The sequence below is a fragment of the Hetaerina americana genome, unplaced genomic scaffold (genome assembly GCF_022747635.1).
Source record: "Hetaerina americana unplaced genomic scaffold, ioHetAmer1.1.p SCAF_12, whole genome shotgun sequence".
Lineage (NCBI taxonomy): Eukaryota > Metazoa > Arthropoda > Insecta > Odonata > Calopterygidae > Hetaerina > Hetaerina americana.
This window is the reverse complement of record NW_027286292.1, coordinates 12,310,303-12,597,796: the sequence shown is the minus strand read 5'-3', so window position 1 is coordinate 12,597,796 and position 287,494 is coordinate 12,310,303. Positions and strand designations below refer to the sequence as shown.

The 287,494-nt window shown below is 40.5% G+C and overlaps 1 protein-coding gene across 1 annotated transcript; it reads left to right on the top strand.

Moving 5' to 3' along the window:
• The first annotated feature begins 118,015 nt into the window (after positions 1–118,015).
• On the top strand, positions 118,016–259,759 carry LOC139685868 (fez family zinc finger protein 2-like). The gene is made up of 3 exons (XM_071582990.1): positions 118,016–118,072; positions 147,169–147,274; positions 257,178–259,759. The coding sequence occupies exon 3, from the start codon at positions 257,219–257,221 to the stop codon at positions 258,650–258,652; it is 1,434 nt and encodes a 477-aa protein (XP_071439091.1). The 5' UTR covers positions 118,016–118,072; positions 147,169–147,274; positions 257,178–257,218; the 3' UTR covers positions 258,653–259,759.
• The last annotated feature ends 27,735 nt before the right edge of the window (positions 259,760–287,494 follow it).

Genomic DNA, 287,494 nt, shown 5'->3' with positions numbered 1-287,494 from the left:
TAAACGGCTAGGTTAAAAATATCAAAGTTCTATCATTTTGAATAATCCTGTATTTAATGCAACAATTTCAGAGTGTAAAAATCATTCACCTTGACCAGGATGAATGATTTTTACACTATGAAATTGTTGCATTAAAATGCACATTAGCGGATGACTCCGTTAAAAGTTACTGTTGCAGCATCTCCCGCAGTTTCTTTAAAATCCTGTATTTATGTTCTTACCACACTTAGCTAAATGATGTACCAAAGTTGAGATCAAGAACCTTCGAAAGGGGCTTGCACAATCTTCTAGTTCTTCCCTCTTTTGGTCACATCGCTTAGCTTTATTTTATAGATTAACTACCATCAGGTTTGTCATTTTATAATGCGGTCTAACATTGGTTGAATGACCGTTAAAAATATAGTTTTATTTATAGTTTTATTTTTTTATAGTTTTAGTTTTTATTTTATTGTAGTGTTTCCTTCCCCATTTATTAAGTTAAATTATTTAGCTGTCCTATTGTTTAGTTTACTGCTATATGTACCCTTTGTTTGAACTATTCCTGTCTTTCTTCTACTGTATCCATCCCTTTATCCTCCCTCAGAATTTTATTAACTGCCTCCTGGTACTCATTTTTATTTTTGCCCCAGTTGTTGTTCATATCCCATTTTCTCGTTATCCATCCCATTTCTCACTCCCTTATATTTATTATTACACTATATGAGTACTAAATTGTAATATTTTATCACACCTTTCCTAAATCAATGTCTGACCAGAATATAATCTGATATTTCCCTGTATCTTCAAGAATTTTCCATGTGTACCTATCTCTACTGTGGTGTTTAAAACATTTTATTTGTAATTAAGCTATTTTTCCTGCAAAACTATAGTTTTATCTTTGTGGTGTTCCTTTCTCTTAGGGTTACTCACCTATCACCCACTCATCTCTCCCTTCACCTAATACAGCATTCCAATCCCCTGTTCCTAACTAATGTTTTCATTAAGGTAAATCTGCAATCCTTTTGTCTGATTGATCATTTACAATCTCTACTCCTTATGACTGCTTGTTGGCATTTACACCTAGATTGTTGTTAAGTTAATTAAGCCAGCTCTAATATCTACTGATAATATCTGGTAATTCACCTGTTCCATATTCAATACCCTTTTCTTCAGTTTCCTATTCAGTGCTATGCCCTTTGACTTTCAGCTCCTATTTTTGTACCCCCTATTCATTTCTCTGTAGTTATCACTCCCATAATACCTGTTATCTAACCATATCGCTTGTACTGGCTCAATGTCTTAATATCCTCTGTCTATTTCATCCTTGATATTTTCCAAATTTCTGATTTTATTCGTGGCCTTCTGCTGTTATTTCCACTGTAAGGATTTAGAGTGATGATCACTGAGGCCTTGCCTTTTCTGCCGCCGGGAATAACAATTGACCCTATTAGATGTGTCCTATAGTTGCCTGGACTAATTTACATGTTGGGTTCTTATTTTCCTGTGAAAAGTAATTGAGGTAGTATTCCATTTTAAGTGAGACCACCATTGACATAACCTGCAGCTGCATCTATCTGATTCAGCTGCTAATTTTTCCGAATCATAATTCTTTCGCTATAGTCTGCAAAAATAATAAATAATCATTATGGCTATGGTCTTTTTTACTGAGCAAATCCCAGTGGTCATGGAGATTGCGAGAAAAATAAATTTATTGCCATTTTCTTGGGTAGAATAACATATGGTACAAGTGAAATACTTCATGTTTGAAAAGTCGATTACCCAAAACATCAGCTGCATGTAATCAAGGGTAATGGTTGGCAGAACCATAGTTAATAATGGGAAATTCTACTGTTGATAGTTCTTCAGCATTCAGTTTTGTTATGATTTCGTCATTGTAATCCATACCTAGTCCTATTTTTTTTAATCATCTCCTACGATCTGTTGGTGGATAAAACATGACAAATTTTGTTTGTGTCATCCATGCTGTCAGCTTTGGTAAGCCACTTATTTTAGGGGCTAGGACTGATAATGAGAATCTAATTACAATTCTAGAACGATTTTTGCAAAGGTAGGTTTAATGTGAAGGACTTAACAAGGCAACCTGATACTCTTCACTGCAATAATCTTTTCTTCAATTCCATGCACTATACCTCTGTCTTACATGATTATTATTTTCCTCCCTCATACCTCTCCTACCTAATATTCTCCCTTTTATTGGCCTTCGTTTGAACTGATCATTCGTTTATCAATCAAAATGCCATGCATCCACTCTCCATGCCTCCTTAGTATTTATTCCTATGTATTTCCTCACCTCCCTTGCAATGCTCAGTACTTCATTTGCTTTCCTTTCACTCAATGTACCTTTTCAAACCTTCTCCTTACCCACATTTGAAAAACCTCTGATATTTGTCTATCGTCTTGCCTAAACAATCAAGTACCCACTCCATACAAACCTACCCTTCAAATCCATGATTTCCCTAAACATTTCCTAACATGCACACCCATGTCATCAAATCCCTCCTTGCCCAAGCTTTTTTGCCTAACGCAGTTGTTTTAATGTCTGAAATTATTTGACCATCTTGGTCCTAAGGCCTTCTAAGTTAAGAAATCTATTCCACCTGGTGTGTTTTATGCCCTCAAACCTAAATGGTTAACCCAGCCTTTCTATATTTCAAAAATCTTAATAACTTTTCTTTGGTATGCATGGATTCTTCGCCCTTGACAATATATTTTCATGTGTGCTCGGCAATGATTATTTGGCTTATGGCAGCCAGCACCTTGGGCTGACTGGCTGATATAAGCTTTTCCAACCACAAATCCAAATGAATTTTAGAATTGACCACTGACTTTCATTCCTATATCCAGTTATTCCCATGCTTCCTCTACAATTAACACACAACACTTCTTTCCATGTATTCCTAAAGCATTCATTAGTTACCTAGGGTTATTATCTATCCTCATTGCCTTATTTGATTTCTATAATGCACTTTTTATCCCGCAGTAAAGTGAACCTGCTCTTATGCTATTCTCATTTACATCGTATTCAATTTTTGTCTAAATTTGCTTGCCACATCTTTACCATATTGCTTATCAATGTGTTTTCTCCATCTCTCTTGAGTCATTCCTGGGTTGATTAATGATTTTCTTGTCATACTTTGATAATGGGCATGGATTTTCCCTTCTGACTTCCTCTTGTTGCTTTATTATTCCTATACCGTGCATCAATTTCACCCTTCCTCATTAAAATCTATATCCTTGTACAGCATATTCTATCATGATTGTTTTGCTGTACTTATTCCTTGTGTAAGTTTGCTATATTTATCTCTTTGTACTTCCTTCAAATGTTCTATTTTCACAGCTTTCATTTCCTTTGGTCTCCCTAATCATTCTTCTGTAATCCATAACTTCATTATTTTTTCCTATTTACTGTTCTTAAAATTTCATTTGCAGCTTGTAATATCCCTTTTTTTATGTTCCAATTTTTCTCACTCTATAACCTTCTCCCTGTCCTGAATTATATAGCATGTCCTGAATTTTCCAGTGCCCTGGTATTCCTTTCTATTTTTCCTGATTTCCTGAATTGGAGTTAGATTTTCAAAATATATATTTAGTTTATCTTCTGATTAAAGTATTTCTGAATTTTATTTTGATATGTTTCAATCTTTCATTGAGTGTACCCTCCCCTATATAAACCACACAGTAATCAACCCGAAGATCGGTTTGGTAGGTGATGGTAGAGTTCACCCAGTACTAAGCCCGATGGCATGTGAAATTCACACATCAGGGCAGGGGGGCCAGTTCCTTTCCCTGTACTGGTTATGGTTTCCCAGGAAGATCTGGCACCCGAAAAATCACATAGCTTGGGTGGAGCTGCAGGTGCCCAGAAACTAGCCCGGGAATCGAACCCGGGACCCTCCGGTCAGTAATCGAACGCTCTGCCCCTGGACTACCGTTAACCACTTGCATGTATATATGTATGTATATATATATATATAAGTATATATATATGTATGTATAGATATATGTATATATATATGTATGCACACACAAATGTATATAAATATGTAAATACACACACACACACATATATATATATATATATAGTTTTTTTTGCACTTGTACAATATTTTTGCCCTTGTGATCTGCTCGATTCTGCCCTCCTGACCTCTTCCATATAAATTAATATAAAAATTTGTGTATATATAATTGTATGAATATATATATATATATATATATATATATATATATATATATATATATATATATATCTATGAGATGAAGAGGGAGCTGATGTAGAGTGGGATGTTGTGTTTGGCTGGGGGTCACAAATTGTTGAATTAGTAATTTTGTCCATCCAAAAACCTACCTTAACCGGTAGATTACCTAATAATAATATATATCTATATTCATTTACATTGAAATAGATATAAGGTAAAGGGGTTGGAACACAAATAAAGGACGAACACAGGAGAGGTGGGAAGGCCAAATCGAGCATAAATTTACATATACATGTACACACACAGTTTTATGTAGATATATATATATATATATATATATATATATATATATATATATATATATATATATATATATATATATATAAAACACTTATGTGGAAGTCTCACAGATGTGAATAATGAAGTATATGAAGTTAGCACCAGCGAACAAACACAGAAACACACCAGAAGAGAAGAAAATCATTAGTTTTTTGGTGGTACAAGTCACCTTTCCCTAGGATGAAAAGGAAGGAACTAAGCAAAAGGTTACAACAGAAGGGGTTGGGAATGTTGGATGGATGGGGAAGGTGCGGAAAGGTTTGCGAGGGGAAGAGTTGTGAGGGAGATTTTTATAAGTGTGGGAATAATATGGAAGGTGCTGGGAGCGGAGGGATGAAAATATGTAAAGATCGGGGTAATTAATGTTTAATATTGAAACTTAGGTGATTCCAGGATCCAGATAAATGCCTGCTCAATTGTTTTGAGTCTGAGTGGAGGTTTGGAGGGATGCTTAAATGGATACACTATAGCATTTATCAAAGGGAGCATCGTGTTTGGGTATTGATTGGGAGCATCCTGATGAGGGAAGAATTCTTGCATGAAGGTGGTTATTGATTTTAATATTTAGGGGTGTGGTACACTGTCTAATATAGAAGGCAGATAATAGTTCACATTGTTGTTCATTATGTTGTTGCAGTTGTACAAGGAGTAGAGAATTCGTGGGAGAGAGTTAAAAAAAGCAAGTGGGGGAGGGATGGGATTTAGGTTTTCAAAATGGGACAAGTTTTGCATCTCAAGTTTATTGCAGGGCATGGGAATGGTTTTGCAATGGGGCAGGGGTTTAAGGATTGCATTGGTTGATTTGAGGAGATCTGATTAGCTGGCAGGGCATTTTAAAGTAACGGAGGGGCATTTGGGAAAAAGGTTGGCAGTGGAATTATGGTTTTTGAGGATGGGTAGAGATCTGTTTGGATTAATCGCAGAGATTAGGCCAGGGTAGTATGTGGCGCAAATTGAAAGAGGGTGGCTTTCTGCGGTGGAGGAAGGTTTGGGAGTGGAAGCATGTCTTTGGATTCTTTTGTTTAGGAGGGATTCAGGATAAACTCATACGAGGACGGAATGTTGTAGATTTGAGAGGAATTTATCAAGGTAGTCGAGGTCATTGCAGATTCTGTGTCCTACAATGGAAAGGGAATAAGGCATGGCGCATTTGGTATAATGTGGGTGACAACTGTTATAATGTAAGTATTGTCTTTATGTGTATTGTTGGTCGGTTTTATTTGAACAGAAGGGTGGAATATTTGGCTATTATTGATAAGTTTCCATCTAGGAAGATGATTTGGGAGGAGGAAACGGAAGAATTGAAGGAGATGGAGGACGAAATATTGAGGTCAGAAATAAATGTTTTAAGGGAATCAGTAGCATGTGGCCAAAGAAGGAAAATATCATTGATATATCTGAGCCACAATAGAGGTTTCAGTTATTGCTTTATGAGGAATTTTTTCTCTGCGAGACCAAGAATGGGGTTTGCATTGGAAGGGCTGAACCTGCTGCCCACAACCCTCGATCTGCAAGTAAAATTTATTGTTGAAGGAGAAGGAGTTATGGGTGACCATGAAGTTGGAAAGGCTAAGGAGAAATTCAGTGCTGGGTATGTGTAGCTTAGGGCATTGGGAGAGGTAGTAATGGAGACCGGAGTTGGGAAGGGATGTGGCATCAATGGTGGCCATGTTAATCTTGGTATCTGAAGGGAGGTTGGTTGATTTTAGTCTTTTGAGGAAATGATGTATATCTTTAGTGAATGACTGTAGGGAGTGGACTATTGGCTGCAGGTAGTGTTCTACAGATGCAGAGATTCTTTCCGTTTTGGATTTAAGGGAGGATAAAATTGGATGATTGGCATTGCCAGGCTTCTGAATCTTCGGAAGGATATAGAAATAAAGGGTGCATGGGCAGGGAGGGGATAAGAAGGCCACGTCTGAGATAGACCTTCATTGGGCCCATTGGGAGCAAGAAATTCAATGAGTTCCTCCTGAAATGTGGAATTTGGGTATTTGCTGGTAAGCAGAGGTATCCGAGAGTTGTGTGTTAACCTTCTTATATAATCTGATCTATTAAAAACTACAACCATTGAACCTTGGTTGACATAAGTAATGATAATATTTGGATTCTTAATTAATCTTCTTAATTCTGAGGATTCGGTGGGAGACAGGTTCGGTTGAAGATTTAGGAATTTAAGGAAAGAGAGGTTGGAAATTCTGGAGAGGAGAAGGTTTATAAAAAATTCCACTGGATGATTTGAGGGGAGGGGATTGGGTTCTTGGGCAGAAACAGGCTTGAATTAATGTAGGGCATTGTGAAGGAGTCTGGATATTTGCTGGGGTAACTGTTGCAAAATCCAAAATACTTCCACCATGGATTCCGGCAAAAATGCAATATGTCCACGTGGATTGTCACGTGGTTTACTCTGGGGGTGAAGGTGAATGAGAGGCCTTTATTCAAAAGAGAAGTTACTTTTGGGCCAAGGGATTTGGAAGAAAGGTCAACCACGTGGTCTGCGGAGTCTGTCTCCTTGTCTGGAGGGATGGAGGTGGGTATGGAGGTTTTGGAATGGGAGTGGCGCTTGGGAAAAACCCAGCAAGAGGTTGGCAGAGGGAGGTTATAGATGAGCGCGAGGTCTGGTTTGTAGGGGTTGGGGAGGAGGGGGAGGTAAAGTGGTAAACAGAGAACTTTTGGGAAGGGAGATATACACAGGGAGGACAACTTTGCAAGTAATATTTGACGCCGGTGTGGTAGCGAGTGCAAGGATGCCCTAAGAGTCTCTTCTACTTTGTGTAGGAGATATGGAGCGGCCAGGGAAATAATTTTTACCTGGGCCTTAATTGAGTTTTGATATGTAGCAATGAGATAATTGTACAGATTTTGCATGAAGTTACAGGAGAAAAATGAGTGCTTGAATGTTAGTATATTCAAGGAAGTACAAAGTTTGGGAGGTAAGCCTGAAAGTGATAATTTGGTGTCTACACCATTGGGAATTATGCATAATGTGATGCCCGCCGAAAGAAACTCAGAGTGACTGGTGTAGTGGGCTAGTTTAAAGGAATACTTTCTGATGTGACATAGCCATGAGGGGATGGGGTCAATGTTATTCATGTTAATGTATAGGAAGGAGGATAGGATAGATGAATATGTGATAGGGGCAGTAAGTGAGTGGAAGAGTAAATAAAGGTAATGCAGTGGGGAAAGGAGGGATAGAACACAGAGAAAGGTGGTTGCAACTTACAGCACTAGAAACGAAGATGCCGCATGTTGACTGAAGATGACAAAGCATGATTGCAATATGCAACAATATATAAAACTTCTGTGAGTTTCATGAATGTGAATAATAATGGAAATGAAATTAGCACTAGTGCACCAAGACAAAAACACCCACAAAAGAAAAGAAACTCATTAGTTTTTGAAATTTAGGTGGTACAATTTAGCCACCTTTCTCAATGACGAGAATGGTGGCGCATTCTCTTCATTGAGAAAGGTGTCACGTTAAAACCACTATTGAGGATGGCAACGGGAAATCACCTCAATTATCATTCCCAAGATTAAAATGATAGGCACCATAAGTTATGTCCATCCATAAACCTACCTTAACCGGTAGATTACCTTTTAATTATATGATGTACACATGCATGCTACATATTGCTCTATAGCTGTCACTCCAATAATAGCAGCTATTCTTTTATCTTACCATGCCCCTAAAATAGGTACATTTCCTCATTTCATTTACCACTGTGATTTTTAGTTTCCCTGTCCTCGGCATTGTTGCCCTATCATTCCGATTAAATATAATAATCATTGTTATTTTAAATTAAACACAATTTGAGCAAATGAACTAACCCTGCAAAACCACTAATGGTGCTAATCATTACTAGACTCAGTTTTTGGAAGAGTTGTTGACATATTTGCTTTTATTTTAATCCATTCTTTTGGAATCTCTCCTTGCTGATAAGAATGGAACTCATTTGCATCTTTCCTTTGTCAATAGTTTTTCCATTTGCATAAAAATTTAACCTCTTTACTTCGGTCACTCATTGAATGTCAACTTTCTCTCAAAAAGTAATTTTTTTCTATTTCTTGCAATTATTTTCTGCAATGAAATGCTTCTTTACAGACAATGATAAAGTTATTTCAACAACAAGCATCTTCACTTGTAACCTATGAAATTCAAGGCGACATTGATGATAGAGCAAGCATTAGTGCTAAAATCAATGGTCAAGAAAACTGGAGGGAGAAGAAGGATAAAGGCAAGTTATTCACTATCTTCCTTCCCTTTCCACATATCCCCCTCCTATTACACTTTCAGTTCTCCTATGCCTGACCCCCAAATGATAACCAAATGGAATATTTTTCTGTATCTAAGTTTATTAAAGGCAAAGCTATTGGCATTAAATTTTGTCATGCATATTTTTAAGTGGTGCATCAGAAGTTGTACCAAGCTATCCCAGTTTACGCATAAATTTTCCCTGAGTATTTAGGGAGCATTCACTTAAAAGATTCTCACCAAACTAAGACTCAGGGAATGACAATTCTTGAAATACTATGGAACACTCATTCCATTTAACTCAGGGAAAACTCTCAGAATACTTGTTGCATACTCACTGAAAAATTTGGAAAATTCTTTCCGAATGTATGAGGAATGAATCTTAGGTAGTGGTACTATGTCATTTCAACCTGATCCTTCACTGTGGTAGTAATTGCAATAGGATTGGGCAATAGGGTATTGGGTATAGTACATTCATCCAGTGATGTGCGTCATTTGAATTTATTTATATCAGTGATTATTTGTATCCTCATCCAAACAACAAAATGTCTCCCATAGTCTACATTTTAAAGATAAATATTCCTCCTGAGGGTTACAAATCAAGCAATCATTCTTATGCAACTTCCGAAAAAGTATTAGCAGGATGAAACCAACATTTCTTTCAGCATGTGTCTCAAGTTTATTCTCTTATCATAATAGATTGTGTCCCACTTGTGCTTTATGGCATTTTTAGTATGTATGTACTTCACACATATTGATAGGATATTTCAGTGGCTGTTTGAATTGCAAAAATAATATCAAAGTGCAATGGTTTTTTTAACATTTTAGCAACAATTTACTTTATATCCAAGGACCTAATACTCATTGCATGCAAAAAAAAGTACTGCAAGTCCATCCCTGGAAAAAAGGCAGAATTCTATCATTGAAGCAACATTGATACTATCAGCAAATAACAGCATAAATTGCATCAGGGCCCATCATTTGCCATTATTCAACTTATGTTCAAAGCCAGAATGGAGTAAAAAATTTGTATGCAAGCATGATGGAAACTATTGAGTTACATTATGAAGAATCTCTTTCAGAAATTGGGAGATGATTTGATGTGGAAGACCCTAACAATGCTAGCTTTAGTATATTGAAGGTGTTGCCAACCCACAACTGCTCTAGATTTCATTCATATTTAAATTTCCAGAAGTCTAGCAATACAATATTTTGTTTGAAAGAGGAGATTTAGTTGACGTAGAGGTCAAATGATGTGCTAGAAAAAAATTTAAATTAAAGGAGTTCCAGGGTGTAAAATAAGCAGCAGTGATGGCAAAACTGTTTTCTTAAGTAATTCAATTCAGCGTCTAAAAATATGGATTTGAACTATCTGCTCATCAAATTGATCAACAGTTGCGTTCTGTTGACTAAATTTGGAATAATTATTAATGAACCAATCAAGAGTTGGACACTAGTGCATTTACTATGGAAGTTTACATTTTTTATATAAATTTTTTTCACTCTACATAATTATGAAAATATTTATAATGCATCTTAATCTGTGTAGGTACTGTTCTGCTTATGGTTTGATTAGATGTGAATATAAAACCTAGCCTAGTCTTAATAAAACTTATGCTTCACTACATCCTATAAAAATTGTTAATTATAATTTCAATGGTGAGAATTAATATTATAAAGACTATACTTCTCTTAAAATGCCTTAAAGGAACTACATATGTTTGCTAAAGATGGAAAACAAAATTCTACATATATCTTGCATCTGGCTGAGATGAGTGGGAAACTGAATTTAAAGTTTGCTGAATGGGAACATATTTCAGAAGCTAATTAAAGGGCTAATGATTTGAAACATCACATTACTGAAAAGCATAAGAAAGCAGTTCGAGTTGAGGTCTCTTAAGGAAATGCTACGAATTTGCTGTCAAAGTTTCCATGATACAAAAATATGATCTGGATGCTGCAGGAGGTATATTTTGCTTTTCATGCTGCCAAAATGTTCATTGACTACTATACTTTTACAGGAAACATTTCTCAAACCCCATCTCTCATTCCATTTGCCTCATTAATTTACACGCCGACTCGGCCATGACACACTTGGCGGAGTTGCTGTTTTAGTTTGTTGTGATCTTCAGAATTCCCTTCTTGATGTTCCTATCCTTTCTTGCATCAAAGCTCTCGGTATTACAGTCAATACCGTGCAGGGTGACCTGAATATATTCTCCATCTACCAAAGCATTGGCAAAGCGTGCAATTTCAAACATATGTCATGCATTTACTTTGATGCATATTTGAGAGGCATTCCAGAGATATTGAAAGGAATACCTAATATCTCAATACAAATGTGAACACACTTGTTATAAACGTTAGTAAATGCAGTTTAGGTTTCTTCAATCTATTATTTGCTTAATAAATTAGTCCTCTTCTCTTTCCTCTTCTTTAATCCCAGACAAATTTTTTGTCCTCTTTTTTTCACACCAAAACGTAAATATTCTTATTTTTGTAGTGCTGAAAATAATCGGGATTAAGTGGAGAAGAAGTGATGGGGAGAATAGGGAGATGGTATGCTTACTGAAGAGAAGTTTACTGAATGGGCAACACCTATTGTGCCACTTGCAAAGGATGCAAAGGTGTAAGACTCGACAAACATAAGATCACAACCATAAGTGCAGTACCACCCACTACGCAAGGTAAAAATATTAATGAAACTGCAAGGGGGGATTTCATACCATAGATTTGCCCATAGCTTCTCAATAGATCAATCTGGATGAAAAATCTCAGATTTTTTGAACCATATACATAAAGGCCTGTTTACATGGAGCATAATGACCTTTTGTATTTGCCTCAACCCCTACAATTTTTCAGAGAATAATTGTATAGGACCCGAGGAATACTAGAATGAAAATGCATGTTACCAAGTTGAAAAAATAATCAAAAAGGAAAATGAAAACAAGAATTTGGGAAAACCTCAGTGAGGCTGGGAGAAGTGAAAAAAATTGCAAATTAATGTTGGACCCAGAGGAACATGTGGGCCATAAGGTGACAAAAGTGGTTTACATACCATCACAAACACAATTGAAGCCATTGTGAACTTACCTAAATCAGATGATGTATACCAGTTCAAAGAATTTTTAGGATTTCCAAAGTTTTATGTATAGTTTTTGTCAGATTAGTCACAGTATTAGCACCCATACATCAATTTTTGGGAAAACCATTTTCTAGTGTAAAAATGGAAATTGCATCAACACAGATGGTGCCTCATGATAATTCCCTTTACAGTTGTTTTACAATGTGATACCTCCCCACGTAGATTGAAGGCAACAGATTTTGCATGGATATCCTCACAGGGATAAAAATCCTCTTGCATTTGTTTCTTAATGTTTGAGCAAGGCTAAATATAACTCTGCACAGATTGGTAGAGAAGCCTCAACTTTAATTTTGGGGCTACGTGGCTTTGTCAGTTTTTGAAATTTATTTTGAGAACGGAACATAAGACTTGATTTATATTTCAGGGATGGAAATGGGATTCCCCAATTGGCAACAAATAGGATAGGCAATAATTCTGTGAAGGTACAATTATAAGATCAAGATTGTGAAGGCAGAAGAAAACATAGTTGTGTAGTAGGCATTCAAGATTGCCGTTGTGCAGTGAGAAACTGATTGTGGAAGAGGTTTCCCATATTGAAATGGAGGAAGGAAAGAAGAAGATCACTTTGTTTAAACACTGCATGGGATGTAAATATGCATAGAACATGCCCTAGAATTAACAAAGACATCAGGTAATTATGTTATGGGTTGTCTCAGGTTTAGGGATAGCATAATTAATTCAAAGTTTCCCTGGAGAGGGTGTAGATTCAGATCAAAATTTGGTGCTAGTGAAGGGCAACATTTGAATAATGAGGATAAAACAAGAAAGATGGATGAAGTAATGGAATGTAGAAGCACTGAGCGGAATTATACGTAGGAGTATCAGAAGGTTATAGAGAACATTATGAGGGAGAATAATTATTTTTTATGTTGTGACAAGACATTAATGAAATGTTGACCCCCATCACTTTATTGATGTTGGCACAATACCTTATGGGAATGAACATTGACAATGGTGTTGACCTTGACACACAATGTCTCAAATATACAGATAAATGAATGGGCAGTTGAGGATTTATTGATTGCGTTTGCTCCATTTTGGTACCCAGCTGAAATTTGATCTGGTACTGGTGGACCATTTGTTTCTACATCATTTGATCAGTTTTGTTAACTAAACTGTACTAATTCTATATTCAACAGATTCAGGTGAGATAATAATAATACTTTACAGGTATTCATTTTGAAAAATGGTACAACCATAATTAAATGTAGTTAATATAAATATAACTTAATAAAAAAACATAAGTTCTTATATTTGATGAAGATTGTCATAAAATAATTAATCCAATGAGTAAAGCAAGTAACCAGGTATATACCCTATTCTTGAAACTCTGGATACCGTCTGATTTCAACTGAGTGGGCAGATAGTTATACAGTCGTATGCTCATATTATGAAATGTGTTGTAAGTTGATGATAATCTACAATATGTAGTATTTAGATTCGATTTACCTCTTGTGGAGTGTTATGGATGTTAGATCTTAATTGGTAAGTTTCTAGATTAACTTTCACATGAATCAGAGCCTTAAAGATATATAAACTAATTACAGTCATAATTCCATACCTAATAAAAAAAGGTTTGCAGGAATCATGTGGTGGTATATTAGTAAGAGAGCGAATAGCTCTCTTTTGTTGTAGCAAAATTTGTTTAACATGTGGGGAATGACCCCATAACTCAACACCATTTCTCAAATGACATTGAAAGAAGGCATGGTAAAGTGTTAAACGATACTCATTGGAAATGAGAAAGTTGAGCTTTCTTAACATGTAAACAGCTTTACTCAGTTTATTACAGGTCTGACTGATGTGAGTCTCCAAGTTAAGTTTTGTATCAATATAAATTCCTAATATTTTAACAATTTCAACATCAGTTATTTTTGATTTAAGGCTGCACAAAATATGCTGAGTTTTGTTAGTATTTAAATGTAAATGATTAACATCAAACCATTCCTTAGCCTGTCCTTGCGTAGCGCTAGATCGTACCTTTGCATCTTCTAGATGCTGACATTTTTGCACAAAAGTAGTGTCAAAAATAAAACAGACGTACGTTTCATATAACAGGGCAAATCATTAATCATGATGATGAAAAGTATTGGGCCAAGCACAGAGCCCTTTGGTACACCACATTTTACTTTAAGAGCTATAGATCGACAGCCATCAAGTTCAACCAATTGGTGGCGATCATCCAAATATGACTTCATTAGTTTCAGTGCAATTCCCTTAATACCATAATATTCTAGCTTTGTTAGTAATATTGAATGATTAACACAGCCTTACTAAGATCACATAGAGTCACAGAGACTGACTCCTTCTCTTCAAATGCATTAATGACATAATTAACTATGGATTCTACCACCAAAATTGTAGATTTCCCAGATAGAAAGCCTTATTGTGATTTGGAAAAGAGATTAATTGACTCAAAAAAATTACATATTTGATCTTTCATAATAGCTTCAAAAATTTTATCAAAAACTGGGACTATGGACATGGGGCAATAGTTAGCTAAATCATCTTTATCACCTTTCTTATAGACAGTTATTGTTTTGGAATATTTTAGAGCTGCAGGAAAATCTCCTGTCTCAAAACATAAGTTGACTAACATAGCAATGAACACAATAATGTCCTTTATTAGGGAATTAGAATGACCATAAATATCCTTACAGTTGGATTTTTTTAAATTTTTTAACAGTTGATATAATATCAAATGGAGTAACAAAATTCCATTTAAAATTTAAATTATTCGGAGGAAGATTTTGCAGCAAATTGCCAATACTGGCAGCATCAACATTTCGAGAGAACAAATTGTTCTCAACAGCTTTTAAGAAAAAAATTATTTACATCATCTGGGCTGAAAGGAAGATTTTCTTTTCCATTACCATGACTAACTTCTTCATTGATTACTCTCCATGCTGCCTTTTGTTTATTTTTTGTATTCAATATAAAATCCTTATAAGCTTTACTTTTCGCACACCTAACTGAATTATAATAATCTCTTTTGTATTTCAAGTAAGTCTCTTTGTCATGCAGGCTTCCACTGGTTTTGTAAGAGTGATAGTAACTAAGTAAATCACTTCTAAGAGCTAATAATTCCCCAGTATACCAGAGATTATTTTTATTTTTGGTGGGCATAGAGTTTAGTATTTTTTAGGAAAGCATTGTTAAAAAATGTCTGGGAAATTATCTAAAAAACTTGAAAAACATGTTTGCTCTACAGAGTCTGTGCAAATACCATGCCAATTGATACAAGATAGAAGCAGTTGGAAACTCTCTGCAACTTCTCTTGTTATGGGTCTCAAGGTAATGGTTTTACCTCTATTTGAGAATATATTTTGGGTTAATTGAGTATTAAAAGTGAAGCTTATACCTTGGTGGTCAGATAGGAGATAGTCAATAACACTTATACTGTACAGTTCAGGAACATAATTGGTAATTACATTATCTAGGCAAAAAATCAATAGTGGTAGTACTTAGGGGAGGCGACCGACAACTGAGGTCATTTGCGCCATTAGGGATGGACAGGAAAGGATGAAGGGTGGAGAAAAACCCGGCGTCAGCATTAGCCTACTCTTTACAAAAGGCGCCAAGGGGTCCGCAGCTTAACGTACCATCCAAAAGATGGCGTACTCACTCAAAGTGCCCTCCACAAAGCACCTCAAGTAGGGATCAAGATACCTCTCAAAAATATTCAACACTGCTGGGATTTGAACCTGAGCCCTTTGGGTGGGAAGCCAGTACGTTAGCCCCCGCACCATCTTGATCCAAACAGACAATCAAGTAGGCTGTTTGTTAGCCCAGTATAAATTATATGAAAGCAAAAGATTTTCAAGAACCTGACAATCGCTAGTTTTTAGCGAGATGTAGTGGAAGTTCATCGTTATGAGAAAAACAAATTTGCACTTTTCTACAGATTTATTTAAAATGTACAATGCATTTCAGTTCATCAAACCATCTAACAAGAGTCTTGTACCTGAAGATGGTTTGATGAACTGAAACGTGTTGTAAGTTACAAATAAATCTGTCAAAAAGTGCAAATTTGTTTTTCTCATATTGTATTAATGATAGTGGAAATCTAAAAAGTATTGATACCCCGAACAGAAATATGGAAGGAGTGGACATGTGTTATTAGATATTAACTGCCTACCCAACTGAAAGGAAGAGGATGATGGTTTCCTATTCTTCAATCCTCTCCCCTCTTCAATCCCAGATTCTTCTTTCCTCCAATCTTTCTGTGCAGCATGCCTTATCCAGCCACTTCCCTATTTGCTTAACATTCTTCCCTCAATCACAGTCTTCAACACCCCATTGTCAATCAGAATGCCCTGCATCCATCTTTACTGCCTCCTTAGTATTTCTCTCAAATATCTCCGCTCTCCTCCCATCCATGACTTGCACTTCCTTGTTTATTTTCCTTTATGTCCATTTCACCTTTTCATCCTCCTACCCACATTTCAAAACCTCCTAATCTATGCCTCAATGACCATGCTTCTCTGTTTTAAAATAATCATGCTCCACATCAAAGTTTTGACAACCCTTTTTATAACATCTTTGAAAACATCCATTTCATTAATGCCTTTCTTGTGAAATCTTTCTTGCATTATACAATTTTTTTCTTATGTTCCTACTCTTTCGATCATTTTGGTCAAGAACTCTGCTGAGATAGGTAAATTGTTCCACCTGCTCTAATTTATGAACTCCTATTTTTATATTTAACTAAGCCCTTCTCTTTCTCAAAAACTATGTCACCTATGTTTTATTTGTATTTATTCTCATCCTATGACTATTGACCTGACTTTTTCTGACCATTCTGCTTAGATAGAAGCAGAATTGTTCGGATAATACATTTAAATACACTTAGAAATTGGATGTATCCCCTAGGCTGACTGATAAACGAAAGTTTGATCATATGTCAGCCATACTGATTTTGTGAATTGCCCACCAATACTCCTTCCTATCTCCAGTTATTCCATACCTCTGTAATCGTTTCCTCTACAGTCATACAGAACAGCATGGGTGATAATGGTCTTAACCCCCTTCCTAATACTGCTCATACTAATTCTCCAGGCACCATTCACGCCTGAGCAGTCTGAGAAGACATACTTGTATTCATGTTGCATATAAGTCACCCACACCTACAAACTACTCTTAATTTCTGTGATACATATGGGATTGGGATGGTGCAGTGGCTAGCATACTGGCTTCTCACCCAGAGTTCGCGAGTTTAAGTGCGGCTTCAATTCCTGGAGACGGCTGGTCTTCCTCAATAGTATTCTGATCCCTACTTGAGGTGCTTTGTGGAGAGCACTTTAAGTGGGTAAACCTTCTGTCGGATGTGATGTTAAGCAGAGGTCCCCTTGGTGCCTTTCAATAAGAGTAGGCTAATGCCGACGCTGAGTTTCTCTCTGCCCTTCCTTCGTTCCCATCCATCCCCAATGGGGCAAATAGCCTCAGCTGTCGGTCGCTTAGCTCACCTCAGCCCTCGGTTGCCTCCTCTACTACTACTACTGGTATTAATGTAAAAATTAAACATGTCCAGGTCTGTAGAAATGTATCAGTTAGACAATACATATTTAATTGTTTATTGATCAGGTACACATTTAGAAACAGCGGTATCCCAGCATGAATAAGATAACTGCATGTTCTCATTCTCAATTAATACATGTCTACTTGGTGGTATAAGGATCCAAGAAACGACACGATGGCAACAGGAGCAGCTGACCCTTGGATCATTATATCTCGTGATAGGACGAGATAAAAAGAGCAGTTCAAGTCCCTAAAACCTGTTAATCGAATAATTACTGGTGCCCACGCCAAAGGTTTTTGACTTCATTCTCAACTTTCACACCTAGTTCTTGGGCAAATATTGGGTTAGGCCGATACAGATTCGGATGGGAAGATGGAAATAAATGAGTTTAGTATTGCATGTAAGCTTATCAATTTTTAGCTTAGAGGAGTTGAGATCTCGAGGACATTGCCACCTAGCTTTCTAGCTGCCCAATCTGTAGCAGGATTGGCCACAGCTACAGCGTTGCCCTAGCAGTAGCCTCACCCCCATGTCGGTGGTGGCCCTTCGCCATGCTCCCTCCCCAATGGGAGGCATTCCCCGAACTATCGTCCCAGCCTATACACCCGTCGGTTTATATATACGAGGTCTGTTCACACAGTATCGCGAATTTTGAATTTTCGCGGGTTACGTATATGTGATTTTCGATATTTTTGTGGCATTATGTTGGTACTTATGTCTCTCACTCTTGCCGAAAATTTCTGCCACTTTGAATGATCAGTTAAATATTGACAGCTGTTTGGCTTGAACGTGTTATGACTAGTTATCGATTTTTGCCTGTTCCAAAAAATGGATCAAAGAATCTGTATCAAATTTTGTGCGAAAAACGAAATTAAGTGCGCGGACGCATTCCGAATGTTGACTGTGCCATATGGAGAAGCTACCTTGGACCGAAGCAACGTTTATCGGTGGTACAAAACGTTCTCGGAAGGCCGAGAAGATGTGAAGAACGAAGAGCGTGCCGGGCACCCGAGTACGTCAACAACAGACGAAAATATTGATAAAATGAAGAAAATAGTGTTGGCCAATCGTCGAATCACCGTTAGAGAAGTTGCTGAGGACCTAAACATATCCATTGGCTCGTGCCATTCGTTTTTACCAATGATTTGGGCATGACAAGGGTTGCCGCGAAATTCGTACCAAAATTGCTCAATTTCGACCAAAAACAGCAACGTATTAACATTGATAATGAGGTGTTGGACTCTGTCCGCGACAACCCAAATTTACTCCAGAGGGTCATAACTGGTGACGAATCTTGGGTTTATGGTTATGACGTGGAAGCTCCCAAACTCCCTATCATCCCAATGGAAGCTGTAGCACGAGCCAAGACCGAAAAAAGCGCGCCAAGTTCGGTCGAATGTGAATGTTTTGCTTACAGTTTTCTTCGATTACAGGGGCGTGGTGCATCATGGGTTCTTGCCACAGTGTTTAACGGTAAATAAGGAATATTACCTGCAACTTATGCGTAACTTGCGCGAAGCAATCCGCCACTAACGCCCGGATCTGTGGAAGAACAAAAATTGGCTTTTGCACCATGACAACGCCCCTGCTCACACATCGTTACTTGTGCGCGAATTTTTGGCAAAAAACAACACTAATGATGCCGCAGCCACCGTATTCTCCAGACCTGGCTCTCAGTGATTTTTTCTTCTTCCCGTAACTGAAGAGGCCCATGAAAGGACGATGCTACGCTACGATTGACGAGATAAAGACTGCATCGAAGGAGGAGCTGAACAAGATAGCAAAAAATGATTTTTTAAAGTGCTTCGAGGATTGGAAAAACGTAATAATATCTATATAATATATAATACCCGTATAATATCTAACGGGGATTGCTTTGAAGGGGACAAAATGGATATTCATGAATAAATAAATAATTTTTGAAAAAACACAAAAATCGCGATACTTTTTGAACAGACCTCGTAAGTAAAGTTGCTTACTCAGGTTATACTAGAAATATGAAGATGCTCTTCAAACGTAATTTCAGAAGACATAACAAACTTTGTAACTTTGCCGGCCTCGGTGGCGGTGGGGTAACGTCCTCGTCTGCCAATCCAAGAGCCGCGGGTTCGATTCCCGCCTGGGTGGGTTTCCCTCCACCCAGAGCTTGAGTGTTTGTAATGGAATTCATTATTTTCACTGTTAATTGTCCATTGTACAGGCCAAAAAGTGTTGTTTTCGGACTAAATAAACTATCGGCTAAATAAATAAATAAACTATCCTCCTTACGGGTAGTCCTCCTAGATTGAATTACCGTACGTAATCCACCGACGTTCACATTCTATACAATATTGGTTCACACGTAAAATAATGTTAAATTTACCCCACCACATTTTCATATTCGTATTCTTTGTTATTTACTCATAAATCAGTTATTACACTCCATTCGTTCTTAATTATGATGTCAATTCTCATCAGCTTCCGGGAAACTTTATGCATATAGGCATCATGTAATAATGAGCATGCATAACTAAATCATTTAATTAGTGCTTTAATAATGAAATATTAGGGTGCCTGGGCTTAATTTTTATGATTATGGATCTTGCAATGGAATAACGAGTACTTGATTTTTTCGTTAACGGCGTCTCTCTGTAAGTGTTTTATTCCGGTGCTCGAATGTACCGATATAATTTATGGCTATAATAATCCCCTCGGTGCCGCAAGCAATCTCAAGTGTCTTGCACGTTTTTGTAAATCTTGGTCTTCTTGAAAACTACGTTATCCTCAAGACTTTAGTGTGCCGTAATCACTGATTAGGTATGATTTACTATACATTTACTGCAGTGTATTCATTATATTCCCCTTTTTATTCGACAACTTAACCTCGTAGAAACAACTTGAATTGCAATCAAGTTCAAATAAAACTCTCATCCACATACGTGTCTATATACATCATGTAATAATCGACACGCTAGACCAATTCATCAGTCTATTTTTCAAGATAATATCTCCGGACTCTTGGGTTTGATTTTGTTATGATTACGTAGCGTGCGAGGGAAGAATGAGTGTCTGTGATGGTGTCTAAAACTTTATTTTTTTAAATCCCGGTAATCGAATTTGCCAATGCAATTTGGTCTCAAAGTAGTACTCTCTGTATCGCAAAGAAAACTCAGGTACCCTGTACCTTAGTAGAAGTCTTAGCCTTTCTGATTATTGCTCCAGGAGACATTACGCAAAGACCACGACGTTATCTGCTGACGTTTTCTAGTTTATCCAAATTCCTCCAGCCAACCCGTGACGCTTACTTGCTTCTCGTAGCAATTTTTAGCACACAGAAGATATTTTCTTGGAACCATATTTAATTCTTTAATTAACGTTTCCTCCCATCCCAGGTATCTGACGCGTATTCTAAAATTGGTGTAACAAAAGCTATCTCTTTTATTTTTTCTTTATATTTTCATGCAACCCGTCTAATGAAACTTATCTTTAGGGCTGACCCTCGTGTAATTCTAATATAACTTATATACCCCATAAACGGTTTTATTTCAGAGTAGCACCCTAGCATTTGAGCTGTTCTCTCTCATCTCTTTTATTATTTATATTTTACTTATCTTTTTTTTGTTCCCAAACTTAGGTAATGTCCATTGTCTGATATGTTGTTCTAATCCCTATTTTTAACACCCCTTCAAGATCTGGTCTAAATTGTTAGAGAACAGCACGCTATCTGCCGACGTCTTTATTTCTCTGTAAATCACGGCAAATAATGTAAGACTGCTGCCAACGTCATGACTTAGGTCGTTAATGTGTAACAAAGAGAGTAGGGGTCCTAGGACCCTTCCCTGTGGTACCTCTGAATTTAAACCTGCCTCTTGTGAACTCTCAACCATTCTACGACTCTTTTTTCATTGCTGCAGGAACAAAAGTCCTTAATCCAGTTGGTTATTTTCTCATCAATGCCATATTACGTATCTAAGTTTGAGTAAAAATTTCTCGTAAGGGACCTTTTGAAAGGTTTTTTTGAAATCTACCTGGCATAAGCGAAAAGAAAGTGATGTTTTCTTATATTCAAATATTGGCGTGTCAGAACAAGGTTGTACGCATGTAGCGGTATCTATTGATAGTATCCGAGGCCACTAAAGTTATTGTTTTGATTATATAGTCGTCCGCCTGTCGGTGAATATATAAAGCAATTCCCGCGAAAAACGTTGCTCCCGCCAGTTGCGGAATTCAGCGTGCTGTGATTCGATTTTAGTCGCAAAAAGATCATCGGTTGCCCAAATTTATTGGAACTTGTGCCTATTTTATGGACCTACAGTGATGAGTGAAGGAAAGAGTAGGCAATGGTACTGAGAATTCAAAAATGGCCACACTAATATGCATGATGAAAAGTGAAGAGGCAGGCTCATTATCCAGACCGATGAAATTGTTCACCAAGTGGACCAAGAACTGCGATCTGATCAGTGATTGACGATTATTGCTATTAGGGCTGATAAATTTCCTCTTGATGGACGATACCGGTATTTACACGAGTGCCACGGAAAAGCTTGGATTTGTAGGGAAGGTGGGAACGAAAAATGCTTACCGGCCAACACAAAGAGCAAAGCATGTTGAATGGACGTACAGTTTTGGACCACTATTCCCCGTCCCGACCTTGCACCTAGCGACTGTTTCCTCTTCTTGCACTTGAAACAGTGGTTAGGTAGACAAAGGTCTGAAGTTGACGGGGAACTCAAGACCACCATTGTCAACTTGTCCAAATTACTAGGTGGCGAACTTCTATGTTGAGGGATTAAAGAAGTAGATTCATCGTTACGAAAATTGATTGGAAGTGAACGGCAATTATTTATAAAATTGAGGTAGATTTGTAGGAAATTAAAATCATCAATAAAACTTGTTGTAACAAATATGTTTTCTGACCAAACAGACCTAATTAAAAACTACCATCGTAAACATATAGCCCCAACTTGCGCATTCATTTCCCCTAATTTCAGGATAAATATTATATATAAAGAGACCCAATTGGGTTTCGCATGATCTGATTTTCCTAAACGCTTGCCAGTCACGGCATGTTCCTACCGCCAAGTAAGGCCATTTTTAATGGTAACGGGCTCAATCTTGTGAACTTTCATCTCGAGGAATTAGATTAACTTTTCAAATTCACAAATATATGTATATTAACACGGTATTACCTGCTTCATCACATAGGTGACATCTTTAGGTCCGGTAGTACCATGTTAATATTTTATTGTGAATTTTACTGTTTTATCTTATTCCACAAAGACCTCATTTATTAGTAGCAATGGTATGATCGAAATTAAGCAGGATGTCGATGTTGGTGAAATCGGTCAATAAAACTGGGGTCCTCCCTATCGTCGCGTTTGTAGAAAAGAGTTAAGTGGGCTAGTTTCCAGACCCTAGTTACTGAATCTTCTTCTATCTATTTGCAAAAAACGATTTTTAAATAAGATGCGAATGCTCCCACAAGTTCCTACAGTATTATAACGGGAATTTCTCCCAAAACTGGGACTTTACTTGGTTCTATATTTCGGAGTAGTTTTTCTATTCCTCCTTGGGACAATAATATGTCATGAACTCTTCAGGTGTGTGGGGGACTTCGTTTTGTGCACCCATATTTTTGGTGCAGAAATTCTACAAGAGTTTATGTAAGTTACATTAAGATAAACCTTTTTCGCGCTATATAACTATTTTCACATTTTTTACCTTTAGCGAATGTAAAGTTGGACGTTACCCTGGTATTCCCCTGTCGTAATAATAATAAAATATCAATTTTCATGACAAGATCATTTCAATTACCTCGTCGTCATCATTGCATTCAGTAGTAAGCAGACTTTCACCGTCAATCAAAAATCGTCTCGAAATGGAGGTAATCAGGTGTTCCCATAAAATAATTGTATGGTGAAAACATATCTACCATCACAGAAAGTATTTTTTAAAAGTATCTTATGTAATGGTACACACCGCAGACATAATAATGATTTTTAAGGCGGTAATTTGCCTGCAAAACTCATTGGTCTTTATAAAAACATAACAAATGCCACAAATGCCTCTTTCAACTACTCTTTGGGGCACAGCAAACTGAATATATCAGCAGATCTATAAAATGCAAAGAGTTTCAGAAGACTTTCTTAAGAAGGAATGAACGACAAATTAATTGATACATTTTCAGAATTCCATTGCTTTGGAAACGTAGTAGGCAGTGGCAAGGTCAGCACCTTTTATCAAACATAAATACGTCAGAGCGTTGTTTTAGGGAAACAAGAATGGGTCAGACACAAGTTTTTCTTCAAATATTAGAAGCATTTATCAGCCAAAAAAATGGTGAGCAATGAATTCGGTAAATAACATGTTCGAGCTTTACCTATTATTCAGCAAGAAGACATCTGCTTGGTGAAGTATACGTATGTAATGTATGTACATCCTGTATGAGTGTACATCATGAATTGTGATAATTTCTAAATGAGAAATATATGGGTGAAAATTCTTAACCCAAGAAACTGGCTTATGGACCATTTATTTGTGTTTACTATTCAAATAAAAGGTCATAAAATATTAGACACCTGTGAACAAATGAAATTCAAACGATATAACTGAAAAATATATGCTTAAGTTGGAAAATACGTACTAGCCAGAGGTGAGCAACGTTATATTCCACGGCGGCACAAGGAATACCCTACCGTGATTTTTCGTAGACATGTTTAATGGCCTGTGAAATAACAAATTGAGTGACATATAATGTTAAAATGTTAGTAATTGACACAAAAATATGCAACTTAATGTTTAAATTTCTTTGAAAACTATCATTTACAAGCAAATTCAAAATATGAACACACCACAGTGTCATCTTGAATCTGTATGGGGTTATTCGTATATATTTTCAAAACTGGACATGTTTTTTGGGTTTATTTACTGTCCTAATACTACGTACGCTACCATTTGCCATAGAGAGCTATGCCTTCATATCAAAACAACCTTTGGGTTGATTGTTTTGGTTTTCCGTAGTCCATAAAAATTTCATATACAAAATTTAGATAGTTTTTGTTGCATAATTATTGAATCTCATACTTATTTATGAGAATGTGATGACTTATGACGTAGTGTCTGATGAAAAACAAGGTAGCGAGAAAACGCGGAAGAAAGTATTATTACCAATTCTATTTCTAATCATTCCAGTGACTCGTTTTTATCTTTCTTCATTAATCCCTTGCATAGTTTCAACCACATAAATTCCAGTTGTAGTCCTCGCACTTAATACAATTTATAAAAAAACGGAAATAAGGTGAGAGATATTCACTGGGATACGTTTGTGCCATTGTGGAGATTTTACAAATACGATACTGTCCATTAAAAAAGTCAAATTTCTCTTTTCTTATTTTATCTAAATAGCTTTCCAACTTTAACACCGTTGTAATTTTCAACATACGGATCGCTGATCCGTTTATAAGCCATCCTCAATAATCATGCACAAATAATTTTTAGGGAATCAGGATTGATGTGGAAAGGGGTCGCTATAGCTACGGAGCACAAAAAATTCGCTTAAAGCTTCTTTAAATTTTTATCTTTGGTAGTAGGAATTTATAAAGGTAGGTAGTAGGAATGATTCACTCAGTGGGTGAGAGGCTATAAACTCGTAAACCTTCTTTAATAATTTTCACAGGATATGGTAGTAATTTTCAATTTTCGCATGAACACAGAATTTTCACGAGGCTCTCGCTTTCCTAATCAAGTATGAACCCTCGAAATGTATGATGTACGTATGAGCTACTCCTTAGAACTGATTCAAGCAGGTCACGTAAATCGGTCGCAGGAGAAGTTCAGTACATTATCACCCCTAGCATATTCGTAAATATTCGAAACACGGCAGAAATTGCTCCATGAACATGAATATTTATGGCTTGCTCGTAGTTGGTGTCGGTAAATCACCTTATTTCCTCAAGTACAAAAGCGAACAATGTATAGTATTCTGTTATGGCATTAGAACCCTGAACCCCATATGCAGTTGCTCGAAATCGCTGATCTCGGTCGCAACGGAAGGCAGTCGGTCGGGAAGGATATCGATATACACAGTGGCTATAGAACCTTGTCGGGAGATCCTTTTCCACTCGCATCATTCAAGAGGAGAGCGTTCTCTTTGCATTCCCGCACACGTCCCCTTTTGAAGTGCCGCCGCGGGGAAAATCCTCCCCCGCGAGCGGTTGATAGCCGGTTCGAGTGGTGCTCGACGAGATCCTCTCTATGGTTCCCCATGATCACGTGCCCGGGCACCGCGGGGGCTTACTCTCGAAGTCGGTGAACTTTGATCTGTGGAGGCTTTGGGAGGGGTCGGTGCCCACTCGATATGCTAATCCAAAACTCCGTCAGAATTCCAATTACGTTCCAAGGTTATCACTGTTATTGTCGAGGCCCCCGAATACGGCTTCCAATTATGCCCGACTTAAGTAAAGGCACTGCTCACCCCTCATCCTCCTCCCCGGACACTCCACTCTCAATACACGGACGGACATTCTCCACTCCCTTGCGCTCTATCAGCGACCAATAGCGATGGATGAAAATCGGATCTTTTGGGCTATTTCGCTAACGAACCACACGAAAGGTCGTTGATCGGCGATTCACTATATACGAGGGTCATCCGGAAAGTAGTACCCGTTCGTGCCGCATGAAGTGCTGACGACGCGAGTAGCCGCTGGACGAGGTCAGATAGCTTCAGTGGCTTGTCTGCCTTCTCTGAGCCAAGTTGCGTGACGCTAGCATTGCCTGTGTTGTTTCTGTGATTGTTTACAATGTTTAAAAAAATTGAGAACGCCGCCAGTTGTGAAGTGAGGGCAGTGATTAAATTCCTCAATGCAAGAAACGTTCGCCCATGTGATATTCATCGCCAATTAAAGGAGGTGTATGGAGACAATGTAATGGACGAGTCGTCTGTTCGGCGGTGGTGTCGCAACTTCAACATGGGGAGGGGGAACACACACGACGATGAGCGTTCGGAGAGACCGTCTGTCATTACAGACCAACTGGTGAGCTCAGTTGACGAATTCGTGAGGAACGATCGGCGCGTCACAATTGATGACATCTGTGAGCATTTTCCCAATGTTTCTCGAACAATTGTTCATGAAATTGTTAAACACCATCTGCATTATGCAAAAATTTGTGCAAGATGGGTCCCTCGCGTATCTCAATGAGCTGGCGGCGAAGGACTATGCAGCAGGAATACAGAAACTTGTCACACGTTATGACAAATGCCTTAATTTGCTTGGAGATTATGTTGAGAAGTAGTTTAAAGTATCCTCTTTCAAATAAAATTTTTTATGTTTGTTAATATTTACTTTTGTGTCTTTATTTCACGAACGGGTACTACTTTCCGTATGACCCTCGTATCAGGTTGATGGGACAACGGGGCACGACAGAATAAAAATGATGGTAAGCCTGATAACTTTGTGTAATCCAGGCGTAACTAAAAAATAGTACTTCCCACCACTTGCTCAATAAAGCCGAGTTCCTTTAAAGCGGATCCGCATATTTTGCTGATACATGCTCCTTATGAAAGACATAGTGTTAGAGCTACCCTAAAATATTTAACTTTATCTGCCGTTGCACTGAACCCACTGTTTCATAATTTATGTTCAGCTCATTACTTTATTGGCACTAAAATTTCAAAACTGCCGATAAGCTTATATTAAGTTCTAATTCCCATTCCTTGCACCAATCCGATATTGTTTCTAAGTATCTAGAGAGTAGCCCACAATCTGCTGGGATCCTTATTTCCCTGTATATCAACTTGTCGTCTGCAAATAACCTGAGGTTGCTACTAACGTATGAGCTTAAATCATTAATGCATTTTAAGGATTGTAGCGGCTTTTTTAAACTTCCCTGGGGGGCGCCCGAAGTTACATTAACCTCCGATGAGGACAACCATTGATGACTACTCTTTGTTTGCGATATGAGAAGAAGTCTCTAATCCAATTTATTATTTTTTCATTGATACCATAGCGTTTACATTTGCGTAACAATTTATTGCACGGGACTTAATCGAAGGCTTTCTTACATTCCAAAAATACTGCATCGACTTGTGTGTAGATTTCTCCCGATCCAAGTTAATTTCATTTTTCAGCATGTGTCCCCAGCGTTCAGCTACCTAGCTTCCAGAGGATTGGTTTTCAGACACTCTCCAAACTATTCCGTCCCCTGCAAATTTGATTCCCTCATAGCTTCTTGCAGAGTCATTTTCCATCACCTGAATCTCATCGTTCATTCTACAATCTTCCGCTATAATTCTTCCCGTCCATGTTTCCCTTAATTATGGTCTTCATTAACCTATAGTGCTTCAGCATATGACCTATCAGTTTCCCTCTTCTAGCAAGGGGCCCTCATAGGTCTACTCTCTTTTCTAGCTCTTCGAAGTACTTCTTCATTTGTAACTCTACCCATTTTATTCATAGCATTATTATGAATCATAACATCATCTCAATTCTTTCCTTCGCTACTCCTATCGCCCGCGTCTCGGATCCATAGAAAAGTAGAGGTGATTAAAATACTCTTTACACATTGCTTTCTAATGCTTATGCCAACGCATATTAATGTACATATCAAATATCAAGGGTGATAAAGAGGAACACTTCCCTACTCAGGAGTGTGATGATTCCACTGCGGGAAAGGGCAGACGTGGAGGCTGTGAAGCCAGCGCTGGGGTATTGTGTACGTGATGGCGTTTTCCATATGATGAAGGGGTTGGAGCGGTGGCTGTGGACGCGATTTGCTGCAGACTGCAGGTGACTGCTCCTGGCTCATGTAGTAGTCAATGATACCATGGACCCCGGATCCGAGGAGATTCTGCATTCCTTCAGGGAATTGATCCCTGAAGTGAAGTGTGTAAACGGTTCGATTAGATTGAAATGACTCTCGCTATTTTTAGTCTGGCCCCGAGGATTGAACGTGGACCTCTGGCTTGGAGCCAAGTGGAAGGAATTAATCAGAGATTGCGTGATATATGAAAGGACATCAAAGTTTTCTTTGTTGACCTTCATGTCAAAGCATGTACCTCTGAACCGCTATCGTATTCATAATAAGTCTGATACCGCCAGGTAGGATGGCGGGTAGAATATTCTAGCCCTATACGGCTTTTTAGAATTAGATTGTAAGTAAATATATAGGTCAAAAAGTGGATCTCTAAAGTCCTCATTGCGAGTTCATTTAGCTTCAAAGAAAGTGAGTGGTAGTGCAACAAGTAGGTAAAATAACACGAATCACAGTGTATGAGACGGAAAGTTTAGGAAGGAATTTGATAACAATCAGAATAAAAAATGAAAAAGTTTAATATAATCACCTTAGTAAAAGCACAGACGCAGACATAACTTTTGGAATTGAATTCTACTGAAATGGCAGCTACTGATTGGCTGTGACATTTTCCCAAAATCCTTTTAATCGCAGTTAAGAACTCAAGCGTAGGTAGGGCTGAGATAATTCCAGACAATGGTTGGGAAAGTGTATGATGTTCAATTAAAAGTACTCAATACAAACGAATCTATATATGCACATTTCACAGACCGCCGGAAGATAGAGATAATTTAATACCAGAACTAGGATAGCAAATTAAAAGCTTTTAATCTCAAAATATGGAATGAGACATAATAATCGGTGGAAATTTCACTGTCCCATCTATTGATTGGAGTGCATATTGTTTTAAAGCGTAGTAAAATCAAAGATAACTGCGAGTCGCTTTTACATTCTCTTACGTTGAATTCCAGCATGAATCTGTCACTTAACCAACTAGCAGCAATAATAATATTATTGATTTATTAGCAACGAACGTACCCGAAAAGTCTTAAATATAGAAACTCATAAATAGATTTGTGATAACGGATTATTAAATGCTTAACTTTCCCTATGTGGGTAAGGAAGTAGGAAACTTAAATGAAAAATGTCGTTCTTTAAAAACGGTGACTATAATGGCTTAAAACGCGTGTTGCAGAGTAGGTTTGTTAATTTTTAAAAAGGCAGCAAATATCGAAAGACTGAGGATACGTGGATTCATTTTTTCATATCAGGCGCTCAGCAGTCAGTAGTTTAATTCCTAGCAAATTTATAAAAAAATAAGCAGCCTTGCTGGTAAAACGCGAAAGTTAAAAAACCGTTTAGACGTCATAGGCTATGTCAAGTCAGGATAAAAATACAGAGAATGACATCTCTAGAGACGAATGGTGTGAGATCGTGATACGAGGTATCCAGGGCGTATGTCAAGTAAGAATTTTGAAGAACTCTAAGCGTATTCAAAAAGAAAAAAATCTGAAATATTAAACGAGAATCCGTATGCATTTTGATCCTGTAATGGAGATTCAGTGTGTAAGGCAACAGTATATTCAATAGAATAATATTAAAGATAAAAACGTGTCCAGCAGTTCATATAGTACAAGGTGAAATTATTGAATTCCTTCATTCAAAGCATCTTCACTCAGTTCTCACCCAATGTCTCGGATAGCCTACTAAATCTGAAGAAATCTAATTTTCGGCATTATTATCTTTTGGAATAGGGGTGATCATATTTTTTTAAAGTCCATAGTTGTTTCTTCTCTCATATGCATATCACTTTTGAGATTTTATAGCTATTTCAGTTTCTTATTTTCGAACTTGATTTTAGTTCCCAGAGTATATAGAGGATTCCAGGTGCATTGGAAACTTAAATCTTTAACTGCAGCGTCAAATTCAGACCCAAGGATGTACTATATCTCATTGCTCAAGGCATCATTTATCATCATCGTCAATAGTAACTTCTTTTTTCAGTTTTCCCAAATGGTTTTATAAACAAGTGTAATATATTAAGATTTCCCAAACACTCTCTCTATCTCTTCGCTTATTCAGCATCTACATCTGCATAAATGCTCCGCGATCTACCAAAAAAGGTGTTTGGCAGGGAGTGCAAGGCCCAGGTGGGATGGGTAAGGAATAAGGGAGGATATGGAGAGGAAGGATAAAAGTGAAAAATATCCAATAAAAACCTCAAATAACGTTCAAATTAATATACAAGGTCTGTCCCAAATGTAGTAAGACTCATTTTTTCCAGGATAGACGGACGGACGAGTGGCAGTTTCTCTGACCGGGTTCGAGGGAGATATGTATTAGAAAAGGCTGGATTCCGGCAGCAGTTGGCTTCCAGCCTTTGCGGAGTCCGGATCGTTCGTTTGCGAAACCTCTATGACGTGACCACGTCCGCCATTAACCGGTTATGGGAACAGCGCTACGCCATCAAATTTTGCGTGAAACTGAGGGAAACACGGAAGGAGACTCATGATATGCTCAATGAAGCTTATGGTGATAACGCCATGGGTGGATCAGGTGTTTTTGAGTGGCTCAAGTTTTTTCGGGAGGGTAGAGAAGACGTTGAAGACGCCGAACGTTCAGGACACCCTTCGACCTTAAAAAGTAACGAAACGCTTGCAAGAGTGAAGGCATTGTTGGACAGGGATCGCAGATTAAGTGTTCGTATGGTTTCTGATGAACTTGGCATACCTTAAAGTGATGTGCATCGACTTGTGAGCCAAAAAATGGGCATTAGAAAGGTGTGTGCGAAGTTGGCGCCGCGAGTGCTTTCAGGTGAACAAAAGGAAAGTCGCTCGCGGATCTGCCAAGAGCTTATCGACCATGTTAGTGAGGATGCAAATTTTTTAGGCAATGCCCCATCAGACTTCTTCCTCTTCCCTCACCTCAAATTCGTGCTTAAAGGATGTCACCACGGCTCGGTGGAAGCGTTATAACAGGTCGTGACGAGGGTGCTTAGCAGCATTTCGGGCGCCGCCTTCCAGAAGGCGTACGGGACGTGGAAAACCCGCTGGCATCTGTGCGTGGACGCAAAAGGGTGCTAATTCAAGGTTTTTCAAGTGAATTTATCAATATTTGCAATGAATTTATTTTAAACGACTCAATCCTACTACTTGTGGGGCAGACCTTGTCCATGCTGGAGGAGGACTCAATAATTCTTTTTTATTAGTAATTGAAGGGAATGAAAATGATTCACAGCCATATATACGACAGATGGCCACCATACCAAGACAGGCAATGCAGAACTGGAAAGTAAGAAGGGGAAATTCTATTGCACCTAATTGTCACCGCTCCTAAAGTTAAAGGAAGAAAATATGACAACCCAAATTGCCTTCATGTTCAGAATTTGAAAGTTTCTGTCCACTCTGCTATCAAGATTTGTTTTTCTTTCATTGCAAGGTTCTCTAAGCCGCGTTAAAATTTCCTGAGCAAGGTCACGTGACACTTCTTTGCGCCGCATCCTCATCAGTCTTATGCAGCTCCTCTATCCTTTCGGCTGATTTCGTTTCGCAACCTACTGAAGGATATTTGCCCTTCCTCAGCTCTTGAGTTGCTGAACTTTCTTCTACCTCTGAGTCGGTACAGTACTTTGATCTTGTTGCACGTTTTCCTTTGACTCAGCGTTTTCTTTGCGTATACTTAAAGTAGCGCCTTCATTTCTTGCCTTCTTCATCGACCCTGTGTGGTTAGTTTTCCCTTTTCATTGCCCGTAGGAAATTCATCCTTTGCTCAGTTTCCTACAATCTCTCTTACTCCTCTTTAGTCTAAATTCTTATCATTAGCTTCTGGTATTTCAGATGACAGTTAGCATTATATTGTAGCCGCTGTCGATATCGCCCCCAGGTAGCTTTTGGAGTGTTTTTCATTGAATCGTAAATTTCTACATAACGGGAATGTAGTCAATTTGGCCTCAGAAATCTTCTTTCATTTCCTGGAATCTTCCATGTGCATTGTCTTAGTGGGATGGTAGTGAAAGAAATCGGGGTTTTCGACACTTATTTATACTGTTTTCAGTATTCCAAAAGGTTTTACCTCTTCCATTTTGCTGCCCTAGTCCATTTTTTCCGGACGATTCGCTATCTCGGCCTTCTCCGATTATTTCATATCCCCATATATAATTAGAATTAATTCTTCCTGAACATGTTTCATTGATTCGGAGATATCGTCATACATCACGTCGTCATTGTCGTGGTCCCTAGGCAGCATGAAGAAAACTTGTATTACTACTGTATCGGTGGACTTAGTAACTAACCTTGGTAGGATCATCCTTTCGTTGCATTGCAGGACGCTCTTAAATCTCATTTTGTCAGTCTTCCTTAGAGTTATCCCAACTCCCACATTTCCTTTGATGAAGCCAATGGGAAAGATCCTGTAAATACCTCTCTAAAAGTCTCCTTTTTCGAGCCATCTCATTTCACTTAAAGCTAAGCTATTAAACCAAATTCAACTCATCTCTGATTTAAATTATCCATCATTACACACGTCTGACCGAATATTTAATATTCCGATCCTTTTTCATTTACAGATTTGATTGGTGAGAGACTAGTATATTTCCGGAGGATTTCAATCAAGAGGGTTCTATCTATCACTGGTGTTATTTAAGTCAGTAATTGGAAAAGTAGGATCTGCTGCCCCTCATGACGAAAATGTGGTTTCCCGTTGCCTACCAGATAGTAGAGCTTCAGCCGTGAAATCAATTTCTTCGACACCTGAAGTCACATGAATGTTGCTGTATCGACCAATAAAAGCTCCACTTTCCATCCTGTAGAGAAGGACTCTAAAAAGGGCCGCCTTGTGGGAGGGAGCAGAGAGATGGCCCCTCTTCCATGTACAGGGTTCTCCGGAAAATAAGTGTACTGATTTTTTCCCGCCGCTCCAGGCGCGCCCAGCACCGCTCTGACGGGCTGCGATTGGAGGGGGGTATGTTGGCAAGCGACGCTGAAAAAGGCAGTCGGCTCTGAGCTGTGGTGTAGTGAGGAGCTCTGTTAACGCGAACCTCCACGCTCGACCCACGTCACGGAACGCGATGCCGAAGTTTTTGGAGCAGCGTTATTCCATCAAATTTGCGGTAAAGCTTGGGAAATCGTCTACCGAAACTGTCGGTATGATTAACCAGGCTTACGGGGAGTCAGCCATGTCCAGAAACATGATCTTTCGGTGGCACAAGATGTTCGTGGAGGGCAGAGAAGAGGTCGACGACGAACCACGGCCTGGACGCCCATCAACGACACTCACCGACGAAAATGTGCGAAAAGTTCGCGATGTACTGAACTCTGATCGTCGTCTTAGTGTTCGGATGATAGCAGAGCAGTGTAATGTGCCAAAAACAATAGTGCACGAGATTATTAGGGAGCAATTACAGATGCGAAAAATTTGTGCAAAGTTGGTGCCGAAAGTGCTCAGTGATGATCAAAGACTCAATCGTTTGGAAATCGCGACACAACTTGCGGATCACTGCAAAAATGATCCACATTTTTTAGAGATCGTTGTTTCGGGTGACGAGACGTGGATCTTTGAGTACGACCCGGAGTCGAAGAGACAAAGTGCGGAGTAGCACACCCCATCATCACCCCGTCAAAAGAAAGCTCGCATGAGCAAATCTCGGATCAAGGCGATGCTCATTGTCTTTTTTGACAAAAGGGGAGTCGTCCACTACGAATTTGTACCTGAACGACAAACTGTAAATGCTGCATTTTACGTCCAAGTGCTCGACAGGCTTCGAAAACGAGTCGCCCGCGTCCGGCCAGCGATCAAAAACATCTGGCGGCTGCATCACGACAATGCGCCGTCTCACACCGCGCTTGTCGTGTCGGACTTCTTGGCCAAGCACGGCGTGGCAACGCTGCCGCACCCGCCCTACAGCCCGGACTTGGCACCACCGGACGTCTTTCTGTTCCCGAAGATAAAGAGGAGTTTGAAAGGAACGCGATACGGGACTTTGGACGCCGTCAAAGAGGCCGTGACGACGTGTCTTCGAGAGGTTCCCGATGATGCCTTCGCGGGAGCGTTCCAGGAATGGGAACGCCGCTGGAACAAGTGTATCGACTCACAAGGGTCCTATTTTGAGGAATATTAGCTTAAGATATGTAAAAGTGTAATAAATTTTTTTTCCTGAGCTCATTACACTTATTTTCCGGACGAACCCTGTATTTACCGGCCTATAGTTTGGCGGGAGCCATTTGCCAAGATCAGCCAAATCCATATGTCCTTCCCAATTACACCCTCTTCTCCTTCTCTATTTTTCCGTCAGCCACTACTGTCATACGATTTCAGTTAAAGTTTAAGTAAATATTTAAGGATAGCCCTAACACCACTCCTTTCATGGAGGGCTTATATTTGGAGAATATGGTGATTCACTTAAAAAATACCCGGCTTCATTATAATGGTGGTGGGGAAATGTAATGCTTTAGTTAAAGAGAGGTGTTATTTTACTCTATTCAGGCCACATTTGGAATATGCCGCAAGTATTTGGGATCCTTGGAAGAAGGCGTTGATAAATGAATTGGATAAAGAACAAGGAAAAATCACCAGATTCGTCAAAAATTCTTACGATAAGAAAACTAGTGTGACAGGACCTTTAGAGGAATTATGCTGGGAGCCGCATGAGATGCGTTGAGAGCAAACTAGACTTAGATTTTTAGCACCGTTCAGAAGAAACGCGTTTAACTATGATAAAAAGGGAATTAGCATGGCCCCAAAATATTTGGGTAGGTTAGACCACGAAAATCAGATAGGAGAGATAGACAAATATTCGTTCTTTCCTCGGACAATCAGGAATCATAATTGTAAGAAGGAAAGTCAAAAAGCAATGGTAGAGACATTCGAGTTACAAGCCAGGATAAAATTAAACGATTCGCTGTCATCTGGTACAATCGTAGGTGCACCTGTATGTTGGTTGCTTGTATATCTAACTGCCTGTGTTTATGTTAAAATGGGTTTTGAATGAATATATACGTCTCTGTGGGTGTGAATTGGCATGGTTTTGCTAGTTCTGCATGTTGTTTTTATTCCGTTTTACGGGTGATGTCCTAACACCCGCCGCCACCCGCTCTTGAGGAGGTTTACAGTGCTGTGCAGATGCACTAATGAACACGAAAGGACTGCTTATTATTATTATTAGGTAATCTACCGGTTAATGTAGATTTTTGGATGGACACAGCTCCTAAATAAATATTTTGTGAATCCTAGCAAAAGACAAAATCCAGTATCCTCCTCTACATCAGGTCCCTCTTCATCTCTGAGTACTTTCTTCCTCCCTTCATCCTGTCCAACATCCCTATCCTGTTCCTTCCCATTCCTCGTTTGCCTAACATTCTCCCCTCAATTATAGTCTTCAACATCTCACTGCCGGTCCATACCGCCTTCATCCACTTTTCCTCCCTCCATAGGATTTCTCCCAACAAACCCCTGTCCTCGCCCACCACACCAAGTACTTCCTCATTTGTTTTCTTCTCTGTCCATTTCACCTTCTCCATTCTTCTCCACACCCACATTTCAAAAGCCTCCAGTCTACGTCTATCCTCCTGCTTCTATGACCAGGTTGCCGCGCCGTACATAGCTACGCTCCATATCAACGTTTTTACGAGTCTTTTCTTAATATCCTTACTCAACGTCCCTGTCATCAACTCCCTCCTCCTTGTGAAAGCCTCTTTGCCTAGCGCAATTCATCTCCTTACGTCCCTACTACTTTGACCGTGTTGGTCCAAAATACTTCCTAGATACGTAAACTGTTCTACCTGCTCTATTTTTTGCCCTCCTATTTTAATGTTTAGCTTAACCTTTTTCTTTCTGGAAAATCGTATAACCTTTGTTTTATTCATATTGATTCTCATCCCATATCTGTCGCACTGTATTTGCGATTCACTCAGCAATGCTTGCAACCCCTTTGCTGACTGGCAAACTAAAGCTTGGTCATCAGCGAACCTGACTGATTTTACGAATTACCCACCCACCTTCATTCCTACCTCCAGTTCTTCCCATGCCTCTTCAATCATTTCCTCTGCAAACAGGTTGAACAGCAACGGTGATAATGACGACCACCTAACACTGCCCATCCGGACTCCCCGTTCCCCACTCACACCTGAGCAGTCTGAGACATGTACAAGTTGCGGATTAGCCTCCTTTCCCTTCAATCTATTCCTATTTTCTGCAATATACTCATTAGCTTTCCCCAATTCACTATAGCAAACGATTTTTCGAAATCTACGACACAGGCAAATACCTCCTGGTTGTATTCTACATTCCTCTCGATTAATAATCTCATTACTGTAATGGCATCACGAGTACCTCTCCCTTTCCTAAACCCAAACTGATCATCCCCTAAGTAATCATTTGGCCTACTCTCTATCCTTTTGTTTATGATCCTTAGAACAACTTAAGCTGCGTAGGATATCAAACTTATTGTCCTGTGGTCCTCACATGATGTAGGCTTTACCTTTTTCGGGAAAGGAACTAACACTGGTCTAACAAAGTCTTCCGGTCAGATTACTTCCTCACAGATACTACGAATCAGCCCATATAGCATCTTCCTCCCACATTTTCCCAAACACTTCAGTAGTTCCGCAGGAATATTACCACGTCAACGGCCTTATTTAGTTTCATCTCCCTTAATGCCCTTTCTATCTCATCGTCGAGTATGCCTGGACCCAAGCTATCTTCCTCTGCGTCATGTTATTTTGCTATGTCTAACTTTGTTGGTCTAAGTTCTTTACTATACAGTTCTTTTGTATATTCCTTCCATCTTTCTTGGGTCTTTCCTGTGCCAACTATTATCTTACCCGCCTTATATCTAACTGTTACAATAGATCTTCCTTTCTTACTTCCCGATAAAGATTTAACTTTGTTGGACACCGCACCAATTTAACCCTTCCTCTGCAAACTTTCCATATCCTCGCACTGCGTCTTTCACCATGCTTGTTTTGCTTTATTTGCTGCCCGCCTCAATTTATTGTTTAACTCTTTGTACTTTATTTTGCCTAACTGTGTGTGTACATGACTGCGTATACTTAACTCTGTGTGTACATTCTTCCATTTTCTCCTCTAATCCATCTTTGTGATCATCTCATCCGTGATCCATGGTTCCCTAGTCCTTTTCGCGTTAACGGTTCCAATAGTGTCTTTAGATAACCCTTTCTTGATGCTTTCCCATTTTTCTTCGATAATACTCAGCTCTATATCATCCTCCATGATTTCCTCTACAGCCTGTTGGTACTCCTTCTTTTTCAATCTATTTAATCCTTCTAAATTGCATTTTCTAACCCGCCGCCCCTACCTTATCTTTTTGAAACGGACGCTACATTTCATAACAACTAAATTTTGGTCAGAGTCCGCCTCCGCTCCCGGGAAGCTGTGCGAATTAATCACACTCTTCCTAAAACTGTGTCTAACCAGAATATAATCTAGTATACCACTCTGAGTCACCTGGCATTTTCCATGTATACCTGCGTCTTTTGTGGTGTCTAAACCCAGTGTTGGTGATGACTAACCCCTGTCTCTCACCAGATCTCAACTGCTTTCTCCCCGCGGTCATTCCTCGTGCCTAAACCATAGTCCCAACCTCATCACCATCTCTTCCTTCGCATACCGTCGCATTCCAATCTTCCATCACTATCAAATGCTTCCTTGCAGGAACACACGCGATTTTGTCCTCTAATTGATCGTATATTCTATCGACCTCTTCCTCCGTGTGGCTGCTCGGTGGCATGTTTACCTGAATGATAACGAAGTTCGTCGGTTCTGCTTTTATCTCCACTAGTAATATTCTCTCCGTTACCTGTTCTATGTTGACTACGCTTTTTCCTACCTCTTCCTTTAATACTATGGCAACCCTTCGTTGGCTCTCGTTTCCACCGCTGTATATTATTCTATAAATATCACTCCAGTAATCCCCACTATCGTTCCATCTCACCTTGCATAGACCTAAGATGTCTATTTTTCCGCTTTCCATTTCTGGCTTAATATTCTTTAATTTCTTTGTCCTTATCATTTTCCTAACATTTAACGTTCCTATGCTAACTAACTTGGTCTTTTCTGCGTGTTCTATCCTGCTGCTGCTTTTTTCCCTTGCGAGGGTATCTTGGGATGGCGACCGCGGAAGCCTTGCCTCCCCCGCTGCTGGGCACGACGCACGGCCGATTGGGCCGATCCCCCTAGTTGCGAGGACTCACATTCTCTGTAGTGGCTATCATATTTATCTTGGGAGTGATAATTGAGGTGGTTTCCCGTGGCCTTCCTCAATAGTGTTTTTAACGTGACACCATCACTTACTGGCCGCCCCACTGGGGTCAAACACCATTGCAGCCGCCTCACTGAGGAATAGACGCTGCCTGGACTACCTTTCGTCAGGCTCCTAACCTTCCACCTATCTGGCATGGGTGACCCTACCAGGAGCACATATTATTACTCACGCCAGCACAGCTCTAGGGGTTATCGGAACGCGCAAGCCCTTCTACCGCGTTAAGGTTTCAGTCCGGGTAGGGGATACACACACACACACACATAATATATATATATGAATATATGTATATGTATATATATATATATATATATATATATATAAGCACAGTAGTCAACCAGAAGTTTGGTTTAGCAGCTGATGGCTGAATTAATTTGTTGGGGATAGTAGCAATTTATCCAGCACTTAACCCAACGGCGCCTGTAATTCACACATCAGGGTAGTAGGGCTAAGTCTTCCGGCCAAATTCCTCTCTCATAAATGCTACGAATTAATCCATGAAAACTCTCCCTATCAACTTTTCATAAACCTTAAAGTAGTTCCGTAGGAATGTTTTCCACCCCCACGTCCTCATTTGATCTCAATTCCCTAAATGCCCATCATATTCTCTTACGCCCATAAACGTCATATTCTCTTCATGTCTAACGTCGCTGGCATAAGTTCTTCACCATGCAGTTCTTTGATGTATTCCTTCCATCTCTCTTATATCTTTTCCATTTCAACTAGCAATTTACTTGACTTTTCTCTAACTGTTAACATAAATTTTACAGTCTTACTGCCGACAGTGTTTTAACCTGTCTGTATAGTGCCCTTTCTCAGCAAACGTTTGATGTCCTCGCACTGTATCTTCCACCATACTTCTTTTGCGCTATATATATTCCGTTTCAATCAGTTATTCAAATCTTTGCACTTCCTTCTACCGAACTCTGTATTTACATTCTTCCAGTTCCTTCTCTCCTCAATCTTTCCAACCATCTCCTCCGTAATCCATGGTTTCATTGACGTATCCCCATCAATCGTTCCTATGTTTCTTTTGCAGCTTCAGTTATCCTTTTTTGACATATTCCATTTTTTCCTCCATAGTATTCAGCTCCTTTCCTTCACTCATGATTTTCTCTACAGCCTGTTAATACTCCTTCCTTGTCAATCCAGTTGATGCTTCTGTACTCAACAATATCTACAAAAATCTGTACTTTTCAATATCTACAAAAAACTGCGTAACAAAACTAAACAAGTCATTAGAAATTCCAAAATCAGATATGCCTTCCAAATATCTAAAGAGCCCCCGTCACATATTTGGAAAAGCTTGAAGTACCTTGGTGTTGGAAAAACTAAAAATCAACACTCCCTACCTGCTGACATTTCTCCAGACGACCTAAACCGTTTATTCACAACCCCACCGACGGAAATCGACTTTAATGCAAAAAATGAATACATATAGAGTTTGCAAAATTCTGAACCAACTCCAGTTTCTGCTGGAAGCTCATTCAAAATTTCTCCCGTCACACAAATGGAAGTCCTCCAGGCCCTCAAAAAAATCAAGTCCTCCTCAGATGGAGCTGACGGAATTTCAGCTATTCTCATACAAAAGTTACTTCCCATTGTACTTCCTGTTTTAACTCATATCTTTAATTGGTCTATTTTAACTGAAACATATCCCTCCCTCTGGAAACGTGCCCTCGTCCGTCCCATCCCCAAAAAATCCACACCCACTAACATTGCTGAATACAGACCAATCAGCATCTTGCCTCCTTTATCAAAAGCATTCGAGAGACTCATTCACGAACAAATTTCAAAGTTTCTGAATGAAAATAACTTACTTGATCCTCTACAATCTGGCTTTCGGTCCTCTCACAGCACAGCTACCGCTCTCCTTAAAATAACAGATGACATCCGACTATCCATGGATCGCAAAGAGGTGACAATAATGACTCTCCTAGACTTTACCAAAGCCTTCGACTCTATTGACAAAGATATTCTCTTAGCAAAACTTCAAAACCTGAATTTTTCTTCCTCGTCTTTACTGTGGATTCGCTCATACCTAAGTAACCGATTCCAAAGTGTCACTACACCTAATTCATCCTCTAACTGGCACCAAATACACAGGGGTGTTCCACAAGGATCCATTCTTGGACCTTTGCTTTTTTCCCTGTATATAAACGATATTAGTAAATGCATTTTAAATTGCAATCATCACCTTTATGCCGATGATTTACAAATATATCACCATTCCCGCCTTCAAGACCTACCTACAATTATAAACGAAATTAATGCAGATCTGGCTGCTTTGTCACTATGGGGAATAAAAAATTTATTGAAAATAAACCCAATCAAAAGTCAGTCCATCATAATTGGATACCATAAAATACATTCTAAAATAAGTATTGATAAACTACCACCACTAAAATTGCAAGGATCTATCATACCATACCTAAGGACAGTAAATAATTTAGGCTTAACCATAAATGAAACATTATCTTGGACTGATCATGCAATTGCTATCTGCAGAAAAATTAACTCATCCCTGCATTCACTGAAAAGGTTAAAGCACATTGCTCCCCCCTCCTTAAAGATGCTTCTTGTGTCCACTCTTCTCATACCCCACTTTGATTACTGTGATGTAGTATACCAAGACCTTTCAGGCGAACTAAAAACCAAACTCCAGAAGACCCATAATTCCTGTGTGCGGTTCATATGTGATCTTAGGAAGTACGATCATATTTCCGACTCATTTAATAAAATATCCTGGTTAAAGCTAGAAGGCCGCAGGCATTTACATATTCTTTCACTTCTCTACGGAATACTTTCAAAGCACACCCCTAATTATCTATACAAAAACTTCCTCTTCATCAACTCAATCCACAACAGAAATACCAGGGGTAATAACAAACTTCTTGTCCCACACCATCGCACGGAAATCTATCACAAATCTTTTCATGTTACAGCATGCCGTCTGTGGAACTCTCTCCCAGATGACATAAAAAACTCTTCATCAACAACAACATTTAGAAGAGCACTTCACAAGTTCATTTTCCTCAAGTACTTAACTTAACCAGTATCCCTCCGTCATTCCACTCAGCTGTTATACAGATCACTGTGTCTACTTTGTTTTTTACCCTGCTTTTTGTTTTGTCATCTCAAGCGGTAGGAGTTTGCGTAATTATTTTTAGAAACATCACGCTTCTCATTACTCCGCATGTGTTGTCAATGTATTTAATTTCTCCATTTCAATTTCAGTAACTTAATAATATGTATACTCTGTAAAAATGATTGTTACAATGTACATGTATCTTTCCTCTAATTAATAGGGTTTTCGCAGGTTTTTCACACCCCCCTTCTCTTCGTGGGTGTTTTTCCTGCGTGGGTTTTTACTAGTTGAGCAATGCCACGCTCTCCCTAGCTTTTCCCACAAACCTCATTCTTTGCTCAGACTTTCCTCATTTTATTGTACTGTTGACTTCACTGTCATTTAATTTGAGTATATGTAGGTGTATTCTTAATTTATATATGTATATGTATATGTATGTATGTATGGGTGTGTATGTGCGTACTTATGTTTCTATTTATGTATGTGTATGAATGCATGTATGTATGTTTATGTGTGTATGTGTATGTGTGTGTGGATATGTATGTATATGTGTAGGTATGTGTAATGAATATAGGTATGTATGTGTGTGTATGTGTATGTATGTGTATGTGTGTGTCTATATATATGTATATACTGTTTTCTTTTCGATGTGCAAATCTGTGTTAATGAATTGATGTCTGTTTATATGCATTTATGTGTACATATGACTGTATTTATAAGTTTAATGGCTAATATAATATGTATATGACAATGGGTTAAATGGAAGAAGGGACCATTTGGTCTCAATTTCGCCCAAATAAAGACCACTATCTATCTATCTATCTATCTATCTACTCCATTTCTTTAACCACCTTTCCTGACTTACATTTTTGAATCGAATGCTACACTTGATGATGACAAAATTGTGATCCGAGTCCACATTCGCTCCCGGGAAGCTGTGCAAATTGGTCATGCTGCTCCGGAATATGTGCCCAACCATAATTTATTCTAACTGAAGCCTTTCTGAGCCACCCGGCGTTGATGAAGACTAAACCTTTGATGACACATTTGATGATGACTAAACCAAGTGTTGGTGATGATTAACCTCTGTCTCCTGCAGAACGCTATTGATTTATCCCAGCGTTCATTCCTTGTTCCTAAACCGCAGTCCCTCACATCACTACTATCTCTTCCTTTTCCTCTGCAGGAACGCATCCTATTATATCCTCTGAACTGATCTTACACCCTATCGACTTCTTTCCCCCTATTAATGCCTGGTGGAATGCATACTTGAACAATGAATAAGTTCGTCGGTTCTGGTTTTAAATCTACAAGTAATATTCTATCTGTTGCTGGCTCTATGTTGACTACGCTTCTTCCAAACTTTTCATTCAATATTGTTGAAACCCCTCGCTGACTCCCGTTCCCTCCGCTGCATATACTCTGTAACTATCATCCCAGTAATCTCCTCTATCTTTCTATCTCACCTCGCACAGACCTAAAAAATCTACATTTCCTCTCTCCATCTCTGTTTTTAATTCTCTAATTTTCCTCTCCTTATCATTGCCCTCATATTCCAAGTTCCTATTCTAACTAACTCCGCCTTTTTCTGCGTCTTCTATGCTACTGCTGTCGGCTTTGCAAGGATTTCGTGCGTTGACCGCGGAAGCCTTGCCTCTCCCGCTGCCGGGCACGACACATTACCGATTTGGCCTAGTCTCGTAGTTTCCAGGACTCATTTTCAACAATGATGTCCATCATAAATATCACGAGATGAGTAGTTGAAGTGGTTTCCCATTGCCTCCCTCAATAGTGTCCCTAACGTGACACAATAACACAATAGCCGCCCCACTGGGGTCAGACGCCTTTGCATCCGCCTCCTCGAGGAACAGACGCTGCGCGGACTATCTTTCGCCTGCCTCTTATCCTTTGATCTATCTGGGATGTGTGACCCTACCAGGAGCAATTATTATCACTCCCGTTGGCACAGTTATATGGGTTATCGGAACACTCAAGCCCTTCCATGGTATTCAGAATAAAGGTTGTAGTCCATGGGAGGAGATTATTGGAGTAATAATTATAGAGTAATATACAAGGGCGGAGAAGAGTGCCAGCGATTGGTGTCAACAGATTTGAACATAGTAAAGTAAAAAGGTAGTAGAAAGCGTAGTCAAGACTGGTGAGTGATAGCATACTCGTATTATTAGTAAAGTAACACCTGACCCAAGAAACTTGTTAGGTTATGAATTGTATAGGTTAAAACGCAATCAAAGGGACTAGAAAAAGAAAAGATTTACGATAAATTAGAGGAAATCATAGATTGTGTCACAGGAAGGAAATATTTATTATTTAATTCTTACATTTATTTTTATTCACTAGAATTTCAATACGGCAGAGGTCGAAAGGAACGATGGGTGTAGGGTACGGCACTACGGTTTAGGAGCAAGTAATGGCCATGGAAAGAAAGAAATATGATTCTGCGGGAGACAGAGTTTAAGCAAAAAGGACACCTAATTTAAACGCCTGGATAGATATTGGTATACGTGAAAATACCGAAAATTTGGAGATAAATCGGACTATTATTGTAAGACGGTTTTAGGAACAGCTAATCAATTTGCACAATTTACCGGGAGTGGATGCAGATTCAGGTCATAATTTAGTACCAATCAAGTGTAAGGTTAGCTTCAGGAAGATAGAACTGATAAGAAAGCTGAGGAAATGGAGGAAATAGTGATCATTTACTGAGGCAATGAGGAATTCCAGGAAGCAATAGAAAAATTTAAGATTTAGATAAGATGACGGAGATCAGAATACTATAGAACTTGTAACTGAATAACTAAATACAAAAGGTATTTAGGAGATTGATGTAAAAAGGCCATTGGGATAATTAACTTCTTCACGGAACTTCTCTACAGCTAACGAAAAAGTGGAATGATGAGTTATTATGGGGTAATTCGTAGCAAGTATGAAGGCTGAGTTTTGCCGGAATATTACCCTTGCCGGCAGAATACCAAGTTGAACAATTTATTTAGATCAATATTAGTTCCATCCCGATAAAGGGAAAGGCAGGCCTTGATGAGTACTAGAAAGTAGATAATGTTTGATTTCACAGGTACCTAAGGTAGGACTAGTGAACACCTATGAAAGGGTAGATAGGAGACTAAATCGTTACTTTGGGGATTATCACTGTGATTTCAGCAAGGAGAGAGGCACGCAAAAGACCCTAGCAAAGATGAGGTCACTAATTGAAAGGAATATCGATCAGAAGCATGATGTATTGGTTTTTTCGTAAAGTTATGGGAAATATTGTAAAGAGAAAATTGGGAAGAATTTATGAATGCAATAGAGAAGGTAGCCATACATTGGAGAGATACGTGACTTGTCTTCAAATTTAATATGGAGTTAGCCATTCAATCAAGGGATTGAAGCCATTGTAAAACTAGGTGGGGAATAAGGAGTTTGGTTTGCGCATGATCACACTTTAGCTAGTGTTTTCAGTCGAGGGATTACAATCTTTCTTAAGCATATTAGCAAATCAGTGTGAAAGGAATGGGAAGAGAATCTGTGTAAATAAAATTATGTTAATAAAGTTTTTCGAGGATTAGAAAGGTTAATTAAAACATGAAAATTGGAGGACAAAACCTAGAGCAGATGTAACAGGCTACCAATATTATTAAACCGAAACTGAGTTCTGACCTTTGCCTTTCGACTTTTTTCTTTCTATGCTGGCTCTCCGCCTCGCATTGCATCATAGATACGGGTGCAAAGGCGTCTGATGGCAGAGCACAAAAGGAAGGCCCATTTAAAAATGGATTCAGTTTTAAAACATCATGGAGGAAAGCAATGAGACTAGAGTTTAATTATTTTTTCATGGTAATAGCAAGAGTGGTGACAAATAGAGAATGAATCCTGGCTTTCATAGGATTCAGCCGACTGGAAAGGTATCCTATCCTTCCACGGCGAATGGTCACACAGGGTTCGTCCGGAAAATAAGTGTACTGACTCCTGGGCTGGGCGCGCCGCTCCAGGCGCGCCCAGCACCGCTCTGACGGGCTGCGATTGGAGGGGGGTATGTTGGCAAGCGACGCTGAAAAAGGCAGTCGGCTCTAAGCTGTGGTGTAGTGAGGAGCTCTGTTAACGCGAACCTCCACGCTCGACCCACGTCACGGAACGCGATGCCGAAGTTTTTGGAGCAGCGTTATTCCATCAAATTTGCGGTAAAGCTTGGGAAATCGTCTACCGAAACTGTCGGTATGATTAACCAGGCTTACGGGGAGTCAGCCATGTCCAGAAACATGATCTTTCGGTGGCACAAGATGTTCGTGGAGGGCAGAGAAGAGGTCGACGACGAGTCTTCGAGAGGTTCCCGATGATGCCTTCGCGGGAGCGTTCCAGGAATGGGAACGCCGCTGGAACAAGTGTATCGACTCACAAGGGTCCTATTTTGAGGAATATTAGCTTAAGATATGTAAAAGTGTAATAAATTTTTTTTCCTGAGCTCAGTACACTTATTTTCCGGACGAACCCTGTATTTACACTTGGACTGTCGCTTGGCTATTAAGGTCCGCTTTCATCTCATCCAGTGTGGTTCTATCACTCACGAGCTCTTAGGCAATTCAAGTTCATATTTCTCCCTTCTTCCCCAGAAATTACTCTGTAGGGATAATATCTGCTGTATTTTCATCCCCTCTCGTATAAACCTAACACAACTATTATTCCTTTCTCAATCTCTATCCTTATGGTTTCTGATTTACTTATCATTAATATCCTTATTGATAGAATTGAGCTCTTACGGCTAGTAGTATTAAATAAATGAAAAACTCCAATAGCCGTAAACAGTTTACCTAGTAGTAGGGCTACTTTGTGGCCGAAATACGCGTATTCGTAATCACCTTTCTTATCCCTTTCCTTTTTACCTTTTACCCAATCCCTGACTTGTGGCGTTAGCCAACTAATCTCATTTGTACTTTGTTTAGAAAGGTAAACTGTTTACGGCTATTGGAGTTTTTCATTTATTTAATTAACATCTTTGTTTTATTACTGGTCCTAATTTTAACATAGATGTGTTGTTCTGAGGCTAATTTACCTCTGCTCTCCGCATATCTATTCGAGGGTTTTCTGTGATAACATCCGCGTTCACCTTGATTCACTATTGCCGGGTAGGACACCTTTCCAGTCGGCTGAATCCAATGGAAACCAGGGTTCATTATCTACTTGTTGCCACTCTTGTTATTGCCATGGAAAACATAATTCAACTCCAGTCTTACTGCTTTCCTCCGTGATGTTTTAAAAATGAATCCATTATTTAAATGGGCCGTCCTTTTGCGATCTACTATCAGACGCTTTTGCACCCGTCTCTGCGGTGCAATGTGTGGCGGAGAGTCGGCTTAGGCGGAAAAAATTCGAATGATGAAGGTCAGAACTCATTTTTCGTTTAAATATTTCGCTAATAGAAACCCATGAAAAGTTTACTTTGTATTTCTTCGATTACAAGTTCAAAATATTACCCTAAATAAAACTAATAAATTCATGTTTTCATTCAATTAAATACGATCGTAATAGAGATACAGTAAAATGAAATTAAATAATTAGAACTTTAATATTTTATTAAAAATGATAGATTAAAATTAATACGGAATCGAGCATTATGCATTGTAAATTATATACAAGGTCGCACCCAAAAGTGGTAGGACTGATTTTCTCTGGCGCGAACGGAGCGGTGGAGGGGTGTCTGCCCGGCAGGGTAAGGTGGAGGGGGCTCTTAGCAAGAGACCAACACCAACCTCAGTCGCCTGCGGGCTGTCGTTGAGTGACGACACCGTTTTTAGTGAAGCAAGTTTTTTGTCCGCGTCGAAAAACAAAATGAATCTGAATTTAGAGCAACGTTATTCCGTGAAGTTTTGTGGGAAACTCGGGAAGATGGCAACTGAGACCCTCGATATGATCAAGCAGGCTTATGGGGACACTGCCTTAAGCCGTTCCACAGTATTTGAGTGACACAAGTTGTTTAAAGAGGGTATGGAGCTCGTTGAAGACGACCATCGCTCCGGACGGCCGTCGACGGAAAGAACCGACACGAATGTGGACAGAGTGAGGACGCTGCTGAACACACACCGACGCTTAACCAGTGAAGAAATTGCAGACCAGTTGGGTCTGTCTGCATTCAACATCCAACGCATTATTTCACAGGATTTGGCCATGCGCAAGGTGTGCGCCAAGATGGTGCCGAAAATTCTGCCATGGCGCGCTCGTCGTCAGACAGCTCCTGGCCAAATACGGCGTTGCCACGTTGCTGCACCCGCCCTATTCTCCCGATCTGGCACCACCGGACTTCTTCTTCTTCCCCCTGATGAAAAGACAGCTCAAGGGACGGCGTTTTGACTCGATAAAGGCCGTTCAAGAGGCTTCGACGAGGGTCATCAACGGCATCCCCAAAGAAAATTTCCAGCGGGCGTACGGGGAATGGGAGCAACGTTATGTCGCATCGGGCTCTTGGCGACATAAGGTGCGTCGAGAGGATAGGTAATCAGGGAATAATCAAGCCGAAATACCCAGGAACGTCATGGCAATATATTTTCCCCAAAACAAGACACATGGTACAAAGGTGGATCACTTACGTGCTACGATGAGAGCGAGGGAGAGAGAGAGCCGGGCACCGGGATGCGATCCCTACTCGGAGATAGCACGATTGGGCGACAGCGAAACGTTCGTTGGCAGACGCGGGCACGGCGAACGTATCCCCAATCGTCAGCGCGGCACGGAGCAGAACCAGAGGGGAGACGGGACAGCGAGGAACGCGGGCACGGCGAGCGTTACCCCGGCGGAGCCTTCGTTCTCGAGTACGGCTGGCGGGGGGTGGTCTGGTCGTCTAGCCGAAGTCACGGCGAGCGTAACGAGCCTCGTGCTAGACGCGGTCACGACATGCGTGGCCCAACTGCCCCTGATGCCTTGCCGACAGCCGACTTTATTCCCGCTCCTGGGCATGACCCTTGTCCTCTGACGCGCGCAGCCAGGAGTCATACTCAGGGAAGCAAGGCTTTCCCGGCCCACGTCACCGGCCCTCGGTACTGATAACGAAACTAGTCATGCCCCTGCGGAGTCATGCCCGGTATCTAGTTTCCACGAATTAGATGATGCGTAAGGTGCCTATCACGAGGGTATCGCGAATGCATACCCTCGACAGTTATACTAAGTGTGTAGCAGCTCAAGGAGCATACTTTGAAGATTATTAAGTATAAATATACAATAAAATTCTTGTAAAAAATCAGTCCTACCACTTTTGGGTGCGACCCTGTATTGTACATTGTTAAGTTAAAATAATACTCTAAATTAAGTTAAGCAACCATTTCAAAAGGAGAATAAGCGAATATTAAGATCAAGTAATTCTTCATATCTCAAATTTGGTTGCAGAATATCTCTCAAAAATCATTAGGAAATATGTCCCTCATCCTTCCTTTAGTCCAGACTTTGTCTCATGTGATTTTTACTTTCCTCAATGCGAAGAAAAAACTAGAAAGCGTTTTTCATCATCAGAAGCAGGTGTAGGCCAACAGACTGTTTTCCATTCGCAACGGATGTCCCTGGCGGGTTACTGGCGGCAAATCAGTGGAACTTGTACCGCAATTACAGTCACAGAAGACCAACAATTTTACGGGAAATTAAATTTTTTTGCAACAAAATAATGCGGTCAAACATTATGACCTACCTTTCTTGAACTGTTCTCCCATGGAGAGACAGACGCGATTGCAATGAATTGTGTGCTCTCATCATACCCATGCGTGGATGAGGGGAAGGCAGCGGCAGAAGTGAAAGATGCTTTAGCTTGATATCATTGAATGCGGGTGTCGTGTATATTATATATCTTTTGTTTGGGGTGAGAAGACTGAGGACTGAGTCATGCTTGAACGGAGAATTCGGAGGCAAAGTCCTCCCCGGAGGATGAAGAGATGTGCTCGCAACGCGATTTCCGAGCTCTTGGTTTTATGCTGGGACCACCTATCACCGAAGGAGCGCCCTTCCAGAAGGAGGGACCGTCATTATTTGCCGCATTATTAGGGGCTATGATTGATTTGACTGAAGCCATGAGTCTGAAACCGAGACCCCATCCTTCCTCTTCGCGTCGCCAATGCCTCTTGGCCTCCTCTTTTTCCCGCTCGGCGCGGGTTCAAAGGGCCTGTCTCAGGATCTCACAAAAGAGGACCGGCATCCCATCTCGCCGCCCCTTCCCCTTTTGGTGTCTATCACCACCACTCTATCTCATCTGCATCAACCCCCCCTTTCCCGGTCCCTCTCCTCATTATGCCACGAGAGCTCTCGACACAGAGCTTTTGCGCCAGGAGGGGGGATGACGTGCGCGGTGGGGGAGTTTATGCACATCCTTTGGGGGGCAGTTGCCTTTCACAGCGAAGCCATTGCGGTCCTTTGTTGGTCGAGGAGCTGTGTTCAGGTCTCCTCGTCCCTCATGTCCCCATCCACCCAATTCCATTCGTCATGTTAGCTTGTTGTTCGGCGTTCCCCGATCGTGATCAACATGTATACTTTTGACAGCAAATTAGAGTGGCGGACGCACACATTTCAAGGCGTTGACACTAAATAGGCATTTCGAGAGGATTCCGAAGCACTTTTACGAAAGGATAGAGACGGGAAACGGCGACGAAAGAGAACTCCAATTCTGTTTTCAAGTCAGAGAATCCACATTCTGTCGAGATATTTCCCTCAGCGGAAGCTGTTACAAGAGGTCAATTGTATTAGGCGTAATATGATGGAACTCCTTCATGATTTTTTCGAGGACATGCGATTACAAGGTTCCACATTTATTTTATTTTCATCGATCGGTTCCAATGCAGGGTATTGCCATCAGGCCTGATGATAATACCTTACATTGAAACCGAAACGAGGATAATAAAATATCTCTGGGACCTTGTAATAGCAGTTCCTTTTTTGGAAAAAATTACTTCTATATGAGAGTGGATTTTGACTAACAATCCACCATTCACTTAGCTGAATGACAGTAGTGAATAAAGAGTTTTCTAATGGTAGAGATCGTTTTATTCATAGGAGTTAATTCTCATGTCTGAAGAGTTTTACGAGCATACGAGCACGCAAAACAACTGCTTTCCTGTGTTCAAAAATCTTGGTTAGCTATTCACTAACTGCTATAGGTGAAATCTATTGGCATATAAGTGACAACTTGATTTTGTCAGACATTTTTGTTTCCGGACTCCTATAATATTTTTCTCCTTTAACATTAATCCCAAAACTCTAAATTCTTCTAAAGTGTGGCCTAAATTGCAAAGTGATGCAAAAAATAAGTATCTTAGAAGGTAAAAACAGAGATTTAGTAACCATTGTCTGGGCACCGAAAGTTCACTATATTACTGGTGACAGTATTGGCACGATTATTCTTATCCCCGTTATTATAATCAGAAAAATCGGCAACATCAGTAGTAACCCATCAAACCCGAAATTAAAATAAATTAAAATATTCTTTAGCTCATCATACTTTCTGCCTCTTTCTTACCTTCCAAAATAAATCATATAGTCCACACTTAGCCACAATTATCAAACAGTTATCCCTTATATCAGTCTTCATTATTCTACTGCCTCTCAAAATTTCTGTATTTAACGAGTTTCTCTCCTTGCCCTTCCCTCCGACCCTACAAGCCAGGTACTTCTTCGTCGGTTTTATTTTCTGTCCATTTGTCGTTCTTCTATACACCCGCATCTCGGAAGCCTATGAGAAAGATTTTCCCTCTTGATATCAGGATCAAGTGTCCGAGCCATACAGACTACGCTTCAGATTAAAGCTTTCGCCGAATCACAGGTCCTTTCTTTTTTCATTTTATTTAATATCCACTGCTTTAAGTTCTATATTAAATATTTAGCTTATTTTAATCCCCATACGATTTGTCCATTTCCATATAAAACAAAGAATTAAAGCTGTAATTTATGCCCTTCGGCTTACGATACGTGGTCTACCTATTCTCACCATTTTTGGGAACCATCGTTTCGTTGCCATTGGTTCTCATCCCATAACGTCACTGATTCTATGATGCACAATAATGGTTACAGTCCAGTAGATAACTGACTAAGACTTCATCATGCGGAAACCTGGAAGATTTGCCTCCCCACCTGATTTTATTTCTACTTTCGGCTCCTTTCCAATACCTTTTTAAATATTTCCTTCTCGTATACGTTTTAAATAACGTATGATAATAGGCAAACTTGGCTTACTCCCTAATCATAATTGGCCCTTCTGATTATTAATCGGATACTCGTGCATGAAGGATTGATGACATATGCAAGTTTCCGGTAACTCCATTATCAGTACCGTTATTCCAGCGTAAATAGGTACCTAGCCCCGGTCAAGGCGATTAATTTTTTTCACATTCTGAAATGGTTGCATTGTAATGCGCATTTAGCGGATGACTCCGTTAAGACTTACTATCGCGGCATCTCCCGCAGTTGCTTGAAATAGGTATCCAAGTGTTGAAAATTAAGCAAAAAGGTCCCTATAAACAGGAAATATGCGAGGGATTTCATACTTTCGAGGGTCAGGATATCTTAGTTCTATGTAGCATTTTGGAGAAAAAGTATATTTTATCCATGTATCAGAGCTTATTTGGATCTTATTCTTAGAGTTATTAAGTCATCTGAACTATGATGCACATCATGAGATGGCGTCGTGCCAGCTCAATCAACCCGAAGGTCGGTTTGGTAGGTGATGGTTGAGTTCACCCAGTACTAAATACGATGGTGTGTGAAATTCACACATCAGGCTAGGGAGGCCAGTTCCTTTCCCTGTGCCGGTTATGGTTTCCCAGGAAGATCTGGCATCCGAAAAATCATATATTTTAGGTGGAGCTGCAGGTGCCCAGAGAGGCTGAGAGGCTGCCCCGGGAATCGAACCACACATAACCACACACACACAAACATATGTGGAAATATATTATATATATAAATATAAATATATATATATATATATATATATATATATATATATATATAGATGATTTCGTCGGCGTAATATGGAAGTGCCGAATAATAAATTGGACAACAACAAACAATATAGAAACACATAAAAAGATCACTCACACGTTATTTCTTGATAATATCGACGGAATTCTGCTCCGTCTTCATCGGAAGATAGAGAAGTAATGACTACTATCAGAGAACTAATGACTGTAATTACTTCTCTATCTTCCGATGAAGACGGAGCAGAATTCCGTCGAAATTATCAAGAAATAATGTGTGAGTGATCTTTTTATGTGTTTCTATATTGTTTGTTGCTGTCCAATTTATTATATATATACATATATATATATATTACATATATACATACACACACATATATACATACATATATATATATAAGTATATATATAAAAGTATATATATATATATATATATATATATATATATATATATATATATATATATATATATATATATATATACATGACATCCCGTCGCCTTTCTCTCTCATCACTCCTCCCCCCTCACGCCCTCAGCCGTCCTGACTCACCTCACATTTCCTCTGTCCTTCCCCACACCCCATCGCCGCAATCCCTTCCCCCCTTCTCCCTCACTCTAACCCTCCCACCCTTCCGCCCGTTCCTCGAACTACTCTACATCAGTCTTCCACCCCCCACCATTGAACTCATCTGGAAGAGTCACTCACGGGCATCAGTTGTCTCGGTTTGCTGAAGGCGACATGATCGGTAAAACGTACAGCGTGCCCCTGCTTGATTGCTATTTTAATGTGTTTTCTATCATTAAAATTTTTCCTCCGTTATATGTGTATACTGTGGCACCGCTCGCCAACCTTTTCGGATTGTGTACATGAATATGATTTATATATGTATATGAATATGACATATAAATAAATAAATACATACATATATATATATATATATATATATATATATATATATATATATATATATATATGTATGTATGTATGTATATGTATCTATATGTATGTATATATATAGTATGTGTATATATGTGTATATATATATATATATATATATATATATATATATAAAATATATATGTGTGTGTGTGTGGGTCGCGGTAGTCCAGGGGGTAGAGCGTTAGACTCCTGAATGGAGGGTCCCGGGTTCGATTGCCGGGCAAGTCTCTGGGCACCTGCAACTCCCCCCAAGCTATGTGATTTTTTGGGTACCAGATCTTCCTGGGAAACGATAACCGGCACAGGGAAAGGAACTGGCCCCTGTGCCGGTTAACTGTGAATTTCACACGCCTTCGGGTTTGGTACCGGGTGAACTCTACCATCACCTTCCAAACCGACCTTCGGGTTGATAACTGTGTTTATCACTTTATATATGTATGTATGTATGTATATAAATATATATATATATATATGTATATATATACATATATACATATAGATATGTATCTGTGTGCGTGTCTATCTCTCTGTCCGTCTCTGTGTGTGTTTTGTACAAGTGTTTAGTTTGAGCGTGTCAGGGTGTGTGTGTGTGAATACGTGTGTGGGGGTGAGTGAGCGCGTGTGTGTGAGATTGTGTACTTATTTGTGCTTTATTCTCCTTAGAGTATCACAAAACTACGTGTGTTTGACTCACCGTCGTAGTATAACAACCAAAACCCTTCCTCCATTCTTAATAGGCCCCTGTCAAGAAAAACTTTGTGAGATGTTAATAGCTAAAACCCATCTTTTTTGGCAGTGCTTGCAGGGCAGATCAAACTTTTAAGTTTACGTCATCGATCGGTTTACGCCGTGAAGGGTCTTTCCTTTTGCTCTCTTGCACTCGGAGCTTCATTAGCGTGCAAGGGTCAAAATTGGCATTGCCCTTAAGCTAGATAATGAGACTAAATAAACTTCTCAAGATTTCACAGCACCGAATTGAGCCCGGTTGTTCGCCTTTCTCTTCAACGGATTGTGGGCACTCATAGAAGACGTTCTTTGAGTTTTCATTCATGCCTGGCGTACACTCTGGTGACTCTCAGCACAGTGTTAAATCGTTCATCTGGAATCGCAATTGGTATCTCCTATAACCTAATTCCCAGTTAACAGCTGGGCGAAGTAGTAATCTACTTCTCCATGTGCTCTCGATTTCCTCGTTTAGACGCCTGACATAAGTCTGGTATACAGGGTTCGTCCGGAAAATAAGTGTACTGAGCTCAGGAAAAAAAAATTATTACACTTTTACATATCTTAAGCTAATATTCCTCAAAATAGGACCCTGGTGAGTCGATACACTTGTTCCAGCGGCGTTCCCATTCCTGGAACGCTCCCGCGAAGGCATCATCGGGAACCTCTCGAAGACACGTCGTCACGGCCTCTTTGACGGCGTCCAAAGTCCCGTATCGCGTTCCTTTCAAACTCCTCTTTATCTTCGGGAACAGAAAGACGTCCGGTGGTGCCAAGTCCGGGCTGTAGGGCGGGTGCGGCAGCGTTGCCACGCCGTGCTTGGCCAAGAAGTCCGACACGACAAGCGCGGTGTGAGACGGCGCATTGTCGTGATGCAGCCGCCAGATGTTTTTGATCGCTGGCCGGACGCGGGCGACTCGTTTTCGAAGCCTGTCGAGCACTTGGACGTAAAATGCAGCATTTACAGTTTGTCGTTCAGGTACAAATTCGTAGTGGACGACTCCCCTTTTGTCAAAAAAGACAATGAGCATCGCCTTGATCCGAGATTTGCTCATGCGAGCTTTCTTTTGACGGGGTGATGATGGGGTGTGCCACTCCGCACTTTGTCTCTTCGACTCCGGGTCGTACTCAAAGATCCACGTCTCGTCACCCGAAACAACGTTCTCTAAAAAATGTGGATCATTTTTGCAGTGATCCGCAAGTTGTGTCGCGATTTCCAAACGATTGAGTCTTTGATCATCACTGAGCACTTTCGGCACCAACTTTGCAAAAATTTTTCGCATCTGTAATTGCTCCCTAATAATCTCGTGTACTATTGTTTTTGGCACATTACACTGCTCTGCTATCATCCGAACACTAAGACGACGTATGAGTTAATAACGCGCCGTAATCACATTTGCAGCTCTGTATCCAATGGTTAGCAGGTGTTAATTAAACCATAGCCACGAGTCTATCTGGATTTTCAGGATGCCTGAGATTGTATTTCGCCGATGGTCAGCTTTATTTTTCTGGTTGATATAAGCACGGTCTTCGTCTTCTGGTCTGCAAATTGCAAGGTAATTTTTATATTACTTAAGAATAATAGCGACGGCCCTATTTTCTATATATGTCATCTCGTCGAGGTGCTTATCTACGACGACTACAGCAACACCTTTGGCAAAATCCGCCGTCTTTGCCCTGCTGAGCATTGGAAGCTTGGGACGATATTATACTTTTTGTACCGCAACAAAAGACCAAGGTCTGTGGAACACCACCGGTAATCTTGTAAATCTTATTAACACCTACTTCTGTATCTTACACCAAAGTGTTTCCAGTAAAATAGCCCTGGCTTGATTTTCTGCGGTAGTGTTGGACTCCAATTCTCTATAATACGCTCAATATATGGCTCGACTCTGCTAAATTGAATACATTTGTCACATCTAAAATCCATATGATAAAGTACTACTTGGTGCCTCGATCCCACATTTTCATCAATGTTTCGTATCGTTTGGACCGTATCATCCATGACATCAATCGTTTATCCTGCTCTACGAAAACCAGACTGATTTTCGGAGAAGTCTCGGGTTCGATGACTGTTTTTTTCCAGCCTGCTGCAGATAGTGTTATCGAACACATTGCCTAATATATCTATTAGCATTATCAACCTCAGCGCATAACTTCTTCCAGCTATTCCTGTTGCTTGAATGTTCTAGCTAAGGCTCGTTTGGTCTCTGCATATTGCTTATTTCAGGTCTTCAACATTTACTATCCTCTAGCTCTTTACACCAGCCTCCTAGTATGAAGAACGGCAGGCAACATATCCATTCGCAGATTCGCTAAAACAACAACACTTTTTTTTGACGTTTGTCTGCTAGTACAGTTCTTTTCCCAGATTTCCCTATTTCGTTTTCAGTACTGAAAATGTTTGGCATTGAATATTACCTCTAAAACCACAGCCCTCTCCTCGTTATAATTATGGATAGAATCTGACGTGTTGACTATTAAATGCTTGCAGGAATTGAAGTTGAAGTTTTGGCGTCGACCAAAAATGCAAAACAAAAGCGTGTGTGCTTGCGCAAAAATCGAAAGTGGTATGGAGAGTTGGATCGCGTGACCGCGCATCCTGGACTTAGCACCAGGTTCGCATAAAACATCGAAAATCCCGATCATTAGCTGAAGCAAGCATGGTTCTTTAGGCAGAAAATATTTTTCTCAATAAAAAAAGTGTTCTACATCATTGGGGAAAGAAGAGGCATTTTTTGAACATAGCTATTCCTCATTGACTATTAGGGTCAAAATTTATGCAGATAAAATATTCATGGTATTGAATAAATACAATTTGCCATCAATAGTAGCGCCATTCATTTTTACAGCAAGTTGATGCATTATTTTACATTTGACTACTTCACCACTTGTACTATTTATCATCTCCGTTAAATTTTGTTTTAACTGGTGTCGTCAATAGAAAAATTTGGACAAATTTCGAAAAATTTCGACAGTCTTAAGGTCACTTGTTTCTCCTTGTGCTCTAAATGAATAGAACATTATTCAGCAGTAAATATAAAGTAGTACACTTAACAATAATTTTTAAGAATATTTTCCAGTATTCGAGTAGATCCGCCTGTAAAACCAATGAAATAGCAATTATCATCACCGAACCGAGGCACTTTGGAGTATGCAATGCATTCATGGGCTGGATCTTTGACCCCTTGGCCGGGACCAGGGATCAGACCCGTGCAGCGGATCCCGACGAACGTCCCGTAGGAAGTCGCCTCGCCGACGCACGTTTCGCACGTGTCCAAGCAACTGGTCCACGCTGCTCGCCTCTCCTTCCGACACCCCCGCACCCCTTCCCCCTTTAATCAAGGAGAGAGGGTCGCGGCGTGCCCAAGGGTCCCGCGGAAGAGATAGCATCGAAGCGATGGAAGAAAAGAGAAAGAGATATCGGGAGCCCATTGGCGAAAAGTACGGCGGATCCCGTCCCCCTCTCCCTCTTGCCGTGAGGAGGAGACAAATGGAATGGGGAGTGCGGGAGAGAGCTCTTTTCGATCAGATGATGATGATGGAGCGTTCCCGTCATGCACTTAGGCGATCGCGGCAGGAGCGGAAAGGGGGGGGGCGTGATGGAAGGTGACCGGGTCCATCGCCTCCTCTTTGGTGGGAGCAAACCGCCCCATTTCCTCTCCCGCTCGTTGTCCGGCCGTTCACTTGAACGGAGGCAAGCGCAAAACAAATGGGACGACGGACGGACGTGCGATGGCGACCACACTCTAAGGAGCCTCTCCGAGGGATCGTTAGCACGCGATAGAGGAGGCAGGGAGTAGTTGGGTGGTGGGACTGTAAGGCACGTTGGTTATCACGACTGTCACAAGTCTTCCTAAGCATCTTAAAGAGGCAAGATTTGATTGGTAGGTACAGTACAGTATCCTAATACCCTGAAGAAACCATGTCTGAGAAAATTGTCGTAAAAATTAAGTCTTAGGAGAATGTGTGTTAATTTGTTAAAAGCTTGCTTTCCTTTAAAAGTAAAAATATTTTGTCAATCACGAGTGGATTGACTCCGAAGAATATGTATTGGTATTTCGAACGGGTCAGGTTAGGTCTCTGGTCTCAGGTCTCTATTTATTGTTTATTGCAACGAATTCCGTCGTTACATGCTTCGTTTATGATCTTAAACATGTATGCAGGCATGTGATAGAGTGTTCGGATTGATTTCATACATCAGTCGGCCGGTAGTTTACAAGTGAGTCTACGACTTGCTCAAATATATAATTTACCCTAATGGAGACATAAACATATCGATCCAAGTACCTGTGGGTCCCAAGAACATAGTAAACAACATGAGAAAACCGCTTTAAGGACATCTGCGGAGCTATATTAAAGAAAATTGGCTTCATCAAACAAATTGGGAACAATATTTGAATGAAAAATTTCGAAACTCTCGAGGAGAATTCTAATATTGCGTTCGATATATTTCATTTTGCATACGCGTCGAGCGTTTTGGACCAGGGGTGGAAGCTTTAAATATATAAATCTGATACAAAGAAAAGCTGCCCTTTCGAGAAAAATCGTTATGAACGAACTGAAAACGTTACATGATTTACGGGTACTCTGGGTTCGGAACAATCGGTATCAGTGGGATCATATGCACAAATTACATTTTTTTGTATTATGACTATTTTTCCACATCAATCATTCACTTCTAATGCTGACCCTAAGGCTATTGGTTGTAATACACCGGTAGTCAAGATCACAGTGACAGGTAAACTGAACCTATTGATTCAATCAATCCTTTCCTCCCCCCACAAAATTCAAGACCACAACGGTAGGAAACTTCCTGTAAGAACATTAGACATCCTCGGAGGTAATGCGATACGAAATGTCCGTGATTTTAATAGCAAGTCATCTAACACGTAGATGTAAATTCAATCAAGCTCCTCATTAGATGACCAGGGTGCCATTGTTTATGTGTGAGTGATCTCAGAATTCATGTTTATGATCCAACCCCTCCGTAGCTCAACGCAACCAACAGCTGACGATGAACTAGTTACAAATATGGTTATTAAACTGTGGGCGTAGTGAGGGGAGCAGGAGTGTAGCTGCCTCCCTAGCCAAATAAATAATGAATTAATGTAGAGCGAAAAACAAAAAGGAAGAACTTAGGAAATAAATCAGCTCATAACTAAAAATCTGTTTGTTGTTCTGTTAAAGGATGTAGAGAATGTTAGCTTCATAAAATATAGGATTACACATTTGAATTATCTGGAGGTATCAGGAAGAGTGTGCGGCGTATATGACGTAGCCCCAAACACGTTTCCTGCTTTACGAAGGCATTGGCCATCGATTTGCGTGTTTTCCGTCAAGCGTCGGCTGTTTTTCCAAATTCCACGTCCCAGATTTATTCTTTTTATGACTATGTGATCATCTACGTGTTACTAAATTTTATGCTCAGCAACAAGCAGCGGTGGTTAATTAAACTAGTCAGGATTAATGTTTTACATAGTCTCATAGAATGTATTGTCAAATCACCAGCGTAAAATTATAATTCTGAAAGCACAGTCAACGGGCAACGGACAAGTACCCAAGTAAATTAGAAGTTACCATTTCGTAAAACTAACTTTAAAATGTCATGTGCTCAATATTTCGTTCATTTCCTTTTCTCTCAAAAACCTCAACTGCAAAACATATATAATTTTATGCATTCAATAACAAATAGTTGTTTGATAATTATTAACAACATTTACCAGCTGCCATTTCCATGAACCTACTCTTCAACAAGAGTTGTAAGCTACGAGGGACTTATTTTTTGTCGTTAAATCACTCATTTCCTTGGTATACCTTAAATTAATTACAAATATATTTTATAATTAATACTTTTGAATGTACATAACATTAAAAATACTAATTTCATTGTTTAAATAAGAAATGAGGAAAGCTGTGAGCTAATACAGGCTGTTGATTGTTCGAAGTTATCACGGTGGTAAACACACCGACTAGGGTGGGAGGAACGTAACAACCCTCAGAGTTGAGGAATATACAGTTGGTTTAACACTCTCTCTCTCTTGGGATACTTAAGCCATTTTTGTTACAGCAGTGATTAGTGGGAAAAAATTTTGGAAAATAATTTTTCCGAAAATATAAAAAAAGAAATTATGACGACGATTACATAATATTGGTTTCAATGTTTGCCAGATAGTTGATTCGGAAATGAAAAATCCAGATGGAGACAGGTGTGGTAGCATCAAATAAGAGCACAGCACCAGTGTATCATATAATACAAGACAATAGGCAAACCCTCCTGATTCGTATGATGAGGGGCCCAGTCCCAGATCTTGACTGTGACTGTTCAAACATCGAAGTTGGCATGTGAGTGGATGACAGTCACGAAAACATCATTGGTGGATGTGTTGGACGGTCATTTATTTATTTCGATGAATAAGAAGTAACTTACTGGAAGATTACTGAATTCCACCGAGGGCCTATTTTTCCTATAGCTACGACGCTCTTAAAGAGGAAATTCAAACACCAATGATGTTGATGACCTATTCTCCTTAACTGGCATACACCAGGTGCCTAAAGGGAGCATTTTGCGAGATTCTTATCTCATGCCCATGAAATCAGAGTTTGCCAGAAGATGAGCTTATTGACACTAGATATTTTTAATAACTATGAAGAGGTTTTGTAAAGGGCATACAAATATCCAATGACATAAAACTGAAGTTGAAGTTACAAGATTTTTCCTACAGGGCTTGTCGGTAGAAATTCTAAATAATCAGTTACCTAAAATTAAGTATGATAGAAGGAAATACAAAGATATCTATCTGTAAGAATTCCACAAATGGCATTTTCCAGTACACCCAATTTACCCCTCTGCGGTAAGTATTATAATAAAAGAAACCTGATAGATTTTTGCCGATTACGGTGAAATGGGGGCGACCAATCGCTGAAAAAATATGCTGAACTTGGAAAGCAAAATGACACCTACAAATGCGTGTAGATTCATAAGGTGATAATTTTTCCTTAAGGTAATTCAATAAATTAGAGCATAGAAAAATGAGGTGGCAGAATCCTGAGCGTATAGCTTAACAACATATGGATTAAGATGCTGGCATTCATCAAAGTTATTTGCGAATGTTCCCCAATTGTTAATTCTGAGATAATTCAGTCTTCACACGCATCCAAGCACTTTAACCGGCAGATCACCAAAACCGGTTTCCTATAATATTCATGTGTATTCCTGCGCCACAATCCTTAATCTTGAAACAACCCCGCTCATTTGTGATAGGTAATTGCGTTCAGTAATCAGATAGAAAATACGAGCCGTACAATTTTCTTTTTCACTACTGAAAATCAAATTGAACTTTCAAACGCTGCAATTTGAAATATCCTGAGTTCAGCACTGAATTAAGCGTCGTGTGATTCGGCCTTAAAACAATTATTTTTAATGAATGTTCGCCCTGCTTTGCCATATATGACTTACAGGTACATTTCTGTAAGAATGGTAATAATATTTGCCATTAGAAAGGATCACCTTGTTATATATTATATAAATACCTTTTGATGCAAAACTTATGATTAATAAGTCAAAACGAGGCTTTAGTACACCGGGGAACTCCGTCTGTCGAGAATACTATGCTTACGAGAAACTGCTCAACGAAAATAAGTATCGGGTCTGTTCAAATTTTTAATGATAATTGCGCACTCTGGTGGCCAATTCCCGAAGTAATTACATACTATCAGATTGGAAAATATGGAGGGCATGGAATTTGTCGCTCAGATAGACTCTCTGACATTGCATAATGTGGATCGCCGCCACCCATTATTTATATACACCAATTGATGGTGCAAACGTTTCATTACTTGAGGCAAATCGGATGGAAAATCCTATTTTGTGCAGATAACCAATTGCTTCATCGTTTATCAACGTCCATATTCATTTAAAATGTCCAAGTATAAAGTCTGCTTTGTGTAAGTGAATATGTACCGCACAAATAAAATTTTCTGAAAAACTTCAATTACTTCTGACTTTCACAATTTTGCTTACGGTGACACACAAATATCATTCAGCCATCCTTCGGGAAAGTTTCGTCTTTTAAATGGGTATGTACTGAATGAATTCATGTACCAGCTTGATAAATTTGACTGACTACATCTCAGATATTTTTATAAATGCTTCTTTCCCGATGATAAAAATTACTGCCACCAACTGTTCGAGCCCCAGATTTGGTCTCTGAAAACTATTGAAGAATACTCTATTATGCTGGCCTCTTTTGGTTTAAACTCTTAGCCGAACGCAAATTACAATTTTAATGAATAAATCATGGCAGGACAATTATTTTAGACCTAGTCGCTACAGTGTATTTATATGCTGAGGGATCCCCATCCTCTTTATGGCCCTTAACTTGAGCGGACGTGTTTACAGATGGCTCCTGGGAACCGGTTTGACCCAACCGAGCCTACTTGCTTGCTACTTTGTTCTTTTTGATTTAGTGAAGTGTGGTGTAGTGTTAACGTTCATATTGTGATATTGTTTATTTTATTTAAATTTTGTGGCTAATTACTTCCGTGTGTGGTGGTGGCATTGAACCTTAGTGGCTTGTGGTTGCTTTTGCCCAGCTGCTCAGGTTGGTTATTGGTGCCTACTACTCTCTTTTTTTTACTATAATTTTTCTTTGAGCACCAGAATTTATTCCAGCATATTTGTTTTGCTTAGGCTCCAGATTATATCCCAATGCATAATAGATTTGGGTGATTTAATTTGACATAACCTCTTTTAGAAAGATTAAGCATGGTATATTCATGTTAGCTTTTCGTGGGAACATGTTTGTTAAATTAGGATAGCTTCACCTAGGTCCATTGTTGCCATACTCGAAAGCGCTGGTGAATACGCGACTCTAAGGGCTCGTATTGTCTCGTTGAAGAGAATAGTGCGGGAGCTCCGGTCGAAGATCGACTGTGGGAGGGCCCTTCTCGGGGGAGGTGGTCCTCAGGGTGGGTATTCGTAAGCCCGTCACACCAATAGGGCTGCACAGGTTCGCTACATGTGCCTGGGCGATCAAAGACCCACCTCATGTCCCATCTCCCAATGACGGAGTGCCTCCTCTCCGTAGATCGGACGATTGGAGGGTCGTTTCTCGGGGCACTCTTATCGGGCGAGAGTTGTAGAAAGTGGATGCTATTTTTTGGATTTTCAAAAGGTATTTGATAAGGTTTCCCGTGGTAAACCAATTCATAAACTGAGGCTTGCAGGCATAAAAAAGAGTGCAATAAATTGGGTTGAAGGCGTTCTATCAGAGCGGGAACAGAGGTCCTTAACGGCACTAGTTCCGGCAGCCTACGAGTGACCTCATGCACCTCAGGAAAGTGTAATCGGGTTGTTGCTATTCTTGATTTTTGTTAACAATTTGAACCGCGAAGTGGAAAGTAAGATTAGGATATTCGCGGATGACACGGTGAATTACCAGGATAAATCTGGGGTTGAGGACTGTTTAATACTAGCAAAGGATCTAGATTGCATTTTGCTATGGTGCACAAATGGGTATTGCGATTAAAACATAACAAATTTTCGGTGGCATATTTCTTTAAAAGATCAATGGGATTTGGTTAAAAACTGGCTGGAGTTGACCTAGGAGTAATTTATGCGGTGGAATAACCAGGTGTTAGCTATAGCTATAACTAGCTATGACTAACGACTAAACTTGGGGCACCCAAATTCGTAATAGCTGCAGGAAAGTAAAAATTGGGATTTATTAGACGCATTGTAGGGAGGAGAGTTCAAGTTCGAGGAGCGTTGTTATCTTGCTCTTGTAAGGCCTCGTTTAGGATACTATAGTATAAATATGTATTGTGCATGGGATCCAGCTGAAAAAGGCCTCATTCGGGAAATTGAGAAAGTTCAACGCAGGGCAGGCCGTTTCGTTAAAAAAACTGTTGCGATGAAACAAAATGCGTCACAGAAATGCTTCTGTAGTTTTCTTGAGAACCAATAGAAGAATGACCATTTAATTCAAGGTTAAACTTACTAATTAATTTAAGAGCCGCATGTTTCAGCGCTGAGGTCTTGCAAATTTATCGCACTCCAAACATACTGGTCGCTTGGATCATGAATATAAAATTCGAGAAATACATATATGCCAGAACTGGCAGATTAAAGGACTAATTCTTCTCATGGCCACTACGGGATAGTAACTAATGGGTTATTGATAGAAAAAATCCCAGTTGCCACCCACAGCGTCTAGCGTTTAGGAAATGATTAGTTTTACTCAAATGCACGCACTTTCAACAATCTCGTGCGTTTGGTTGCCAAATCTCTTCCCGCATGACCGTATGGGACTGCCATTTAATAACTGTAGTGCTCGTTACAGCATACTTCGTTGTTTTCAAACTTCTCCTCCCAGCCCACCTCTCTCTCGGTGGGGGTACGTCTACGCTACCTACAGCGGTGTGTCACATTCCCTACCTGTGTATTTGGGAGCGGAGGGCATGATTTGCATGTTCATAAAATGGTGAAATTTCCCCTTATTATTTATCAGTTTTTCATGACTTGTCTTGTTTTGGTGGAGGCCTGTCTTAAAAATGATTGTGGTTTGTTTTTATTCACTTTTATCGAATAACAAGTAACTAATTTATTAGGTGACTTAACCCTTGTTTTGAATAGGGTTTTCCTTCACCATGTACAGAAGTTTACACATTATTTGATACTTTTAGAGGAAAATTTTTCCCTATTCCCTTCTTCTACCATATCCTCTCTTATCACTCGCCCGTCCCACCTGGTGCATGCACCCCCTGCCACACACCTTTTTGGTGAATCGCAGGGTACTTATGTTGATGTTAAAATGAGTTGATTGGAGGGTGGAGGGATAGGCGGCATATCTGCCACCTAAACATGTCTCAGACTTCTCGGTTAGAAGAGGCTCATGAGAGTCAGGAATGGAGGTGTGATGAAGGGGGTGTAAGACAAGGCTATGCATTGTAACCTGCGCGTTTAAGGTACATATATGCGGTAGAAATGGTCAAAAAATAGAACAAACTGAGGAGAGAATAATATTGGTGTTAAATTTGTAATATAAGTTAGGTTTATGATTACCTTTATATATAGAGTCAGCTACGAGTTTGGAAGACTGTTGAGCACATTAGAAAATCAATGCAGATGTAGGATGAGGAATAGGTGTATGATGAGAGTAAATGTTAGCAAAGCGAAGATTTTAGGGTAGATAGGAAAACTAAGTTGAACATTAAAATACGAGGTCATAAGTCAAAGCCCGTGGAACAGTTTACGTATCCCGGAAGTGTCTTAGACGAACATAGTCAAAAATGTAGATAAATAAGAAGCATTAGGCGAAGCACCTTTGTAAGGATATTAGAGTTGATGGAAGGGAATACTAGTAAAGATATTGAGATAAGATTTATGAACATTTTGATAAGTAAGAACATAGTTTTCTACGGAGTGGCAACGTGGTTTATTAAGTAAGTTACAGGTATATAGATTGGATGATTTTGAGATAGAAGTGTGAGTGGAGGGATGGAAAAGGCAAAGGGGATTGAAAGGAAAACATATTTAGAAGAACTACAGGTAGTCATGGTGCTGGAGGAAAAGGGACTGCTGGGAGAAATCCAAAGGAAGTCGGAAAGATGGATACAGAGCATTTTGATTGGTGATGGAATTTTGAAACTTTAAATTGAGTGGAAACACTTAATCAGGCGAAGTAGAGGGAGGAAAAATGAAAGAATGTTCATTGAATGAAGGGAGATGGTTTGTGATGTTGAAGGATTTGTTGTAATAAAGGGTGTCACGTTGTCTTGATAGGTGAGGCTGAGGAATGAAGCAGTCGTTTTGTCTGTATCCATTCAAAACCTTCCTTAAAGGGTAGAATGGTAACAATAGTAAAAAAATATAAAAAAATTAATGATAATAATGATAGTAATAATGATAGTAATAATGACAATAATAATAATGATGAAAAGAATAATGATAATAATAATCAGAGTAATAATGATAATAATAATGATAATAATAATGATAATAATAATGGTAATAACAATGATAATAATAATGATAATAATAATGGTAATAACAATGATAATAATAATGATAATGATAACTCTCACGTCCTCCCGTCCATTTTATTCGGTTGAATCTGTATATATCCTGAAATGTACTATCTCTACCCAAGCTGTAACTTTTCAATTTATAAACAAGGATGCGTAACCTTTAAAGAGAAAAAAACACGTAAGACATACCAGTTAAAGGAATCGATATTTATGCTGCTTCAATAAAGAGTAACAATCGCTGAAAACCAACGCCGGGGTCGCGTCAATCACGCCTAAAAACACTTCCTTTGTCCCTCCAGACGGGCGCAACGTCCTGTGAGAGTGGAAGAGGGTGAAAGTCTTGCCGAGACGGACATTACTGTGGCAAGGAAAAAGGAAGGAAGAATCGCTTAAAGCAGGCACGCCGTTAACGCTGATCATGATAACTTTAACTTTAAAGTAATGGTTTCAGGATGGAGGACCATTGTAATGGGTTTTACTTTTATTAGGAGAATTTGGCCGTTGCATTAGCGATTTAAATCCAATTTACATGTTTCTGTAAGAGACGCAGTTCGAACAGACAAAGGTTTCTTGAAGGGCTACTCTGTTTTTTTGACATAATGATTTCAGTACAAGAGTCCAGGGTGAAGTAGCAGTTGATGCTCGGGAGCTCACTTCACTTCTCGAAGTCAAAATAAGAGTCCGTTTCCGGTGGTGGTGATGTGGGAGAATATCCCGGAGGCTATGATGTTGTGTAACGCTTATTTAGCAGAAGGTGAGATGATCATTCAGCCTCGCAGGATATATCAATCAATTGCCAGGACCCTTCTTTTCGTTGGGCAATTTGAAGGCATCCCTGATCTTGAAACTCAAGGACACGGAGCATCAGAAAAGGACGGATTAAAAACCATTTCTCGATAAATTTTGGCCTGGCCGACGGCAATCAACGGAAGCTCGAAGATTAATTCTTGATTTGACGGAAGACGTCATTGATTGCGTTTCACCGTCAATATTCAGCGTTAAGCAACGATCAAATCGCCGTGTACATTGGATATGGATATACGAGTAGGAGGATCAAATAGAAAATCAAGCAATATGGGGGGTAATGTTTTATCATTTGGTGTAGAAAATGAAGTTGTACTTCATGACTTTAATTAAAGGGGTCACAGCAGGAGCCGTAGACTATCTATGCATAATTATTGCACGTGACGACAATGGCAACACTACGCTGCCGATTTCTTACTAGAAAGAATTCAATATTATCCCAACATACCCAAAGAATCACCAATTGATAATTCTTCAAAATTTTGCACTGGTGACTGTTACGGTAAATTACTTAATGTTCATGCAGGGTATACTAACATTATCCGGCATTTCAATGATGAAGGAGAGAATCTTAAAACTTTATTATAAGTATTGATCTACTCGGTTTAGCTGTCAGCTACAAAGAATATGATTATTTCAAAATGTTAAAGCGAACTGTGACTTTCACGGTTTATAGTAACTGATGGAGAAAATTCCAGCGTAAATATCATTCGTCTTTACTAATGTGCGAACACGGATTCTTCGAATGAGGTACCGAGTAAACCCGTTAAAGTAACTGTCGTGTCATCACACATAGTTCTTCAAATTGAGAGTATCTTTACTAAAAATAAATCTATGACTAAATGGTATTCTGCGTAGGCATATCCTGAGTGACAAATAGAATGATATTAAAAATCAAAGGTAGGTATAATGAAATTGCAGGAAATCCTTTCAATGAAATACCTGAATTATTTTTCTGAGGCAAAAATTATTTTTGCCTCGTTATACATGTTTGAACGAGATACATATACGAGAATTATATTTTAAGCTAGGTTCGTTTGATCATAAAAAGTAAATATTCGTCAGAAAAGTTAGTTCCCCACAAGTCTATTTCACTTGTTTGCATAATCGCCGTTCACATCTAACGCTGTACCAGCTACTTAAATTATTCAGCATAGAGGATCGCTGCCTGGAAATTGAGCCAGTTGACACCAATAGTTTTATGTTCTTCGTTGTCTTCAAATTTCGCAATTTTTTGGGAATTTTTACATGCGTCTCCCTTCCCTGTTCCCATCCTCGTAAACCAAGGTTGTAGGATGGGGGAGCACCCCTCCCCTCCTTAATTAAATTACATCTCATTGGCTCTCGCCGAAAATTAATCCAATGCAGATTCTTTGGTTTATATATTACGTTTCCTCGATAGCTCAAGTGGTTAAAGCATCGGCCCGGCAAGTCGATCCATGTTCAATTCCCGGGCTAGAAAATATTTTTGCGCTTGTGATCCGCTCGATTCCGCCTTCCCACCTCTCCTGTGTTCGTCCTTTTTATGTGTTCCTATCCATTTTCCTTATGCATATTTCGATGTGAATGAATACTTATTAGCCATATGGTGGCGTTTCGTGTTTGAATGTATGCATGTGTGTGTGTGTGTATATATATATATATATATATATATATATATATATAATATATATATATAATATATATATATAATATATATATAATATATATATATAATATATATATATTATACACACACATACATACACACACGCATACAGCCTGTATATATGTATATATAATCCAAAGGTATGAACTTAATTTTTACCCATTCTTGATGACTTTATATGATTGATTTATTTACCATCCTTTCCTCTTGTGTCCCTGTCTGCTATCTGTTTGAGAGTGAAACAGCTCCGTAGAACCATTTCCTGGCCAACGAACGGGGGCGCTTGGTTGAATAAACCCCCCACGGATTTCAGCGTTGATTGCGTTTCCTCGAAAGATTAATATGTAGGAGCATTGTCCAGGCAAGTCGAAGTTGTTGTTTATCGTCTCATTCGGGAAATTGAGAAGGTTCAACGAAGGGCAGCCCGTTTCGTTAAAACTGTTACGAAAAAATGAAAAGTGTTACAGAAATTCTTCTAGTGTTCGGTTCGGAATCATTATAACAATAATGATTCAACGCTAGGTTGAACGTAATAAATTTACAGCCGTAAGTTGCAGTGCCGAGGTTTCGTTTATTATTCGAATTCCAGCAAATAGTGGTCAATTGGATCATTCATGTGAAATTCGGGAAATAGATTCCTGAACTAGCTGTCTCAAGAGCACCTTCTCACGGAAATCACGGGATAGCAACTGTAGCCTTAGTGGAAGCGACAATCACACTTGACACTCACAGCGCCCAGGTAATAATTAGCTTTGTTCAAACGCATGTACTTTCATTAAATTCGTGTGTTTTTTGGTAAATCCTTTCCCTTACGACCGCATAGGAATGTCATTTAATGAATGCAGTGCTCGTTAAAATATTTTCTACCCTTCTTTGTTGTTTCAAGCTCCCTCTTCCATCCCTCGTCACTCTCTGGAGGGGAGAATCCTCTCGCCGTCTGCTGCCAACAGTGGTGTATCCTATTCTCTACCTATGATTTTATAGGCGAGGACCATGAAGAGGAAGAAGCAAATTTTCGAAGCCTTTAAAGACCCATGTAATGAGCTGCTTCCAGCCCTAGGCTGTTTACAGCAGGTTGACTTTTAGTATTGGATTCTTAAGTGTATTTGTTAGTCACTAAACGTTGCAGAAGTGGGAGCATGTGGCGGATGTGCCTACCTTGGTACAGGTATGTGTGCAAAAGCTAGTGATACTTTGAGTCTCCGGTGGGGTGGGCGATCTTGGGGATCATAGTCCCAGATGTGTTCAAGGAGTGGATTTCCCGTGTTGACTAAAGATACAGACATACTCTCTGACTGATCTTCCAGGACCTGGAGGATTGGAGGGATATTCAGGTCTCTCCTAAGGTCGTAGTTTCGGACGAACCAGGGCGCGCCAACTAACCGTCTTAAGATTTTCATCTCCGTCACTTGAATCTTTTTTAGATATGAGGGAGCCGCTTGGAGTCATGCCGGCGCACCATAGCAGAGGGGTGGCCTTATCATGCTAAGATATACAGGCCTGTAGCACCCTCTTAGTTTTCAGCGTAAACGGTGCTGAATGTCTTAGAATAGGCTGTAATGCCCATATCGCAGCCAGTGCTTTTCCGATGCATTGTTGATTTGACGGGCCCATCTTAGCCCTTTGTCCAACTTCATTCCCAGGAAGGAGGTATAGTCTTTCCTGGGGATCACTTTTGTGCCGAACTGGATTGGAGGTGCCAGGTCTCTAATCCCTCTGCGGGAGAGGGTAATTTGAGAGCATCGAAATTGAAATTAAACCACTTGGCTTTTGCACATAAAAAATTTTTTATTTACTATCTAGGTTTCGTTATGGTATAACATCATCAGGTGCTGGAGGGGTTTACCTTCAGCTTCCAGTCATCTATCCAATCTTCCAGGTTGTCAAGAGCCCTTTGTAACCGAAGGGTAGCCCACGTAGGATTCGCCGCCAGAGTTGTTAGCGTTGTGTCGTCTGCATATAGATATAAGTTTGTGCCGTCGGGGTTTGGAGCGTCGTTGACGGAGATCGTGAACAAAAGTGGAGACAGCGCAGACCCTTGTAGCACGCCTGATTCCAGGGGGTGAAGGTTGGATTTGGCTGTACGGAACCCGACTGTCTTGCTAGACGCAAAAGACTGCATAAACTTCTGTAAGTGGATCGGGAAAGGCAAAGTACCCAGCTTGAAGAGCAGACCCTTCGTCCACACACGATACAATGCCGCTTCCAGGTCAAGAAAGGCAGCCTCAGTGGCTAGTATCGAAACCGTTCTGTTCCACTCCTTCCTCCAGTGCTCACGAAGTAGGCCGCGAACTCTGTTACGGAGGGCGGTGAGACACATTCGGTTTTCCCTTCATCGATCTCTTTGCCACTTGCGCCAAGCTGCGTCCCTTGCTGTCATGCATTCGAGGATGGGAGTTGGAAGCTCTCTGGGAGCAGATGATGGTGGCGTAGCCATCCGTGCTTCCTTCAGGGAGGAGAGAATTTCATTCTCCCAAGCCTCAAAGCCCTTGTCGACTTCCCGTGGAGTGGGAAAGCCTCCCCAAAGGAGGGATCTCAGTTTCAGGGAAACCAGTTCTCGGAACTGTTCCCAATGTACAGCCGATCACCTCTCGTGCTCTGTTAAGAGGGGTGAGAGATTAATACAGTAATATAGCGGAAGATGGTAGGAAGCCGAGTTGTTTAGAACATCCGGGAGTATTTTGTTAGGGATCCCTTTGGAGAGGACTATATCCAGCACGTCATCCCTGCGGTGTCGCGGGGACCATGAGTTTGCATGTCCATGTGACAGTAAAATTCCCCCTTCTTATTTTGAAGTTCTGCATCCTCTGTCTTGCTATGGACGAGGCCTGTCGTATAAATGTTTGTGGTACTTTTTAATTCGTTTTTTGCATGGCAAATAACTAATTTAATATGTGAATCAACCCTTGTTTTGAATTGGGTTTTCCTCCAGCATGTATGTACATAACAAGTTTACACGTTTTTTGATAGTTTTTAACGAAAAATTCTCCCTTTTCTCTTCCTCTTTCATAACCTCCCTTATCCCTCGCCCTTCCCAGCTAGTGCTCGCACCCCCTAACCCACATCATTTTGGTAAATCGCGGGGTATTTAAGTCGATGTCGAAATTAGAAAAAATTAAACTTGAAATGGATGGAGGACGTAGATATACACGTAATTTAGGGCTGGGCGAGATGTTTTTGAAGGAAACAGTGGAGTGATAGTGATAGAGCACTATACAGCGAAGAAGAAGAAAGCAAACGAGGAATGGCAATAGTATTTTGTAAAAAGTAATGAAAAAGCATTGTAAAAACAGAGCAAGGAATATGATAGAATATTATTTGTAGAATTAAAAGCTGAACCAACGAGCTTAGCCCTTGTTTTAGGCCTACATGCCACAAAACAATTATAGGGAGGAAGAAGTCGACAGGTTATAAGAATATTGATAAAAAATAAAGGCAGGTGTTTCTGGAAGGAAATATTTGATGGTGATGGGGGATTTATGTGCGACAGCAGGCGAAGGGGGAGATGGAGGTAAGGTACAGCAATACGAGTGTACTGTTCCCAAACAAGGAGTGATCGTTGGGAGATATCAATAGGGTCCTACTGGAGATGGGGTCAGTCAGAATAAATACCTGGTATAAAATCCACAGTAGAATTAGATACAGGGTGCATTTAAAAAGTAATGAAATTAAATTTCCCGCGCCGCTCCTATTGGCCGTAGTGTGATCAAACTAATTGGAGTAAGTGGGGGGGGCACTCTAAGCTTTGCCGTGAAACCAATTTCAGTGCTCTTCATCCTGTGGAAGTGGCAGGACGTCAGTTATTGTAAACCTCTGCGCGCCGATAGTGTCACGAATGACCAGCTGAGCGGAAATTTCAAGTGGAATTTTGCAACGTATTGAAAATTAACCTGATCATTTGGACAACGTCATCCCTAGTGATAAAACCTGAGTATTTTAATGAGACCCAGAAACAAAACGCCAAAGCTCTAAGTGGCGCACCGACCAGTCCCCTAAGCCCAAGAATACAAGAATGAGTAAATCACAAGTGGAAACAATGCTCATTGTCTTTTTCGACAATAAAGGAGTGGTCCATAAGGAGATTTTCCTCAAAGAGAGACGGTTAATGCTGCCTACTACGTGGATGCGCTGGAGAGACTTCGAAAAAGGGTCATCAGGACGGGGAAACACATATCCACTACCTGGCAATTCCATCACGACAATGCGCCTTGCCACAACGCGCTACGAGTCCGCGAGTTCCTGGGCAAACACCAGATGCCAACGCTTCCCCACTCCCTCCATAGTCCTGACATCACCCCATTAGACTTTCTTTTGCTCCCTCAGATTAAGGCAGACCTGAAAGAAACCCGTTTTTCGTCCATAGAAGAGATCCAGTGAGCCGCGACGAAGACCTTGCGAGATGTTCCCGAAGACGCCTTCCAGGGCGCGCACCGGTCATGGCAGAGCCGCTGGAAAAATGTGTAGGGGCCTAAGGACAGTACTTTGAAGAATTTTAAGTGTTTTTGCAAATCTTTTCAATAAATTACCTTTAAAAAATAACGGATTTACTTTTGAAACGCACCCTGCATATGATGAATTGCATGGGGTATCAAAAGTGTCTCAGTTTAGCCATATCATGGTTAGGAACATGTGTACGAAGAGCGTGATGAATTCACATTGTTTTCTGGTACTGGTCGCGGATTCAAATCATAAATGACCACTAATGTTGTGTGAATGAATTCAGATTCAAGAGAATAAAGCAGGGAAGACGGATGAGGGAATGATGTATAAAAGATTTACCTGGAACAAAACGGAAGTACTGGCATCGGAAACATTGAGGTTGAGGGCAGAGAGACGGGCACCATACATAAAAGTTGGGAACATATCAAAATAGAGAAATCGAAAGCCTCAAACGAAACTACTGGAACAATTTATAGGAAAAGCAGAAGGAGACCCTGGACTACAGATGAGCTGATTGGAAAAATAGGTAATGGAAGGAAATGAAATAATACGAACAAGGAATTAGGAAGGAGGAAGTACGAAGAGATAAATAATCAACTGAGGCGGACCACTAATTGAACGAAAGAAAGAGTGGCGAAATACGAAGTTACGAGGACATGTGTATTGCAGAAAGGAAGGGAGAAATGTGTGCGCTGTACGGGAAGGTGAAAAACTATCAGGAATAAGTGGAAAACGGTGTACATTTTGAGAGGTATGTTAGAAAAATTATTGATCGATTCAAGAAAGATTCCTGGGATGTAAAAAGTACATTGTGAATCTATAGGGCAAGGGTTTAAGGGGGCGAGCGTATGCACAGAAAGAGAATATGATATACGAGGTAGGCCCGAAAGCTATCCGATCTGCGTTCATATCTCCGCATTGGTGCTAATCTTCGTCATCCGAGCCGTGGTATCTTTTAAAGTAGTCCCCATTTCATTGAACCACACGCTCTCATCGGTGCATCCACATCTTAAAGCAGTCCTCGAAAGCAGATTTCGGAATGGTCTTCAGCTCGCGCGTCGCTTTACTCTATGTCGTCGAACCGCTTTCAAATGAGCACCATTCAATTTTGGGAGCACCCAAAAGTCACAGGGAACTATTTCGGGACTGTACGGAGGCTGGCAAAGCTGTACAACCTTATGTTTTGCCAAAAATTGATGTACTAGGTTCGATGAATGCGCTGGCGAATTATTGTGGTGAAGAAGCCAGTCACCGCTTGACCAGAGACGCGGTGGTTTTCTTCTCACGGCGTCACGCAATCTTTTCAGAGCTTCAACGCAATATGCATCGTTGATCGTCTGACCCCTTGGAGTAAATACGTAGTGCACAAAAACCTCACAATGAAAAAAAAAGAAACGCAGGTCGGATACTTTTCGGTTAAATCTCGTATATGAGATTTGAGAATGCGAGACCTAATGTACGTATACATTAGGTCTGGTCATTCTTGATTTCGAGATAGAAGTATTACGGGAATTGATATCAAATAAAGCCGTAGAGATAGGTAACATCCCCTCAGAAGTCCTTTGATATTAAGGAAAAGTCGGACGGGACAGTTACTATGGGTTAATTTGTAACATTTATGAGGGAGGGATTTGCCCCAAAGATTTCTTTAGGTCAGCGTTAGTTTCCATTCCAAAGAAGGGGAAAGAAAAAGACCAAAGCACAATAATTTTTATTTCATATGCAACCAAGATGGCTCTAATGATCATCAATAAGAGTATGGGTAGGAGGTCAAATGATTAGGGAACGATTATTTTAGGTTCAGGAAGGGGTGATGCACCCGTGATGCCATAGCAGTAATGAGACCAGTAATGTAAAGGTGCATCGCATTAATTCAGGATGTATTTACTTGATTCGAAGATTTCGTGGAGGCATTCTATAGACCAAATTTTGTAATTTAATGAATGTATTATATCGGTTAGGAGTAGATTGGAGGAATATGAGACTTGTCCGCAACCTGAACATGCCTCAGACTGCTCAGGTGCGAGATGCGCATGAAGAGTTTGGATGGACATATGGAATGAGGCGGTGGTGGAAGAAAAATTGCGCTAGAAGAAGATGCTTTCACAAGGAGGGAGTTCATGACAAGGACGTTGAACAAGGTTGTTTAGAAATGGTACGTGGAAACATTGTTGTGGAGCGTAGTTTCATATGGCGCGAATTCATAATACTCGGAGCAACACGATAGCTATAGATTAGGAGCTTTTGAAATGTGGGTATGGAGAATGATGGGAAAGGCAAAATGGAGGAAAAGGAAATAAAACGGGGAAGTTTTAGGGGTTGCGAGGAAGGGGAGAGGGTTGTTGGGAGAGATCCGGAGGAGGCAAGAAGTCGAGTATTTTGATTGGCGATTAAATGACGAAGACTGTCTTACAGGGGAAAACGTTAGGCAAGCGAGGTAGGGAGTGTAAAATAATAGGCATTTTGAAAAGGATACAGGGAGGTAGAAAATATTTGGAACTGAAGAGTAGCTTAATGTTGTGCCTTTTTGGAAGGAGCTGAGAAGTGTAGCCATCATATATGTCCATCCAAAACCTATCGTAGGCGGTAGACTACCAATAAAAAAACATTCATGTAGTTATCAATCCGAAGGTCGATTTGATTGGTGATGTTAGAGTTTACCTTCTACTAAGCTCAACGGCGTGTGAAATTCACACATTAGGGTGACAAATAAATTAATCATCATTCCGAAGATCAGTGTCCGCGCCGAAAGTTCTGGACAATAATTTTGAAGGATATACTGCAAAATATTGTGCTAATGTTATCATGGTTCCTGACCGTTGGCGAAACTTAATGTTTTTATATTGGACAGACTCTCGGGTGAGACGCTCAACCGTTGAACCTCTGGTGACTCTATCGAGGATTAAGCTGAAGTTGCTTGTTTCCACACTTCTTCATTCATCCCATTTGCGTCCTATTCCCCCAACTAAAGATAATGGTGAAAATGACCACGGTCGGCGAGCTTCTCCCACGGCAACGACCACCGCCATGAATTCCAAAGCGGGAAGTAAAGGATCAAATAAACGAGTCCAAAAGAAAAAAACACTCAGTGTTTTCCCTTGGGCTCTGCGTCCGGAGTGCTTCTCGGTTTGCTGGAACGCAGCGTGGCCGGCCGTCGAGGAGAGTCAGGGTTCTCGGGAAGCAGGGTGGGGCCGTGGGGCCCCGAGGCTTCTCACTCGAGGGCCGCCCACTCTCTCGGGCCGCCGCGCCCAGAAGTGCCCCGAGACGCCGGGCCCACTCGAAGGTGCTCGTTGGGACGAGGGACGAGGGCCGCGGCGTGACTCGGCGTGCTTTGCGCCCCACCCGCGACACCCCGCTTCCCAGCCCCGGGCCTCCCCTCCCGCACCTCACCCGCACCCCCCACTGTCCTCATTATCAGCGCTTACAACGAGCTGTCCACTCGGAGGCAACTGGATGAATAACTTGAGACTTGGTCCGGACGATCGGCCACGATCTCTACATGAGCTTGGCTGCAGGGAATCTAACTCACATTCAACAACGAAGGCCTGCGGTGGAAGATGTTAAGCTATCAGCCTTTTGTACGGTTTAACGTAAACTAAAGTTTAGAGGAAATAGGACTTTTGTTTGTTATTGCCCGTTTCAATTCAACCGAGTAGCACTTCGCTGTGGCTGCCATGGTTTAAGAATGTTATGTTGTTAAAGACAAGTCGTGAAGAGTAGCAAACTCAGAAGAACTCTGGAAGAATAATTCAAAATCTATAGTTTGGTTTTATTTTTAAAGTCGGAATTTCCTTATGTTTCCTGTGCTCACTCAAGAGGAACTATTAAGTCTAAAGTAGTGCTAGTACCTTCACCAAATATTTTATGCATGCCTATTACGCTAAATTTACTTTTGAGACTCGGAATGCTAGCGATCAGTTAAATTACTTATATTTTTAAAAATTCGGATCTTCTTATGCGAATACATAATAATGAATTCTGGGTAATATCCTAGTTTTATTTGAAGTAAAATAAATTTTCACCGTCCTCTTATTAGCGTTTAATCGGGAGTTATGTGGCGTGCGGAGGATTAACAATGTAATTCGAAACATTTTTCGAGAATCTATCTTATAATGATAGTTTTGGGCACTATCCAAAAATAATAGCAAATGCCGTGTCTGATAAACACATTTCTGCACATATTCTTCTCAACATTGTCTCCTTCTTCTGAAGGAGACAATATTGTTATATGATCTTATGCTGCTATATATCCTTGTGTTCTCCACAATTATTACAAAAGTCCTAATAATATCTTCTTCCAATCACATGACCTTATATTCCATTACTAGTATCAGGCATAGAACTAAGAATGAACAAATAACTTAAAAAATGCTCAGGGTAACCATTAGGGCCAGAAATGAGTAAATAGTGCATTCTGCCCAGAATAATTAACATAAAACATACTAAACAACTCAGCCCAATGAATAGGAAATAAGTGAAATAAACCTCATGTAATAATTGAAAATTTTTAATTTATTTTCAATAATTGGAGGAGAATGACAATCAGAACCGCAGAAATGGCTACAGAATATAAATATAGATCCTGTTTAAACAAGCCAAATTATTTAGGTTTACGGATTATCAGGACATAGTCAAGACTTAGTCAGACAGTGAGCCAAGGGGTTAACAAACACTGCTGAGCCCATTAGAAAAACAGTGTGAAAAGTATGGGATGAGATTCAATGCAAACGAAACAAAGGTTATTCGGTTTTCCATTATTTGGAAAGCTAATTTATATATTGCAATGGGAGTTCATAAACTAGAGCAGGTAGAACAAGTTACGTATCTTGGCAGTGTTTACGAATAAGATGGTCTAAGGGACATAAGACGAAGAATTGCGTTAATCAAAGAAGTATGAAGGAATTGATGACAGGGCCGTCGAGTAATGTTAATAAGAAAAGATTCGCTTAACTTGATTGTGGAGTATGGTTTATATGAAGGGAAAACATGGTTGCGGAAGCAAAATACATTAAAATTAGAGACTTTTGAAATATGGATGTGTACAAGGATGGAAAAAGTGAATTGAACGGAAGGGAAAACAAACGCTAGACTTGGTAGGGGAGGGGAGGAAATTGCTGGCAAAAATCCAAAGGTGGTAGTAAAAGTCAATGCAGAGCATTTTGATTCGCGTTGGGATGATGAAGGCTGTGACGGAGGGGGCTATCCAAGCTCTGTGATTTTTGTGATATTTCTTGATTGAACTTCAGATATTCCTCGGAAACCACATGCGGTACAAGGAAAGGAAGTCTCCCCTATTCTGATGTGTGAATTTCATGTCCGTTGCGCTTAGTATTGAGTGGGCTCTATTCTTAACTTCAATATCAAAGCTGCTAACCAACCCTCTGGTTCATAGCCTTGATATTGGTTTAAATGCGCAATAAATGCGACCAGCAAATGGGAAATATATGATCACCAGTTTTCTGTCGAGTTTTAAGGTATGCATATAATTTAACTGTGAATGAATCTAAAGGGTAGAGGGTTCAACATTTTGGAGAAAGCAATGATCAACTAATGAATACATGTTGGCTGGAGCCTTGTGTGAATTAAAAAGCTGGGAACAGAATGGGATACACAAATATCATATAGGTATGAGGGACCCCGGTAGTGCAAAAGAGAAGAGGAAAGAAAGTAAGTGTCTCTCTCCGTGGGGGACCCTCCCGCTACCTTCAGCGCTGGGTCACATACCCCACCTGTGTCCTTGGGGAGGAGACCGTTGTTTGTTGCATGCCCATGTGGTAGTGCGATTTCTCCTTCCTACTTTTCAAATTCTAGCTTGCACGTTATTTGATAAATTTCTTACTTTATCCTAAGGTGCAATCACTTTTTAGATGATAGTATATGTATTTACATGCGTGTAGAATGAAAGGATTTTTGAATGAACGTATATGCCACTATGGGTATTGTTATGCATGAATGTGTTGATTTTGCATGTGGTCTTGTTCCCTTTTACGGGTGGTGACCTAACACCCCCCGCCACGCGCCCTTGCGGCAACTTCCTGGATATTATGTAGATGTAGAGATGTAGATAGGCTCCTTGTCTGATTCCTAATTAATATTCCTATGGATTTGTTTGCGGCTTTTGATGTTTATTTGTTGATATGTTTCCCATTTTTCCTCTCTAGTACCTAGCTCTTTTTCCTCAATCATGATTTTCTTTACAACCTGCTGTTACTCCTTCCTTTTCGATCATATCAGGGCTTCTAAGTAACATTTCCTAAACCATCTTCCATAAATTACCTTTTTGAATCGGACGCTACAATTGACGAGTACTAAATTGTGGTCCTAGTCGCTCCTGGGAAGCCGCGAGATAATCATGGTGTTTCTAAATGTGCACCTAGCAATTATATGGTCTAGCTAGTACCTCCTTGAGGCCCCAGGCATTTTACATTTGTAATTAACCACTTTCTCCTATCGAACTCCATTGCTTTCTCCCCATGGTCATTCCTCATACCTAAACCATCTACCTTCGCTGACTCTCCCCACTCACTGTATATAACTCTGTAATTATCAATCCAGTAATCCCAACTATCCATCCATCTCACCTCATACATACTTAAAAAATGTATAATTCCTCTCTCCATCTCTCGTTTTATATATTCTCTAATTTTCCTGTTCCCATCATTGGCCTAATAATCCAGGTTCCTATTGTAACTAATTCGGTCATTTTCAGTGTCTTCTACGCTGATGATCTCGTCGCTTTTGCTTTGCGAGGATTTGTTGAGATGGTGACCACGGATATCTTGCCTTTCCCGCTATTGAGGACGACTCATGGCCGATGGTGCCGAGTCCTGTATTTAACAGGACTCATTTTCATTAAGGTGTCCATCCTAGTATTCTTGGGATAGTTAAATGAGATAGTATCCCGTCGTACACATATGCACAAACATCGCTCCCATGGATTACATACTTTGACGTGGTACGCGATTCTGCGCCGTGTAGAGTGGTGTGACGCTGCGCGAAAGAAAGAGGCTACCAAATAATTAATTCACTTGTCTCTCCCAAAAAAACACAACCCAATATCCAACTCTACGATAAACCCCTCTTCATTTCCTTATACTTCCTTCCTTCCTTCATTTTGTCCAACATCCTTTCCTCATCTGCCTGACATTCTACCCTCTCTCACAGTCTTCATCATCCCACCGCCAATCAATATGCTTGGCATCCATTTTCCCTGTCTCCTTGTGATTTCTCCCAACAATCCTCCCTCCCCCACCACTATATCTAACACTTCCTCATTTGTTTTCCTTTCTGTCCACCTCACCTTCTTCATCCTCCTCGACACCCAAAATTCGAAAGCCTCCAATCAACACTTATCATCATTCTTCAATGACCATGTTTTCGCGGAGTAAATAACGAAAAATATAAAATAGGGGATGGACACACATTCACGCTCAGTCACTCAATCACTCGGGTGTGCTCGGAAACAGCGACGTTTTTGAATCACACTTACTCGATCACTCTAGGTTTGGAAGGATTTCTCCAATGTTTATCCTCTTTTTTCTCTATTTTTGGCACCAATGGCTTATTAAGGTGAGGTTAATTTAACTCTACTGTCCCCTATAATTAAATAAGGTAAATGAAAGAACCCAACAGGTAGTTTTCACGGTGGAGGTAAAGATTATGTTGATGGTACTGGGGTAGATAGTGGAGTTTCTGTATACTCCACAATCAGATAACCGATCATTACGACCATAATCAATGTACATTAACCTATCATGTGCATTGCAAGCGCTATGAGTGCAATATAATTGACTCCTTTGTAAATTAAAAAATCTGAAATCATCACCCGTTGGTGCGTTTGTACCGACATGCTGTAGCACGTAGAGTATAATGTCTCCTATAAGTCATTTGCCAGAGGTACCCAGGCTTCATGGCTGTCAAGAAACAGAAATTAGGACATTAAGTTTATATTATTTGGAATAGTGTTGACTTTTCATTGATCACTGCCCTTAATTAGAACTGCCTGGAATGCAACAAAATGTAACGAACTATTCCAATCATACAAATTTGAATAGATCCAAAATTTTGGTTTCACATGATATATGACTTTTGTGTTTTCAATATAAAGAAGATATGAGCCAGAGGGAATTTCTCTGCAATAGTTTTTACAATGTGTTGCAAGGATTGTGATCATTGATCTGAGGTTTAACGCTTGTTAAAATTTATACCTAAAGCAATTCACTTCATCAAGCAGTACGCATACAAACCCGTGGGAAATCCTATTGGACCTATGTCTTATTAACACTCAAGGGCGTGTACTGAATGTAGCTAGTGACAACGGCTTAAGCGACTATTAACATGTTCATTTAAGATTTGACGTAGAGATGGAAAAGAGTATTGGCCCAAAAAAAAAAATGTATATCTACCTTACAAACCGACCTACGAGTAGAAAACTTTGCCAAAAAATTCATTATATACTCTCCTCATTTAAAATGCAGTAAGTAACTCCAATAGCGAAGGAAATTAGACGCAATTTGTCAGTAATATGCAAGGAGGTATCACAGATACCTACAAAATACGCTAAAATGAACCGCGAGTCCGGGTGGTACAATAATGACGTCAGGAAAGCGCGCGGATCCCAGAAACTGTTACACTCATGACTAACGAGAGCAGGTGAGAACATACTTTCCTTGGAGCATAGGCAGTTAGTGGACAAGTATAGATTTCCTAAATTGAAACTAAAAGAAATTACGCACTGCCTTGTGAGAATCTGCGGACCCCTTGGCGCCTTTCGTAAAGAGTAGGCTAATGCCGACGCCGGGTTTCTCTCCTCCCTTCATCCTTTCCTGTCCATCCCCTATGGCGCAAATGACCTCAGCTGTCGGTCGCCTCCCCTAAAAACTACTACTACTCGATTTATTCAACTTAAACCTAGTTCTGTGTGATTAATTAGACACTGACCCTAAAGCGTTCTGGTCACACGTCAGGAAGGTACAGGGGGTGAGTAATTCGTGGCCTTCTAAACGGATGGTAAGGGTGTCATTCACACTGATAGTGAGGGCAAATCTAATGCTCTCAATAAATTCTTCCCAGTGTTTTCACAAACAATGCCACCGAGGATTTCCCAGATATTCTACTCACCGATCTAACAACGGACGAACAAGGAACAAATCGAGATGGTACGGTGGCTAACGTACTGGCTTCCCACCCAGAGGGCCCGGGTTCGAATACCGGCGGCAGCGGCAGATATTTTTCAGCGGTATCCCAATCCCTTCTTGAGGTGCTTTGTGGAGGGTGTTTGGAGTGAGTACGCCGTCCGTTGGATAGAATGTAAAGCTGCGGATCCTTTCCTGTCCATTCCCAATGGTGCGAATGACCTCAGCTATCGGTCGTCTCCCATACGGGCAACTACTGCATGCACACAATGTCCCAATTACCGCGGTGCTAAGGCCCCACCCGTGTAATGCATTGCAACTAAATGCAGTACTAACTGTAGCATTTTGGTGTACAGTTACTCACGCATTCTTATTACTAGTATATTCATAAAAAATGTGCTTTGACTTGCACTCACGCATATACACATAAGCAACAAAGATACACAAGGATATGCTCATAGGAATGCACTGAATGTCTACGCTGCGTTTTATCTGGATCTCGCTTAAAATAACATTGGCTTATATGTTCTTAATATTATGATTCATGATTATCCTAGGAAAGAACGAATATTTATGTACATCTGTACTGGGATCTATCTCCCTTATCTCAAATTCTTAGTCTAACCTGCTCATATGATGTGGGGCCATAATAATTCCCTTAGTAAGAAATTTAGGTGTTCCGGATCTGGATCTTGCTATAAGTTCAAGACTCGCTTGTTCTCTTCGCATCTCTAGCGGCACCAAGCCTAATTCCTCAAAACGGTCCGTCACGCTCTTTTTATTGTCGTAACAATGTTTGACGAATCTAACGGATTTTCTCTCAAATTCATCTAGTTCTTTTATCAATGATTTCTTCCAATGATTTCAATTAATTGCGGCGTTTAAGTAAATTATAGATAGAAAATATTAATTGGTATTATTCAGAGAAATTATTTATAGAAACAACATTATACGCTATATGTTTGAGCTTGGTACCTGTTGGAGACGGGGATGGGAGCTCCCTTCCACCTTTCGATCCCCGCCGCAGCGCAGACCTCCCTTTACCTCGTGAAACGACCCTTAAGGTGCCTGATATTTGGAGAGACGAGCTTGTGGCAAGAGGTAAGTCAGCGATCGTCCATTCACTATTGGCATTCGGGCGAATCCATGCAGCCCGATTGGCATGGCAGACTTTCGAATTTCAACCCCGAGACCTGCCTTTCAGGGATTTTAGGGAACGTGCAGATACTATTACAAGTTAGAAGAGATGGAAAGCCATTGGTTCCGAATACCATTATCAAATAGAATAACAGTCACTACAACGGACGGACTTACGGTAGGAATATAATAAAAATAAATTCTGTTCGAAAATCTAGAATTGCCAACATTTATTGCTTCTTCCTCAGCCATATTCAATCATCGATATATTATAATATTGAGTACATTTTGGCCCCTTAACTAGTACAACAAATATTAACATTGACTGCATCAATAAAGTATGGGATTTCTTCAAAAGAAGATTGGGTATGTAAGAATATGTATATGCAAATCATCTGCGTAAAGTATCTACTTAGAACGACAACTGCTGTATTCTAGAGTATACAGAGTTATACATCCATATTATAAAAGGTGTACGAGAAGAGGTCCCAACATAACTTCACAAAAAAACAAAAGTAATGAAAACATCTCGACGGAAATCCATACGTACTGCTCGACTTATAAATGTCCAGGAAGAATGAAACCAGTTGAATATAAGGCTGGAAAACTAATAAGGTTTCAATTTACGAACAAGTATTAAGTGATCAATTAAATCGTGTTTTAAACAAAGAACAATTTAATTTCAAAGTTTTATAAGTTGCAAAAGTGCTCATTATAGACCGGAATATATTTTCAATGATAAACTACCTTGATCAAAAAGTTCCCGGAATAACCACCGTGTGGCGCTCCCATCGTTCCGATTTGAGTTCTGTTTTTTTGTTAAATTGGTACATCTGTTGTTGATATTCCCTTTAAATCTTAGTGTCATAACTTGACATTTGCAAAAGTTACGGTCGGTTTTCGGTATGTCCATCAGTGCTTCCTGCGATTTTTCCATTACTTCCTCTCGGCCGCTAAAACGCGTTCCCCGTAATGGTTTTTTAACTCAATTGAACAGAAAGAAGTCACAGGGAGCCAAATCAGGTGAATTCGGTGGCTGTTGGATGGTATTTGTTGCATTTTTCGTCAAAAAATTACGAATAATGATAGCTCTGTGCGACGGTGCGTTATCATGGTGCAAAATCCACGAGTTTTCTGCCCACATTTCTGGTCTCTTTCGGCGAATTGCTTCACGCAAACGTCTCATAACGCCCAAATAATACTCTTTGTTTACTGTCTGGCCTTCTGGCAAAAATTCATGATGCACTACACCGTTGTAATCCATGAAAACCGTCAGCATTGCCTTCTTTTTTGACTGAAAACGACGTGGTTTTTTTGGTCTCGGCTCATTTGGTGAACGCCATTCACTTGCCTGATGTCTGGATTGCGTGTCGTACTCATAAACCCACGTCTCGTCTCCAGTAATGATCCTTTTGATGAATGTGGGATCGGATTCAGCCTCGCAAATCATGTCTTTTGCGACGTCAACACGGTCTCTTTTTTGCATGAAATTGAGGTCTTTTGGCATGCTACACGACGGAAACCCAAATCATGAACCACAATGTCTTGGGCGGATCCATAGGCAATGTTCAAGTCCTCCGCTATTTCTCTGATGGTTAATTTGCGGTTATTGACCAACATTTCTTTTACTTTATCAATTTTTTCACCGACTTTCGATGTCGATGGTCTGCCACTGCGTTCATCATCTTCGATTGACTCACGACCACTTCTGAACCGCTCGTGCCACTGGTAAACGACCGTTTTTTTAGAGAATCGTTGCCGAAACACTTTTCCAACATTTCCAGCGTCCGTGCGCCACTAAATCCGTTTTTTACGCAAAATTTAATACAAGTTCGTTGTTGCAAATTTAAATCCATTTCTGCAATTGTAAAAAATCACCAACACACACAGAGATAGATGTACTCTTGGCTACGTAACTTTTGCAAATGTCAAGTTATGACACTAAGATTTAAAGGGAATATCAACAACAGATGTACCAATTTAACAAAAAAACAGAACTCAAATCGGAACGATGAGAGCGCCACACGGTGGTTATTCCGGGAACTTTTTGATCAAGGTAGTAAATGGTGTAAATACAAACTTCTGTCTCATCCAATGAAAAACCTAAATGTAGTTATCTGTGAAAAAACTCAAAAGAGTCTTTCAAGTTGCAAGCTACGCATACGGTGGCTTCTACAGAATTAATTTAAATGTAAAGGTAGAAGTTAGTTATTTAAATTAAAATTGGAGTTTCGGATTCCGTTGTTAGAAAACTCAAGGATTAAGGAAATACAGGCGCACTACAACAAGTACCTATGGAAAACAATTCATCCCAAAATGTGACCAAGTATTTATGAAGACTAAGGGTTAAAAAATAGTCTTGTCCTGATAGTCCTGGATGAATTTCAGGGAATCTTTCACAAAGCAATAAAATCGAACGTGTGATGGATGACAATTATTATTCTTGTGTATACGACTCATATATACATATATATACAGGTATATATATATCCCGGTCTGGGAAATATTTTTACTCTCGTGATCTGCTTGATTCCGCCTTCCCCACCTCTCCTGTGTTCGTCCTTTATGTGTGTTCCTATCCCTTTTCCTTATATATGTTTCTATATAAATGAGTATTATATATATATATATATATATATATATATATATATATATATATATATATATATATACATATTAAGGTAATCTACCGGTTAAGGTAGGTTTTTGGATAGACACAACTACCAAATAAATATTTTATCACTTCTAACAAAACAAAAACAATCCAGCAACCTACTCTCCATCAGATTCCTCTTCATCCCTGAGTAATTTCTTCCTCCCTTCATCCCTTCCAACATCCCTATCCTGTTCCTTCCCATTCCTCGTTTGCCTAACATTCTGTCCTCTGTTACCGTCTTCAACATCCTACTACCGATCAATACACCAATCATCCATTTTTCCTGCCTCAATAGGATTTCTCCCAACAAGCCCCTCTCTTCGCCCACCATACTAATTACTTCCTCATTTGTTTTCCTCTCGGCCCATTTCACCTTCTCCACACCCACATTTCAAAAACCTCCAATCTTCTTCTTTCATGCCGCTTCAATGACCACGTTTCCGCGCCGTACATAGCTACGCTCCATATCTAAGTTTTTACGAGTCTTTTCTTAATATTCTTGCTCAACGTCCCCGTCATCAACTCCCTCCTCCTTGTGAAAGCCTCTTTGCCTAGCGCAATTCTTCTCCTTACGTCCCTACTACTTTGACCGTGTTGATCCAAAACACTTCCGAGATACGTAAACTGTTCTACCTGCTCTAGTTTTTGCCCTCATATTTTAATGTTTAGCTTAGCCGTTTTCTTCCTATAAAATCGCATATCCTTTGTTTTATTAATATTTATTCTCATCCCATATCTGTCGCACTGTATTTGCGATTCACTCAGCAATGCCTGCAGCCCCTTGGCTGACTGACAAACTAAAGCTTGGTCATCAGCAAACCTAACTGATTTTACGAATTCCCCGCCCACTTTCATTCCTTCCTCGAGTTCTTCCCATGCCTCTTTAATCATTTCCTCTACATACAGGTTGAACAGCAGCGGTGATAATGGGCAACCCTGCCTTACACCCCTACTTAACACTGCCCATCCGGACTCTCCGTTCCCCACTCGCACCTGAGCAGTCTGAGACATGTACAGGGTGCGGATTAGCCTCTCTTCCCTCCAATCTATTCCTATTTTCTGCAATGTACTCATTGGTTTTCCCAACTCTCTCTATCAAACGGTTTTACGAAATATACGAAACAGACAAATACCTCCTGGTCGTATTCTATATTCCTCTCGATTGATAATCTCATTACTGCAATGGCTTCACGCGTACCTCTCCCCTTACTAAACGCAAACTGATCATACCCTAAGTAATCATTTTCCCTACACTCTATCACTTTTTTATGATCCTGAGAATTACCTTAGCTGCTTGGGATATGAAACGTATTGTCCTGTAGTCCTCACATGATTTAGCCTTTACTTTTTTCGGAATAGGAATTAAAACTGATCTCTCAAAGTCTTCCGGCCAGATTCCTTCCTCATATATACTACGAATCAGCCCATATAGCCTCTTCCTCCCACATTTTCCTAAACCTTTTAGTGGTTCCGCAGGAATTTTATCCACCCCCACGGCCTTATTTAGCTTCATGTCCCTTAATGCCCTTTCTATCTCATCGTCGAGTATGCCTGGACCTAAGCTATCTCCCTCTACGTCATATTCTTTTTCTATGTCTAACTTTGTTGGTCTTAGTTCTTTACTATACAGTTCTATTATATATTCCTACCATGTTTCTTAGATCTTTCCTGTCTCAACTATTATCTTACCCGCCTTATCTCTAACTGTTGGCATAGATCTTCCTTTCTTACTTCCCGATAAAGATTTAACTTTGCTGTACAGCGCACCAATTTAACCCTTCCTCTGCAAACTTTCCATATCCTCGCACTGCGTCTTCCACCCTGCTTCTTTTGCTTTATTTGTTGCCCCTCTCAATTAATTTATTGTTTAACTCTTTGTACTTTATTTTGCCTAACTCTGTATTTACATTCTTCCATTTTCTCCTCTCATCCATCTTTGTAGTCAATCATCTCATCCGTGATCCATGGTTTCCTAGTCCTTGTCGCGTTAAGGTTTCCAATAGTGTCTTTTGCGGCTTTAGGCAACCCTTTCTTGATACATTCCCATTTTCCGTCGATACAACTCAGCTCTTTATCATCCTCCATTATTTTTTCTACCGCCTGCTGGAACTCCTTCCTTTTCAATTCTTTACTGCTTCTATATTCCACTTTCTAACCCGCCGCCCCGGCCTTATCCTTTTGAAACGGAGGCTACATTTCATAACAACTAAATTGTGGTCAGAGTCCGCATCCACTCCCTGGAAGCTGTGGGAATTTATCACACTGTTCTTAAACCTGTGTATAACTAGAATATGATCTAGCTGATACCTTTCTGAGTCACCTTGCATTTTTTATGTATACCCATCTCACCTCGCATAGACGTAAAATATCTATTTTTCCCCTTTCCATCTCTCGCTTAATATTCTCCAATTTTCCAGTCCTCATCATTGTCTTAGCATTCCACGTTCCTATGCTAACTAATTTGGTCTTCTCCTGCGTCATTTGTCCTTCTGCTGCCGGTATTCTTCGGCAAGGGTGTCGTGGGATGATGACCGCGGAAGCCTTGCCTCCCCCGTTGCCGGGCACGACACACGGCCGATTGGGCCGGTCTTCCTAGTTGCGAGGACTCACATTCTCTGTAGTGGCTATCATATTTATCTTGGGAATGATAATTGAAGTGGTTTCCCGTTGACTTCCTCAAAAGTGTTTTTAGCGTGACACCATCACTTACTGGCCGACCCACTGGGGTCAGACGCCATTGCAGCCGCCTCACCGAGGAAGAGACGCTGCGTGGACCACCTTTCTTCTGGCTGCTAACCTTCGACCTATCTGGCATGGGTGACCCTACCGGGAGCAAATATTATTGCTCCCGCCTGCACAGCTCTAGGGGTCATCGGAGCGCATAAGCCCTTCCACCACGTCAAGGTTGTAGTCCGGGAAGGGAGATATATATATATCGAATATATCGGAAACACTCACACGAGCAGTATAATAATGGGCGGCACAATAGATCACAAATAAAATAGTAACATTTAAAAGGACACTCACACGGTAAAAGAAGGCCTCGGAGAAGACGGAAAGCTCAAACATTTTACCGTGCGAGTGTCAATTTAAATGTTACCATTTTATTTGTGTTCTGTTGTGCTGCCCACACACACACACACACACACACACACACACACACACACACATATATATATATATATATATATATATATATATATATATATATATATATATATATATATATAAGATAACCACCGGGAATTGCATTCTTATAGAAGATTTAGCAATTAGAAAGGTGTACCAAAGTGGTCCCCAAGGGGCTGTCGGAAGACTCTTTGCATGATAATCTTGCCTAGGACCTTTTGGACCACTGTGAAAGTGATCCGAATTTTTTAGAATAGGTGATTACTGGTGACGTAACATGGGCCTTTGGGTTTAACTCGTGTACAACCCCTTTAAGTACCTTTTTGGACCACCGAAGTATAGTATGTCAAAGAGGTTGTGACGAGGTGCCTGAACGAGATTCCCGCCGGTGCCTTCCAGGACGCCCAGCAGAAGCGTAGCAGCGGTGTGTGGATGCACAAGGGAGCTGATTTTATGAGTTTAAGTTCTTTGTACTTTGATCTGTAATAAAGTTTTCCCCAATTAATCCTAATTATTATCAGGGGAAAAACTGTATGCCCTCTCGTGGACTACAACCAAGACGTGGTGGAAGAGCTTGTGCTTTCCGGTAATCCCTAGGGTTCTGCTGGTGAGAGAGTGATAATTTTTCCTGGTAGGGTCACCTATGTCTATTTAGGTCAAAGGATAGGAACCAGATGAAAAGTAATCCGCGCAGCGTCTGTTCCTGATTGAGGCTGCTGTAAGGCGTCTGGCCCCAGTGGGCTGGCCGTTGAGTCATAGTGCCACGTTAAAAACACTATTGAGGAAGGTAACGGGGAACCACCTCAATTTTATTCCCAAGATTTATATGATGGACTGGATAGAGAAAATGAGTCCTGGCAAGCACGGAACTAGGCCCAATTGGTCGTGTGCCCGGCAGCGGAAGAGGCAAGACTTCCGCGGTCGTCATCTCACGAAACCTTTGTAAAGCAAAACCGACGGCAGCAGCACAGAACGCGCAGAAAAAGAAGATCGAATTCGTTAGAATAGGAACTTGGAATGTTAGGACCATGTTGAGGACAGGAAAATTAGAGAATATCAAGCGACAGATGGAAAGAGGCAACATAGGAAAAACGTAATAGCCAAGGCCGTAAACCTTATTAGCACTGTTTGTTCTACGTGGTAGGCCCCAGCAAGGTGATATCCGTAAGTTATAGGAAAATTGAAAATCATTCCTCGATCACTCGGGTGTGTTTGGAAAACAGTCACACACAAAAAATCCAAAAAATAAATAAAAGGAAACAGACTCACAACCACTCGATCACTCGAGTGTGCAAAGGAACAACTCGTACCTCAGACTCGTGAATCTCATTCACACCCATACACACTCAGGGTTTGCAAGGATTTCTCCTATGCCAGAGATCCATAAATCACACAGATGAATACAAAATTATAAAAATATAAAACGGATGCAGACACATTCACGGTCAGTCACTCAATAACTCGGCTGTGTAGTTTACTCTGGAAACACCGGGTGTCAGGTTTATTCAGGGCTGTTACCTACCACCTTCCCTAGTGTAACTGACTGGCCGCTGGCATAGTGGTTTTAGTTATATATATTTTTTAAGGTATTTTAGTATCTTGCATGCCACCACTAGGGTGTGTGGCAGGGGTGAATACACATCAGACTAATTTTGACCCGAATATGGCCCCTAAAGCGATCGGACATGGTTATTCTGATCCCTTATCGTTCGTGGAAAAAATGACATCTTAAATCTATCTGTTCTACACTTAATATCTCTAATTTTATTGACATGATCTCTCCTACTGTAGTACGGTAGGGTTAATAATACATTTTCAACATTACTGCAAAAGAAACGTCCTTCCAATTTATGCAAGAGATTCAATCGGTAATTTAACCCTCGCTCCGTGAGTGATTCCCAGTCTAGAGCCTTTGATTTTTGGATAAACTACTAGATTTATCATAAGGTTTTAGAAATATAGCTCCTCTACGCTGCACGCGATCCAATTCGACAATTAATCCAATTTCAAGAGGATCCCATATAATTGCAGCATATTCTAAATGAGGCCTAAACAGGGAAATATAACATTACTCCATGAAATTGTCATCACATGTACCCAGTAGTCTTCTAATAAGTACTAATTTTTTGTTAAGTTTTCCACATATTCCCCACATGTGTTTCACCCAGGAGAGGCCCTGAGTGAGGGTAACGCCTAGGTATTTAATCGAGTCTACACATTCCACTTCGGTGTTACCAGTAGTGAGGTACAGGGTTCGTCCGGAAAATAAGTGTACTGAGCTCAGGAAAAAAAATTTATTACACTTTTACATATCTTAAGCTAATATTCCTCAAAATAGGACCCTTGTGAGTCGATACACTTGTTCCAGCGGCGTTCCCATTCCTGGAACGCTCCCGCGAAGGCATCATCGGGAACCTCTCGAAGACACGTCGTCACGGCCTCTTTGACGGCGTCCAAAGTCCCGTATCGCGTTCCTTTCAAACTCCTCTTTATCTTCGGGAACAGAAAGAAGTCCGGTGGTGCCAAGTCCGGGCTGTAGGGCGGGTGCGGCAGCGTTGCCACGCCGTGCTTGGCCAAGAAGTCCGACACGACAAGCGCGGTGTGAGACGGCGCATTGTCGTGATGCAGCCGCCAGATGTTTTTGATCGCTGGCCGGACGCGGGCGACTCGTTTTCGAAGCCTGTCGAGCACTTGGACGTAAAATGCAGCATTTACAGTTTGTCGTTCAGGTACAAATTCGTAGTGGACGACTCCCCTTATGTCAAAAAAGACAATCAAATCAGTACACTTATTTTCCGGACGAACCCTGTAAGTATTCCTGAGGGAATCGCCCTCTTTCCAAAAAATTATCACTGTGCATTATTTTAAGTTTAAGTCTAATTACCAAGTGTTGCACCAGCGTTGCATAGAATTAAGCTCATCTGATAGAGCTGCTGTTTCCTCATGAGCACGCATATTATGGTAAAGCACTACATCCTCGGCAAATAAACGTATCTTAATAGTGACTACGGAGTCAATGCTCTTGACGCAAAGTAGGAATAAAAGAGGTCCGATGCACTTCCCTGGGGAACACCTTGAGTAAATTCTACCGCATTGGACCTAATTCCATCTATGACTTCTCTTTGCACCAAATCATTGAAAAAGTCTTTATTCCAACCCAGGATATTTTTAGTTATGCCATATGCTTCAAGCTATTAGTAGTAGTATTTAGGGGAGGCGACCGACAGCTGAGGTCATTTGCCCCATAGAGGATGGACAGGAAAGGATGAAGGGTGGAGAGAAACCCGGCGTCGGCATTAGCCTACTCTTAACGAAAGGCGCGAAGGGGTCTGCAGCTAAACGTCCCTTTCGACGGCCGGCGTACTCCCTCAAAGTGCCCTCCACAAAGCACCTCAAGTAGAGATAGAGATACCTCTGAAAATTACTCAACACCGCCGGGATTTGAACCCGGGCCTTCTGGGTGGGAAGCCAGTACGGTAGCCACCGCACCATCTCGATCCCCTGCTTCAAACTTTGTGGGTAGTTTATTATGAGGGAATATGGGGTGATAAGGTATATTATGAGGTGAGTAATTTATTTTGTCGAAGGCTTTCTTATAATCTAGAAAAACCGCGTCCACTGGAGCATCGCCCTCTCTCGAAATATGGATATCATGAGCCAAAAGCGCAAGTTGTGTCTCGCAGGACTCGTTCTCGAAAACCGTTCTGATTTTTCATCAATAACTCCTAACTATCGAGGTGTCTCACGATCCAACTAGCAACTATATATTTCATGTCTATGCATGAAATGAATGAGAGAGAAATAGGTATGCAATAGCTCGGTTCCTCCTTGACTCTTTTTTAAGTTTTGGTATTGCGTTAGCCGTTTTCCAATGTCTGGAAGCCTTATGATCTGCTAGCGACTTCTTAAATATGATTTCTAGATACGGTGCGATTTCCGAAACTAGTTCCTTCAATATAAAATTGGGTATTTGATCGGGCCTGGAGGATTTATTAGACTTAATATTTTTCAGCAAACATTCCATTCATTTTATGAGATTTCAATTTTGGGCATAGGTTGGCCGGCACGTGCTTTCAGAAGTATTCGATGAGACATTGGTGAGCACGCTTTGAAAGAAGGAATTTAATAAGTTAGCCTTTTCAAAACTACTGGTTTCAAAACTCTTTCGCATTCTTCATTTTTGAGTGAATTAACTGTTGGCTTATTTCCCCGATCCCCTCTGACGTAGGATCAAAATTCTTTGGGATCATCATCAGTATTTCAATCCAAGGTTTGGTTTGGGAAACTCATTCAAATTTTCCGCTAATATTTTCCTTTCGAATTCGCTTAACGCGTTCCGAAATTCCTTCTTGGCATGCAACATAGATATCTTGTAATCATAAGTGATCTCACTCCTTTTGTCGCCAGAGATATCATCCGTAATATTTTTTATCTTGGCTTGACATTGCCTTTAATGTCGCAATGCTTTTCTTACTTCCACGTGGTACTATTTAGATTCCGTATTATCTTTTATAAAGTTACTGGGGATGAATTTGATGATTGCTAGGCGCGTAATATTTAGGTAATTCAACGTATTCTCAGAATTTTGGTGATTACTATCTTTCTTAAAATTTGCAATTTAATTCTGTAGCACGGATTTTAGGCTATTATAGTCCCCAACTTTAAAAAAGTAAAATTTTCTTTCGGGGCTCCTTATTTTTGACCCCATGCAGCGAAAACATAAGCTTTGCTACACTATAGCCACTAATTCTTTTGTAATGTCTATAGTTTCTTTAGTTAGTTGACTTTTTCAGGCATGTTCCTGTCTAAAAAATCAAGAATATTAACGCCCCTAGTTGTGAAGTGCCAAGTTGATGCAAGGAGTTCAACGTAAAAGAATTCAATAGCGACTCGCAGGTATCGCTACCTTAACCCCGCGTTTTAAAACTGCATGTGTTCCAGTCAATAGATAGGGTATTAAAATCTCCACCGATTATATTGCCGCGATCATTGTATTAGTATGAAAAACCTTTGATTTGCTGATCTATTTCTAGTACTGAATTATCTAATTATCAATGCCATCCCGCGGCTTGTAAAATGCGTATATATAAATTCTTTTGGATTCAGGACTTGTAATTGAGCACCAAACGCTTTCCAAAAATATTACCTGGAAATACCTCAGCCCTGCTGATGAAATATTTTTAACTGCAATAAAGACACCCACCCCGATTCTATTTGCTCTTTTATTTCTGTAAACGGAAATGATTATGGGAAAATTTCACTGCCGGCGAAATCAATGGATAACAAGATTTCTCTTCCAATAATTATATCTGCGCTTGTGCTTTGAATAAGGTGATAATATTCTACGATTTTGTTTTGTGATATTTAACAATTAACTACCATTGGCGATAATTTTTCCTTGACGCCACGTTTTTTAAATTTTTATCGAGGATCGCTTTCTTATTAACATTGAATACCTTATAAAATGTTCCGTCTATGCTATCTGATTCGTGTTAAATGAACTATGTATTTATAACACTGACCCTCCCTTGTTTACAGCTAAATAATTTGGCAAAGAAGACTTTAGAGACCAACAATTTGACCTACACGCTGACCTACAGTTTAATCTAAAAAACCCTTTCCTACAGTGCTCGAAGATCCCACTAGCTACACACGTGGCGGCCTCAGACGTCCAGTGAATACCAGAACGGCTCAGGGGGTTCCTACACAATTGGAATGCCGGCTATAAGTTGACAAAGTCGACACGACTCGATATCCCGGCAGATACCGTGCAAACTCTGATTGATGCTTCCCAATTGGCTTTAAACTAGTCATTCACGATCAGTCCTCGAGAAAAGGCTGCAGATCGAGAGCGTCACATCATCCAACTCGACGCCACCCACCCGCTTCACTTCCGAGTTCAATTCCCTGAAGGAATCTCTTCAGATGCATGATCCACGGCATCGCTGACGTCAAAATGAAGTGATTTGTTTTTAGAGCCCATGAAGAAATGCAGGGTGTAGTTGGGGCCAACAGTGAGAAATGCGTGTGCTAATGGGGAGCTTTTTTATATCAGTGGTTGTAGCTATAGGAAGAGTGAAAAATATTTCACTAAATCAATGCGTATCACTTAAATTTACTGGAGTATTTAAAATGGAATTACTAGAGAGATTAAAAAAATGTGCATTATTTTACAGGATTTGTATACATTAGGCACATTATTTTATGCAGCATTAAAACTATCGACCCTAATATTATACAATATTGGTCGAAAATATATTAACTTAAATAAAAATAGAGCCAGAAACTAGAACATACCTCCTTGTTGCCCGGCATTTTTCGTGTTATGCCAACGTTGTCAGGGAAGGAGTAATGTACATAGCAAACAAATGATGGTATATAAGAGATTTGTTCGGAAAGTATAGGCACACACTTGTATTAGGCAGCGTATACTGTCTGACCTTGGGGAACAACCTCCTTATGGACTACTCCTTTACTGTCGAAAAAGACAATGAGCACTGTTATCACTTTTGATTCACTCATCCTTGCGTTTTTCGGCTTGGGGGACTGGTCAATGTGCCACTCAGAGCTTTGGAGTTTTGTTTCTGGGTCTTATTCAAAAGCTCAGGTTTCATCACCAGTGATGACGTTGTCCAAATAATAAGATTCATTTAGAATACGCTGCAAATGTTTACTTGAAATTTCCGCTCGGTCTTTCATAGCACGGTTGTCTCGCAGAGGTTTACATATAACTGACGTTCTACCGCTTCCACAGCTTGAAGAGGACCAAAATTGATTTCGAGGCAAAGCTTAGAGCCCCCCCTCCCAAGTTGCTCAAAGTGGTTCGATCCCACTTCTACCAATAGGAGGGGCGCGGGAAATTTAATTGCATTACATTTGGAACACACTCTGCATGTGTGCGTGTTTGTATACGTGTGTGTATGTACATATATATATATATATATATATATATATATATATATATATATATATGTATGTATATATATATTAATATATGTATGTGTGTGTGTATATATAAAAATATATGTATCTGGGTGATCTGAAAACTTTCCGACCCAACAAATATAATAGACATTTATTCTGACATTTTTTATCACCGTTGGTGTTCAACCTGTATGTAGAGGAAATGATTAAAGAGGCATGGGAAGAACTGGAGGTAGGAATGAAAGTGGGCGGAGAATTCGTAAAATCAGTTAGGTTCGCTGATGACCAAGCTTAAGTTTGTCAGTCAGCCAAGGGGTTGCAAGCATTGCTGAGTGAATTGGAAATTCAGTGCGACTGGTATGGGATGAGAATCAATATAAATAAAACAAAGGATATGCGATTTTATAGGAAGAAAAAGGCTAAGCTAAACATTAAAAAAGGAGAGCAAAAACTAGAGCAGGTAGAACAGTTTACGTATCTCGGAAGTGTTTTGGATCAATACACCACCTATCGGTTGGATCAAGGATCAAGGCCATATCGGTTGGGATCATAGGAATCCTCGGAATGAGAACTTTTTCATCTTTTGATTTTCCTTTGAGTAAAGTAGCGTGAATGACATTGATCATCAGTTTTTTTAATCACCAAACGCGTTACATTGCATAGTTTTGGTTGGTGTAGGATTCGAAGCATCATGACCACCAAGCCAATCTTCAGCTGTATATTGATCATTGTAAGCCAGGCACATTCAAGGAGTTTAAAAATTCAAATGGATACTTGGTGACTTAGTATTCGTTTGTTACAAATTCAATAGATTTGAATGAATTCAGTGCACCAACGATTTGATTCTGAATTATGAATATCAATGCAAAAAATTCAGAGTGTAAAACTCATTCGCCTTGATCAAGGCGAATGAATTTTACACTCTGAAATTTTGCGGCATCCCCCGCAGTTTCTTTCGAATCTGAATTATGAAGTTCAAGTCATCTACATCTTTGTTCTTAGATGCTAAATTGCTCGCTCACTCAATTATTAGTGATTTTTGTAGTTATCAATGATGTTAGGGAACACATTAAAAAAGGAGATTATGAGCTTATGTTTCGATGAAACGAAATTGCAAAAATTCCGACGAAATGAAATCAACCCGCTCGATTTGTCGGCAGGAACACGGCGATTACCGATAGCCAACAATTACTTGGAGAAATCATCAGCAGATGGATCATTCAGCAATGCAACTTTCATGTTCGTTGTCAGTTAAAGTTTCTTCATATAGCGCCACAGATTTGATGATTTGAGGCAAGCGTTTATTTCATCGGCAGCAGTCGATCTTGAAATGAATGGCAGTATTTGGCCGAAATCGCCAGACAGTAAAATCATTGCGCCACCAAAGCATCTCGAGTCATTGCGCAGATCTTTCAATGTCCGGTCAAGTGCTTCCAATGGGCGTTTGTGCGCCATAGTGCTTTCGTCCCATATAATTTTAGATGCTACCAACATTTTGGCCATTGCGGACTGTTTCGAAATGTTACATGTCACTTGTTCAGAATTTTGTAGGTTTAACGGCAACTTCAACGCTGAATGAGCCGTACGGCATCCTTCCATCAATGTAGCCGCTATGCCAGAAGAAGAAACTGCTACCATTATGGCCGATCTCGCAAGAACAGTGTTCAAAAGCAATGATATGAGGAATGTCTGCCCAGTTCCACCAGGGGAATCCAGGAAAAATAAGCCGCCATTTCCATCATCAAATGCCTTTATTAATGTATCATATACTTCCTTCTGTTGGGGGTTCAGCAGGGGTACATTCGTTTCAGCTGATTATGTTCCGAAGCCTAATTGCATCACGGGTTTGTTTGGAAAGGTTAGATCTTCTGCGTCGCGGCATAATAATATGAAGCAAATAAATTGACCGGTAACGTAAATGTTTGCTTTTTGTCTGTGATTTGTTTACAGACACTAAAGTGACGTGTCAACTCGAGCTGGGCTTAGCTTGAATTTACTTGAGTTGAATTCTCAACAATTCTCTCAATGTTTTTAATATTGTTGCGAAGCTCAGTCATTAAATTGCTAAAAACAAAACATATCATTGGTACGATATTACGAAACGATACTTTTAGGAAATTTTAGTAGTTCTTCCGCTATTCTGGACTGAGACGAATCCAAAAAAACAAATATCATTGAAATCGGTACAGCCATTCTACCTTCACTAATAAACTGCCGCTCATGATGTAATACATGTCTCCAATCAACAACAAAGCCTGGTTATGCATCTCCTCATTTTCCTCCATACCAAGATTTCTTGAACTTACCCCAATTCGATGTAAAATGTCTTCTGACCTGACACGTGGATTGGATGGGAAGCATGTCGAAAGGATGATAGCAAATAATGTGCGTATCTGACTTGGAGATGCAGAAATAGTTGCTTCAGCCATTGCCGTCTCCCAAATGACAGGAAGCGCGTCGCCTTTCTTCCGACGTTAAAATTTCTTCGATGAAGCGATGTGATACGATATTTTACGATACGATATAACAGTACGATACTTCTACGATATTTTAATGGAGAACTGCGTCGCCCTGCTTCCGATGATGAAACTTCTTCAATGGAACGATTCCATACGATATTTTACTATGCGATACTTTTAATGTGTTCATATACCGAAGTATCCTTAACGGAGTCCCTGTAATCCTGCGAAGGATTCCACTTCGGGTTTGGATGTTTGTGTCTGTAGTTGGTCACTGACGAGGAAGTAATATTCCCGCAAACTGCAATAGAATGTTATTCTGGTTGAGAGGTTGTGGTCAGCCACTGTCGTGGAATTTCTTTTCCAACAAACCATCGCAACAAATTTAATTTTCATTCCGCGACGAATGATGCAAAAGAAGAGTATCAGTGGAATGAACATCCGGATCACCAGGAACCGCGTCACCTTGCTTCCGACGCTGAAATTTCTTCATTGAAGCATTACGATTAGATATTTTAAGATACGTTATTACGATATGATACGATATTTTACGATACGATATTACGATACGATACTTTAACGATATTCAAATGGTCATTCTGATATCCTGGGTTGAGACTAATCCAAAAAACCAAATATAATTGAAATGGACGATACGATACGATATTTTACGATACAATACTTTTTTATTTTTAATAATTTAATAGTTATTTTGCCATTCTGGAATGAGTCGTATCGAAAAATCAAACATCATGAAAATCGGTTCAGCCGTTCTCGAGTTATAAATGGTGTAACTAACACGATATACGTCGTTCTTTTACACGCACACGCACACACGCACACACGCACACACGCACACACGCACACACGCACACACGCACACACGCACACACGCACGCACGCACGCACGCACAGACACAGACACAGACACAGACACAGACACAGACACAGACACAGACACAGACACAGACACAGACACAGACACAGACACAGACACAGACACAGACACAGGCACAGACACAGACACAGACACAGACACAGACACAGACACAGACACAGACACAGACACAGACACAGACACTGACACTGACACAGACACAGACACAGACACAGACACAGACACAGACACAGACACAGACTCAGACACAGACACAGACACAGACACAGACACAGACACACACACACACACACACACACACACACACACACACACATATGTGTGTGTGTGTGTGTGTGTATGTATATTATAATTCAAGCGAAGGAGCGAGATGGAGTTAGCCAACAAAAATTTAGTGAAATATAAAAAAGTACATTCACACATTCCAAATTTTCGGTGGCAAAACGTCATCCTCTGGAGAACGAAGGAACTGAATCGGGTTGATGCTGTGGCGTGTGGTGTGTGCATATACCAGCTTCTCATCCTGAGGGCCCGGATTTGAATTATAGTGACGGCAGTTGTTTATTATATATATTACATGGCGTGTGAAATTCCGACTTTAGGGTAGGGGGCCAGTTCCACTGGGTCACCTGGCATTTTCCATGTATACCTGCGTTTTTTGTGTTGTCTAAACCAAGTGTTGGTGATGACTAACCCCTGTCTCCTGCAGAAGTCAACTGCTTTTTCCCCGCGGTCTTTCCTCGTGCCTAAACCGTAGTTCCCCACCTCATCACCATCTATTCCTTCACCTACCGTCGCATTCCAATCCGCAATCACTATCAAATGTTTCCCTGGAGGAACACCCGCGATTATGCCCTCTAATTGATCTTGTATCCTATCGACCTCTTCGTCCGTATGGTTGCTCCGTGGCATGTATACCTGAATGATAACCAAGTTCGTCGGTTCTGCTTCTATCTCTACTAGTAATATTCTACCTGTTACCTGTTCTATGTTGACTACGCTTCTTCCTGCCTCTTTATTTAATACTATGGTAACCCCTCTTTGGCTCTCGTTTCCCCCGCTGTATATTTTTCTATAATTATCACTCGAGTAATCCCCGCTATCGTTCCATCTCACCTCGCATAGGCCTAAAATATCTATTTTTCCCCTTTCCATCACTTGCTTAACATTCTCCAATTTCCCTGTCCTCATAATTGTTCTAACATTCCATGTTCTCATTCTAACTAATTAGGTCTTCTTCTCCTGTTTCCTCTGTCCAGCTGCTGCCGGTTTTCTCTTGTAAGGGTTTCGTGGGATGACGACCGCGGAAGCCTTGCCTCCCCCCCTGCCAGGCACGACACACGGCCGATTGGGCCGGTCTTCCTAGTTGCGAGGACTCACATTCTCTGTAGTGGCTATCATATTTATCTTGGGAATGATAATTGAAGTGGTTTCCCGTTGACTTCCTCAAAAGTGTTTTTAGCGTGACACCATCACTTACTGGCCGACCCACTGGGGTCAGACGCCATTGCAGCCTCCTCACCGAGGAAGAGACGCTGCGTGGACCACCTTTCTTCTGGCTGCTAACCTTCGACCTATCTGGCATGGGTGACCCTACCGGGAGCAAATATTATTGCTCCCGCCTGCACAGCTCTAGGGGTCATCGGAGCGCACAAGCCCTTCCACCACATCAAGGTTGTAGTCCGGAGAGGGTGCGGCCCCTATATGTTTGTATATTTACATAAATGTATATAGTATAATGCAAATGGCTTAGAAATCCCCGTTGGTATTTTCCCAACCGAATTCAGGCATCCCTTGGATTGGTGCACGCACTACGAGCTGGAGAAGCACGTTACCTGGATCAAAAATAACGACGTGAGCGCGAGATGTTAGGTAGGGGGCCACGACGCGACGGGCGGGGGGCCCCAGGGGTGAGGGCGGGGGCACGCGCGCCGCCGCCTGTGTGGCGGCACTGAGGGAGCGACTCCAATTACTCGCGACGCTTTCATCGCCGCCCCGACCTCCTTCACTCCGAACGCAGCCCCTTTCCTCTGGCCGCCCTCCTTTGCCTCGTGCCCCACACCCCTCCCCGCCCACGCACGAGCGCACGCCCATGAATTCAGAAGACTTGTGATCCCGCGCCCCCGACCATTGTCTCCCTTGCTCTCGCTCTCTCTGCCCCCCGCCCCCTCTCCTCCTCGGGATAGTTCGCCGTGCGTGACGGCGGAGGCGTCCCTCGGCCCTTGGGCCGGAATCGGGGGCGGAGGCGGTGCTGGGGGACAAGGGGGGAGGTTCTGAGGGAGTGGGCTAGCGCGCGGGTCTCCTCTCCCTCCCTCCCCCCTCCCACAACAGAGCGTCCAATTCCCCTCCCCTCCTTTCGCAGCTCTACCCGTTCTTCTCGGGAGCCACTCCAAGCCCAATTAGTGCCCGGCCCCTGGATTGCCCTCTTCACGTTGTCGGAGCGAAGAGCCCTCTATGAAGAGAGCAGCATACGTCCACAATGGGATCCAATTTGGATGCAGAGACAGTGCACTCGGTGGCAGGTGTTGAAGGGAGGTCGGAGGGGGGAGGTCGGAGTGGGGGGGTTCCGGTGGGGGGTTAGGGTGGATATGGGGGTCGCAGGGGGTTCGAGGTTGGAGCGGGAGGTCGCGTCACGCCGAATCGGCGAAATCCCTGAATCCTCTGAAGTAGAATATTCTGCTTGATCCTTGACGGGTGCGTGAAATGCTGCGGTTTTCGAGTCCATTTCGTGGATTGGGATTAGTGGACAGTGCACAATAAGTAGTAAGTTGAGTATTAATGACACATGGTAGGTTTACCGTAGATTTTAGCGGACATATTTGTATGAACCATTGAGTGGTGAGTGTAATAGTCAAAGAGGAATAAGGGGTGCGTAGGGTAAGGGCTTTTGCGCAAGAAATTTGCTTTCTCTTCGCTTCACTAGAAACAAGGCCGTTATAAAATCAATCCTTGACATGCATTCATTCCTTTCGACGAAGCAAATTTTTGAGGCAATATTATTTGCTATCGAGAGGGCTACTTCAGGTTTCTGATTATTTACGCTCCACCTCTGAGGCAAATGTGTGCGATTGACATTTCTTCAATAGGCTCATTTTGCAATGCATTCTTAATTTATTGATAAGAGTACATTTCCAGATTTTTGAGCTTTCCACAATAGAAGATTTTTCATGATAACTATCGTGTTTTCAAGGAATCCCTCTTATCAGTTTTTAGTCAGCTTTACGTACTTTCTGTCTTTGACGATGAAATTTCAGAAATCGGATTCGATTGAGAGGTGAAATTTTATTGATCTAATCGATAAATTTTGCTAAAATGTTGCTACGAACCTTCAATTTTTTGAAATCTTTGAGGTCTGAGAATTTTAATGAACCTTTGGTGGAACGGATAAAAATTGCTTCCTTGAAAATATGACCACTTTTCGCGGACACGTTTTGAAGAGGAATCGTCATCAATGCACCTGTAATCTTAATAATTCAAAGTTAACCTTCGAACAGAAAAAATGGAGGATTATGTAATTAAATAGGTTAAAGGAGTAGCTAATGAAGCCATTCTAAGTGTAGGGTGAATAGAGAATTCCTGATTGGATACTGACAAGGAGAGTATACATAGTTAACAAGTTATATTGTAGAACAAAATATTCTTCTGAAGACGGTAATTGAAATATTTACGGACGGGATGAACTTCAGAGGAAAACCAAGCATGGGCACAGACGACGGTAAATGTGTCTGTGGGAAACCTTTAATAAAACTGGGAGATTGTCGTGGAATAGGATTTGATTCATAAACCTCTGATTCATATCCTGCAACCCTGCTCAACGTATCATGATAATCTACAGATCGGAGACATTGGAACATTGGAGAAATGGACCAGCGAAGAATAGGAGCCGCGGGATCTTTGCTCATATTTCTGATAACTTCATATCCACTAAATTCATGTTTTAATACTTTCACAGGAATCGCTTGGTCGTTCACGAGAAAAGAAATTCTTTTACTTACGATCTCCATAATAATTTTCGATGCATGCTTCCTTTTGATTTTTTGTTTCACATTCAGTTTTCTTTATGAGCGATTATTTTTTTAGTTCCTTCGAAAGAACATGAGTAGATTTAGATACTTTGGATATGAACCCTCATTGAAATTGGAGACTTCAGATAAGGAGGCGTCCAAAAAATCTAATGCAATTAATCTCTCCATTCACTATATCCCGGCATTTCATCCGTTTGCAGAACAATGGGGGCTATTTGTTGTTAGCAATGAAGCTCTTAGTATGAGCTACATTTTCTCCAGTGATGTGGATCAAACAACAGTTATTATAAGTATAATACAATTTATGGCAAATACAATTTATTTGGGCTGGGCAGAAAATATTAGATCGAAGATGTTATATGATTTTCCATTTATTTGACGAGCTAATTATTACCCGAAACTTAACACAGTAGAGATAATACGAGTACGTAATGGTGCTGAACATTTACTAATCTATTTCTTAGAGTTCGTGAGAAATTACAGGGGAGGCTGGACAGTTTCGTTTCATGTTCAAGCAGCAGTGAAAAAGAAAAGAAAACTGACTGTGGTAAAGTAGAATGATGTCGAATGAAGATCATTTCCAGTAAGTTTGAGTTGTGCAACATTTTCTGTTGTGTAACCATTCGATTTAAAGTGGAGCCTTCTCCTTTTAGGTCCTAAATGATCTGACACTAGGCTGGAAGAAGATTGATTGTGAAAATTAAAGTGCGTTCCACTTAACAGAAAATAAAAAAAGAGAGGTAACACGTTTTGTATAAAAAGTAGCGGTAACATTTTTTATTTCTGATGTGTGCGTTAAGTTCTGATTTCAGACCGTCGGTTTCATGTGCCCAATATCGCAGATCGTATTGGCATTGATAAGATGGCTGTGCACTCTATTATCATTGGAAATTTGGCGATGCGAAATATCTGCGTTAAACTCGTCCCGAAGGTCTTGACGGACGACCAAAAGTAGAGTCAAGTGTCTGCTAGCGAAGACCTGCAACGCGTTGAAGAAGACCCCGACTTTTTAGACCGTCCCGACTTGACACCAGCAGGCTACTTCCTATTCCCAAAAGTGAAATCCTCCCTCCAAGGACACCATCATGAGACCCTAAGTGCCTCCAAAGAAGATTGCACGCGTACGCTTTAAGAACTTCGGGAATACGCCTACTTGGGAGGCTTGGAGTTGTGGAAAAGCCGCTGGCAAAGGTTTTTCGACGCTTAAGGAATGTACGTTCAAGAATTTTGAGGCATTGCAGCAATATCTATAATAAATATATTTTTCCAAAACATTTCCCGATACTTTTTATACAAACATTGTATATGAATAAGCCTTTTTTTTGCTAAGTAATTCAGTTACGAATTTTACTTTTCTGATCGCATACGTCTCGTGATGACACTCCACAATGCCAGGCCACCGTAATTTACTCTACTTATTGTTCTGCCATTCTAGTGTAGCTTTTAATTATTTCAAATAATATTTTTTATTAGTTCCATGACTTCTCGTAACACCACAGATTCATCTAAAATTTTTCATTCCATTAACGTCAATGTTTGGAACGTGCTTCACTTTGGTACCCGATAATTTGAACCCAACAAAAGGCCACCGGGTTTATAACGCCCTTTATTTTAGCCAGGCATCAATCTTTCTATCCTAAGGTGCTCTCTGTCTCTTAATTAGTCATCATTTCAACCTAATTCTATTTAACGCCAATTTATTCACTGACAGATTTCACCTATAAGAGAAGCACTTGACCTCATGGGAGGATGTATCCGTTTATGTTTAGTGCCACACTGCTATCATTTTGCAATTCTACTATTCTCGCGAATCTTAATTACAAGGAGAAGAGCTGGACGTGGCTATCTTCAGGCATACACTGATTAGTTCGAGCAGTCGGCAATTAGCATGGTCCGCGAGCATTCATTTTATGTATCCAATGTGACTGTCCCTATCACCAGGTCAAAAAGCTATTGCCGTTATTTTGGGTAACTCAAATGATATTGTGAAACTGTCGATGTTATTTTATGATATTCTTACCACAGTTGTCAAATGCTAATGCATGCAAGTCTTTAATATGATAGGGCTGTTGTCGTACATCCTTTTAAATGCTCTATTATTATGAGGCTAATCAAATGAAAACCAATAACAGCCGCTACAACGACCAGTCCGCGCGCCTACAAGAACATAAGAACGTAAACTTCGTCCGCCTTTGAGTTGTCACTATGCAGTTCTACAACCACGGCGATGGCAGTATCGATACGTAAAAATCTAGATTCTAGATTTAAGCGAACTGAAAGTCTTCACTTTTTATTTGACTACCCTTTAGTATGCTAAAAACTACGTTGAGCGTTACAACACGAAATATAATTTTCTCTTTTTCTGTATTTATCTTCAGCGTTCTCACCGTATTTACTACTTTGATAATGAGCGAGAAGCACTTAAAAAATTAGATTAACCACTTTCCACATGCCATTACTCCCTCTTCAATGCTATATTATAAAGTTATCCCTCATCACGTCAATTGAATGAATAAGAGGAGTGCCTGTGGCCACCCTAATTATTATTACTTGTATTGGTAAAACTATTTCCTGCTACTAAATCCACGACTGCAAACTTTTTCGAGTCAGTGCTCACATAGTTGACATATTTTTCAAATTTAGTTCTGGTGCTACAGGTTTATATAGTTTCCTTAAATCAGTTGTTCAAAACGTTTTCTTAGCATTTGTTCAGTAGAATAATTTTTTAAGTCACACTATGAACTTGTCTCTCAGTTTCCCAAACATATTATTTATCAAACACAGAGGGGATGTAAATCATATAGCGAGTGAGGATGGGAGTCTTGGAGCAGTAATTCTGTGGCTGATTCGTCTGCTTTGCCGCGGGGAGCCAAAGCTGGCCTTTTCGGAAAGGCCGCTAACCCCAAAGTTTTAAGATGGATTTCGAATGAAATCTTCCCTTCGAGAGGGAACCAAGCCTTGATAAAAGCTTCCACCCAGAGAACTTAAAGAGTTCTGTCGTCCTCTTTGGCGAATCCTCAAATGTTACAAATGAAGCATCGCCAGATGATATTACTGGTATCAAAGGGACGAACAATTGTCAAATGAAGGGTAAATGTAAATAGAGGAACACTAAGTTATATAAGATTTTAGTTTTTCTTTTCGTGAATCACAAAATGTGTTGTACATATTTGAGATTCATTGTAAGAATAAATAAAATACTAACACTTGTTTGTTCCCTGGTGGAATGACGTGATTTTACATCTACATTTTTAATAAAGTTACTTTATCAAAAATATGAATTATTTAAAAATGCCCTATATTATTGTAATTTCCGTAGTAATGTCCATAGGCTTGCTCAGAGAATATATGAATTGCAACTTTGCCCAACCCAGTGCAACTTTATTAGCGTTTTCTATACCACGAATTATGACGTTGGACTGTTTTGGGGGTGACCTTACGCCTTTATCAACCAAGCACACTTGTGAAGGTTTTCTTCTTCCAATGAAAACTTAAGGTTCATGAGTGAGTTTTTTCTTCTATGTTTTTATGTGTAGATAGTATTTGCTCAAAACGTTCAGGAAAGTGAGTATATGTACATTTCTTCGCAATGATACTACGTACACGTATAATGATTAGCCCAAAGTCGGGGTCAGTTAAACATTAAGGAACATTTTAGAAGTGTAATCACATACTCTTATCTTATCTAAATTGGTATATATCAAAAATATTTTGCAAATATAAGCCCATTTCAATAAATTGATATTACTTACACATAATGGGAGACTTCCAGATATAAGCCGATCCTTGAGTTACGTTATTTACATTGGAGACTAATTTCCATTTTGTCTGCTCCCTCTAATAATACCGCTTCTGTGGTGAGGCAGCTGAACGGTATTCGGAGGGCTAGTGTGGGTTGCCACGCCTTACTGCTATTGCTAAAACGAAATTAGAATTTCCTTGCATTATTTCCTATGACACATTGTGTAACTTGATTTATACAATATTCACCATTGTTTGCACAGTTTGTTTGCTAAAAATGTTTTTCTGGATGAGGCTAAAATTGAAAAATAGCATTTCCATACGAAATGGGACTTCATTACGACGTTCAAACATTGATTGATAGTTCTTAGATTGTGGACTGCCATCAACTGCCTTTCTTTTCCCTGATTACGGTGAGTAATCTCAGTCACCTTTTCCCTGCATTCCTCGCGTTCTGCACACATTATCTATAATTTTTTGCTCCCCTATTCGATTGATATTAGTAGCATTAGTCTATGGCTCAAAGTAAATTTTTGATGGAGTGGAGACTATACACTAAAATTTGTCTAATCCCCGTGTAACTTCAACCTTCACTAGAGCAAATAAAATGCAGCTCCACGCACAACATTCAACATCCCTCCCGGCAGTTCAAAAACCCATTCCTTTTCTTCTTTCGCTATCGGATTTCAATGAGCCTTTGCCTTTCAATAAATCTTCTACGCACTTTCCTTGCATTCCTTAAATTTCTTCCTTCCTTTTCTCTCTTCTTTTAACTTGCCAAATATTTATAGTTTGATTTTATATCCGACAGATCTATTTCATCCATTATTCTCCACAGCCATATCTTAAAATCTAAAATTGTTGCTCAATAGAGAGTGGTGATAATTATAATTAACAAAGTTATTGAGTACACCTTTTAATTTATAATGTTTTATTGCCTGCATTTGCAATGTATAAATGGAACAGTTACAAAAATACAGGTATATGAAACAAGCGCGCACCATTTTAATTTGAATTGTGATGCTTGTGATGGTGGGAAAAATATTCCACAATGGTGTTTCGTCACGTTGGGGAACAGGGAAAAATTCACATGGGGCTACGTCTGGGGAGAGAGGATGAGGAACGTACTTCACATTAAATATTGAGAGATAATCGCGGTGGGTATCGGGGAACCCAGCATGCAATAACATGGTTCAAGTGACATTTTTCAGTAATGTGTGGATAACGTGCAATGAAATTTGCAACAGTATCTAATTTATACAATGAAATTCGCAATTTTTAATAGTGCCGTTGTTCGACGATATTTTCTCTAATTTGCAGCAACGATGTTTAATACACTGTGTTAATACAATGTTTGTGTCACTGCTCTTCCTTCCGCAAGAGCAGTGACACAAGCTTCGAATCCAACTCCCTTCAAAATTCTCTCCCCTCTTTAAATGCTAAAAACATTTTCTAAATGCGCGATGGTAAATAAAAGAAAAGACTCTCCCTTAGTATTGGATAGCATTACATAGGCCTCAGCAGGCGATTTGTTCAGACTAAAGCAATTCTTCAATGCAACGTTGCGTACGCATCGCCTTAATCGCTGGCGCAAGCAAACTGAACAAACAAATAACTCAAACGAAGGAGCGAGATGGTGTAAGCCAAGAAAAAGATAGAAAAACACATAAAAAAGTGTACTTACACATTCTCCAAATTTTGGGTGGCAAAACGTCTTCCCCTGGGCAACGAAGGAACTGAACCGGGTAGGTGCTGTGGCTAATAAAAAGAGACGTTTCAGGCGTGATATGGTGGAATATCATAATTAATTAAAAATTGCAAATTTTTCATTTTTAATTGCTGTGCCCACCCAGAGGACCCAAATCCGAATCATAGAGACGGCAGTTTTTTCAGATCCCCACTTGAGGTGCTTAGTGGAGAGCGCTTTAATAGTGCACCGTCCGTCGGATGGGACCTTAAGCCGCGATCCCCTTGGCGCCTTAAGTTAAGAGTAGGCTGATGCCGACGCGGGGTTTCTCACTACTCTTCTCCGTTCCCGTCCATTCCCAATGCCGCAAAGGACTTCAACTGTCAACCACCTTCCCTGATAAAGACTTAACTAACCGACTCCCCTAATAAAGGCTCGTGCTCAATATATTTACCTACTCTGTCAAACGCAACGGAGTAAGCAAAAACCTTTGTTAATATTTTGTATTAATTTCTATCAATGATCTCATTACTGCTGTTCGTCAGATGTACCCAAACCCTATCTAAACTCAAACTGGTGAGTAATAATTTGTTCTTCTTCCATTTTTTAATGCCTATATTCCTTATTTTTATATGCCTGTCTATTTATTCATTTTGCCCTCTATATTGTTTTTTAATCAATAGAAATTCTAGTATCCATACTTCGGTTACTATAACTTCATTTATCGTATTTGAAGAAAAAATAAGATACAGCAACAACGCTTAACGTTAAAGAAAGATTGACATCCGTTTGAAATGAAGAGGATGTGAAATATTGGCTGTGAGTTTTTAAGGTGCCAATCCTATAGCCAATTTTGATTTTCATTACTATCATCTTCCCTGTTGTCAAACTCTCACACCCGTTGTGGGTCACCTAGTTGACCGATATATCGGTATAGCGTTCGAAAAGAATCAGTATTGGCTATTGACTTGGCACTTAACAAACCCTTTGAAAATATTATGCTAAAATATGCTAGCACAAAACTGTTGATTGTTACATAATACCAATTACCGAAGTTGGAAAATGAGTGAATATTCGTAAATATGTTTCCAGAGACTTATCATGTGAGCGATTGAAACTTAAATTAATTTTTTCACGCGGAGGGTCAGAAATTCCCTCCCCTCGCACTGCACGCTTGTTTCGAACCAAGTGGCCTTGGAGGACCAACGAGCCGCGACCTCTCCACAATCATAAAGGGAATCGGCATTTGGCCTGTATGTGGAGCGAGAACTGCGGTACGATACGTCTGTGCGAGAAAGAAAATGAGGATTGATAACAAGGAAAATATCGATTAACTATTTTTGGACTTAATCATTTGTGACTGCATTAAAATTCGGTAAATATTCAATGTGGCGGGTTATTTTGAGACCCGTGCTATAGGGCTATCAACAACACAATTGCTTCAGTGTATTTGAAAAGAGGCGTGGAATTTAATTGATGGTTCGAATATTATATTATTAAGAGGAATAATATTTATGTGAATTATATTGTGGAATGTGTCACGCGAAAGAGTGGAAAAAAGATTCCTCTCTAATACAGATGTAATGCGATCTCCGTTCTATTTTCGTTACCCCTGGAGTATACGTTCTTTTACATGAAATCCAAAGTCAATATCATATCCTAATTACGTGCATAGGCCAATACTTCTCAACGGATACTTAGAGAGGTACAAATCGCAAAATTAATAAAATAATAATGAATTTTCTGCTGATAATAATACCACTATTAATTATGGAATTAAATAGTGTATATATGAAGTCTGTCTACGCACGTTAGGTACATAAGAAGGGAATTGTTTGGCATTCCTGTCGTAAAATTTGATTGAGTGCTATAGATCAGCACCATTATTTACATGCTATTATCAATGAAAGAAAAACTACCTTATGGACCACCCTAGTAAATGTTTTACACCTGGTAGGGAGGAATCAAAAGAATGAATGAGATTGTAGGTGCGAAATAACCTCGTCTCTCAGTAAGTTAAAGTTTTCATGAACACAGGCGATACGATAAGTAAAGCAATGTTCATCGACACACACTTAATACTCTGACTCTTAAAGGAGCACCGTCACGTGTTTCAACAATATATTGTGTGCAAGAAATAAAATGACTGGATTGTCTCAATTCGGACTTGGAAGGAAGGGGGCCAGTTCCTCTCCCTGTGCCGGTTATGGTTTCTCAAGAAGATCTGGTACTCGAAAAATCACATAGGACCTGGGTGGAGCTGCAGGTGCCCAGAGACTAGCCCGGGAATCGAACCCGGTACCCCCCGGTCAGCAGTCCAACGCTCTACCCACTGGACTACCGCGACCCATTATATATATCTTTGTAATCATCTCATCGGTGATCCATGGTTTCCTAGTCCTTTTCGCGTTAACGGTCCCAATAGTGTCTTTCGCGGCTTTAGACAACCCTTGCTTGATACTGTCCCATTTTCCTTCGATAGTACTCAGCTCTTTACCATCACCCATGATTTCCTCTACAGCCTGTCGGCACTCCTTCCTTTTCAATACATTTAATGCTTCTGCATTACATTTTCAAACCCGCCGCCCCTGCCTTATCTTTTTGAAACGGACGCTACATTTCATGACAACTAAATTTTGGTCAGAGTCCACATCCGCTCCCGGGAAGCTGTGCGAATTTATCACACTGTTCCTAAAACTGTGTCTAACCAGAATATAATCTAGCTGATACCTCTCTGAGTCACCTGGCATTTTCCATGTATACCTGCGTCTTTTGTGATGTCTAAACCAAGTGTTGCTGATGACTAACCCATGTCTTAAAAATTGTTATGATAAGAACACAAGTGTGACAGGTCTCTTAGGGGAATTAGGTAGGGAACCACTTGAAGTGCGGAGAGAAAAAGCGAGACTTAGACTTTTGGAAAGGTTCAGAACAAACGAGTTAAACTATGACACTGAAGGAATTCTAATGGCCCCACACTACTTAGGTAGATGAGACCACAAAGATAAAATAAGGGTGACAGATTCCAGGACAGATAGGTACAAATACTCATTCATTCCCCGAACAATCAGAAATCATAATAGTAAGAAACCGAAGTCACTTTAGAAATATTAAAAACATTGAATTTACAAGTTGGAGCAAAGTTAAACACTGCAAAGCTGTTAGGTATACTTTCAGGTGGATGTGTATGTAAGATGTAGTTTGAGTGCTTGCATGTGTGGAGTGTAAGTGTTCATGCATGAATGTATGCCATGTTTTCTTTGTGGATGTATGAATTTGTGGATCTTGCATGCGGTTTTTTTTTCTTTTCTAAATTACGGGTGGTGTCCTAACCCCCCCGCCACACGCCCTTGCGGCTGCTTGCGGGGTATTAAGTAGATGTAGATGTCTCCTGCTGAACTCAACTGCTTTCTACCCGCGGTCATTCCTCGTGCCTAAACCGTAGTCCCCCACCTCATCACCATCTCTTCCTTCACCTACCGTCGCATTCCAATTCGCCATCACTATCAAATTTTTCCATGCTGGAACACACGCCATTGTCCTCTAAATTATCGTATATCCTATCGACCTCTTCCTCCGTATGAATTATCACTCGAGTAATCCCCGCTATCGTTCCATCTCACCTCGCATAGGCCTAAAATATCTATTTTTCCCCTTTCCATCACTTGCTTAACATTCTCCAATTTCCCTGTCCTCATAATTGTTCTAACATTCCACATTCCTATTCTAACTAATTTGGTCTTCTTCTCCTGCGTCTTCTGTCCTGATGCTGCTGGTTTTCCCTTGCAAGGGTTTCGTGGGATGACGACCACCGAAGCCTTGCCTCCCCTGCTGCTGGGTACAATACACGGCCAATTGGGTCAAGCCCCAGCCCCGTAGTTGCCAGGACTCAAAATCTCTGTAGTGGCCATCATATATATCTTGGGAATGATAATTGAGGTGGTTTCCCGTTGCCTTCCTCAATAGTGTTTTTAACGTGACACCATCACTTACTAGCCGCCCCAATGGGGTCAGACGCTATTGCAGCCGCCTCACTAAGGAACAGACGCTGCGTGGACTACCTTTCGTCTGGCTCCTAACCTTCGACCTATCTGGCATGGGTGACCCTACCAGGAGCAATTATTATTACTCCCGCCAGCACAGCTCTAGGGGTCAACGCATAAGCCCTTCCACCACGTCAAGGTTGTAGTCCGGGGATGGTTATGTGTATATATATATATATATACGTGTATATATATATATATATATATGTGTATATATATATATACACATAACCATCCATATATATATATATATATGTACATATGTATTATATATATATTTATGTAAATATGTATGTATGTGTACATATATATATATATATATATACACATAACCATCCATATATATATATATATATGTATATATGTATTATATATATATATTTATGTAAATATGTATGTATGTGTACATATATATATATATATATATATATATATATATATATATATATATATACAATGCAGGGCTAATGTAAGGGTATGAGTATTCAGCGCGTGGCGATGAACATTACTGTAATTATTGTGGAAGCCAGTGATTGCGGAAGCATATTTTCTGGACAAGAGATATAGTTGAATACCATTCATATTTTTAATTGATATGATCAATTCCATTGAAATCAACAGCAGTGCCATTAAATCCCAAAGCATGAGAATGAATGGTGTAACCAATGACTGAGGACTCGGGCAAGATTTTCCACTCCAATGGAACGGTTCAGCAACATGCCTAGTTCAAAAAAGAAAGACTGTTACCATCAGTATTAGTAGAATGAGGTCCTCTCTATTTAAAGCAAACTCCCATTTACCTGATAACACTTACGTCCAACATCTTCTTTAGTTGGTCCGAATACGTATATCCTTCCCTAGGTCTCCCTAGAGACCCCCTTTCCCTTCTAATTTTTGTTCTAATATTTTTTTCACAAATCTCTAAGTTTCAAGGTGTGCCCAATCTAGTGTTTCTGCTATTCTTATTTGCGCGCAAATTTTCGCGCACGTCTTTTCCTACTCTACTCTTTGAAAATTTTCTTCCTTCGTATTCCTTGTTATTTACGTGATGAAACAGTAAATGGGCGTCATATATAGTGTACAGTATAGATTATCACACGTCTAGTTATACCTTTTCTGTTGTAGGCTTTGTCCTGCACGCCATCGAATATATTCATCAACCACAAATGCTCCGTGATTGGCTTTCCGGAGAATAACTATTTCTAAAAACCGATTTTCGATCGGGATTCTTTTGTGTTTAGTCGCATTGCCACGGGGGCGATCGGCCCATACTCCAACCTTCATAACCTGGGGAACTTCGCTCACCCCATCCTCCCCATTCCACCACACATCCTCCCTCTAGGGAGAATCTTCCCTCGCGGGTGGTGGAGGGGGTGTACTGGCCCCCGGCTCCGGGGGGCTACATCCGCTCTTCATTTTTTCCCCTACCTCCCCACGCCGCCGGGCGAAAGGTTAAAATGAACCGTATGGCTTGGTGACGCTTGGTGTAGCCGGATCCCTTGGGTGCGCGGGAGGATAATTGCTGTGGGAATAGCGATGTGCCGCGCCTCAAGGAGCTTCAAAAGCATCTCGCCGAGTGGAGTCCCGTGTCCCTCGGGCGCATGGCGGGTCGGCGCTCGATACACGCCGCCTCCATCCCCTCCCCTTGCCCCAGCCGTCCCGCCCCGCCCCCGCTTGTTGTTGAGTGGAGGGGCCGCAGAGAGAGGGAGGGTTGGGGACGGGAGCGACGCAGAGTGAAATGAATTAAAGCGGGGGATTTGGAACGAGCGCCCCCGAGAACCGTCGCGAAGATGTCGGTCTGAGCGTTACTTACGGGTCAGTGGAATGGGTGAGGATGGCCCCATTTCTCTCTATCGGCGGCGGGCGGGGAGTATAATTAGTTGACAAAAGGTGGTTGAAAAAGTGGCATGAAAATGGATAAAAAGGTTACCGAAATACTTTACTGCGATGGTTCTCCCCTTGACAGGCTGCATCGATTGGCAAATTAGAGATAGCTATCTGACCTCGGATAATTTTGAACTATGTTTCGTGGAATATTTCTCGGTAATACTTAACTTAGTTACTGTGAGATCAAAACCCAGAAACGTACCCTCTAGCTATACTTTCACATGATATTATTGAAAAATTATTGAAACAGTGGATTATATCGGACCTTAAGCCTATATAAATTAAATAGCTATGTCTAAAAGAATAATAAAAATCATAAATACAGTAATCAACCCGAAGGTCGGTTTGGTAGGTGATGGTAGAGTTCACCCAATACTAAGCCCGACAGCATGTGAAATTCACACATTAGGGTAGGGGGGGCAGTTCCTTTGCCCGTGCCGGTTATGGTTTCCCGGGAAGATCTGGCACCCGAAAAATCACATAGCTTGGGTGGAGCTGCAGGAGCCCAGAGTGCCTTGCTCGGGAATCGAACCCAGGCCCTTCGGTCAGTAGTCTAACGCTCTACCCCTGGACTACCGCGACCCACAGGAAGAATAATATGAAATGGATATGGGCATTATTTTTATGTTGATGTTTAAAGAAAAAAATGAAATTATATGGTGCCCAACATAATTTGGAGTTAGTTTATGTTCATTAAAAACATTATTGGAGCACAAAATATTTTGAATTAAAAATATTTATTGCTTTGAAATCACAAAAATCTTAGACAAGGATTTCTATGATATTTGTGGTATTTAATGAAAATAATTGGTTAAATTCAAAGACATTATGCAATGCCTTATAGAATAACTTCCGTTGAAACCACTGTTTAAATTGCCATGGCTTGAACAAAAACATTTGTATCCTAATACGTGGAAGATATTTTGTAGACAATATATATCAAAACACAATTTTCTTTATAATGATGCGAATAAATAATATTCTTAAAAGTGAGGAGGATAAAAGTAATATTATGGACGTAAAATCATTGGCAATGAAACCATGATTTTGAAGATTTGGCGATAGTGATTTAGTGAGTTGGTAGGTCTAAAGATTAATTGGAGTATTTTGTTACTACAGCTGTTTGCAGTTAATAACGGTTCATCAGCCAAGAGGGCAAGGTACATGCACAAAGTTAATGAATTTTAGAATAAGGCCCTTGAAATTTCTACATTTTTAAAATGCATATTCGTGGGAATTAAATCATATACTAAGGGTATCTATTTATGAGACATAGATGTGAGCTCTAATATTTTCTTCTATTTTATGTGAACTTCATTTTCTGCGGGGATATATTAACTATAGAACGTTTTTAAGTAGACGCAGCTTTCAAACCTAAATAATTTAATGAATTTTATTCTCTATATGCAGTAGAGCATGGAATTTGTGCTATTTCAAATAAATACATATATTTTCTGAAAATATCCTTTTTAATACAATTCGTGAAACATCGAAATAGTAATAAAGAAAAAAGTGCATTACTGGCAAGTAATGTCATTTTTATTTCCCGAGAAATGACGTTTTTTTGTTTCCTATTGTGACGGATGTGAGGCGGGATTGACTCAATGAAGAGAAAATAGACTCGTTAAGTTGAATAACATTTAAAATAAATAAGAATATGAAATATCTAGTGATATAAGCGGCCTTAGTAGGTGTTCGACTAGTAAAATGGGTATATTTAATCGTTGATTTCGACTCTGTAATTCTTACATCAAATATGGCATAAAAAATACACTGCCAGTAAAGTGAAGGAAAGTATTTTGCTTTGCTCATACTTTCTGAAAGCACTTAGTGTTATCGCAACTAAAATATTAGTAGATTTCCAATACCCCTGACTATGAAACCATTTTAAAAAACATTAATTATTTTAATAACAGAAATAATTGCACCAATACGGATAGACGATTAATTGAAGGTAGGATGGCATGAAGGAGAGTGAAATGGAAAGAGAAAGTGGCGTCGCCTGGCGGTCGAGGGATCGTCACCCGGACGGTCGACGGATGGCGCGCAGCGAGAAGCGGAATCACTACGAAAAGTGAGAGCGCGGCTACAGCCGTCGTCGACCCGATACTCCACCAGGGGCGCGACGCCCGCTAGCGGGGAGTTCATGCTGGTGAACCCTTCATGGCCGCGCCTTTAAACCCGCCGAATTCCTCAAAAAGTGGGCGAGCTAAGTCTTGCGTAAGGATACCTATTGAGACTCACTGCCTATTGCAAACGGCAGTAAAATCTATTATATCTCAATGCTCATATGAATAAATGGAAGTTTATGTCTACTACAACTGCAGCGGCAGACGACAGGCTCTTTCCATAGTAGTCTGGGCCTCAATATTTAAATCTATTAGAAATTGAAATGGGAAGGTTAATGAGTAATTCTGGATGGATGTATGCTGGTGTGATTGACCTGAGATGTAAGAGGACGTAAAGAGGAATTCGAAATGTTATAGCCACTTTCCTGTCGCCTACACGTTATAACTGCGTGACTTCGTGTAACTGATGATGAAACAGGAAGTAACTTATATGTACATCCCGTAAACCTCCCTGCAAAATCACAATGCGTGAAGTAGCATCCACAGCGAGTCGCACCCCACTCTTGCTCAACTTCGCAATTGGCATCCGCTGATTTTTAGCAATGCGGACATGGGGCAATAGCTCCCACTTAACGTGCTAAACCGCCTGCCCCACAGTGGTTCCGAGAACTGAGCGGCAGTAGTAATGTATCCAAACACCAGGATATTGTTGATCCCTCCAATGTGTGTACATACGCGAAAAAGTCTCACGCGTTGAGCGGTGGGAAACTGTTTGGTGGGGGAAGAGGGGAATGGGGGAGGGAACGAAGGGGTTTCCGGGGTTAAGCTTGGGGCGGGGGGAGAGGCAAGACTCCCTCCCTCCATGCCCCGGTCCCGTACCGTCCCCCTCCTTCGCGGTCCCGCGCCCCGGGACCGTTCCCCATTGGTCGACAAGCCCACCGTGCCCTCCCGCCATTGGCCACGGCTGCAGCCACTGGCACTCGACCTGCGCGCCCTCTCCGCCTCCCCCAACCCCACCCGCCCCGCCCCTAGGGAGGTGGTGAGGGGGGCGGTTCCACCCTCGCCCCGGAGTCTCACGCCCGTGCCCTCGTGCAGTCTTCTCTTGGTGGCAGTGCGCCTCGATCGCCGCTTCGGGACCCGCCCGCTCTGGCCTCGCCTCTGCTGGTGAGTAGGCCTTCACCCCCCCCACGTCCCCTGCTCGCCTCCCGCCATGCCATCCCTCTGCCACGCCGAGAGATATCTTCCACAAGGACTACTCGGCGCGCGACCTCCCCCTTTTCTGGTTCGCCGCTGAAGTCGTACTCAAAAGATCTTGTCACGATTTCACGGGGGGACCGTGCTCTCACTACTTGTGCCCACCGCCGGTGCTGGTGTTCGCGGCGGGCCGCACTCTTGCTTGCCTCAGCAGGCCGCTAAAAAAATAACTAAAACTGTGCGCTTTACGGTTAGGTTCCTCCCCCCGACGGTCTTGTGATCCCGACGAAGTGCGGCATCGTCGGCCTTCTGGCGTGCAGCACGCGGCTGTCTTTTCGCGGGTCTTCTCTCGGTGATACCATCGAAAGTTTCGGGTGAGTTTCGGTGAAGTCTTCGGTCACGCGGAAATTACGAGCGATGGGACAGACGCTGATCGCGAATCCATTCGGCCGGCCCCGCGCCGAGGCTGCTGCTGGGATTTACAGCAACGACGTTCGTAGTACGAGCACCGAGGTGTTGTCGAGTGCATCTCAGGGGTACCTCAATTTCGAGGAGAATGGGTGCGTAGCGAGATGAGAGGCGCGCCGTCGTTTTCGAATTGAATCCGCTCGAGACCATGCTAACGCGGATATTTGACTGTGGGCGAGGAGGTGTGGGTTCGAGGCCTGCCTTTTCGCGCGACACGTGTCTCCGGATGGCCATCTGGAGACCGTGCCGTGTCTATCGTGTCGGCTATGCTGCCCTCGATTAAATTCGATAATCTCTCTGTGACACTGGACTCCGCGAAAGGGCAAACTTGGCGCATAGTTATTGTTCATATTCTTCCAAATATTAATGGAAACGTATCTTTTCATTATCTAAAACTTGATTAAAATGAGGCAGTGATGCAGTAAAGTGAGCGTGAATTACATGACAGAAAATTTGGGTTATTGTCTTAATGTTGTCGATGTGTTGATTTCCTCAACGTTTGTTTCTATACCATTGATGACTAGGAAGGTTTATATTTCAAATAGCATTGTAAGTACAATTCCAATTTAATTTTTTCAGTTTTCGTAATGGCTTCTGTTAGCCCTCTATATCCCTCGTGCAAGTATTTGTTTAAAGTAACTGATCTTAACCTACAACAAAACCGGAGGTGCACCCCAGTGTGAGGTTGAATAGTATTTTTCTCGTCTCATAACGAGTTCGTTCACTCTTCAAGTCATCGGACGGCGTGTCAATCACTAGGTCCCCGAGAGCGGCCGTCTTGGCCATCGTCTTCGGCTGCCGGGAGGTGGGCTGCCCTTGGCGCGCTCCTAAGCCACACGCGGAGCATCATGCTGGTGGTGCAGGGTGGGCTGGTCGAGGACGACTAGAAGCTATTTTCTCTCGGCGATCGAGAGACGAAAGAGTGAAGGGGAGGTCACGATTCCAAATCGTTTGACAGATATTTAGGATGGGGATGGTTGCGTGATGTTTTCAATTGCCTGCTCTCACCCTCTTGAGTAGGGAAATGGGATATTTATAAATGTTGCATCTGGAATATTACTTGTAATCGTGAGATGCCAACCATTCGCCGACGTATTACGATTTCAGAAAAGTAAGCTTGTCCATGGAAGTGAACTTATTTGACAAACTGCTGATGAGGTTTCGAGTACACTTAAAAATATTTTCACTTGTGCTTTCTCACTGATGAAAAACATCCATTCTTTGACTTTTAATCATATAGATATTGCGATGATGGCAAATATCTTTGCCATTAGTCGGGTGTGCACCCGCAACCATCAGTTTGGATGAGGGATTTTATTAATGGGATACGATTGGACAATTGTCACAGGCCCAATTCTTATTGGGGCCTGCCTCCTACAATAGCCTAATTTCATTATAATTTTAAGAAATTTAACAACAATCCTTTAGATTATGACATTATTTTATTCTAATAGATTTTTTCATTTAGTCTACTTTAATTTCTACTTTCTCTCATTCATAAATTCGTTTAAGCTTTCCACCATATCTACTGGCAGTTCATGAACTTTATCTACAACTGTTTATAAGGTTGTCATGCCAAGTGCTTCATGTCAGAAAATCTTTCCTTCCCACAAAATTTAGTTAGACTTCAAGCTGATTTCTTTAGTCACAATGGTGCTCAACGGATAAATTCTCATATTTCATTTGGCTTCACAATAAAATACCACAAGTGTATTTCTTTAAATTAAGAATCTTTACCTATAGCAGAACAGCAGGTGCACCGCAACGGTCGATCGACGGCAGTATGCCGATAATAATAAGTGGCATAGAGGATATTTTATAGTTAGTGAACGGAGAGAGAGTGTTATATTTTTACTTTTTTCTCAATGCCTTCATCATCAGCAAGTGTGAGCTGAAAGCTAGGTTCGCCGCATCTCCCCACACTGTCCGCTCCTCATTGGCTCTTGCGATCGCACCTCTCATTACCTGCTTGGCGTGTTCAATTCCGTCCTTATACTATATTCCATCCAATCGTCCCTTCCTGCTACTACTTCCTTTAAAAGTATCATGCCTTTGAGTGTGTCCAGTGAGATATTATATTCTTACCCTCAGGCTTTTGAAACACCTCCTTTCTTACAAGAAACTGTGGAAGATGCCGCGACAGTAACTTTTTGACGGAGCCATCCACTAATATGCACTGTGACCTCCTTTCTCGCCATTTATGGAACTTCTTCATAAATAACGAAGATACTATGTATATGCTTTCCACTTTATTCTTCTGTGACAATGGTATTACCATTTTACCTGTGTTCACTTCTCTCGGATTCTGTTAACAGTCATGGCTCAGTGCAATTTTTTTCCAGATGCACATTTTAATTAAGTATTCTCCCAGTTTTCGCATCAAGTGCCTGGCCGTTGATGGTATTGTTATATGATAAAATGCCACTAATGGCTGGAATATTCCGCAGATGTATATCTCTTTACTAATTATTTCATCACTAGTATTTCTGCTTTCAAGGAGAAAAATTCCCCCACAATCTAATTCACTTCTCTAGTTTTGTGTCACTACCTTCTAGCTTTCTTAAACAAACCATTGTTCAACATTGTCCATATTCCTTTCTCTTACCCAGACGCGCAATTACTTAAAAACTCTCTTTTAATTTCACAAATTACCCACCTGCTCTATTTCATGCTATCTTAAAAGTCTATTTTCATTATTTCATTCCATACAAACGGTGTATTCGTAGCCTTTCTCAAGTGGCGCACGTATCCTTCCTCGTGGTTTAAGGACGATGACTGAAGGTATCGGCGGAGAACTAGTTCCTTTAAGGCGACCAGGTCACGTCTATCACTTCGATTAGTGCTCCGGGAGGTTGATAGAATGGGTCCATTCGTCGGTTGCCCTCGCATCCGCCCCACCGCGGCCGCACCGGACACCACACCACGCGGCAGTTGGTGGCGTCGATGCCGGCCGGCTGGCGGCCGCCCGTACACTTCCGGGATCTTTATTGCCACCGCTCCCGGCTGCAGCATCCAGTTCCCTTTGATCCAACGCCCTTTTATATTCATCATCGAGTCCACGACAGCTCTTTCCCTTATATTCGGTCAAAAGTTATTTCTTTCGGGATATAATCTGCTTTTGTGCCAGGTCTAATTATCTATTGTGGAGTATCCCTCAGTGCGGATATCTTTCGTTCGCAGCGGATGGGATTGCTTTCAAATGAGCATTGAAGAAGACAGAGTGCCGTAGGTTTCGAAGGTATACCTCTCACAATACCCCTTGGGAGCATTAGAAAAGTGGGTATAGGATGGCACCAAAATATGGTGATGCTCGATGCACCGAGTGATCCTTGGCTCTTGGCGAGGCGTCCCGCGAAGGTTCCTTTTGTTGGACCGGAAAGTAAACTTAGTGTGCTCTCTTGCGCACACTTTGCGAGGCTAGCTTATGGGATGGGTGAGTTCTTCTTATATGTAGGTGGGCTCAGAATATGGAGAGTGGCAAATAATCATGACTGTCATTGAATTTGCACTATTTCCTGTGACTTACAATAAGTTTCACGTTCAATAATGTTTTGCATTTCCTGTGCTAGCTAAATAGTTTCGCACTGTGTATTGTAAATGTGGGATCTTGTAGCTCAGCTATTTACAGCCATTTTGAAGATTTTATTGTTATTAAATATTTAGATCCATCTTTTCATATTATAACAATTATAAAATATCTGTTTCCAGTGCCGATATAGCTACTTGTGCTAATTATCATGATGTAGATCCTGATTACAATATGTACACACTTTGAGTCTAGCCATAAGAATTAAACTTGCGCATAAGCCAGGGAAAGAGATCGCACACTGTTTGCCCTAAAAAAATACTTCATTCATTTATCCTAAAAGTTCGCCAGCGATTATTGAATCTCACGTATATTAAAAACTTCTGAATAGGAATGCTGTCCGTTGCTTCTATATTTTATCACGTTTAATAAACCGTTAAAAAAATTCTTCCTGCTCTCTTAAGGGGACGATTTGATGCTTACGTAGTTCAAAAATGGATATACCTTCTGGAATTCAACCGTACATTCTGTGATAAAATTTTATCCTTAAATAATTTAAACACATTTATGCAAGAATTTTAATTTAGAATTTTCATTTCATCGACAGCAAAAAAGGGGTCACGTAGCATTTTAAACCCATGCATTGATTTTCAGCTTTTTCTAGTTTTTCTAGAAAATACATTTATATATATTATTATTACATTATTATATATTATACTTCTCAGTATATATTATACTGAGAAGCTTACCGAGAGTTTTAATTGTTTGAAACCAAAATTATTACAAGGTAAAAATATACATGTAAAATTTCTTAGCATAATTTTGTGAGCATTGATTCTGCAAGCTTATGAATAAACATTTTCAAGGATGTGAAAACATGAAAAAACCTTATACTCATGAAAAATAATAGGTCTATGATTATAGTAGGCTTTTCTAAGAATTTTGTAAATCATTTACCCGAAATGTATCATCTCTCCCAATGATGCTGAGAAAGGCGGCGCTTATAATTTAGCTGCTCCAACGATGGATGCAGAATCACTCTAAAAATCTCCACAGGAGCATGGTGCAGTATCCTAGTCATAGGAAGGGCTTAAGGTCTCCCTTCCAGTACGCCGTCGATTGCATTACCGACCAAGCTTCAACCGAAAAATAATGGTGCAGGATAGAAGAGGTTTAAGCATACTCGTTCATATTCAAAAATTCACACGTTGATCTGTGACAGTCATGACCCCAGGACAGCCCTCAGGAGGACATAGGCGCACACGCGGCCGTTATGCCGCCGGCCGCTCGCGCAGACGATCTCGCGCGCCGCCGGTCGCCGCGCTAACGGGCGGATCCTTGCGCTGTAGGGCTCTCCCGCCCCCAGCGGCTTCGTTCATCAGACGACGGGCCATCCCGGCTCCCGTCGCAACCCTGCCCACCTGCCGAGCCACCGTCACTTCCGTTGGTCCCGTTTCTCTGCTCTTGGGCCGCCCCAAAATTTTGCATTCGCTTCGAGAGGAGCCAAATGGAATTTGTGGGCTAACCTGTCCCTCTGTTGGCTTCTGTCGCGCTAAGTACAGTCGCAGGGATGCTTTCTTCCCTCATTATTTCGCGGTTATTCTCCACCAGATGTCAGTGGCATTTCCTAATCAAATTTGCCTATTACCCGAGAGAGCATTTTTTGTTCGCTACAGTTATGTTAAATAGTTAGTGAACGACACCTTTTCTGGTGAAAATGATATCGCCCATCATTTATTTTCCACAAGCTACGGAGAATGGTTTTAGCATAATTAAGTGGTCAGTTGTAAACTAAATATAATCTTACAACGGAGTAGCACAAAATTATATTATAAACTCCATTCACTGTGACTAATATATAGACTGATCTCGGTTCATTTAGTAATCATGGAAACTGTACAAAACCTGACCATTGATCACTATTTTGGTTGAAAAACAATAAAATTAACCATAAATCAGAGTAGCATTAAAATTGCCAGTGTCAACTTACACTTATTTCCGGAATTCATTATGTAACCATTACTTAAACTAAGACAGTTGGTCGGCATTGCCTTACATTTGTGGGCTAATAATTCACCAGTCGTGGGAACTTAGAATAGTCATCATCGAATTCATCGTTGTGGCAATGCTCTTACTTAAGCCACTTGTGCCACTGCGTTTAGATAAACACCTTGGCCCATATTAACTGGAACGCATTCCGCCAATATTTGATCGCCCATTTGCTCTTGAATTCCTAGTTCAAATTGCCTAATTTCGCGCTATGGAAAAAGAATTTTCTTTTTCATAATTTACTAATAAGGTGAAATGATAATTAATATATTTTTTTGTCACTTCATGTAAAATTTCCTTGGATTGTTACAATGGGATGCATGTCTACTAGCTGATTTGCTGACTAATCTAAATAGCGTTAAGTTTCTATCGTTTTGTGAGGTTTTTACGTATATTTTGGACATGTAGTTGCGCCGTCGAATCAAATTGTAATTAATAAAATATTATTTTCTAATTATCTATCGATTTTGGATGGGTACCCCTGTACCATAAACACCATTAATAATTACTGTATACACTCATTAGGAATCTTAGTCTGTATTATGCATGATCAGCCGTCAACTCTAACTGTTTGCTTTTTGGTTCGCTAAATTATCGCTCATGAAGTTACTGGAGGATATAGAATTTTAAATGAACTGTAACTGAATAAAAGTACATTTCAAAAGCCGAACATAATGATAGGCACGCCGAGGTAAGGAGTAGTTCTTTAAATTTTTAATAACTGTGGTTACCGTATAATTTTCCCCAAGTTGTAATTATAACCTTAAAGTAACACGTGAGCGACACATAATTTCCAATATATAGGAAATGATCCTTATTTCATCTGAATTTTGGTGTCCTTTTGCTGAATACATTTCTTCCTCTGTTTGGGTTTGATTAATTCAATATATTTCAGCTGTGAAGTGAGTTCAATACGCGCAATGGAGGCAGCAGACAGCTTTGAATATTGCGACACGTTTGGCTTTGAATCATTGAAATTTCTTGGGGGGGAAAGTAAAAGTACCTTTTTACATATATTCTTGTTGCACTTATCATTTTTTTTAAAGAATTTTTCACTGCACATTGAGGACTTCGTAGGCTCTATGGAATTTTACAAGTATTACATCTAGTGTCTTCACGCCCAAGGTCGTTCCATTGAGTTTGAAGGTACCTATTGGATTTTGTTAGATCAGATTTTAAAAAATTTATATTTCATGCCATTTTCAGTAGATTTTCATTCCCTAAGGTGCATTCATGGTAACGTAGGATACACCTCGAAATGAAAAAGCGTTATTCGCTCTTCACGATCTAATGTGAAGTAAATACATTGATTTTCCTCTCTTATCTCGTTCACGAAATTTTTCAGATTTTTGCAAGAGCTGATTTGGTCATCGGGAAGCAAAAGCGTTTTGCAGACATCATCAAACCGATACCACCGACTTTCTTTCGTGGACAAAGGAATCTCAAATTTTCTGTTCTATGTTTTCATTTCTCTGTAGTTGTAGTTGATTGAATCTGAAAAATCATATTGGCAGGACAAGGGCATAAACTTCTAGTTTAAATTAAATGTAGAATCGGATATTTTATTGTTTCTTTCAATTTCTCCTTGGTTAAAATTATTTACCAAAAGAGCCGTAAGGGGTAAGGCTTTAAGCGATTCGAAATGACCATCGCCGTGGAAGCACCCACCAAACTAAATGCACGTACCTACCTGCCCGCAATGGCTTTCGCTGTCAGTCGTCTTCCATAAGAACTACCCTTTAAACTATCGGGCTAGGACATGGAGATCGTGCCTGTCGAATTATCCTTAGATTCCAAGAGTAGCGCACTTTGTGTAGTAAAACAGTCGCCATCTCGTACATGGAATTCCCTCGGTGAATTTAGGGGAGAAGATCACCCACCGTGCCTCCTTCGCTGGTGCTGTTGTCAATTCGTACAGTTAAATTTTCAAAGGAGGCTAGGAGAGATGGAGGAAGGAACAAGAACTACAGGTGGTTGCAAATAGGGGCCTCAATCAAGTGTAGGCTAGATCAAGATGCGGTTGCCTCTTGGAACAGGATTTTTACTTAAACATTTCCGAGTGACACTCAACCCTGTAAAAGGCTCATATTATTTGCATTCGATCAGTTAACTGTGACTGGAGTTTAGAATGGTATTCGCTACTTTGTTAACGCATGGTTTCAAACTTAACTTTAATAACTCGCATATGTGTGACACAGGATCCAACTAAATTAATAGACTATCAAATACGTGTCCAGACTTCACATTTCCTAGCGTTCAATGAAAAGATTCCATGTCGTCAAGGGAGTAACAGAACACAGTACATAGTTTGCGTTAACTGATTTTGATGTGTTTATAACTTCCTGAAATTTTGTGGGAGAATAAAGCAGTATCCCATGACTTCTCCTAGTCAATCACAAGTATAAGCTGGATACCTGCGCATCCTCAATTCTCCTTCAAATCGGATCAACAGCCCTGACTTGAATTCAAATCGAAACCAAACCAAATAGAACTTTCATATAATATTGCCCTCTTCGGTCGGTGCTATCACATCGGTTATTAGACGAAGTTTTCTGTAGAGCAGACATTTTATTCCCTTATTCATTGAAATAAAATTCTCACGCATCTCATTGGCATTTAGAAACATGAGAGAATATGGTTGTAACTTGAAAAAAATAATAATAAGCAATAAAAATGCATATTGTTAGAAAGTAAGTTTGATCATTGGAGACCATTTTAAAATACGAAGTTACATATTTTACGAAAGTCAGCCGTGGAAGTTAAAAATGTACTAATTTGTTAATACTGTACCCAAATATTTTGAAAATCTTTTATAAATTTTTTTTAAATAAACTACTCTTTGGAGTGAATATTATGACAACGATTAGTTGATCTTTTGTCACCAAATCAACGTTTTTGACTAATGTCTGAATACGTTAAACTGTGTATCAATCAGTATTTGCCTTTTGCTTGAATTAACTCTCTCCGATGAACAGTTGTGGCTGGGATAGCAATTTAATCAAGTGCTGCATTAACCATGAGTGGCATTGTTTTGCTTCTTGCTTTACCGCAAAGTAATGGACAGCCATCACATCAAGTGATTACTGCTAAGAGTAGTCGAGGACTCCATATTCTTCACTCAACTGCTTCTGGAATGCCCTTGTATTGCCGTATTTCCTGGCCTCCCATAATTTCCCAGACCTAAACCAGAAAATTAAGAAGGGTTTGGTGGTTGGGTAGAGTAAAAATAGTTCGTTGGAGTGCCCATGACAACAGATTAGGTTCACATAAATCCTTTTTGATTAACATTTGCGTACAGTAATGAATTCTCTTTCCTTCTTTCAGCCCATGAATTAAAATCCTTTTGGGAATTTACTACAGAAATAAACATTCTCTTAAACTGCAATTAAAACTCATTAATTGTAGGTGATCTAAGCCTAGGAACAGAGTCATACTCCGTCTTAAATTGGGCAAATATAATTGAGGTTATGAAATAAACAGTACTCACGCAGTTGCTCGTCAATGACTGTGGAAACTGTTTACGCATTAAATGTTTATCTTTTATTACGTAAGAATCTCGGCACAAAAATATTGGCAATTGGAATGAAAAATGAAATCATGGTATCCGGAACAAATGTTTTAAGTGGACGTCAACTCCTCCATTATTTTAAGCATTCAATGAAACTTCATGATTTAACTACGTTTTCATTTGATACACATATGCCGTTAGAAACAAAATTAGATGAAATGGTACCATGATGGTCAGGTTATCGTGCGAGAAATGAAAAAGAGTGCAGTTGGTTTGGCAGATAAAATATTGGTTAATATATTTCAAGGTATTAGAGAATCCAATTTGACTTCATGCAAATATTTAAATTCTCAATCGCGTCCAAAGAATAACGAAATGACAAAACATCGGTATATCTTCTCTTTTGACCGATGTATCGGGATGAAATGACGAAATATTTGGCCTACCCAGGTACGTGGTTCTCTGAGTAAGATGTGATTCTTAAGCATTTCTCTTCTGTTAGTATTTGTTTTACGATTTAGGTGTCATACTGTATTGTGGAATTGTGCTTGAAAAGGATTGAGAAAATTGTACATAAATACAGATGAATGAATAATGCGTAAAGCTTGAGTCTTCGCGAGATGTGTGCAGGATTGGAAATTTGCAACGTATGTCAATGGCAGTGGGGGAATTGCGAATTCAAAGTTTCTACTTTTTGAACTTCGAATCGAATCATCCAACCGATTCGAAAATCGAATCGATTGCCGGAGCTTCTCAGATTTCTTGCATTCGCTGTGATCCAAATATGATATTTTGGCCGTGGGGGATTTCACAAATGTGCACTGACATGATTAGCGTTATTAAGCTTTTCAATTTTCAGAATGATACCAATTACGTTTTAGGGATATTGAAGGCAATTTTGCAGTCTATTTAGTTTCACGCCTCATTTTAACATGATCGGTGGAGTAATATTTGCATTATCGGGTGCCCTTTTTTCGTCATTATATCGTATCCGTAAGCAATCGCCTGCAGGACCTCTCAGACGGACAGAAAGGAGAAGCATAAGTGTGTACCGAGTGAAGAAATTCGTGAAACACATCTACCACAAATCGTTATCAGCGTTTATCAAAATCCAACTACACCGCTATGCCCACTTGCTACCTCTTAGTCCTCGTTGGCTAATGCGGTCGGGTGAGTGGAGGAGAAAGGGGCAGCAAGCATTGGTCTACTGCCGAAGGAAAGCGCTAGAGGCGTGAATTTGAGGTCCTTTACGATGATCGTTGCAGGGAAAGGGGTCGTTCGATGCAAAGGAAACCTGAAGATCCTAAAGTTATTCTATTAGATCTTACCTTGAAAAGTTGATTCCATCAGCTCACAGTTCTCAATATCGGAATGCAACTCGCGTTTGTAAATGGATTGCTTTGGTTGCAAATTGTTATCACCTGCACAATCTCCTTCGCCACTGCTATCCCTTAAAGAGCTTTTGGAAGAACTTGGGCGTCGCAGAAAGAGAATCCTATAGCCAAGGGCGTAGGGACGGTCATTGGGGACCGCAGTCTTTAGTCACTTGTCTCAGTGTTGTTGTCTAATTAGATCCAAGTGGATTTTGGCATAGTTTTTTATTTGAGTCAATAAAAAACATTTTTGAAAAGATTTTTAAAATAATCTCTCGCGAAATCTTCACGAAGCTTTCAGTTTCAAATGTTTCAGATGGAAAAAATGAATAAGTCACTCATACCAGCTTTACTTTACATTGGTCTGACATTCTTACATTGGTGTCACAGAATTTCATATCACATTGCATTATTTTTTCATTTCTGTTACAATGAGGTATCACTTAAAAAATAATCTTTCACTGACATCATTTGAACTAAGTAACGTAGAAGATCTGCAGACTCCTTGTGCCATTTCGTTTCCAAGTGCAACAAAATTTCCAGTAGCTACGTCAGTTCCTCCTCTTTTGGCCATCGAGGCAACTTGTGCATAGTGCTTGGAATATCTTTCGACGTGTGACGAATTGACGCGTGCACTCCGCCGTTCATATAATCGTGCCATTAATTGAATGCGACTTATTTCCCATTTTTCGTATAGCAATAATGAGCTAGTACACTGACAATTAACCAAATCCTCGGAAATTCGCTGGTCTAAAGATATATGATTCACTGTTTTTTTCCAAAATGTAATATAGGCGATTGTCATTAATGGCAGATAAAACCAATGGTGAATATACCGTAGTGGGATGTCACCTGAATTTGGGGAGGCTGCGGCGTCTGTGGGGGCGTCGGCGGCCGGGAGGTGCTTACTTCGCGGCTCGTCGATGCTTTGGAGGGAGAGGATACCGAGGCTGCCTTCATTGCGGGAGTTCCGCTAACAGTCGCGGAGTCCTTCCTTCCTCCTCATCGTTATCCTTTCAAGGCCAATTGTGTGTCTGTGGCAAGTGAGTAACGAGCACGTATGCCTCTTTTAGGGGGATCGAGATGATGCGGTGGCTAGCTTTCCACCCAGAGGGCCGAGGTTCGAATCCCGACGGCGGAAATTTTTCGTGGAATCCCGATCCCTACTTGAGGCGCTTCATGTAGGGCACTTTGTGTGAGTGCGCTGTCCGTTGGATGGGACGTTAAGCTGCGGACCCCTTGGCGCCTTTCCTTAGGAGTAGCCTAATGCCGACGCCGGATTTCTCTCCACCCTTCATCCTTTCCTGTCCATTTGTCCATTCGTAATAGCGCAAATGACTGCAAATAACCTTAGCTGTCGATCGCTTCCCCTAAATACTACTATGCCTCTATAGGATTCTCAGGTGATTGAGGCCCGGCGGATAATGAGCAGAAGAGGAGGGTTTGGAGGGAAATCCCATGTCGGAATTTTTCAAACTTCTTTAAGTGCTTGAGCTCGCATTTCAATACCCAAAAGGGTGACCATGAATCGCTCTTGAAGTCCTTCCGCCGAAGCAGCAGGAAGTCCTCGAGAATGGCTGGAGACCCATAGGACAGCTGCCAGCGCGCGCCTACTCATCCATTTGTTACTTAATATTTCCTTTGTTTACATAGCGGTGAATTCGGGAAAATATTTTTGTTAGATGTGCGTTTCCACGCGAAAACATATTTTTAAATATTCATAGATTTGGAGGAGGGGCCTGAATTTATCTAGTATCTGAAAATAAAGTTGTTCTCGTAAACGCAATCACGTCAATATTTCGATCGGTTCTTGAATGCACCCTCGTGACCGCGGCCTTCAATTAAGGCACGTCCGTCATCCCCGCTCTCGACGGACGGACAAAAGGCTTGGAATTATTACAACCGCGGAGTGAGAAAGTTGGCGAGTACATTCTTGGAAATATTAAGAGAGGTGGAAAAAATCCAAGGGTTTACTAAAATTATTTCTCTTCATTATCTCCAAAATTTTAATTACTCCTTAAAAATGTTGTAAGTCTTGAGATGGATGGAGATGAATTTTTCAAAATATCAATTGAGAGCATTTATGAATTTTTCGTCTTTTGAATTCGCACGGTCTGTAAATGACGGGTATTTTCAATGCTACAATGCTGGTGCATGTATTGTGTCATTCATATCACTTCTGAGGAGGGCTTGCTTTAGATTTCCGCCTAATTCTATTCTCGAGCTGAAGCTTTCCCTACCGGTGTTGCGTCTGATCATTATGTTTATTTAGTCACTCTATCTATAGGATTCACTCTCATCCGTCACCCCAAATTCACTCCTTCCATTGATAGCGTAAAAGATTCATATGCGAGTTCCTGACGATGAGAGACGGCAGCAGAGAGGCGATCGAAGCGCATTCTTCCCACGAAGCATCGGTGGAAATTGCGTTCAGGGATGGAAGCATTCCATTAGGAGCATGGATTGAAGTGCCAGTGGCGGAACGCACACTCCACGGGTCGGATTACGTAATAGAGTCGACTTCACCCGTTTGACAGCGTCACGGCAAATGTTGAAATGGCCATCATTTGGATACTGGGGCATTCACACCATCAGGACTGAAATACTGACGAGGGATACATTGTTGCATCTCCGTGGCATCGCCCCTCCCTCTTGCCCCTGTCCCCCCTGCCTCGCCTACATCCATCACCCCCTGTAACCCCCGTTTTCACCCCTTTTCCCGCCTCCCTTTCCCCTCCCCCCGTTCCGCACAGCGGTGGGATGTCGCACTGATTCTCTGTCCCGCAGCCTCCCGCAATTATGTGAGTGTCTCCTTTTTTACGTCATCTTCCCATCCCCTCGTCCATCACCGCTGGAGACACTTATAAAAACGGCGTGTAATAACACATGAGGATATGGATATGGCCCTCCTCACCCATTATCCCCCTGGATCCCTTTTCCCGAGAGCATGACGAAACAGCGCCACTCTGCAGCTACTCCAAAGTCTATTTCATTTGAGAAAATGAATTTAAGGCTGGCTCTCTATCGCCACATACACGGACGCTGTTGATCTGCCTGAAAAATGATCATTCACCGTCACTACATCCAAACATTTCGGTCATTTTCTTACGACTGCTACAGCTGACTTCAGAGTTTTCCTGTTTTTCTTCCCACGTTAGAACATTTTCATGTAAATTTTTGAGAAACTTTCTCCGTCAGCCTTCCGGAGTAGTATTGGTGAGGTTCAAATATGGGTTGTTTTTTAGACTGAGTCGGTTACATTTTTAAGTTTCACGACGGCTTTGGTTAATTTCCGTCGCATAAGAACACGTTCTCAGAAATGGCAGATTACTTTGCAACGCACCGCAAGCGCTTTTCATTTTCTCTCCGTAGTCAGATATTTTGGCTTCTGACGTGCGTGTGGCATGCAGGAATTTACATGGTACCAAGTACTCCGAGAGAGTGTATAGTAAAGAGAGGATAAAACGCACGAGAACTGTGCATCGTCATGCACAGTTCTCGTGACTTTTATCCTCTCTTCACCATAGATCTTCAGATAGCATAGCGCTTCTTGTGGAAAACTTGGCTATATTTGCATGTAATTTAAAACAGTTTCTATGTGACGACCGGACCTCCATTCGAAGTCCCCGCCTGAGCCTGACGCACATGCAACCAGCGCCGTGGAATGACTGGAGCCAGTCTCCGCAGTCCGCGTGGGACTCGCGGGCGGTGCGGTGCGCTGGGCGGGAAGAGCGGCTGCCGCAGCATCGGCTGCGGCGTTATAAGTAGGCGGGGCCGGCAATGAGGGGGCGATGATGAGTGGGCCGCGCCCTTATCTCGAAAGAGAGCAGTGTGTATTCCTGAGGTACAGGTGGCGGCGTCAGACTGGCGCCGAGGAGGTACCCTTACCCTCAGAGAAGAGGCTTTTCATTAGTGCATGTTTCAAATCCTACCATCGGAATCCACGATTCTCGGTTCATCATAGCCAAATATGAAATATTCATTGAATCAGTAATATTATTTTTTTTGATAAAAATTTTATATTTATTATATATTTTATTTTGCAGCCGAATTGTGTTCAAGGCGCTATGGGGGGCAAATAAATAAAGTATTTTGCATTGTATTTCTTTATAATTATATGGGAGATCTATTGCGTAACAATATTGTTACGGCCTTCGGAGTCAAATTTATCTCATGTTTTTCTTCCTTTAAATATGAGGACCAATCCCAAGGTATTAATAAAACCGTGAATTCATAAGCGACCGATATCAACCCGAAGGTCCCTTTGATAGGATAGGGTAGACGAAGCCCTACGGCGTGTGAATTTCACAACGCAGGGTAAGAGGAGCCAGTTCCTTTCCCTGCGCCCTCAATGGTTTCCCAGCTAAGGGAGTGCCCATAAGCGTCTCCTGGAATCAAGCCCGGGCCCTCCGGTCTAAGATATTCCGACGCTGCACCCACTGGACTACCACGTTTTTGACCGTTGTTTCGCATAACACCAAGTGCAAGGAAAGTGCTGGGGAGGGGTGAAACGGGAAAAGGACCTGTTCCGACCCAGCTCCGTGAAATTCCTTCAAGATTAACAATGGAATGCAATACAGTGTCATTTGATCCATCGCTGATTTAAAATTATGAATGAAGTGTAGTCCCCTGTTATCAAGGCGTCAGATCCATGATAACTCGTATTTAAAAAGAACCTCACCCAAGTTCATCAAGTTCTGCATTCATCGCCGTCATCCTGGCCTGCGGGTCGTCGCACGTGGTTCACAGGTGTGCTGCCGAGTGATCCGCCACCGCTTGGCACCGGACGGACAATGCGGAGAGGGAAAGCATCGGCGGCGTGCCCATAGACCGCGGCTCGAATCACGATTCAACCGCCAGGCCGTGCGCCTCGCTTGCACCTGTTCCCGGCCATTCGAAGTGTGCGTCATCGCGAGGATGTGGCAGGAGCGGTTGACTCCGGAAACGGCACGCTCGCCTGTGGGGGGAGGGTAGGGGGTGGAACGGAGCAGTTTCTGGGGCCCGGTGGGCGGGGCGGACTCGGGCGGGGGAATCGCGGACACTGCGGCGGTGGGCGACAGGAGCGCGAAATTTGCACGGGCATACTCTGCGTGAGCGCAGAGCAGGGCCAAAGAAATAGTTTGGGATTAGACAACGTAGACTAGTCGTAAACATTGTTTTGTTTTGACAGTGAAGAAGAAATCAAGGTCCATCTGTTTTATTATCTGCACCATAAGGGGTAGAGATTATGGTGTCAGTTCTCCGCCACTCTACCCTCCGCACTTCCTTGCTGATCCATTTAAAAACTTATTTCTTCCTATCTCAGTCACCTTCCCTGCTTCGTTGCTTCTTACCCGCATTCGATTCTTTAATTCTCCTCTTTTCTTTTCCCCGTTCATATTTCCGTCTTCCTTTGTCAGGAATTGTTGTTTAAAAATCGAGCCTCTATTACTTTCACATGAATACTTCATTATTAAAAGACTAAGCAGGTTAAAAGAAAAAAAAACATAAACATAGTAATCAACCTGAAGGTCGGTTTGGTGGGTGATGGTAGAGTTCACCCAGTACTAAGCCCGACGGCGTGTGAAATTCACGCATCAGGGTAGGGGGGCTAGTTCCTTTCCCTATGCCGGTTATGGTTTCCCAGGAAGATCTGGAACCCGAAAAATCACATAACTTGGGTGGAGCTGTAGGTGGCCAGAGTGCCTTGACGAATCGAACCCGGGCCCCTCCGGTCAGCAGTCCAACGCTCAACCCCATAGACTACCGCGACCCACTGAGGTAGTGCAGGGGGTAGAGCGTTGACCACAGGGTTGCAGTGGGTCGCGGTAAGCAGTTTACGTAGTTTATATTTAATTTCACACCAGTAAGTGATTTAATTTGGTTATTTTTCCTCCTGTTCCTATCGTAATGAAAACAGTCTTGTGGTTTGCTCTCAATGTGAATTTCAACAGAGATATTATCCAACTGGAAACATTTTAGTTGCTTGTTGATTGCTGAGATGGAAATACGAAAATCGAGAGAGAAACCACCTGAATCTTTGTTTTCTTCAGATTTTGGTCAACGGACTAATTGCTGACATTCAGGTGCTGTGACGTTTTCAATTGTGATTTGACAAAAGGCAATTATTATAATACTAGCCCGCTTATATAATCTCAGCCCGCTGGAGCCGAGAGCGCACTTTTAGGAACTTCCATTTAACTTGAAATGTGCTTCAGTAAAAAGTGTTAGTGAAAATATAATTGCATTTTACGGAAGTAATAGGAGGACATATGGATGAGCGCGGAACGAATGAAAACTGATATCTGGAAATCGTGTGGAAATCAAGTAAAGAACAGCGTACGCTGCTTTGCATCTAACGCACCTCATTGTTCTTTAAGCTGCACAACTCCGTGCTCCAAGCACAGCTTAAGGTTCGAGCAACCAATTTTCACCCCCTCCGTAGGGTGAGTGCACTCCCGGATGGCCATTCAGGTGTGCAAATAGTTACCCACGCGTGTGGGTGGGGGAGAGAGAAGGGTTAAGTTGGGGGCAGGAGACTTGAGGCCTCGGGGTCCCCTGGGAGGGAATTCGCCCCCGGGGCAGTTCCTGCATGAACGGGGGCCATTGTGGGCCTCCTGATGATCTTCCAGTTCGGGGGTGGGGGTTCCATTGCGAGGGAAGGGATTAGCGCTGAAGAGGAGGTGATAGACTGAGAGGGGTGGGGCAGGAAGTGGATGCCGTGGCTTTGGACGGGGGAGGAGTGGTGTCGCCGCCTCGGGGCTCGAAATTGAAGGCACTGCGTGGGCACTCAACCGAGTTCAAGACGAATATTGGGGTAAAAATGAATCGATTTCCGAGTTCATCTATCGAGGAGATTGGGGAGACGGTAGTTCTCTTTCCACGGTGCCCCTGGGGTCGTGTCGCACAATGGGCGAAGAGTTGGAGCACCCGTGGCGTCACGGGGCATCGAATACTTCAGCCCTCCTCCGACTGGATCCGAAGCCCTGCGTCTTTCCCGGACTGAATGATGAAAGCTGGAACGCGCACTCATCGGTCGATCCGCGCTGTGTCAATCGGGCAAATGAGAGATATGAAATCAGAATGAGTTAAACAATTAAAGTAATGGGAAATGTAATTCCTCCATTAAAGTTCGTGGCCTACCATCAGTCAAAAGTCTCTTGGATCTTATTCTGATACTGCCAGAATTTAATATGTGCACGCACCGAGAATATCTAAATATGTGACAAGGATGGAGGAAATATTATTTTGCACGATTTCAAGGTACAAACACCAGCCATCCTACCCTTTCTACGACTTAATGCCTCATTATTTGGTGAGATTATTGTCGAAATCCTGGCCTTGTGCTACAATGGTATAAAATGTGTTTAATGGCCATGAGATTGACTTTCTAATAGATCCAGATTATATTGCATTAGTTTCCTTAGCTTCGGCCGATGCTCACGCATGGCGGTTATACTACTAATTAGATGATATAGGCACGTACGCACGTACACGGAAAATTCTTTAAGGCATTCTACGATTGCAGCAAAATTCTCTTCGGGAACTGGCCCTCACGCGGGAGCATAAGGACGGGGAAAATTTTCCGCAGCTCACGGTGGTGAGGAACGTATATACTTGTATTTGGTGGAGCTACGGAGGAAGCAATTTCCATTCTGCTGCCGCCGGTTGTCTTCAACTCAAGGAAACGTTGAAAAAGGCGCGAAAGTAATTTTAGCGGAATCATCCGATGATGTGTACAGAAAATCGGAAATTTAGCAGTTTAAAAATCATTCGCCTCGACCGTGATTCGAACTCGGATAATTCCTGGCTAAAATACTCAGAGTGATCAATTCACATCAAACCTAAGTGCGAGTGTGTTTGAAGTTTCTCCCCCTTGTCGCAATGTGCTTAAAATATTACCGGAATACATAATGATGGAAGTGAGAGTCGAACCCGTTTACATCCGTTGGTTTAATTAATCGGTTACTTGTATCCAACTGATGGAGTTGAGTTAATGAAGGCTAAGAAATGGGGTCGATGGAATTCATTTTCTTCGTGTCTTGACCCATTTTTGGATATTCCAGGTCACTTTAAACTGCTCTTTCTCGGAGTAACAGCCTCGTAGGGACAGACCCAGTCTCATACGGACGGGGTGCTCAATAATACAGGTCGCATAATTCTCAGTCTTTCTCCCTGAAATTTCCATCCAAGCACTCAATGTTCTTTTGTTACTCTGCTCCCGCCGGATGATATTCATTCTTCTCTTGAAGTTTTCAACCGGAATTTTCCTTCAGTTGCTTTTCTCACCTTGGTAATTCATCAATATATTGTTTATTTTGTTCCTCATTATTCCCAAATTGCTGCCATTCTTATTTTATAAAAATCTGAGGAAATTTTTATACTACCGGGCTGTTAGTTTTGAGATCACCCTTAGCATTTCAAATCACCTTCAATCAGAGTGTTCTAAGGAAAAATATTTTTGCGGATTCATCCAAATGATATGACCAGATATGAGAACTTATGTATAGATTGATTGCTTACTTTGGACTCATTTTAGTGAATTTTGTCCTGGGTATTTGTAAGAAATCCTAAGTTTTAATAATGAGAGTCCCAAGTTGAACAGGTTCGCTGAGACTGACATTCTTCCGCTTGCTACCACTTCGAAACACAAAATGTCAGTTTCAGGAGTGCCACTCTCACTCTGAGCCTCTGCCGCTCGGGAAATTTACGGCGATGAGGTGTATGGAGAGGGAGAGAATATCTTATACCGTAATTAAGAGCAATGAAAATTGATCCACTATGTCTCCAATATGTTTTTCCTTCTGCTTATTTATTGTTGATCATTTTTTTGTCTCTATCCCACCTCATTTTCTCTTCAAAAAATGCATTTTTTCGCTTCCGATTTGATTTTTTCAATAGGCAAGTTAGGAGGAAATCATGATATGTAAAGTCAGGTGCTTGAGCGTGATATTTTCAAACAGTCCCTTTTGCCGTGGAATAGAGGGTTGTAAGAAATTGATACATTCTATGATAAGGAGACGATGAATACAACGGGCAAGGGTGAGTAGCGAAGCGAAAGATGACAATAAAGCCTACGACTCCGTCAGCATGGGTAGTCACAAATTAATATTAGGGATCCCGGGAAAATTGCCGATATCAGTACCTACCGATTTCTTTTCATTATTCTAAATTATCTTTTGATTGCAGATAAGCACAATAATCTCGCTCAATCTGCGAATACATGAGGCCGTGGAGAAAATTAGGCTATTTTGTAAACTCTCGATGGTAGTGGTGCTGTGCGTGAGACAGGACACAGTCTTAAAAAAAATTAAGACACTTGAGGCTCAGCAGAACACATTTCAGGCTTAACCCTTACTTGGGCTCATAAGAGCTCCGAGAAATGAATTTCGTCAGAGATAGTTTCGTGATCGGGCAGACATAATTGTTTATCCACTTACGGAAGTACGATACGTGTACGTGTACTTTTCAGTAAAAAAACGCAAATTATAAAATTGAGTCACCCATTTAAAAGAAAATTTTATGTAAGGAATTGAATATGTACTGTCCTTGATGGCGGCGGGGTGGTCCTTTCCCGCTAATCTAGAGGTCACTAATTCGATACCCGCATGAGTGAGTTTTTCTCCACCTAGGTCTTTGACGCGTGCATATGTCCTTGTTGTTTACACTACAATGTAAAACGCCAAAATTGCCTGATTTTCGGGTTATTACTAAACATATATTTAATGGGGACCTAGTAGTCCAGTGGGTGGAGCGTGGGCTACTGACCGGAGGGGCCAGATTTGATTCTGGGTGAGACTTCTGGGCATTCTAAGGTTCACCAAAGCCATATGATTTTTCGGATTCTAGACCTTTTTGGGAAACCTCAGAAACAGGTTAGAAACTGGCCCCCCTACCCTGATGTATGAATTTCACACAGCATTGGGCTTAGTACTGGTTGAGCCTTATCCTCCCTCACCATCTAATCGAAACTTCTGGTTGATTACTGTATATATTCAACAGATTCAGGCGAGATGTAGTGGAAGTTCGTCATTATGAGAAACAAATTTGCAATTTTCCACAGATTTATTGGTGACGTTTTGCGCGTTTCAGTTCATCGAACCATCTTCAGGTCTTGAGCCTGAAGATGGCTCGATGAACTAAAACGCGTTGTACGTTACAATAAATCTATAGAAAAGTGCAAATAATTTTCTCATATTGATTACTGTAGTTAAATAAATAAAGAAATTAAGCTGCAAAATTGTTCGCTTTGCCGTGCGGTTCTTAAATTTATACACTCTTCCTCTCGAGCCCCTTGCCGATGGCCTCTGTCCTTCGCCACCAGTTTTGTTCCCAGTCTATCGAATAACACGATTATTCCGTTAGCATTAAAGTATCCCCCACTCAGGATTTGACAGTGATCATCGTAAGATTCTAGAGGTCGTCTCACTGTCAGTTCTGTTAGTAATACCGCGATTAAATTCCCTGCTACAGGTTCCAGTTTGTAAGACGCCGCCCTCTCCCGTCTTCTTCCCTGTTATCTTGTGCTTTCTGATGTGACATTAAATTAAGCCATTGAGGCTGGGAGCTATCGCACCCCAGTAGGTTGGTCCTAGCACCGACGGCTCCACGTGATAAGCGTGGAGATAACGTAGTGTTTTGGGATTGGGTTTTGAAGTTTTTGAACTCTTCCGTTGGGAGGTTCAATGAGAGAGAGAGAGAGAGAGAGAGAGAGAGAGAGAGAGAGAGAGAGAGAGAGAGAGAGAGAGAGAGAGAGAGAGAGAGAGAGAGAGAGAGAGAGAGAGAATTATGGTTTAGTTGTGAGGAGACACCAAGATAGTATTGGATGGAGAGCGGGCGATAGAAATTACCAACGGAGTCGATGGTAATTTCTATCGCCATCCGGGAAGGGGAGAAGGCGGTAGGGGAGAACTTTGATGACGGTAAGGTTGGGTGTGGGGGGGGGGCGGAATTACCTCTGCCATTAACTTTCTTGCGTATATACATGTAATCGGCATCCTCGTGCGCCCCTTTGTGTATTGAGACCCGGCATTAGTTCGGCGCCCCCCCCACCACCGCAGCCGCCAACCGATCCCCTCCCCCGTGATTATTTTTCACTCGTGTTTGCTCTCATAATGACACCTCACTTACTGCGTGACTTGTGGGTTCGGGTTTATTGCTCAGCGGAGCGTGAAATGGGGAGATCCGAAGGGTGTCTCCCCTTTCCCTCCCTCCCACCTTCGCCCTCCCCCTCCCACACATCCTCTCCCTCGGAGCCCTCCCCCTCCCGGGCCAATTACTCGGGGAATTGGCCGCAAGGTCTATTTGCCCCCACGCCCGAATAAAGGAAATATCGACGCAATGAGCCCCGAAAACAAATTATCCCGATACAAATCCGTCCGTCACCAGTGATGTTTCGGCTTCTGCTGGTCATGCGCACGTCCGGGCGGTTTTGGCGTGAGCTGCAGACGCCAAGGCCCCAAGACCCAGCCGCGAGCACTCAAGAGACCTTTCCCTCCCCCCGACCTCTCCGCTCTCCCCCCACCCACTCCCACACCCCCACTTCCTCCCCGCTCGCGCCTTCTCGGGTCAACTTGGGCCGTTTTGCTCTAGCGCCTCGGCGAGGGGAATTAAAATCTGGCGGCCATCTTGTCGGTTTTTTTCCTTCGTGGCTTAAAATTGTTATTTTTAAACGGTAAGGCAGCCTCACCTCCGACTTATCGGGATTAATCAATTGAGAGGTCAGAGGGTACCCGATGCAAATGGTGACGATTGAAAGACTTCAAAGGCATTCCTATTTCTGTACGCACATATTAGAAATTGGATAAATTGAGCTATCAGTCGCTGAAAATTTTTGTACTGAGACCCGTAATTCGCGAAATATTTCCAAAAGTGAACACCGAGAAGGATAATCACTAAAATTTCCTGTCTTCCATTCCAAAAATATTAAAAATGACAATGTTCGTCTATACAATGAGAATTATAATTTCAAGAGAGTAAGAAAAATTTCATTCGGTTTACGTAGAAATACGTTCTTATCCTTAATCGGTCAATTAATCGTCTACCACTTCTTCATCTCTGGTTTTGAAACCATTAGGGTTGATTGGTCACAGTCCTCTACCCATCTTTATCTTCTGCTTAGTTCCAAAAGCCGACTACATTTCATATCTTCTATTGCCTGTGTCACAAACTCCGTTCTAGGTCATCCTCTACGGTCATTGCCCTATATCATCCCTTCCAACTTCTCATACAGCAGGAGAAGACCAACTTACGCGTCTCATATACATTTAAGTGTCTTCCACAGGGTTCGCTCTCTCCACCTACTTCCCCCAACATTCATGATTTGTCAATCGCACTGTCCAGCCTATCTTGGCTATTATTCTATAGCATTACTTCCCAAAAGCTTCAAGCCGTTTCCTTTCCGTTTTCCATACTATCCATTTCTCGCTACCACATAGCGGCGCACTCCACACAAAGTCTCGGCCAGCTTTTTTTTCAGTGCCACATAGGTGGAGCTATAGGTGAAGATTCTCCTTTATTGTTAAAGGTAGCATATACCTCCCATATCCTATTCATTATTTCTCCTGCATTCAAAGTCCTGGCACGACGGATTGTAAATGAATTATATGGCGAATTTCCTTATCTTGGACTAAAGCCATGACCTGATGGGATAGCTTGGGTGCTCAGATGACTCATTGAACAGGAACGTTGGGAGCGCTGATTATTGACTCTGGCCGAGCCACCGGAGAGAGGTCGATGGGAAGAGGTCAGGCGAGAGATAGTTCACGCAGCGGCTATGCGTCAGTGAAGAGGTCTCATCTCAAAGGGTGCCGAGGTGTCTAATCTCAAAGGATATACCGATTCTATAATGTCTACATCAAGTGTATTCTACCGATTAAAGGTTGGTTTCGGACAGTCCCCAACAACTATCATGTGCCATATTTTGCATTGAACTTCTCTCGCTTGTTTCCCCTACATTATTTCCCTCTTCAGATTCGCATGCTTCCTCCTTGTCTTCCTTCCATAAAAAAAATTCTTTCTGTTTCTTCTTATATATCTTGGCGTCACGTTAAAAATCCTATTGAAAACTTAAGAAAATATTGATAAATCGTTATTCTTATGGATCATGGAAAAAACAGAAATAAGTCCTAACAAATACATATTTTCCGTCTGTGTTTGGTACCTTTCAGCAGAGGCAAGGCATATTCGGTCATCATCGCACGAACGGCATGCGTTATCAATGTCAATTAAAGAGCAGCAGAAAAGATGACCCATCTGAGGATCTCAACTATTAAAATATTAGCGGGTAATCTTAGGTCGACGTTGGAAACAGCGCCCCTGGAAAATGGAAAGGAAAACGGTGAAAGGAAAGTTAGTATAAGTTATTAGGTGAGGCGACCATGAGTTCACAAGCTAAGATCATTTACGTTGTTAGAGACACTCTCCCCCTGCTCTATGAATTACTCTGTAATTACCACTCTACTAGTCCCCACTACCAAGTTCATCTCCCTTCACACAAATCCATATAGTTTATTTTACCCCTCATGGGATTCGGGATGGTCCGGTAGATAATGTGCTAGCTTCCAAACTTGACGTTCCGGGCTCGAATCCCAAGGTTGGTAGACTTCTCCACTGGTATATCGATCCCTACTTTGGATACTTCGTAGAGAGTACTTTTAAGTGCGTGCGCCGTCAGTCGGATGGGACGTTAAACTGTGGATCTGTTGGCACCTATCGTTAAGAGTAGGCTAATGTCGACGCCGGGTTTCTCATCACCCTTCCTCCATTTCCTAAACATCCAACTCTTATCAAATTACCCACCATTCTCAGTTGTTCAACGTGGAGTTACGCTAGAACTAACGATAAAATTCTTTGTAAGCGAGCGAATATTCATATACAGAAGAATACAAATGGTGCATACGAGCAACTAAGCGAAAAAAATGGATTAATTCTATTCATTATGAAATGCAATATAAAATGAAGAATACATGAAGGAAGTGTAAGAAAGGAAAGCATTGCAGTAACCACACAGGTATGACGTATGATTTAAGGTTCCACTAACAAGTTGGGCAAAGAACAGTATAAACAGCGAGGGGAGAAATCATGCACATGTGTTCAATAATTGTCAGGAAGTAAAAGTGAAAAAACTACCCCACCAATAGTTATAAGAAATAAGACGGGAAATGTGTTCTCATATAAAATAGAGGTATCATCTTGTTTCTAAATGCGAGCAGACCTTTTCTAAGTAAGTTATTTGTATGATAAAGGAATTAGGCCAGAAAAATTCATTAGGTCAATGTTAGTCTCAGTCTATTTAAGAACTGAAGACAGTATTCAATCACTAACGTTTATCGGTGGCTATCGCGCGAAGCAAACATTGTAATTGTCGTCACCAAAATGCTGGAGACAATAGCAACAACTATATCCCTGAAGATCAGCTAGGATTTATAAAACACGAAAATAATGAAGTAGTCAAAGGGTAGGAAGGTTAAGAAAAATGTCAATATGGGAGTGAATAAAAGCAGGTGGAACTTGGGCATATATTTAACGATGGAATCTTATGGAGCTCTTAAATTAAAGTCTTGCTTTAACTAAATAAATATTTGCAAGAATGGGGAACTTGAAACTGGTGCTCTTGAGTGACGGCTCAGAGAAAATTTGAACGAAGGGTTTAGCATAACGTTTTATGAATGTGAAATCTTGAACGATGAAGAAGAGAATAGACTCGTGGGCATTGAGTTGTGGCTACGTGCATTGAAGAAGAACACAAGATAGGAAAGCAAAACAAAGGGAAAAATGCTCTGAAAAATCATGGTACACGTTATATAGGAAGTTACTTCGAAAGATTGAGTAACTTGGTGGTTTCTCAAATGTGTAAGAATGATTGTTTATGAGGATCGGTAGGTGATGTGATAAGATTAATGCAAAAATTCGAACAAGGTACAAGAAGAGAACGGAAATATTGTGAGGCAATGTGGTTTTGATGAACATGATATTAGAAAATATTTCAGGGAAGCGAGGTAGATGGAGAAAGCAAGAGGTACGTGGCACGGAGGGAGGACCCTAAAAGGTGATAATGAAAGAAATTTGGGATTTACAGTCTGGGTAGTTTAGAAACAGTAAATCCATTAGAAGCACACGTAGTGTAGAATATATCCAGGACTAATCCAAAATTTTGATGCTTCGCTGTGGTATTTCGGGTATCATTTTTATGTGCTCTCGATGGGCTAGAATTAAGATAGACGAGCACGGTGAAATTTACCGCTGTTACTTCTTTTTGAAGCATTGTATGCCACATTGTGTTTCTCAATCCACTGTCCTTCATCCATCATCGTGACAGTACGGTCTGTGTTAGGTCTTTTACAATCACACTATATAACAAGGAATTTGGATGTTGAACAAGAGGTAGGCAGAAATATACTTCTGAATGCGAGATAATTGCCGACATTAATAAAATAAAAAAGTTTTTGCAGGGAAAATTTCGAGGCGCTTAGCATATATTGGCATTTTATACTGTCCTTGGCATATGCAGACTTTAAAGTTTAGAGTGTATCGTTTTAGGGAATTCAAATTTTCGATTTAAAAAATAATAGAAAAAAACGTAATGCTGTGGAATAAACAGAAATACATAGATTACATCTATATCTTTAACTGTTACCACAATTTCCGCATCGAAAACATTTCTTAAATTGGTTTAGAAGCACAAATAACAGCGTAAGAGTGAAAAATCGACGAAAATACACGAAAAATAAATATAGCGACCTATAAATAATAATAATCAATTACAACATACCAATTTGCCCTTCAATTTCAATACCATTCCGCGGCAAAAATGGAACAAACTGGAACGTCAAATCATATGGCCACTTGAGCTCTTAAAGGAAGTTAACAGGTGATTTTTGTGTAAGCTTGATTATTTAAAAAAATGAAAATGTCATCGATTGTCTCATTTCGATCACGACGCCATTATTACTTACTCTATCGGTGCTGGCATTGCCTCTATGGTGATACAATAATTCCTCCAGATGTGCTCCCATGCTTGCTATCTATTTTTTATTCATTCTTTAGGTCACCATTTCTTACCTTAGTTTTATTTTTTTTATTCTAAGAAAATATTTTTCTTCATTTAATGTGATAGAAAATCATGTTTGTCAGAACTATAGGTTGAAACACTCTTCGTGGCACTCGTCTATCGAAATAAAAAATTATTTCATTCTTGCGCTGTACCGAATAAATAAAGGGTAAATAAATAATATACCAATTGGAAAATCGGCAAATTGGAAGAAAAGAGTGTGGACTTTAAAACATAGAAAATATAAGGCCTTGTGATATTTGCTGGACATGCTAAACTCGTGCTCGACAGTATTTAGCTGTAAATATAATCATTCCCTTGAAGTGGAAAATTTTAGGGGTACATGGAAGGAAAGGTTTTAATATTATTTAACTTTGCGAAGTTTTACAACGCATAAAATTATTACAAATTCCGAAAATAGCAATGAACAAACTTAGTGTTTATTTGAAGTTTTTCGTGTATCTCCATTGTATAAGCCAGTCGCTCATGACTTTATTCTGATATAACGTGAGCCTAAAATCCGTTTATGATTCTTTGAGTTTACGTTACGGTATCTAATACAGTATTTATTATAGCCACCGATACAGATTTATTAATTGTTTAAGAACTGTTTTTTACATTATGGTTCATTATATTATAACCTGAGTTTAGAAAGTTACGTCAAAAGGAAACCGCAACGGGAAGTATCTAAGTACATGGCGACTCTTCTCTGTGTAATTCAATTGTGGAGTGATCGGAACACAGTGGATTTCTGAGGTCCGTCCTCGGAGTTGAGTGCTTTCAGTGTTGAAGCAATTGAGGGACGGTTGAGTGTTTGAGGGTTGGCTTTACGAGTCCTTGCATCCTGTAAGTCCTGTTAAACCTTGTCTCTTCCTCTAATTTGTTTCAATAAGCGTGAAGGAACCTGCAAATTTCGCAGGATTACCTAAAGTTTAGTCCAATTGCGCGAGATTAAAAAAGATTCCTAATTTGGTTTATAGAGCAAAGGGATTGCTCTGAAAGGTGAGATTGGTCCCCAATTTGTACCCCAGTTATTTCTTGACTTCCTAATTTTGTGGTCAATATGTCCTTAGCCATTTATTTATTTGGTAGTTCTGTCCATCCAAAACCTACCATAACCGGTAGATTAACTATAACAATACGTAATATTATTTGCCCAAAAATGCTACGGATTTAGTATTGTATTAATCGTGTTTATAATCAACGCATATAAGGAATTAATTGTGTGGCTAAATATTGTTCTCCTGCCGAAGTAAAACTGAAGGTCGGAATAGGTGAGATAATTTCTTATAATGTTTAAATTTCATCATCACGGGACAAGTTGGCATATTTATGTAAATGTTTTGCATTAAATGCCCTACACCGATGACATCATGTCGCTTTATCCTTGATATCTGCCTACCCCCGTAGTCCGTAACTAATCCTACGTACAAAAATATATCCTAGTTGTTCAAGATGACGTTTGAAATCGAATACGCGTCTCGTAGATGTTGAAATATAGGGCACAATGGGTATTTTTTTAACTCCAATAAGTATTCTTCAATTGGTAATAGTTACAGGAACTTATAATGTGTCGGGGGAGATGCCTGGGGCATATCAAGCATATCTGGAGCTCGTTTTACTGGGTATTTTTCGACCGTGGATGAAATATTTGGTTTTGAAACGCCTCAACGCTCTGTTTCTATAATGTATATTCCCTTCACTTTCACTACACCTAAAACTAGTGGCCTGCATACTAGCTGTCGCTGCTATCACCCTTCCCTGAGCTGCAAAATGTATACTTACATTGGTACCCTTTTTGTGTGCGCCTAAACATATGAAACGTCGGGAATAAGTTGCAAATTAATGAAAATATCATAGCCCCTAGGCCCGAAATCACTTTCACTTAGGGTCTGAGTGGTAGATTTCGATGGCAGCTGAATGTTCTGAGTCGCAATGGCCGACGTTTCATGAACTTTGCGTGTTCCTTCTTCAGGATCGCAGGGTCGTCCCTGGGGAAAGGGCTCGTATCTCCTATCAGCTGCCACCGAAAACCACAGATAGCGTAGAGAGCATCCATATGGGTGTATCTACGATTCAACTCGATCCGACTGTATTCACCTCTTTCCACAGGGGCCCCGTTCAACCCGGACGCCGCCTGGTAGTATCTCCCACCGGTGTCCGCACATCCGTCCGCTCTCAACAAAACCGTGGAAGCCAACGGTCAGTTACCTCCTAGGTGAGTGGTATGCTTTTCCGATAACTTATTCATTTTAACTTTTGCACATTGCTTACTGTGCGATTCCTCCTAAGTTTTAAGTTAAGTAACAATGCATAAACTATCTTCAGAATTTCTCCTTCATGACCCTATTTTAATGGTTAGTCTTATTTTCTAGATCAGAGAATATAAAGACACCAGTTGATTTGCAAGGCACATTAATTTGCCATCAAAATCAGCACGGGAAGAAGTAATGAATATTAAAATACAAGAATCGGCACTCTTTATCATTGACTTTTGCAGCCTTGAAAGAAATCCTTAGTACGTCGAATATTTTTTGCTTTGGTCGATCCCAGTTTTCTGTTGTAAGCAAACACAGGTCATACATTCTTCTGGTGGACGAGGCTCTCCTGTGATGATTTGTGCACTGTTACTTGAACCCTGTACGTTTTTACTAGAATTGTGTCCTTGCCAGTCTTGTCGAAAAAGGACCACAAATAGTTACTGTTTGCTTCGCACAGCCTGAAAGTTTTTGTGACAAATTATTCTAACTTCAGTAGAAGATAATGTTTGAAGGATAAGTAACCCTTGCATAGTATCAGAGACTCAACAATAGTAAAATCTCTACTTGGTAAATACAGGTTCTGATTTTTTTAAGGGAGTTGTCACTAGAAAAATCTTGGGTGGCCGTGGCGACCCTTGACCTATCCTCACATCGTTGTCTGTAAAATGGAGAACTTAAAAAAGAATTTCGAATAAATCTTTTGTTATGACATCACCAATATCTGATAATACGTCTATATTATGCTAATTTCATGTTATGCTAAAGTATGAGTTTAAGCTTCTGAAAAATGCCTATCAGCATAAATATACCTAACACCATGTACATTTCTTCACCTTTCCCTGGTTTCCAGATTGTTAGCCTATATTAAGGTAATATTACTCTTCCACATCCTTGAATATATTGTACGAATATAATCACTTTGCATTTCGCTAGACGAGATCCATAATGAATGCTTAAATCTATCATTCCTCCTATAATGTATCAATTTATTTCATATCCAATTGCTTTAACAAAGCCAGCACAAAACTCAAGTCGAAAATACATGTAATACCATTCCACTTCTTTGTCTCTATTTGAGGTCCACAAATACAATTGAAATTCTCACGACGGTTAACGTAATGTGTCACGTTCTCCTGGACGAAATTATCCGTTTCATTCCCATCTTAATCATCATCATATACATTATACCAGTTTCCAATCGGTCAGGAAAAAGTCATTTTCACCGTCACTATCGAATGGCGATTTCTGATTCCCTACATAGTATGACTAATATCATTTCATTATTCAACAAGAACGGCGTTTTCTCTTTTTAGGTACCATTACGACTTCATAGGATTGAGGAATGAAATATAATTTATTCCTCATTCAATGGGGTTAAAATCACATGCTCTATGCTAAGTACAAAGACTGAATTTTATTTAGATCGAATGCAATGAAAACTGAACGAAAATATATTGGGATGACGAATATGAGCGCCGTGCTGCACCGATACGAAACACGAAAAGCACTAGCATAAGGCCGAGTAGAGTACGGAAATGATTCATTCCAGAGGGCTGACTATCAAAAAGAACTTTTGCTTTCACCTCAATTGTTATGACATAGAGGTTTCTTCGCTTTCTTTCCAAGCGCGTTTTGCTATCCAAAAATACTTAAAAATCAATGTGCATACATTATACGACCAGTTTGAGGATGTGCGGTGTGAAATAAAAAGCACCCAATAATAAAAACACCCACCAGAGCAACTAACATTCTCCAACTCTGTTTGATAACATACCCCGAAATGACCACATATTTCTATGGAACCGAAGGCATACATGACCATAAAACCATTGTTGCCTAATTGCATGCGTGAGAGCCTGACGAAAAATATATCTTTTATCAATAAATATACTGCCTTATACAGTACTAAAACAGCGATTGGTAAATAAATGCTTTCAAAGCGTCTGTGTCCCGAGTACGTGCACACTCCGTATGAAAACACACAAATCCCCCGGACCAGAGGATATTCCCGCAGGAGTACTGAAAGATTCCGCGCCCTTGTTAGGATATATATTTAACGAATCGATTTTGGAAGTAATAGATCCTTTTGATTGGACAATAGCTAACGCTCCACCTATCTTTTTCAGTAGAAATAGACAAGATCTCAGTATATTCAGCAAACAACATGGATTCAGAAGGGAAAGATCTTGTGAAACGGGGTTGCGGCTTTTTATACGAGTACATAATGCTCTGAAATTGGAGGAAAGGGAAAAAAAGTAGATGCAATTTTCTTAAATTTTATATGACCCCTTATATCGATCGGTTCGTCAGCCAATTTCCCTTAGCTCCTCACTGGAACCTCGCCAACCAATGTGACGAGACACTACGGCTATTCTCTGTGTGTGTCAGAATTCAACCTGAATGACCTGTCTTAATCTAAAAGTTTATGCCCTGCATACAATCACCGTTATATCAGTGCTTCCCAGCCTACATTCTCCAATTGTTACGTTATGGTTTATGTTCTTTTATAACGTTGCCGAAACTGGGTGGTTCCCCTCATCCTGTCCAATAGCAAAATTAGTTTCCTTTGCGAAGGGTCGCAAATGGCCGACGCGTAACTATGGTGAGGTATAACCAAAGAGAAATATAAGCTCTCAAAAACATTCTCATTGATATGCTTCCCCACTTCATTTTGATTAATATAGTTTCGTTAATGAATCTCCGCATGTTCTCCTACAGTGACAAGGTAGTAAACGTAAATTCCGATATTAATGCAACTCCCGGGTATTTTACTTGGTTCACTTACGTTATTTTTACCTCTACCGAGTATATAAGTGTAAAAGTGTAAGGGTTCCTCAGAAGTTCATTATTTCACATAAATTTGATTCCTTGCATCTGACACCAAGCACTACTATTGTTGAGATCCCTTCAAAGAGGCCGCGAAGTCTGATTTGTTTCTTAAAACGTGATAGATGACCAAATTATCGGCGAATATGACTATCTGTTTACTTTACAATGAATGTCAGAGATGCAATTGAGGCCAAAAGGGAGACATTTGACGATTCTCTGAGGTAGTTCAAGGGAACATCTGCAAAATCGGGTCTGATGATATTATCTAATGCCTTTTCATTCTTTCAGAAATTAAATCGCGAAATCAATCGCGAAATTGTTATTTATTCCATATGATCGCAGCTCGGTACCAACTTTTCAATTAGTATCTGATTAAACGATTTTTGAAGGATAAACATTGAAAGTTTGCATAATTGTTCTCTACATTCCTCCATTAAGGATATCGCGGATGAATAACCAAAATTTTGTTTCAGAGGACCTATTCTTTAAGAAACCATGCTTTGTATGGGAAGAAGTAATGATATCGGGCTGTAATTTACGGTATCCGACTTATTTCCCCTTTAACTGATTGCGTTTGGGAGGCAATTCTCCGTTTCTTCGGCACTTCCGATATTGACTTGTGGCGTATGTTAAACGGAAATAGTTTAATATCCGATGCAGATTCTTTCAATGCTCGCAATGAGATCCCTTCCGGTCCACTCGATTTGCTGCTACCTCTTGCAGTCTGCATGCCTTTAACTAATGCATTGCGATCTATCATTAGTTCCATAATTGGTCCATTAACGCCTGAGAGATTTTGTATTGGTTTTGAGTTATCAATATTTTATACGCTTCACTTATTTTGTCAAGAACTCTCTACAAACTCTCTACAAACACGTCACTATATTTTTCTCCTGTTGCTGAGCGATTTGGCGTTATATGTCCGTAGGTATGACCATAAAATAATTTCTCTTTGACCAGAGGGAATGGAAATTTGCAAGTATTTCTGCTACGTGTATCATCCTTTGAGATACGTAAACGTTCATCTATAAATTTCATTTTAAGATTTTAATGAGGACTGCTGCATTTTTTAATTTGCTGGACAGACAACAAGAAACAAATAATGATGGAGGTTAACCATTACTGGAGTCGGCGTCATAAGTGAGAGCTGGAAGAACCCTTCTCAGAATGAGGCCAGCGACGCGTGAAATCATGTGTGTATTGCTTGGCGTGTGCGGCGGTGTGCGGGGAGAAGGCCGGAAGGGGGGGGGAAGAGGAAGGCGTCGCGGCATTTTGTTTTCCCCACATCGTTCTTCATATTCCAAACAAATCTGTCAGCACCTGCAATAATGCTATTTCTCCATTTGGGCGGTAGTGGCTGGCAGCAGGAATCGAACCATGGGCACTTTCTTCGTTAAATGCCCGTATACTACACCCAATGACGTCGAATCCATTGGTGCATGCATAGAATGAAGTTCTGGGATATTTCCGAAAAAGTGTGGCTGTCAACGGTATGATGGGTTCAAGTCCAAGTGTTTCTCATCTCATTCAGCGCAACATCTCGAGTATGACGCGAATATACCTACTCATTGGGGCACAAGTACTCATAAACACTTTAGATCATTAAACTGAAGAATCTTTGCATATCTTGATTGTTATTGCAGTTTAAGGCACGTAAATCTCTTTACCTTTGAGAGTGCCGTTTAGGTAAATGATCCCATAATTTTGGATACTAGATTTTAAAATTACTTTCGAAATGCATTATTTTTTTTAGGGTTAGCGTGATAACTCTCCCGTTAATTCGCAAGAGCACAATACGGTTACCGAGTAATAGAATATATCACAATTAGCATTTTTGGATATTATTAATTTTGTAGATTTGATACTAATGAGCCTCAAGTTGCGGATAGAACAGTACGAAGGTACTTCGTAAAAATTTAGATACTCCTGCACACTTTGGTGCCGAATGGTTTTCCGGGATGAGCGTTTGAATGGGTTTTTGCGTATTATTAAAAAATTCCCTCAATAGTTTGTCGTACCTCTCCATTTCTTCTTTCAATCCTCCGACGTGATATTTATCCGAGCAGGGAGACGATGTCCTACAAACTCCCATTTCAAGCATTTCGACCCCACCCCCATTGACCTCACTCCCCACCCCCCAGGGTCTTCCTCGCCTGATCGATGGCGCACGCATAATGAAATACAAACGACACGGCCTGAGGCGCTGGAGAGGTCTGCGGCGAGCGGGCCGCAACACCCCCTACGGCCACTCCCCATCCTTCGGACCCCTCGTACTTCCCCCTTCCCCCCCCCCCCCCCCCCGGGGCCCCTCACTCCGGCCCCCGGGGTCCTTCGGGAGGCAGGAGATGGCCTTGCAAGACAATGAGTGGGGCGGCCGGGTCCGCAGCTGGGCGGAAGGGACCTTTTGGGTTTCCTGCGGAGACCTCCTCCCCCCCCCCCCCCACGATCACCCCATTCCCCTCCCGACTCGCGCGGCCCCCCCCTCACTCGACCACCCCTCTCTCACTCGCCCCGCAATCGCACACTCCCCTCACGCCCTCCACTCCGGTGCCCTCGTCTCTCGCTCTCTTGTGGTGTCGAGAGGAAACCTCCGAGTCTCCTCTCCCTCCAATCCCCTTTTCGCCTCCCTCCCACCCTCCCATCCGTGAGTCCTCTCTGCACGTCGGCGAGGGAGAGGGAGGGGGTTGGCGGGATAGTTCGGTTGCCTCGTGGAGGGGGGGTTTGTTGACAGTTGGCGGCTCACTCGAGAGGGGCGGGGAGGCCACTCCAGGCGGAGAAGGGTTCGTTTGTGTGTGCGTGCGTGCGTCCCGTGTGTTGTGTGCGCGCGGTGGCTGCGACAAAAGAGGAGCGTAAAACGGGGAAACGGGGGAGGGGGGAGGTGTGTTCGGCCGCCTCTCTCCCCGCTCACCCTCTCTCCTTCTCCATCCCCCGCCTTGCTCCCTCTCGCACTCTTTTACACATGACCATTGTTTCACCGCCCCCCACCCCCCCCGCTCGGCCCCCCTTCCCCCTTTCCCCTCCTCTCCCTCTTTCTCTTCGATCCCCACGTCCACCGGAGACTGCTGCATTCAGGGCCGGCTCGCGCGCGCCTCCGACCGCGGGCAACCCCCTTCCTTATCCCCCTTCCTCAAGCCCCAACCTCCCCGCCCCCACTCCCCTGCCCCTGTCCCCTCACCGAACGCCCAGCTCGCCTCTCCGCATTGAACCGCGAGTGTAGTTGTTATTGATACAAGCGCTGACTGAGGTTAATGTTTTCATTCCCCTGTGCGAGTGCGCGCTTAAGCACGCCGGGATTGAACACCACTTCCCAGCTCCTTGCCGTGCTCCGGTTCGCTCCTAGTTAGTGGCCGATACGAATCTATCCTGAAATGACTCACCCATCGAATGTGCATTATGAGGATTCTACACCGTGACTGCTACACGTGTAAAGTGTTTCCTCATTATCGATCGTCATTTCGACTCCCTTAAACACAGCTCTGCAGATGCTCAGATTGCCACGGCACGGGAAAACAAGCAAACAGTATTCATAGACTTCCGAAAAGCGTTTGAATGAGTCATGCATAAGAAATACGCTGGTTTATACGGCGCGGGTTGCATGAGAGAGTGGTCAATTGGGCTCGGTATTATTTCCTGAAAAAGGTAACAAGAGATAATAATGGATTAAGCGTCACATTGTTGTTGGAAAAATGCGAATTGGGAGGCATTAAAGGATGAAGGTTAAATGTAAAAAATACATGTTAGGTAGATACAAATAAATCAATTTCAATGCTTGCTCAGAGAGAATAGCTTTAGCGTCGAATTAAATTGATGGGCGTAATCACAAGAAGAAAGGGGAAGTTCACTGAAGGGTAGACCAATATAAGAAATACTTCTTCCCTCGAGCAGTTCGTGTCGTCAACATTAGGAAACATCAAGTACGACAAAAAACATAAGTGATTTTGGCTATGACTTGTTTGTGGTCCATCTCTCTCTCCTATCTACGAGGAACATGTGACACGTGCCATGGGCAGAGTGCTTATTACGTTACAAAAATTAAGTAGCATGTTTTTTTAAAATTTAAAATTTTATTATTAATTATAAAATCACACGTGACTTTTTAATATGATTTTATATTTCACATTAATTCGAAATAGCAAAACGAACGTTACGAGAGTTTTGAGAAAGAAGAAGGCCAAAATAAACGTTTGAATGGGAGGGGAAAAACTGAGGCAGTTCACCTATAATGGAAATGTTTTGGATCATGATGGTCAAATATGAAGAAGAATTATGTTAGGCGAAGAATCTTGCCTTTTGCAAGGAGTGAGGAATTGATGGTAGGGACGTTGAGTAAGGATATTAAGAAAAGACTCGTAAACACTTTGATATAGAGCGTGGTTGTGTTCGACGGGTGATAGTTTACTTATCTCGGAAATTTATTGGACCAAAATCGTCAAAGTCGTATTAGGGACATGACAAGAAAAAATTCATTATGCAAATATGATTTTCAATAAAAGAAGGCATTGATGACAAGGAAATATAACAAGAGTGTTAAGGAATGACTCGTTAAAACTTTTATATGAAGTGCAGTTCAGTTGAGAGCGGAAACGTAGTCACTGAAGCAAGATGATAGGCGTAGATTGGAGACTTTTTAAAGTTGTTTGTGGGGGACGATGTAAATAAGTGATGGGCAGGAAGGAAAACAATCGGGGAAGTGATAGACAAGGTGTAGGGTGAAATAGGTTTCTTGTGATAAATCCAAAGGAGTCGAGAAAGGGGGACGCAAATTATTCTAATTGGGATGGAACGTTTAATGCTGTGATGGAGTGGATAGCATAGTGAATGCGATGCAGCGGGAGGAAAAATATAGGCATATTGGGCGGAATGAAGAGAGGAAAGACGTATGCGTAGTTGAAGAAGGTATAGTGTCAGGTAGTGTTTTGTTAGGTACGCGTACGTATATACACGCATAAAATGTGTATATGTTTACTAGTAAATATTTCATTCAGTCTAATTTTGATTTGTATTTTCAGTTCTTGATTCACCCATAATTATTTAATCTTTCTTCAAAATAGTTTTACCACCCGTTTTGATTTCTTACGGAGTGCCTAAATTGTATTTCTAAAGTAGAAACATTTTTTCATTCATGAATAAAACTTTCTAGCTTACCACAAAATTATTTTGAGAATATATTCAATGAGTGTAATTGTTAATTATTAGGTGACAATTTGGCGTAATTTATTGGTCCGCGTGATCGCTTTTGGTACGGGCATATGTCTGCTCCTCTTCTCATTCACGCAGTGCAAGGGCAGAGAAGAGAGTAAGAGAGCAGAGAATATGTAATAGCTACAAATCACTAGCAGATGTGATGGAGAAGGAGCTCATTTGCGCGCCAATTTCAGGAAATTCGTTGCGAAGCTGCGCAGGACCACGCAGTCGGTTTCTTAGGGCGATGATAGAACGCCGTCAGACCATAACTCCCGTCGAAAATTTACATTCCCTTGATTAACTCGCACTGTTCGGTGGATTCGTGAGTAGAACAGAGGGTAGGTACTCGAATCAAAGCCAACTCCTTCATTATCAAATTCAGGACCCCGCTAACATATCTCACTTAATCTTTGAGTCTCCGTGTCTATAAACAGCCAAGCATTACCCTTCACGGTCAGATTCAAGTACTTATTCTTCCAACGAACGATACATATTCATAGAAAAATCTAACCCCAAGCATCCCAATATATTCACTTAAAGGTCAAATTTTGATGATTTTGAATTAGTCAATTAAATTTGCTAGATTCTGTAAATCTACAAGTTTCATGAAAGCAGTTTGCATAAAATTGCAATTAACCCTTCCAAGTACAGACCTATCTTACCCAGTTGAAGATCAGCATTCAGTAGCCCAATATCCAAACTATGCCCTACAAAAATAAAGACTGTTAGCCATATCTATCAGATAACTTATTACCTTCACTCACAATATAGCCTCACAATAGACAAGTACCTATTTTTCATAAATGTGCAGGATTTAATTGGAGGAGTACCTCCAAAGTGACATGAACACAAATTGGGTAATGTTCAATTCAGGATTGTAATCTCATTGTCGTGGTTTTTAAGTCTTTGGGACGTTTTTAATGGCTAAAGTATTTTATCATCTGGGCATTTTACTTTCGCTGATATTATTATTCTTTCGTTAAAATAAATTGTCTGTATTGTAAAATGTTTTATCAATAGGCTATGCTACTTATGCATATGTTATTATTCTTGCGTTGAATTAATGGTCTGAACTGTAAAACCATTTTATCATTAGGGCAATTTACTTTTGTCAATGTCATTATTCTTACATTGGACTAAATGATGAGCCCTGCATTTAAGAAAATAAAACTGCAATGGGAGAGTGGCCTTAATGATTGAATGAATAAAAGCACACTTAAAGAGGAAAGCCATCCCACAGTTTGCTTTTTGTTATGCATTAAGTGGAGTTCTCACGGGTCACCTCCGAAGAGTAACATGCTCCGTCTCCTCTCTCATTGATATCAAAGTGAAACCGGAAATACTTACTATCACTTCATTCCATGTGACCCGAGTTCTGCCGAATTCCACGTCAGCCAGAGTTGCGAATGACGGGATGCACCCTTGCGACCCCTTCTTCCCACGGCCCTTCGTTCATGGGGATGGGGGAAGAGAGGGGCGCGGAGTGGGAAGGGGGTGGAACGGGAAAGGCGTGAGGACGTGGGCTCGATTTGAAGTGTTCACGAGAGGAGTATAACGAGGTAGTTTTGCGCTTTCAAATGCATTCAAATTGCCACCTCCGCAGAGATCAGCCCTAAGGTTGGTTTGATAGGTTAGGGTGGACTTAATTTCGCACTAAGCCCCGCGGCGTGTGGTATTCTCTCACCAGAGTAGGGTAGCACAAGTTGACTTTGAATGGTTCTTTCGAGGAACTAGTTTGAAGTCCGGCATAGCCTTCCATTTACGACAATTTATTTTTATTGGATTGCCATAGTATTCAATGACACTCAAGCCAGTACCTCAAACGTAGACCGATCGATGTCAACTGAAAATAAGTGATAGTTATAATTTTGCAATTTTGAACGAATGTATTCTTTATCTGAGTAGTTTTTTTTAAGGCATTAGCTACCCTAAATTATCGTCCTTTTCTGCAGATACCCATACTTCCAGAATGTCTCCAGGGAATTAACTTGCTTCAATAGCAATAAAGTAGTTTATAGGTTGTGTTTGATTTTGGATAAAACAAACCAAATTCCAGTATCTCAAACGTAGAGCTTTTAATCTTGAGCTGTAAGCTCTCCCATTAGAGCTTACAAGGAATCCGTTCATAATACGAGTATAACATTTTCTGTCGATTTTTTTTTAAATCTTGAAAAATCTTCATAAAATGTATAAGTGATGGAAATATTGAGTAAATTTTGGCTTTATAGCAAGACAATTCATTGATATGTTTAAGTTATAAAAAATCCTTCCTTGATCCAATTAAAATACGTAAGTACAAGTAAATGCGAATGGAAAATTGAGAATAGAAATATGAGGGTGTGAAGGGAAGGTAAGTGTGTATGGTGGTGAACACAATTTTCTTATTCTTCCGAGCACTCGCTTTCGAGTGTTGGTGGTTGAAGTGGATTCTATAGCGGTATGTCGATCTCAACTCGCGTTCCTTGTGATGAGTACGCAAGTATTTCAAGGGAATTACGATCGCTCGTGTTTCAAGAGTTAAGTAAGGTGATTGTATCATGGTACGTTTAACTATGTGCCATTGGTAGTAGACTCATGCTAAAAATCAGGTTTCTCTCCACTTTTACCTACCATTTTCACTAAAACCTGTGGTGAAAATTAAGTCAGAGTTCGATCATTTCCCATTAGAGCAATAAAGCCTCAATAACACTTATCTATGCTTTAAAATTTCGAGAGCTTCGACGGTTGAGTTTGGGGCAGCATTAAATTCTCAAATCATGGTACACATAAGACATCTTAGACGACAAAACGTCAATTCTGGAGGAGAGAATCAAATCCATTACCTTCGGGTTTGCTGGTAAGCAAAATGAAACTTGTCGAAGTGAATACCATGATCAGAAACCTCCCCTAGTTATAAATGGATACATTAATTCAGAGAACTTCTTATCACCCATTTGTTTGAAGTTCGATTCATTAGGAAGAGTAAGTTTCCTTTCGTAGACCAAAATCAATCTTTACTCAACAGGGCTTATCGCAAAATTGTACGGCCTGTATTGCATATATTTGGCCTGCAATTGGCAAAATACCCCTTACCAATGCACAAGTATCATTCTGGTAATAGCAGGCGATGGGCATCTAAACAAGGCTATTCAAAATTAGCCTCGATACGTAGGGTGGGAGGCTTCCCACAGGTAGAGGCATAATTAAAACTTACATGGAATCATATGCCTCCGATCGGTACTTTTCTTAGCCCCTCCTATCTGTTCTCTTTTGCAGAATTGGACTAATATTGGTGGTTGGGGGTGGCCGAAAAAGATGCGGAAGACCTAGACACATTTGGAACGTGGAAGTAGGAAGACCTCCTTGAACGCATTAGTAAACTGTTTAGTGCTACCGCCGAAGTAGCCATGCACATTGCCCTCTCTCATCCGTAGGTCCGTCTGTCGTGGTTCCTTTGCCCTGCACGACGCTCGATGATGCGGGGGAATGAGTGGGCATAGAGGAATGCCACTGAACTCGCCTGAGGGGGCCGCGAGTGGACCGGGACCCGGGAGGTCGGCCGGTCGTCTGACCACCAACTCTCGACCTCCCTCGTCCCTTGCAGGCCCCCTCGGGGCCCGAATCCCCGGGCCAGGCCCCCGTTCAACGGCTCTCTCGACTGCATCCGCGAAAGCAAATGGCCACGAGCACACTCGAGGCTCGCGCGCTTCGCTGCACTTTGCGTGTTTGCGCGCGCGCGCGCCCGCGTGTGCTTGTGTGGTTGCAGTGGTCAGGGGCGGCAAGATTGAGGAGGCAGCGGCGAGCAGCTGCCCCTGCCTCCCCACTCCTTCCCAGTCGAGCCCTTTCGAGAGCGCGCCGCCCTCAGCCTCTTGTTTTTTTCGGGGGGGGGGGGAGACTCGGATCCCCTCGAGTGCGTCGCCACCGCCCACCCCCCCCCTTCCAGTCCCCAGAGAATCCCTGGGACCGGCAGCACTTGGAGTGCTTTTTTCCTCCGCGCGGGGATATTGGAGCGGGGGGGAGGGGGGCGAGGGCCCACCCTCTCGACCCCCGTGCCTCCTGCGTCGGAATGTTACCGGGCGGGCGGGCGTGAAGAAAGAAGGATGGGGCAGGGAAACCACGCGGAATCATGTCTCTTGGTATTTCATCTGCTGTGTAACTCTCGCCTCATGCCTCGAACATCGAGAAATTCTTCTCTCGGCATAATCCAAAGTGAAAGAAATGTGATTTAAAAAGTTCATAGGAAATTCTTAAGTCATTTTATTTGCATGGCCATGGCCTATGATTTCACGTGCTCCCCATGATTAAATGCAAGGAATATTTTGGACAACGGAAGGAATAATATTACAGTTCCTAAGATATTGTATTCAATGCTATTCTTCCTCATAGGAGGTAGGATTAGGTTTCTTGTGAAGTATTGCAATCAAAGAAATTACATTGAGTATTTACTATTCGTTCGGTCAAATTATTTTTCCAAATTTTGATAGTAACAATTTTTAATGACCTTTGAAAAGATGGTGGAAATGAAATGTTATTAATATTTGTTACCCCGGGCAGATGAATATTTGAGTTGGATTTAATTGACACATTTTTAAAATGAAACCGCCATTAGCTGATACGATGTTAAATCGCATCCACAGGGAGAAATATGATAAAAGAAAATGTGATTTACTTTCAAAATTATATCGAGAATTTTCTTCAATCTACGCTCGTAAATGAATATTAAAAACAAGGCAAATTCCGCGAAATTGTATAATTGGAAGTGAATACTTATAAAAAATCGGATATTTCTCCTCTCTGGTGAATGGATCATTTGAAAATTGACTGGAATGATTGACGCAGTTTCACCAGTCAGCAATGTGTACGTATGGATTATAAGTAGAAGGAGGGGGACTTAAACTCAAGAAATATTTTAAATGCTAAATAACATTTGCAAATAAATTCATTCACAATGAGTAGTATCGTCGTTTTGTTAATTTCATGAAATTACCTTTTTTATCAATTTACTTTAGTTATTAAAACTTAATTACATAAGTTATTACTTTTATTTCATTTACCAGAAAGGTATAATTTTAAAAGATCAGTTTTCATTCCTTAACTTTATTTCAATTTGGATGGAATGAGCATGTTGTGTTTTGCTTGGAACCATATGGTAACATTTTGCGTATTAATAATGGTTTTGACTCTATCGTCTCTCGTGTACGCCAATATGACTATTCTCTTGTAACTTTTATTCGTTGCCTATTGTTTTTCAAACTTACTTCGGGGAGGATTAAGTCGAGGACTTTCGGGAGATCCCCAGTAGGTGGGCCGTGCTCTTTGGCAGAGATCAGGTTCTCACCGCTATTGAGGCATGGGAAGGGAAACTTTTAGGTTTTCCAAATTCCTCCCTCCCACACCACCTCCCGCGCCCCCGAGTACCCTTAACACCGTCCTACCCAATCGCTCGTCCCCCTCGTCATCACTTGTATCACGTTGCTCCCGAGTATTGCAAGTGAACTAATCGTGCCCTTCAATCGCAGTCAATCACGATGCTGCTACGGTTTCCGGCTGACCCGGAAGACGAATCGCGAAGTTTCTGGATTGTTTCAGCTTAGATCCAACTCGCTGCGGATAACGATTCCGGCGGCATTCCGCTTAGCATCCTTAGGTCTTTCCGTTGACAGAATTCTGAAGAAATAGATATAGGGTTCACTGAGAAATCCGGAGAAAAGCCCGAGAGAAGAACATCAGTCTTGGGCATTGTCCCAAAATGTTATAAATGGTACAACACTCAGCCTGTTACATTAAAACGTGGTCTTTTGCAATTGATATGCTCTCGGAGAATTTTAGGCATATTCCTATAGTATCTTCTGTTTAAAGTTGTGTGTGCCAGTACGACATGCTGAAATACAATAGTTTTCCAGCTAACCCAGGGGTTACAAACGTTGCTGAACGCATTATAAAGTCAGATTTCGGATATTGCCGAAATTCGTAGTCGGAAATTGTTGTGAGGGTAAAAAGAAACTTAACATTCCCACCAAAAGGATTTAATATTTCACGACCATGGTTTCGATGCTGCGCATCATCAAAACCATGGTCGTGAAATATTAAATCCTTTTGGTGGAATTGCTAAGTTTCTTTTTACTCTCACAATGAAGGAAGTCCACAAAGTTGAAACCTGAAACTGCTATGAAAATTTTTGTCTTAACTAGCATGAAAAAACATGTGTTTACGAATGCCGCTGTAGATCGTTTTTCAATTGAATATATTCGATTGGAATTTATGGTAAGTTATGTAAGCACGTTAAGAAAAGGAAGTGAAGTTCAAGGAATTGTGAAGGAATAGAATGTATAAAAAACATGAACTGTAGATTATCTGTGCAATTGTACATCCTATTCTCGTAGGAGTCTACGTTCTTAAAATTTGGTTTTAGGATATGCTCTGTGGAACTAAGTGGAACAGGTAGCGCAACGCAACATTTAATCATTTGACGTTGGCTCACCACATTCTTATTTCATTGGAGTAGTAGTAGTTTTGAGGGGAGGCGACCGACAACTAAGGTCATTTGCGCCATAGGGGATGGACAGGAAAGGATGAAGGGTGGAGAGAAACCCAGCGTCGGCATTAGCCTACTCTTGACGAAAGGCGCCAAGGGGTCCGCAGTTTAACGTCCCTTCCGACGGACGGCGTACTCACTCAAAGTGCCCTCCACAAAGCACCTCAAGTAGGGATCGAGATACCTCTGAAAAATATTCAACACCGCCGGGATTTGAACCCGCGCCCTCAGGATGGGAAGCCAGTACGTTTATTTCATTGGAGTTAAAACACATATGATTGAAAGGTAATTGGGGAAAGAAATGACTAGTGCCCGGGAGGATAGCGGGGGTACAGGACGAACTGGGAGAATTCCCGAATACATGTGATCATCGGAAGCTCAGGACATTAAAGGTCGTGGGCGGAACACCGTTTCAGCTCAGCAAACCTCTGATGCACCTTATCCAGCGTGCTTACCGACGCGGAATGCTGGGGAGCCCCCGGATGCGGGACATGCTTCGATTTTCAAAAGTTCAACAGGAATTAATGGAATTTTCCTGCGAAAAATATATTCCTGACATTTAAAAGAAGAGTCATTCTATTATAGAAGGAGAAAATTTTTCCTGAGCGGTCCTAAAGCCTTGAGAAATTTTCCGAATAGTATGGCGAAAAATATTCTTCTCCCATTTGGAGCTTAGAAATGAATAAATCAAGACATGAGAATCTGCTAACCGCGTGTGAATGCTAATGATACTTTTATTGCTAAAATGCATTTAATTTGCCGAATGATTGCAGGATAGTAATCCTCTCCCGAGAGGAGAGAGCAGGATTACTGTCCTGCAACCGCAACCTGCCAATATTGCATGATGCGGAAAACGTAGGATAAGAGGCAGTTATATCTCTCGCTTCCTTACAAATTTGGCCCGTAGTCGACCAGTGGGTACTTAAGACTCTGCCGGTATGGAGGGCAAATAGTGAAAGCTATGAGAGTTGTTATGTGGGGACAGTAATATATATAGGGTACTTAATTTTCAATGGTCTTTACGTTGATACCTAAAATTGTTTTTATAAAATTTATTTTCGACACTTCTTGAACTAATTTATTTTCCTGAGGGTTTGCGCCTTTGTTACGTAACATATATGTCGTAGAATTTTGTGATATGCTTCATAATATTTTTAGCTTTTTGCCATGCACGTATTTTTCATGAAATTTTTGCTTCTCTTTATTTGTGCGTTATTCATTGATTTAGCTTGATATGGAATGATGTGGAAATGGAAGAAGAGAGGACCAGAGTTGTCAGTATTCTGATAAAAAACTTATGATTGTGTTGCTGCCAATATCGTGTCAATGTTTGTAATTTAGTGATCGTATTTCACTAGCTAAAAGATATGGCGAAATTGAAAACTTCTTTTACTAAGGCCTGACTGACCCATTTTTTCTGTTGCTCGTTATACAATGTTATTGGCACGGTTATTCGTGATGAACCTGGGATTATCATACATTTTATTTTATCAGGATTTGGCCATTCCTTCCCAATCGTTTTTTCGACAATAATTATGGGAATAAATATGAGAATTACGTGTAACTAAAACCTACCGTTAATCACGATTAACGATTGCATTTAATGAAATCAGCATTTTAGTTAATGTCCCGAAAGTATAATTATATTACGAACAATTATCTAATTTCGGTCACTTTGGCGTAGCCATCAAACCGCAAATTCAGTGAAGCGTTCAAAGTGATGCATCTTGCACTTATAAGTCGAATTTAAGATTTAGTTAGTTTTCCCGAGGGTCTTTGCTTGGCTTGGGCCTCCACGTAATCACAGAAAAGTTACGGTGCTCTCCCTCAGAGCGCAGTGGAAGAGATGGGTCGGCCTGCTGGTTACGACTCGAGGTTGTAAGAATAAAGAGCTGCCACTGCTTCGATTGTTTTGTCGGAGTTGGTGGTTTAATTAAATTTTACTCGAGAAAAGCCTGATTAAGGGTCTCTTCTTGAGAACTGTGTTGTATTAGGATAAAAATTTTAATTGCAGCGCTTACCTCTTTGCAGTACAGCAGGATTCTTAGAGGATGAAATCTCGTTGGTAGGATGATATATTTCATCTTTTGGGACGATGTGAGACAAATCACTGAAGAATATGGACCATTTATCTCCTATTTATAATTTTTATAATCGCCTGGAAGTACTTCACCAAGAATTCTCGGCGAAGAATGCCATGCTAGAAGTACATATTGCAAGCTTTATTAATGAATGATTTTGGTTTGATTAATACATTAGATACTATTATTACGAGTCTGAGAATTATGTGTGTGTATGATTGTGTTAATGTGTGCGTATTAAAGTGTTAGAAGGACTTGTGCAATCTGATAACCCCTCGAGCTGTTCTCTGAGGAGCGATGATATTTGCTTCTGGTAGTCACCAATGCCAGATCGGTTTAAGGGTAGGAGCCAGGCAAATAGTAGTCCACGCAGCATCTGTTCCTCAGTGAGGTGGCTTCAAATGCGCCTGATCTCAGTGGGGCGGCCATTGAGTCATGGCATCACATTAAAAACACTATTGATGGAGGAAAAAGGAAGTACCTCAATTATATAGCCCAAGACTGTTATGATGGGCACTATAGCAGCAATGAGTCCTGGCAACTGCGGGACTCAGCTCTATCGGCCATGTGTCGTGCTCGACAATGGGAAATTAAAGCTTCCGCGGCCATATAACGAAATCTTAGCAAAGTGAAAGCGAAAAGTAGCACAGAAGAGGATCAAAAAAGTTAGAATAGGGATTAAGAATTTTAGGACGATGTTGAGCATATGGAACTTATAAAATATAAAACGAGAGATGGAAGGAGGAAATACAAATATTTCTGTACGAGGTGTGATGGAAGGGAAACAGGAATTACTCGAGTGAACGTTATGCAATATTATACAGCGGAGGGGAAGAGACCCAGCAAGAAATGGAAATAATATTCAACAAAAATATATGAAGAAATGTACCACACATGCAGTATGTGACTGATTGAACATTATTTGAAGAAGTAAAAGATGAAGAAACGAACTTTGTCATTGCTTAGGTCAAAATACCACCAAACAGTCACAGGGGGGAAGAAGTCGAAGGTGTATACGATCATTGAGAGAACATAATTTCGAATATTCCTAAAGATAAATATTTAACAGAAATGAAGGATTGATACGCGACGGAAGGCAAAGGAAAAGATGGTAGCGAAGAAGGGAACGAGAACTTTTTAGTTTTTCGTTTAGGAACGAGAAATGACCGCGGGGAGAAAGCAATGGAGTTGTGCAGGAGGCAGGGATTAATTTTAACGGATACTTGGTTTAGACACCACAGCAGGCAGACCTATAGATGGAAAATGCCCGGGGATTCAGAAAGATACTACTTAGACCATGATATAATTTTGTACAGATATAAGAAAAGCATGTTTTGTTTGCACAGTTTTTAGAGGAACACATGCGGATTCAAAACTTAATTCATTGATTATGATTTGTAGCATCCGATTCAAAAAGGTAAAAGATGGATAATTGCAAATAAAATGAAATATAAAAGCAATAACCGGAACGACAAGAAAGGAGGTTCAGTAGGTTTCAGATAAAATTATGAGTGAGGACAAGGAGCTGGGCAATATTGAAGAAAACTGAGAACATAAAAATAAAAGAGAACGAAGGCGCATACAAAACTATGAGAACAGTATATAGGAAAAGGACAAGAAAGCCATAAATTTGGACGAGATGACTAGAAAGATCGATTAGAGAAAAATGTAGAAGCATGAAAAGTTAGAGATAGCTAAAAGGAATTATAAAGAATTACATCTTTATCCACATAATACCCCGTAAGCTGCCTCAAGGGCTTGTGGCGGGGGGTGTTAAGTCACCACCCATAAAAAATAATAAAACTACATGCAAAACTAACAAATTAATGCCTATTCACACCCACAGATGCGTATATATTCTTGAAAAAACAATCTTAACTTACACACTTGCTACATTAACTACTAAACCGAAGCGGGAAAAAAGTCGAGGAAAAAAGAAGTGTGGTGGAAGACGTAATGAGAGGATAAGGAGAGAGACCAAGGGAAGGGTGAAATTGATGCCCTATATACAGGAAGATGAAAGCACTGTCAAAAGGTAAGGAGGGAAAAGCCGTGTAAACTTTGGAAGATGTGTCGGGAAAATTTTTAATTGAACCAGGAAAGATTCAAGAGAGGTAGAGGATATATAGGGAAATTATATGGCAAAGATCCTAGGACGGATATTACTTAATATGTAATACTGAGGGCAGTTAAGCACCAGTCTTACTCGATGGCGATATAGAAAGGGTACCAAGGGAATTAAAAGCAATCAAGGTTATGGGGGTAGTTAATATGCCCGCGGAGCTACTTAAAGGTTTACGAGAACGTATTTTTATGGACTGATTCGTAGCATTTAAGAGGGAGGAATTTGGTCAGAATACGTATTGTGTCAGATCAGTGATATATCCTATTCCAAAAAAAGAAAGGAGAGGCAGCCATGTGTGAGGACAGCTGAACAATGAGTTTGATTTCATGCATAGCTAAAGTGGTTTTCAGGATCATCAATAAGAGGATGGAAAGGAGGGTCAATGAATACTTTGGTTAAGAAAGGGGACAGCCACGCGTGAATCCACAGCAAAATGAGGTCATTGAGGGAGAGGAAACTAGAATTAAATCAGGATAAATTTGTGCGTTTTCATTTATTTCGAGATGGCGTTTGATGGCGTGAACTTCCAGGATAAATGAATAAGCGGCAGGTAGTAGGAATAGTTGGGAAGAATACGAAACTTACCGACAACATGTTCATGGCTCAGATCGCTCAGGTGTGATTGGTGGAAGGAGAGTTGCGATGGGCGGTGCTAGGAAGAGGGGAAATATTTTTAGGAGCCTTAAGTCCGAACGCTAGCTCTAAGGTCTTCCTTGTGGGGCCCATATTGTCAGCCCGCACTCGGCGATTCTCATCCATTTTCTTATAAGGCATGACTTTTAGACTGTTTAGCAATTTGGTTAAAGTATTCATGTCTGGCCCTTCGGTTTATTGACATAGCTTTAGAAGGAAAAGCGACAAAATTTATTGATACAAATTAACAGTCAATAGTTCTTAAACGCAGGGAAACATTAGATAGTGATGGGGGATTGGAATGCGACGGTAGGCGAAGGAAGAGATGGTGATGAGGTGGGGGACTACAGTTTAGACACGAGGAATGACCGCGGGGAGAAAGCAGTAGAGTTCTGCAGGAGACAGGGGTTAGTCATCACCAACACTTGGTTTAGACACCACAAAAGACGCAGGTATGCATGAAAAATGCCAGGTGGCTCAGAAAGGTATCAGCTAGATTATATCCTGGTTAGACACAGGTTCAGGAACAGTGTGATAAATTCGCACAGCTTCCCGGGAGCGGATGCGGACCCTGACCACAATTTAGTTGTTATGAAATGGTGCGAAAGGGCATTAAGGGAGATGAAACTAAATAAGGCCGTGGGGGTGGATAGCATTCCCGCGCAACTATTGAAATGTTTAGGAAAATATGGGAGGAAGAGGCTATATGGGCTCATTCGTAGTATTTATGAGGAAGGAATCTGGCCAGAAGACTTCGTGAGATCAGTTTTAGTTCCTATTCCGAAAAAGGTAAAGGCAACATCATGTGAGGACTACATGACGATAAGTTTGATATCCCACGCAGCTAAAGTTGTTCTCAGGATCATAAACAAAAGGATAGAGAGTAGGGAAAATGATTACTCAGGAGATGATCAGTGGGGGGTTTAGGAAGGGGGGAGGTACGCGTTGCAAGGGGTTGCAAGCATTGCCGAGTAAATTGGAAATTCAGTGCGATAGGTATGGGATGAAAATCAATATTAATAAAACAAAGGTTATGCGATGTTCTAGAAAGAAAAAGGCTAAGCTAAACATTAAAATAGGAGGGCAAAAACTAGAGCAGGTAGAACAGTTTACGTATCTCGGTAGTGTTTTGGACCAACACGGTCAAAGTAGTAGGGACGTAAGGAGAAGAAATGCGCTAGGCAAAGAGGCTTTCACAAGGAGGAGGGAGTTGATGAGAGGGACGTTGAGTAAGGAAAGTAAGAAAAGACTCGTAAAAACTTTGATATGGAGCGTAGCTATGTACGGTTCGGAAACGTGGTCATTGAAGCAGGAGGATAGACGTAGATTGGTGGCTTTTGAAATGTGGGTGTGGAGAAGAATGGAGAAGATGAAATGGACAGAGAAGAAAACAAATGAGGATGTACTTGGTATGGTGGGCGAAGAGAGGGGTTTATTGGGAGAAATCCTATGGAGGCAGGAAAAGTGGATGAAGGGGGTATTGACCGGCAGCGGGATGTTGAAGACTGTAATTGAGGGGAGAATGTTAGGCAAACGAGGAAAGGGAAGGAACAGGATGAAGGGAGGAAGAAAGTATTCAGAGCTGAAGAGGGACCTGATGTAGAGTAGGGTACTGGATTTTGTGTTCTGTTAGGAGTCACAAAATATTTACTTAGTAGTAGTGTCCATCCAAAAACCTACCTTGATCGGTAGATTACCTAATAATAATAATAATAATAATTATTATTATGTATATATATACATATTTATAATTTTTTTCAATAATTATAATATAAATATAGGGATAACTGTAATTATTACGACCTAGGTCGCTTATGATTTGAAGTTCAAGAAGTTTTTAATAGCGATTTCTCCGAGGGAGTTCGCACTCACGACCCCTCCGACAGAAAATGCATTTATCCGCGTCTTTTCATTTGACTTAGGGCTTCATGTTTTGTTCTCTTCACATGCAGGTAGGCTTGCGTGAACACGCTCGCTCACACAAAACCTGGGGTCCCGGATCAAATATTATCGTGGGTCCCCTTACCCTAATCTTGGTGTTGGATCTCATTTAGAGAAGCGTGAACTATAGTCCGAGGGAGGTGAATGCAAATGGCCGCCGGGTCACGTGTCCATGCAAATTCACGGCGCTGCGAGGAACATCATTCTTCAAGGCGGCAATTACTTGGGCCCCCGCAGATTACGCTCTAGATTCCAGATAATTCCAAAAGGGGGCGCTCTCGTCCCGATCTGTGCTCGTCTCACGTGCCGCGTCCCCTCGCCCCCGTCTGCCCTCCATTCCCACCCTTTGCCGACCCCACTCCTTTGCCCCCTCCACAGTCCCCACTCCGCACGCCCCACCGACCCATTGAGCGGCCCGCGCTCCTCACCCGTCGGCCGCCGAAGCACGCATCCACCAAATGCCATGCCAAGCGCGTATAAATAAAAGAGCGGAATGGAGCAAGCCAGGGGCGAGCTCACCTTTGATTTGAAGGGCATTCACCCAGGGACCTTCTGTGATAGGGGTGCTTTCACCCACCGGTTAGCTTAAAAGGTAGCGGATTTAAATCGGGAGGGGTGCTCCTTCTCTATGACCAGTAATAGTCTTTACCGAAACGGACAAAATTCACTTGCTCAACCGTATTTAGCGTGACTACAGTACTTGTTTAATCACTAAAAGTGATATTGCCACAAAATATATTATTCTGTAAGGAGCAATATCGAAAGTTTAGTTTTAAGGAATTGTGTTAATTACATTTAATACTCGCCTCAAAGGTAATACAAAACTTTAGAATAAAAATATTCACAAATATAATTGCAATAATTCATTTACCGTTTGAATTTGCCGCATGGGTGAGGGATGATAAAAGTTGAGAGAATTTGCGATTTTCAGAGTTTCAAAGATTCAATTTTTGCAAGATTTTCGCGAGGGTTTCTCTACAGACGTTTGTCTGTCGGCACTTTCTAGTTTCTGCTTATTTGCTGATCAGAGACCTGTCCTACGTCTCGCAACATGAGAGAAACAGTGCTTCAGTCATTCGTCGTTCACATTTTACCTTTTTGTTGTTATTATTATTAGTGGTATTCTACCGTTTAAGGTAGAAACCTGTCATTTAACAAAACGTTACATGACACCATGCACTATATCTAACTCTTCTTCAAGTTCTCATGCATTCTACCTTCCTTCGTTTCATTCGAAATGGCTATTCCTTTGCTAATCCTTCCTCGCCTGCTTTAAGTTCTCCCCTCTATCTGTCTTCAGCATTAAATAGCCAATAAAAATGCTCTGCATACAACTTTCCTACCTCCTTTGGATTCCTCCCAAAATCACTCCATTCCTATCTCTTCCTTGCTTGTTTATCTTCCGGCCATTTTACCTTTTCCATCCCTCTCCGCACCTATTTTTTAAAAGCCTCCAATCTATGCTTAACATCTTGCTTCAACGACTATGCTTCCATGCCGTACAAAACCACGCTACATATTAATGTTTTAGTACGTATTTTCTTAGTACCTTTACTCAAATGTTCAGGTTTCCACCCTTCCATTTTAACGATTACTCTCTCATCCACGAGAACCGCAAAACCTTTTCTTTGTTTAAATTGTTTCTCGTCCAATACATTTTATATTTATTGTCAATACGCTCAGCAATGCTTGTAATTCCTTGTCACACTGGGTAATTAATCTACGGCGTTTTATGAACTCCTTACCGAATTTCATTCTTATCTTCCACTTTCCCATGCTTTTATTACCAATTCCCTCACATGTGCATAGAAAAGTAAGAGCGATAATGAAGACCCCTGTCATGCTCTTGTCTTACTCTTCTTCCTGGCATTGCTCATCCCAACTCTCCATCCGCCATTCGCACCTGAGCAGTCTTAGACATGAGCAGGTTGGGGCTAAGTCACCCGTACCGACGATCGACTCCTATTTTTGCAATGGATACATTAATCCTGCCTAGTTTACTTTTACGTCTAACTTCTCGAAATCTACGCAGCAAGCAAAGTAATTGTAATTGTATTCTACATGGTGTGCCCCCAAAAAGAAGCAGAATACATTCGGGAAAGAAAATTTACTGCAGATCAAATTATAAATTGCTAAAATCCTTCAAAGTATGTAGAACTCTTGTGCTACATTGGCTCACCGATACCAATGCCTCTGCCAGTCACAGTGCGCTTCCTGAAAGTTGTCGACGGGAACTTCATTTAGGCAACTGATGTCATCCTCTTTGACGTTATCCAGCGTTCCAAAATGGTTGTACTTTTAGCTCCTTTTTCTTCTTGGGAACCAAAAACAGTCTGGCGGTGCCACATGGAGAATGTAGGATGGCTGGATCAGCTTTCCTCCTTTGCGCTTGACAAGGCACTCGATCACGAAGGAGAAGGTTTGAAAGCTGCGCTGTTGTGGTGCAGTCTCCAGTTGGCAAAGATCTTCCGAACGCGTCCCATTCATCTGTCGTCTGCCTTCCATTTCCAACCTGTCCGTTGAGTTTCTAGGATTTCCACGCAAATTTTGCTACTCTCTATCTGTCCCCGAGACACAAACTCTTTGCGAATAACGACTTTTGAGTCGTAAAAGGTCTACGTTTTTTGGGACACACCCTATATGTTTCTGTAAGTGATATCACTACTGATATGGGGTCCGACGCCTTTCAATTCGCCTCACTGAGTGACAGACGATAATTTGGCTACCCTTTGTTTGGCTCCTACCTTTCGACCTTTCTAGCAAGGGTGACCCTACCATCAGCACACACCAGCCACTACGTAAGGGCTGTAGTCGATAAGGGGGGATCTTACTTTAGCCGATGGTTTTTAAGAGCAATTTCTTACCAAGGTGAAGAGCCTAAAGTCATTTCCTAATGATTATTCTGGCTGAGAGAAGTTACACACGAAGAGTACAATTGTAGCTGAACTATCTGGCGACTGATTTTTATGTCGTGCATCGTAGTGTATCAGGGAAGACCATTGTGGATTGTTTACCGTTCCCAATAGTATCAATGTTGAGATATAAAACTGCGTCCTTTCAAGAAGAATTTGGAATAGTTTTTGCCCACTGGGCTAAGAGTGGTGACATGGAAAAATCATGCCTTTCTTAGTGCCCGAAGATTAGCAAACCACCAGTGGCATCATAAATTTCATTTTCATGGACCATTATAGCAGATGCATTCACAACCTGCGTGACTTCTAACTCGTATTGGAAGTCTGAGTCCATAAACTTACGTCCAATTTGATATACTGCTCCTCTTGTTGTGCCGTATTCCTTGTGCCAGCAATAAAATACTGCTTGACAGGAAGCAGCGAAAACACTGAATATTCGAGACCGCATTAAATCTCATTTGAATAAACTAATCGGTGACTTTTAAGGTAAATGCAATAGATTAAATCAGCGCATTGGTGCTTGGGGCAGATTTTATCTGCAGCACGCGCCTTTGTGGCAGATTTCCGAGCCATATTATGTTGACGTGGAATGGTAAGTGGGAACGTAAGGTAAAGGTTCAACAAACGGCTTTGGGAATAGAGATAGGAAATAAGGCACACGGAAACCCTAGCTCGGTTAGAGAAATTAAGAAACAAAACTGACACATCTCAAAAATGAGTTGAATAAATTTTCACAGTTTAGTTCTCATCTTTTGAAGCCCGAAATTTGTCGGGAGCTTATGTATGGAAGGTCGCTGAAAAAATTCTTCACATGTCAAAAGATATCGTTAAAGGAATATTTAAATGAGCAGTGGATATGATTTGTGTTGTTAATTATTAGTTTCGAAGACATTCACATGCTTAAAAACGCAATCACCTTATTTTAAATATCGTACCGACGATACGTCGTCGTGGCTGTTAAAATTACGTTGGAAGCATTCAGATTTTGCTAGGAGTTAAGAAATCCAGAGATACCGGTAAAAACCTACTATCTGAACTTTTTTTCCTCAATCCCTCACTCGGGACGCTTTTTAGCGAGTGAAAATAAAATTCAGAGGCAATTATGTTTTATTAAACTCCAGTAGAAAGATTATCCGTAGGAAAACGATTTTTCTATGCATAAATGGTGTTGCTCACTTGTGCATGTTACGAAGTTGTTAGCTTTCGTTGTGCATTGGAAAGTATGGATCCAGTCCCGTGTTGTCTCGCATGTGCATGCAGATACCGATCTCTACCCTGGGAGTGTTGGTGATCCTTTTCGCTTGCTGCTTATTTCCAAGTGTCTACCGCTTTATCTGGTTGTACGCGTGAGCATTCGCCCAGACCCTCCTCCTCAGGGGATCGGTCAAACAGCTACATATCGTACGATTGCTGCGATGGTAATTTTTTATTTTCAAGCTTTCCTTGCTGCTTAGAAAATGTTTCAAATTTTAATCGCCTTTATTTTCCAAGCAGTTGAAAGTTATTTTTAGCGCAAGGGACAATCCATGAGTCTTCCACAATATTTGTTTCTAACAGTCGAAAGTTATTCATGAATTACCATTTTACCCCGGAGTATCCCTCCCGACCAAGTGGTGCCATTTAGGTGAGCAGCCACGAGTACTCTCGCCACCATCCTCAATGTAGCGCTGTTAATGTTTTCGTCTTATCGCTTTCATAAATGGATACTTCAATGGATCGCTGAAATTGAAGGCGATGCCTCGCGTTCAGGCTCAACTTTTTTCGGTATACTCAGAGGCTATTCACTATACACGTAGCTCTAATCCTATTAATTTACGTCACTTTTGAAACTTTTGGAAGACTCGAAGGTTACGCTGTTGTGATTAAGTTTACTATTGTATCAGTGATATTTTCAGAGTTAGCCGTGAAAACCCATTTATTTGTGGGCATTGTTTTGGAATCTACATTGTCTCACTGATGTGAAAATTATGACTACAGCCTATAATTATGATTGCAGCCAGTAATCTTGAAAAAATAAAATATCATTTTGGATCAACTCAAAGAATTACAGTCAGTTATAGTTAGTTTAAATGTAAAAATTGATAGAAAGGAGGAAAAAAGCACTCGTTGAGCTCAGTCAGTTATGACAAATAGAATGGAAAGTTTAACGTTTGGTTACCATGTTTCAGTATGATGCCGAAAAATCAAATAGTGGTGCATAAGCCGACATTTTTATTTTAATTAAAGGCTACGATTTTTAAGTCAAAAAATCATTATAAATCAAATTTTTTAGTAATTACTAATAAAATACCTCAGATAGTTTGGTAATTTATAAAACTGCTATGAAAAAGTAAAAGTACTCACCTTGTATAAACAGTCTAATAAGCACATAAATGTGTAGCAAATATTTACAAAGGTTTATTTGTTCAATAAAATGGTAGTATCCAATGATATGATGTGTACATGTGTATGTATACTATGAGTGCATAGGTATGTATGTACGTAAAATTGGCTGTTAAGTAGTAATGCGTTTACATTTCTGTAGCCATTTAATCTCCCATTTACCAACCAAAAATGATCTTTATTGTGTTTTAAAATCTTTCGATATTCCGTTTCAATCGATGAAAAAAATTCTCATTTAAATATATCAATGCATCAGCTCCGGATGATTAAGTTATTTCAGCACTCAACTTATACTCAAGTAAGTGTTATTATTCCACTCAATATCTCATTGCACTACTCTCAGTTTTGGACAAAATTATATTGGGCGACAGTCTAGAATTCAGTAATAGTAAGTCCAGCCTCACCAGTGAGATTCCTGGATGACTCTGAAGGAAATTTTAGGTCAATAGAGAGGTAGCAGTCTCTGCGTAGGAAGTGCTACTTCTGGGGGAGCACTCGGGAGAAACGTATTGACATCATTAGAACGAAACGAAATGCGCATCACGACGTCGATGGATCTGGTGGGTGGGATGAAATCAGAGTATATGTGTGTACCCCTTTCACGTCCTCTCACTCGTGATCCAGCACTGATGGAGAACCCACACTTCGTATCCGTTTTCCCAAATAATTGCTGTCTGCTAAGGACTGACTGAGAAACGCCTTTGGTTTACTATTATATATCCTATCCAATTAACCTAAACGATTAATGTGCGTGAGTTAATAGAATTACCTAAGAAACTAGGGGTAGGGAATATTTAAAGTTAACTGAATAAATACCACAGTTCCGGAGGATATCTTTGATAACAAAAGAAAACACAAGCCTTTTCGAAATAAAAAGGTTTTAATACTCATATTATATGTATTAAAACTATTATATGCGGACAAGCCAAGTGTCTGCTTTCATCATTAAGTTAGCTGACTTTAAAAATTGAAAGACAGTCTTTGCCTGATGAGATGTAGTTAATATTGGAATTGTTTGATCGCAATTATAATAATCCCAACTAGGAAAATAAGACACGGTATAATTTTATACGCTGGAAAAATTTTCCGGGAAACCGAGCGAGAGTAATGGCCCCACGTGATAATAACAGGTCTTTGTTCCCCGTTTCCGGAAACTATAAAGCATGAGATTCAAAAGAGAATACTATAGCAACCCGTCCATCTTTTCCTATTCCATTCGGCGAAGGTATTCAGAATTCCATTTCCCAGGGAGATTGACACCCTCACGACACCTCCGCAGATTCCTGTATTATTTGGAGCCGGTTCCCCGACAGCACATTTCAAAACTTGGAGTGATTAGTGGGGCGGCGGATGATGGAGGGTCACGGTAGGTAGGGAGAGGCGAGGGTGGAGTTCACATGACGAACGGCAATCAAGATATTCTCGTAAGCGGAAGGAAATGTTTTGTGAGGCGGCGACCGCATGAAAATAATACGATGATATGACTTAATAAAATAATCAAACACTTTGGCTCGCACCCGGCTGGGCAAGCGCTCGTTTCCGCCCCTACTGGCCCGCCTTCGTCCCGAATCCACTCTTCCCCTCCTAACCGGGCGACTATTTCTGATCCCTCCCCCCGGGGGTCGATATGACTCCCTCAGATATCGCGTGATCAACGGCCATGGCTGAGCCCGAGGAGGCCCCCCTCGACCCCACCGTCTACATAAGAGGATCTCACTCGGCCCGGAATTATCGATAAGGAGGGGGCTATAAAATTGAATTAAAGCGCCAGTCAAGGGCGAGGTCGACGTTAATTGGTCAACGACGGTGTTCGGTCCGGGAGGAACCGGGGTAGGTTTCGACACCACTCGGTGACTGGCAGGGGTGTTTTGGAAAGAGATTGACAGGGGTGGAACTGAGTTGGCATATCTTGTGGGGGTGAATTACGGGGTCCGGTTTGTTGTCCTTATTACTACTTTATCGCCACCCATATTTATTCTGGGCCCTACCTACGAAATCGCCTTCTATAATCGGAGATTGTACAGAGAGAGGGAGGGAGAGGGGAAGGGAGAGAGAGAGAGAAATATTCATTTTATTCACGATATATGGTGGGACAGGTATTTGTGTAGCATATGTTTTCAAAATTCAATTGGAAAACTTAAAAATTTAAACTACTCTATAGACAATGAAATAGGAAGAATAATGCTATTATAATATAAATTACTTGGCCTTAAATACTTTGATGTAGCGGGTGATAGTATTTGCCAGTTTTAGTTTTTTTACTGAAACAGCTAAATAAATAGATAGTTCTATATGAAAACTGCTATAATATATTCCGAAAAATGGCAAGTTAGGTCATCCATTTTAATATTAAAATATTAATAAGGTATCTAAATATTAGAAAATAAATTATCATTAAATATTTTACCATTAATTGCCATTTTAGGGGTTTCATTTTTTGAATTCCTGCAATAATGTGTCTAACTTGACCTTCCATGGCGCGGACTGCCGCCTCATCGATGAATAATAGAGAAACATAATTCAAATGGAAATGTACTCTTACTGACCTCTGGACTGAATTACTGGGATAATACACCCATATTTACTCGACTTCGACATCAACCAAACTGCGTAATTGCTTTATATGTTGAGAGATGCGAGTTCCTTTGTTATTCCAAGTTTACGTGTGTTCCATACTCATTATCCGAGTAATTATATCTCGTATCATTATGAGATTCATAATTATTATTGAATTGCTTTACTTGTTTTACGAAATGAGTGAGTTAATCGTAAATCACAGTGATATTGTCGATTACTAGCCGATGACCTGTCCTAAAGCATGTAATAGGGATCTATGATTCTGCTGCAACTTCCTGTAGAGGAGGGAGGCATCAAGGAGGGAGCTAGAGATGTATCCTAGTTTAGCAAGGACTTACGTAATATTAAAATTCAGTCTTGTTTCGTTTGATGTGCGAAACGTTATCTTACGGTTTACCAGTATTTCTCAATTCATGTATCCAAAGAAACAGTGAAACTTGCTGTAGTCCTTTAAATATTTTCCCTTGTTTCAATAGTCTAGACTCTCATTAATTTATGGAGATATTTTCGGGATTCCGCATTTATCGCTGAGTTCAGAGCCTTTCGGGCCACGATGCTATCTTTGCACCATTTGTCAATCCTGTGTTTCTAGAAAAGGGTACTGGGATTCTCAAGTGATAGCCTCCCAAATTTGGCCCCAGAGCAGTTTCAGAATGTACGTTACTTTGCAGTGACGTAATTAGACATTGTGAGAGCCCTTCTACGAAAAACTCGGACTAACTATGAACGCAGTGAGTACGCCGAACGGACGTACCTTCTGGTATCTATTTTTAAATTTCTGTTCTTCGTCTCATGTATTTCTTTTTTCTTTCACTTTTAGCTCTGGCTTCTATTTCCAAACGACCAATAATAAGAATAGACCAAAGCATACCTTTCACTCTCGCAATATTTTTTCTTATAAAGTTCAATTTGTTTTCTGTTATTGTTGACGCATCCAAAGTGATGACTTCAAACTGAGGACGAATGAAGTCAACAGCGAGATTTAGATGAAAACCATAAAACGTTTGAGTAATTCATTTTTTCGAATTATATCGTTTGATGGCCTCTTTCCTGTTACGCGAATAGTGCTTCGGCACGAGTCCAGCTATTCTCCGCTTCCAATTACCGGGCCCTTAAGCGAAGAAATAGAATGAGCAACAACAGCACAATCCTGAAGCCCTTGATGATCAATGACGTGCTTCGTGGCTCATCTTACCGGGTTAGATTCATGAAGGCAATAAAATTTGGTAGGAACGGGAAATACGCAGAAATTGTATGCTTTACACTAACATAAACCGTTCGGCAGCAGTCATCCGGGCGCCGGAAAAATTAGCAGTTGATATTGTGTGGCATGGTGAAGCAATATTTCCTTCCATTGTTGTATCTCTCTTGCTCCATCATTTCAATCAATTATCTTATTTGGGAATTGTTGTAAAAATTGACTCATACCCGTTACTTTATTTACTGTGTACACAGACCTATACAAATATCTGCAATTCTGAAACTCGCATGAAAACCGTCGCATAACTGATTTGGAGTCGAAAATAATGTAACAATGGGTTTTGCCCCGATCCGGAGTGGAGAAGAAGATACTTTGAGAAGCATTACCGAATCATGCTATAATTCGTGTCCAATATTTCACGTCATTTTCAGTAATATTCTCTCGCCATAATTTTTACGGGTTAACCGTCATGAGCAAATTGTGTTAGCATTACCATACAGTTCCTACAGGCTGCTTAAAGAATCTCTGAAATTTTTACATCTTACGAAAGATATGGTACTGGTAATCTTTGTGAGAGATACCACGACGCAAATAAGATCATGAGAAAAAATATATCTCGACTTTGTTCAAGGATGGCCCAAAGTGACCATTTTCTCGTGATTCATCGTTGCTTTGCCATGATATAAAAAGAGTGGCATTTCAGGTACTTGGATAATATGTGTTAATTCTCACCGAGGAGACTTGGCCAAATCGCGGTAAAAATGGAAAGTGGAAAAAAAACCTGCTTACTAAAATATCATCTTACTCGAATAGAATGGTAGGGGAGAGATAAACTATTCTGAAGGCGGAATTGAAATGGTAATTTTTGAAGAAAGATGTAAATCATCGGTAAGAAAATGCAGAGTATATTCAGTTCCAGGATCAAGAAGAAAAGGCTTTCAAAACAGTAATTATATAGCTATCAAAGAGTTCATTTGGGGCTCAATTCATTCAATTCAATATGTTTAATATTTGGAGAATTACAAGGTTATTGTGTTCATTTCTGGAGTCTTGAAAACGGATTGAAACCCTTCTTAGTCATGATTCTTTACTTCTCAGTCACCCTACGGTATCTTTACTAACAACACCAACATAGCCAAAGAATGTTTCATTCATAACCATATACATACGGTTGCTTCCTCGGTCGGGAACTTCTATTCGTGATAGGATTGTAAGAATATATTTTCGGAACGCGCGTTGATTTTTTTCCTTTTATTTCTTTGCGTTCCAAATTTTACCGGCTCATTTAAAACCATTGATGTTAATTAGTTCATGCCGTTTATTATTTTTAAGTGACTTGGTGGTATGCCCGAGTCCAACGGAATTCTCTCTTCTTTTCCTTCCATTTATATACTACCATTTTCTTTTTACCCCTGCGAGAAATTGTGATCCGTACCTTCCAATTCAGCTAACATTTGAGTCAACATACATTCGGTGTTAATTTTCCTATTGAAATAAAGAAATGGGATCGATTAAGATGAAATTATGCGGTAAAATTGTTGATGTGCAAATGATAAAACTGAAAATTATTTTTTTACCGGAACGGATCAGAAATATCACGCTGGAAGAGTAAGTTCCCCACTTCAAACTCAAAAACTATGTTCGGCTTATTTGGCTACGTATTCCAGCTTCGTAATTCAAAACCCTTTTATTAACTTTCTCCATTATTACTTTTACGTGCTGCAGTGTATATGCAATCAGATCTTTAGTGTCAGGTATAATGGAGGGAATTAAGAAAAAAAAGAATTGAGTCCTTAAGAAACAAAAGGTAACGGTAAGTGTTCAGCACAGTTCAAAAGTGATGGCTGATGTCAGCATTTGAAAAACTTTGGTAATTCGTTCTGTGACCTATAAAAATGTGTCTTGCTGCTTTTATCTGATTTATTAATGCAGGATGCTTATGAGGGAAGAACGAGAATGTGAATTACTAACATTGAAACGTATATTAGACATGATTTTCCATAAATATAATGGTGTCTTACGCAGCTCTTCCTCATTAAGAAACTTATTAATCGCAATTTTATTTGGATTCTGGGAACTAGTGTTGGAAAATGAAATATAGAAAACAAATTGGGACTTCCCAGAAAGATATATATTGTTCGTAACTAGCTAAAATTAATGATACTCTCAGTTTTGTCTGATCTGTTTTTGACAAACCTTGCTAATCACTAATGAATAAGCTGAAACAGAATCGTGGATAGAGATTTAAATTGCCCATTTTAGTAGGTGGGCGTCATTGGAGAAAAATAAATGAAACGGTCTTATTTTACACTCTATTGTTTATTTTTATACTCGGTTTGTATATATATCCGAATTTCTTTGTTCTGCCCTCGTATTTAGGTAAGAAACGAAATTGGATTCAGTGGTATTTTACTTTTCATCAATGTGCGCGAGACGAGATCGCCACCCTCCATATAGTGTAAAGGAAGCATTGCACTGTGAGATCTGTAGATAAATGGCACTTTTGTTAAACGCAATCACAGCTGTCATTGATATCACTCAGCACTACGGTGGCGCTATCTACCACTGCACCTCACTCTCCGTTCTCCTTATCTCCCCCGCGCCTCCGCACGCTCTTATCGCCGCTTTTCCCAATGCTGCACCCCATATTCCCCACACCGAGCCCATCCATTTCTCTCCATCTCTCACGTGCACTCCATTATATCTCCTTTTGTATTCTTCCGCCATCCAATTAGTCTTCATAATCCTTATGAATTTTCTTCTCTTACTGTTTGATTTTCGAACTATTCTCAGCCTTAAACTTTCGAGGCAATAATTAATATTTACATGCTAATATTTCAATAGCTTCTTATGTTCTTAGTCTAGATCCGTTCCGACATTTTCCGATTTTTTTAATACGACTTTCTTATTCTATACAATTCTGCCGTTCTCAGTTTGATAATATTGATACATATCGAGTGCGTTTCGAGGGCCTTTACTGAAGAATTATTGGCGCTAATCATCCATGCTCTCCCTTATTTCTACAATCATGGTTTTCGCGAACTATACGGATGAGTGGCCCCTTAGGGTACATCTCGGGAACCCGCTCGTTGTTCTTCACAACTCTTACCTGGGAACCTTAATCTTTCACGGATGCGGTCAGTCAATGTTTTATTGTATTGCCATCACATATGTATGGATTAATTTGCCAAAAGAGTCATAGCCAAAATTAATTGATCAAATAATTTATCACTACAGCTTATCCACGATGTAGGTGATGGGCGTCTGTTTATTTCCGTATATAATCATAATTTTCTATTAAGAGTTATGAACGTTTTCAATATATTTATGAGTTCTTTACTTATGGAAATATAAGGGAAGCTGAAAAAAATTACTATAGATTCCTCATATCATATTAATGCCTAAATATTTGTTTGTATTTAGAATACGAGAAAGCTAACGTTGGAAGCTACATAATAACTTAAATTGATTCAATTCAAATTAACAAATATATCAATAAATTAGTTTTTACGTCCAAATAATTCAATATATTTTTGCGTTCTTAGTTTGCAGCATTTCCCAATATTCCGACATTTTTAAATACTACTCATATTCATATAATACTATATTATAACATATCAAATTAAATGTTTCCTCTCAATTTCCACTTTTTTAAATAATATTTTTAGAATACTACCTCAGAAATACCTATGTGGAACTAGCTATTATTTAGGGCGTATTTTTCTCCAAAATAGTCCAATTTAACAGCTCCACACTACGCAGGCATGTGCGAAGCCCTCAATCGTTGAATAATGGTGATGAAACTATTAGCATTATAAACTGTTTAGGTATTTCGGACAGCTATGATATAAAAAAACTCAAGTTGGTCATCAACTGTAACTTAAAAAATAGTCGTATTGAGTGTAAAATTCAAAGAATCAAATGCAAGAATCACTATACAAGCAGACGACTGAGAGATGCTATCCTTGAAGTAAGGTGCCTGTAGTGCTTAAAGAAACTAATGCGTCCACTAAGAAATGGGGTAAAAAAGGAATATGGATATTTGTATAATGGAGCACAAAGATCCGAATTGGACCCACCTCCATACCCATTTAAGGTCTTGGCTGCGTAATAGACAGGAAAAAGGAAGGAATGATTCGCACGAGGAACATATGGAACAGGAGCAAATTCAGGCGGACTTAAGAGTAATGTAAAACGAGGAGCTACTAAAATATGTTCACCATATGATGAGAAAGAACGCGAGAAGGAATCAAAGGAAGGGACTTCGGGATTGAAGACTAGTTAAGGGAGTATTGTCCTCATAATTATCTCGAAAATTGCAGTTTTTCAGTGAAGATTTCGAAGGCTGAAAGAAATATATCCTTCTGCAATAATGATGAACAATTAAAGAGTAGGAGACTGGGTCGACTTTTAAATGGATCACCTCTACCTCGGTTAAGTTTCATTTTGAAAAACGACCAGTAACATAATCTCTAGCTCAAATATCGGCTATCCACGTCACACAGCATAAATCCACGGCACCCTTTCCGCGTCGATTTGTCCTCGGTGACCAAGCACTTACCAGAAAGTATACATGCAATACCGTTGAACGCAAGCGTGAACTTTCGCGGTCTCAATTTCGCCAAGTTCGATCCTCTCCCGCCCCTCATTCCAGGCTCACCTCACCCCACGTTGGTCTCCCACGCCATGTCCACCGCCCCTTCCCACTGAACTACCTTACCTGCCAACATTTGTTTTTTTTTAACCCCTCCGCTTATTTCTAATGGACCCCTCTCCTCCATGTCGTCCTAATTCCATCCAACGCCCTCTCCCCCACGCCCTCGTGATGGATACGCCTGACTCACGTGGGTCGCGCTATCGGTCTGAAATCTCGGCCGCGGATATTTATTTCCTCGACTGATTCCGTGTGAGTTAGGTTCGGCCGTTTCCCCCATTCCCGCCACACGCAAAAGCCCTCCCCGCACCCCCTTTCGAGCCACACACGCGCACCCCCCCCTCCCCCTTTCCTCCCCCCCCAACCTCCTCCCTGCCCGTCTGCGTGTGTGTGCTGTTTTATAGTGTCGGGTGTGCTTGGAACCGCAAATATCACCGCAACTGCCACTTACCCTGAGGCACCATGACACCACCACGGAGGTGCGTGACGGGGTGCGTTTTGAACGCCGGGCGTGTGGAATGATGAGCTCGACACGGGGAAGGGAAGAATTGGAGTGTCGTCGTTTGTTTCGGAGTGGTCGCTGGGTTGGGGGGGGGGATTAGAGGGGTGTAAGCATGTCCACCCTAGAGGAGAGGAGCGAGGCGCGCTGCACGAATGGTGGTCGCTTTGGAGGCCTGTTGAACCGCCTTCCTCGTCACGAATGTACTGCATCACGAAACCACTGCCATATGATTTCGATAATTCCTACTCTTGTTCTGACTGAAATCTCTCATCTCGGACTCAATAGTTACGTATCCATAAGCCCTTATCTTTGGCACCTGCGGCACTGAAGTTGTCCCTGAAGCATGCATCGTGATTATTTAATCACGCAAGTATTGTTCTAATTCATTGCCGTGAAATTCCTGGCCAATTAAGAGAAAGTCTACTGGTAAAATTTATTTCGTAGCCTTTCACTTTCATGTCCCATGCAAAATTAATTTATGACCCGGAGGTGTATTCAGCGTGAGTTATGGTAAAATTCACCGCCTCTGGTACGTGCGTGAGGACCCACGCCCGGAGGGAAGCCGTCAGGAATTCAAGGGTTTAACCTTAATGTGATCCCATAACCAAAAGTAAAGTATCCCATGGGTATTTTTTGCCTCGAAATTTTATCGAAGTTATTTTTGTGTGAGCGTATTCAACTCGACCCAGAAGTTACAAGAGGAGTGAATTACGTAAAAAAGTATCACCAAAAAGCCGGAAACTAGATCTGAACGCGGTAAACATTAAACTGATTTTATTTAAATGGAAAGCTTACGATGGAAATATATTTATCAAAAGTAAGGAAAAAGAAACAAAACTTGCTTGCCTGGTGACTTGCTTAGACAGTAAAAATCACATTTGATTTTAAGCATTTAACACTTTCAGCATCTCTCTAATGAACCAAGTGTTAATCATTTTAACGTGATCCTAATTCCTAAATGGATTACTTTTTTTAGATGCTAATATTTGACTAATTTGCTAGTGGATTACAGAAAGCATTTTTTTTTTTTGAATTTTTTTTTTTTTTTTTGCATTTTTTTATTTGTGAGGAAATAGTCTGAATATTGAACCAATATTTTTGAATAAATACTATCTCGCTTTAACTTATAAATGAAAGGAGATTACTCTACCATTTTGAAAATTTTTAGACAAATTTTAAATCTACTAATCAAAAGTAATAATGCAATAGAATATGAACCGGCTGCAGTTATTTACAATCCCGTCGGAAGGAATTCGAATCCATAGCCGCTTCAGCTAATTTGATTGCATGAATGGAATTCTCAATAGTTCCCGTCTGTATATTTAAATAAGCATTTAAACTAAGCAAGGCAAACTCTCTTATTTCACACCTTTATCAAAATGGGTCAATCAAGGGAATCTGCGGTAGCGATACCGATGATTTTAATAATTGTTTTGTACCACTGGCTTTTAATTGGAAACGTGGGAATTAATTTGTTTTTTATAGGAAAAGAAATCATACCTCTACTAATATTGTTGAACCTTATCACCTCTACTTACCTTTATCACAACAGCAGTGTACCGAAATGAGTTTATGATACGATACATATCGTCGTTATTTATCATGACTCATACCGCACCTTTAGGCTCTTCTATGGTAACCAACGAAACAATTAGAATATATTTGGAATTTTAAAGAATAATCGTTATGGTTTTCATTTCACGATTTTTTAAAACATATCTTAAATATGATGTACAGATCTAAATCTGCTTATTCTTCAGTTCATCTCTATGCTTTTCTCAATTATTTTATTGTTGATATATTTTGCATTTGCTCATAAGATTGGATAATATTCAATGCCCATAAATCATAGACATCATCACTTTGTCTGAAAATCTGACATTTATAGTACTATGTAGTTGTATAATTACTATTACTTTGCAATTTAAAAAATTTGTCCTTAATAATCATAATATTGCATTCGGGTGCTAACACTGGGTGACTAACAGGAGATTGCCTGGTACAAGAGTATCCACCCACATTTTCAGTACCCGTTAATTGATCTACGTCGGCAATTGCCCTCATGTATATAATCGGGTCTCAGTTCCTGATGAGATATAAAATAGGTAAAGAAATCTAATGAAGACATAGAATGGAGAATTGTTTTGCTTTAATTAAAACCATTTTCATTCTTAAAAAAGTGAGTTTGAGATGTTAGGGACATGATTTCATATTAAAGCTAAAATTAATGAATTTTACTCTATCTATTCCTAAATATTTTCTAACATTTTTAATGATTCGTGTCATAAGAATTTATAAAATTTAATATTTATTTATTTTTATTTATTTATTTTTATTTAGTAAAAAATTGTGCACATACAGCAGGATTGCCAATTTATAGTGACACGTATAACAGCAACATATAAGGACACAAACATACCTACATACATACATACATACATATGAACTTATTGCACTGTATATAATGCTTGCTGAGACATAAAAGGCATTTTTCCAATGAAGGATATGCGTTTAGAGCATTTGCAGATATATCTTAAACCATTTTATAAATTGAAATATTATGAGCTCGCAGTAATAATGAAAAAGTTTTAATTTCAATGCAAATTTTCGCTCCTATTAAATATTTCCTCTGCCATGAACACAATTTGACGTAAAATTCAGTTTTATCCAGCCATTATAGGTTTAATATTATTACCAAGCTAAGGATTTAAATTGGAAAATTCTTATGAAATTATTGAATAAGATGGACACATTTTAACTGTTGTAATTAAGTTTGAAGTTGGATACTTATAATATAAATGAAGAAACAGGATTGTATTCGTCCAGTCGTGATGTATCATTCCAGCCTCACTAAATAATTTTTCACTCGGTAGATTGCTAGCAAGTATCACTCGGCTACTAACACTTCAAGAAATATAGCTGAATTCTATGCCCACCAAGTTTAATAAGGATTATCCTTTCACTCCGGCTAATTTTCAAATTGTTCCACAATTTTCCATGAACCTCTACGTTAATACCTTTGCTGCGAAATTTTCCACGTCCACCTTCATTTTCGCGGGGCATTTTATCTTAATAATTAAAAAGTCTTTTCATCATATTCCTAAAATTTCTTTTCCATGATTGTCAATTTCGCTTTTTGCAATTCCTTTCAAACCTTTCAGTTCCTGTATATTATTATAAGTTAATCCATCGGTTAAGGTAGGTTTTTGGATAAACACAAATACCAAATAAATATTTTGTGACTCCTAACAAAACACAAAATCCAGCAACCTAATCTGCAGCAGGTCCCTCTTCATTTCTGAGTACTTCCTAGTTCCTGTATAATCCCACTTTTAGCAGTCATGGAAAGATTAAAAAAAATACTACTTTATAACGTGCATCCATAACAGTTAATCACCTGTAAATGATTTGATTAATTGTGAATTTTAACTTTGAACGAATTTTTCAGGGTGAAATTGTCATTTCACTTTGAGAAGAACTCCAATATAGCTAAAATTCGAATCACCATCGAAGTTATAGCTTTATCTAACCAGCTTTGAGTATGAGGCCAATGAAACGTTCAATAAAAAAAGTATATTTTAAGTCAGTTTAAAAAAGGGAACATTCAAATTTATGTGGTTGAATTTCTGGTCTGAAGATTATATTATGATGGTTTTCTTTTACTCATATATTTTCTTCAACTTTTGATAGGTTGAATTATGTCTCGTGGCTATATATTAGAAAATTAGTCGGTGCAGAGGAAGAGGAAAACTGATATTTGAAGCTCTTTAAGCTTTTGCACAATCTGCTTTCGATTGCTGGAAATGCGTTAGGGTATTTTGGAATTTTACTAAGAAGTCTGAGAGAGATTTATTACAAAAATTCACGATTTCGAAACAATTTGGAATGTAAGAGAAACAGGACTTATTACTATTCAAACTAGAAATATGTTTCCCACTGAGTATGCAACGTGCATTGTCTTGAAACTGCACGTGTATATTATTCTCAAAGTTTAACTTCCTCGTATTTACGATGATTGTCAATTTAATTTTTGCGGTGTTAATTAACTGATGACACGGACTAGTGCTTGAAACTAAGCACATGACTAAAATTTTTCGGTGAGCCTACGCGCACTGAGACTGAGGAAACTTTCAATCGTTCTAGGCTTATCGTCCAAAGCTATCATGTAACCAATTTTATATAAATTTACTTTTTTAAAAACAATTAATAAGAAATAAATCTGCCCATATACTGCTCCAAAGTCTACTGTTAACAGAAGGATAAGTACTCTACTAGACCAGATAAGTACTCTGTATTTCCTTAATACCGGACACTCGATGCCAGTTTTTTTCCCGTTCCATCGCTACCAGAAACCATACACGATTCGTATTATCTCATGATTTTACCTATAATTATTTCCGCAATATGTGATTATATTAAGTACGAAAATATATTTAATATGTAAATGGCCGGAATAAAATGACCACAAAGCCATCATTTAGGGATATAACATTGATTACAATAGGTTTTTATTGATTTTATGTTTTTATAATGGGATCATAAGGTCGTTTATGGCTAGTTTTTGCGTGGGTAAAACTATTTTTCATGACATGGAGTTGTAGGCAGGGGAGTTAGAAACTAAATGCAGTTCAAATACGAAAGAACTGCTCTCCTGCAGTGTTTTCTGCGCGTTTATGGGGAATGGGGAACCATTAGCTGTCGAGCTCCATCAATTTAAGTCGTATGTTCGCCGAATGAATATCGCGCGAAAATATAACTCGCGGATTGTCTCTTTGATTCGCATTGCGACCGGTATTGCCACACGCAGTCATTAAATTCCCGCCAAAGGATTGTAATGGCATGAGCCAAATGGACGCGAGGAAAATCCGTTCACTTCTGTGACAATTGACTTCTGGGGGATCGATGGCATGGTTCAATTTGCGATCGACGGACGAATTAAGAACTAATTTCATCGGCGTTTTTCGGCTCGCGGACGTGATTGCTCTGGCAATAATTTGAAGCTGAGGATGCGAGCGAGCGAAGGGGTCGCCGTCTCAAGGATTTGATGACAGGAGACGGCATGGGTTCGAAGTGGAGGGTCTCCATCGCAGCCTTCGTCTTGCCGGGCCGCACCTCCCCGACCCTCCGTCGTCCCCTACCCGGCCGCCGGTGGAGTAGCGACGTGTTGGTAGTGGGGGGTCGATGAATGAGAGGGAAGAGAGATCATCACCTGCGGCCGCCTTCCCTGTCTCCCGCTCCCTGAGATATTTGCCCGCCCCTCCCCTGACCTCGATACCCTTCCGCGTCTTCTCCCCCACCCTCTGACCCATTTGGCGTCAGATTCACGGCTGGACGTTGCCCGAAACGAGCGTCTAAATTTTCCTTTTATAATAAAGGAAGCATTAGTCGTCACTATGATAGGCGTTTCGTGGAAAAATCTCGGAATTTCGATTCATTGGCCCATGCTTCCAACGCCGCTCGTCCACTGCTGCTTGGGATGGCGTCATGGGGTTTAGTTGGGAAATAAGATGATGGATGATAATAAGATTAATGATCACGCCAGATTCTCGAATCGCTAAATCCTGTCGCTTATTTTTTTAAATCTAATCTCCTCGCCAAACGGCCTTTGTCATCATTTCTCCCAACTCTTTAAGTAGAGCCCATACGCTCATATGGGTATCGTTGCTTAGGTTTCAGTTTTATTGGCACCCTTAGCAATTTGAAGTGGCTGATCTTCCGAATTCGGTAGTTTATTTGAGTGCCATGTCCACCTCTTTTGCTTTATCTAAATGAGAAAACTTCATTATAACGTCGAAGTTTAGTCGACACCTTGGTGTTGATCGTTGAAGAGAAGACAAAAGGCATTTCTTCATATTTCTCAATCCACTCTGAATCCAGTGAATAGACACCGGCGGAAATTACAGATGGCACTCACTATCGCCCTCCTTGTCAATAATTACTATCGCGCTAGTCCGCGAGCTCTTTTTCTTCCTGGTTTCATTCATTCGTGGCGTCATATTCATCATGTTTATCTGCAACTCATATGCGCAAAATCATCCCAGGAGAAATAAAAGAAATTATAGACGCATCTCTGCTTCATCGCATTAGGTTGTAAAAGGTAATTTTTGCATGAAAACCAACCAACTTGAAAATTATGAAAAATTCCGATTGATCGGTGTGCAATAACTCCCATCTCACCGCCTTATCCCCTTCGTCCGCAGATTCCATTCACCCCTGTACCTCTCTTCCTCTCACTCCACTCCTACTCAACCCCCAACCAAGCATTCAAAGGCGCTCGTGCCGTTTCATAGCCCGCAGCTGTCCCCTCCCCCACCAAGGCAGAGAGGGGTCTGGAGGATCGAAGCCGGGCCCAGCCCCAATCTGGCGAAGATTCTTGGCTGCAACCATTCTCGACGGGAAATCCTTAATTGTCCGACTCCCTTCCGGTGATCTTTTTTTCGCGGAGCTTAAGGCAGTCCGTGGTCGAGGACTTGATCCTTGAGAATGCCTAGCCATTTCATACCTGTCATTCATGGCTCCTATATCCTCTCAAGTTTTGAATGACTCTGCCTGTGGAAAGTCTCATGACGGATTTCAGTGTAATTAGGGCACGATTAGTTTCCTTTGACCACTTTCAGTTTGGGCAATTTTCCAGTAATAATTTTTATGTCAGTATTTTTATGAACCAAAAATGTAAACCCGCGCGATCAACCCTGAATTAAAAAATTATCCCCATGATTGCCTCTATGTATGAAATAAAAGTGGATGTAACTGGATGTTATGCTGAGACTTGACTAATTATGTTTGTGGATTCGAAAAAAATCGACATTTTATGCCCTTCCTTTCAAGCAACTCTAGTTATAAATAATTATTGGTGGCACTCCCAGCTTCAGTTCCCTCCTGCAGTAGCGATAATTGGCTAACTATGTCTAAGGGACGGATTCAGGAGAGTAGGAATATCCGAAAAAATTCTGCATCGATTTTGACCTACTTTTAGTGTAAGGCTTCAGTTACATTGGTTTACTTCATCTGAGGACGTACTGCACTCAGTGTATTTTACGTACTTACTCATTATAAAGAAGTAAAAAAAATACGGAACTAGTGAAGCACTACTCAGAGAAAAAATGCAATTAGCGAAAAGTGCGGCCAAATCCTACATACTTTGACTCTGATTTTTGCGCCTAATGAGAAAGTAGGTACTTGGACCGGCACGAGTTGATTGGATTCCTTTGGTTAACAACTGACTCATTTAGAGATTAGACTCAATCCATCATCACTCAACATTGATGGCCCTACTTTATTTCTAAGGATGAGAAGTGTTGGATCTCCACATGCACTAACATTAAGAGTCACACAATTGTCGGAGTTCTCCACAGGGTGTAACTACTCTTCCCCTGCAATCCGCGGACCTAGAAGCTAGATTTCAATGATAGTTTTTACAAACAAGAAAGGATTATGGCCTGTTAACTTCCAGTGCTTAAGATTTTAATTAAAAAACTATGGTCATATCATAAAATAAATCAACTAGTTCTGTAAGACAGTCAGCCAGCTTTTCTTGAAAACTCCCCATGTGTACCACCGCGTCAATATAATCGAAAATCATTTTAACAAGCGTTTGAGACTGAAAGCTTTTGCATGGCAAAAACCAATAAAGTGAGCCCTTAACTAAATGGTTGTATAATACTTAATGAATCAAAATTACTCCACCAGCCTCGCCCTCATGGTCCGCCTCCACACTGGGGGGATGAGCTGTCGACAACGCCTGATGCACAAAATACAATGCAAATGAGTCATACGTGAGATATGCGGTCAGCCTTTTCAATCCAAATTAGGTTCTTAAATACGAGCCAGGCGATCGTTCGGTAAAGCATGGCAGAAATCCAGGTTGAAGTTAATTAGGTATTTTTCCCCACCCACATGGACACAAGCCACCGCAAAGACTTGGGGAGTTTTATATCTTCTATAAGCCGTAATCCGACGGTGATTGATTTTTACTTTGATCAGAACAACCTCTGAAGAAGAATGTGGACTAATATTATGTTTCGGGGGTGGAGGAGTACGTAAAATAATGCATTTGAAATGTAATTATTTAATCAATACTAATTGGAAAAAAGCATTCTTCTGTGTTGTAGAGGAATTTGAATAATAAATGACAACTTAAATTTCTCATTGGATCCGGTTATAACGCATTCTTATTCTTTATTTGACTATGGATTTGGTAATCGACCGCGGTAACGACTTTAACTGCGTCCGTAGCTTGGAAGACACGGAGTATGTACCTATCTCTTAAGCAATGAATAAGCCAATATATTAGCCAAGTTTTCATCACAATAACTTTCTAAAGGTTGTATAGCAATGTTTCAAGCCGTATTGTGGTGAAAGCTACTCTACAATCTCAGCTAACCAACTCACCTCTCCATTGGCCTCTATGCTATCATAACTTTGGCTTGGTCTGTCGTAACATTTACAAGAACGGCTGGAAGGCTGTCGGTCGTCGATCGCTGTCAAGTATAGTGCTGCCTGCATTCAAAGAGATTCATCATATGACAAAGAGAGGCCTTATTTCTGTACGCATGCATACCAACATGATATATAATGCAGGAAGATCAGAGAAACTACTTTAAAGCGAACATTTCCCTATAGCCCAATGGTATTTTTGTTATTAGCGGTCGGTCAGTTGTAACCAACATGAAATCATGCATTGTAGTTAGTGGGCGACTCCATTCGGTATGCTGCCATTTCTTGGCCAGGAATTAATGCACACGAAAAAATAATGAACTTGATAACATTCAAATGATAGTGTTGTCTCCCGGGGGCACTCGTTAGTACAGCAAAGAGCTCTGAGCTCTGCAGTTGAGCATCAGGCAGCCAGGAAAGTATCATCATTCTAAATTACAGTAATTAATCAATAAAAGCAGAATTGATCTGCAGCAGCTTCATAAGTTACTAGAAATAGTGATGACTTAAACGATTGTGAATGTATGGCTGGTGACCCAACACCTACCGCCACACGGTATCGCGGCGGCTTTCGGAATATGTTGTAGAGAAATACGGAAATATTTTAACGCCTGCTGTTGACGGGTAATGCTTTTCCATAGTTTTGCGCTTCAGCGACCATTCAAGAAAATATTCGTAATTACAGTGCAGTCAGAAGAATTGAGTTTCTTATTTTCTGAAAATGCTATTCTAAAAACATGGCTTTGAAGTTGCCGGTGAAGTTTATTCCTAGGTAGTAAATCACGAATATTGGTAGAAAAATATGCCTCATGTTATTCGGTAAATGTAAGTCTGGAATGTGTGTAGGAAATGGAATGGGCCGTGGCTTCATATGCCAATGCATTTTTATTGGAGACCGAAATTAAATTTTTCCTTCCTAGAAAGCAACTTAAGGTCCAGAACTCGAACCATTTACACATCATTTGGATGCAAATTTCCGTCGTCCGAAAAAATGCCCGAGCGAGAGAGTCGCCAATCAGTCATCCACACCGTTAGGAAGGAGCCTTGGTCACACTCCCACCCCCCGGCCGAAAAATCACAGCCCTCGCGCGTGGCTCACGCGTCCACATTTTGAATTTCAAACCAACAACGGCCGACAGACGCCTCGCACTCTGGATGCAGAAGATCAAGATCCACCGTGGGGCGGAGGTGGGGGGGGGTCTCCCACCTTCCCCCTTCCCTCTTGCACCTGCCTCCTCCGCCCCCTACTGTCTCCCACCCTACCACCACCTCCACTCCTTATAGAGTGCGTGTGCCTATCCTTCCCGCGTTCTCCCCCACCCCCCCTTTGGTCTATCACGGCATGTGTGGACGAGCCCAATGAATAGCATTGCGATCCCGGGCACGTGTCGCAGCGCCAGGACCACGTGGCCGGAAGAGCGCTTGCCCGCCCCTCGATTCCCCCCTCCCGCCCCGCCCCCTTCCTGCCACCCCACCCCCATCGCACATCCAGATCCCACGGAAAGGCGAACGCATGCATCCCCTGGAGGTTCCCCCCCCTCCTCTTTCCTGCCTCCCTTCTTGCCTCCTTTCTCAACCCTGCCGATTTTTCGATTTGCATGCCAGCTGCGAGGCGATCGAGGTTCTTTCGCGACCCACACAACTCAGGGGGGCGGGCGGGAGATGGGGTGGGGTGGCACACGCAAGGCGAGCGACGCGCGGCAGCGAGACGACACCCCCCTCCCCAACACCCCTCCCTCCGACCACTCCTGTCCCAAGACGCGTGCTCTATTGGGGGGGGGGGCGGGTTGCCCCTAGGGACACGACCCACTGCAATTAGGCGGTTGGATGAATCGTGACAACGATTTGTTTCGCGGTATTTCATCAAAAGTCAACGTGTTACATACGTATCAGGACAGAGAGTACCATCGTCATAATCACGTAGAGTTGCTAAAAATTCCATAATCCAATCGATGATACATTGACCTAGGTTTTGACCTAAGAAATGGGTTATCCTTAGATCTGACAATATTTTTATTCCGTCGCTACGATGGCTTCTTCTATGATCTTCTTTCTGCCGTTAATCTTTGTCTTCTCTTCGTAATTTTCCCCTGTCTTTCCTTTAAATACTAACTTTAATGATATATGCTGCGTGTGAATGAGCCAAATTAATACCCTCCTTCTTCTGCGTTGACTTCTCTCTTCTCCTTCTCTTCGAAGTAATTCTGGATTTGTTACCCGGTTTATCAATAGTATTGTCATCGTTATTATGTAGGACCACACGCAGAGTGCATTTTAAAGTTTTTCTTTCTCTTCTGCTCTGATCTTCAGGTAGTCACCTAGTACAAGCCCAGGATTCCAGTAGTGATTTTCAACAATGACAAGTGCGGAAAAGCATCGAGGTCATGAGGTCAAAAATAAACTTCAAAATTTTTATTGCCTACAATTACTAGTATGAGATTTATTTTCCAGGATCTAGAATTACAAACATTCCAGAAAAATAATCTACTAGTATGATAGAACACAGGGAAAATTAAGAATTCGTGTATAACGTGAGGATTGTTCGCTGTAAATAAGTTAAGAAACGAATGGATCAACGTATTGAACTAGATACTAATGAATGAATGGGAAGCACGCAAATAAAATAATCTAAACTACATGTTGGTCAATGAGTGCATAACTATATGCAGCGGAACCAACGATATCAAACAAGAGAAAACAAATTTTAGTTTCATCGAGGTTAATAATTTTATTAACTCTTTTAATTTTTTTTCATTTTCATTTTTTCATCTAGTTCATCTAGCTAGGATTTCCAAAGTTCACTCCTAAAATATGAAATGACAATTGGAAAAAAGTGACTCAAAGCAGGGGCGCTGAAGATTATTCGATGGGGAGCTCTTGAATATAGTTACAGTAAGCGATGTGACTGAACTGTGTAAACAGTGTGAAGAGGTTTTATAAAGCTCAGAGACTCTTCATTGAAGAAGGGAATGGGGAAAAAGAGTGAAGGAATATATGTACAGCATCTAACTATTTATATGCATGGATAGATACTTGTACTGTATTAATTGCAAAGTTGGGTAGATGAGCGGTGTCTATAGGCGGGACGAGGAGTTTGCGTTTACAACAGCAGTCATAGCACACATAATATGCAGTTATCGTGAAGCGAAACGAGCGAAAGGAGATGTCATTTGCATCACTCGGGGTGGCCGATCAATCAATGGCAGGTTCTACAGCGAGAAATCCGTCGACGGTCATCGAAATACCATGCTTGTAATCCTTCTTGTATGGCATACAAGCAGAAATCGGAACTCCACTGAAATATCCGACTCAGAGGCTCGATCCGCCCTATCACTGGAGAGGCAATGCAATTGGTAAGATCCACTCACCTGGGCACCAGGTTTAATTTATGAACCCTGGGAGTTTAAAGCGTTTTGGATGAAGTGTTTGTTTAGGAGAAATGCAAGATAACTTTTTGCACATAAGGTCCGCTGCAATGTACTAATGAATAGAAGAGAATAGATCAATCAATATCTCCAAGATTGCGAAGAGCTAAGAGGATTAGTAGAAAATGAATTAGTGTATCAACAAAAAATTGATCAATATATACGAATTGCGTAGTTTCAGGCGTGATATAGTGGAAAGCGATCATAGTAATGGTATAACTTTTCCACTAGATCAGGTAGAAATGAAGATAATGTACGTAGTACATCGAAACCGGTCATGTAATAAATCAATGCCTGGTGGAAAAACGTTATCATTTGGTCATTATTATAGTCAATATATATTTATATTGAATTTTCTGCGTGTTCCTTTTGATTTCACTTGGTGTTTGAATTTTCCAATTAATGTGGAAATTTAGTAATCCTCCAATTGTCAGGATGAATGTCGAAATAATATAAAAGGAAAAGTTTCGCTGTTATTCCAATGATTGTACGAGACTCCATCTACTCAAATTATATTTTTATACCTACATACTTACGTGAATTATTGAAGTAGTAACTGAACAGACTTTCTTCGAAGTTCATGTACTTTTCACTAGTTAAACCTTTAAATGAGTTGACAGTCTTGTAGAGTTCTTAAGCCTATTTTCTATACTACAAAATGTGAAATTTTCCTCCATTGTCTGAAGCGGTTCTGAGGGAGATGAGTTCGGAGAGGATGAGGGTGAGTAATTGTGAGTAGCTAGCTTTCTGTTGATCGATTGGGTGGGTATACAGAGCAACCGCAGGGATTTTTGTATACGGAAATTTAGTATTTATGAATAACGCTTATCGGTGTAGGTGAGGGGTGTCTTCAACGGGGAACTTGGGAAAGGAGTACACAAAAAATTGGATCTTGTTTTATAGCCTAGCGGTCTTGATATTTCAAAGAAAGTTGGTTCTCATTTCCACTTCCTCAAAAGGATTTACTGCCAATTTATGACGGATTTTCATGGGATGTGCGAAATTTCAGCGAACATTTTGGTGAGAGGAGAGATTCAAATAATCTTAAATCAAGATTTTCCCGTCATCACAAGCTAAGATTTTGGTAGTACCACCCAATGTATCTCCCACCTAACTTCAATGAAGTGGATTTGAACTATGCTGGATTGTATAAAAATACGAGCACTAAGTTGAATAACCCCCCGTGGGTTTCAGTGACTAGTTTCCTCGAATATAGCTAGAGCATCGGCCCGGCAACTCGAAGGCCACTGGTTGAAGTCTCGGGCAGGGAAGCCTTTCCTGCCTTGGATGATTCTTCAGGAATCACTTGTTTTATTATGACGGAGGATCTTTGCGACCACTGAGGCTTCCATTTTCGTTGGCTATGAATTTGTCCATTGAATTATGTAAGGAAACAACGTAAATAACGGAAAGTCCCGGAGAGCGACATTTGTAATATGGAAAGAAAATAAGAAGTCGTCTCTTGGCGGCCTATTGTTAGTGGAATCACGCCTGAATGATTGTGTGCCCATTGGTCTCTCGGTGCAGTCCAGCTAACTCTCATGGCCGTTGCAAAGTTAAATGTATACCATTAATGTCAAATCCTGTGAGATGCAGGGAACCTACAATTTACGGAGAATTACGACGACGGCAATTAATTTAGCCTAGTTGTAACCAACACCAATCTTCTTGAGTTAATCCTCCTCCTATTCAAGTGACGTCAGTTAAGACTCTCACGGTATCGCTAGTGTGCAGATTTTTCCAGGAAGTACACGCAAGATATGGTGTGGTGTTTCCTTTTCCTTTACTCATGTATAGCCAATTTATACCAAATTAACCATAAACACAGTTTGAACGCCGGTACGTGCATTTATAATATTCAAGTTCCTATTCTTACTTTTATAACATGACTTGATTATGCTTCATTTGGAGTGTACGCTATTTTAATCTACACCTATAGATTAAGTGCTGCGTTCGTAAAATTGGTTTAATGAAGGTCAAACTGGATAATATCTTGTTATAGTCTGCATGCAAAATATCACTTTCAGTTTTTAAAATATAAGTTACGCCTTCGGGTGAAAAAGCTGCATAACCGCGGTAAAGTGATGCCGCCGTTAGGCTTGCTTTGCTTGAATGTCGACGTTTTGGCTACACACAGTACTGGATGTCTACTTTGCCGTTATATTGATTTAGAAATCTATACCTTGGCGGCCTATTGTTAGTGGAATCACGCCTGAATGATTGTGTGCCCATTGGGACGGAATCGATAACTAACTCCAGTGGACATGAATAGAAATTGTTAGTGAGCAGTCATTAACCTGCGTTTTATTTCAAATCATCATCATTAAATGTGCGATAACCGCATGGTTTAGTGCCTAAGGAGCACAGAGCTTTGGTAGCGCTATGCCCTCCATGTTTTACTGAAAAACGCTGATTAAACAGTAGCATTAACTGGTGATTGAAATTCATATTTGTGGCTGTGCTGAAAATTTACGTTTTCCGTCATTGTAGATTGATTTGTTTTTTTTTTTGAGGAAATCACCATCACGTTTCAACTAGTTATGGGTTACATAATATTATTGATTCGCTATTTTAATTCGTGAGTTTATTAAAATGCACTTCATTTAATGCCTAGATGAGTAGCTATTTTTTCCAAATTTAACACTACTGTTTCACTACATACGTTGTTATTTTAATAGTTTGAAGAAAATGATAAATTATTGGACAAATTTAAATTAATGATCGATGTATGCTCTAAATAAATATATTTCATGACTTATAAAGCTCTGAGTTGCTAAAATATATTAATAAATGTTAAATACACTTTTAAATAGTAGCCTAACGCTTAAAAGTTGACTTTGAACGGTTCCAAATATGTCTTATTATTAAAAATAATTAATTAAATTTATTTTGAGCAAGAAAAGCGTATTTACTTCGGATTTTGTGGAGTAAAAGTTGGTTGAAAATTAAAGAAAAACCTGAACTGGAAAATATCTTTCATTATTACTCAAATTTACTATGGCGAGTTTAAGAAAGGCCTCAGCGTATGCCCTGTTATTAAAATATATCAATTCCAAATGTTGCTATTAACCAGAAGACTGAACTAATGAGGGCTATGGGAGGGTTGATTGGCCATTGGTATGGCTGTTAAATATTGATTGAACTACGATGATGAATTTTGTGTCATTGTGAAAAAAATTTCACTCTGCATATCTTATTTTTCTATTCCTAATAGTATTGATAGCAATTACATAGCGCATGACTTAATTGAAGTACACGTTCTTGACATTAGCTCCCGCATGAAATCTTACCTAAGAATGAATTTTTCTAAGGTAAGGTTGGAATGGTAGCGGAAAGAATTTCGGAGTCAATCTTTCGATTTGCAATCACCATATGCCATTGATTTCACGTTGCATTAAAGGTTTTCCTTGATTCCTCTCCTTGACATAAATTGAAAATGGGAATTGAATTCAGTCTTCAATACATCTGAGATTTGTTGATAGGTAGTTTGACAAGCTAGTACAGAGCATTTCCTCGTATTTTCTATGCTAGGAATCGATGTTAGTATCGATATTGGTGAAATAATGTACGGAATAATAACAATCGGTTTTCAGATAAACGACCGATGCTGCAAATCTATCCCGTCAACCGAAATCGGGAATCACCACCATCCATCCATCAATCCATATTTATCCCCATTCACAGATCCATACACCTCAGTTCCACTCACCCATCACATTTCCCTCCATCCGATAATCCCTTCCAAACACCCATTAGAATCCAAACTCCCCTTCACACTTCGCCTCCTCGCTCAACGCACCCGAGCACCCCTTGCGCTCCACAAACACCATCACCCCAGGATACGGAACCCCCCCACCCCCAACTCTGCACATCCCCCTAATTTCCCCCACCCCCACCAACCCCTATGCGACCCCACCCCTCCCACCCTTCCATCTCCCACGCCTCCCATGCCCCTGAGGGCTGTGCGCGGTGGCGGGGGCTCGGGCATTCAAGGGTCTCTGGCCCCGTGGGGAGCGGGGCCGAGGCGAGGGTGAAACTCGGAGAGTAAAGATCGGTGTAGGGGGTGAAGCGGCGGGCAAGCGATCCGCTGTGACGCGAGATTTTCGCAAAAAAAGGGTACGGTTGACCTTGAGTCTCCATCCTTGTATGGCATGAGACAGTTTGTGGGAAGTTTTTCCTCTCAATTGTTATAACTGAATTCAAGCATAAAAATGCACATAAGAGAAAGCCTCGTCTCAGTTATCTGGATAGTGTCATACTTTCTGTACCTTCGTGCCTGAATCAAGTCCGTTTCGAAGACCAAGCTTTAGTTTGTCAGTCAGCCAAGGGGCTGCAGGCATTGCTGAGTGAATTGGAAATTCAGTGCGACAGGTATGGGATGAGAATCAATATTAATAAAACAAAGGTTATGCGATTTTCTAGAAAGAAAAAGGCCAAGCTTAACATTAAAATAGGAGGGCAAAAACTAGAGCAGGTAGAACAGTTTACGTATCTCGGTAGTGTTTTGGACCAACTCGGTCAAAGTAGTAGGGACGTAAGGAGAAGAATTGCGCTAGGCAAAGAGGCTTTCACAAGGAGGAGGGAGTTGATGACGGGGACTTTGAGTAAGGATGTTAAGAAAAGACTCGTAAAAACTTTGATATGGAGCGTAGCTATGTACGGTGCGGAAACGTGGTCATTGAAGCAGGAGGATAGACGTAGACGGGAGGCTTTTGAAATGTGGGTGTGGAGAAGAATGGAGAAGGTGAAATGGACAGAGAAGAAAACAAATGAGGAAGTACTTGGTATGGTGGGCGAAGAGAGGGGTTTGTTGGGAGCAATCCTATGGAGGCAGGAAAAGTGGATGAAGGGGGTGTTGACCGGCAGTGGGATGTTGAAGACTGTGATAGAGGGTAGAATGTTGGGCAAAAGAGGAAAGGGAAGGAACAGGATAGGGATGTTGGACGGGATGAAGGGAGGAAGAAAGTACTCAGAGATGAAGAGGGACCTGATATAGAGTAGGATGATGGATTTTGTGTTTTGTTAGGAGTAATAAAATATTTTTTGGTAGTTGTGTCCATCCAAAAACCTACCTTAACCGGTAGATTAACTTAAAAAAAAAATATATATACATATATATATATATGTATATATATATATATATGTATATATATGTATGTAGGTATATATATATACACACACACACACATATACACTAGTATATATTTATTTATTAATATTTACACATACATGGATCAAATTGATCAAAGAATTTGGGACATAGAAAGAAAAAGAATGCATTACGCGAAGCAGCTTTCACAAGGAGGAGAAAATTGATGACAGGGACGTTGAGTGAGGATGCCAAGACAAGGCTCAATAAAAATTTAATATGGAGTGTATGGTACGGAAACATGGTGATTGAAGCAGGGTGATAAGAGTAGATTGGAGGCTTTTAAAATATGGATGTGGAGAAGGATGGAGAAGAAAAAGTGGACAGAGAGGGAAACAATTGAAGAAGTGCTATGTAAATGTATGGTGGGGGAGGAGACGAGGCTGTTGGGTGAATTCATAAAAAGTCAGGAAAAATGGATGCAGAGCATATTGATTGGCAATGGAATGTTGGAAACTGAGACAGAGGGGAGAATGTTTGGCAAACGAGGAAGTAGATTTAAGTCGCTCTTACAAAGTTTTACTCAATTATTTGTTTTGCATCCACATCACATAATTATTACAAGGTAGAGTGGTTGAAACACAAACACATCCGTAATGTGTAATTAAATAAAGAAATGAATATATATATATATATATATATATATATATATATATATATATATATATATATATATATATATATATATATATATACAGGTATATTTGTAAACACATACATACAAACACAAAACGTCCTCTAGTCCAGGCCGTGGTAGTGTCGAGTGGGAAGATGGAGTTGGGGGTGGGGAAAAGAGTTGGGGTTAAGGGCGGTGTGGATTTTGGAAGAATGGCGAACGGGGGACGTGGGAGAGGCGGTTGGGGGGGAGATGAAGTGGGGAGCGGCGGATGTTGATGGAAGTCGGGAGAGTGAAGGGGATTCCTCGTGAAGGAGAGGGTTCTCTGTGAAGGGTTGTGGGGGAGCGTAAGAATGGTGCGTGGATGGGAAATGGTCGGAGGTGAACTCGGAAGAGCTAAATGGGTGGACTGTATTTGAGGACTGCGGCTGGGATTTTGGAAGAGGGGGTCGCGGAGGACTCGGGGAATCGGGTTCTGGCGGGATGGGGGTGTCTGTGTGTGGAAGTTGGAGAATGGGATGTAGGGGAGGATGAGGGGCGTGGGAGGGAAAATATTTTGGGGGAGTGAGTGGAGAGGACATTGAGGAGGGGAGGGTACGTTCATCGCGGGGTGTGGCAGTCTTTGTGCGAGGCCGCCACGGCTGTGATCATTAGGGAGATAGGCGCGCAGTGGGGATTTCTGTGGGCGGGGAACGGAAGGAAAAATTAGTAAAATTTGAAGGAGTGTTTTCAATTAAAGTATTTAGCTATGATGTCGATCGGAAAAATCGAAACTACCAATAATTTATGGGATCCGAAGAGAGTGAGCAAAGATAACATTCGAGCGTGCCTCTCGATATGAGCTGTCTCACTATTTCCGAATTCTTCATAATGAGATTTTGAATTATGGATTCAATGTCGAATACAAAACTCAGCAAATATGTATCTTGTTGGGAATATTGATTTTTTTATGATATTCATAATTTGAATAAGCCAGAAATAGGAGGTTCCGATGTTTATGGCTACGAGTAGACGGATATATGACATCATGTATCACCTAGGTAACTTCGGCATCACGTTTAGGAAAATAATACAGTTACATGGTATCGTTAATTTGCAAAGGGAAAATAAAGTAATATTAATTGTAACGCTGCAAAGGTTGGCTTTTTATATAGATGGAAACAGTAGAAAATTATTAAATTATTATATTTATTTTATTATAATTTTTTATATAATATATTTTTTATTTTATATTTTAAAGGACACTCACATTGTAAATTGTTTAAGCTTTCGGCCTTCTCCGAGGCCTTCTTCAACTAAGACTGAAAATTTTCCGGAGAGCGGTTAGGGGTGTGGGAGGGGGAGGATAGGTGCAGGGATTGCTGGGAGGGAAATTTAAGATGGCGGTTAAGGGTGGGAATTTCGAAACATCGGAAAGCTAATATATACGCGGATTCTAGAGTTGTCACCTCTATACTGGTGGCTGAAACGGGTAGGGATTCCAGGATGCTATGAGCAAAACACTGGTCGAATAAAAGGTTGAGGGTATTTGCGTGTGAAGATCCGGGAAGAGAAGAGAGTGAGGCAGAATTGTAGGAGTATCGGTGATTGTTCATTCGGATGGATAAGGGAGTAATGAATTCGCCTATGTAAAATGAAGTGCATTGTTTGCATGACAAAAGAGAAATAATGTTTTTTGAGAGACAATTAGTGTGGGAACGAGGCGAGGGGGCAATGAGGGAATGTTGGGAGAGGGGAGCAGATCTAATAAGTAGACAAGTTTTACATCGGGGGCGGTTGCAAGTAGGGGAAATATTAGGAAATTTGTCGGGGGGGGGGGGCGCCAAAAGGTTGGCGGACCTCAGATGGTTTTTGAGATTGGCGGGTCGTCTGTATGCGATAGATGGGCATTGGGGTAGTAAGGATGAGGTCGCGTCATTGTCATGTAAAATTGGAAACAGTTCTTTAAGGAGGGTTTTCAGTCAGCGTGATCCGGGGAAATAGGTGGTGCAAAGGTTGAGTCCTACGTCAGATGTGGGCTTGTTTTCATGTGGTGTGTGTGGTCGGGTGGAGCGGTGGATTTTATTTTGTAGGAACTTTTCTGGGTAACCGCGTTGGAGGAGTGCAAGGTGTAGATTGTCGAGGTATTTGTTGAGAATGGCTGTGGTGTTGCAAATTCGGTGCCCGCGGATAGAGAGAAAGTTGGGAATCGACCGTTTGGTGTGTTGGGGACGACAGCTTGGGTAGTATAGGTATTGCTGATGGTTAGTGACTTTGATGTGTACTGAAGTGGTGAATTTGTTGTTGTGAAGTGAGATGTCTGTGTCAAGAAAGGTGATAGTGGAGTCCTAAATGGAAGAGGTGAATTTAACAGTGAAAGACGAATTTAAGGCCGATAAGAAATTATTGAGAGACTCAAAGCCATTCACCCAGAGAATAAAAATGTCGTCTATGTAGCTGACCCAGAAAAGAGGTTGGGAGGGTTGCTGTGACAGGAAAGTCTCTTCGAGATGGCCCATGAAAAGATTGGCGTATGATGGTGCCATCCTCGTTCCCATCGCTGTGCCTTTGGTCTGTAGGTAAAAACAATTTTGGACCAAGAATGCATTTTTAGTTAGAACGAAAGTGGCAAGATTGAGGAGAAATTCAGCCGAGGGGCGCTGGGGTAGGGGGCGTAGAGAAAGATAATGCCGGAGGGAGGATAAGCCTTCTGCATGGAGAATAGAGGTATAAAGCGAGGTAACGTCGATGGTGGCCATAAGTAGGTTGGGTGTGGAGGGAATAGAGACAGAATTTAGACGGTTGAGGAAGTGTTATGTGTCTTTCGTGAAGGAGGGCAAGGAGAGTACAAGTGGTTGTAGGTGGTGGTCAAGGAATGCGGAGAACCTTTCGGTGGGAGAATTATAACTGGAAACTATAGGACGACAGGGGAGGTTGGGTTTGTGTATTTTTGGGAGGAGATAAAACTGGGGTGTCCTGGGGTATGGGGGTGAACGTAGGGATATGTCTTGGGAGGTGAGGCCTTCTTCTGCTCCAGAGTGGAGGAGAAAAGACCGAATTTCAGTTGGTAAAGTTTGTGTTGGGTTTTTGGTGAGAGTGGTATAGGTGGATGTAACATTGAGGTGAGCGAGGGCTTTGGATATATATATATATATTAATATATATATAAGTTCAACAGATTCAGGCTTGAGGTCGTGGAAGTTCATCATAATGAAATAAGGACAATTTGCACTTTTCCACAGTTTATTTGACGTACGACGCGTTTCAACTCACAGAGTCATCATCAGGTACAATACCTGTACGTACCTGATGATGACTCTGTGAGTTGAAACGCGTCGTACGTCAAATAAACTGTGGAAAAGTGCAAATTGTCCTTATTTCATTATAATATACATATATATATATATATATATATATATATATATATATATATATATATATATAATATCTTCGAAATGGAACGCTCTTCGGCGACGCACAAATATATAAAAACACCAATGTAGATTTTTAGAATATAGAGACACAAAGAAAGGACCCTCACAATTTGTTATTTGATGTTTCGACAGCTCGGCTGTCGTCTTCAGTTTCTTTGTGTCTCTATATTCTAAAAATCTACATCTCTGTTTATATATATAAAATTATATATATATAATTATATATATATATATATATGTATATATATAATTATACACGTAGAAAAGCTCAGAGGGCCAGAAAGATACGAGTTTGAGACGTATACTATTTAGGAGGAGCGTTATCAATTCTCACAGTTTCCCCGGAGCAGACGTGAATTCAGCTAAATATTTAATGCTCATGAAAAGTAACATCATGGTCAAGGGGCTAAAATATAGAGAACAATGTGAGGAAATGGAAAGTAAAAGCATTCATCAGGATGAAAAGAAAATGAAAAGAATACCAGAAGGAAATAGAAAAAATATGGGCAAAATTAGGTTTATGTGTACAGTAGAAAAAGAATAGGATATAAAAAAATCGAATCAAGTCAGGCATATCAAAAACAGCAAGCTACATAGAATGAGGTAAAAAAAGTACAAGGAACTTAATGATACACAGTGGTTGGAAAATAACATGTAGAAAGAAGGTTGGTGGAGTACGCAAGGCCAGGACATTTAGAGTTCACTAAGGAAATGTGTGATGGAGGCATATATACTGTACTGTAACATGTATAATGTACATGTACTGAATAGAAATGCAAAGGATCTATATGGAACTAAGGAATGAAAATATGTTCACACTATCTAAGATAATGCGGGCAAATTAACAATTGAACCAGGGTAAATTCGAAAGAGATGGAAATAATACTTGATAGGATTTATATGGCTAATATATTAGGTCATCAAGCTCAGACAGAGAATATATCGTAGATAGGGGTAGCTTAGGACCAGGTATATTTATCTGTGAGATAGAAAGGACATAAAGAGAATAATCATGAAATACTCTCATGGGAATGGATAATACTCCCGCGGAGCTAAGAAGGGTTTAGGTAAACTTGGAAGGAAAAGTTTTTATTGGCCGATTGTTATCGAGTGAAGAATTTGGCCGGGAGACTATTTTAGCTCAGTATTAGAATCCATCCTGGAAAAGAACAAATCACCGTTATTTGAGGACTATGGAAAAATAAGTTTATTATTACTAATGATTACTTAGGGAAAGATCAATTTGGGTTCAGATGCCATAACAGTAATCAAGTCACTAATAGTGATGGACGTAGAGTGCAACCAGGATGAATTTGTTTGTTTCGTAGATTTCGAGAAGTATTTTGATAGATTTAACTTGGCATAATTAATGAATGTATTGCAGAAAATAGGAGTATATTCGAGAGATAGGTAACCTGTAGAAGTCTCAGACTGCTCAGATGAAAACGGCGGACGGGGAGCCGGGTAGAACAGTGTTAAGAAGAGGCAATTGTCAAGGATGTTCGTGATCATCCGTGCATTTCAACGTATTTGGAGAGGAAATGGTAAAAATGCATAGGAAAAACAATAGATAAGGTTGACTGTTGGTTGGTAGTTTATAAAGCCAGGTTTGCGGATGACAAAGATTTAGTTACCTAGTCAGCCAATGGCTTAGAGTCATTGCTGAGCGCATCAGAAAATCAGTCTGATAGGTGAATGGCTAAGAATAATGCGCGAAAATAAAAAATTATGAGGCTTTCGAGAAAGAGGAAAGCTATTTTAAACTGTGATATAAGACTGGGATCATCCCGGTCAAGGCGAATGATTTTTATACTCTGAAATTGTTGCATTGAAATTCAAATTAGCGGATGACTTCGTTAAAAGTTACTGTTGCGGCATCTTCCGCAGTTTCTCGGAATTTTCCAAAACAGAACTTGGATAGGTGGATCATTTTACGTATCTTTGAATTTTCATCGGTCAATATTGTCCCACTAGCGACATAAGAAGAAGAATTGCGTTAGGCAAAGAAGATTTTACGAGAAAGACCAAATTTTAGAAAGGATAAGTTTTCAATAATCTATTGAACAAAGTAAATAATGGATAAAACTTAGTATGGAGCTTTGGTTTGTTTGGCTCTGATATATGACTATTGCATCAATATAAAAGACGTAGGTTGAAGGTTTTTGAAATGCTGGCGCGGTGAAGGATGGAAAAAGTAAAATTGACGGATAGGAGATCAATCGAAGTACCCATGTATGATGGAAGGTGAGAGAGAGATGGGGAATATACAAATGAGGCAGGAAAAGTGGATGCGGAGGTTTTTCATTTGCAATGTAATGCTGGAGACGTTAAGCAAGCATGGCAGGGGTCCGAAATGCTTAAACTGAATTGAGGAAGATTAAATGTATGCGGAATTGAAGAACAGTCTATTGTATTATGTTGCGTCAGATTTTGTCTTGCTCATCGAGGCCAAGAAATTTAGAATTTTATATTCTGTGTCCATCCAAAACCTTTCTTAAACGTTATATTAGTAAATTATAATATTAATTTGAATTTGAAAGCATTATTGGAGTTGAAAATAAAAACTGCCTTATTTAGCTCTTGTAAACTACTCGCTGAAATGCACTTTCATAGACCGCGCAGTCGATTTGCCAAAAGTAACTACTTCAGATGTATGGATAGCAACAAATAAATAACACTTTCGATAAAGGGTAGCAATCGTTTTGACATAATTTAGGACCTCTTAATCCTCTCTTCTCATTTTGGAACGCCCAAATCATACGTAATAACGGAAAAATTTGAACGGCTGGTGACTTCTCGGATGTTAACGATTTGGGAGAAGGTCAATGCTCAGAACTCAGAACCGTTATAGTCACCAAACTGAGGAGGAAAGACTAAGAAAATACAGTCTGCGGTACACTCCCGAAATTAAAAACGATTGACAAAGTGTTAAGTTACACGTAAATTTGTCTGATATGTGTATCGTATGATCAACGTATAAAGTGTCCTTCTGGCAATTAATTTAAAATAATAATTCGTCCTCATTTGAATATTTACCACTCGATCGCCCGTTTGGATCCACCGTTGGCAGAAACTGATGATGTGGATGGGGCATGTGCTTTCTGTGCGATGGGGGGGGGGGGGGTGACAGGAAGGGGAAGAGATGTTATTTCGAGGGGGAAGGGTTCATTGGGGTGCAGTATACAACAGAGATGGCGTGGTCGTTGCGAGCGGAAACATACGGGGTAATATGGTGGGGGTTGGGGGAGGGCGGCTGCACCTGTGGTATGGGAGCAGCGTGCTCGAGCCTTTAGGGGGTGGGGGGAGCGGTGAGCTGTCGGAGGAGGCGGCGGGCCGTTAGAGTGAGCGGCAGAGAAAGAAGGGGAGGGGTAGCGTGTTGTGTCTGCGGAGGGGCGAGTGGGAAATGTGGGCTGGGATTGTGTGACTTTATCATCTCAGCCCTCACGCACTGAAGTGGCCCATAAAGTGAGATTGTCAATGAATATTCAGTAAGACGTTCCAACGTGCATCGTGTGATATCTTGATGCTCACATATAATTTGAGAAAAAACGTGTGCTCTGCGAGAAATGACAGTGACCAAAGGAGATGGTGACGAAAGGTGGGATTAGCGGGAAGGTGTATCCTTAAATCCACCGATCTCATATCCTCAAATTGAAAATTTTAAATTATCGTCATTGTTATGGAGATTTTGGAATTATACAAATTCTGATATGTTTATGCATTAAGTTAACTTAATCATATAAAAAATCAAGTAGTTTTTATGACAGCCATAATTTTCACGGGACCAAATTATTTCTCATTTTACTTACTCTGTTATAACTAGTAAAAATGCGATTTAAATGACTCAAATACCAGCAGTTATATTTTCTGATTTGTGAAGGCATTGGAGAAAATGACAAATTCATATCAATTAAAGTGTCACACTTTATGGCTGGATATAAATTAATTAAATAACTTCGGTAAGGTGGTTATTGGTTTTGTTTTCTTTTTATGATAACAAAAAGAATATCCCTTTTTACAATTTGCGTGGAGCTTAAATATTTACATTCAATGTATTTCATTTTAAATATTGGTTATGGGTGTCACTGAATCGTTTGCTACGTGCCATACTATTTATGTTTTAGAATAGCTGAATGATGGCTTTTAATAAATGTAGAGGGTCCAAAATTTGAGTAACTAGGTTATACACATATTTCTTGCCCTGATTTCGAGGGAGGGTTGCGTAAGGAAGTTTGAAGGAATGCTAGTTGAGAGCATCGGCGTGGAAGGCAGGAAAAAGACGGTCGAAAATTTTGGTCTTCACATGACATTCTACAAGCATAACAGTTGACATAATATGTGTGCTATCCATCAAATCTGCAACATATTTATTGCATTCTACACAAGTAGAATTGATTTCCCAGCATTAAGTAGCCATTCGAGGCGTTGTGGTAGCTCATGCGTAATCAATAAAGGCCACGATCCCTAGTTTGATTACTGCTTTGTTTCTCAAGGCAACGAGTCAAAATACAGCTAACGTGCTTGCCAGCGCGCACTCTCCTGCAAAATATGAATATTCAGGAACTTATATTTTAATCGAAAGGGATTGAATACAAATTATTCAATGCACCGCTGTTAAATTGAAAAGGCAAACTGGCAAATATAAAATGTTCTACATCGGTTAATAAAGATTAATAAATAACAGGAAGGATTCAAAGAATGTAGGGCATTCAGAGTTTTGTTATTATTATGTTAATTTTGTTATTATGATATTAGATCCAATGATATGATCGTCTCAAAAGTCTGAGAATATACGAAAGTGCTCTACACTTTACAAAGATAATGGTTTTAAAATGAAACCAGGGAAGTACACTCTTAATCAAGTACAAGAATTAGATTATCAGGTTAACAGGATCACCAGCGATAGAGGAACCAGTGTGAAGACAGTATGCAAAAGAAAATATTTGTCCGAAGAAAAAACTATTGTCCTTAAGTTGCATTGGAGAAAAAGTGGAAATGGTCCATATACATCGGTGTATAATATACAATTCGGTTATTCTTGAGGCATGGAAGAGGGAAGCCAACTGTGTGCAACAAACAACACAAAGAAAATACAATAAGAAAAAGCTATGTCAACACTCAAGTGTGAAGGCAACTAGACATAATGACGAGGCAAGGAATGAAATCGTTCCTCAAACAGTATACCAATTAAGCAGAGAATTTTACGGAGGACAAGTAGTGGGTAACTGGTTGCAAAGGTACAATGGTTTGCTGAAGACCACTCGGGAAGGAACCATCGAAGGGAAAAACTGCAGAGGAGGAAATGAATTAAAGGATGATCTAATAAATGAAGGAAACAAGAGGTTGACAGGGAATTGGTCGAAAGTCTGCCAAAAGCCAGTTCTTAGATTGAAGTCCTACTATGATGACAGTGAGATGACCTTTGGGAGTGGACGGAGCGGATATTCTTTCTTCTCTTCCCATTATTCTCTCTGTGAACCTTTAATTATTTTCCTTTTTTGGGCTATCCTTGAGCAGTGATCTCGTTCAATTGATTTCCCTTTCCGTGTTCCCCTCAAATATCTTCCAAATATCTCCCAAAAATTTCCCCATTTCCATTCCCTTCATTTCCCTTCATCCTTATTTTCCTTTAGAATTCACTCCCTTTGGTTCACTCCGCTCACTGGCTTCTCTCACCCTCTCTCCAGCATCCGAACTCAATCCCACTCCTCATTACATCTGACTTACCCCCAACCTGCAGGAAATTGGCAGAACATGTGCCGGCTTCAATTTGGCTGTTCTCTGCTCACTTTTTGCCTTGTTCGTACATCTGACTCCGCATTTACTTTACATTTCCGTCTGCTGTTTTATCGTATTTCCTGAGGAGTATTTGGCTTTCCCGAGAAAATATGTTGCTGGTTTATCGTTTTATGCAGGAAATCACCGATATTAAATTACTCTATGAAAAGAATTGGATTGAATATATAATTACAGTGTGTACTCACCCTGGAATACTAACTTACGAAGCTTTCCCGGAATTCGACATTGGGTGAGCATGTGATTACAGCAGTTTACTAATTTGCATTTGCATGATGGGCTTGTTCATAGAATTGACTACCTCCTTCTATGGAATGCCTTTATTGTTTTATACCTGCCTATAAGGTGTGATTTTGTAGAATAATGTGCCTTGGTGTAATGCATTACCCTTCGCATTCGTCAGGATATCGGAGCACAGAGCTGAAGTCATTCATGATATATGTATATGAACAAAGGTTAAAAAAGCCTCGGAATTTGTTGCAGAGGGAAAATATTTTACGCTTTTTGATCAAACTTTATTTGGATATAGTTAATACTCAGACCGTTTTCTTGGGTCGAAGGAGTAGAGATATGTAGGCAAAACCTCTGTGTGATAGGAAATAAAGCGAATTCATAAAAACAAGAATTCATGAAGCAAAATTGAGAGAAAAATTACGGAATAACACCGAATTAGTAGGTACATGATTAAACAAACTCATTTCAGGAAATAACAATATCTACTCATTAACACAACAGTATTTCCCTTAGAGAATTAGCTTTTCCTCTTTGAAAGAAACTGCGGAGGTTGCCGCGGCAGTAACGTTTTGACGGAATCATCCTCTAATATGCATTACAATGCAATTGTTGCACTGTTTTCCTATTTAGTCTGACAAGGCGATCCGTACAGGAAGCGTGTTCATCTAATGCACGATGAAAGTGCAAAAAAAAGAACTTTTCTTGACTTTCATGAACACAATGGGAGTGGTGGCGTTTTCCGGGAAGAAACCGCACTCATTCGTAAAAGATTTATAATCTCTGTCTTCGCTCAGGGAACCCCGATCAGCACATGTGAATTAACGGAAGTACTGTCATCCATGTTTCAATATGTACCTATGCGCACATCTGTGGCAAAAAATGATTTAAACAGTGTGAAGGAGGTAACATTTAAATCTTTGGGTTATATCAGTAAATTACTCGCATTTCCGTGCAGTTTTCAAATCCTCTGCGTGCACTCACTCTGCTCACGCGCCTTCGTGGCTTGCGGGCCAGCCACACGTGCATTCCCCACCGCCGGCCCTGCAAACGCCACGAAGGCCACGCCACGCCACGCAAGAATCTTGCACCTCCCGCGGTGCTCCCATGGCTGCTAGGACATTCGAATGACCAACGCGTCGGACATCGTTCGCTAGACGGAGAAAGGAATCCCCCCTCTCTCCGACCATTATGCGACGGTGCATTCAGCCGTGCGCTTCGTTTGAAGGGATCATCAAAGGCTTTAATAGCTCAAAGCCTGCGACGGTGATGCTCTTTCCGCGCGCCGAAATCATTCCAGCGGTTGCGAGCGGAAGCGTGAGGCGTCTTGAGGCGGGGGGGGGGGGCGGAGGCGGCATTGAAAAGGCGCGGGGGGATTGGAGGGGTGCGGGAGAGGGGTTGATGGGGAGAGGGGCGGGGGACCAACGACTGTTGGTGCGGGAGGCAGCTGAGGCCATTTGCGTCACCAAGGATAGGAGGGGGGTAATTAGGGGAAGGCATGAATGGCATGGAAGGGAACCTGGTGGGAAGAGAGAACGAATCTGGAATTCCACGTCCTCACGATGCTCTAAAATCCTTCACGGAAGGTGTGTGCTACATGATTTGCTCCCCCTCCTTTATGTTCCGAACTACGGAAACGGACGTTGATCTATTTTGGGCATTGAACCTATTTCAAACCAAGGAGTCTTTTACGAAAGCCTTTTATGCGGTTTGAAGGGTCATGCTCGCGGATTATTTTTCCTTCGACCAATGTCGTGTAATGCTCCGGTGCATTTTTATTCATCTGCTACTGGCCGTGTAATGCTTTCGTATAACCCTTTTTCGCTAATTTTTAGTTGTATATATATATATATATATATATATATATATATATATATATATATATATATATATATATATATATATTTTCTTTCTTGATGTGATAACATACTGTATTATATATCTAGCGAGTTGGTGAACCGAGCAAACCACCATTTCTCCAATTTAATACGCGTAACATCAGGCTGGTCGATTTTTGGGTCAACCTGGTCGTACACTGCCCGAAATATTAAAATTTGATGAGTCGAACTCTGCAAATGAAATGATATGGACTACTAATAATCACTAATTATCCTACGGATGGCTATCCTAACACCCCCGGTACACACCCTCGGGGTCAGGGGGTGGACACAAATAAGCTGTGGTACTAACTTTCACCTTCAGTTCGTGGAAATTCTTGATTGAGTGTACCAGGTTTCTGAACCATTGCGTGCAAATAAGAATCACTATGCTGTGATGGCAGTACCATGGAAGCAAAGACACAAAGTTCTTGCTTCAAAAAGTGAAATAACGTTGTGTTGTACACAATTTCAGTATTCGTTGACAAAAAGGATTAATTAATAAGCTGGTTTCTTTTTCTAAATGAAATTTTTCCGGCGGGAAACTTGATTGAATGGTTAATTTGAGACGGAAGTTTGATCCATGACCGTTTCATGGTTACTTCGTGTTTTAGAGGGGAGATTATCAAATTTACATTGCCTTCTCTCAAACTGTTGTATGACACCTTTGGATTTCAGCTCGCTTTCCGCCGTTTCGGTATTTGTTTTGTTAGTGTCAAGCCCGTCATCTCACACATCTGCATTACGGTGTAAAATTATCACTTTATGTGAGTGTCTTATAGACCGGGATTTGCTTCTGGATTTGCAATCTATGTACTTTCACCTAGTCGGTAATTGGAAATAGTTTTTCCTATGCGAGGTAAATCGGAACCCATTTCACTCATGTCGATTACGTAGGTCACGCAGTTGGTCCTAATGCATTTACGGAATGCGCAATGTCCATCCACAATTTCAGTAAAACTTGGAATTGACCCACAAAATTTCCTTTAATGCATTAACATTCAGAACTGCGTTTCAGGTGTCAGTCCAAAGTCAATTTTAACTGGAGTTTTTTTGGTAAAATCAAACATGATGTCGTAGGCTGAAAACAGCTCCTTTTGATTTAGTGTTTCATTCAACTTCATGGATGATTTGAAATATTTAGTAATGCTCTGCATTAATTGTGATATTTGAGAGATTATGATAACATTTCCTGGTGGTTATGCATTCAATGCAAATTCCCTATCATCCATTTCATTAAAATACTGTGCAAGGATACTCGTGTCTATTCTGAAAGCTGTATTTCGGTCTGATTTCCGCGTTGCCCTCCTGTGATTGAGTTCCTTGGGGTGAGGTAACACCGGGTAACGGATAAAAACTCGGCCACAACTGAGGGCGTTCTCCGTCCCTTCCGCTTCCTCTCTCTCTTCGCCCCCCCCCCCTTGGAGACGTGGATGTGAGCCAACCACCAACCCAATGCGATCATAGAGTTGTTTTGCGGGGTGGATGGATGGCCCCCTCCTCTCCACATCACCCCTCCTCCCGCGACCCACTCTCTCTTCACCCCCCCTCAACCCCCGACCCGTGCCTTCCTCGCCAAATTGAGACGCCGCGCTGTCAGCAGGCACGCTCAGGAGCGCGCGCCTCTTCTGTCCCCCCGTTCCCTTTGCCTGCCCCCCACCCCCCACAAATCCCCGGCGGGGGCGGGCCGTCTTCCGCCCCGTCGGCGGTCGTGGGGGCCTCGCTTTCCAGAGACTTGAATGGCCCGGCGTGCGTGCGAGAGGGGTTTGTGCGACACAAAGGGTACCTTGGTGCAATTGAAATCCGTTGTGGGGGAAGGGGGCTGGCAAGTAGAGGAGGGAGAGGAGGCAAGGTGTGTGCGTTGAGGGGGGGAGGTGGGGAGAGGACGGCCCGGAAGTATCGAATTGTGGGCGAGAGAGGGGAGAATGGGCAAAGTGAGTTTTACCTTAGCGGCTGGAGGCCCATACATGAACTCCGCTCTTCCCTTCCTCTCCCCACTCTCAAAGGAGCGAAGCCGTTTGAAATCTCTCGGATTTTGACGCCGACAATCGGAGACACCGAGATTTACGAGCGGCGAATTGTGTGTCGACATGTGTTCGGTGAATGGAAAATAAACTAGAGGTGAATTATATATACTTAACGCGTGTCATGCCGAGAGTGGACGGATGTTCCCTCTCCTCTCCCTTCCCCAGAGAAGGCAAAGGGTGATGGATACGAGCCACGACGGTCGTTGTTCGTTTCGTGGCTTACGTAGATCACGAATGCATTTAATAGTTTCAAACTTGACCTTGCAGGATTGGCGCAAATCCTTCGATGAAAAAGCTATGGCACACCCTCGCCCATTTATTGATATACACTAGTTTCTGCTCTCTAAGAATCCGTGGAAAAAGCTTGGATTTTGTTTAATTTGAAGTGGGATAAGAGGAAATAAACATAAATAATATATATAAGGAATAGACATATTTGAAATTCTATGGGGAAATATGAAATCACAGCTTTGTAATTGATTTTTACTTGTTTCCTTCTTAAAATATTATTAATCATCTTTAATTTTTCGTAAAAAATATAGTTAAAATGTTTCCCGAGTTCTCACGCAATCGACTTCTCGGAGGCAATGTTCCAAGTAGCTAAATAGTCGCTATCAAAATGTACGTTATAAGTTTGGAGAATTTTCATACATTCTTCCTGGCTAAAGCATGCTACTTACCAGAATTATAGGGATCTACATATACATGTATGTGGCAACTAGTTTAGGCGGAGACTAGTTTTATTGCAGTTTAAGGAGGTCCCTGACCATTTTTCACGGCTTTAGTGCATCTTTCCTAAATTTTTCATATTTTATTAAAATATGAATCATGTAAACAGGAATCTTTTTTGGCTTCTTTAGATTATTTGATACATTTTCTTTTATTTAATGTGCCAGAGGTTCGAGAAATTATCGTTGACGATTATCTGTGCGAAGCAGTGGACGAAAGTAGAAATAAATCAGCTGAAAAGTGTATACATACTACTGAGCAACATCCTACTCAATTAAGTAAGTTATTGATATTGTTATGTGGACAGGATTTTTAATAGAGTTAGACCCTAAATCGGTTGTGATTTACTTTTCCCGCTGTCGTAATTCTCTTGCTTTTTATGGCTCTTTGGGGATGGACCTTGCGAATGGTAGAGATGATAAAACTCACCCGAGTGATTAAATAAATCACAGATTACACACGTCCAACCGTGGTTGATCACATTGGTATTTCGCTTTGTTGATGGAAACAAGCTTGCCTATTCTATTGGTAAAAAACAATTACAATGACATTCTCGTCCCTTTTAAAATATAAATGGAATTATTATGGAAAGGTTTACTCCTGCGACATAAGGAAATGGAAAAACGATTTGAAAATGGAATTAAAACAACGATTTGAGCGATATTGCTTACTTTATTTCACTATAATTTTATTAGCTGTCTAGGGAAACCTCCTCTTCCTTTTTTCGTGGTTCCCTAGCCCAAGCAAAATTTTCCTTTGACATGATGGTCTTTGAACGATTTCAGATTAACAGCCGATATATGCTAATTTCCTTTATCATTTTAATTAGCAGGTATCTATTTTTTCAAACTGCCCTAATCCTACCCTGGCCTAAAGACCTGAGAACGAACATATATATTGGCGGAATTTACCTGATTTATTGAACAATAACATGCCAGTATTTATGCTGAAAAACCTGCTTCAGGGATGAAAGTAAATGCGGCAAACGCCAACGTTATCTCTATACTTTGAAGTATATTTGTCCGAAGTCTAAAAGTTACTGGGGCACAAAAAGGCATGTGGTTGGGCATGGGAGGCGCAATTGATCTAGCATCACGATGGACTAAGTTTTATGATTCGTGCATTTGAGTGTACATAATTAAGATACCAGTATAGTTTTTGCAGTTTCAATAGAGTTAACAACTTATCTTAGTTTATCTTTGGTTTCCGTTCTCCTGGAATATTCATACTTTTGCAGAAATTTATGCGTATGGGGAAAGCATGCTTGATTTTTATATCATTTAACAGGTGATATTTTTTATTTCTTTTCTATTCAATGAAAATATAAAGTTTGTCGAAATTTCTGATTTCCGGCTTGAATAAGCACGGCAGACGACCGAGAGAGGAGCTGCGAGCGCCGTGGGGGGATGCACCACCTTTCTCGCCATAAATCGCCCCACTTTAGCCGTTCGCGTCGTCAGGAAAAAATCATTCTACTTGTTTTTGGGGCAAACCGCCCTGCATAGAAACCTTGTAAGAGGGAGTGCTATGCCTTATTTTTTTTAAATAACATACACGCACTTGAATATCCCATGATTCTAATGTGATGAGGAATAACCTTATATTATTGAACAGTTTGGTGAAGAACTGAGTCTTTCCCATGTCTTGATTTGTACCAAAAAGCATTCGCTTGTACGTAAAGCCATTCCAAAATCCGTGGGACAGAAGGAAGAAAGGAGAGACACCTAAAATGATCCAGCTGTAATTTTCTGTGAAAATAGAAACTTTACAACAATTAAACTGCGAAAAAATGCAATATATTTTTGCCCTTCCTTTTACCGGGTTGAGTAACAAGATACTTCTACAACATCGAACTCTTGATTGACAACATTTAAACAGCAAGGAGTTTCCTCATTATGACCTCCTGGTCAAGGACAACGAAACGAGTTCCTGTTGTGAGTCAGAAATACCCTCTCTCGCGCCCATGAAGGTTTCTCGCTGAGACGTCTCCAACTACCTATTTTGGGAGAAAGATTTCTTTCGTACATGTCTGTTGAATGCAAGATAAAAAGGCATCGCTGTGAACGCAATTATCACTGGAATGAGCACACAATTCAGTGTTTCTATGGAGAAGTGGTGGAGGGAGATGAGATGAGACGGTTATGTCCCCTATGTTCCCTCCACCGTTTGCCGTTTTATTTATACCGTTCAATTGTCTCTTAATTCATTAAGCCTGCTCAAATGTTGTGTTAACAGTATTTGTCTGAAAGCCGGCAAATTGGACTCACCTCTCGGACCTCTTGAATGCTTTTGGGTTGTTCCTGTGGACACGTTGGCGAATGGTATGAAGGGAAGAAAAATACCAGCACGGATTCTATCCCCCCCTTCATTCTTTCCCTTAATTACATTACTCCGTCATAAAAGGTGCAAATGATCTCAGAAAATGCTCTCTTCTTCATTAATGCAAGAAGGTAGGCAGCAACAGTGGTAGTCTTCTCATAATTTAAGGGGTAAATGTTTTCGTTTAGTGACTTCTTCATTGAGAGAGGTAGGGAGGGAGGAAGGAGGAGTGAGAGGGTTTCCCGATAGTATCTCTTGCTAAATGGTGAGGCGTGGCTGGTGGCTTCGACCGCTTGTGCACAGTGCCTCGAGCAGCATGCGTGAACGAGATTGTCGCAGTGGAAGGGGCATTATGCAGCCCAGACGGTCGAGGACGCCCCTTACTCCGGCATTGTGGCATTGTGCTTGGTGCTCCGGGTTGCACGAGGGAATCTTGAGGGAAGGTCGCGCTCCACAATGAAACTGTTCCATTAGCGGTGATGATTCACGCAGTTCAACAGTTCCGAGTTGCGCTCACCCAACGAGCCTGGCAGCTTCCTCTTAGCACGCGTTCACGTTTACACTCGGCACAACAATAGCTGAGCCTCCCGACACGAAATATTGTATTCTCCGTTATTTTAAATGGCTGCGGATGTATTCACTCTCATGCCAACACTCTTAGGGGCCGAAATTAAAATGAGCGGCGGTGATACTTCAGTGCTGCCCGATTAAAAGTTACTTCAAGTCTGTTATTGAAGTAATTAAGCAGTTATGGAGAAGATTCTCAGCTTGCTTGCTTTTTTAGCCTCGATCTCAAGAAAGTAGTGCAGTCAAACAAACCTGCCGATATCACTAAATTGTGTGAGAAAACGAAATGCATATTGTTAGTAAAACTATCAGTGAAGTAAATTATCAGTTTGAAATAAAATGGTTCAGAAAGGGGCACAGAAAATATTATACAAGGATAGGAGAGATGAAGCTAGCAAGATTATTAATTAAGATAAAAATTAGTTTTTATATCTTAACAAACGTATTCTAAATAATCTCTTCCATATGCAGTATTGTGGCACGTGATATCATATTAGGACGAAATATTTTTGAGCCAAGGTTTATCAAGAATTTAAGAGTTTGGTATTTAGCTACTTTATCTTTCAAGAATAATTTAATGTATTGTATTAACTAGACCTCATTAAGCGTTCCAAATGAAATTTTCATTAAAATAAGGCAAGAAAAATAGTTATTTTTTTCTCATCAACAATCAATATAAAAATCCACTCTCCATTATTTGTGTGGATATCCTTAGAAAGAATAAGGGTGAGACGGGGAGTTTCTCTACTTGCATGCTGAAGAATTTTCCATGCTTCTATCTTCACTATATGTGCAAAAATTTTAAATATCACCTGATTGTTATGAATGATTGTATTTCCTTGAACTCCCCGTCCAAATTGTTATGAATGAATGCAGTTCCCTTTGAATTCAAGATGAATTGCGGCCTGATTTGAAATAAAATAGAACTAGGGTATTTCGTAATTAACACACAAATGGGTCATCGATATTAGAGATTTATATTTATTGTTAAAATCTTCTACAACTCAACTTTAATCAACAGTAATTAAGATACTTCCCTACATGGTACGATATCATCACCAAATAACACTGGTTTAGTGTAGGTTTTCAATGTTCCCAGGCACTACCCAATTTTTACTTTTAAAACATTACTGACATGGAAAATATCTTTCAATCCCATTCTGCATATTGCAGTAACTCGCTCTTTAGCTCTGCGTATTTTCTACCTCCCTTTATTGAACTCAAAATTTCTGTTCTCTTTCTCCTCAATATCACTTTCCCATGATTCTACCCTCTATTTCCCTCTTCATTCTCAACATGGTCCAGATGTGTAAAAAATTAAAAACGCTTTGATGGTTGATACGCCTTCATTTGTTTTTATACGGCGAGGACGAGATGGAACGGTGTCAACGAGTGCATGATACGGAGAGGGCGAGGACCCCCATGTTCGCGCGAAGTGGTAATGTCTGGCGGTCACCGTTAGGGATTTATTCTGCGGGAATGAGGTTCAGGGATATTAGAATCTCTATACTTCTAAGATGTCACGCAAAGTCGGTATCGAAAAGAAATAAGGGCAATTTCTTCATTGTGCAGTAAGGAAAATTAATAAAACATGAAACTTTAAATTTAGTGATCTTTTATGCAAAGGTTATCATGGTAATCATTTAAATATGTAGGCAGATATTCGCTTGCCGTCTCTATGCCTCAGTAGGAATTATTAATTATTCATAATAGTCACAAAAATGAAATGTCGGAATCCACAGGTCAAATAGTAAAATCAGAATGAAATTAGTTTCCCCCGTTGGGGCAAAATCGGGAACAATAGCACCATAGCCAAATTCCGGGCAATTATATATCGTGGCGGAAATGGTCGGGGGAATCAGAGTGGGGGTCGGTATGGTAGGGGCGGGGAAGGAGGTGAGTCAGGTATGACGGGGTAACGCTGAGGGTGGAAACAGTGGGATATTAAAAAGAGGGGAGTGCTAAGGGAAGCGGAGGTAAGTCTTCAAATTTCCATGCTTTTCACCCTTTATTATGACCTCCATTAGCTCTAGGCTGTTTAGACGCCTTGTTCTTTCCAGCGGGAGGAATGGGCGTGAAAATACTCCCGTGCTCGTGGTCAATAAAATGCTTTGGAAAGTAAGATATTTCTGATTTGTTGTATAAGGTGAAGGTACACGTTAATTTGTTCAAATCTTGAATTTTGTGCCTAAGCATTCTCTATATGTTACGTCACTACTATTTCACATGGGCTCGTATTTTTCCTAAGGATCTAAATTGCCCTTGTAAAAAAGGTTATCTATGATGTTGATATTTTAAACATCATTCTAAAAGACGCATCGAGTAAGAGGGATCATCACGGAAATCGAGGGATATAGGTTCGGATCCCGGTCAAGGCGAATAATTTTAACATTCTGAAATTGTTGCATTGAAATGCATATTAGTGGATGACTCCGTTAAAATTTACTATTGCGGCATCTCCCGTAGTTTTTTGGAATGAGTTTAGTAATATTTGTCGAAGTTGTGTCAAATGAAGTAATTCTAACTCACCGAGTTCGCGGTGGGATAGATCTTATAAATTAATGTTTAGGACTTTTTAACATTCTTTCCTATGAGTTTGTCAATTGTTGACTTTAGGTAACCGTTGGTTGACACGATTTATTTAATCATCGCGTGAGCTTTAACTTTCCACCATCGCTGCACTCTTTGTAACTACTATCTTTCTGCCCACTCTCGAAGAGGTGATAATTCCTAAAACGGGGATTCCGGATCGTTCATGTATTTGCAAATATTATATTGCTGTTACTGTTATTTTTCTGTTCCTATTATGATTGCGGAATAAAACCCTTTAAAACTGAACTGGACTAATCATCACGTGGAAAGTGTATAATCTGTTGATTAACACGCGGAAAGCGGTAGGATTTGAGGAGAAACAATGCCTAGAATTGGAAGTGTAAATCCATGAAAGGTATCCTGTAGATTCAAAATTGGAGTCACTTGTTGACGATGGATATGGAGGAACTGAGAAAATTATAGGATCCATTCTCTTGTCACCCGCAAATGCTAAGTTGTGGTGGAAAAAATTTGACGAACCTAAAACTTTATCCAGGCGTATCTCTCGGCCCATCCACATGAAAAGGATGTTTTTCATATGAATATGGTATGAATACACATTCATAAGGTATTATCACAACTGGAAATTCAGTTCATGTCCATGTACATGATAGTCAAGTGAGGGGGGATAGCGGCTCTTGCCAGACCCTCAACCTGTTGAAATCACTGATATACAAGGTTGGAAATGAGATGCACATGTTTTAAGGATTGGATGATGCCATTGGTGAGCTTGGTGGGAAAATTTAAATTAAATAGGAGAGTTTTGGCAGCATCAATGGTTTTGGCCCCTGGAACACTTGGGGTGGGATCCCCAACGTGAAAACATGCTTTTTTTGGAGGAATTATCTTTAGAAAAAATTAAGTAGACTTTCCTTGAATGTTTATTTTCTGAACTTCTTAAATAAAGACATAAACTCTCTAAAACGTTCGCAAAGTGTTCCAGTTATTGCATGTGCTGGGGAAGAAATACCGGAAACCTCTGGACTAACGGGAAATATGGGTTTCTGTATTTTGGTGCGCAGAAATTTCATGTCTTAGAGATTCACAGTTTCCTTCGGGAAAAAGGAAAATGAATTGATTCAAGAGGGCTATCATCAATATAACTGTCCCACAAAACCTTAAAGCACGCTATGGGCCCATTACGTGGACGATATCTTTCTTCTTTGACGCAAGGGTCATGAAGATATAACCATTTTATTGCAAATCTCAATTCTTATTTTCCTATATGTTCCAGATCTCCCATCTCGGGCTCCTCTACAACGTTCTTAGATATCGATATCCACCTCCAAATAGATTAATTTTCCGCTTCCATCCTCAATGCACCAATAAACCATGGACAATACCTCCAATTTCAGTTGTTCTTTATCCTACGGTAAACGTTCCAAACACTTTTTTCCTCACCGTTCGCGTCCAACGCATATTTTTGAACCTCCCCTACCAATATACAAGCTAAACAAAGACATGATTCGAAAGGGGTTATTCTATATATATATATACTATATATATATGTACACATGTGGTAGGCGCTGGTCCAGGGTTCGATTCCCGGGCAAGCCTCTGGCACCTTCAGCTCCACCCAATCTGTGTGATTTTTCGGCTGTCAAATCTTCGTGGAACCCATAGCCGGCGCAGGGAAAGGCCCCTCTACCCTGATGAGTGAATTTCACACGCCGTCAGGCTTAGTATAGGGTGGACTCTACTATTATCTAACAAAACGACTTTCGGGTTGATAACTGTTTTTATAGTTATATATGTATACGTTATGTATTTTTTAATTTTATTTTTCCCCTCATGGTATGATTTCTTCTAGTATATTTTATACGTATACACATGAAGACATACTCAGGATTGGTGGGGAATGTGGAAGAGATGACCCTCGGTGGCTGTTTTTCCAAGCACCAGAAATGAACGAACAAAAAAATTAGAGGATAAATGGGAAAGCAATCATGCAATTTCATGCGGCTCGTTTATATCTTCTGGCTATGTGTGCCTTTAAAAGCACTGCACCTACTATTCAAGACATGGTATAATACATTCCCATTCCTCGAACTGTATTATCTTTTTTAGCTCTTTTCTTCCATTCAGAAGGATGTGTTTTTCTATATCATGCTTATATCTATTTCCAAAGTATTTATTTCATAGAATTCTGAGTTTATTGCAGGTCCTCGAGAGTTTCTGCTATCACTGCAATGTCGTCTGCGAACCGAATTATGTTAAATACTCTGCCATTGCCCTTGAATTTCTTGATGCTCAAGTCTTGTGCTTTATTATTACATCTTCCAGAATTATTTTTGTATGGACTTGTGAAAAGTTGCCTCATTGTCTAACTCCTTTGTTTATTGTGGCTTCTACTTTCCTTCCGTTTTTCAATGGAATGGTTGCTACCAGATTCTTGTTGAGTTGATGAATTATTCTTCTTTCCTTGTAGTTGTATCCAAGATATTCGTACACATTAATAATTGGAACCTTCAAACACAGTCACAAAAATAATCTTTACCCTCGCAGAAGCATTTTAAAGTTACGGTGGAATATCAGTCACCTTCCTTAGAAAAATGGAAATGATGGAGGGAGTAAAGAAAATGGGGGGTGTAGAACAAGAGCTAGAGAAAGGTGTTTTGAGTAGGAAAGAGGGGAAGGTGTTATGGGCACCGGAGGGACAGCGCCAAGTGGGAAACAGTGCTTGAAGGGGAAGTAGACTATTAGGGGAGGATATACTGGAAGAGAAAGAGTACTGAGATGGGAATTATCCTGGAAGGGAAAAAGAGAGCCGAGAGGATCGGTCGCAGATAGGGTAGGTGGGAGTGATTCAATTTAATCTATTTAATGCGGGGATATATACAAGATTGCAGAAATCAAATGTATGATTTTCCTGTGCTTTATATTGAAGGAGCGTGGCAACAGAGAAGGGGAGAGGACAGGATAGTAACATTGTAGGAAACATTGTGGAATTGAAAAGAGCCTTATTGTAGTTTTGGATGTCAGGTTGGGCTCTTTTAGGAGAGGAAAGTGAATGTATCACTTTACCATTATAAAGGCTATGTGCGTCCACTATTTACCTTACCTTATAAAATTCCAAATAATAATAATACTGTTGCTATTGCAGTTGGAGGGTGACTTCAGGATTTTTGGGGTTTTATTCAAGGAAATGAACGATGTTTTCCCTTTCATTCACATTTTAGGTATACAGCAGTAAAGTATGGATTTTAGTGGTTTAATGAATAGCATATCTCCTTTAATTTTAAGTAAGAACACTAATTTTAATTAAATTATGCTTCCTGCTCCGACGAAGTTTGTGGAATACTTCAAATTGAAGTTCACATACCCAGTTTGAACGGTAGCTGATGAAAATGTTTTTTTACTTTTCCTGGGAAAAGAATTTTAGTTAAAACACCACATAAATCAGATAAACTTCAGCCTGGGTACAACATCAAACCTTTGCATTAATCTTCGTGTTTCATTCGATCCAGATACATGTAAGGAAGGTACTCTCAATTTGAGTGGTACACAATTTCCACGTGAAACATTTCAAGTTTTTCCCCTTTCATTATCACATCGAGTCGTCGCTAACGACCTCCACGAGCGATATGACGAGAGGTGCGCAAGGATGGCGCTCCTCAGGCACTGACGCCCTCTTGCGTGTCGTACGCGCGGGAGCATTCCAAAAGGGAGGTGAGGGTGTCAATGTGGAGGCGGGGTATAAAGGCGTGAGCATCCGAGCATGTCTTACGGAATATTTTCATTACTCCCGCCCACGGGGGAGCAGGTGGCAACAGACAAAATGAGCGCATCTCCCCTTGGGACCCCTCCCCCATGATAAGCGTGGGTAGTCCCTGACGTCACATCATCGGCGGCGCGAGGTGCGAGAGCGAGGCCGCCTCACGTCGCCTTAGCGTCATCACCCTCACCCGCGCGGCGACGCCGCCAGAGAGCCGGGCGCCGAGGTGCCCTCCCCCACCCACACACACAAACACGAGCGGTGATTGGCTGACTCTCCCGTCATCGACTTCGATTGGCAACGTATCCTCCCCAACCACCCACCCCACTCACTCACTCACTCGCTGTCCCCCCGCGACCCAAAACCCTCTCCTTGCCCTCCCACATTCCTCCCCAACGAAGGGTGCCCGGGCAGAGCGCGGGCGTGGTCACGGAGTGCGGGGGCTGCCGAGGCCCCTGTGCGCCGGTCGACCCCCAGCACCTGCGCCATCATCGACGCGCATTCCCGACCAATGGAAGCGAAGGCGTCGGTGCGTCGATGGGGGATGGGGGGCGCTCAACCCCCTCTCCTTCCCACCCACGCCACCCCCGACTCCTCTCCTTTGCCCAACCCCACTCCCATTTGTTTCCTCCACGTCCCTTCCCCGGCTCGCCAGCGACCCATCTCGCACCCCCCCAACCTTCCCTCCCCGCCCCTCTTCGGGGCCGAATGCATCCGGTGACCCCTCAACCTTTCTCTCACCCCCCATCACACGCCTCTCTGGCCCCCTTCCACCCATTCCAATGGCCCCTCCAACATTACATATTATCTCCTCCCCTTTCGCCCCTTCCAAACCCCTTTCTTTTCCCCCTTTCCTCCTCTCCAATCGACGGAATCACTCCTTCCACCCCGTGCCACATCTCGTTTTCTCCCTGATCCACCCAAGGGGTGGGTGCTCGTTTCTCTTTTGCGGAGCTGGTGGCCCTTTGCCGTGGTTGGCCCTTTGAATCGGTGCGTTTTTTTTCAGGGCCCCGGCCGCAACACTCCGGTCCTCTCTCTCCCTCCCCGGGCTGTGGCGAGACGATTATGTGAATTGGGAAACGGAACGTAGTGTCAAGCATCTTCTTCCGGTGGCACTCTGTCTTTCGAGGCGGCTGCTGCTTTAGTAGGAAGGGCGAGTCGACTAGTGTCTGCTCCTCTGTGACCCCGAGAGATTGTTGCTGTGTTCATCTTCTTTCCCTTCTCGGGAATGAGGGACGGCCGCTAGCAAGCGCATTGGTTGACACAGACTTACAATGCTTGATGACGAGTTCTCCTCAGTCGAAATCCAAACAAGCGAACGGAAGTAATCACCACTGAGATTCACCTCCTGTTTAATTTATCAATTCATTTTACGTGTATGAAAGAATGTCATACTGGAAGTTCCAGATGTGACAAAATTCGTATCAGGTAACGCTGAACAGAATGAGATAATTTGTACCGTGGGCTAATTTCAATTCCGCAGGGAAAAAAGTCACTGAGATGATTCACAACACACTTATGGGCCTAATAGCATCCATGATTCCTTCATATGATAAGATACGGCCCCTATGTGAACTCGATATTGGTGCACCGATAACCAAAATTCTATGCAATAGTAACAACAATTGCCGATATTTTTCACACAAGATGTGTAAACAATAAAGGAAAATTCGTGAAAAAAATGCTCGTCCGTTTCGATTGCTCTCCGATAAATTTATTTAATTTTGAAAATTAAAATTATATTTTTAGAAATGTAAGAAGTCTTATTTTCTACTTTCCAAATAATGTAGACAGGATTACAATATGCGAATTACATACAATGGCCATGGCTGACGCCGTAATCTCTTTCATTCTGCCATTTATGTTGAGTGAATACTCACTACGTTTTGACGTAAGAAAATTAATTTGCCTTGGGCGGGGATGTTTGTCACACGTAAACTTATGTGAATAAAAGCCATTTAGTCGCCTCGCATTTCTGACGAGGTGGCATAATTTTGGTACATTTCCGAACCGTACATATTAATTTCTATACATTTCAGTCTTAAATCCCTTTTAGTTTACCCAAGTAAATTCCCCATAATGCTTCGAAGGAAAATCACGTGATTTTAACCATTTGTACGTTGACCTAGTTCCTTGGTGTTATGTCAAATTTGAACATTAGCCATTATGGTGAAGTGTCATTATCCATCGAATAAATATTGTAAAGGTAATATCGTTTTACAGAGAACAGAAATAATATCAAAATACCATTTTTTGTCATAATTGCTTCCTTTCGTAGCATAGGTACAGTAGTCCTGTCAGATTGGTAATTGAACACATACACATTCCTTAGTGTATGAACATATGTTATCTCTTTACTTCTCTTTAGAAATTTTCTTTGTTTCTATTTGCTTAAAACAATCCTCAGTCTTAAATGGATCTTAGATTTGGTTTCAAAACGCATGTGTTTCTACGAAGCTTATCCCTGCTTCTGTAAAAGTAGTATCCGTCTGTTGGAAGCAAAAGAATCTTAGGTCATAAGCCGATTTCAAGCGGATGGAGCCAAATTTATACCATTCAATATTAGAGAGGGTGATTTTGCCGTTAATAGAGTGAAATAAATTGTGTTTCGATGTAGAAATCACAAACGACTAAGTATATGAAGGCCAGGACGTCATAATTTGAGGCAAGACTGTGCATATATTTAAAAAATGAATCAAAGTGACAAACCCATGCTAAATTTTTAAATGTAGGTGGCGTTACTTCATCACCAGGTATAAAATTCAATAGTTTGGGGTAATTTCTTTGGTCGGGGACGTCATCATGCCTAACCGGTACATACACCCTGAAGGTCACACTCACGTCGCTCAACGCCAATGCTCCCATGACCTCCACATCTTTCCTTCAGAATGTCCTTTATCTCCTCGGCTCTCGTGTGTCTGTTAATCCCTCGAGGGGAGCCAAGGTGTAGCGAACGACATTAGCGAAACAAAATAGAGGCGTGGGCAAGAGAGGAACTCCATTTCCCTCCCGGCCGTGGCGACGGATGTTGCTCAAGATGATACAGGTATCATCTCTCGCTGTTTCGGAAGGAGGGGAGAAGAAGGGCGGAGCTCGGAATACCTGGACGGTATTTTTTTTCCCTTTCTGTTTGCGAAAACCCTTCCTCCCGCGTAGTGTTTCCGTGAGCGTAAATAATAAATTAATGCCTTCAAAGAATCAAGGCGTTCGAGTCATCCGCAATTTTCAACCTGCCCGAAGGGCTAGCTGCTTTCCGGTAAGCGTCCGAGTGGGGAGAGATCAGAGGCCCGGTGGAGGAGGGTCGGTCATCTCCCCCTCCTTCCGGCACCCACGCCACGCCACCCTCCGTTCCCCCATTCCGCCTCCGGGGGGGGGGGTTCCCCGGAGGCGCGTGCTCCCCCGTCCCTTAGCGGCGGAGCCCGCGGACGTTCCCCTGCCACCCCCGCAGCCCATTGTTCTGCTCCCGTCGCTTCCCCCAACCGTGCCAGAGCACTCGGCAAAATCCTAGTGCTTTGTTCACGACATCAGCATCTCAAGATTTTGAGAAAAAATTGAAACCCTTCTATTCTGTTATTCTCCGCGTGCTTCCATTGGGCCGGCCCGACGTTTAGCTTGTAAGTGGTGACATATTCAAGACGATGATGATCACTGTCCAAAAGGAGGTGTTTATCACGCGATCAAATACTCACGACCTCGTACATTCATGGGCCACTCAGAGATGATCTCGGTATTGATTCTGTTTGGTTATACCTTCTATTTATAATAGCTAGCTGGCTTGATTTCATAGAATTGGTAAAATCACCCAAAGATCTGGTGTAAATTTTTGGGTACATGTAAAATGTGTTAAAAATAAATTAATTGCTTAATATTTGAAATAATTCTTTTGTAAGAATAACGCAGAATAATTTTTGGCTGAAAAATATACGTTTTACTTCGCTGCAAGCTCACAGTGTGAGCTAAGTCTATGTAAAACAGCAAAAAATAAATGCTATTTATTCGTTTGTCCCGCTATCTGGTTGTAAAAAGAAGGAAAGATTGCACAGATGATAACTCATTTTTTATTTAAATAATCATTACATTGCATGATGTACCTCAGTTACGAAATAATAAATATGCCTTTCATTCAGCAACTGATGAGAAAACAAAAAAATATAACGTTCATTGGAGTTAAATTTTTTCAAAGCTTCACCTCTAGATAGGCTTCACATGGCTAACCAGTTATGAACGTAGCGGAAAATTTGTCGTGGGCGTACAAATTTTGTTGTGAATAACGCCGAAACCCGGTTAGGCTGATGATTTTACTCTTGCTTAATATTCTGCGTCTGTTTCTACCACAGTATCTCGAGATAGATGTCGGAGAAGTGTATCGCTCAATATAATAGAACATATATACATAAACATATATATATATATATATATGTATATATATATATATGTATATATATATGTATATATATGTATATATATGTATATATATATATATATATATATATATATATATATATATATATATATATACACACTCGTAATTATATATATATTTGTATATACATGTATTAGTAGCAACTCTTTTTGAATATATATTGAAACTGAACGATGAAAAACGCATAAACAACGTTTTTGTACACCTACGCGTGAGCGGTATCAGGTTATACATGTACACATATATCTGAGTCAATCGGACTTCTGTTAAATTTTTAGGCTCCTCACCGAAATAATTGTGTGAGCCCTAGCACACGAATGCCCAATAAGTAAACAACAGAGCCTAAGAGATGGTTGTGGACGCGGTGAGGACAGACGCCCACCAACCGTAGGAGTGACGACTTTCGTGCCAGGGAACTGGGGATGGGGGGCGGGTTGGTACTAAGGGCTCGAAGCCATGAATGTCTACCCTCCCAGAAAAGAGCACATGGACCGTAACCCCATAGGGTAATTTAAATGAAGCCGTAAGACTTTTTTTGCCACTCTAGCTCATTCTAAACGGAGGAGAGCTTTGCAGATAAAGTGTGATTGAGTTAATGTGTAGTTGAAATAGACTTGATTACTATTATTGTCTATGAAGCGAAATGATTGATCCGTTTTTAATTGATTGAAAACAACCTAAGGGACTGACAAAGTCTTCAGTACTTGGAGGTGAGAGGACGAAAAGCAAGGTGTCAGTTCAATGACATTTTCCTGTTGTCGAGATCATTCAGAGAAAAAAAGGAATCATGGATTGGCTACTGAAAGTAACTCTCATATTAATAGTGTTGACCTTAAACTCCACGGCCATTAAAATTTAGAGCCGAAATATACCTTTGCTGAAGTTTAAAACAACATCATGTGGCCAAAAATACTAAGGTAGTTATCGATATGAAAATTACTAATAGAATTTGTCCTAGTAGCTTTCATGGAATACTTTTGTTTTACGGATGGATATTGTTTTCTCCGCAGTCAAAATTGTTACAACTATAAAATTACAACTCACATGTATATTGGAAGATTCAACAACTTTTCCACGTTGGCAGACTGGGCGTTTAATTATATACAAAAGTGAAAAATACTGGAGTGGCTCAGGTGAATTGAAATGGTGCGCTGGCATATACTATATATATATATATATATATGTATATAATGTTGCCTAGAGAAAGATAATCAAATCAGTGGGAGCTCAATTTTTTAAAACCCGGAAAGCTACAATTGACGCTCTACTACAAATTTGAGATTTCAATGCGATACTTAATGTTTAGATTCTCAAGCGGTCGGCATTACACGGCGTTTTATAACTAGAAACATCAGAATATTCCGGATGGGATATGCTTGCCCTGAATTTAGTTTTGGTCCGCGACCTATGGAAATTAGTAAACCAGTTTTGAGAAAATAGGAAATCAACTATGGCTGAACTGAGAAGAAGTAATTGGAATCTTCTCCATTGCTACCACACCATTTTCCAATTCCTTTAAGACACCCTGAACCAGTGTTTTATGACAACAAGTGTATAAAATCGTAATTTATTGTTGAGATAACAAAGGGTTTGAACTCATGGGGTTTTGACTCTTTCAAAGACGGTCAAAAATAAATTATAATTTCAGCAATTTCTTTTTTAAATGTATAGATATTGAATATACATTTTATTCCATGGCACGCTAAGTCCCCAGCTGATTTACATGAGTAAACAAGGGACCACAAAGTATTTCCAAAAAGTGGCATTTGCTTTCAAAGCAATTGATTGGATAAAGCATACGTATATGTCCAAAAAATAGACTCTGCTAAAGAAAGATTAAATTCGTATTTCTATCAGGTTTCGTCGGTTTGGGGATGAAAATATTTTTCCGGTGAGGAAATGACGGTCGCGAGGAGTTTTTGGCTGGGAGAATAAGAGATGGTCTGCGCAACCCCACTCAACCCTTCATCCCTGTCTCTTTTCCCTTCCCTGTCACCTCGCCCGTCCCTCCACCCATCTCCGCCACCCACTCCCCTATGGCTCCATCCCACGCCGGCGCCACGCCTCATCCCATCTCCCGCCCACCACCCCTCCGGACAGCCTCGCCACCCCGCCCACACCCCTTCCCTCTCGCTACACACCCCATCCGCTTCCTGCCTCCCCTCCAGCACTCGGATGCTGAGCCATTGATATTCTTAATGGAGTATTTTCCATATTCCTGGTGTTAATGTAATTGTATCGTTTTTGGATTAATTTTGTCTTTTATATCCAATTCTATTTCATAAATTGTCAATTTCTACCATAAAGCAATAAAAAAACTAACAAATCCTCTAAAAGTTACGAGGTCGGCCGACCGATTCAATCTCTCCTTAGCCATACACTTGACAACATTTATTTTTTTCCTCCGAATTAAATGTTATTCGCATCCAAACCAATTTGTTGATCGATATCATTCCCCTTATAATTTGCTGCTAATAGATTCGGGCAATAAGTATTATAGTTTTCACCGTGGAACGCATGTTTATCATTTTTGTGAAAAGTTAAATTATTAGTAATTGGAACATGAAAGTATGTATCTCTCTCGCGGGATGATAATAATTAAGAAATCGACCCTCGTTTCTCGTGTCGTCTATTCTGAATTGCTTACGACAATATATTTATAACTCCAAAAGATTTCGGTTTTGGAGCTCCAAAATTTAGCACCTTCATAAGCAATGTTACGTGCACATTTTATTCTTTGCAAAAGAAATATTATTTAATATTGCTGTTTCGTACCTTTCTTCTTTTACTGGTGTGGTTAGGCTGTTTGCGTTGCACAATGAAAATAAAATATTGTATCTTGAGAGGGATAATTTTTCTCATTTTATCGAGTTAAATTTCTATTGATACATATGTTTCACAACCGTATTCATTTGTTTAAAAGACGATTCTTCAGTACGTACATTACAGGAAAGACTGGTCAAAGCATAAAGGAAGTTTTCGTAGAAAATAAATACTGATTGGCTAGAAATAGTTTTAGTATAGTTAGCAGTTTAGTAAATGTATTGATTAGAACAATTTTAATATTCGAAATTTGAATATTGCGGCTCATAATCTGCTCAAAGTGGGGAGATAAAGGAAGAATTAAACTAGCCTGACCACGCGAGAATCACAAGTACAACTCCACCCCCTCATGCTACCTTTCTCAATTTTTTTGCTAGCTTGTGGACTTCCGGTCAGAAAATTAGAATAGTATTCAGACTCAGCCAAATGACCTCGTGAATTCCGTAGGAGATATTCAAACAGAATATAATGAGCACTCTATCGGTAGATTATATATATGTGTATATATCTATATATACGTAAAACACATAATTATATGTATTTGTATAAATATATATATATATATATATATATATATATATATATATATATATATATATATATATATATATATATATATATATATATAGAGATAGATAGATATATGCATGCATATAATTGCATATTTGAGCGTCATTTCTTTGTTTCTGTGCATGCATAACTTGACCGGTTGATAATTCTTAATAATATATACATCCCTGTGCGTATATAATTATTAAAAATGTACCCCCACTAGCACTTATTTAGCCCTAGTTAAGCAGAGTGGAGTCCAACTTTGGCACCATATGAGATAGCATATCCGTTAATCAACTTCCGTTCTTTCCTCCTTCCACCTTCCTCCGCGCGCCCATATTCTTCGCTTCTCCGCCCACAGTTACTTGTCTAGACACTCTGAGCAGCACGCCCTTCGCTTGGGGGCGGTAGCTCTGTTTGCCACTTCCCTCCTCGACTCGTCAAAAAGGTCGCGTCCTCCCCTACTTCCCTCTCTTCCCCCCACTCCTCCTCCCCCGCCCTCCCCCTGCCACCCCCGCGCGGGTCGCGCCCCCTGCGAAAGCGACGGCGAGTGTGCGTCGACGCCCCCACCTCCCGATCGAAGTCGTAGGACACCCCTCCCCTAGCTTCCCCCTGCGTCCTCTCGCAAATCTGCACGCCCCCGAGGAAGGCCCCCCCTCATCCCCCCGGCGCCCTCTCACGCCGTTCCGCGCCGCACGTTCCTGGGTCGGGGGGCGACACTACCGGGGCCGGCTGGGCGATCGATGAGGCCTCCTCGGCGAGGCGGGGGCGGGAAAGGGGCCGGAGGGGGGGAACCCTCGCCCCGGGCCGCCCCCATTTGCCGCGTGCTCTCGGACGACCTCCGCTTTCCCCCCCGCCCCCCCCTTCGCCATCAACCCCTGACGCCGGCGCCCCGGACTCATCCATGTTGCCTCATCCCCCAGCTCCCCAACTCCACCCCATCCCCTCCACGCTCTCCTCCCCCGCGCCCCCTGATGCTCACCCTCCCGCACGCCCTCCCCGCTCTCCCCGGGACGCGCGGCATGACTTCCTCGTTGATATTCATCGTCGTCCGTCCGTGGCCGTTTGTGGGCCATTTGAATATTTGAAGGGACAGCTTTGGGGTGAGGGGGGGTTAGGGCTGGCGGTTTGAGAGAGTCGGGAGTGGATGGTGAGGGAGGACACTTGCTGGGAGGGGTGTTGCAAGAGGGCGTGGCTGGCACATTCCTAGGGGTCAACTGGCTCACCCCGTCATGGAGAGTGTCAGCGAGATCTGCGGACGGGACTGTGGGGGTGGAGGTGGGAGGAGGGCTTCGAATCGGTTGGTTGAGTGGAAGTGTGACGCTGAAAATATATTCCCACCCTCTAATGACAGCGGTGGATGAATCAAAATTCGTAGTTCTAAATTTTATCCAGTTACTCCTCGGTATTGATATTGCTTTGTCTGCAAAAATGAACGTCAAAATCCAGGCGAGTGATGTTAAAGTTCTCCAAATGCATGTAATAGTTCAAAGCAAAGGTATTCCATTTTAAAACTGCTGATTTGTTTATATTCTCAGGCTCTGAGAAATAAATAACATCATATGGCTATCAATTATATCTCTAAGTAATTCTGTAATTTTATCTAAGAAATGCCTTATCTTTAAAGCTTATGTATTCATGGATGATATTCGGACATTGACTTCATTTCCCCGATCGTTTCGTAATTGGCAAGATTATGCGAAAGTACTGGTACGTGCATTCGTCATGTTCTGGAAATTACACTTAACCCTTTCATTGTGATCTTGTTGTTAAAACGTTCCGAAAATTGATTACGCACAGATCATGCGACAGTGTATGCTTTGTTTAGCTCATACCACTATGTTTAGGCTAATATACGAGGGTCATCCGGAAAGTAGTACCCGTTCGTGCCGCATGAAGTGCTGACGACGCGAGTAGCCGCTGGACGAGGTCAGATAGCTTCAGTGGCTTGTCTGCCTTCTCTGAGCCAAGTTGCGTGACGCTAGCATTGCCTGTGTTGTTTCTGTGATTGTTTACAATGTTTAAAAAAATTGAGAACGCCGCCAGTTGTGAAGTGAGGGCAGTGATTAAATTCCTCAATGCAAGAAACGTTCGCCCATGTGATATTCATCGCCAATTAAAGGAGGTGTATGGAGACAATGTAATGGACGAGTCGTCTGTTCGGCGGTGGTGTCGCAACTTCAACATGGGGAGGGGGAACACACACGACGATGAGCGTTCGGGGAGACCGTCTGTCATTACAGACCAACTGGTGAGCTCAGTTGACGAATTCGTGAGGAACGATCGGCGCGTCACAATTGATGACATCTGTGAGCATTTTCCCAATGTTTCTCGAACAATTGTTCATGAAATTGTTAAACACCATCTGCATTATGCAAAAATTTGTGCAAGATGGGTCCCTCGCGTATCTCAATGAGCTGGCGGCGAAGGACTATGCAGCAGGAATACAGAAACTTGTCACACGTTATGACAAATGCCTTAATTTGCTTGGAGATTATGTTGAGAAGTAGTTTAAAGTATCCTCTTTCAAATAAAATTTTTTATGTTTGTTAATATTTACTTTTGTGTCTTTATTTCACGAACGGGTACTACTTTCCGGATGACCCTCGTATGTTCCTAGCGTTTGAATGTTGTATGCACTTATTTATTTTCCATTATCATAATAATACACACTAAAGGAGCCGCATAGAGATTGGAATCGGATAAAAGAACCATCACGAGAAAACCGGTAAAACAAAGAATTCGTAACATCATTTTATATGACGGTAATACTTAATATATACTAATGTAAGCCAATATAATGAACACAAAATTCGGGTTCCGTTAAAGTATTTACTTACCATTTAAGTGATAATACCTTGCTCATTTTTCTCTATGAATTTCATGTTTAGCAGTTACATCAACAATGCTCTATGAGAATCTCCCCACTCAAAAGCAGTCCTTCAAGAGTCAAAGGTTCTTAAACTTTCCGGAAAGGTTTTCGTTTACAAAAAGGTTTTATATGCATTGGTAATTTTCTTACGATTGAGAATATACTTTCAATTATATTTTATGTCGTTTCATAGTGAAAAAAAATGAAATTGCAAATCCACAGAAATTTTTTAGAAACAACCCCGGTTTCGGCGTTCAACATCATCATCTGATCCAAGTTTCCAAGGATCTGGTGATGACGTTGAACGCCGTTACCCGTGTCGTGTCTAAATAAAATTCTGAGAAATTACGAAGTTATTGTTTTTCATTATTAAATGAATCCATCCTAGTAAGTCACGCCTCAAACAACCAATTACCTAATGTTGTATACCGCATATTTCCAGATTTAATCCACTAATTTTTGTTACTTCCTGTGCCATGTTTCCTTAAATAAAGCAATGTTTTTTCGTCATTTTTAGAACAATATCCAACTAACAGATATGTTTCTTTTATATTTTCTTTTGTAGGCTCAAATAAGTTAACTTTCATTGCCTCACTTGGAATCAATGATGGATGACCTTTTCTTTTGGCTCATTATCATAATCTACTGCAAATTCTGAAGTTAACGGAGTGGATCTGCTGCAAATAAGTGTTCTGTTTCTGTAAGAAATTTCATGTTCGAAGAATGGAAGTAATAGCTTCCGAATTATATTAGGAAAATGATCTTTACCGGTGATTAAGATCAGATAGTTATCATTGGCTTGGCACTGGAAAACGAATCAATATGAGCACGTATCCATTATTATTGTCCATCCGTTTCATTGGTTAATCTCGTGGGCCACCCCATCTCGTTATCACGCACACGCATCAGTGGCATAGGCACTGGGGAGGAGGGTAAATGGGCCGAGGCCTGGTGCAAACTTTCCTGGAATCTGTCTGTAATTGATTCTAGGGGATTGAACCCATTGTCTGAGTTGGCTATTTTTAGATTCCTCCCGCCCCTAAATACTATATGCTCGTTTCATGAAATCACATTGGAGATATTTTTTTCACTAATCCGTCGATGAGGTAAGATGATAATAAGGCAGCCATTGAAGGGTGCAAAATGTATAACTAAAATGATTAAGTCCCATATTTTCTTTATCCAATCAAGGATTCGAATGAAAGATAAATAATATTCAAAATCGAGATAAATTATTTCTGGAAATCTTTTCTTCTGGTTTGAAATTCTTTCTGATCATCGGAACTATTTTTCACGTGTGATGCGAGCATTCTCTCGAAAATTCAAGCTTCCTCATTTTACCGGAAAAGATTTCGCATTCCATTCAAACTAGGTTAATTAGTATTGAATTCAATGTACTTAGTCAAAAATACATTCCAGGGTGCACATCGTCTGTTTATGTCCAGCCATCTCCTATGCGCATGCAATTGCCTTCGCTTTGACACCATGCCTCGTACACTCAGCAATACAGCATGTCGTTTATGCATGGATTATGGCTGAGAAAGAAGGCTTCCTTTGCTTTTTACCAACTAGAAGGCTCATGGAGTGGTTTCGTGGTGCTCTAATCTTTGCATCGGACAGCAAAAGCTTCATTGAAACTCCGGCTCCGGCACAACCCGAGGGAGGGCAAATAGCCTGCGGTGTCGTGTCGTGCCTTTGGAGGGTGTTCCTGGAGGGAATACCTTCAGCCCCCCCCACGCCACGCTCAGATGACAAATATGTACTAGATCAACATAAATGGAGTTTCCAGCTCGTGTTTTATCAACTAGAAAGCTTGTAACTTCCATCCGGGCGAATAAATTGGCTGCAGAGTCGTGTCTTACCTTTCCTTTTTGTGTCCGTAGAACTGCAAACCGTGGTAGATTGGGTTTCACGTTCTCTTTGCAAAAAATTCGATTGTTTTCCCCTATAATTGATATCCTTTGAATTGAGCATTACTAAATGGCAGGGAAATGAATGAATTTATGAATCAGAAAATGAATTATTTAGATTTTCTTGAGATTGTGAAAGGTGTTACGCATTATCAAATTCTTGTGCAATGCATGCATAAATGTTAAATTGGAGACATCTACGAAAGGCAGCAAATGCGTGACGGAATATCACGGCTTACCCATTGCAAATGAACCTAAAATGGGTGTGACGTACACACACGGCATACCAACCAAGGGATAATCTCCTCATAACGTATATATACGGCATACCCAGATGAGTGGTTAAGCATGTACTGAAATATGTCTCCATTTTGGTAGAAGTGGAGGGATGCAAACACTCCATCAAGGTGCTTGAGAGTGACCCAGATTTGATTTAAGTTTCAGACACGTTTTCTTACACGAATTAGACCTTGTGAAGGTAATAACAGAAGTAACATACCCTATGAAAACCCCGGCGGAGTGGAAATATTTAGCATCCGTCCGGTTGTTGTGGGCAGCATTATTTAATTTTAAATCTTTAAAACTTTTTAGCTTAACTTTTTTGGAGCTGTACTGAAACCATATACATAGTAATTCATATTAATGAATGAGCAGCACTTAATAGAATAAGTTAAGAAAGTTCAGCCAAAATCAGGCAAATTTTATAACCGAAAAAATGTAACAGCTATGTAAGAGGAATAATCATGGTTAGGATAGTAAATGTTTTGTTAAGGATAAACAAAATGTTAATTAAAACAGTAAGATTAGAAATATGAAAATACAAAGTTTTAGCATAATGTAGTGGCGATTTCCATTGTTAATTTATATGTAGGCATACAATATAATAGTAGTAATCATCAACTGGATACAGGTACAGGGTAGATATTGTATTTTATAGCTCATTACAGAAAACCAAAATTTGTTCCACTAAATTATAATACCGGTCAAGTACACAAAGTATTAGCTTTAGCAATTGCAAGCATTTGAATATTAACTGGATCAAAAGAGAGGGCTTCCGAGTGTAATGCCATTTTCCAATTTTTAACCGACTTTTTAGGAAATTAATACCCCCTCTTGGATGATGATGTTTGGCGGCTATCACCATTCTATGCTAAAGCGTATGAACATCGCGAAGCACCCTCTCATATATCCGCATTGAAATGGGCATATTTCGAATATTTTGACACCCAGAGTAAGGGTATTCACTACGCAAGTAAGTATTCACTACGCGAGTAAGCACTACATCCTGCGGCCAGCTTTCCAAAATTTTCCTATTGCCTAACCAATGAAAGGACTATGTTATCCTATAAGTTCCAAATGCTCCGATGCAAGGGTTAAGTGCCAAAAGGCACGCTACTCGATAGTCTGAATCCACCCTTCTTTTTTTCTTTTCGTTGGCAACCCCCGCTCCACCCACTCCCTTCGCCCCTTCCCCTTTCTCTCTCCGCACCCCTCCCACTCACTCCTCCCCACATCCTCCCCCATCCCCTCCGCCTGCAACCCCTTCCACGCACTTGGCCAAACACCAAACAATTGCGGCCCGCGTGAATGGACGGCTACCGCCTCCGACTCCAGCGGGGGCCATTGATTGTACGTGAGCCGCGGCGGACGACGCCGGAACCATTTCCTTGGATGCCAGAGAATTGGAAGCACACAATTCATGAGGGAAATGATCTCGAGCGACCAGACTGCGGTCGCGAAAAATACGTGTCCTTTCGTGACGGGGGGAAAACAATCGCCCGAGAATTTTTGTGGCAAAATGCCACAACTCATCGGCATTATATATGAAGTGAAGTAGTGTTCGCACGTTAGACACCCTTACGTCCCTTTTAATATTAATATTATATTAATAACACAACATTCAGTTCCTCCGCCATGCACACTAGGTACTCGTATTACTGAGAAAGAGAGCCACTATCTTATGTCGGTTTAGGTTCAGTAGGTTAGGGTCGGTATGTTTTTCAAGGTGGAGTGTGATATATTTCTGTTTTTTAAATCATACACAAGTCAACAGGAGTGACATTGAGTAAGTTATCCAAAATTAAAGACTAAATCTAATTGATCACTCAGAAAATAAATTGCGGAATGACCACGGATCTCAGTGGGCGGGTTGGGCGATTGATAAAGATTGACTCGGACTGTTAGTGTTCAGGTATTGGGCGAGGGAGCGGAGAGATTGTCGGTAACATCACATTAGAGGGCCTTATGTGCATGAGGAAACATTTTTAAAACCCTTACACGGATTTAAAATGCATTTCCAGTATTACATAAAGTATACTGTTTAAACCGTCACCGGAGAAAAGGTGTTTTTGTTAAAATAGTAACCCTTTTTCTGTCATCGCTTATGATGAACCCATTAAGCGTATGTTTGGGAAATTTCTTTTATTTCCCCTCGCTTGAAAATCTTGACTGAACCGACCATACTTGAGTGGCGTATGACCATTGGACGAGTCGTAGCGAAGATGCTTCCTGAAGGGGGTGGCGGTGAGACATCGCAGCGGCAGCGCAACCTTCCTTAGTGTGATTCGTCCAAGTTCGTCTCTACTTTTGTTTTTTCCGCCCTGGTACCAAAACGTTATATATATATATATATATATAAACAATTTTTATTGCTCTGGGAGCAAAGTCCCTTGGAGCAGAATACAGGTTACATTAGGTTTTGAAACCAAAAACGTTGGGATTCACTGAACCTATCTTTAGTTTCCACGCATATGTGCTATATTATCCCAAATACGAATAGGATCTTTTCGGTAGAACGAAACGTTATTTCGTAGTTCAGGTCTCACCGAAGAATTCAGGGCACACTTTACGCGAAGGTTGGCAAAAAAATGATAGGGCAAGTTCAAGAAAGTTGCATGACTATGTGTACATTATGAGTGCATTTCAATGTTTACCTTAGCGACTGGAATTAATGAGGAGCGAAAGGCTGTGTTCCATTGCTATATTTTAACATCTGTGCATAAAAAAACAGTATACCAGTGGTATTTCTCGTTAATATTACTGGAAAAACTTGGGTTCTAGATGGAATTATGTGCGGATAACTGCTGTATTCCCATTTTTTTTCTTTCAGCATTTTGAAAATTGGGAATAAATCAGGATTCATCATCATATTAAAACGGTTCTGTTAGTATTATTATCAACGCATGCATTCATGAATCAATCCGGTTATACTGTTTCTCACGTACGGATAATTACAGATTTTATTTCAGTTTATCCTTTCGTCTACCTCTGCCTGGCACCCTACGAGCCTATATTACACTGTGTGGCTTGGAAGTGTTTTCATAGCAGGCATCCACGACCAACTTATGAAAATTCCTGTGCAATAATGTAACTCTAAAAATGAAAATAACTGTTGAAACACCTTTTCATGCACTACTGTCAGTTTCATCTAATTCTACGCAAACGCACATTTCTGATGACAGTAGTTAAAATACTGCAAACGTTACATGCTAGGACAATAGTGGTTGCAAATTAGGCATGCCTAATCATACAAATCATTCTGATCATACTAGAATAAAACTATTTCAGTCCCTTATCGTTTCTTGCACAGCTATACTAGTCAGCCAAGTATTCTGTCTTTTAATCACAATCCAGCTTGCTGCAATTCGACACTTAAAAGTTCGTGCTTTGAATCTTCAGAATTGAGATCAGCTTGAAAATTAAGTGGGATACTGTATCCTATTCTTTTACTTCGTCCCATAACATAGTCACCGCGTTCTCTCGTAATTTTTTATCATACTGCTGAGGGTATTATACAATTTTTTCTATTATGCCATGAAAGCATGATCGCTATGCAAGGATCTCTCATTTTCTTGTAAGGTTATTCTAAGAATTCCTTATGAGGGGCAAATAATATCGCTAAATATATTCTCATCACAGTTCATCGGTACCTTTTAAATACTAATCAAAAACATAATGCCCAGTCCTTACATTTCCCATGCATGCATTCTTCTGATACATACATGCATGCATAATAGGTATTAAATAAGAGTTAAAACAAGTATTTAAACGATTCTTTACTCCAACGTCGCTGTTTCAATCAAGAAAAAAGGTAATACCAATAAAAAATATATATTTTCCTTGAAAGTAAGTACTACTTAATTTTAAAATTTTCACTCCTGCTGCTAAGTGTTGCTCAATTTATGTTCAGCTACTGGCTAAGTGCTACACGATGCATCCATTTCGTTTTCTAACATCGCGTTATAATTGTAGCTACCAATTGTTCTGTAAAAAAAATAGCTAACAGGGAAAAAAATTATCGAAAGGCCCAGCGAAAAACACAAGATTCTGCAAAGGTACGGTTGTTAATAATAGTTCTTAACGAACGCAAACAAATATTCAGGAAGTATAGCGGTAGGCAAGTGCGCAGTAAAATAGTGGTTTATCGCTTATCACGACGCCCGGCGTGATATTACGCCAAGAGAATTTTTCGCGTGCTGTTTGCTGACTTCTCATTACGTCCAGAGCTGTTTATTTGCATTTTTACTTTTTACAACGCCATTCTTGCTTCCATCAACATTCATTATATTTTCTTTTATAAAGGTCATCTAATCGGGTGTTATGAGGCTCCTTATTATTGTTTTCAAGTTGATATCTGCAATATTTTGCGGTGTTTAATGGAAAAACAAATTCATCAATATTTTCCCCCGCATTCGTAGTCACTCCTTAATCTTATCTTGCGGGCTCAATGAACGTCACCTTAGAACCCGAAGAATGATTATATGAGTCATCATTATTCGAGTACCGAGAAAGAAATACTCATAAACACTCTCCTCGTGCAATGTGTGCATTAAGCATAAAACTCGGTGCGACATCTGGCCATGTCATGGATGCGTATTTCAGAGTGCCGTGAGCTAAGTGATCTTTTTAATCAACAGGAAGGAGAAGAAAACACCTCTGTCGTAATAATCGAGGTGAAAGCAAAACTAGTTTAAAAAGCACAACACTTTCCGGGAGCGAAATTGCGCAATGTTTTAATGATTCGCAGCACATCTAATGCATCAAGAGTGGACTCTTTGTGTGGACATTATTTTAACTCGCCCAGTTATGAATGATTTTTATGGTACTAATTGGTCTGGAATAATTATTAACTTTATAATCTACCAAGAAAATATCGGTATTAACATCGATGAAGTACGAATCATCTAGGGTGCAATAGGCGGAAAGTTTATTGGCAAAATATACCACTAGAGGCGAGTGTATGTAAACTTCCAAGTCGGCATTCTTCAGAGAGCACGGTACCGCTCCTCACGGGTAGGCGTTTCATCGGGACGATTCTTGCAATAGAAAATAATTGCCACCCACAAAGGAGGTGTCGTGTGGGCAAAAAGCATAGAAAGAGAAAGGAAACGGTATATTGGTGGAGTATCTCGAAGTTGGGTTTTGTCCCGATGACTTCAAGGCTTACCAAACAAAGAAAAATTACTAATGTAAGTAACGCTCAATGTTTTTTAAGAAGCCATATGTATACTCGAAGTGCTTGAATTGTTTTAGCAAAGTTGAAAAACAAAAAGCCTGAACTTATTTTCATTTTCTTAAAAAAATATGACTGACGTATGTCAAATAATGATTTATCATAACTTGACATATTCCGGACTGATTATTTGCACATCAATCGTGAATAAATAAACTTATTATTAAATATTTATATAAAAAGGTAGTTAAATTTGCCTGATTCGACCTATCGGAGTTTTGGTACAACTTAAAGTTTCGCGTTCATACTGAGAAACAGTAATTGGATATAAATGGTTGCATTTATGGAATGAATGGTTAAATTTAAATCTCTTTACACCACACGGGGGGATTTAAGTTAAGGTCAACCGGGCTCGAAGAGTTATACAGTGTGTCATTCATTATGAAGCAGCCATTCATAATGAGTATCAACGCAAAAAATATGGCCGAATTTTTTACTGTCATGCATTTCGTTTTATTTATTAAAATTTACGCGTCGTTTTTCATTGTAATTCCTCCCAAGATTTAATTTGTGTTTATTGTGTGAAAGTTTGGTTCAGTTCATCGGAACTCAAATGATGAGCCTGCTGTTGGGATAGATTTGACAGTACTTCCTTGAAATAAATTTTGGAAAGATGTTTGTGCGCAGATGTATATATATATATATATATATATATATATATATATATATATATATATAATGTATGTATATATACATATAAATGTATAATATACATGTATATACAAATATATGTGTGTGTGTATATATATATATATATATATGTATATATATATGCATATATATATATATACATTATATATATATGTATATATATATAAATATATATATATATATATATATATATTTATTTATATATATATGTTTTCCAGCTTTTCTTAACTTTCACGACACCATGTTTAGACATCGCTTAGATTTAAGAGTGTATATTAGCCATACCTAGAAATAGACCAAGTTGTTCAGACATTAAGTATACGTAGCTTCTCATTCATAGTTATTGTAGACTTATTCTAAAAATGCTTTTTGGTTTGTATTCCACAATTGACTCTTATCGAAAAATATTCTATAAAAGTTTTACTATAATAGGAAACATGAAAATATTTCGAAATATAACAACATTTGAATGACGTTTGATAGTAAATGCCGGTTTTTCAATGCTACATTAAGAAAAGTGTCATTAACATTACGATAGCTTGCAAAGACACTAAAGAAATGATATGCCTGTCAAAGGTTAATTATTGATTGGTAAATAATTAATTAATAAAAATCTTATTTAAACTGTGTAGTTTATCAACAGACTCTCTCATTGATTGAATGTGATTCAAACCCTTTATTCATGAGAAACAGAACTTTTGAATATAAAATATTATGAAATAAAACTAAATTTTCGGGCAGATTTTTTACCAGGCGCACTGAAATCATTAATAATTCTTTATATGGCAGTCAGTTTTGATGATTTCGTAATTTGCCCTTCGTAAATACTGTTGCCAGCGTATACAAGTGCGCCAGTCTAATCACTACGATCATTCACGTGTTCGCCCTACATATGATGTTTTAGACCCTTAGGGTAAAGAAATTTCAAGCTCAGCAATTCAGATGAAATTATTACAGGCGACAGTTTATTTACATGATGGTTAATTGATGTTCAAATAATAAGCGTTCTTACTCCATATATGGTCCCGTACTTATGACCACGATGTTGAGAAACAAGCCCATGATGATGAAGTAAGCCTAATATATTTTGGTTATAAGTATTTTCTCCACTCTTAAATAACTTCTTGTATTCTAATAATGAATGTTTCCCCATTCATAATCGTTCGGCATTTGGGTATAACGTATTTTTTTCTTGTGAAACACAAAGTCCTCCAACAATAGCAGTCAAAAATAGAGAAACTAATGCCAAATTGTGAGGTAGCATTGAACTGCGGTGCTTCATTCAACTTACATTTTATGCTGTAGTGAATTCTACATCCAACGTCCCCTCATTACCTTTCTCACGAGAGAATTTAGCGTAAAACTACATGTATGACTAAATCCCAGCCAAAGTTGATTGTGTCTCTAATCAAATTGACGAGGTTGAAAGATCCCGCTCTCTTTTGCCCAATGGTTGAGTGCATCACGAAATGAGGTGGACCTAAGGATACCAGATTTTAAGATTTTCCTTAAATTTAGCTCAAAAGTGCTTTTAATTCTGATTTTCCTTCAGCTCCGTTTATTAACCAATGACGGACGGATTTATGTCACCAATTTAAACTTAGCACCTCACATAAAATGTCGCCGTCATTCAATGTGCTGCGTAAGCGGAGTGTCTCAAACGTTGAGGCAATTCGGTTCATCGCGTCCGTCACGGCCCACACGCCAATCAATGGGCAGGCCGACTTTCGGGCCTTCCAGTCCTACGGACAACGCCTCAGGTGTCACGTCATTCGCGGTGAGGTTTTCTGTTGACCTTGCAAAGAAGAGAAAATGGAATTCCCTATCCACCCAGCTCCACAGGTGTCCTCTACTATTGTCGATCCACACAACGCCATCCTGACAAGCCGTGCACCCTCGGGCACCCCGAATTTTAGTTTGAAAATGGAGCTATCATGGACATTCGGCGACGTCATTTGAAAGACAAGCACACCACTGACGCCAATAAGCTGTAAAGTCTACTCTCTCACCACTCGACCTGGTTTACGATCTTAATCTTTGACGGAACCACATCAGGTGTCGACTGTAGCCATGGATTCGCTGCCTTTTCCATACCAATATCTGTATTCGCGAAATAATTTAGCCTTCGAGTGGATTTTTATCTTGTCTTCATATTTATTGGACCCCTATCCTTTACGCTCCCTCACCCATTTTCGGGAAACATCCAATTCCGGAAGAGCAATACTAAGTGTCTCTTTTCTAGGTCACTCTCATTGTAGGATCATTACGCTGCCTTCCTAATAATGGCGTCGCCATCCTTGATACCGCTCATTCAGGTAGAAATTGCGCAAATCAGACGAATTTCATTTCTTTTGAGACCACTGGGCCCAATTTAACTAGGTCTGCCTCCGGAAAGGCGAAGTAAACAGTGCCGTCACAATGGTTTGCTCATGCAACTGCCGCCACGAAGACCAAGAGCAGCCATCACTTTGTGGAGAGTTATTTCAATTCGCATTACGTAGATTTTACATCATCCTGCCTTAAAAGCGATATAGGAGAAAATTTGAAAATTATTCAATTTTGTAATTTTGTAAAACTGAGTTTGCATCACCTAAAACCAGCTCTTGTCGTGGATCGTTATAGCACGTTTTTTTGCAGCACGCTTTTGCAGGAAATCAAAACGCTGAATGATTATCGGGAGGAAATTATATGATAAACCTCGAAGTTAAAAATGAATGCATCTTGCAGGAAATGATTCTTTGGAAAATTAAGCCAAAATATTTATTATTCGAGGAAATTTCTCTTTTCTTAACAATGAATTCGAATCAAATAAATCTGAAAAATAGCCATGCAGTGTATTTCGAGTAATTTATTTCTCAGAAGTAAATGATTAATATTGAGAGATTCAAAGATTTTTTTCTTTCTAGTCCCTGTGCTAAACAAAAAAAATTTTAACCATGGGATATTTTACATGAATAATGGTTACAGAAATTATTAAAATATGTCCTAAAACATTTATGAATATATTAAGAAAAATAAAAAAACAGTAATCAACCCGAAGGTCGGTTTGGTAGGTGATGGTAGAGTTCACCCAGTACTAAGCCCGACGTTGTGTGAAATTCACAGTTAACCGGTACAGGGGCCAGTTCCTTTCCCTGTGCCGGTTATGGTTTCCCGGGAAGATCTGGCACCCTAAAAATCACATAGCTTGGGTGGAGCTGCAGGTGCCCAGAGTGCCTTGCCCGGTAATCGATCCCAGGCCCCCTCCGGTCAGCAGTCCAACGCTCTCCCCCCGGGACTACCGCGGCCCACTATTATGAAAAATATAATCCTGTTTTTTTTCTGTTCAAACAGCCCAATATTAAGAAAAATATAATCCTGTTTTTCTCTGTTTATAATTTCAATAAATTTGAACAGAAAAAAGTTTTTGGGGCATTCAAAATCAACGTGTGCCTGCGAGAAAGCATTAGGGAGCTCGGAATTCTCAAAAAATTACTTTTTGTTTTGGTATTGTCGTTCTTTTCTCCGGGAATTATTTCATTAATTCGTCAACTAGCTGAGCTCCCATGAATCTAAACTTCACTGTTAACTGTTACTGTAGGCATGAGGGCGTGGGTGTGTTAACGTAGACTTTTGACTTGGCCATGGAAGGTCCAGAAAAACAAAGACGTTTTCTAACATCCGTTGGAATTGTAAATATAATTATGCCATTTAATTCAAAACTGTAGCAAAAAAATTACCGAAAACAATAAAGGTGCTTCCGTGGCAGTAAATACTTTTTTCTTGAGTATTCTTATTACGTTTCATTTTTACGAAATACCCATTTCAATAACTCAATATTCTGAAATTTGATATTTGTGAAAAGGTATTAATGGCAAATTATATCACTATGCTCAGGTTACAAATTAAAGGCAAGTTTATTTAGATATGTTTAAATGCCTTTTTCATCCGAAACGATGGCAATCCCTTTCTCCCAGTCGCCTTAAGTTTCGTTCGCTTTCAAGTTGTATGTAATATTTTACAGTTTCCTTCATTAGTTAATATCCCTCCTGTTGAACCTTCCAGCATACTATATATTTTCCAATGTAGACTCCACATAGTATGCGTTTATTCCTTGGACTTAGACTGTACTTGTTTAAAATTTCCGTTTTAAGAATTTTTCCACATTTACTGACGATTGCATTTAATGAGACATTTTGAAATTGGGACTAAAAAACTCATCATATAATTCCTTAGCGTTTAGAGCTCTGCCTTCACTCTCCAAGCTCCTTTTCACCTTTTGTAACGCATTGCACTGGTGACCCATCGTTATCTTCCGAATATCGGTATTGAACCAACGAGTTTAATGGAGCAAATTGCAAACAGTCAGTTGTTAGAACATCTCTTCATGCTCCCAATACTAAATATATTATGACTGAACTACTAAACTTACAGGAATTAAAATTGAAAAAATATTCATGCAAGCAGCTAGCTTAACACTGTTTTTTTTCAATAAGTAATTCCGCGACCATGAGTATTACTTATGAATAACAAACGTTATATCCGTAACTATTTCAACTAAACACTAATATTTCTGATGCTGCCGTGCGACCAAGTGGAGGAAAATTTATTATGAATTGGAGATACATTCTTATAACTCCTGCGCTCATTTTAATAAAACCGAGCTCAAAGCTGTTAGAGTCTTTGTTAAGCATTAGGACGCACACAGTTTTAGAGAGAGTCATAATATTCTGCAGAAGCTAGAGAGGTATTGTAGACTCATGTTTGCTCGTGTATCCGCGAAGAGACCCCGATGCTATCCAAAATCCGTCCCCGTAATGGAGTGTGTACATATTGAAGCATAAAAAGCAGACTCGAGTTTTCTTCACCGAGGGAATGGTCACCAGAGCGATTCAAAGAGGAGGAGGATGCAAATATTAATCAGTTGGCTGTCTGTTATTTTAGCACAAGGAATAGGGGCTGACTCAAATGCGAACGTGAAACAATTTGAGAGCGATATTGAAAGCACTTGCTCGCATAAAGTAGTGCTTCATCATCGTGAGAGAGCCACGTATAATAAACATGAAAACGGCTATATGATTTTGGAGAGCTCGCTTGTGTCGGGTAGGGGTAGGGGGTGTGGTGATTTCCCGATGATGAAAGGGTATCACGGGGGGTGTGTGTGTGTGTGTGCGGGAGGGGGCGAGGCTAAAGAGAGAAAGAGAGAGATAGAGAGGACGGCGTTGAGGCGGCATGGAATGGGGAGAGAGGGGGAGGGGTGTCCAGGGATGTGAGTCGTGTGGGGGGGATGGGGCCAACGCGGGGGCACGCGGGGATTCGGGGCGAGTGGAAGAATGGGGCGGGGAAGTGATATTCGAGAGAGAGAGAGAGAAGGAGAGAGAGAGAGATGGGGATGCAGATGTGGTGCGATTGTTTTCGTGGCTGGTGTGGGGCGAGCGGTGGGGCATATGGCGGGGTCCCCCCCCCTCCTGTTTCCTCCTCGACCCCCCCCCTCTCATGCATTCCCCTCCTACCCTTCACCCACCTCCCCGCTCTTCCCCAAGTGGAAACCGATTCGACAGGCAATCGCCGTGGTTAAATATTTGCTCGCGTGCTCCGTGAGCCAGAGCCGGGGCCGGGGGGTTTGTGTGTGGGGAATGGGGGGGGCGTGGTGGAGTGGTCGGGAGGGGCGCCCTGAAAAGGGGGAGGGTGCTCGTTGGCGCTTGGGGGGGTGGAGGGGGAATAAGGGGGGGAGGGAGTGCGGTCGTTAGGGTGCCTCGCACTGCCATCCGCTTTACAAAGTGCGTGTAATGTTGACTGTTGGAATAATGCATGTGGCGATGACGATTTGCGAGAGGGGAGGGGGGTGGGGTAAGTCGCGCAAGGGGAGGGGTGAAGGGGGGGGGGTAAGAAGGGAAGAGGTTTTTGGAGAGGCAGTCGTCGCCGAAAGGGGAAGTGGCGTGTGGAGAAGAATGGAGGCAGTGGATGATGGGGCATTGTGCTTCCTCCCTCTACCCTTCTCTCCACTCTTCCACTTCCCCTTTTTGAGGGGGCCCGTGACAATTGTGGCCATGACGGGGCTGGAAGGGGGTGCTCGTAGGAGGGGGCGAGAACTGAGGGGGTCCGGGGGAGCAGTGGTGCGGCTGCTGTGGGGGGGCGGGGGAGGCTCTCCTCCTCGGCCGCTGTACACGCGCGGGGGCGGGAGAGGAGTCGTTCTCTCGCCCCCACCCTCGAACCCCACCTCGGCCAGCGCTCCCGCGAGTGCCGGGGTACCCCCATCCCCTCTCATCCACGGCACCCCGACTTGAGGCCCGCCCCCGACGCCTCCTCTCGTGGGCGGGAGTGCCCGGGTCACGTTCTCGCCTTGCGTCCAAGCGTCTTCCGCGGCGGTACTCGAGAGCAGGATATGAGGTGAGGTCGACCGAAGGATGAATTTCCACACTTCGGAGGGAGAGCAATTGAATGTTAGACAAATGACTGTGTTTCGACGGAAGGTCATGAATGCGTCCTTTCGACAAAATTCGTAATTACACGTTCAGCACGTATTTAGGGATTGGATGAATCGAAAATCTTTTTAGCGGTTGCATACAGATTTACATTAGAGACGCCACTGGTCCTATGGGGGCGGGGGGACAATGTGACATCCTGTCTTTGTGCTGCTGATTGTCTTTATTTGAAAGTGCAATGAGTTTTTTGAGCATGTTGGGGCACTTAACTTTTTTTCTTTCACCAAATGTGGCCACATGAAGGGAGAGTATTTTTCTTATGTTGATATTATTGACGATGATGCAACTGATCTTATTTGAACTTCTTCTCTCTTATCATTTTATATACTTTACATTTTCGTCGATAGTTCCCAAATGCTCGCTTCTTTCTTTCTCATTACTTGTGCCGGCTACCATTATAAAGAAACGTAGTTTTCCTTTTGTGTACCCGCATAACTTTCAAATGTTTACCTACATGGTAGTTAGGAGCTAGGAAGGAAACTAAAAGAGTTGATAAATCGTCCTGCGTATGTTCCTACAGATAGATTTCTGTGACGGTAATTAGCTGGAATTCTTATTTCTCTAGTGCATCATATATTTATTATTTTAATAAAAGCTAATATTTCCCTTTCTTCATCAGACGTAACCACTTCATTAAAAAAACCATTGCTCTCTAAAATAAGAGTGGAGGTTCTCATCCGGTGGACCGTCAACCTAGCTCTATAAAAGGTACAAAAACATTTTATTTTCTTTTTCATTGGGGACTTTATTTCTATTGGGGAATTATTTACACGAAATAAATACCCAGATACATCAAATTTTCCTCGTCTTTAAATCTAATTTAATATCAATTTGACTCTATTTACGCCGCGGATGTGAGATTTATGATCGGTCTTCATCTAAATTCGATTCCAAGATTCATTTCGCTTATTTATTGTGAATCCTACGTCGAAGTTCATTTGTTCGGATAAATATCTGCCGTGCGAAAAAAGCAATTGACCTCTTGTATATTGGAGCTATCCCGAATATTGGTGCTTATGCGTCGATGATTATTTTAGAGTGAACCGGTGCAATCTATTTTCGTAAGTTAGTGAATGTTCTATGCACAAATGGCGATGTTTCACTGCATATGAAAGGGGAATTTATTGGTAGAACATGCCAATGAGAGAATGGCAACAGTAAATTCTTACCGAGGGCTTCCTAAATCCCTAGCTACGAATACTAAAAATTCGGTAACTACTGCTGCCAATAATTTGGTGAATTGTTACAGAGAGAGATTTCTAGCTCAAGTTTAAAGCCTCCTTTTCCGACTCATAATCATAGGTACGTCACATTACCACAGGAAAACCAAATTTTATCCAAGCACCCGGCCATTTGAAATCTCACTTAGGCTACCAATGCGACTGATAACACAGGTATTATCTCCTCTTAAGTCTTACCTTCAGCACCTGTTACCAATGTCTTTTAATTATTGTACTGTTACTATGTTAGACAAATAGCAACACTTTTGGGCATTAGGGAAATAATTCATGGATCTACATTTGAGGAATATCAACTTCACTCGCCAATATTCATATCACTATCGCATTCCTTCATTTCTGGGCACAAGTACCCGTTGCAAGGGGGGCTACGCCATGTCCTTATTCGGCGCGGCCTCCGGGGGCCTCCTGGAAGACTGACAGGGCAGCCGTACCTAGCCACCGTGGATGTGACCCACACCCCGCCCCTTTGCAGCCCCCTAAGCCGCCACAGCGGATGTTCGGAACTCGCCTGCGTGCGCGCCGGCACACGAGGGCACGCACACCGAGCCACCACGTTACGGAGCGTCAAAAGGAGTTTCTAATGGAAAAATGGGATGTCAGGGCAGTCGTGGCTTCCTCGGAAGGTAGAATCCACGAAGCCAGCGGGGGAGGGAGAGCCTCCCCCCCTTCAATGGGATCTACGGGTGCGGGGGAGAGAAGGCTTGCGGGGGGGAGGCGGGGGAATTGGTGTGTGCGTGCGCTCGCTTGTGTGTGTGTTTGGGAAGGGTGGCAGATGGGGGACGGGGAGCATCGCGTGGCGTGATTGAACAGCCGATTGAGGGTGATCGCCGGGGCCATTCAGCCTCCCCTTTTCTCCATTTCCCTCCACGACCCCACGCTCTCCTCTCTTCTCTTCCTCCCGACATTACCACCACCACGACCGCAGCAGAAAGTTTTCAATCGAAGTCTTCTTCTCCTCTTCCTCCCCATACTTCTGCTTCCTCTCCCCCACCTTTGTCCCGCTCAGTAAAGGGAGGGGGTTAGTAGCGGTCCCCCTATCCCCAAATCCACATCCATGGCCGCGTCTTAATCGATGAGGAATTAAAAGACGGCTCCCGGGGTCGGTAGGGAATTTCAGCTCTTTCGTTCCTCGTGAAAAGCCATTGGGGCGTGTTCATGTCATTGCCGAGTGACAAGGAGAATTGCTCCGCCACCGAATACTTCACAGTCGCTCGTGGGAAGTTTCGCGCTCTGGGCGCCCGACCCTCTTCGCTTGTTTTTGGTCCTGAGGCACGGTTGGTTATTACCACGCAAAATCCCTGGGGTAGTCCCAGGGCTACGGTTTACGGTTCGTGATGTTATTAAGTTTTCCTTCATGGTGCTGAGGTGTCTTTGGAATCGTGATGAGGAAAATAGACAAGATATTTTCATTAATGAACTTTATCCAGCATAGAACCCGAAGGTAGGATACACAACACGAAGTACCTACTGGCTGAAAATATCATAATGTTAGTTTTTCATTTTATCCTCTAAGCAAAGTATTGCCCCTTAGCCTTCACCTGTTAAGGGAGCAAAATTCGGTGTTGGTAAAATTTATATTAAAAATGTATAGCTCTTTTGGATTATTTCGCCAATTTTGTGGCATATTTAGCTGCATAAGATTACTTACCCCCTTTTCAAATATAGTTTCTGTAGGGTCTCGATCGGAAATGCCTTGCTTTAGATTAAATGCATTAGTTGAATTGCTTTTCATGCTGTACTTTAATTAAATGCTAATGAATTAGTGATTTAGGGTGTATTCAGTTCTTTTTTCTCTAGTGGGTAATTGCAATAAAACAATAATTAAGTATGTGTCCTTGTATTTTTTAATTCTATTTAGTCACGTAGTGGCTTAGTGTGCAGAGCGTTTGGCTACTGAATCCAGTTTAAATCTAGTTTTCTCTGGGTACCACTAGCTTAACCCGATTCTGCCCGATTCAAGGAAACTGTAGTCATCAAAGGAGAAAATACCACATCTCCCCAGCCTGGCGTGTAAATTTCATAGACATCTGAATATACCAATAGTAAATTAAAACCTAGGGAACCAAATTTTGATTTCAATAATGTGAAATAATTTTGATTGAATTATTAAGTCAACGGTTAAATTTTGTAAATATTCTGATTTAAAGACTATTCGTAAAATAATTCATGCAAATATATTTTTGGTAATCGATAGTTGACTGCATCAATTGTTCACTCATCATAAAAATTATAGCGATTTCAAAAATTTATGAACACTTTTTTAATTTTGAGAATTGATTTATATCTCTCTCTAGAAACAAACAATGAAATTGAATTTATTTTGCTAACTAAAATACTCGCCAGTATTCAGCGTAGATAATTCTGTAAGATTAATCAATTATAGGATAGACTACGTCAGATTTTATCATTATAATTTCCGTTAAATTTTGTTTCGACATAAGTAAAATACTCAAGTTGATATTCTGTGGCTTTTCTAGAACCAGACGGAGCCCTTTACATTGAAATCCATCAACATCAGAAAATGTATCTACTTCACAAATTCTGCTTCAGTGATCGATGGAGCCGGTCCATATTACTCGCTGCAAATTTTCAGAGTGGCAAGGATAAAGACCAGATACTTCTGTTTACTGTTTTCTGGTTTTTCGAAGTAGTTCAGTTTTGAGGTATCAAACAAATTTCTACATTATATTAGAAACCTTTAAGAATATTTGTTCTAGTAGCTGATATATCCATTTAAAGAGGTAAATTTTTGAGGCCGGAAAACGAAGAAATAATTTCAAACAAATTCGTTTCCATGGCCGTATGTTCATAATATAATATCTGAAATCATATAATGATTCATCATACATAACCTAAAATATCTTTTTTTGACATGTTCCTCAAGAAAAAAACACAAAATATTCATTATCTCAATAGAAAGAAATTTCAATGAGGAAGAAGATTCTTATTTTACTGCTAACTCAATTAATCGCGGACATTTTTTACATTTATAGTACGTAACTATGGCAAAATGTTCTTTGCTGGTATTATAACCATTTGCATTAAAAAGTTGCCTTTTTAATTTAAGAGATTTCTTCAAAAATTGGCGAAATGTTAGAAAAAGAAATTTAATTTCACTACCACCGCCCAAGCCTAGGTCACCGCCTTCCCCAGACATCTGCAAGGAAAAAGTGGCAGTTGTATCAGATCAACAAATTGAGCACTAATACTATTAGATTAAATTAATATTTGTACAAACTACACGCAAGGCATATATTAAATTTAACTGATTTTCTAATGGATAAACAATGAACGGTATCAAATATTAATTATTAAATACTTGCGTATCAATGTTTTGCTTATCGTCTCTCAATAAGAATATTTACCACTTTTCCTGAAGTAATTACTCCGTGAGTGGCATTAAAAATTCTGATTTCGTATAGTTATGAATATTTAAATATTTTTGGGGCACTCATAGAGGTCATATTTAATTTAAATATAATTTTATACATTTACTTTGAAAATTATGTTTTGTCATTTTTTACCTTTGTTCTAATGAACTGGAACTGAGTTTAGCCTCATCCATTCGTACGTCATATTCCTTATAATTTATGAAATAGTGCAGCATTAACCCTTTGCCTTCGTCACTATATTTTAGCGTATGCTTATTAGGAGAGTTTTTTATTTACTTTGTTAATTTGGAATGAACCTCAAAACAATTTTGAGATAAGTATGCCTACAATCTATTTGTGTTCAAGCTACCCTTGCATTTCCGGCGAAATATATACTCAGGTGTCTACCAGTAAGTTACGAGCCTCGTAAGCAAAGTTTGCCTTGTTGCTGCCGATTTTATAGATGAGACGCCACCTCATTAATGGGATGGTCAAAATTTAAAGTAACGCTTGATTGATATGATCCATGAAATAAGTTGTGCTGTTTTCTTTGCCTTCAATTGAGACATTCAATATGTTTCAATATCCATTTCTTTTTCTAGTCTATCTACTTCAAAATCCTTTAATGCAAGTTCCGGAGAATACGCAATAATAGTTTATATACGTAAGTGTTAGATACTCTTGAAGGTCACGGTGAGTAAGACCAGCACTTAATAATAAATGTGCGCGTTTGAAAGTTTATTTCATAGCATGAAAGTACATGGTAACCTGAAAGCTACCATTAGGGTAATATAAGGCTAAATTTTTATACCGGCTATTTTTAGGATGCAGATTTCGCAATATGCATTAAAAATCAATATAAAGAGTTGAATGGTAGCTAACAAAGTTGAAATAGCTAAAATTTAATTTGAATATTTTTTTTCAAGATCACAAAAATGTTAAGTAATTATAGCTGGTATTTATTAGGCTAATTACTTCAAATTAAAAAAATATCTACTCACAACACTTTCTCTTTTTAGTCTCAGCAATTTTTTTTTCATTATAGTATTTATAGAAATTGTTTTACTTCTTTTAAAATGAAACTTACGTCTTTGTTGGCGGATAATTTTAATCATCTACATCTGCTACATCAGTGGTTCCCAAAGAGGGCGCTTCTACCCCCCACGGGGCGGTGCTCTAGTCTATGGGGGCGAACAGAGGCTGGGGGACACCAGAGGGTCCGGACAATGTGACATTTGCGAAGGCTCGGTAACCTTCTTTTGCCTCCGCTTTTAAGCTATGTTTTCAAAGTTTACATTGTTTCCCGCATCTGGAAGTAATTTAAATCATGCCTTCACTTGCATTTTAAACTAGGAACGGTTGAAAAATATTTCCAGGCCTTTCTCGCACAAGTGAAACTATTGAAGGGGTATAATCTCATTTGGTCTATGGTTGGCACAACTTCACGGCACTGAGTACTTCGGCAGTAAGGTTTAGTGTGAACAAACCTTAGTGTGAATAGTGTGAAACGGGTGTAAATATGGAGAGGAATCAGCAGGAATCTGATTATTTGATTCGGTGTTTTTACATTAAATATTTACCTAGATAATCATTTTCCAAACAATTCGGTTCCAAAGATATTATCAAGGCGGTATTGGTAAGTTATTTTTCATTCATCGCATGATATCATTCTTGTTATAGTACTATTATATAACTTTTTCTATTATTGTATTTTACGGCGAAGTATATTACGAGAATAAGCGGCCAGTATATTGTTCATGTTTTCGTGAAATGGTAATATATATAGTTCAAAAAGATGGTCTTTTTTCTCATACTTCGTATTCGTGTAAATGATTGAACTTTCCCTTGGCCGGCTAGATATCAATTAAATAAAATTCCCAGTTCACTGATATAAGTCACGGTTTTGCTACCATTGTGCATATCCTTGAAGCATAGCTTTTTTCAAACAATGGGTAATATTCGCAATAATTCTTCGAATAAAATAAAACTTTGGAAATATTTCACCTTCACGAATAAATTGAGTAGCAAACATACTTCTTCACAAAATTCTCTTAATATTACATTATCAAATAAAAATGTGGTCTTGCTATGGAATAAACTTCAATTCAAACAACGCAAACACAAGTATCCAAAAATTGAACCAAAGCCGCAGCAACAGTCCCTTGAACTGCCTCTCTCATGAATAAAATTTAGGGAATTGCATGGAATAATATGATTCATGACGACAGAATAGGAGCCGAAGAAATATAATTTCACCCTCAACTGACTAGACCAGTATTACAAATCGAATTCGAGAGGAGCTTACTTTACAGTCGAGTGTTTGGTTTCTCTCAGAAAGACGGCAAAGGTTAATGTGCAGACCTGTGGCACGAACTCCCTACCCACCATTTTCGAGTTCACACTCGCGTGATAAATGTATTTCATTTGTATATCAAATGTGCAATATCAATAAAAAATAAATAAACTGTATTAATATATTCAGTTTACGGAAGTAAAACTATAACCGTTCAAGAGCAAAATAACGTGCAAATAAATCCTGTTTTATACCATTTATTGTACGTTCTATTTATTCTTATTTAACTGATAACCAACCAATTCAATAATCACTAAGAATAATATTTCAATGGTTATTTCTACTATTTTTTATTTATTTTCATACTATATATTTATTTGCTTCACCATTATTTTTTCAATTCTATTTTTCAGTTCCGATAATTAAATTTTTTTAAGTCGGTTACAAATTTCCATTCGCTGTTTGGAAATCTCCGATACTGTAAAATCTTTACTGGATGAAATGGGAAACTGACTAAAATTAATTTTGAGATAAGATCTCAAGTTAAGTAGAATATAATCAATCTGGATATTTTTATTTCACATTTTGGGCGACGCTGAACAGAATGGGGAGGTAACAAATTACTTCCTTTACAGTTATTTGAAATCTTAGAGACTAAATTTCAGTCACTAGAGCAGAGGAATAGAAATTTTCACCCTTCTTACTGGAAATATAACCAATATCCTGAAAACGAAAGTACTTGGAAATGCCTAAGCACTTACAAGTTTAAACGTCAAGGCAAGAATAGCGCAAATGAGGTCATAAGTGTCAAATAGTGTGATTAGGTAAATGATAAAATGAGAATAAATTACTTGATAAGTTACAACTAGTACTTATGGAGATATAGTCATCAATTTAAAAGACAGATTTATATTGATATGTTGTATTATAATTTAATCCTAAATATATCTGCGTACAAATATATGATAAATGAAAATGACTCGTTTTTACTATGTGATCTATTATGTAATTATTGATGATGAAAGCAAAAGTGATATAGAAAATTGGAACGTAAAGAAATACAGTCCTTAACAGTCGTCATTGTTTTCCAGATATGAGTTTAGACTCCACAGTAATTTTGGGGTTAAAACCCTATTGCTTACACCACGATTAAAAAAAATGTTTGATTGAATTAGAATTGTTCATTTCTTTGCACCATGAGGTTTCAGTAAGACGTGAGCATTTTGTAAACCTTCTATTCGAACAGTTTCCTGTTTGTGATTTCCCCAAGAGCAGGCTTAACATCAAGTATATTTTTCATGAGGAACCCGTTTTCTTTCAGGTTCTCTGGGTTTCTGGCGAAAGAGGTTCTCCTCGGCTCCAATGCAGCCTTTCCTTCCGGGCACAATGGCCACGGAAGCGCCGGCCACCGTGGTGCCCTCTTGGGAGGACCAAGAGACGATCACCCGCCGGGCGCCCACGTCCCACTCACCCAAGAGCCAGCCCGCCGTCCTCACTTTCTCCATCGCCAAGATCATGGAGCCCGGGTCTTTTCAGCGGAAAACCACCGATCCTCACCACTCTCCGATGGCACCTGCTGTGGTCGCCCAGCCCCCCGAGGAGGAGCCCCGCGACGAGGCCCTAGGCCCGTCCTCCCTACCCTTCACTCCCCTCCCCACGCTCCCCTTCCCAGTCGTGCCAAACCCCGCCATCCTGGACTCCGCCTTCAAGAAATACGTCCCCAGAGGCGGGGCCGCGGGGCTCATCCCACGGCCCTCGCACCTCCTCTCGCACTACCCCCTTCTCTATCACTACCAGCCGGATCAGCGGCGGGGGGGACAGAGGGCGGACGAGCCGGGGGATGCCGGCGGGCAAGGCATGGTGGCCGCGGCCCTGAGGGACCTTGATCTACTTGCCCTGTCGGTGGTGTCATCACAGCCTCCAGGGCCGCCCCCGGAGAGCCCGGCGGAGGATAGGTCCCCCGAAGCCTCGAACCCTCGAAGCGAGGAGGCGGCGTCTCCTCCCGCCCGAGTCCCCGCGGCCCCCGAGACCTCATCCGGCCCGACTGCTGGTACCGCATCCGGAAAGCAAAAGACGTTCACCTGCCCCGAGTGCGGAAAGGTGTTCAACGCGCACTACAACCTGACGCGGCACATGCCGGTGCACACGGGTGCCCGGCCGTTTGTGTGCAAGATCTGTGGCAAGGGGTTCCGCCAGGCATCCACGCTGTGTCGACACAAGATCATCCACACGGCGGAGAAACCTCATAAGTGCTCCACGTGCGGCAAGGCCTTCAACCGGAGCTCAACGCTCAACACGCACGCCCGCATTCACGCAGGCTACAAACCGTTCGTTTGCGAGTTCTGCGGAAAGGGATTCCACCAGAAAGGCAACTACAAGAATCATAAACTGACGCATAGCGGCGAGAAGGCTTACAAGTGTTCCATCTGCAGCAAGGCCTTCCACCAAATATACAACCTCACGTTCCATATGCATACGCACAACGACAAGAAACCGTTCACATGTAAGATTTGCGGGAAGGGCTTTTGCCGGAACTTCGACCTAAAAAAGCACACGAGGAAGTTGCATGACGGGGCGACGAGTTCCCAGGCGTCCTCGGCTTCCGCTTCGGAGGGCGCTAGCGGCGCCGGCGGTGGGGCCCAGGGGGGTAGTTCGACACCTGCCCATTCCTTCTCCAGCGTGGGCCTCCCACCGCCTCCACCCCCTCCGCACCATGCATTCCTCGCGCCCTTCCTTATGCAACCCCCCGCTGCGGCAACCCCCTCCTACGTGTCCAAAATTCCGGCCCTATTGTGACCCGTCCTCTGAGGGTGCCGTGGGCCTGTCCTTGGGCCCTCTCACGCCCCAATTTGTTGGTTGGCCGGGGTCGGAGACGATTCGTGAGCCTGTTTCACGTGCAATCCGAGATGCGCAATCTCTTAAATGGGTGGTCTTAGGATGTTGGAAATTCTACAATAAACCACGATCAACGGGAACTATGTTTTGATACTGTTTGTCCACATCAGCCTTCTGTGTTTTTGCAAATTTTTGATTGTGGTTTAAAAACAAACTTACAACGTGCAGTGTTCTTCGGTATTAATATGTCTTCAAATAGCCATTCGTACCTTGTGCCAAAGGTGTGGCCGAGCGTGATCAATGAGATCACTGGGCAGAGCATGCTGCCCCTTCTCGCCCCCGGGAATCAGAGCTTATCCTGGCATGACTTGTGAATTTACGAATTTTCCTGCATAACTGATGAACGAAATATATCTACGACACAACAGTGAACTTTGAAGGGATTGGCTTTTGCCCTTAATGAAACCCACTTAGTGAAAGTTCTTGAGAACACTCCTGGTAATGAGAAAAGTATTCAGTTATGTGGAGAAATTAGTCAAAAAGTAAAACTTGAGAAATTTCTCGCAGTGAGATGATTGCAGCCGTGCGTCTTATGTGGCTGTGGATAACCTGCACAATGAAGCTGTGCATTAAATTGACAAACTGGTAACGAACCCAGTTTGGACAAGGATTTTGTCGGTCGATAATTGAACCAAGTTACGGTGGGCCGATTCATTAGGTTCACATTCTACATCGTCCAATGTAAATAATAAGGTATTACATATTTATTATTGTGGTTCTCCTAGCAAGAATCTGAGAGTCAGTGGGAGCGTGGTACAACACGCAGAAGTGCAAAGTGAAATAGTGGTGAAAAAGACATGCACAGCACCGAAGGAACGGGTGCACCTACTATCATGGACAAGGTTATTAAAAAATAGTCAGCGATTGAACTACAGTGAATACCGATTCCATTAGAAAGACTAGTCTGTTGCTCAGCAGTTATATTTTTAATATTCAAATTACCAAACAAATGTGTTAGCCTTTGTGGTGAAAAGATGTTTTTCTTCTAAATACCGTTCTGTAACAAAATAAAAGCCTTGTCCATCAATGATGCTTCGCCAAATAAGGGCAAGTGTTCGTTTTATTACAACCCCATAATGTAGAACTGCGAGTGAAATTTTAGGAACCGAAAAGCCATCTTGAGAATGCTGAATAATGAAAAATTCGAAATATGAATTAAAATGTGTCCTAACTGACTTCATAAGTGTTCTTCGTCTGCAAGGGAAGTTAAACAAGTGAGCATTTCATAGCGATGGTTCAAATCAAAATTGAAATTGTGACCGCAAATGCAAATTTTCAATAGACTTGTATCATTATCGAACAGCAATGTCATGAGTCGTGTTGTTATTATGGATTCAGGGGTTATTCGTATTTATTTATAATTTTAATTGATTTCAAGTTAAATGTTCAAATGTGAAAAAAATGTTCAAATTTAACACATCTCATGATTGTTGTTCAGACTAGGGAAAAGGCATATTGAAGCATAGGGCATGATTAACCGCAAAATTTGCTTATATAACTGATTGAATAAATACACATATGGTACGATATATACGATTTAAAATAATGATATGTTCATTGAACTTGCATTTGTATGTTGCGATGGTAATGTATAGGATAGGATGGCTGTTGTCCATCCTTCCATCAGCCAACCCTTCCATTAATTCGCCTGACAGAACTAAAAAAAACATAGAATGTGTTGTTAATATTTTACCTGTTGAAATACAGATTATAATCTTAAAGCGAGAGTTCTCATTCCATGTTACTGAACTATCCTGAATAAACATAATACTAAGAATATTATTTTGGGAGTCAGAAAGGAATAGCGTTTGCTCATCACACACTGATTGATATTGCATATCTTCATTAATGCATTATTCAAGTGCCAAATCAATGTTTTAAATAATTCTACTGAACATTTCCTGGATTTAAATACACATTGTGAATAAATAGTAAATAATAAAATATAGAGTGACTGTAATAAAAATTTTAACAGCACTTAATTGATTGATGATTGATGAAAAACTTTTAATCATCGGAAATAATAGTGAGTAGGAGAAGGGAAAAACATTGATTGCTTGGCTATATTTTGATAATTATTAGAAAGGAGTTCAAATATCTATATTAAATATGACTACGAATCCAAGCTGTAGTTAAATTTTACACGTTTGATGTTTTTAAAACGGAAACAGAGAGAAAATATGTATCCCATTTTACTGCCCTAGGTCTTCAAAAGGCCCTCTGAGGATTTTCCGAGAAACGCAAAAGAAGGAAGGAGGCATCATCACATACCTTCAGTGATTGCAAAACTTCCACCAGACCAATGGCACAAAAACACATGCGTGCCACAAAATGTGCTGAAACTTGGCGAAGTAATTTCGCTCTTCTTAAACAAGTGACTAAATATTCATGCATATAAAGATTCAAATGTGTTTAAATATTCTCTCCATGAAGTTACGTTCTGCTGTGCACTTAAGTGAGTGAATTATGAAAATTAATTAAGAAGATTAAAATGGCCAAACTTGGTCATCGCCATTGTTTATTGGTCATCGATGATCAATTATATTACTGAAAAATAGTAGCCCAAATTGAATTGCGAATGGAGAGAAAAACTCATTCTAAAAAACCTATGAATATATGCAAAGTGCTGCAAAAATATACATATATTACATTTGCTATCACATTATTTGGGCAGAGGATGTGGCAAATTTTTATGTATGAAGTGGTGCTACGTAAGCGTGTTTCCATTCATGCCAGTTAAAGCTGATATAATTTGGCCAAGTGATTTTTGCAAAATGAAAAGGGAGTTGCTAAAAAAGTCAACAATACACATTTCAATGGTACCTTCCGTTAGAATTGAACGAGCACGAATTTCAAACGCCAGAACCATCTAATTTTGATAATCCATTTGATAAAAGTGTACTAATATCTGGGAAAGACCCAAATGGTTCAAATAAATTACGCACACAAAATGCATATTATTCGAGGAAGATGACTTTTTTCTGTGCGGAAAGTGACTAGCAGTCAATTGCCATTTTATTATAAGCTGATGTTACATGAAAGAGATAAAAGAAAAACCTAGAATGATTGGTTTTGAGATATAACTCTAAGAAAGCATTTCAAGAGTTTCTGACATGAAACCCAACAATAAACGCTAAGGACATCTGACGTCATATTAGAGTCAAGAAATTATTTGAACTATCAGGTAAGAGTGCATGATATATTAACTACATTTATGAAATAAACTTAAATATTTTTGAAATCTTATATTGTTAACTGTTACAGAAGCAGGTTTTCACGAAGATAGGAATAAAATCGAGATGAAGCGTATCGTCATGATTGAGTTGAATGCAGAAGATATGATCGGAGTAATGAAGATGGATCAACAAGAGAGTTTTCGAGGCTGCCGTCAATCAGGGCTCTCTTTGAAGTTTCTCATCACATGACTATATATCGGACTATGAAATTGGGTAATTATGATGTTGCGATGATAATATAACTGGCTACGAACGTTAAAAAATGCGTCCATCCCTAACCTTAGTTTTCTCTCTACCCATGCATAATTTGGCCGGAAACCAGGGGAGGAGAAGGTAAAGGAAACAAAATTCCGTTAGCATATTAATCGAATGTAAATAATGTTTGTGAAGGCGTGTCCATTTCTCCTCAGATATTGGCCTATATTTTGCAGAACCTCATTTTACCATTTATCGGAGTGCTGGTAGTGGCCACAGATAATCGGATTGATATCATGGAAATCTACAAATGTTGCCAATAATCCTTTCCAAAGATTGGATAGAAAACAATGGGCTCCTTATTTTTGACATTTCATTTTGGTCTCCTCATTTTGTAAAAGTATTAACCAAATACAATCTAGTAAGAAAAACTCACAGGCAATTGCTCGGAAAAAATGACAGTGAAACAAGGTAAATAAACGAGGTAAATCTAGGAGAATTGTTCGCCGTCATAAGGGTCAGCGAGGGAAAACTGATGTCCTTTAGACTATTCAAAGGATAATTAGGGTAGTGTGGAGCGGTAGCGGGACTGGAGGGGGGGGAGGGGAGCGAGCCATCGTTGGAAGCTTCATGAGACTACAAACCATATCCTTTACTTCGTGGATAAAACTATCATTTTACAAACAAGAGATCGAGACAGTAGAGTATGCATGTAATGAAGATTAGAAAATAATTATTGATCAACAACCTCACGTGTAACCTGGTTGTGTAATTAACTGAATTATTTATCATTTCCATTGATAAATTCCTAAATTATTACCAATTGATGGTGTGTCCTCTAAAACTCGGGCGAATTCTACCTCATCATATACTATAACAAGTATCAACGTTGCTTTAAATATTGAGCTCTCATTATTAATAATTTATTAATGAACCTTCCTTAATCGATCGCGCACAGAAGTACGCAGGAACTCTACGTTGCACAATTCGCGGTAGGCCGTTCACGGAATCTGCAGTCATTATTTTACTTAAATACTTTGAGTTGGTCTCCGCACGGCAGTGCATTTTATATTAAATAAATTATTCCTAACGTAATCAGCTGTTTTTATTCATAACAATAGCTCCGCTGTAATTAGGAAAGGCCCTGAAAGTCAACTTTTATTTGAAGTTATGCCCTTCACTAGCAAAAATGGTCGACTTTAGGAGCAATTACCCACCAGTGTTGCCGCATAATGTCTTCCCATCGTGTATTTCATTGAAATAACTAGTGATGGTGTGATATAATAGTAAGGATTTGAAAGTATTTTGTACGGTAAGGGCAATTTATTTAGGCCAGACGCAAAATACAATGGGGTAAATGAATAGCATCAGTGGTGATCTGAAATTCCTACGCAAAACATTTGCTCCATATCCATAAATGGTATCGTGTTTTGAATAAATGCATGTAAAATTTTGCCCTTCATTATGTGAGCATAGTTAAGCAATTTCCGCATGGGAAATGGTGGCGGATACCTCATGAATGGGAAAGCTATAAGAAATGTTTCTGATTGTGCAGAGAGTGAGCATGAGAATGGAAAGAGCTACATAATTAAACGTGGGTTTTGGAAAAAGGTTTAATAAATTGCGACACGTTGATTCATTGGGAGATTTTAATTTGGAATAGGAAGCTGATGATGCTGTAATATGCGAAATCTAGATCGAAATAAATACATATCATATGGAGCCGTCCTCTTTTGTTTCTACTAGAAACAGAGAGACCTGATAACATACTTAGGCGTTACCTTTACTTACGAACTATCCTCACCGATGGGTAAAAAATTTGTTGGAAATTACTCACTGGATGAAGGTTAAATTAGATTAAAAAATTCTCCATTGGAAGCAGGTGTCTTTAGAGATTAGGTTGAAAATATATTAATAGCCCCATCTAACTACGGAAAGAGGGATCATAATAATAGAATTTGAGATAACAATTGTAGAATCTTCATAAGATATTTTTTATATTGCGATCAGAATCATTATCAGCGACCGCAATAGGTGGAAGAATATCTTTTATTATTTTGAATAGCATGGTATTCTTGTTTTTCATTACATCATCTAAGCTTAGTTCATTTTCCTTTATAGCAACAGCTTCCCTCTAATACGTAGGGAAGTATAACCCGATTTGATACAACAATGCATTAAACCGAAGTTAGAATGATTCAAATAATACTGTAGTGTGTAGAGGGATTGGTGGATTTGCAAAGAACTGGAAGTTGATTAACCCTGAAAAGGGATAGTGTTTTAAATATTTTGATTAATGTTGGCGTATTTGCTTCTTTTTGAAGATTGAATTAAATGGGCGCACCTGTTTTTCTGTGGATAAAATCAAATAACGAATCTTAAAGAATACAATTTATCAAGTGATTTTATCTTTATGATGTAATGTTTTTAAAGGTCGAAGGTTAGGAGCCGGACGAAAGGTAGTCCGAGCGGCGTCTGTTTCTCAGAGAGGCGGCGGCGGCGACTATTGAGAAAGGTAATGGCAACCACTTTTATTATTTATCCCAATAATTCCATGATGGACAGAGGAGAGAAAATAAATCCCGGTAACTACGAAACTCGGCCCAATTGACCGTGTGTCGGACCCGGCAGCGGGAAAGGCAAGGCTTCCCCGCTCGTCTTCTCACAGAATCCTTGCAAAATAACAGCGACTGTAGCCGCACAAAAGACGAATAAGAAGACTGAATTACATAGAATAGATACTTGGAATATCAGGATAATGTTGAGAACAGGAAAATTAGCTAATATAAAGCGAGAGGTGGATAGAGGAAATGCAGATATTTTAGGTGTGTGCAAGGTTAAATCGAAGGGTAGCGTGGCTTACTGGAATAATTGTTATTAAGTAATAAACAGCGGAGGGTACGAGAGCCAGTGTTTTATTGATATTATAATGAATAAAAAAAGTGGGAAGAAGCGTAATTAACACAGGACAGACGAACTTGGCCATTGTTCGGGTCTGCATACCACCAAGTAATCATAGAGAGGAAGTAGTCGAAAGAGTATAAGATCAATTAGAAGGCATAAATGCATAAGGGATCCGGGGGAAAATATTTGATAGTGATGGGGGATTGGAACGAGACGATAGGCGAGAGAAGAGATGGTCACGACGTGGGTGACTGCGGTTGAGAAACAAGGACACCGTAGGGAGAAAGTATAAGAGTTCTGCAGGAGAGCCAGTGTTTTATTGATATTATAATGAATAAAAAAAGTGGGAAGAAGCGTAATTAACACAGGACAGACGAACTTGGCCATTGTTCGGGTCTGCATACCACCAAGTAATCATAGAGAGGAAGTAGTCGAAAGAGTATAAGATCAATTAGAAGGCATAAATGCATAAGGGATCCGGGGGAAAATATTTGATAGTGATGGGGGATTGGAACGAGACGATAGGCGAGAGAAGAGATAGTCACGACGTGGGTGACTGCGGTTGAGAAACAAGGACACCGTAGGGAGAAAGTATAAGAGTTCTGCAGGAGAAAGGGGTTCATCATCACCAAAACTTGGTTAAGACACCAAAAAAGGCATAAGTATGAATGGAAAATGCCAGATGACTAACAAAAGTATCAGTTAAATTTGTTGTCTCAGGCGTAATTTTATGGAATTCGCATAACATATTGAAATGAAATGAAATAATTGACTTTGTAATTCCACACACTTTATTTAAAAAAGTATTCTACCGAGCACGAGGCCTTAAAGTCCATTATACATTCAGTGACAGATAAAAATTTGATCATCCAAAAAGCAGATAAAGGCAGCGCAGTGGTTGTATTAGAACGAAATACCTTCATCACGAAATGCGAAGACTTCATCAGGGACAATAACATTGAAGTACTTCGTTCAGAGAATCCCTCAGCACCACGGTTTTTCGGGCTACTTTAAGTTCACAAAAATGGGATTCCGATCAGACATGTAGTATCAAATATGTCAGCTCCCAACCACATACTAGCGAAAAGGCTTAATGCACTCTTCAGGGAGGTTTCCAAATTTTCCACGGGATATGGTGTAGTGGACCTTGGACCTTGTCAACAAACTTATAAAATAGGTGAAAGAAGCGTGTAAGAAGATTGACGATTGTAACAAAAGATAATTGTAAATATCTAGGGGTACACCTAAGTAAAGACTTAGGGTGGGGACTTCACACAGATTATGTGGTAGGCAAGGCCTTTAAATCGCTTCACTGGGTCATGCGGAGCCTCAAAGGAAGGACTAAATCAACTAAAGAATTGGCCTACAAAACAATTGTAAGGCCTATTGTCGAATATGCGACCACAGTATGGGATCCCTTTGAAATAGAGCATGTGAAAAAATTAGAAGCAGTGCAAAGGAAGGCTGCCAGGTACGTTTTAGGGCGACATAGGCAGACTGACAGTGTAAGCGGCATGCTAGGTTCACTAGGATGGGGGTCACTAAAGAACAGACGGAAGCTGAATAGACTGTGTGCCATTTTTAAAATATTGAAAGCTGACGGAGGCTGGAAAGAACTGAACGAGAGTGTAAATAAGCCATGTTATCTCGGCAGGAATGATCACCCGCTTAAAATCAAATACATGCCCCAAAAGACAAACACCGCCAAGTTTTCGTTCCTAAACATGGGAATCAAAGAGTGGAACCAGCTGCCTGATGAACTCTTTAAGCCCTTACCCAAAAGCATTAAATCATTTAGGCGTGAATGTAAAAGGTATACATGATGGGATTGTTCAATGCAATACGGCAGAAGGTGTATGGCTGTATCACAATATATTGTTTTTTCTTATTTTTTTTATTTTGTAAGTCTACTATATGACTAAATGGCACTATGATATGTTTTAAGACTGACTACTGCATAGTTTATAGCTCTTGTTATATCATGTCATTGCCACCCGGCTTATCGCCTAACAGCAATGTATCCTAAATAAAATAAATAAAAACAAGGATTATCAGCATTGTGTAGAGAATATCATGAGGAAGAAAGGAAGGTAGGTTAAATCGCAGAAAAATGGGAATATCCCGAAAAAGGAATATCAAAAGCCGCAAAAGAAACTGTGGAAACTGTTCATATAAAAAGGACAAGACGACCAAGTATTGATTGATAAATTATTGGAAAGATAGCTGGGAGATGGAAGTGGAATAATGTAAATACATAGTTAGGTAAATGGAAGTATAAAGAGTTGAGTAATAAAGTGAAGTGGGTAACAAATAGAGTAAAGGAAGTGTGGTGGTAGACGTACTTGTATTACAAGGATATGAAAAGTTTGAGGAGGAATGCTGAAATTGGTGCGCTATAGAGGAAATTTAAAACACCATTGGGAAGCAAGAAGGGAAAATCTGTGTTCACAATCTGAGATAAGTCTGGAGAAATAATGGTTGACTCAGAAAAGATCCAAGAGATGTGGAGGGAATATAGGTTAGATGCGGAAAGAGAATATGATGTAGATGAGGAATGATTAGGTCCTGGATTACTCGATATTGAGATACAAAGGACATTAATGGCATTGAAATCAAATAAGGTATTGGGTGTAGACAAAATTCTCACGGAAATACTTAGAAGTTAAGGACATTTTGGGGAGAAAGAGTTTTTATGAAATGGCTCGGAATATTTGTAGTATTTATAAGAGAGGAATTTGGACGGACTTTGTCAAAACAGTGTTAGTTCCTATTCCTAAAAGGCAAAGGTTACATTATGTCACGACTACAGAACAATAAGTTTGAATTCTTATGCAGCTCAGGTGGTCCTCAGAATTATGAATCAGAGGATATAGAGGAAACAAATGATTACTGAGGGGATAATCAGTTTGGGTTCAGAAAGGCGGCACGCGGGATGCCATTTCAGTAATGAGATCACTAAAAGAGAGGAATACGAGTATACGACACAATCAGGACGTATTTGTCGGTTTTGTAGGCTTCGAATAGACGTTCGATACGGTAAATTGGGAAAATTAAGGAATATATTGCTGAAAATATGATAAATTGAAGGGTTACGAGACTAATTCACAAGTCTCATGCTACTCTCGTGCGAGTAGGGGACGGAGAGTCCGGATGGGCAGTGTTAGAAAGAGGAAGAAGGAAGGGTTGCCCATTATTACCTGTGCTATTCAACGTATAGTTGGAGGAAATGATTAAAGAAGCATGGGAAGAACTGGAAGTAGGAATGAAAGTTGGAGGGGAATTTATAAAATCAGTTAGGCTGGTTGATGGTCAAGCTTTAAGTTATTAGTCAACAAGGGGGTTACAAGTATGCTGAGTGCTTTGGAAAGTCAATGCCATAGATATGAGATGAGAATAAATGTGGGCCAAACAAAGATTATGCGGATTTCCAGAAAGAGAAAGGCTAATTAAAATATTAAAATAGGATGGCAAAAACTAGAACAGGTGGAACAGTTGGGGTATCTTGGAAGAGTTTTGGTCCGAAATGGTTAGCGCAGTAATAAGGAGTAGAATTGCGCTATGCAAAGACGCTTTCACAATGAGGAGGGACTAAATGACAGGGACGTTGAGTAAGGATGTTAAGAATCGGCTCGCTAAAACTTTGATATGGAGCGCACAAAGTCTGTCCCAAAAGTAGTATTACTTATTTTTCCTGGATAGACGGTCGGACACAGCGGCAGTTTCTCTGGCTGGGTTCGAGGGAGGGGAGTGTTAAGAAAGGCTGGAGGCCGGTGGCAGCCTGTTCTCAGCCTTTGTGGAGTAGGAATTGTTCGTTTGTGAAACCTTTATAACGTGTGGCCTCGTAACGCTCTGTCTTTAACCGGTTATTGGAACAGCTCTACACCTATAGTGAAGTCTTCTTTGAACATTGATCGTAGGTTAAGTGTTCGCATGGTTTCTGATCAACTTGGCATCCCTGAAAGTGATGTGCATCAACTTGAGACCGAAAACATGGGCATGGGAAAGGTATTGATGCCGCGAGTGCTCTCGGACGAGAAAAAGGAAACTCGCCCGTAGATTTGCCAAGAGATTGTCGACTATGTGAGTGAGGATCAAAATTTTTTAGACAATAGCCCACCAAATTTCTTCCTCTTCCCCCTTCAAATCCGCGCTGAAGGTACGTCACCACGGCTCGGTGGAAGCGTTACAATAGACCGTGACGATGGAGTTTAGCACATTCCGGGCGCTGCCTTCCAGAAGGTATACGAGGCGTGGATGCACAAGGGTGCTAATTTGAAGATTTTTGAGTGAATATTTATTCTGGTAATAATTTTTTTTAATCAACTCAACCCTACTACTCTTGGGATAGACATTGTAGTTATGTACGGCGCGGAAACATGGTAACTGAACCATAGTGATAGGCGTAGATTGGAGGCTTTTGACATGTGGGTGTAGATAAGGATACTAAGGATGTAGTGGACTGAAAGGGAAACAAACGAGGAGGTGTTATACATGGTGGGGCAGGAGAGAGGATGGCGGAGAGTAATCAAAAAGAGGCATGAAAAAATTGATGTAGAGCATTTTGATTGATAATGATTTGTTGAAAAGGAGAATGCTAGACAAACGAGAGAGGGGCAGGAATAGTATAGGAATGCTGGGCCGAATGAAGGGAGGAAGGAAGCATACGGAGTTCATGAGGTGCTTAACGTAGAATAGAATGTTAGGTTGTGTTTGTTAGGAGAAACAAGAGAATTTTCGCCATAGAGTTTGGCCGCTTGTGTCCATCCAAAACCTACCTAAACCAGTATATTACCTGTAATACTATATTTTAACATTTTAATATTCAACTTCAATATTGATTTGTATGTATCATACCAGTACATACTATAACTATATCAAAAGACTGACAGGGGTATTTTTCAATTACTCTTTCCAAATTTCCCATTGGCATTTAAGGAAAGAATATGCTACGCAAATATAGCAACAGAATTAGCTAATTTTAGAAACGATTACTCAACGTTGGTATTGTTTCGTACAATAAGGTATTACACTACATTTTAATCGGTACTTGATAATAACAGTCATAACAGTGGCTACAGCTAATCTCATCTTATCTCAATTACCCAAGGTGACTTCGATCACAATCAATCTGTTTATCTGTGAACTATTCTGTCATTACAGTTCGGTGAAAACTTTGTAAGCCGCCTGTTATAGCCTCCAGTGTCGTTCAAATGCCTAACAGTTATCTATCCCTTGTTACCAATTAATGCTACATTGGAAAGTTGGAGAATGTAATATACCTATAAAATCATCAATACTCTCGCGTTTACGTAAGAGCTGATTCATTTAAGAGCCCACGTTATAGCCTGGTTCTCTAATCTTAAAAAACATAGCAGTATGAACAATTGTAAGATATTCCTGGGATCATAAACAATTCTAAAACTTTTTCGCAACACATGATTAAATTCTGAAACCAAAACTTCAACGTAGAAGTCCCATCTGCCTGTCTTGTACTCATATTAATTTGCATTCATGAAAATGGTTATGGTCAATGGTTCTCTCTTTGCATTTAACCAGCACCCTTTAAATAAATGTGTGTTCTTCATTCGCTTGGTCTTATATTTTCCGCATACAGGTTGTTTCATATGTTTCGCTAAAGAGAAGACTTAAATAAGATCTACTGCTAGTTGTTCCAATTTTATTTACTATTGTTATTTTAGTATGGTTGGTGTTACGAAAAATGTATGGCGTTTTTATCTTTCAAAAATCCATGATAAATATATTTTCAAACTTAATTTGAACAAAATAAAGCCCTAATTATTGAGGAAAATTAAGAAGAGAATGCAATTATTTGTTTTGTGTTAGTTTCATGTGTTTATTAAGCATTAGAGCATTCCTCTAAGTTAACGACCCAGAAGAGATTAAAATTTAGATATTTGTAAACAACATAAACATGTATTACACCACTCTGCAAGCTACCTCTAACGTGATCGGTTGAGGGTATTAAGAACACCAATTATTAATTGGAGACTGACTGAGATGGAGGGGATCTGGAGATCATAAAATAGTCTTTCTATGTTACAGGTCATTGTTTAATTATGTTCAAGGGCAATGGATCAGAAAGAGCGCAACTACACAAAGAGACTGGTTCCGTGGCTGGAATTGCTCCGTTCTCAAAGAGCATTTACTGGAGAACCCACTTGAAAATTGAGAGGGGTCTCAGAGGATAATGAGTGCTTGTACTTGGGGCGTGGATAAACCGTTCAGCTGTCCCGAATGAAAGAACTCCCAGTCCCCCCGCCCTCCAATGACCGGAGGGGACTACCGGAAGGGAAATCATTTCTTTCGAGGGTGACTAGAAGTCATAGAAACTTGGGAGCGGGGTTAGGAATACACATGAACCCTTCAGAATGGAAAATGCCCTCTTTCTTATACATTGCGTACTGCGTACGAATCAAGTCTAGTGTTTTCCCAGGGAGTTGTTATGGCGAACAGTAAATGCACAGCTTCGCAGCTGTTCCATGAGTGAGTATAAGAGTGCCAGACCCCAGTAATCGGTCGGAACTACAGAAATACGTTGGAGTATCGCGGGCTCGCGAAAGGGTCAAATATTGAACGTTTCCAAGAGCAGCGAGGCAATTGAGGAATAAAGAGGAAATAAATTCATTTCCGAAAAGTTTGTCCAATTAAAGCTAAGTAGTTCTGAAATGAAAGGATTAGGTTATTATGCCTTCTCGGTTGTCATCAAGTTCTCATTGGATTAGCCTTATCGTCAAATATGTGCTAATATTCCTATAAAATGAAGTTACGACGGCTGACCAGAAAGGAACTAACGTTTCGGCCGAGCATGGCGGTGGTTATGGCTAGAGTCACTATCTTGCTGTGTAAACGTCCCTACACTCAGCACGCTTCCTGGCGGGGTAGTGTGCAGGCTGTGGTTCTTCTACTTTACTCACTGCAAACTGTTAAAATATGCACTGCAATCAATATAAAAGCCCGCGAGTTGTGAAGTACGATCTGTGATTAGGCTTTTACTGGCAAAACAACACTTGCCACATGAAATTCATAGGCAACTTTGTGAAGAGTAAGGAGACGGAATAATGAGTGAAGGTAGAGTGAGGCAATGGTGCATTTAGTTTTAAAATGGCCGCGCTAATGTTCACGACGATGACTGCAGTGGTAGGCCTAGCTTTGTGACAGATAAACTAACGCTGAAAATCAACGAAAGAATTCGTGAAAATCACCGATTGCGGATCTTTCGCTAGACGCGGATTGCAACACAGCTCTTTGATAATGACGGAGAATTGCTCGCTGGTGTAAACAAGGGGTAACAATGTAAGGTGGCAACTTTTCAGAGAATGCATTAAAAAGCTTGTGTATCTTTATTGAAAAAAAACCTCAATATGATAGTGACTACGTATAAAAATAATTTAAGAATGTGCATTTCAAATGTATATAATAAAACTTTGTCTTGTCTAAAGAGTTTGCAGTGAGTAAGGTAGAAGAGACACTAATCCGCACACTACCACAGCAGGATGCGTACTGAGTTTAGGGACGTTTAGACACCATGATGGTGGCTCTAGCCCCTCTAGCCTCACCGCCACGCTAGGCCGAAACATAAGTTACATTCTTGACAACCCTCGAATTAGTCGGACACCGATGAGCGTTTGAATAAAATGCATGCACTGGGTGCGACAGCATATCCTGCTGATTTTAAAGTGGATTTGAATTCGCTCCCTAGTCGCTTTTAGTGTACTCCATGTTAAATAATTAGTTCAACGCAATAAAAAATCGCATTTTCCAATGAATTCTCTTGATTTTTCCCTAACCATGACCGGTTAACTTTAAGATGTACTTTTGGCGCCACCGGATACCCCATCTTTGTATTAGGAATTACAAGTATGCTCGTATTTCTGTCTACCTATTAGCGTCAGTTTTCTCTGACTTCGTCCACCGTCCTTATGCTTCATCGCATTCTCAAAATATTTTCTCTATTATTTTCATTTGATATCCTAAAATTGATAGTTCTGTTTAGCGGTATTTCCCCATGCAATGATAGCCACATAGTGCAAAGATATATGATGCGGAGGGTAGACCACTTTTAAATGAGTAGAGATAGATTTTCGCGCTCGAAATTAATAGAAAGATGGAGGTCTTCAGCAAGTAAAATTAAGTCGTGCAATTGTCAAACATATATTCTGAGCCATCTAAGCAGCATTTCGGCAATTAAAGGAAAATTTTTGAGTTCCCTCGAGGTAGGAGAGCGATCACAGACGCGATGTACTCACTACGATTCACTTCTCGGGGAGAGAAAATAACCCAAATTATAAGCGCTAATAAGGAGTATTGGATGTTGCTATGAGTAACAGCTGTTAATTTAACATTGTCACAGTTTCGCAACCTTTGCAAATAAGATAGATCATCGGAACATGGATAAATTTCTGGTTCCATTCGATGCTTTTAGTCACTTATTGAGGTCAATAGGGCATAGGCTTCTCTATAATAGCCGTGCGATGAGGGGCCGACCTTAAATTACGTAAGATCATTTTCGGCGTTTTAACCCTTCGTATTCCCTTTGTAAGAATCTGTATGCCATGAACCGCTATCGTCCCCTCTTCTTGCTCAATCATCGGTGCTGTCGTCAATATATCAAACAGACCTTCTCCGAAGGAAAAAGGGAATGTAGATTTGACGAAATCTTTATTCACTTCGATTACACACTCATCATTTCAATTGCGTCCTTGTACTGAAAAATTACACTAGCACGAAAGAAAATTGATTTTACTTTTTTTATCTGTAATAGAATGGATATACTATATATAGCTGAAGCAATTTCAACTGGTGGGCTACCATGCTATGCTGACCATGCTGAATATTGATGGACCAATTAAATTTAAATGTGTGTCTTTTGTTGCTACTTAAACTATAAAGAATGAACTAATACTTTCCTAACAAATAATCTGGGTGAAGGTCTCTCCCGAGTATCCCACAGGGTCGGATCTTTAATGGCCAGCGTTTAAATGGGAAATTGGTCCATCGTCGTTTGGGAGCAAAGTAGACAATGTGCGAGTTGTCCATCAAAAGATTAGTTTTTGAGGATCTGGTCCAGTGGGAGTCTTGAGAGTGAAAATAATTCCTTAACCCTAACATAGCTGTAATGGATTGTAGTTATTTTGAAATAAGTGGCTCAAGACTATTTCCCTGAGTATCAATCTCCCGTTTAAACAATTTTTATGAATACTTTTGTATCATATCATTTTTACATGAAACTTAAGACGAAGAATGGCTCACATGAAAAAAAGTTATTTACTATGCTCAAAAGACTTAGGGTTGCACTCAAAGAAGCAGCTCGCAAAAGCGTTCATATGGAGCATTGCACTCTACGAATCAGGGATATAGAGCATCGAAAAAATGGACCAGCAAAGAATAGAAGCCTGTAGGAAGAAACGCCGTGATGGAAGAGGATACTGACGATTAAATGGATAAAGTGAGGAACGAAACAGTGCATAGAAGAGCGGAAGAGGAAATAACAATACGGAGAACTCTACGGCAAAAAAGAGCTAGATGGATTGAATGCACCTTGAGGCACAATTGATTAGTCAGAAACATATTAGAAGGTAAAATTGAAGGTATAATCTCATGAGGAAGACCAATAGCCTAGTATAAGGACAAACTAAGAGGGACGTATAACAGAAAAGCTATCATGGGGAAATGGAATGAAGAATAGGTAAAACAAGGCGGGCTAGTAGTAGTTTTTTTATGGGAGGCGACTGACAGCTAAGGTCATTTGCGTCATTAGGGATGCATGGGAAAGGAAGGGTGGAGAGAAACCCGGCGTCGGTATTTACCTACTCTTGTCGAAAGTCGCCAAGGGTTCTGCCGTTTAACGTCCCATCCGACGGACATCGTTCTCACTCAAAGTGCTCTCCACAAGGCACCTCAAGTAGGGATCGGGATTCAAATGATAAATATTTGTTGTCTCCATGATTTGAACCCAGGCCCTCTCGGGGGGGAAGCCTGTACGTTAGCCACCGCACAATCCCGATCCCAAAAAGTTGAGGGCCGCTGTAAACCAATCTTAAGAGTGAAATACTGGGGATAATAGTATGACGGACGGCATACTCCATTTGAAGTGCTCCACTCCACTTCGCAGCACCCTAATTATGGATCGGGATACCGCGAAAATATTCTGACACATCTGGTTTTGAACCCAAGACTCCAGAACGACAAAGTCCTATCATATGTTATTTTATAGAAAACGTTCAAGTAATTAGGATTTAAGATTCTTCTAGATTGCTTTCTGACTCAAATATTGGGAATGACATTGCTATTCGGGAATATAGCGCGCAGCCAAGATATCCTCTCTAACCCACTTGTGCCAATGATGAGCAAGAAATGATTGGGTTTTCTGGCAAGTGAAAATTGATGCCGGCCGTCTCCGACTCCCCTCCACATTCGATCTTCCGATTACTTGCCATCATGGCGAACATGAAAGATTCATGACGTCATGGAAAATAAGCTCGGAATGGAGTTGGCTCGGCCTGTCAGATACCATCGCACACGTACCCGACGGGTGAGCACCTTCCGGCGACGTAGCAATGCCACCAGGTGCAGTCCTGTGCGGAGGGTGAAACACTGCGGACGAGGTTGGGACGGCAGGCTTTATTCACAAATCTCCCAAGTCTCGGAAGACGTGCCGACGGCAGTCACCCGTCCGTGATATTTGCGGCGAGGTACTGACTGCCGTCCATACCCATCAATCATTGAATTCACCGACAAACCGAAGTGGGCTCGCGATCTCTCCCTCGCAGAAACTTATTCGATGTCCTTCTAGAGTCGCCCGATCGTATCTAAAGGCTCAATACTTTCAGGTAAACGAAACGTGAGCTGCTTGTCGACCATCCTTAAACTCGCCGCGTGACCTTTACACCTGGTAAAGAATTTAAAGGGGTTGATACCCAGTATTTTCATATCGTGTCACTTTTCACCGCACCTAGGATCTTTCTCTCTTTCCATTCATTCGATTATAATCGTTTTAGTTGTAGAGCTCACAATTTTAAAACGCAGTTTCTTCCCCCAATCATAAGGAATCAGAATAATTTAAATCAAATTAATCCATGAAATAATGCATTATAATTTAAAACTTGAGTATTTATAGAAATATTGATACTGTTGCGCATGTAAACACTGTCCAGTGGTGATGAGGGTTTGCTTCCATTTATTCGATGATTTGCAAAAAACAGAACTTTGTTGACTTATAGTTTTTTAAACGAGTTGAAAAAGCTAAAAACATCAGCTGGCACGGGACTGTTTTCCGAAGTCGTAGTGGAGGCGGGATCGAACCAGATCAAAACGAGTATTAGGATGTTATCATCTCATTCATTGTCGCTGTTAACATTTTAACGAGCTCCGGTCTACAAAGAGCTTAGAGAACTTAGCATCGTACCATTGTAGAAATGATGGTGAGTCATACTCATAATAGTGATTTGGAAATGTTTGGGCTTATGGGTGTCATTTGTGCACAACAATAGGCAACTCAACGACCCTTTTCTCATTGACACTATAAATTAATATTATGTGTATGATGTGTCACACGTGTCGCGTTTCTTCTGGATAGTATTTCTTCTCTTGTAGTCATTAACTACTACTTTATCTATTGAATGGATAGGCGTTGGCGAGCGAAAATAGTGAAAATAGCTAGCAATTTTTATTTCCTAAACTTCAAAGGTTCTTGTTCTTGAAATGAGAGGGTAACCATCCAATAAAAAGGTATACTACCTATTAAGAATAGGTTGTGGAGGGTCCCTGATGCATATTCATTTCCAAGTATCGTGAGAATTCTCTTTCTTAGCGTCACATTATTCCTTTCCTCATTCCGCGAAAACCTTGCGTGCGCCTGCCTTGCGTGAGCCTTCTGTTGAGCCCACTCTATTTCTTCCTATACCCCTTTTACCCTAGATTATTTCTTGTATCACAGCCTTCAACATTCGCTTCCTTTCAATATTTCCTCCTCCCACTCAATCTGCTTTTCTCGGAATTCATCCGAGCAAGCAAAACTGTAAGCGATCGAAACTTAAAAATGTAAAGCTATTGGCGTTGAAATTTTAAAGATTTCTTGGTTTCATATTAATTTGCAGGGCTACGTTCCTTTTTGTATAATATTGAAAACTTTATTGGAAATTTTATCATAGCAACAATAAATAGGAAAATCTTGGGTGTTTTTTCTGGCTTCAAAACCTTTATCAGTTATTTCAGATTATTTTCGCGAATTTCCCCTTTTAAAGGAATTCGTTCCAATTAGCTTTCGCAGAATGTTGAAAAAAGATCGAGGGCCCTTTATTATTGTAAAAAGAGCTATAACGTATTGCGTTACGAATCAGAAGGGCCAAATGATTTCCCACGACAGCTGCTGTTCTAATTTTCTTGACACGAAACAAGGCAATAATGCTTTCATGTAACTAAATGCGGTAGTTTTCAATGTAGAAAAAAATTGTCAAAATATTATGTTTATACAAAGGCCTATCTTTGATAAAAACACTTTTGTGAAAATATAATAGGCAAATAAATTGGAAGTAACGGATTACGTTGGGAACGATTGAAGTGACATTCTTTTAAATGATTGATGAACTAAGAAAGTACTATATTAAGCAACAAGGAATTGCTAGTCCGAGACATCTCACAAATAACTTGGGCGAAAGATACATTAAAGGAGAATGAAAATTTAAAAAAAGGCGAAGGAAAATCAAATGAATGGTTAAATAAGGGAATAATTTGAAGGATTTCATTATGCCCAATGCGCAATATGTATTGCATACAATTAATACAACAAATTACAGATAACAGATTTCCTGTTTTTAAGTTTTAGTTAGAGGATGTTTTGAATAAGGAGAATACTAAACGTATGCGTTAAAAATTAAACTTATTTCCAAGAAATGACATTTCATGTTTTCCTGGACATTTGATGCTAGAGTAATCCCATATTGTCGCGTCGTAGTAACCTACGCGGCTTATGAAAATACCGCTATTCTTAAATTTTATTTATACATGTAAAATATTTGCACGCACATATAGGTGCTCGCTGCATCTTGACTGCCACTTGCTATTGTAGGCTAGTAGGTAGAGCTCTAAGTTGCAAAGCCCTGGTTCGAATCTCAGTGACTTCGATGCAGGTGCTGAAAGGAAGTGGCTCTCCATGTAATGTTGCGTAAATTTCGAAATCCGTAGAGCATCAACCCTCGCCAGTAAAACCATCCCGACTACTGTGGTTTTATATGACCCTTGAAAATTTTCAATTAGGCTTGAGGTTAATTTTGTGACATAAATATTATAATATTAAATATATAAATTATGGGAAAAAATGCTTCTTCTCAAATATTAAAAACGTCTCATAATTATAAATTATTAGACAGGATTTTCTTTATTTGGCAAATGTTTCATTATTTATTCCGAAAACTCTTCATCGCCACCAGATATCAGTATATTTTTGAGGAAAATTTAATTTGAAAGGGGATTTATTTTGCAATTGTTCAAATTTGGAAATTATGAGTTAGTGCCCGAAAAGAATGGTTTGTATTAATCATTTCACTGCTAACATCGCCGTGAGCGACGCTATCGACCCCAACAAATCTTTTCTCGATTTTTCTCTTTTCTTGCAGCAGGTAATACACTTATACTTGTTTTGCTTATTCAAATACTGAAGTATTAATTGCGTCATAATTTTAATCACATTTTAAACGGTCCTTTTAATTTCATTTACCTTTGCAATTTTCATCTTAACGATATACCCGCCTTTGCTAATGGGCATTCACATTGCTTCACGGTATTTTCCGAGTAGAAGACAGATTGCTCTCGCGACGGAAAGGCGGAAAGTCCTTGAGACACTTACCACCTCATATGGAGAGATGTGAAGCTAAATGCGGATATGCTAAGATTGGGCGGGAACTTATACCAACATACACAGAGTCAATCTATCCGATAAGGGTCATTATTTAAGCACCAGATATCCTCTGAAAATGAGCCAACCATTCCTAATGAGGTTCCTGTTGTTTACCGTGAAATACGTAATGCTAAATATAAATTGGCGGTTGTAAACAAAATGTTGGTAATCTCTGCGTCGGAGCTGATTGGAGTGTCACCACTACCCGGCGGTATTTGCATTTAACGCGCACTTTCATCTCATACGAAAATAAATACCAAACATTGGTAATCCCTGGGTGAAACGACAGTTTAATCACACTAGATTTGGACTATTCTTTTATGCTTTGGGGACAAGACCATTTTTGAAAGTTGTTGGTGAAAGAATCGGTATAGCAAATCTTATATAGTGATCGATATAACTTGACGTTATATAATTATATATGTAGGTAGAAATAAAGCGAGACACTTTTCCTTTGGGCGTGAAGAGATTGGCGCCAAGCACGGGAGTGAAATAATGATTTGGAATACCGTCAGGTGAATTTCATGGAAATTTAATCCCTCGGCAGGGGCCGATATAGACGGAAGCCCTCGCACAGGAAAAGTCACGTAAATCTACATTCAACTTATAAGCGCTCTAGTGGCAGTTGGTCAAAAAATGAATTCCTCGCCGAATGAATCCACATTTTCGAGTAACCTTCCTTCAGTTAAATTTAGCATGCCACGGTTTTTAGAGTGACCTCGTTCTGATAATGGACCAACCCAAGGTCACCGATAGACCCAAGTGAACAAAAATGGTTTGCGGGGAAAAAAATCCAGCGACATGGACCGATTCACCAGAGTCGCACTAATAAACACACCGTTTCGCCCAAAGTGGTTGGTGAGGAAAATTATTGAAACTCCAGGAATTAGTATTGGGAAAGAAATATCACCCACGACTCTCATTAAAACAATCGTGATTGTAATAATATCTCATAATAGTTATGTCAGATCCCTTATTTGCTTTAAAAAGTTTTATCATTGCTAGCAATTTAAAAATATTACCCATAAATGTTCTCGAATATCATCCGAAGGTAAAGAAGACCGGTTAGTACTTTGAGCAATTATTCTCATTAATTTATGTTTGTTTGGTCATTCGCCCAAGCTAGCATATTTCACCGCTGAGCCATGGCTCGAAATGGAACTCATTCACGGGTTTCTCGTTTAACTACATTATTACGATGTGATATATCTTACAATTTCCAAATATTGAAATCGTATAGGCTCATAATGAGATTTAACAATACATAAATATAGCACATTTACTATCACGGTCCAAGATTTAGTCGAAAACGCTGAACTCTCTCGAATAGGGTCTAGGTCTACGACTGCTTAATTTAAGTATCGAACTAGGTCATGATCGATAGGCAGTTTGATTGTGCTACCTTCATAAACTGGAAGATTAAGTATAGGCCTGCTGACCGGAGTTCTAAGGAAGGTGGAACATGTTACACATATCGGAAGTGTTTTGGACCAAAAGCGTCGAAAGAGTGAATAACATAAGACGAAGAATTGCATTAGGCACTACCAGTGTCACTGCCACAGATGCAGAGGAAATGCACTTGTAGATTCCTTCCACCGCACAAAATATTGCTGATGGTCACTTTCTGTCACGCTGCCAAGCGTGCGTTTTTTCAATGGGCCCTATTACATGTATGAAAGGGACAACCACTAATTGCATACATTTTGTAAATTAATCAATAGCATACTTGGTCTCTTTTTTGTATCAGACCTCGTATTTATACCAATTCAATTTGATACCACTAGAGTTTGTCCATGCATCATAGTTGTTACGTTTAATTATTTGATCCTGTAAAACGAGTTGACTGTGATATATATTCATAATTTCTAGTGCAATAAATATGCAGTTAATATGGAGCGGACTTTTACTGATTAATATATGGTATTATTTTGGCGTACGGAAGACAGTGTTTCGTGAATTCATTGCGACCCTGTTATCATCTGGAAGGATCCATGATGCCGGCGGAGTTCTGATTCAAGACACTCATATTAGCCTCTAAGATCTTTCCAATCGATTTATTGCACGATAACCAATCGATAAGTTCTCATAGTATAACGGGCACATTTCATACCATACACACAGGAAAGACACATAAATTGATTGTTAACTCATCATGTTTGAACCCTGTTCCTTTTTATACTTAGAAACTCTCTCCGATTGTGACTAGGCATACGGCTGATTCATTTAAGTATCGATCTAGATCGTGATCGATAGGTATCTTGTGTGTGTTACCTGCATAGACTGGAAGATTAAGTTTTGGCCCTCTGACCGGAATTCAATTACCAATGGCTCAGAAGAATTTTGATTTTCCTCTAAAACTGAAAATAAAAACAGGGAAAGAAGCTGATCCCCCTATCCTGATGAGTGAATTTCACACGCCAATTGGGCTTTTTACGTTGTGTATTTTACAAGGGAGAAGTAAATTAGTAGTCCTATTGCTCTGCTCTCACCTCTATAACGGTTGGCATAGGTTTCATTATATGGATGAGAATAATACAAAATGTCAGCGTTCCAAAACACGCTCGTACCAAGCCCAGTGTGTATCAACAGGTAAAGTTAGCAATAAGTCAGCTTTAAATGTAAAAGAAATCTGCTATCGTCCCTGACATTCGTAATTCACCCAGCGTGGAACGTGTGATCGGGAGGCCGGTAATTCTTGTGGATTTCCGGTTGCTCGCCGGCTAATCAGGGAGCCGCGGATTCGATGCATGAACTCAGTACAGATATCCTCTATTGAGATTATATTTCTATAGCTTTTTGCATATCCAGATGTCTTCGTAGTAAGCAGTTAACTTCTGTTTGCAGCGAATAGAAGATTATAAATAAGATTCCCACAATACTTTCATAAGAAATCAAATATTGTTGGTATTTCTTATTTTCTTTGCGTTAGCGCGAAAAATATATTTGGAAATACAGCCATCAAAAACTGGGGATTCAAATACATATAGATATCAGCATCACCAGGAGAAAACTGATTATTCGCAAAATGTATATTATGACTAAGTGAAAAAATATCATTTACCTCGGCTATGTGTGCTAGATCCGTGACAGTCAAGAGAATATCTCTGCCAAGGAGAATATTATTTTGCCAAAAGCTTCTTGTAATTACGGTAACCTTAAAAAATTATAATCCTTTGCACGACACCAATAATAGAATATCATGTTCCACCTGGAAAGGTTCAAGGATTTCAGGAACGAAGGACCTAAGCTTATGAGAAAGCGCATACTTTTCTCAGAAAAGGTTTCTTTTTCACAGATCTGCCCCTTAAGGTCTTAGCCACTGACAGAGATTAATACTGCTGGCCTCCATTCATCTTCTCTTTTAAAGGAATATCGAAATGTCAAGAAAATTCACGGAGAGCATGTTCGGGGGTAAGGAGAGAAAATATCTTTTTTGGGATAATATGTTTAAATGAATGCTCCTCTGTTCATAGATTTATTATTTTCTGTGTATAAATTATTATTCAATGTACCACATTTATGACCCAAATTAAATCTTAAGTTATAGATATATCAAGTAGGTGATTACAAGTACGTGAGGAAAAATATCATTCTTTAAACATCAACGCTAACCTTCCTTGTCATCCCATTGAAAACGATTGATTTGGCCCGCATATTCTCTCGAGTACATCCGGAGATCCCCGTGAGGGCGAGAGTGTTTTTCGGGGAGCACGGGGTGTTTCCAGGTTGATGAAAATAAGCCGAATGTCGTGGGAAGACCTCTGAGCCCCACAGCTGTTGAGTTGTGCGCCTTAGCTCCGATTCGGTAATCGGATTAACCGCGTCGAAACGGAGGTAGCCAATGGTCAAGACTCAATAAAGGCTCACCACGAGGTGGCCTTAAGAAAGTTCTTTAACCTCCCCAAGGGTGCGATGCGCATGGGATTTGGCGCATGTCTCACAAATCGCGAGCTACTTTGGAGATTAGGGGAACGAGCCTACGACGCCTGTTTTAATCCCCTGCGCTCACTTCAGGTGCCCTCGGAGGTTTCACCGCTCCATTCATTTTAGTTTGCGCGTGAAAACCCATGGATTCCAATGTTGCTAAGTCCCTCGTGAACTTGGAAACTGCTCTCCTGTGAACGCATAGCGAAAACCCCATGGATCGGAAATCTATTTGGGAAGACGTTTCCCCTCCGACAGTTGCAAGATATTATCACTTTCACTTGCAAGGTGTAAGTCCATTCGCATTGGAGGATGGTAGATATATTAGACCCAAGCTTCCAAAATAACTTCGTGTATGAGAAAAATATCCTCACCAGTGAAACGTGTAAGATGAGGTAAGGCGTGAAAATATTAAAAATTTTAAGCCGACCGTAATGCCTTTGAACGAAAAAATTTATTTACACGGTATGATTTTCTCTTATCCTTATTTATCAGTTGATTTCACCGGGGAATTCGAGTTTCAATGTTTGAAACGCTGTGGATATTATACAATGCTTACATATCAGTATTTTGCGCGAAAAATTAGCAATTACAAAAGCGATCATTGATCGGTAATTATGCAGCTAAACAAGTCGATATCACTTTCTCGTTTACACTAAAAACATACGTATATTTAACTAGGCCATGGTAGGTTTAATTGAACGCTGCAAAGTCTTTTTTCTTTTACTCAATAATATGTCATGAATACCCTGTTCTATCACACAATTTTAACTAGAGGTTCATTTAGATTAATTTAACAAAGCATTTTAATGCGAAGAAATCAAAGTATTTGAAATGAAAACTTATATTATAGTTAATATTAAATTGTGTAATATTAAACTACGGCCCTCCACTGTAAGTTATATTCCAAGAGATTTCTTTGCGACATAATTTGACCTTTGGCAATTACACAGCTTTCAAAATGGTCTCAGAAATCTTAACTATCTCAATAAACTACTTATGGACGTTTGAATAGTGGACTTAATCGGGGTATTTACACAAACTTTGTGAAATTGAAAAATTTGGTGATTTTAATTTACAATTATGGACAATTTATGCTTGAAATGGACCAAATGTAATTCCTATACATGTAAATCCACTTAATTCAAGCCGCAAAATATTTGCCTTCATTATTCTCCAGTATCAAATCTTCATCCGCAAACTGCCATTTAAAAAAATGATGTAATCTTTACTTTTTTATTTTTGCTCGAGGTTCTAATAAAGAAATCAGAAACTTATTACTGCCTTGTCATCACGGTTCATCATATGGAGTTCACCCTTGGGTCACAGAGGCTACCGTAAATTCTGGAAAATCGTTCTAATTTGGTCAATTTTCATTGTTGCACGTAAGGTATTTTTCCAAACGTTATACGGAAAAAATTAGAAATTACGAACATACCAGGAAGTAGCCTTTAAATTTCGCCATGCCAATGACTTTGAAATTTGAGAGATATTATTCCTTACACCTCGGCGCATTTTTTCCCGCGACTCTGCCATGACCGGTACGCGCCCTGGAAGGCGTTTTCGGGGACCTCTCGCAAGGTCTTCGTCACGGCTGATTGGATCTCTTCTATGGACGAAAAACGGGTTCCTTTTAGGGCTTCCTTAATCCGAGGGAACAAAAAGAAGTCTGCTGGGGTGACGTCAGAATTGTATTGGGGGTTGGGCAGCGTTGGCATCTGGTGGATGGCCAGGAACTCGCAGACTCGTAGCGCGTTGTCGTGATGGAGTTGCCATGTAACGGAGATGCCTTTTCTCGTCCTGAAGACACTTTCGGAGTCTTTAAAGCACATCAACGAATTAGGCAGCTTTGACTGTCTATCCTTGAGGAACAAACTCCTGATGGACCACTCCTTTATTGCCGAAAAAGACAATAAACACCGTTTTCACTTTTGATTTGCTCATTCTTGCCTTTTTGGGCGTTGGGGACTGTACCACTCAGAGCTTTGTTTCTGGGTCATATTAAAAACCCTGTATTCATCATCAGAGATGACGTTGTCCAAATAATCAGGTTCATTTTAAATACACGTCAAAATTTCACTTGAAACTTCTGCTCATTTGGTCCTTTGGTCGTCTGACAACACCTTGGGCACGAGCTAGGCGCACACTTTCCTCATTGCTAAATCTTCAGTAACAATGCGAAACACAACAATAGACGACAAGTTCAATTTATTGGCAACCATCTCGATACTCAATTGACGGTGGGAGTCCAACAATTGTCGAGCACGAGCCACATTGTTGTCGGTTTTGCTGGGTGACACAGCGTTGTTCGTCGTGAACCTCTTCACAGCCGTCCATTAAGGCCTTTAACCACCTCGAAACTTGTGAGTAGGGCAGAACAGAGTCTCCGTAAGCCTCACGAACCATTTTGTTACTATCCTCAAGAGTTTTTTCAGTTTAGTAAAACTTAGTAATCGCGTACCGTTGCTCGATTCCATTTTTTTCGTGACACGGTCGGCGCGCAATGGTTTACAATAACTGACATCCTGCCACTTATGCAGTTTGGAGAGCGCTGAGACCGGTTTCACGGCATAGCTTAGCGTCCCCCCACCTACTCCAAGTAACTTGGTTCCACTCCGATCAGTAGAAGTGGCGCGGGAAATTTAATTGCATTACTTTCGGGACGTTCACAGTATAATCATCAAAGATTTGCGGTGAATTTCGGCTATGGCGGCGGTCTCTACTTTGTTGACTTATACCTTCAAACTTCCCTCCATTCATTATATTTCATCATTATTCGTAGACCCCGTCCTTTTGTTGGGAGGCGACATCTTGGACACGTATCAATTCATTATCATTCACTCATAACACTTTATATAGCCCATTAATATAATAAAAAATGAAAATAAAAAGTTAAAATATTTGTGTATTATAACCATCGTTGCAATCCATCAATTAATCCATGAATTTTTCGAACACAGTAAACAAAGATATACTAAACCGCAAAAAAACTGAGTTGCTTTCAAATGTGACGCAGCAGTTTTTTGTCACGCATTCATTCAGAAATTTTTTTTATTTCCAGGTTTTTAACTCAATTATTTACAGTTATCTCCATATTAATTATTTTTAGAAATTTATTTGCTTGCCCATTATTAAAAACAACAACGAGGAAAGTTTTCAGCTGAAATGCCAACCGATTTTAAAAGAATTGTCTTTTCTGCAAAAGTTTGCCAAAATGTGGTCATATAAAGTGCATTTTGTTAAGTGGCACATCAGTGGCTCAAGAAGGGATGTTTAAAAATAAAAAAAGAGATTGGTGGTCCAAAAAAAGACTCTGTTTAAGGGTCAACTATTTGCATAAAAGGTATCTTGAATCGTGTAAAATTCAATAATAGGTAAACGCACGCGAAAAAGAAGCAATAACATGTGAAGCTTCGAAGAAATGATCAAGGATATCTTCTGTTACAAGGAAGGGTTTGCTGTTTAAGCCATTGAAAACTTTTGGCAAATCCACCAGATAATCTTGCTGCCATTTGATTAAGTTTATTGCACGAATGAAGCAAGTGTTTCATTGACCAAGCGCTTCTGAAGGCTTTGCATGAAGTTACACTTAAAGGTCATAATCCTGGCATATCAGAATGGTCTTCACGGAAGTCTTAAATTAAACGTCATTCAGTATTCATAATAAGTGCCGTGCTTTAATTAAAATTCATAGGAAAAAAATTCCGGCCTAAAACTATGCAGCAACTCTGGGTGCGTGGAATGCACGAGGACTATTGCCAAATATTCTGCAGCTGATGTTGAATTACGCGTATGTAGTTGCGGGTATATTTCATACGCAAAGTTAAACGTGCACGCACTTAAAAAATCACAATCCCTTAGGCACGTTTTGTGGTTTTCCTGTTGTTCACTTCCTCTACTAATCGGAAGCGTCAATTGCCAAATGAGAAAACTTTACGATTTCTCGAAATATTTGACATCTGTCTAACAATGAAAAATTAATAATTCTTGAACTCTTACGAACAAAATAATCGTGGTAAAGTGATTTTCCGAATGAGAGGTGTTGCATAATATACTAATGCAGCATCGTTATAAATACTTGTTACATACTTTACTGCCTGGATTAATTCTGTAAAAGTGTGCTAACCACTACAACAATCAGCTGTACTGGCATTAAGTGTGGTGAGCGTGTCGAAAATTGTTTTCCTTAGGGCTGCTCACGAAAGTGAATGTAAAACTAAGTCTTTGAGCGTATTATTTCATTTTTTGCTGATGTTTATACAAAATCATGAGTTTTCGTCAAATGAGAACTAATGCAATGTATTATGTGCATTCATACTGTCCTAATACATGTCTTAGCCTAAATTGTTCTTGATATATGAGGAATAAGGAAGAAAAATGGGAGTGATTATTAAACATGCCTTAGGAAAAATTCATTAGATTCGGGATAATACGTATTTAGTAAAACTACGAAGGTGAAATCGACAATATTAGAGGTTAAAATGTTGGCTGGGGTAATGTTTCAAATACCGTAGATTCGTTTATTTTGATATAGTGCTCCCTCGAAGAAAAATTATCTTTTAAAATATT

Bases quoted from the DNA above. Each gene is read 5' to 3' on its own strand.
- LOC139685868 (XM_071582990.1), top strand. From the start codon at position 257,219: ATGCAGCCTTTCCTTCCGGGCACAATGGCCACGGAAGCGCCGGCCACC.